This window comes from Thamnophis sirtalis, unplaced genomic scaffold, assembly GCF_051295495.1.
Source record: "Thamnophis sirtalis isolate CommonGarterSnake01/CBP01778 unplaced genomic scaffold, rThaSir2_p1.2 scaffold_15, whole genome shotgun sequence".
NCBI classification, from domain to species: Eukaryota; Metazoa; Chordata; class Lepidosauria; order Squamata; family Natricidae; genus Thamnophis; species Thamnophis sirtalis.
In genome coordinates this window covers 29,362,538-29,650,895 of record NW_028261395.1, presented here as the reverse complement: position 1 = coordinate 29,650,895, position 288,358 = coordinate 29,362,538, and the positions used below count along the sequence as shown (strand labels likewise).

General features: G+C 42.4%; 1 protein-coding gene across 9 annotated transcripts; it reads right to left on the bottom strand.

The window, feature by feature from the left end:
* Positions 1 to 61,434: 61,434 nt before the first annotated feature.
* PAX2 (paired box 2) lies at positions 61,435 to 216,097 on the bottom strand. 9 transcript variants are annotated; one of them, XM_087702537.1, is made up of 11 exons: positions 215,629 to 216,065; positions 212,644 to 212,812; positions 212,350 to 212,502; positions 211,749 to 211,946; positions 150,763 to 150,848; positions 142,141 to 142,260; positions 97,072 to 97,247; positions 92,656 to 92,782; positions 75,974 to 76,075; positions 71,331 to 71,417; positions 61,435 to 66,816 (listed from the first exon to the last, which is right to left on the bottom strand). In XM_087702537.1, the coding sequence occupies exons 1-11, from the start codon at positions 215,669 to 215,671 to the stop codon at positions 66,740 to 66,742; spliced, it is 1,338 nt and encodes a 445-aa protein (XP_087558663.1). In that variant the 5' UTR covers positions 215,672 to 216,065; the 3' UTR covers positions 61,435 to 66,739. The 9 variants fall into 9 exon arrangements, with proteins under 9 accessions (XP_087558663.1, XP_087558661.1, XP_087558662.1 ...); XM_087702535.1 differs by having other exon boundaries at positions 61,435 to 66,797; XM_087702536.1 differs by having other exon boundaries at positions 61,435 to 66,797; positions 212,644 to 212,809.
* Positions 216,098 to 288,358: the final 72,261 nt, after the last annotated feature.

The window sequence follows — 288,358 nt, the reverse complement described above, 5'->3', positions numbered from 1 at the left end:
ATCTGTGACTGATAATAGTTATCCTCTTTGTGTACCTTAATACTCCAAGGAGCTGGATGTCCCTTCATGGCATCGCATTTCACAGCATTCTAGGAGTGAATGTTCTTTCTGAATGATCTAATATGCTGAATACATGTTTCATTTCTACATGCAAAAACCTCATTATTGCTGTTGGATGTGTTGGAAGAATCGTCCATCTGGGTTCAGTTCCAAGCAGGGAGAAAGACACTGGAAACATGGAGGCTGTTTGAAAAGGTGGTTTAATGGTGGACAGAACCTCATGTGGTTTTTTTGAGGTCCTGGGAAAAATGAGCAGATGGGTGAGAGACAGAGAGAGAGATTTATACCCTCTCTTGGGCTTTGAATTTGAACTTCCTATTCCTGTGGCAAGCTATTGGCTGCTGTAGGGGTCATAAGTATCATTATAGATTTTCTGAGTCAAGCTTGGTTGAATCTTGCTGGGTGATGATGTAAGGAAGAGGGTTGTGTTCTGAAAAGAAGTTGGGCAATTCCTATTATGGCTTAATGGCTTTGTCCTGGTTTGGATCTTGAGTGAGAGCTAATCCGAGATATGTGTGTGTGTGTGTCAATTATTTTTACTACCGGTTCAGTGGGCGTGGCTAGATGGGGGGCATGTGACCGAATGACACGACCAACTTGACGTCACTCACTCAGTTACATGGTCTCCTCACCAAGCCACAACCACCGAAATGGTGGCAAAAAGTTTTGATGGGGGGGGAGGGAGTCCAGCCTCACTGGAGCTAAGAGAGCGCCTGCAAACTACCCAGTAAGAAAAAAGGTTTTTGTCTTCCCCAGCCCCCAGGAACACTCTGCAGGCTTCAGCAGGGCTGGGGAAAGGGAAAAATGCCCCCATTTTTATGAAAAACGGCCCATCTCTGGGACCGTTCTGGGACTGGCATGCGCACACCATTAAAAAAGAGGGGGAGGGAGTACATTCTTTCAATGAAGATTGTTCTGCGCATGTGCAGAACAGAAAATAGAGATGGCGGCACCCAGGCTAGAACCAGTACAGTCACGTGTCTGCCCGAGTTACTATCTGTTCAGCTGAACCGGTCCGAACTGGTAGGAACCCACCTCTGAGCTAATCCTATCACCCTGGAGCTGAAGGCCTTTTGTCTTGCAGATAGGATGGCCCAGTCTTTCTGGAGCTATTAACAAAGGTGGGGGCTGCTTTCCCACAGAATGTTTCTCCTTTTCTCATCCAGGGAGGGAGAATATTCTGCCTTTTTAATATTTCCTAAAATATTTCATTTTTCTAGAAGAGTGCTGGGTGCTAACTCCCTACCGATGTATAGAAGTGATGTCAAACACCAGAATTGTAATGCTAATTTTTGCATTGCCACAGACTTAAAAATGGTGGCAATAGCCACTAATAGAAGTCCAGTCTTGCTCACAGACATAGATTGATTTTCTACATTTTTCATCTGGAAATGTTCATTCTATTGCTTAAGTCTCAATATTGATTATAGCACTTCCCCTTTCAATTAAACCCTCCTTTTTGTGTATTAAGGGTGTTCTAAAAAGGAACTTGATTTCCTTTGGTAAGCCCTAGGGTATTAAAATGGAATGGTTGTTATCATAAAGGTAAAGGTTTCCCTCGCACATATGTGCTAGTCATTCCAGACTCTAGGGGGAGGTGCTCATCTCCATTTCAAGATGAAGAGTCAGCGCTGTCTGAAGACATATCTGTGGTCATGTGGCCAGCATGACTAAACACCGCAGGCACATGAAACGCTGTTATCTTCCCACCAAAGGTGGTCCCTATTTTTCTACTTGTACTTTTACATGGTTTCGAACTGTTAGGTTGGCAGAAGCTGGGACAAGTAACAGGAGCTCACTCCATTACATGGTGCTAGGGATTCAAACTGCCGACCTTTCGATCAACAAGCTCAGTGTCTTAGCCACTGAGCTACCCTGTCCCTTCCAAGAAAGACTGTATCATATGTTTTTCTGAGCTAAGATCACCTTAGCTTTGAGAGGAAAGGGATATACTTCTGCACCATTGTCCTTCTAGAGTGGAATCTTTGCCTTTTCACTGGGCCTGAGATTGGACATACCCATTTTTGCTCATGGGGAATTTGCTGCTTTCTTCTCCTTAAGTACTTAGGAAAAAAATAACAAGTGTCAAAGCAATCAAATCAATCCAGGTAGCTGATTTCCTCTTCTTTGTTATATTTGTCTGTTTTAATCTCTCAAGCTGGACTTGAAAGCATTTTCCTTTTCTTCCCTATGGCAATAATAGCACTTAGACTTACATACCACTTCATAGTGCTTTCCAGCCCTCTCTAAGCGGTTTACAGAGTCAGCCTCTTGCCCCCCAACAATCTGAGTCCTCATTTTGCCCACCTTGGAAGGATGGAAGGCTTCGCTTTGGGCGAAGGCTGGAGGGAAGTGCCACTCGTGGATAAGAGCCGGAGGGCCCTGTTTCAGTGGGACTGCATCATGGCCCCGAACTGACTGACCATCTCAGCCCGTTGAGCCTTCAGGCATGGGTACCTGGCCCTGCACTCCCGCAGGTCTTCCCTCTGCTTGAAAAGCCTATGTTTGTAGTCCTCGGTGAGGTGCTTCTGCTGAGCCTCCTTCTTGGTCAGATCCAATTTGAATTGAGCCAATTGTTTTTCATGGTGGATGCTTAGCTCCGTCAACTGCTTCCTGTTGGGGCCCTAAGGAGCCCAGGCAGCAAGGTGTGGGGAAGAGGAGGAGGAAAATGAGGAGTGGAAAGGGGAGAGAGGAGAAGGAGGGAGGAAGGGGGAGGAGGGAAGGATGACAGAGAAAGGAGGTAGGGAGGGGAGGAGAGAGGGAGAAGAAAGTGATGGATAAGGACAAATATGGTGTATGGAGAGCAGAAGAGCTAATAATTGTGTTTTGGGAGTTGATGGTAAGATGAATTCATGTAAACATTTAATAATACAAAACAATGCTGGCTATGTAATAGTATACATGTGATTATATGAAAATGAAAAAAAAAGAAAAAAAATACTAAAAAAAAGGAGCCCAGGCAGGCAGGTGAGGAGCAGCTGGGAAGGGAGGGGTGAGTAGAGATCGGCGAGGCACCCTTCAACAAGAGTGACCTCAAGTTGGCCATGCCAATCCAGTCACATGATCACCTAGCTACGCCCACCCAGCCGATCATTAGGCAGATCATATTAGTGGTCCGTAAGAGAATTTATTCTCTTACATACCACTTTAAGTATACATTCACATAATTGTTATTCATCTTTACATTTATTATTCTTATACATTTATTATTTTATTTAATAAATTATAATGTACAGTTTGGGTTGCTTTATTTACCATCCCTTCCTCCTTTTGTAACACCTCCTTCTTTTCCCTTTCGTTTCTTCCTCCCTTCTCTACTTTCTTTCTTCCTCCTCTCCTTCACCTTCCTTCTTCCCTTACCTTTCTCCTACTCCTGCTCTTCCTCTTCCCCTTCCTATCCGCTCTCCTTCTCTTCCTCTCCCTTCCATCCTCCTCGCCTTACCTCTTTCTTCTTTCCCCTGTCATCCTTTCATTCTCTCCTCCTCTCTCCCTTTCTTTTTCTATTATTGTTGGTGTATATTTCAAAACTCAGTTTATGTTTCCTTGGGATGATATTTCTGTCAACCCAAACAATGTCAACAATTATGTGAATATATACTTATAATGGTATGTAAGAGAATAAAAACAATTTTAAAAATTCTTTGAAAAAAATATGAATTTAGTGGTCCCTGAGGTCCAAAAGGTGGGTGACCCCTACTCTAGATTAATGCGGGTAGAATAGCACTGCTAAAGGCTAATTTAGAGCTGTCCACAACTGCCCATCACCGTTGCCACATATCTACACTGTGAAAGAGTTGATGGCTCAGCATAAATTGCAGATGGCTGCAGATGGGATGATCTGCAGATATTCCAAATCCCAACTGCATTGTGTGAGGAGGTGTGTGTCTACTTGCTGATGGGATGATCTGATTTCCTGTTCTATGCTTCGCTACTGGAGTCCCCTTAGCCAGAATGTTACCTATGCAGAAATATAAAGAACACCTATGCAACCATCCCTGAATGACAGATGTATATGTTCCCTGAAATCCAGTGCTGGAGAAGTCTGCTCAACCTTCCAGTCAACATGGAATAAGTGTGCTGGGAAGATGGGCAGGTGCTTCTCAGCATTTGTTCTGAAGCACTACAGCCAGCTGTTCTCTTCCCCGTTTTTTGGAGCTGCTGCGACAGAAGGTTGAGGCAGGCACTTGGGTTGTGTCCAGGATCTCACACTGTTCTGCCTCTTCTTTTCCCAGATTCTCACTGTGCATATAGTCGCCCCCCCTACTGTTCTGTTTTCGGCTTTCCCAGCCACCCTGCCTGTCAGAACAAATGGCACAATTTAGGAAATAATCTCATTTGTAGGAAAACACAAAGCCTCCTGTTTGAGCACTGTGATACTGCCTTTAACAAGACTTAACTTCTCTGACTCTGAACAAAAGGGTAACCACTATGTTACTCCAAATCAATTTTTTCACTTTCCCCCCTTTCTTTACATATCTGTATTGTCTGTTAGATCTACCGTATTTTTCGGAGTATAAGATGCTCCGAAGTATAAGACACACCTAGATTTGGGGGAGGAAAACAAGGGAAAAATATCTGCCTCTGCCTCTCAGCAATTTGCCTCCTTGCAACAAACAGTACAGACAATATACACTGTTTGTAGTGTTATATTTCAGACTATACTTGTACAGAGGCTGTTAAAATAGATGTGCTTTGTGGAAGTATAGTTATTCTCTGCTTATTTAAAAGAATAGCACTTTTTAAAACAATAGCACGGGGCCTCTTCAGATGAAGCATTTATTTTTAAAAGCTTCTTCATTTTGTCAAGTAGTCTAGAATAATAATAAAGAAGTCATTAAAAAATAAGACTAATAATTTGAACATTCTATAGGCATTTATAGTTGTTGACTTACCTCCTTGCAGCAAACAGCCTGATTAGCACAAGGGGAAAAAAATCTGCCTCCCAACAATTTGCCTCATGGAGCAAACAGCAAGTTTCACTTTCAATTTTTCCTGATCATCAGCTGTTACAGGCTGCAGGGATTGCTTTAGCTTATTGAAGCCTCCGCAAGCCCTCATTTGCTGCAACGAGGTAAATTGCTGGGAGGCAGAGGCCAAAGGATTGGGGCTGGTGGGTGGGTGGGACCGCGAACTGACAAATGCGCGCATGACAAAAGCGCACCGACAAAACTGCGGTGCTAAAACCATGACGTCATCAACGCGACGCCATCAACGCGGCGACAACAATGCACCGACAGAAACACAATTTAAGTTAAGGTAAGGGTTAGGGTTAGGGTTAGGTTTAGGGTTAGGTTTAGGGATAGGTTTAGGGTTAGGTTTAAGTTTAGGGTTAGGTTTACAGCGCGCTTCTGTTGCCGCACTGTTGTCGCCGTGCTTCAGCGCTCATTCGTCGGCACGCTTTAGAACTCGCGATTTTGTCACCGCGGTTTAGTTGGGCGCGCTTTTGTCGGTGAACCGGTGGGACTACATTCAGTGTATAAGACGCACCCAAATTTTCACCCTCTTTGGGGGGTGGGAAAGGTGCATCTTATACTCTGCAAAATACGGTACTTTTAACAGAGAAACATTGTATGGCTAACTAGAGCTGCTAAAACGTACACTAGACCAATCTTAGAGTATTGTTCAACTGTTTGGAATCCCTACCATATATCTGACATTAGTACAATCGAGCAGGTTCAGAAGTATTTTACTAGAAAAGTTTTGCACTCTTCTGTACATAATAGAACTCCCTATGTTACTAGGCTGGAAAGTCTTGGTTTGGAATAACTTGGAACTGCGTCCCTTGCGGTCAAACTTAGGGATTACATACAAAGTTGTACATAGTAATGTTTTGCCTGTAAATGACTTTTTTCTGTTTTAATCGCAATAATATGCAAGCTAACAATCACTTTAAACTCAATGTGAATGTTCTAAATTTGACTGAAAAAAAAAAGAGATTTCTGTAATAGAGTTGTCACAATCTGGAATGCTCTACCTGATTCAGTTGTCTCAGCTACAAATTTTCACAGTTTTAGTCACAAATTGACTACTGTGAACCTCACGTCATACTTAGGAGGTACATAGAGGGGGTGTGCATAAGCGTACTAACGTGCCTATAGTCCCTGTCATTGTATTTTTATATTATTCCTGTTTTTGTTTCTATTTGACAAATTACAATAAATAAATAAATAAATAAATAAATAAATAAATAAATAAATAAATAAATAAGCAAACAAGCAAATAAACAAACAAAAAACAAAAACAAACAAACAAAACAAACAAATACTTAACCAAGCTGAGAGAGGACCAAGGACCCCTTATTTCAACCCTGAGCTACCAATGGGAATAACAAAAACACTTAGACTTATATACCACTCCATAGTATTATACAGCTCTCTCTGAACAGTTTACAAAGTCAGCCTCTTGCCCCCAACAATCTGGGTCCTCATTTTACCCACCTCGGAAGGATGGAAAGCCGAGTCAGCCTTGAGCCAGTCAGGATTGAACTGCTGGCTGTGGACAGAGTACATTCTAACCACTGTGTCACCATAAATATTCTTCTTTATTGGTAATAAAGGTCCTTTTTTTTCAAAATATTGCTTCGATAAGTTGTGGATGTAATTCCGATATAGGGCAGGGCACATTACATGGACAGGCATATTTTTAGCACAGCTTCAAGTTCTTTCACTTCCTGTTATTGATCTTTCTACCGTATTTGATTTTCCCTCTCTTCCGTAATTGCAAACCCCAATGTTAGCCTTTTAAAATTATCTTTTTTAAAAAAACATTTCACTAAAAATATTATTAAATGTTCATATTTAAATCTTGAATGATTTGATTAGAAGGAGGAGGAATAACTTCAGGAAATCATTGTTGGCAGAGGTGGTATTCAGCAGGTTCTGACAAGTTCTGGAGAACCAGTAGCGGAAATTTTGAGTAGTACCACCTCTGACTGGCCCTGCCCCCATCTATCCTCTGCCTTCTGAGTCCCAGCTGATCAGGAGGAAATGGGGATTTTGCAGTAACCTTCCCCCAGGAGTGGGGAGGGAATGTAGATTTTACAATATCCTTTTCCTGGAGTGAGGAGGGAATGGAGATTTTACAGTATCCTTCCCTTGCCACACCTAACAAGCCATACCCACAGAACCGGTAGTAAAAAAAATTTGAATCCCACCATTGATTGTTGCATTTCAAAATTCTAAAGTGACTATGGTAGTTACCTCTGGTCCTTGATGTTATGGCTGTTGCAGTGCCTCCGTTTATCAAAATTCAGGGGCTTAACAATTGGTGTGATGCAGGTCTGCGGGGGCACTTCAACTCCACCATCTTTCTGTGTCTTCCCATTCCCCATCCATCACAGCTTTTTGGCCTCTATGCACTCTCTGCTACCACTTACCTAACTCTGCTGCCTCCAGCTGACTACTGTTTTTCTCTCCCACTGCTGCTCTGGGATCCAGGCCCTGGGTGAGGGCATGGCCCAAGAACGCAGATGGCAAATGTGTCAGGGTAGCAGATATTGTTGGGCTCAATTGGCAAGAAAGCAGTGGAGGCGGCTGAGCAGTATACAGGGAAGCTAGTTGCATTCGGATAAAATAGATTCAATATTTACAACTTCCATTCATTTTCTGCAAGTTTATTACCCAATCATACATTAAAATTCAGCATCATCTGACAAAGATTGTGTACAGGATTTAAGTTGTTTAAGTTTACCTGATTGTCATTGCACCTCATACAATGAAATTAAATGCCATCTTCAATGTACATTATACATGAAAAATAAAACACAAAGAAACACACTTCACATTCTATACAATTGAATTGAAAACCCCTGACACTGCATTAATATTACACTATAGAGTGGAGTTCAATATAGTTCTTGCTCTGGGAGAGAAGCTGTTTTTCAGCCTATTTGTCCTTGTTTTTAATTGTCCTGTACCGTCTGCCAGATGGTAATAGTTAAAAAAAAGGATGCCCAGGATGAGATGGATCTTTAAGAATGTTTTGAACTTTCTTAAGGCAGTGGGAGCTATAAAGCTCTTCCAAAGAGGGGAGAGGGCAACCCGTGATCCTCTGGGCAATGGCGTTAACCCTCCGGAGCACTGTCCTATCTGCCACTGTGCAATTGGCAAACCATATACTGTACAGGTGCTGTAAGTTAAACTACTCCCTATGGTGCAGCAGTAGAAGGTCGCTAACAGTTTTTCATTCAGTTGTTGTTTCCTGAGAAGTCTCAGGTAGTATAATCTCTGCTGGGCTCTTTTGATCAGTGCTGCAATGTGAGCACCCCAGGTCAGGTCCTCTTCTATGACAGCACTGTGAAACTTAAAACTGGCCACTTGCTCCACTCAGTATCCATTGATGAGCAAGGCCTGAATGTCTGATCTATTCCTTCTGTAATGATGTCAAGTGGGTTGGGTTTGGCTTGGCTTGTGAGGATAGGTAGAATGAAGATCGCTGCACCACAAAGACTACAAGAAACTCACAACAATAACTTTCTACTATAGGTGAATCCCAAGCCCTTTGCCCCATGTGGGAACTTCTAATGCGTGCCCTTTGAAAAGGACTGTTCAAATCCTTCTTTCACAATCTAATTTAAAATTAAAACCCCAAAATCAAATATACTTCAGTGATTTGAGGCTTCTACCACTGAAGTAGAATAGAATAGGTACCCTCTCCTACCATTTTATCTTAGTTTAATAGCAACTTTACTCCATGAGATATAACAATGCTTTCTCCATTGCCACCATTTTGGATCAGTTTAGTCTTTACTTTTAGATCTGTTCAAAAATTGTGATATAATATTTCTGGAAAATTGCATTTTGGCCCCTTTTTCATGCCAAATTGACACTAATCCAGACGTTAAAATTGATGTAAAAATCTGTTATAAATTTAGCACTTAGTACTTATATACTTCTTCACAGTGCTTTACAGCCCTCTCTAAGCCGTTTACAGAGTCAGCATATTGCCCCCAACAATCTGGCTCCTCATTTTACCCACCTCGGAAGGACAGAAGGCTGAGTCAACCTTGAGTTGGTGAGATTTGAACTGCTGAACTGCAGCTAGCAGTCAGCTGAAGTAGCCTGCAGTGCTGCACTCTAACCACTGTGCTACCTCGGCTTTTGTGGACTTAGCTAGTTAAGGTAATAAGGGAAGAGAGTAAGGAAGTAGATCCAGGAAATTGTTAAAGAGACCCATAATTCAATTAAAGATGGTGTGCCAATTTTAGTCATGCCTAGAGTGAAGGTACTTCACTCAGGCCCCTTGTATCTTCTATATGAATTAATGAAATTCACTTTACATGAGGCTGTTCTTGAAGCTGACACTGAAACCTCACTACCAATAGTGGTAGTTTAGTTAAGGCATCAGGTTAGAAACTAGGAGACTTGAGTTCTAATCCCACCTTAATGATGAAAGCCAACTGGGTGCCTGGGCCAATCACTCTCTCTCAGCCCAACTCAACTGATAATGTGCTGTTTTGGGGAAAATAGGAAGAGAGAATATTAGGTATGTTCACTGTTGTGGCCCAGCAGGTGCCGTTGGAGCTGCCACCAGACTCCGACAGCGAGGGGCCCTTTGAGTTGGCTCTGGAGGATGTGGAGGATCCTGGACAGGGTTCCGACTCCGAGCAGGGCACAGAGAGGCTGGTTGGCCACCAGGAGTCACCTGAGCCTTGGACCAGTGGGGAGGAGACAAGGGAGAGTGAGCCGGAGGCCAGTAGTGAGTTGTTCCTGGATGCACGCCATCGAAGAGCTACTAGGCATCAGGAACAATTACACAATTACAGGAGTGATCGTACTCAGCTGGTGGTCATTAGGCTCCTCTCCAGACTATAAAAAGCTACTGGTGCACACGCCCCTCTTTGCAGAAGTCAACGCAGGATTGAATGTTGGAGGATATTACTGTGAGTTTGGCAGGCTGGATTGCTGCCAAGCCTTATCTGTGTTTATTGCTGCCTGGGTTTGTCTGAGTTGCTGCCAAGGTCCTTATCTGTTTGTTCTGCTTGGCTTTAAGCCACCGAGGTCTTGGTATCTTGCTATTAAAGTACATTCCAGTTAAGCTTGTCTCGGCATTCATTACTGGACAGAGGAGGGGGTCAGAACAGTTCACAATCTGAGTATTCATTCTTTGATTGAAGTCTTCCTGAAAATTCTAATTAAAAATCTATTATTACCAGAAATCTGACACTCTCATCTTAATCTTGCCTGCGTTGGCTCTTCTATAGTTGGAACAGTCTATACTCTCTGTATTAAAATAGCTACTTTTAATGTCCAGTATCCAACAGCTGTTTCTTAGCATCCACATTTTTTGAGGAAGAAGGTGCATGGTTAGAACATACAATAATGGCTAGGTTCTGTGATGCTTATCTGATTAAAATTAAAAATCAGAGATTTGGCTGAAAAGCTCCATTGTAAGGTAAAGGTGCAAGGACGTGGTGGCTCTATGGCTAAGATGCTGAGCTTGTTGATCAGAAAGGTCAGCAGTTCGGTGGTTCGAATCCCTAGTGCTGTGTAATGGAGTGAGGTCCCGTTACTTGTGCCACCTTCTGGCAGCCTAGCAGTTCGAAAGCATGTAAAGATGTCTCCATGGTAAAGGTAAAGGTTCCCCTCACACATATGTGCTAGTTGTTCCCAACTCTAGGGGGCGGTGCTCATCTCTGTTACAAAGCCAAAGAGCCAGCACTGTCTGAAGATGTATCTGTGGTCATGTGGGCGGCATGACTAAACACCAAAGGTGCACATAACGTTACCTTCCCACTGAAGGTGCTTCCTATTTTTCTACTTGCGTTTTTACATGCTTTTGAACTGCTAGGTTGGCAGAAGCTGGGACAATGGGAGCTCACTCCGTTACGTGGTGCTAGGGACTCGAATTGCCGAACTGCCGAGCTTTCTGATCAATAAGCTCAGCATGTTAGCCACTGAGCCACTGAGTCCCATTTTAGATTTAATGTAATACTATTGTAAATTCTGGAAGTGAAAGAGGCATGGTAAAATTAGTAATATGACCCTCTGGGAAATATAGTAAATTATCTTTTGTAAAAAATAATCATTTTTGTTTTCAGATTCATAACCTTTACAACAAACAAGAAATTAATGCAAAAACTGCATCTGGTAAAACAGTAGTTGAGAATAGAAAAAGTAGGGAAACAAATAATGTATAATGTACCCACACCTGCTTAAGGTACTGTAAATAAATTACAAGAATACCAGGAATGGAAGATAATACAGCTGGAATCAAAATATGAAACCAAAACTACTAATAATTTAAGGTATGCAGATGATATCTTTTTGGCATCCAAATGTGAATAAGACTTAGGAACTCTTAATTAAATTAAAAATGAAATTTGAGTCAATGTTAAATATTTGGCATCCCTTTGCCCATTGACATCAATTACGCAATCAATAATGAAAATTCTCCCATTTTTATTAATTTTCCTACTGTTCATTTCTAGTAGAATTTTAATCGTGTAAGTGCATTTTTATTTTTCATTGTGGTGACAGTACCGTATTTTTCGGAGTATAAGTTGCTCCAAAGTATAAAATGCACCTAGCTTTTGGGAAGGAAAACAAGGGAATAATATTTGCCTCTGCCTCCCAACAATTTCCCTCCTTGCAACAAACAACAAACAGTACAGAGAGTATACACTAGTTCAGTGATGGCGAACCTATGGCATGCGTGTCACAGGTGGCACGCGGAGCCATTTGTCAGGGCACGCGAGGCGCTGCCCTGTCAGCTGGCCAGCACACATGTGCGCTGGCCAGCTGAGTTCACCCTTTTTAAAAGCCATTTTTGCCCTCCCCAGGCTCCAGAGGCTTTATAGGAGTCTGGGGAGGGCAAAAAGAGCCTACCCCCCCCCTGAGGCCCTCCGGAGGCTTCATGAGCTTCCCTGAAGCCTCAGGAGCGCAAAAAAACGGCCCAATGGGCAAATCAGAAGTTCGGGAACAAACTTCCTGTTTGCTTGGAGGGTCATTTTGACTGGTCCGGAGGCTTCAGGGAAGCCTCCTGAAGGTCCTTGAAGCCTTCGGAGCGCTTAAAACGACCCTCTGAGCAAACCAGAAGTCACTTCCGGTTTGCTCGGAGGGTCGTTTTGACTGCTTGAAGGTCCCTGAAGCCTCCAGAGGGTTTCCGGAGAGTGGGGGAGGCTGTTTTCGCCCTCCCCAGGCTCCTATAAAGCCTCTGGAGTCTGGGGGGTTGAAAAAAGCATGCAAAAATGGGGGGGTTGCACCTGTAGTGCGCGCATGCTCACTGCGTAGTCACGCATTGCATTATGGGTGCGGCACGCTCCCACATGACCCCCCTGTGCTCCCCCACTTATGGCACGTGAGCCAAAAAAGGTTCGCCATAGCTGCACTAGTTATTCTCTGCTATTTAAAATAATAGCACTTTTTAAAACAATAGCACTGGGCCTCTACAGATCAAGCATTTATTTTAAAAACCTCCTTCATTTTGTTAAGTAGTCTAGAATAATAATAAAGCAGTCTTTTAAAAAATAAGCCTAATAATTTGAACATTCTATAGGCATTTATAGTTGTTGACTTACCTCCTTGCAGCAAACAGCCTGATTAGACAAGAAAAAAAAATCTGCCTCTGCCTCCCAGCAATTTGCCTCCATGCAGCAAACAGCAAGTTTCACTTTTAATTTCTCCTGATCATCAGCTGTTTCAGGCTGTAGGGATTGCTATAGTCTCGTGATGGGAACCTATGGCACGTGTGACACAGGTGGCATGCAAAGCCATTTCTTAGGGCATGTGAGGCGCTGCCTCATCAGCTCCAGGCGCATGTGCACGCTGGCCAGCTGATTTCGGCCTTCATTTTTGGCCATTTTTCGCCCTCACAGAAGCCTCTGGAAGGAGAAAAACAACCCAAAGTGCAAACCGGAAGTTCGGGAAGCGTGCGCTTGTGTTTTTGGCACCCAAGGCGAAAAAGGTTCACCATCACTGCTATAGTCTATTGAAGCCTGCGCAAGCCCCGTTTGCTGCAAAGAGGTAAATTGCTGGGATGCAGAGGCCAAAGGGTTGGTGCTGATGTGGGGTGGGGCTACATTCAGTGTATACTGAATACTTATGATGCACTCACATTTTCACCCTCTTTTAGGGGCGAAAAAGGTGTGTCTTATACTCCAAAAATACGGTATTTATGAACAAAACTGTGAGAGGAAAATGATCTATTACATTTTTATTTATTGGTTTATTTATAGGTTAAAAATACAGGTAGTCCTCAACTTAAGACCACAGTTGAGTCCAAAATTTCTGTTGTTAAGTGAGACAGTCGCTAAGTGAATTTTTCCCATTTTATGATCTTTCTTGCCAGAGTTGTGAATCACTGCAGTTGTTCAGTTAGGAACACAGCTGTTAAATAAATAAATGACAATTGAGACACTGCAATTATCATAAATATGAGTCAGTTGCCAAGCGTCTGAATTTTTATCATGTGATCATGGGGATGCGGCAACATCATAAGTGTGAAACATGGTCATAATTCACTTTTTTCAGTGCTGTTGTAACTTCGAATAGTCATTAAATGAATTGTTGTAAGTTGAAGTGAAATTGTTTGCTAGTCTTATTGTAATACCCTGGAATTTTGAAATTATGCTTCTGTAAAGCTTGGGGAGCCATGTTAATTGTTTATTTATGTTTTTATTTCCACACAACCCATCTCTCTCAGAGATAAGCTCTGGGCAGTGCATACAAAATTGTACATAGTAACGCTTTACCTGTAAATGACTTTTTAAGCTTTAATTGTAATGTACTGTGTGCAAACAACCACTTTAAACTTAATGTAAACTGCTCTTAGCTCAATTTCAAAAATTCATGTTTTGTAACAGAATTGTCATAGTAGGGTATATTTTACCTGAATCAGCTGTCTCAGTCATTAACTTTCACAGTTTTAATTCCAACTTAACTTCTGTGGGCCTATTTTATATTTAAGAGGTGTGCCAATCATCCCTGTCACACTTTGATTTTCTTATTGTATGAATTTGTAATTTTTCTTTGACAAATAAAATAAATAAACTATCAGCATAAGTATCCCTTTTAAAAAAGTTTTATGTGTAAAAAACAAGTTTTTTGTGTATCAGATATGGTTCTATATGAATCTCAAGATTTATATATTGCAAAACTGGATAGTACTTCAATTCTAAATTATCTAAAACTAAATACTGAAGTGGCAAAGAATGGAGGCCTTTGAACTCTGGTGCTGGAGAAAACTCCTGCAAGTCCCTTGGATTGCAAGGCAATCAAACCGGTCAGTCCTAGAGGAGATCAACCCTGACTGCTCTTTAGAAAGCCAGATCCTGAAGATGAAACTCAAGTACTTTGGCCACCTAATGAGAAGGAAGGACTCACTGGAGAAGAGCCTAATGCCGGGAAAGATTGAAGGCAAGATTGAAGGGGATGACAGAGAATGAGGTAGCTGAATGGAGTCACTGAAGCAGTCGGCATGAGCTTAAATGGACTCCAGAGGATGGTAGAGGACAAGAAGGCCTGGAGGAATGTTGTCCATGGAGTCACGATGGGTCAGAGACGACTTCACAACTAACAACAACAACAACAAATACTGAAAGTCACCACTTTCTGCCAATGTACATTGGCTGTCTTTCTCATAAATACTCTCTCAACTTTTAATGATGCTTTAGGGATAATCCATATTTAAAGCATGTCTCATAACAAAATTTAATTTTTGGTAGTTTATATAACACTGCAATGAATTAGGTGTTTTCCTCTTCCTAGATGTTCTATCAGCCTTTTCTTTAAGCTAAAAGATGCCCTATGTTCTCAAAAGCAATATAGAACCTGTGAGCACCATGGAACTGAGATATGGTGTCCCCATTTGAAATCTTGTAGGAATTCATAATCTCAAGAGGCTTGGTAAATTCTTTAAAAAGTGCAGAAGCACTAGTAACCAATTTCAGTTATCTTGTGAACCACAGTAGTCACCAGACCACACATTGCATACAAATCCCTATCATTTCCGGAATGGGGAATGAATTATAAAAGTAAACTCTTAGGGTAAGTGATTCGAAGCAAAATGTCCAAGATTAGTGGTGGGATTCAGCCAGTTCGTACCTATCGGGGAGAACCAGTTGTTAACTTTCTTTTTTTAATTTTTTTTTATTGTAAACGCTTATGTACATTGACAAAAACATACACAACACTTACAAATAACATCAGAACTTCCCATTCCACTCCCTCAGCCATGTTTGTGATGCTGCCTGGAAATATAATCCCCAATCTGGGAGTGCTAAGCCTCCTCTTTCCTTGCTATCCTGCAATGGTTTTAATTTAACCCTTGGCTTTTTTCCTTGCCATATAATTTTAGAAGTTAATTTGTTTAGTTCTTGAAAAAATAATTTGCCTGAATTTATTGATGCTACTTGGAATAAAAATAAAATTCTTGGGGGTATATTCATCTTTATTGTGACTATGCATCTCATGAGTGACAGTTGTATGTTTTTCCAGCTCTCTGTACTTTTTTATTTGTGTTATTAATTTATTATAATTGTCCTCCTTAATTGAAGAGTATTTTGCCAACACCCAGATTCCCAAATATTTAACTTTTTTAGTTATTTGCATTTTAGTCATAATCACCAATTAACACTCTTGTTTTTTTCATCATGTTTTTGGTAATTATTTTTGTTTTGTTTTTATTAATCTTTAAACCTGCTACCTCTCCAAATTCCTCTAATTTTAAAATTAATTTGGGGTCGGATTCCAAAGGGTCTTCCAAAATGAACACTAGGTCGTCGGCAAAAGCTTGAATTTTATATTCTTCCTTTCTAATTTTTAGTCCTGGTATCTCCTGATCCTTTCTAACTTTGTTCAGTAGTGTTTCTAATGTTAATATAAATAGGAGTGGAGAAAGGGGACATCCTTGTTTTACTCCCTTCTTTATCTCTATTTTTCCTGTTAGATCCCCATTCAAGAGAACTTTGGCTCTTGTTAAAGTTGTTCACTTTCTAAGCAGTTCAGAGAAGTGGTTGTTAGAAAAAATCTAATTATGTTTTTTTCCACTTTACAGGGCTAATCCTGTAAGGAAAACAGGAAGGAAACATTCTGGTGTTTTCTTGCATAAACTTTATCGCCCTGCTTACAAAAACTGCCTCTCCGGTTAACCCTTATTACATTGTAACAGCTAAGGCGAAGCTTCCATCGACATGAGTGACATTGAGTTGGCCCCACCCACCCAGTCACATGACCACCGAGCCCCGCCTGCTCATCTGGTCATTAGGGCAGAGAACCGGTTGTTAAATTATTTGAATCCCATCACTGCCCAAGATAATACGTATGTCCAAGTATGTGTTCATGTGCTTGTATACCTGTAAGTGCTCTTTACTAAATCCTGAAAGGAGTTGATAATGCCACAAGTAGCCATAACAACTGGTGTATTTGGGGTTCTTGTGACATTACTTAACCCAATGTCCCCTTCTTTCCTCAGGCAGTGGAAAGCCCCCATCAAAAACAAAGGAAAAAAGAGAAAGCCTAAAAGGGCGAAGAAGGATTTTCATTATGAAGTTAATTAGCTTGTGAGCCAAGCTGCACCTTTTCAAGAGAAGGAATTAGAGGGATTTAATTGCTTTATCAGCCTTCTCTTTGATTTTCAGCAATCAGGCCGATTCCATTTAATTTAACTGCCATAGATGAGAAGAAAATTGATGCACTCACCTGCCTTGAAGCAGAAAAGGGAAAGAGAAGAGGGAGGGGGGAGGGAGAAAGGAAAGTCAAGAAACTGGCAGATTAATGAAAACCAACAGTATTTGCTCCCAATTGGAAATGATGTGCCTCAAGGAACAAGGATCCGCGTGTGTATTGCTGTAGTGAGATGCACAATGATGCGAGACCCATCTTAATGGTAGCAGTAGGAAGAATCAGGAGGCTTCCCTGCCCCCAGGATGTAGAGAAATGTATTCTGAGGAAGGTCAGAGACCAGTTAATGAATATGTACAAGGGTGGTGGTGTGAACAGTCGCTTGCTTGCATGGGAACTATAAGATGTCATTTAAATGTTGGTACCATATACCAATTCTTACGATACTGCTAAAACCAGCTGCTGCAGGTTCGCATGGGTTTGGGTGATCCTCTAGCTAAGGATCTGCCCAGTTCGGCCAACCTGCAAATCCCACCCTGGCTGGCCCCGCCCATACCACCCACCCCATCCTTCCCTTCCCAGGAGTCTCCACGCAGCCAGTTTGTGGAAGGCCTCTGGAGCCCAGGGGAGGCCGTTTTCACCCTCCTGGAGACTCGAGGAAAGCCTCAGGAAGGAGGGTGAAAACACCCCCCTTCCACTGTGGTGCAGGATTCTGACTAGGCCACACCCAACATGGCCACGCCCATCCAGAAACTGGGCAGAGAACCCGTTGCTAAAAAATTTTGAAGCTCACTCCTAAAACTCCGTTCCATGATATTAAACTTCATATATCGATTGTAGGAAAATTATCATACTAATTCATAGAAACTTCACAACTAATAGTAACCTTCATTCACACCTTTCCCCTTGCATGGCCTCATAACTTTCTGATTACAATGGCACCGAACTGGAAAGTTTGAAGGCCTTCTGGTCTTTAGCGTTGCAGCTATCCGTATGTACTTATCCCTTCTTATTCCTTTTGGAATAAATAATTAGAGATAGAGCAGTGATCTGTATCTGACTGATATGATATGTAAGAAAATTGGAAAGAAAAGTGTGTGCAATAACTATAGAATTATCAAAATTAGTTATTTATAAAAAAATATAAATACAAAATAAATATTCCATAATTTTACTGATTTTTGTGAAGTGCTGAATTTCATAGAATTGCAGAATCTTAACTGGAAGCATCCTTTTAGGACTGTGATGGCGAACCTATGGCACACGTACCACACAGAGCCATCTTTTCAGGCACGCGAGTCGTCGTCTGAGCTCAGCTCCATTGAGCATGCGCACTCACCTCCCGCCACTTGATTTTCGGGTCTCTGCTGTGCAGGTGGAAGACACATGTCCATGCATGATGGGTGGGGAGGTTGCATGCGCATGCACGGTGGGCGGGGGAGCACCTGGGAGAGGTGCGGCGCGCATCCATGCCCCGTTTTTGGTCCCAGGAGGCTTCAGGGAGGCCTGCTAGGCCCAAAACAGGGCATGGAGGGGTCGCTCAGGGGTCGCACATGCATTGTATTATGGGCACTCACACATGCTCTTTTTGCACGTGAGCACAAAAAGGTTAGCCATCACTGTTTTAAGACAATTGGTGGAAGCCCTTATCAGTGCAGGACACCAAAGTATTTGAAGTATCCAGTGTCTGCCTGAACACTTACAACAAAAGGGAGACAACTAACTCTCAGGGTGACTGATTCCACTGTCAAATCTGTCTTGCCTGTGTGATAATAATTATAGTATCCAACAACTGTCTTTCTGTAACTCAAACCCAATCTTTTGGCATTCTGGAATGGGAGAAAAAACATCTGGACCTTCTGGGTGTTTTCTTTAGGTCATCCTTTTAGATAATTGAGGAGAGTTAGGATATTCTCATCTTCTCTCAAAACGAACTGACTTAATGCATTCAATTCCTCTAACAACCTTTCAGTTCCTCAGTGTCTTTGTTGCTCTTTTCTGAATCTGTTTCAATTTCCCCCAATCCCTTTAAAGCAGTGCCAGAACTGGGCACAATACATGCAGTAGTGTCTGATCAGAGCAAAGAACATGGGACTTCATTCTGTTGCTCTAAGTAACAGAATAACAGCAGTAGTGAAATCTATGGTTTTTTTGGCCACTGGTTCTGTGGGCGTGGTGGTGGGTGGTGGTGGTCATGTGATTGGATGGGTATGGTCAACTTTTTTTCCACTTTTTAAAGCATTTTGTTTCCTGCCAGTTTGGGGAAACTGCCAGACAGGAAAAAAAATGTTTTAAAAAGAGTGTGTGTGTGTGTGTGTGTGGGTGTTCCGATGGATCAGCTAAGCTGCATGATCCTCGGAAGCTTTTTTCCCTGCTTTTTAAAGTATTTTTTACTGTCTATTCACCCGAACTGGCAGGGAAGCAGAGGAAAAAAGCTTCCAACGATCGTGCAGCTCACAGCTGAGCTGTGCGATCCTCAAAAGCTTTTTCTTTACTACCAGTTCACAGAACCAATGATAATCGTTCCTACCAGTGTGGCTGAACCGGGTTGAACCGGGCCGAACCGGGAGGATATCATCTCTGAATAACAGAGTTATAAGGGACCTTGGAGGAATTCTAGTCCAAACACATGCTCAAGCAGGAGCCCTTATACCATTTCAGACAAATGGCTGTCCAGTCTCTTCTTCAAAGCTTTGAGTGATGAATTTCTGAAGGAAAGCCGTTTCACTGGCTAATTGTTCTCACTGTCAGAAAATTTCTCCTTAGTTCTAGGTTGGATCTCTACTTGATCACTTTCTATCCATTGCTTCTTGCCTTGTCTTTGGGTGCTTTGGGTAATAGGTTGACCCCACTTCTTTGTGGCAATCCCTCAAATATTGGGACATTGCTATCATGTCATCCCTAATCCTTCTTTTCACTAGACTAGACTAACCCAACTCCTGCAACCATTTTTCATATGTTTTAGCCTCTAGCCCAATAATTGTCTTTGTTGCTCTTCTCTGCACTCTTTCTAGAGTCTCCACATCTTATTTATATTGTGGTGGCCAAAGCTGGATGCCATGTTCCAACTGTGGTCTTACCAAGGTATTATAAAGTGGTTGTAACACTCCACATGATTCTGATTCTAGTTAATGCAGCATAGGATTGCATTGACTTTTTGGAGTCTGCTGAACACTGTTGGCTCATATTTAAGTGATTATCCACTAGACTCCAAGATCCCTCTCACAGTTGTTGCTATTGAGCCATGTTTCACCTAATCTGTACCTGTACATTTGGCTTTTTTAACCTGAGTGTAAAACCTTACTTTTCTCTACATTGAATTTCATTTTAGCAATAGCAGTTAGACTTATATACTGCTTCATAGGGCTTTCAGCCCTCTCTAAGCGGTTTACACTGTTGGCATATTGCCCCCACAATCTGGGTCCTCATTTTACCCACCTCGGAAGGATGGAAGGCTGAGTCAATCCTGAGCCGGTGAGATTTGAACCGCCGAGCTGCAGAACTAGCAGTCAGCTGAAGTGGCTGCAGTACTGCACCCTAACCACTGCGCCACCTCGGCTCTTTTGTTAGATAGAGCCCAGCGTTCAAATCTGTTGAGATTCATTTGAATACTGCATCCAGTTTTGGTTACCATAGTAGAAAAAAGATGTTGAGACTTTGGAAAAAGTTCAGAGAAGAGCAACTAAGATGATCAAAAGCCTGGAGATTAAATCATATGAAGAATGGCTGCAGGATTTGGGTCTGGCTAGTCTAAAAAAAAGAAGAATTAGGGGTGACACGAAAGCAATATTTCAGTATTTGAGGGGTTGCCACAAAGAAGAGAGGGTCAAATTATTCTCCAAAGCACCAGAAGTCAGGACAAGAAATAATGGTTGGAAACTGATCAGAGAGAAGCAACCTGGAATTAAAGAGAAACTTCCTAACATTAAGGACAATTAAGAATGGTAAAATCTAAATGAAATATAATAGAAGGGGAAATAATATAAGGTGAGCGGTATCGATTGATGATTGCTATTATAAAAAACAGGAAGTTCCTGTTCGTACTGTATTGTATAAATGTGGTGTTTGTCTAACTTTTTTGTGTGTGTATTTTACATGTTTGTCAATAAAAATCTTTATTAAAAAAAAGGACAATTAACCAGTGGAACAGCTTGCCTTCAGAAATTGTGGGTGTTTCATCATTGGAGGTTTTTAAAAAGAGACTGGACAGCTCCTTGTCTGAAATGGTATAGGGCAGTGGTCCCCAACCTTTTTATCGCCGCGGGCCAGTCAGCCTTTGATAATTTTACCGTGGCCCGCTGAGCGCGTGCAGGGATGGGGGGGCGTTGTTCGCGATGACACATTGATTGTTTATATATCAGATTGTTTTGATTAAACAACTTTTATTTTATTGTATTTAAACATGCCTTACAAAATAAAATACAATTACATAAATATAAAGTGCAAGGCTACGCTACTAGCGCTGTCTACGCTAGCCCTACGTAGCTGCGCAGGCGCTCTTAGGTTTTTTTCAGGAATCGGCCAGCGCTGAAGCGCTGAAAAGGAATGAGAAGGGCGGCGCTGGACACAGGGGGGCGGTGGGCCGCTGGTGACGTCAGAGTGCCACCAGCGGTCCAGTAACACCCCTTGTGCCAGTTAGCCCTAATTTGCATACAGAAAGAAACTATGGCCCCCGGCCGCTGCAGCGATCATGGCCCCCGGCCGCTGCAGCGATCATGGTCCCCGGCCGCTGCAGCGATCATGGCCCCCGGCCACTGCGCGGCCCGGTGCCAGGTACTCCACTGCCCGGCACCGGTCCGCGGACCGGGGGTTGGGGATCACTGGTATAGGGTCTCCTGCCAGAATAGGGGGGTGGACTAGAAAGCCTTTGTGGTCCCTGTTGTGACCCACCAGCTGCCAGCAGAGCTGGCGGCAGACTTGGATGGTTAAGATGTTGGGGAGGAACTTGGGCTAGTCCTGGAGTCTGGGGATGGCTCTTATGGATGCTCTATGGTGGAGACAGAGATAGAGCCAGAGCCACCCGACATTTCCCAGCTGCCTTCAGAGTTGGAGATAAGTGGTGAGGAAGAACAGATGGGGCCTGCTCCAGATGTGCGTATGCACAGAGCTGTTAGGAGAGTAGAACAACTAAGGATGAGCCGACTCGGGAAGAAAGGCACACATGGAAGTTGAATGGCCCCTCCCTGGCTGTGGAATAAATGGGAGTGGTGGTTGTAGAAGACAACCGTTCGGATTTATTTCTGAAGATTTGCTCATTGTGGTTCGTGCCTCAGATTTAATTTAATTTACAGCTGTGCGGCTGGAAGGTCCTGGCCTGGCAATTATCCCAAGGAACTGATAAGGTCTGTACTGCAGTTAACCCTTTGAAAGATTATTGCCTGGACTTTTCGGTGTGTGAATGCCAGTAATTCACAGTAACTAAATGAAGAGGGGGTTTTCGGGACAAGGAGTCTGTTTCTTGTTTCTGCTAAGGCTGGGTCAGAACAGTCCCTTCCAGATTCTATTCTGTTCTGTTCTGTTCTGTTCTGTTCTGTTCCGTTCCACTCCACTCCACTCCATTTCCATTCTATTCCATTCCATTTCATACCATTCCATTCTAGCACTTAATTATGAGAAACATTGTATTACTAGACAACTTAAGATACAATGGATCATCCTTCTTGCCACATATAATATATTCTAGCCAGTGGTGGGATTCAGATAATTTAACAACCAGTTCTCTGGCCTAATGATTTCTTCCAACAACCAGTTCACCAAACTTCTCAGAAACTTAACAACCAGTTCTCCCAAAGTGGTGCGAACTGGCTGAATCCCACCACTGATTCTAGCACCATTCCCCTTCCCTTCCTGACTTCCAGCAGAGCCCCAGTGATGCTTTCTTCCCTTTCTCATTCTTGGTTGACCTGTGGAAATTTCAGCTACTTCACTGGGGAGAAAGGGGGAGGGGGGAAAGGACCGTGAGGAAAATTGCTCATCAATTCCCCAATCCCACTCCACACAGAGCCCACCCCATCCAGGGAGAAAAAGGGCTCACTGGTTAATTGCCAACATCTCCCAGCTACCCTACCTTGCCAGCAGGCATCCTTCCCCAATCACTTACCACTTTGGCACTTGCTGGCACTCGCTCAACAGTTACCTAACAACTTTGACATCAACACACAGTGGAAAGCCAAATGGGCTGCTGGATGCCCAGATACAGAAAATTATGTAGATGACCCTACACAAAAGGTGCCAGGTTTTGACCTTCCTGCCCAGCTTTGGTCAACTCTGAAAAGGATCCGTACCCAACATGGTATCTGCTAGGACTCATTGTTTAAGTTGAGTCTTGTCTATACCCCTCAGTATGACTGTGGTGTTTCTTGACAAAATATCCACCACATTGTGTCCAAATGTCCATCAAGAGCTTACACTGGCAAAAAAAACATAGGATAGATTAGCGAAGGTAAGGGAATAAGGAATGATGCTAAATTATATCTGGGTTTGCGGAAATACCTTCCCAAGAAAATATAAACTGAGATTTGAAAGAGACCTCTATAACAACAGAAAAAGAAAGGGAGAGAGGAGGAGAGAATGAGAGGAAGAGGAGGGAAGGAAGACAGAGGTAAGGAGAGGAGGGTGGAAGGGAGAGAAAGAGAAGGAGAGAGAGTAGGAAGGGGAAGAGGAAGAATAGGAGTAGGGGAGAGGTAAGGGAAGAAGAAAGGGGAAGGAGAGGCAGAAGGAAGGAAGTAAAGAAGGGAGGATGGGAGAAAAGAAAGAGAAAATAAGGTGGTGTTACAAAAGGCGGAAGGGGTGGTAAATAAAGCAATCCAACTTGTATATTATAGCCTACTAAATGGAATAACAAATGTATAAGAATGACAAATGTAAAGAAGAACAACAATTATGCAAATGTATACTTACAATGGTATGTAAGAGAATAAAAATGAAAAAACTTCAAAAAAAGAGCTTACATCGGCCCAATGTCTGATTTTTTTTTCAACAGAGAACACCCGGTCCTTGAATGGCTGGGTGGACTGGACATTAGCATTTGAACCACTACAAGTCCATGTATTTGCCATGTGCTAAATAAAATAAACTTACCACTATTGAGAGATTTCAGGTATGGGCCTTGGTTTCAAAAGAGGCAATTGTCACTCGGCCTTGCTACCAGCCAACTGGGTGCAGGGGCCAGAGAGAGGAAGGAAAGAGAGGAGGACCCACTCATCTGCCATTTTCCCTTCTACTAGGGAAGTTTCAATTACTTGGGAGTGTAATTGGATTTTGGCTACATTCTTTAAGTGAGCCTAGTTGAGATATCTTGATTTAAAAAAATGTTGCTCCATATGATATATTGTTGCATTTCATTTACTTAAATGTTACAGGCAGAAGGGTTTTATAACCTATAAATAGATCCCCATGGGAAGTAATATTCTGAACCAATAAATTTTTGACATGGAATTTATTTTTCTATTGGTCATCCTGCTGCAATACTCTTTTTACGATATAGTACAGCAGGGGTGTCAGACTCAAGACCCAGAGGCCGGATCTGGCCCATGAGGTGCTTAGATCTGGCCCGCATGGCCAACCTTGAAACAGCAAAGGACTGGCCTGCAGTGCTTCTGCCAGCAAAAACAGAGCTCGGGAGGGTGTCAGACTGCCCTCCCAAGCTCTGTTTTCACTGGCAGAGGGTTGCAGAAGGCCATTGCAGCCAAAAACGGAGCTTGGGAATCCGTTTTCACTGGCAGGGCACTCGGGTCACCACTGTGATGTCAAATTGGCCACACCCACACCCTCCCCTCGAGGTCAAATACAACGCTGGTGCGAGCCTCAATGAAATCGAGTTTGACACCCCTGTAGTACAGTGTTACTTTTCTTTAAAATGAGACATAGTTATAATTGAGGGAGAAACTTGAAAGACCAGGGATTGCGAACCGCTTTCTTACGGTGCGCCCACTCAATCTCCCTGCCCACCTGTACATGCGCAGTTCACTTCCGAACTTCCGATTGGCCCGTTGGGGCCATTTTTCACCCTCCCAAGCCTCTGGAGGCTTTCCTGAAGCCTGGGGAGGGTGAAAATGGCTTCTTCTGGCCCTCCGAAGGGTGAAAAATAAGCTAGCCGATGCACGCATGCACCCCGGAGCTGACAACTGATGTGCCATCAAATATGGCTTTGTGTGCCACCTGTGCCACACATGCCATAGGTTCGCCATCACAGCCATAGATGGTTTATAATTTGACTTTCTAGTCTCTTCATATTCTTCATATTCCACATAAGGTGGCGCAGTGGTTAAATGCAGCACTGCAGGCTACTTCAGCTGACTGCAGTTCTGCAATTCGGCTGTTCAAATCTCACCGGCTCAGGGTTGACTCAGCCTTCCATCCTTCCGAGGTGGGTAAAATGAGGACCTGGATTGTTGTTGGGGGCAATATGCTGACTCTGTAAACCGCTTAGAGAGGGCTGAAAGCCCTATGAAGCGGTATATAAGTCTAACTGCTATTGCTACTGCTATTGCTAATGTTTGGTAAATGTAAGTATATCCAGTCAGCTGATTTAAAAGAAAAAAAATAGTCAAAATAGTGAAAGTTATTTTATCAGGCTTGAAGATACCCAATTAAAATTTGTTCTGCAATTTGTACTGAGATTAGAATGGCTTCCATAGTGTAGTTTAAAAACATATAGAAACAACAACATAATAGTGTGAAATAAGTTATGTCAGAATGAGTTGGGGAACAGTTCTAGGCTGCATATACAGAGGGATAGACTCAAGATCACATGAAGTATTAAAACTACTTTATAATGCCTTGGTAAGGCCACACTTGGAATACTGCATCCAGTTTTGGTCGCCACGATGTAAAAAAGATGTTGAGACTCTAGAAAAAGTACAAAGAAGAGCAACAAAGATGATTAGAGGACTGGAGGCTAAAACATATGAAGAACGGTTGCAGGAACTGGGAATGTCTAGTTTAATAGAAAGAAGGACTAGGGGAGACATGACAGCAGTGTTCCAATATCTCAGGGGCTGCCACAAAGAAGAGGGTGTCAAAACTATTCTCCAAAGCACCTGAGGGCAGGACAAGAAGCAATGGGTGGAAACTAATCAAGGAGAGAAGCAATTTAGAGCTAAGGAGAAAGTTCCTGACAGTTAGAACAATTCATCAGTGGGACAATTTGCCTCCAGAAGTTGTGAATGCTCCAATATTGGAAGTTTTTAAGAAGATGTTGGATAACCATTTGTCTGAAGTGGTGTAAGGTTTCCTGCCTAAGCAGGGGGTTGGACTAGAAGACCTCTAAGGTCCTTCCAACTCTGTTATTCTATTCTATTCTATTCTATTTAACATCATGTGACACATGAGGGAAATATTACCTAAAGGACACCCCTGGCCAGTAAACATTGGCACAAATTGATATATTTTAGAGCCAAGGTGGCGCAGTGGTTAAATGCAGCACTGCAGGCTACTGCTAGATCAGCAGTTCAGCGGTTCAAATCCCACCGGCTCAGGGTTGACTCAGCCTTCCATCCTTCTGAGGTGGGTAAAATGAGGACCCAGATTGTTGGGGGCAATATGCTGACTCTCTGTAAACCGCTTAGAGAGGGCTGAAAGCCCTATGAAGCGGTATATAAGTCTACTGCTATTGCTATTGCTATTTTAAGAAATACTGTAGTATTAGTGTTTTCCTCATTTTAAAATAACATTGAGAACAATAGTTAACAACGTAAATGATCCACTTACCTTTTGAAATCAGGTGCTATGATGCTACTTTTTTCTCTTTCAGCCCTCTCTAAGCGGTTTACAGAGTCAGCATATTGCCCCCAACAATCCAGGTCCTCATTTCACCCACCTCAGAAGGATGGAAGGCTGAGTCAACCTTGAGCTGGTGAGATTAGAACCACTGAACTGCCGATAACAGTCAGCTGAAGTGGCCTGCAGTACTGCACCCTAACCACTGCGCCACCTCGGCTCCTATTCAGACTGCCTAAAACCAAATCCCATTAATGGTATCTTGAGCTCCATGGGGGAAGAGTGGCAGGATAGAAATAAACCAGGGGTGGGTTTCTTGCCCCTTTCCAACCAGTTCGGTTGGAACGGGGCCAGCGGCGTCCTCGTGCACGCGCGCAGTGCACGCATGCGTACTAGCGTCTGTGCGATGCTCCAGCTGCTCCTGGAGGATCGCGCAGGCGCTGTATGCGTCCTGCGCATGTGTGGAAGCGCAGAACTCGTCAAAACCGGGTAAGGAGCGCGGGCGGGCGGGTGGGCCCTTCGCCGTTCCCGGAAGTTACTTACTTCCGGGTTCGCCGACCAACCGGTTTGCGGGGACCGCCACGAACCGGTTCAAACCCACCCCTGAAATAAACTATTTAACTGAGTTTTGTTTATGTTTCAGCTAAAGCCTGTTAGTGCCAAACATACTACTTTCGGCTTTATCCAAAAGACATTTTCTGCTTGAAGCAAAACACTAGAAAATATTTCCCATAAATCAGGTTGTATTGGATACTCCAACCTGATAAAATTAACACTCCAAATTTCTAACCATGTTTCTGCACCAAGACAGAGATTTCTGTAGTCATTTTATCCTTCCTAGAATTAAAAACATAGCAATACAAAATTATATAAACAAAATGTTCTCCCGTTTATTGTGTTTACATTTGCTTCTTCCTCATACTATTTAATAAGAAGGTCTTTACATTTTGATGTGCAGTTGCCTTATCTTTTCCTGGGATATTTATCCATGCATTTCGCTTTTACTTTGGATGTTTTAAAGAACTCTGTAATCCATCTAGAAAACTCAGATAATTAGAAAGAATTATGAAACAAACATTTTTAAATATTTAATTTCAAGACTTATTTGACTTTTTGGCGTTATTAGTAATCCTACACATTTGGAATATTGAAGTTATGGTGGAATAAGGAGTAATTCTTAAAATATTAATTAATAATATTAGTATTATAATATTATAGTATTATAATAATATTAGTATAATTAATAATATTAGTATAATAGTATTTAGTAGGGAATAACAAATACATGGTGCAAAGAAATATTACCCTGTTTCCCTAAAAATAAGACATCCCCGGATAATGACCAATTGGGCTTTTGAGTGCATGCGCTAAAATAAGCCCTCCCCTGAAAATATTGCAACCCAGCAGCAGCCATGAGGTGACCACGCTCGCCGCCTCCTGCAATTCAAAAATAATAGGACCTCCCTGAAAATAAAGCCAAGTGCTTATTTCGGGGGGTCAAAAGAAAATAAGATCCTGTCTTTTTTTCAGGGAAACACAGTATTTATGTTTAAATGAATTAATGGGAACATGATAAAGGATTATGAAAAGGGAATAGTATTGTTGAAGTTGGAAGATTAGGACGATACATACTGATTTGTATTATTATTGTTGGAATTGTTTAAAAAAGATTAAGAAATTTATTTAAAAAATTGGGGGGAAAGAGACTTATTTGATTAAGCAGAAGTCATGTTTCTTTGTCCTCAATACTATTCACATCATCTAGAAATATTTCATCTACTTTTAAGGCCAGATTTTAAAATTGATCTTACAGCTGACTCTGAAGATTCACATGACTGATTGCAGCCCTTGACTGAGATCTCTGCAACACAATGACATATGGAGGGGACTAGGTGAACAGCGTAAGTTCCAACTTGATGGAATAATTCAGCAATATCAATCAATATATTTAGGCAACGAGCTAGAATTTAGAGACATTATGGATGGAGAAAGTAACTCTTCTTCACTTCTCCCCTGTTGAAGGGGTTAATTGGGAATTATTTTCCCACTGGAGGTCCAATTATAAGTCTGCTCATTGCCAGCTTGCCACCCTCTACTGAGCCCAGGGAATCAAAGGCTGGTTATCATGAATATTGAGCTGCTATAACCTCTGTCCCCTTTTATTAAAGTAGCATTGCCATGAATTTTTCAGTTAATCACACATTGGCTTGCAGAGGTCAAGAAACTGCAGCAGAAAAGAATAAAGCAAAATGGCATTATGCAAATAGATTTTGATGGAGTCAGAGTTTTACCCAATAAAAGATAGAGGGAGTGCATTAAAATCACTCTAGACTAAAGTGCATTTATTTTCTTTAGGTTAGAAAGAGGTAAATTTAGAGTCCCAATATGAAGCCAGAAAGAGCTGCCAGCAACTTAGGTTTCTAGTATCCCTGTTGTTGTGGCCCGCCAGCAGCCTGCAGAGTTGGCAACCAAGTCAGATAGTGAGGAGGTTGGGGAGGAACATGGGCCAGTCCTGGGGGCTGAGGAAAGCTCAGACAAGCGCTCTGTGTCAGAGACAGAGAGGGAGTAGACAGCAGCGAGGCTGAGGAACAGCTGGAGCCTGTTCCCAGTGTGCCATGTGCAGAGCTGCCAGAAGGCAAGAACAACTAAGAAAGCAGGGTTGACAAGAGTAAAGCCACACCTTGGAGGTGATTGGCCCCTCCCCTAGGAAACAAAAGAGGAGTGAATGGGAAGTGGGCTTTTCCTGGAAACAATTCATTCCTTCAGTCATTTCAAGAGAGGAAAGTTCTGTTCGTGATTATAAGAGACTCTCTGCCAAGTGTTGCTTTGCCCTGCATTTGGAAACTAGTTATCTGGCAGCTTGCCAAGCGAGACAAGGTTCGTGTTGATAAATATTCCTCTGAAAGTCTGTTTGCCTAGTCTTGCTGACTATGAATGAAAGGAATTCACAGTCATGCAAATAAAAGAGGTTTTGCCAGGACCCAGACTCTGCTTCATGCTTGTTAAGGAAGCCTGGATCAGAACACCTGCTTTTCTCACTTGGGAGAAGAGAATGATGGGCTCAAGGGTCTAAACTGGCCAATTGGCTGGAGGATGAAAGTTAGAAAGTGTCATCGGCTGCAGGGTTCTGCTTGAAGGGTGGCAAAGAAAGACTTTTTGGCATCAGCTTGTTGTAGTGACCTTTCTATTGCGATGCAGAGGTTTGCTTGCTCATCAACTTTAGAGTTATATGTGAATGGAGAGAGTGTATGCCTGAAAGTCGAGTGTGTCAGCCTTTTAAAATATCAGTAAGCTCAGAATGAAGTCTTTTTCTACTTCTACACTGAAATGACCGAATTTGGTAAAATGATTGTTGAAACAGCGATGGATGATTTACTGTATTTTTCGGATGATAAGACCACTGGTGTATAAGATGCACCAAGATTTCAAAGAGGTAAATAAGAAAACAAGTTTTGTCCTCCCCGGGCCCCAGGAGCACTCTGCAGGCTTCAGCAGAGCTGGGGGGGGAGGGAGGCAAAATGCCTTCATTTTTGCAAAAAACGGCCTATGTTTTGCCCGTTTTGCGCAAAAATGGAATGCGGGGTTGGGGCTTCGGGAGGCCAAAATTGGCTGTATTCGGTGTATAAGATACACCCACATTTCCATGCTCTTTTAGAGAGGGAAAAGGTGCGTCTTATACTCCGAAAAATATGGTAGTAAAATGATTTATCTTCTAAGAATTTTGGGTTTCGTGTAGGGATTTCATTTGGATGTGTGACAAAGTTTTGAAATATAGGGTTCTTCCTGTACTTATTGGACAGAACAGAAGATTGTCAAGAAAATTGAAGAGGGAATGGTCTGGAGGAGGGGTGTCAAAGTCAAGGCCCGGGGGGGGGGGCAGATTCGGTCCATTGGGTTCTTAGATCTAGCCTGCAGGGCTACCCTGGAAACAGTGAAGGAATGGACTCTGTTTTTGCTGGCAGAGGGTTGCAGGAGGCCATCACAGTCTAAAACAGAGCCTGTGAGGGCCTTATGTTGCCCACCCGAGCTCCGTTTTCACTGACAGAGGGCTGCAGGATGCTGTTGCAGCTGGAAAGGGAGCTTGGGAGCCTGTTTTTGCTGGCAGACCTCTCAGGCTGCCACAGGCACTCTCAACACAAGTGATGTCAAACTGGTTATGTCCACCCCTGCCATGCCCATCTTGGCTCCCTGAAGTCAAACACAACCCTGATGCGGCCCTTAATAAAATCAAGTTTGACACCCCTGGTCTAAAGCAGGGGTCTCCAATCTTGGCAACTTTATGATTTGTGGACTTCAACTCCCAGAATTCCTCAGACAGCATGTTATAAAGTTGCCAAGGTTAGAGACCCCTGCTCTAGAAGCAGGTCTTGGTCAACTTCTGCTTGCTAAATTTTGAGAACTCAGCAAAAATGGGGTGGGGTGGAGATGCTTATCATGAGTTTAAAAATGCTTGTTATTTGAAAGGGTGGTAGAATTCTTTCTTTGGAAGAATAACGTAACTTCTCTGTAGAAATGACTGCCTATGCTACCTTTCTTGTTAAGACTTGGAGCAAGTCCTGTACATGTGTCGGAAATCTTTGCAGTTTTTGAGAAATTTTAGATGGTTAGCTGCTCATAGATTGGTGGTTAAAAGGTCTAGCTTCATCTGAGTTTAAATATTTTCCTTATTAAACAATGGAACAAAAACAAGTCTCTCAGCAGACACTTAAAAAAAAACACTATGTGGGAAATTATCTCAGGAAGATTTTAGCTCCATTTTTTTCTGAATCACATGTCAGAATTCAGAATCTGTTGCGCTATGCCATGCAAACAAACCAGAATAGCAATAACAATAGCACACTTAGACATATATCATTTTACAGTGCTCTACAGCCCTCTCTAAGGGGTTTATAGAGTCAGCCTATTGTCCCTAACAATCTTCATTTTACCGACCTCAGAAGGATGGAAGGCCGAGTCAACGTTGAGCCTGGTGAGATTTAAACTGCCAAATTGCAGGCAGCCGGAAGTCAGCAGAAACAGCCTGCAATACTGTACTCTAACCTCTGCACCACCACACCACAGCAGAATATATTACCTTCAATCTTGTTTCTTTTGTCTACAATAAGCATAATGTTAATTTTTTAAATAGTTTTTTCATGCTGCTTTTATTTTATTTGTTGCATACCAGATGCATACATCTGTGGGAAGATGTATGCATCTGGTATGTATATTAATGCTATTTGAGCTATATTAATGCTCAAACCCCAACGGTTAGTCCCCCCCCCCCCCCCCGGCTCCATTCAATTTGCTCCATGAGACCCAGAGCAGGAATAAAGGTCAAAAGAAGTAAGAAATTGGTAAAGTAACACTTCTCCAACCTAGGTAAAGGTAACGTTCCCCTCGCACATACATGTGCTAGTCGTTCCCAACTCTAGGGGGCAGTGCTAATCTCTGAAGACGTCTCCGTGGTCATGTGGCCAGCATGGCTAAACACCAAAGGCACATGGAACATTTTTACTTTCCAATCAAAGGTGGTCACTATTTTTCTCGAAACCATTTTTACATGCTTTCGAACTGCTAGGTTGGGAGAAGCTGGGACAAGTAACAGGAGCTCACCCCGTTATGTGGCACTAGGGATTTGAACCACCGAACTGCCGACCTTTCTATTGACAAGCTCAGCATCTTAGCCACTGAGACACTGCATCCCCACCCTAAATGAGTTCAAATTCTTCCACCCAGTTCAAATTTCTCCAGTGAATTCAAATCACCAGGACCAGAATTACAGAATTACAAAATACACCTCAGTGTTCTGAAGGAGCTGGCAAACGAGATTTTGGAAGTACTGAACAGGCTCTTTCAGAACTCTTGGAGCACAGAGGAACTGTCAGGGGACTGGAAAAGAGCTGATGTAGTTCTGGTCTACAAAAAGAAATGGATCCAGAAAACTACAGATCAACCAGAAAAGAAAACCAAGCTACAGATTTGTGACCACCTGGAAAGCCAGCATAATTTTGTTAAAAACAAGTCATGTCAAAAAAGTCTGATTGCATTCTTTGATAAAGTAACTAAACTAGTGGACCATGGAAATGCTGTGGATATAGTACACTTAGACTCAGTAGGGCATTTGACAAAGTAGACAACAGCCTATTTCTTGGTAAAATCCCTGAACTGCACTCAGTGTGCAGTCCTGAATGGGACTACATCTACATGGAAGAAAGCATGCAGTTGGATATATCAAGATTCTGTCTTGGCCAGTATTCTACAACATCATCATAAATTATTTAGATGAGGGGAGCTCATTAAATTTGAAGATGACTCCAAGCTGGTGTCAGCTTGTGGGGGACTTGTTAACACTTTGGAGGATAGGTTCAAGATTCAGGAAGATTTTGAGAAGACCTCCAATTCTCTTCTAGCTCTACGATTCTATGAGTAAATTTATCTATTCAGGAGCTTTTGCTGATTGATTTTGTCTAATGTTTGGGAAGGAAATATATAACGTACACAAGTAAATAATGTACACATAAACATAGTAGAGAAAATTGTCTGCTACAACATCCTACCTGTCAACGACTACTTCAGCTTCAACCTCAATAATACACGGGCAAACAATAGATATAAACTCAAGATTAACCACGCCAAACTCGATTGCAGAAAATACAACTTCAGCAACAGAGTGGTCAACTCCTAGAATGCGCTACCTGACTCCGTTGTTACATCCTCTAAGCCCCACAGCTTCAACCTTAAACTGTCTACCGTGGACATCACCCCATTCCTAAGAGGTCCCTAAAGGCGATGTGCATAAGCACACATAATTTTAACAGTTCTTGCCTCTTTTAAAATGTATGTATGTATATATGTGTGTGTGTGTGTGTGTGTGTGTGTGTGTGTGTGTGTTTTATTTGTGCTGATAAATAAATAAAGGGAGACTAATATAGATCTATTTCAAGCTATTTAGCTCTCATCAGCTAGCCATACCCTTACTGGGATTTGAACCTGGGCTATATGGCATACTAGGCACACTAGGCAGAGATCTTAGCCATTAGGCCACAGGCTCTTCAGCGAAGCCAGGGTGAAAGGTATCTATTAGATTTTTTCCCCATAATTGGGGCTTACCAGGGGTTGTAAAAATCATATATATATATATATATATATATATATATATATATATATATATATATATATATATATATATATATATATCTATATCTATATCTATATCTATATCTATATCTATATCTATATCTATATCTATATCTATATCTATATCTATATCTATATCTATATCTATATCTATATCTATATCTATATCTATATCTATATCTATATCTATATCTATATCTATCTATATCTATATCTATATCTATATCTATATCTATATCTATATCTATATCTATATCTATATCTATATCTATATCTATATCTATATCTATATCTATATCTATATCTATATCATCTATATCTATATCTATCTATATCTATATCTATATCTATATCTATCTATATCTATATCTATCTATATCTATATCTATATCTATATCTATATCTATATCTATATCTATATCTATATCTATATCTATATCTATATCATCTATATCTATATCTATATCTATATCTATATCTATATCTATCTATCTATCTATCTATCTATCTATCTATCTATCTATCTATCTATCTATCTATCTATCTATCTATCTATATCTCCTGTTAATGTTTTATTGTACTCTGTCCAGACTCCCTTTGTGAGGGAGATGGGCAGTTCTTAAATATGATGTATAAATAGGCTACCAACAACCAATTATAGCTTAAATGTGTGTGTGAAATTTGTTATAGTAATCCCCACTTAACCATACTAATTGGAACCAGGTCTGTTGCTAAGCAACAGAGTCATAAAGTGCAATGTCATGATTTCATGTTGATTTATGATGGCAATTCCAGCAGTCCCAGTTGTTGCTGTTAGGCAAATCCTGCACAGTTACAGCATTCCACAGTCACATGATTGCTCTTTGTGACCTCCTGTTGACTTCTTCCTTGACTGTGGACAATATGGGACATTTAGGTCTCCATTATCACAACCTCTTAGGTTTTGTTTTAAATATATGCTTCCAATGGATTTTCAATATATTCCTTTGAATGGTTTTTTCCCCTACTGCTGTTCAGTCATTTAGTTTCTTCCAATTCTTTGTGATGCCAAATATGTCATTTTGTCAGGACTATCTGTCATTAATTAGTCTTTGTAAGCAAACACTGTATCCTCAATGATACATCTAACTATCATGACTTTTCTTGATCTTTTTTTTCTGTTGCTTTTGATTCTTGAAACATCGGGGTCTTTTCAAATGTCTGTCCTCTTTGCATTATTTTTCAAAAAATATTTAACTTTTAACTTCATTATTGCTGCTTCCAGTGAGCAATTTAATTTTATTTCAGCTACTTCTAGGACAAGAAAGAATTGCCAGCTGCAGACAGGGACTGTTTTCCAAAACAATTTGTTAGCACCTAATTGGATACTTCTGGATAACTGGGGTGGCGGTGGCTGCGGGGGTTGAAGTGGGACATGGAAAATTTAACCATATATTTTGGATGGGAAAATCTCAGATCCAGCTTCGCTTCTTCTGTAACCATTTGGCTTTAGTTAAAGTATATGTAGTACAGTACACCTGGTAATGTTTTTCTTTTCTAACTGACCAAGTTGGGATACCTACTGTGATACTACCACAAAAGATATCTTCTTTCTATAGCTCACTTCTTATCTATAAACAAATATTTAAACTCATTTAATCCTGGTCAGCAAAAATCCATTAAGAATTTCCAGATACTAACTAGCTAGCTAGCTAACTAACTAACTAACCCTCACACTCTTCTCCATCCCTCCCTCCCTCCCCCCCTCTCTCTCGTGAATTATCCTACAAATGCAAGTTCCATTGAGATCTCTGGAAGTTTTAAAATGGATGGATGGGCCTATCACATGCGCAATGGCCAAATTGATTAATAGTGTATAAAGGCAGATATCTCTTTAATGGTTTTTACACTCTGATAATGTTAGCAGAGACTAACGAAAGCTAAGTGAGCAATATATTATAAAAGTTCTGGAGATTCTATATATATATAAAATCTTCTGTCATTCTTTTTAAATTCATTTTTATATTATCTTAATTTTTAGTGCATAGTTCCAAATTATCCTTGAATTCATGCAAAGTTAAAGTATTTTGCTCAGTTCTCTATTAGTAGGTCTCTTCTACTTTGATGATAATTTTTAATTCTTTCTACTTCTCTCTAATGCCCAACCTTTAAGTCCTATTTTATATTGGTTTTTTTTTAAAATTATCAGCATTTCCCAATGGGAAGATTTCTTATGCTTAATTTCAAAGTCTTCATATATTTTTTTTAATAAAATTCTAAGCAACCTACAGGAAGTATCTGGTAATTACCGGTAATTTCAAAATCTTATTTCAAATCCTTCAAATCTCTCTTAGTGCATTTGAAACATTATCGTATCAATGCTCTAATCACCCTTTTGCTGTTTGTTTCCAAATAAGATTTTTTTAAAAGTCCATAAAATGATTTTCACCAAGAATTGAAGGAAAATCATCCAGTGTAATGAAGCTTGCCCATTTGGAAGGTTGGAAGTATGCAATCTCTGTCATGACACCTTGTAACAGCTTTCTCCTGGAGATACAGATGGACATTGTTCAGCTTTGGGAGCGCTGTGAATACACAGCTTTTTTTCAAGGCTTGGGATCAGGATATTCATGGAGTTGGTATAGGGCAGAGGTGGGTTTCAAATCCCAGTGCTACCGATTCACTTATGCTCATGCATGTGCTTGACACTTCTGCGCATGTGCAGAAACGTCCGGGTGGGTGGGCGGAGCCTCCTGTCACCACCACTACCAGTTCAGCTGATCCAGGCTGAACCAGGAGCAACCCACCTCTGTTATGGGGTATATATGTGAATTTTTTCAGAACCTCAAACCTTTGACTTTTTAAAGTGCTGCTGTTGTTAGTCGCAAAGTTGTGTCCGACCCATCGCGACCCCATGGACAATTTTCCTCCAGGCCTTCCTGTCCTCTGCCATCCCCCAGAGTCCATTTAAGCTGAGGCCTACTGCTTCAGTGACTCCATCCAGCCACCTCATTCTAGTAAATGGATGGGTATGTTTCAGAGATGGTATTCAGCCAATTCTGTGGAAATAGAAATAGCCAGTAGTGGAAATTTTGAGAGTGGGGAGAGAATGGGGATTTTGCAGTATCCTTCCCCTGCTATACCTACAAAGCCACACCCACAGAACTGGTAGTAAAAAAAACCTGAATCCCACCACTGGTATGTTAAATAAACAAACAAACAAACAAATAAATAAATAAATAAATAAAGGCTTTTAATGTCTATTTCATTCAAACTGAGATGCTCGCCATGTTGCTTCAAAACTGGCCCAGAGAATTCAAGAATTTTTTGGATTTAAATATTTTTTTAAGGTGCAAACTACTTCAGTGAATTGCTGAATACTGCAAATATCAGGTGCTTGAAAAAAATGACAGTGAATTTGGCACGGGGTGAGGAATGTATAACTTGAAACATTCCTGCGGTTGATAGAGATTCTCACAAGAATATTAATTCTATGCAATTTCCTCCTCTTCTTTCTTCTCAGCCTTCTTTTTTTTTGTCGGAGTTTGCTGCTTCTTGATTAAAATGTTGACTTTAACTTGGAATTAACCTGATGAATGTAATTGAAAGTAAAATGTCTCTGATCAGCACTTTGTGTGATGAGTACAGATGGATTGAGAAAGAAAGCTTTCAGATTGAATATACTTCGCTTGCTCAGCTGCTAATGGCTCCGTTTACTGGTACCTGCCTCTCCGACTGTCACTGTTTAGGGTGGTTAATGATGATACACAGTCTCTACTTTCAAGAGATAATAACAATAAATAAATAAATAAATGCAGCATATACGATGCTGCTGCAAAGATTTTTTTTCTCCCTTTAGACATAAACCTTGAGGAGCAGAAAATGGGTTGGGGAGGAGATATCCTGCAGTCTCTAAAAAAGCATCTCTAATTTTAAAATGTTAAGGTAAAAACATTGGAAAAATCCTGCCTTTCATTCAGACCCTAGAGACCCATTGGCAATTGAGCTAAAACTCTCAGACTATTGAAGTGGATGGACCAATATCTGTTTCAGATTCATTTCTGGTTCCAAAAGTATCCTACTAATCATCAGTATGAATTTCAGTGGCTCCAATCCAGTGGTGGGATTCAAATTTTTTTTACTACCGATTCTGTGGGCGTGGCTTGGTGGGCATGGCTTGGTGGGCATGGCAGGGGAAGGATTCTGCAAAATCTCCATTCCCTCCCGATCAGCTGGGACTTGGGAGGCAGAGAATAGATGTGGGTGGGGCCAGTCAGAGGTGTTATTTACCTGTTCTCCGAACTACTCAAAATTTCTGCTACTGGTTCTCCAGAACTGGTCAGAACCTGCTGAATATCCCCTCTGCTCCAAACTTTCCAGGCGTTCAGTCACAGGAGGACTGGAGCATGATGATAAGACAATGTAAAATATATACTGTATATGCTTGCTATCTATAGAGGCTAAGCAGAAGAGGGTATTCTCTCTCCAATAGATTCCAGTTATATGTTAGATTTTTAAAATCTCTCAGAAGGTTAGGTGCTGAAAATTTGTCTTACTAAGTCAATTGTGTTCTCCTCAGACCCACTTCACCAGTCTGGTTTCTGCTATAAACTGATTTCATTCTATTCCCTAAGGAATCCACAGAGGAAGCCTAGAAGATTCCAATACTTGGATAAATTCAAGTTTCCCATATCAAAAATAGGATTGAGATTGATTAGAACAGCTGAAAAGCTGAACAACTGGCAATAATGAGAGTAGGAGTATCTTTTCTTGTTGTTGTTAGTTGTGAAGTCATGTCCAACCCATCACAACCCCATGGACAATATTCCTCCAGCCCTTCTTGTCCTCTACCATCCTCTGGAGTTTAAGCTCACGCCTACTGCTTCAGTGGCTCCATCCAGCCACCTCATTCTCTGTCATCCTATTCTTCTTTTGCCCTCAACCTTTCCCAGCATTAGGCTCTTCTCCAGTGAGTCCTTCCTTCTCATTAGGTGGCCAAAGTACTTGAGTATCATCTTCAGGATCTGGTCTTCTAAAGAGCAGTCAGGATTGATCTCCTCTAGGACTGACCAGTTGGACTGCCTTGCAGTCCAAGGGACTTGCAGGAGTCTTCTCCAGCACCAGAGTTCAAAGGCCCCAATTCTTTGGCGCTCAGCCTTTCTTATGGGCCAACCTTCACAGCCATCCATTGCAATTGGGAAAACCATAGCCTTGACTATACACACTTTTGTTGGCAGGGTGATGTCTCTGCTTTTTAGTATGCTGTCTAGATTTGCCATAGTTTTCCTCCCCAGGATCAAGTGTCTTTTAACTTCTTGGCTGCAGTCCCCATCTGCGGTGATCTTGGAGCCCACCTTTTCTTAACTCAATCTGATTCAAAATAACTGTGTCCTTTCCTAGAGAAATCAGATTTGGCCAACACGCATTCATTTTCAGTGATCTTCAGATTAGAGTAATGTAATGGGTGCACAGCTTTAATATCGTCATTATTTTTTCTGCTTGACAAAGTGAAATAACTGAATCTCATAATTTACATATAACAATTACCTTAGCTAGTGATTACTTTAGGTACTCCATTTCCATTTTCTCTTTTTCCAATCTACTGTATAAAATGTATTATAAAAGTGAATCTGGGGCAGAATCAAGTAAAAAGTGCGTGAGTATAGTTTTAATAAATATTCACATAGGCAGAATACAACTTTTATTGGTGTCCTATTTGATGTCAGCACTATTTTCAATAACTGCAAAATTAGATAATTGAAAGAGTCCCAGGTCTTTCAGATTGGAAATGGCTGCTCTTCTCATTACAGATAAGCCCCCTCTTCAAAAAAAATCTGACAGAAACTTATAAACAATTTAGGATTCACACTGGGGAAGTTGACTCTGTAGGATGAATAAGCAATCCTACTGATTGAGAGTCTCAGCCTTTGTCGTATATTACATCAAGCTGAGAGTTTGGCCCATTCACTTTTAATGGATCCACAGTAGAGAATTATAAACTGAATTGGGTTCTGCCAATATTCTTAACAAATGCATGAGTAAAGTTCCATTGGTAAAGTTTTCATTACTGATATAATAGACAAAATGTAAGGAAGAGACAGCTGGAGTTTCTCATTTCAGGTGCACTGTTTTGCAACATTACAAGCTTTTTGCAAGAAGTAGTGGAAAAAATGGTCTTAGGGTTAGAAGTAACAGAGTAAAGTTTTTGAAAGAAATATTGAATGTATAGAATGGAAATTAATCCACAGCGGTGGCAATACTAGGAGGGGTTTTGCAGGCATGAAAAAAGCCAACCTGCTTAGTAAAAAATCCTGATTGAATCCTAGAAGAAAGCAATGGAAAACTATTTGTGGTCTGTGGACATAGTATATTTAGACTTCAGCATGGCATTTGACAAAGTAGACCACAACCTACTTGGTAATCTAGAAAAATGTGGGATAGACAGCATCACCACAAGATGGATTTGTAACTGGCTGACAAACCATACTCAACAAGTAGTCCTTAATGGTACTACATCTACATGGAAGGAACTAAGCAATGGGGTACCACAAGGTTCTGTCCTGGGCCCAGTACTTTTCAATGCCTTCATAAATGACTTAGATGAGGGAATAGAAGGGGAACGCATCAAATTTGCAGATGATACCAAGCTGATAGGACTAGTCAACGCTCAAGAAGACAAGCTCAGGATCCAAAATGATCTTGACATACTTGAACAATGGGCCCTACCAACAAAATGAAATTTAATGTGGAGAAAAGCAAGGTTTTACATCTGGGCAGAAAATAACCAAAGGTACAAGTATAGATTAGGCAAAACCTGGCTTGAAAAAAAATAACTCCGAGGGACCTTGGAGTCCTAATGGATGATCACTTAAACATGAACCAACAGTGTGTGGCAGCAGCCAAAAAAGCTAATACAACCCTTGGTTTGCATTAGTCAAAGGCATAGAATCAAAATCACGTGAAGTATTAGTACCACTTTATAAATCTTTAGTAAGACCACACCTGGTATAGGTGTAATGTGGAGACCAAAACCATCCAGTTTTGGTCTCCACATTACAAAAAATACATGAGACTTTGGAAAAAGTGCAACAGTCACTTGTCTGAAATGGTATCAGATTTTCTACTTGAGCAGGGGGCTGGACTGGAAGGCCGCCAAGGTCCCTTCCAGCTCTATTCTGATTTTGATATTTCTCTATTATGCAAGAAGCTTGGATGAGAAGCAAAACATCTTCAAAGAAAAAAGCAAGAAAGTTGCCCCCTGAAAAAATAACCATGACCTGGATAACGTTTAGCTATACAATTTGGGACGAACATCCTTTGAATGGTGTGGGAGTATGAATGGATTTCCAGACAAAAATTGAACCAGGACACTACTCAGGTGACCCTGAGGACACAGATAAAGCTCCAAGTGCTTCAACAACCCTCTAAAACAGAGGTGTCAAAATCAATTTCATTGAGGGCTCTTCATTGTCAAACTGAAGGCCCGTGGGCCACATCTGGCCTGCGGGGGGCTTAGATCTGGCCCTCTGGCCCAGCCTAGAAATATTAAAGGGCTGGGCCATGGTGCCTCTGCCCACCAAAATGGGGCTCGGGGAGCACTTCAGCCTCCACACCATCTTGCAGCATTCTGCTGGCCAAAAATGGACTACAGGAGGGCCTCCCATTTTGGCTGGCAGTTGCACCCCGGGCCGGTCCTTTGATATTTCCAGGCCGGTCCCATGGGCCAGAACTAAGCACCTCTTGGAGGCCTTGAGTTTGACACCCCTGCTCTAAAAAGATACAAATGACCAGCTGTCTGCAAGGAATATAAATCCTTCCATTCCCTATTGTTCCCAAGTGTTGGGAAATCATGAGCTTTGCATGAACTAATGGATAAGAAATTATGTTTCCTACACAATGACAGGTTGTGCATAAACTGTAAAAACAAAAAAGTTTTAATTAGTGTGCGACCTACCTTTTCTCTCTCTGCCTTGCTGTTTGAGGCAGGAGATTAAAGATGCCCAGTTTTCGCTTTTGCTCAAAAAAATAAAGCTGAATTTCCGTTGCCTCGTGTTCAGAGTCTCATTGGGATTTTGTTTAGATTCTGAGCTGCGTAGCCTAACAAATTAAAGCTATTCTTTGAGGAATTCACCTGCCTTGGAGTTTTCCCTTGCAATGGATCTACTTCTTGGAACTCTGACATGATCACTATATGCTCTGTGATTCCCAATCATTTAGCCACTTGTTTACTTACTCAAAATACAACTCCTTTTCATCTGATATTGTTTCCAGAAACCCCCCCTCCATAAAATCTTCTTATTTGAATTAAGTACTGCCTATCCAGTGTAACTCACTGATGCCAAGGATGTCTGTATTAGCTCTAATATTTCTCTTTTTACAAGTTCGGGTTTCCCACGGGATATGTCTCTAACATTCCATGTTCCAATTTGACATAACTTTGTAGATAGCATACGTGATTTCTTTCATTATGGAAATCATCAGTTGTTGGGCTTCTGAAGGCTTTCCTCCAACAAAATCTTTGCCAGACCTATACTTGAATACACCTGCCTGGAATCCACACTGCATTTCGGACATTAAAACCTTAGAGAGGGTCCAGAAGTATTTTACAAGAAGAGTACTCAATTTCTCTGCTTGCAATAAAATTCCTTATACTACCAGGCTTGAAATTTTAGGTCTGGATAACCTTGAACTATACCGTCTACATTCTGCCAGCCTCTATACCTTTTGCTTGCTATTGGCTACCATAGTAACAGGGAGGGAGGGGGTTCATGGTATTTGGGAGGGGAATCGTGCTGGTGGAGAGATCTCAAAATAGGGAGTTTTGTTCTCACCATCTTCTGTGCATGGTGAAGGCTCGTGTTTGGGTTTGGTCAAGGCCAACCATCTCTGCATACCAGCTGGATGAGGCCACCTGAAGATGCATCCCACATGACAACCTTGGGGTTAGAGATTGGACATTGGGCCAGGGTAATTGGGGGGGGGGAGGAATTTGGGTAAACTTTTGATATGTACAAGTTTGTGCCTTTTTGCCTCAGATCTTCCTTCACTTTTGTTGTTTTCATTTCATATCCAGTAAAAGTACATTTTCTCTAAATCTATGAAGTTGGGGGTTTTCTTTCTTGGATTTTGAAGGAGCCATGCTTGACAGCTGAGCTTAGTGCACAATCTGCCATGACGTCCTACCTGTTAATGACTACTTTACTTCAACTGCAATAACACAAGGGCTATCAATAGATACAAACTAAATGTAATCCATTCTAATCTTGATTGCAGGAAAAACGATTTCAGCCATAGAGGAGTAAATGCGTGGAACACCCTACCTGATCCTGTTGTTAGTTCCTCTAAGCCCCATACCTTTTACCTTAAGCTGTCTACCATGGACCTTATGCATTTCTTAAGAGGTCCCTAAGCGGGGGGGTGCATAAGCACACCGGCATGTCTACCTTCCCTGCCCTAAGTTTCCCCATTTATATGTACGCTTTTAATGTGTTTATGGCTATGATTTGCTTATTTGTATCCATTTATTTGTGCATTTCTTCATGTGTTTTCATACTTGTTTCCTTGTACTTGTTGCCAAATTAATTAATTAGCTGATTAATTAATTAATTAATTTCCTAAAAACTCAGACTACTAAAAGCTTGTCTTTGCTCTTCCCCAGTAACTTTTTTAAAGCAAGTTTTATTTAATGGACATGTTTGAATTATGATCGGTGGTAACCTCTCTCTCTCCAAATTAACTGAATAAAAGTGGCTCCAAGTTTAGTATTTGCTCTGATGTTCTTGCTGCCGATATCCTCCAGGGCACAGGTAGCCCCCTTCATTCTTACAATAGCCATCCTTTTGGTCCTGAAAGTTGCCACCTTTGACCAGCCTTGCTTCTTGTCAAAGACCCTCTCATTGTTTCCCACAAGGCTTCCCAGCTTCTCAGCCAGCTGCAATGTCAGGTTTTGTTGGGTGGTGATGGGCTCTGTTCAATGCATCACAACTTTCTGGGTTGGCTGATCTAAGGAGGCCATCAACTCTTCATTGATGATCATCTTGCCAATGATGCTGTGCACAGTGCTCAGGTCCAGCTCAAACATATCAGACAGGATCTCCATCCTGATGGAATCATAAATACTGCTGTAGGTAAAGAGATAGGATTGGAGAGACTCCTCTTAGATCTTCTGGACAAGCATGCTGCGCACTTTGTCAGCCTTGGGAAACAGATCCCAGACTTTCCCATTCATTTTCTCATTGACAATGAAATGGTGACATGTCTTCCAGTCACCCTTCTTCATAGCCTTGGATGCTGCTATAACATATTCTCTCATCAATTCAGGGGGGCCAAGAAGAGGCTGGCGCTCACCCACCTTCAACTGATGGTGGAACGGCTTGCTGATCATTTGCTGACAGGCATCGAACTCATGAGCAGCCATGTCTTCCCCAGTAACTAGGAGGCTACCATCCAGCCTGGAAGGTCCGCTGTTGGTATCCATATCCATATCTTCATGTGCCATAAAGTATTCTGGGGAGATGTTTACAAAGTAGTTCACCATTGCTTTCCCTAACCCTCTCTTTATGCGGCCTTGGGATCAGCATATGATTGATGAAGTTACATTACCATTACAAAAAATAAAATAAAGATCTTACAAAGCTGAAAAGATAGGTTTTTAAAAAAATTGGTTGAAGCAAAACTCACACAGCAACTTGTAGGTTTGAAGATTTTTGAATCTTAACGAGGCAGTACAAAATAAAAAAACCTCAAAAGTGATTAAAAAGATGAGGTTTTAAGCCATGAAAGGCTTAAAATCCATTACTTCCAGCTGATCACAAGTGGGTTCAAAATCAATTGTTGAGAAGACATATGTACAATCTCCAGATCTCCCTTTGTTCCAGAGAGAATTTTGGCAGTCTGCACCTCACATCCAGCTGCTTTTGGGGGGGCTGTAATGTCCCTGCAATCTGTGTGAAGAAAAATGCAAATGTTTGTTTCCTTTGCCTCACCAAAAGTTCATGATTTTATTAGCACTTTGTTAGAAATTCTGTATATAGCCCTTCAGAACAAAAATCCACATGGGTCTTTCTGCTTCACTGGAACAGGAAACAGGAAACTACTCAAAACAAAAAGACATAGAGCGTACCCACAGATGCAGTTATAAACACTGCCATCTAGTGATTGGCTGTAGTTGTTACACAAAAAATACATGAAAACACCTCAGCTCAACTCAACTCCTTCTGTTAGTCCATTTCGGATCTTAGTTCTAGAAATCTATTTCTTTCTTTTTTTTAAGATTTTATTTTTATTTTTGAATAAACACAGACAAACAAAACACAAAAAAACCACCACAAAACCATCTTCCATTACAAATTGTAGAAAGTGTGTCAATTAGTTACAAAAAACTTTCATGCATTCCTTCCACAGTCATCACCTATAATTCATATCAAGTTAAATATTTTAAATCAAATATATTTATATATATTACTATTATCATATATCAACCTTCATTTGACTATAATTGTTTTTATGTCCTTTTATATAAAATATTCCAAAATTTAAAGAAAAACCACATAATGGCATTCCGTTAACTGTTTCCATTATCATCCGGTAACATTACATCTTTATGACATGTTCTAAATAAAAAATTGATTATATTTAATAACAAAGTTTCTTGACCTCCTTTCTTAATCACTGTTTACAATTTATATCCAATTTCCTTTTATCAAACCAGTACATATATATGCATTATTTTTAACTAAATTTGACTTAATTTTTTATTATAAGCTTTCATACATAACAGAATTTCTAAACTTCCTTTTATAGTCACCATTTGCAATTTATATCAAATTTCCTCTTATCAAACCAATATATATGTATACATTGTTATCATTATCAATTATTTATCTAACTATATCCATTATCACTTCATTTTTTTACATAATGCTCTAAATTTAACTGAATTTGACTAATTTTTTATTATAAGCTTTCATATATCAACCTGTGACTTTCCAGTAATAGTGCAGTCTTATGTCTTTTGCCATTTGTGGGATTAGTCTTCCGGTTGTTTCCTTAATAAGATTTGTATGGACTTCTCTTCGCAACTTGTTGCTTGTTGCATACCTTATATAATCTCGAAACCCTACATCTGCTTCTTTAATCAGCTTATCTTTGGTTATCAATAGTGCTTTTGACAAAATTTCTCTCCTTAGATCCATCAATTCTTCTCTTTTTTCTTCTTCTATAACTTGAAATCTGGGGTAAACTCCTGTCCATCTATCTCCCTTTTCCATATTCCACTCTTTCCATTTCCAACCACGCTCAGTTTACTGTTGGAATCAACAATTATCTTGTCTCTTTGTTCATTTTTCCCTTCAGTTTTTAGGACTCTAACCTCCACTTTTTCCATTTGATGAACATCTTCAATTTTTCCATCAAATTTTACTGTTTTACAATCTATGTTTTCCAATCTCTTCTCTATTTTCTCTGTTACTTCTAATAATTTTTGAATTTCAAACATAATCTTTTGCAATGTTAAGGTTTCTTTTTGATGTTGTGCCATTCTTCCAACTGGTAGACACTGCCACTCTAGCATTCAAAGTTTTTATTAGATTTGACGCAAGTTCATTTATAATCTTTCAAAACAAGGCTTTGTTTTCACTTTTCTTCAGCTGCCAATGAAGCTTCCAAAGAACACCTGTATAAACAACTCTGCTCTTCTCCTTATCACTCTCTATAAACAAGCTGAAGAACCTTGAAGTGCAAAGTCAAAATGATCAAAGTGAAAAATAGGGCAATGTTTCCAGGACTCAAGCCTCCAGCGTCCAAGTGGCAGTGTTACTTCCTTTCCCTCTGATATTACAACCCTCTTTGTATTCCTTTTATATCTTCTTTATAGCAATAGCAATAGCAGTTAGACTTATATACTGCTTCATAGGGCTTTCAGCCCTCTCTAAGCGGTTTACAGAGTCAGCATATTGCCCCCAACAACAATCCAGGTCCTCCTTTATATTCCAGGCTTAAAAGAAACAAAATTCTTAAATGAAGCAAAATAGAAAAAAACAACCATCCAAACCAGTATTATAAAAATAAAGAAAAATATTTTAATCCATGGGTAAAAAAAGAAGTACTAGAAGAAAAACGAATCTGTTCACTTTAAAAAATAGGAAATATTTGCAAAAGTTCCATTCATAAAATAAAATTTTAAAAAAGATAACACATTGTCTAATGTAGCTTAATTTCGCCGCTTATTTTCTTTTGTTTTCAAATTTAATTTAGCTTTAATTTTTTTTGGGGGGGGAATCTCTTTTATAACAATAAGATTTCCTCACCAGATGGACACACTTTCTCTTTCCGCTTTCCTCCCATTCCGGAGCTGTCCCAACTCCAGCAGCTTTTGGCTGCGCTTCTGTCGCCGGCAAGAAAAGATTCTCTTTGATCAATCAGGGACTTTGTGGTGTCCCTGAGCAAGACGTACTCTTCCCTGTCACCATCTCTTCGGGAGGGTTTAGGTCCAAATGGACCATTCAGCGGCAAAAGTATCAACTGTGATCTCGGAGCTCCGAGATTGCACGTCATGTCGTTGCGACGTCATCTCCTGTCTCAGCTAAAAATCTGTTTCTTATGCTACTTCTTGCTGTCCTGACTGTCCACAGTGACTGCCCAAGACGCTGGCACTGAGGCTGGACTGGGCTGGAGAACCAGGGCAGCAGCTGCAACCTCTTTTGGCTTCTCCTTCCCATCTCTAGGTTTTTTTCCTGGGGTGCTGTCCTGTTTTAGCAGTTCACTAAAAGATGTCATCTCTTCATCAGCAGCTCTGATTCACTTTTGTTTCTCATGGGTTGGAGGTCTTTGCATCTCATCCCATAAATCTGGCCCTGGTTTGATAATACACAAGCAACATTTGGCTGGGATGCCTTTGTTGCTTCTAGTGGAGCAAATTCCCCTCCGTTTCAGTGGTGGGATTCACTTAGGTTTACCACCAATTCACAACTGTGAGTGTGTGTGCACACTCGCATCACACGGTCGCCTTCCATACATGCATGTGGCCTTCCATGCATGCCCTTTGCTCATGTGGCAGCATGCACGCATGTGCGTGGCATTGAAAACGAGACTACATAGGACATTTTGGAGCCGGGGAGGGTGGGCTGGCCCACCTACAGTTCAGTTCTACTGGTTCAGGTGAACCAGTCCGAACCGGCTGAATATCACCTCTACTCAGTTTGAAGTGTTTGTGTTAGTTCATAATTTTTTGAAGTTTCATTGACAATTACATTTCTATTGAAGGTTACCTTGTTTGCATCTTGGTGTAAAATTCTGTATCCCTTATGAAATTCATTGTACCCCACAAGTACACCTTCCTTTGCACAGGCGTCCCATTTTGTACATTTTTCTTTTGAGATGTGCACATAGGCTTTGCTTGCGAAATTTTTAGATGACACAAATTCTGGGCTTTTTCATGCCACAGTTCACATGGAGTTTTGTCAGTTGATTTTCCTGGTAGTCAATTTTGGATAAAGGATGCTGTCATAATTGCCTCCCCTTCCTAATATGTGATTGGCATAACTGTATCAAACAGCACAGTTCTTCCTTTTCCACATAGAGTATGGTCCATTCTTTCTGCAACCCTGTTTTGTTCTGGGCTGTAAGGTACAGTAGTTTGAAATATGCCATGTTTTCTGAGAATCAACTGTGTGTTTTCACCTATATATTCAATTCCATTGTCTGTGTGCAGTGTCTTTGCCAAATTTGTTGCTTACTTGAGCCAAATACTGTTCACGTTTCTCTGGAACTTCATTTTTGTTGTGTAACAGATATAGTGTAGTATACCTGGAATAATCTCTCTATATAAAACCTGTGTGTGTGTGTGTGTGTGTGTGTGTGTGTGTGTGTGTGTGTGTGTGTGTTCTAGCATAACTCTGGAACGCCTTGAGCAATTTCAATCAAACTTGGTACACAGATGACTTACCGTCTGGAGAAAAATACTGTGGGGGTAAGACACCCCAAACACGCTTCAGGGTTTCAGTTGTGTTAAAATACAGCCTGTTGTGCCGTACTGCCAAACTGGCTTCTACTTTACAGTGCAGTGGAGTTGCCATGGTAATGGCTTCACGGTACTCCACAAGGAGATCCCTCTGATAAGGAGGAAAATCCATCATTAGAAATAACATTTGATCCGGACATTTCCCCCCTATAAATAAATACTCGGGCAACGCCAGTTATCAGCTAGTCATCTATAAAAGTGAGGAAATACCTGTCAATGTTTTCATTGGACAGCAAAGTTCTGAATGAATTAAGTCCAGATGGTTTTTTAAACTCTGCTTTTACTCTGCTTTGGAAAGGCTTTTCTTATCCCTTTTCCTTTTATGCAGCTGGTGCTTATTGTTTGATCAGAAGGACTAATTTTTATTCCACTTGCATAGTCATTCTGAGTTAATTTCTTTTATTACGTGAGGACTTCTGTGCCCAAGTCATCTGTGTGAATGCAGTTTGAATATTTTTCCTCCTTGGCAGTATTAACCAGCTCATTGCAGCTCAGCTGATCTAGTTCATCTGTGATTTTAACCTTTGCAAGTAAGACATAAGCCTAAGACTTGAAATCAGGCCTGTCAGATGTTACATCTTTTCTACCCTGCTCTACAGAGTAGAGAGTTGGTCTCTGACAGAAAACCACTTGAAGAAACTAGAAGTATTTGAAACGTGGATTTACAGATGGCTGTTACGTATAAGCTGAGTTGACAAAATCACAAATGAGGAGGTGATAGGCCACCTGGGAAACTAAAGGGAAATCATCAAAACCATTAAAAAGCAAAAGTTGGAATATTTTGGACATGTGATATGACACCCAGAAAAATATGATGTATTTCACTTACTGCATTTTTCGGAGTATAAGATGCACCTTTTTCCCCCCAAAAGAGGGTGAAAATTTGGGTGTACCTTATACACTGTATGTAGCATTTTTGTCCTCCCAAAACTCCTCCCCTTCACAAAAATGGACGTGCAGAGGGTTTGAGAGGCTTGCAAAGTGCTCCTGGGAGCTGGGGAGGACAAAAATGAGTAAAAAACAGACTGCTTTTTGCTCGTTTTTGCCCCCCAGCCCCCAGGAGCACTCTACAAGCCTCCCAAAGCCTATGCATGCCCTGTTTTTTTGCAAAAAAAATGGGCCCGTTTTCATGAAAAACAGGCCATTTTTGCTTGCTTTTGCCCCCCCCCCCCCCCCGACCCCAGGAGCACTTTTCAGGCCTCTCAACTTCTTTGCATGCCCTGTTTTCACAAAAATAAGGCATGCAGAGGGTTTGGGAGGCCTGCAGAGTGCAAAAACGTTTTTATTTAACTCTTCAAAATCTTGGTGCATCTTATACTCCAGTGCGTCTTATAGTCCAAAAATACAGTAATCCTCCTAAAATTTGAAGGCAAGCAAGGTCAAGGCAGAAGAACATCATAGCTTCAAAACCTAAGGGGCTGGTTTGGACAAAATTCAGTAGCACCTTTTCATGGAGCTGTTGACAAAAATAGGATTGGCAACATGATCACCAACATCCAATGATGGATATGGCACAAGAAGTAAGATATTCTCTTTTGTGATGGCACAACTGTTCCCTTGGAAGGTCACTACATTGCATTGTTTTGTGAGCTTCTTCATTGGCAAAATATTAGTTTCAAGATCAGGGACATACAGGACATTTTTCACAATTATCTTTCTGCCGACATTGTGGGAAATGGGCCAATAAAGAAAACCATCTCCTATTCTTTCTGATTCCATTATTTGCTCATTGGTTGTGTGGTTTCTTCTGTTTTACTCTGGTCAAGGCAAATAAAGACATTTCTGTCATTTGTCAAGTGACTCATAGCTCCTGAGTCAACACCACATGTTTGCAAAGATGAGGCTGCAATTTTTGGATTGAAAAACGTATTCATTATCTGAAGCAAAACCAGTTTCTTCCTTCACACTTTTGGCCTTTTTGTAGATTAATTTGTTTTTGCATTCTAGCTTTTTAGATTCTGCAATCTGCTTTGTGACGGCCTTGTTTCTTGCTGCATGTTACTATTTTTCTTCCTATTTTTCATTTTTAAAACAGACTCTGTTACAGAAGCACCGTCCCAATTTATGCTTTCTGTTTTATGCTTATATTCATCCATAAGTTTGCCCTTAACATATTCCAATGTCAGTTCATCAACTAGACGGGAACTAAGTGCTGTGGTAAGTATTTCATAACGTTTGGTAAATCACTAAGAAATGGTGCTGGTTTGTAATCAAATACAATTTATTGCTGAGATTAGCTCTTCCAGGCACCTTTTATAATCCTTCCCACCAGTTGTGAAATTCGAGGTTTTTTTACTACCAGTTCTGTGGGCGTGGCTTGGTGGGTGTGGCAGGGGAAGGATACTGGAACTGCAAAATCTCCATTCCCTCCCCACTCTGGGGCCTGCCAGAGGTGTATTTGTCAGTTCTCTGAACTACTCAAAATTTGTGCTACCCGTTCTCCAGAACCTGCCAGAACCTGCTGAATTTCATCCCTGATTCCCACATTTCTTTAGCAGTTTCACATTTAAATCAGAGGTGGTATTCAGCCAGTTTGGACCGGTTCAGGTGAACTGGTAGCGGAAATTTTGAGTAGTTCAGACAACCAGCAAATACCACCTCTGGCTGGCCCTGCCCTCTTGACCCCATCCTTCTCTACCCTATATTTCCTTTCTTTTTTTAGCTCAGCTAATTTGCATGGCAGAGCGGATTGCTGCACCTCAGGCTGAGCTAAAAAACAGCTCAGCTCGCCAGTGCTGACACTGAGGGTGGTTTTTGAGTGTTGCACACGCACACGGGCAAAGCACTCTTTCATAGAACTGGTCGGAAAAGATTTGGAATCCCACCACTGATTTAAATATAGTGAGGCAGGAGGGGGCTGCTCAAGTAAACCCACCCAGCCCCAGGAAGGCCAGGTACCTATAACATGCTTACTATAACTCCATATTAGCTTTGCATTTAACCTTGATACACTTTGATTCTTTACTTCCTCATAAGTATTATTACTGGAAGTGTGTGGCAAGATACTGTACAAGGATGGGCACAGGAAATCACCATGGTGTAAGATGTTAGAACACAGAAGTTACAGAAAACTGTTGGTACGAAATCAGCACTTTGCTTTCCTGTTTTTGATACTTTTGTGTGAATTTCTGCTTTTGTACTTTTCCAAAATGTACTTCCCTGTTCTGAAAGGGGGCTTTTACGTTTTGTACGAATCCGCCTCTTTACACGCCTTCTGATTGACGAAGTTTGATTAAAGGTATAAAATCACTGCCCTGGGCATAGCCCGGACAGTTCAGATTTTGGTGTGTGAAAACGCTGAACTCGATGCATCAATAAACCTGTCTCTCTTGCACCTTTGTGGTCTCAAGTCCTGCTCCTTTTGTAAGTAGATTGGACAAAAGCCTCCATCTGCTGCAACATTTCCTGGCGACCGCGGCAGGACTGTGAGGGGTCTTGGGACCCTCTGGAGCTCCCACCCCGGTGTCGGGGCTCATCCCATCAGGGGGAATCCCCCTGGCACCAACGGACCCTTGATCTGAGGGACTTCCCAGCGATGGAGGGCACCGGCAGCAGCGGTTGGCGATTCCAAGAACCACCGGAGAAGGACCAGAGACCAGGACCCTGAGGCTGGCCAGCATCGCAGGAGGGAAGCCCCCAGACAAGTATTGTGGGGACCCCATTAGCCCCGGACTCCTTGTTGAGCCGGAGGCAAAGCCCGATCTCCCTCGCTAGGTGGAAGTTTTTGGGAGGATTGTTTAGTGTGTGAGTATATGTGCTTGAGGGGGGCTACTGCATTTCCCTACGGTGGCCGTGTCTACCTGGCACCCTGGGTCAGAGCCTGAGTGGGGCAACTGCTAACTCTCTTTGTTGTCTGGTGCCCTGGGAGGACCATGGGTGGTGGCAGCAGCGTTCCCCTCACCCCCCTACAATGTATGTTGAATAACTTTAAGGCAGGGTACAGGACCCAGGACTATGGCATTGAGTGGAGCAGACATGATCTCAGAAAGTTTTGCGAATCAGAATGGCCAACCTTTGGGTTTGGATGGCCCGATAAAGGCACCTTAGATCCCAACATAGCCCTGAGAGTCCATCAATTAGTGTTCGATCCCTACTTAGGACACCCGGATCAGGCCCCTTATATTGACGTGTGGTATAATCTCTTGAGAAGACCCCCAGCCTGGCTGCAAAAATAAACAGTGCATGCTTATGTACGCGCGGGCTACACTCACAAAGTGTCCCAAGCGAAACCCACCCGTCCTAGCCAGTGCCCCAGAAGAACTGCCCCAGCCACAGCCCTACATGCCTGCAACAATAGTATATACAGTATATGATTTGATCATCTTCTATTCTAAGACAGATCGTGCTCAGAGCTTTCTGATCGTTCTCTATGCACTCATCTAAAGGGTGTTCTGGCCTAAGTTCATTTATACATTTCCACATACCTTCTTTTATTAGCAGCATCTTCATCTTGAATTTCTAAAACTGGTTTGTCAGGTTTGCAAATGAAAGCTTTGTTGCAGCTGTTTGACTGGCCACTTTCTTTCATTCTTTTGCAATCTTCTTTCTGTTGCTGTATCTTGCACTTATGTACTATAGCTGGCCCATAACCTGTTAGAAATTCTGCATTAATAGCCCTACAGAACAAAGTGCACCATCCACATAAGCCTTTCTGCTTAACTGTAACAGGAAACAGGAAACTTTACTCAGAACAAAAAGATATGGAGTATATACCATAGATGCAAACTTATAAACACTGCCATCTACTGGCTGGCTGTAGTTGTTGCACAAAAGCCATGAAAACATTGGAGAAAGTTAGCACCCACCCCTCTCCTAGAAGAATGAAATATACTAGGAAATATTAAAAAGGTAGCATATTATATTTCCCTGGATGAGAAAAGGAGAAACATGTTTTTAAAGACAAAGCAGCTCCCTGCCCGCAGCAGATATTTGGTTCACATTAAGACTGGGCCAGCCTATTTACAAGACAAAAGTCCTCCAGCTCCAGGGTGATGGGATTAAGACATGACCCCTCAGGATATAATAGAATTAGCCCTCTACTCATTTAACAGCAAGGCTCACTGCATTGCAAAATCACCTGGGGACATTACATCAGCCCAAGGTTCCACCAAACGTGATTCAGACAAACATGAATCCACATAGGAGTCTGACTACAGTCAATAGAATACATGCTGTTGCCACAGGAACAGGAAGCTCAAGGGCAAGGTGTCCAAAGGGATAATGAAACCAGCCAAACACAGAAACTGTTTGAAATGCAGTTTGTATTCTTCCTTCAGCATGAACTGACCAACAAAGCACTAAGGCAATAAATAAGTTGTCAGAACTGCCACCCTCTGCTTCCCACCACCTTTTATAGCTACATTGGTAATTAAGATAAGTTACACCCCGCGCGTGCGCATACCCATCACCTTGTGACCCAGAGCGAAACCACCCATCAATTGATCATGGATTGTTAGCATGAATTTCTTCAGTTTGTGTAGGTGGGAAGGTGAGTCTTGGCAGCTGGCCCAGTCTTCTCCCCTGAATGGCAGCTCTGCCCTGACACAAGGACTAAGAGAGGGTACAAATAATCCTCATTCTCCATTCCATGTGTTTACCTGCACCAGGACTTCAAACTCATGTGGTCCTGTTCATCAGTAAACCATCTTTCCAATCAGCCTCCATGTTTCTAGTCTCTTTCTCCCCACTTGGAACTGAACCCAGATGGATATTTTTTCCAACAACATGTATTCCAACATACTTTAATCCTTATTTCATTCCCTTGTAATTGTTTTTGCCATTAGACTACAAAAACTGAAAGGAAGTTTCCTTTTTGCTATTTCAATAAAATATTTTTTTTAAGTATAGTACAGGTAATCTTTGACTTAGGATCACAATTGAGACCAGAACTTTTGTCACTAAGTGAGGTGATTGTTAAATAAGGCATGCCCAAGTTTACAACCTTTGTTAAATGAATCACATGATCATTAAGCAAATCCAGCTTCCCCATTGACATTTCTTGTTAGAAGCTGTTTGGGAAGTTTGCAAATGGTGATCACACAACTTCATGTCATTGCAACTGTTGTAAATACATATTGGTTGCCAAGCAGCTGAATTTTGATCATGTGACTTAGAGAGGGGTGGGATTCTACCGGATCAGACCATTTCAGGCCAACCGGTAGCTCCAATAATCAGCTGGGAGCCGAGGTGGCGCAGTGGTTAGAGTGCAGCACTGCAGGCTACTTCAGCTGACTGCAGTTCTGCAGTTCGGCTGTTCAAATCTCACCGGCTCAAGGTTGACTCAGCCTTCCATCCTTCTGAGGTGGGTAAAATGAGGACCCGGATTGTTGGGGGCAATATGCTGACTCTGTAAACCACTTAGAGAGGGCTGAAAGCCCTATGAAGCAGTATATAAGTCTAACTGCTGTTGCTATTGCTATTGCTAACTGGTTCGCCCTGACAATCAGCTGGGCCCATCTGCCCACCCCTGCACTATACTGACCTGTATTCCCTTTTCTAAAGCCCAGCTGATAGGTGTGGCAGAGAGGATTGCTGTGCCTCAGCTGTTTTGCACTGAGGCTGCAATAGAAGTTAAGTTTTCAAACTCACTGTGTGCGCTCAGTGAACTGGTTGTTACACCAATTGAATCCCACCACTGGACTTCGGTGATGCCGCAACAGTTGTAAGTGCAAGGATCTAGTTGGAAATCAATTTTTTTCAGTACTGCTGTAACTTTGAACATTTGCTAAATGATTGACCATATGTATAATGTATATTTTCTTCTTTTATTTCCCCTGAGGGGGGGGAAAGGGAGGGAGTAGGTATTTTTCTCTGCCTGTAAATCTGAAGCTACACAGAAGCACAGGCCAAGAAGTAATATAATACAGAGGCATCATCATCATCATCATCATCATCATCATCATCTACTATTGTAATTAATTTGATATCTTCATTACTGATCTCACTTCACTAACTGTGAGCTGCCCCACATGCTGATGTTCAGGGGAAGGAGCCAATCAGGGTGCCTCTCTCCAAAATTAGGGGGTGGCAGCAGTAAACTACCCAGAAACCACACTGAGGCAAGGAGGTGAATGACAGAGAAGGCTAGCAAATTCCTTAACATCTTTCATGTTCCTCCTGGCTACAATATGCATTATGTCAGCCTTCTTGGTAATGGATGAAGGGGTGGAAAGCTCAGAACCAAGGCATTTAACAATGCCACCTACTCGCCAAAGGGAGGGTGTTATGTTTTCCATACTCTATCTGGATGAAGAAAAATCATGGCATTTAAATCATAACTTTCGGAAATTGAATACAAGAGAATCTGTCCAGTACTTGAAGTTGGCCTGACTGAGGCCATTTTGGAAACTTCAGTGTTGCCACAATGGTGCTGAGAGATAGGGAGGGGAAAATAGAGATAGCTTGGGCTTTGTAGCCAAAACAAAATAGTTCCCCTGAGAACCAAGGATATTCCCACAGGTGGCTGAAGAGAGGAGAAGTGAAGCTTCCTAGCAACTGGACAGCACCTTGATTGGACCATGTGGCTGATAGTTTGAGAAGGGGGGGACTTTTACTTTTAATTAGGTGAAAACCACCTAATTAATTCATTGGGGGGCTGAATTGGTGGTAAAAGTTGGCGAAACCCAAGAAGCTCTGGGGGGCTTCCCACACTAGTATTGCTTTCAGGGTCCTTTCCAGGGTCCATCTCCACTCCCTCACTGGACATGCAGTACCCCAAGTAATCCAGACTGGTTTTGTGGAAGTTGCATTTGAATAGTTTGGCATAGAGCTTGGCTTCCAATAGCTTCCTTAGCACTTCCTGCACTAACTTTACATGAACTTCCATCATTTCAGAAAAAAATGAGGATGTCATCTAGGTACACCAACACCCCCTTATACTGGTGCTCATGCAGCACTTCATTTATCAGCTGCATGAACACTGAAGGTGCTCTCTGCAGCCCAAAAGGCATCAGCCAGAATTGGTAACAACCTAAGGGGCAATTGAAAACTGTTTTCCATTCATCCTCCTCCTTAACATTCACTCAGAGGTATGCTTCTCTCAAGCCTTGTTTGGTAAATACCCTCCCCTTGGCCAGATAGCCTGGCATGTCTTTCATAAGTGGGAGGAGGTACATATTTTCCTTGCAGACTCATTAATCCCTTGATAATCCATGCATAATCTCAAACAATTCTTTTCTTTGAAGAGCACCCGGGCTGCCATCCTGGATTTCGCCAGTTGGAGGAAGCCCTAGCTAGATTTTTGTCCACAAAGTTCCTGAGCTCATCTATTTCGCTTGGGGTCATTGATTCTATCCCTCTGATAATGCAACCTAGGATTGTATAGGCATTTTTGACTACTGTTGTACACCACTGACTCATATTTAAATGATTGTCCACTGGGACTCCAAGATCACTCTCTGTTACTGGTATTGAACCAGGTTTCACCTAATCTGTAGGTATACATTTGGGTTTTGTTTTTGGTTTTTTTGCCTAAGTATAAAACCTTACTTTTCTCTATTTTGAATTTCATTTTGTTAGATAGGGCCCAGTGTTCATGTCTGTCAAAATCCATCTGGCTTGTCAGTCTATCTTCTATGGTGTTGATTAGCCTTACCAGTTTAGTGTTGTTGGCAAATTTGATGAGTTTCCCTTCTATTCCCTCATCTAAATCTTTTATGAAAATATTGAAGAGTACCGTGCCTAAATCAGAACTTTGGGGTACCCCATTGCATACTTCCTTCCATGTAGGTCAAGTTCCATTAAGGATTGCTCATAGAATGCAATTTGTTAGCCAGTTACAAATTCATCTGGTGGTGATGCTGCCTACCCCATTTTTAAAAAAACTTACCAAGCGGTAGATTGTAGTCTACTTTATCAAATGTCTTACTGAAATCCAAGTATGCCCACTGCATTTTGCTGGTCCACTAATTTAGTTACTTTGTAAGGGAGTCTGACTATTTTAACTCAAGTGTTGTCCCATAGAAAACATAAAATGTTATGTTGTATTCTTCAGAAGGCAGGACCAAAACTAATAAGTTAGATTACCAAGAAGGAGATTCAGTTCAGATTTTAGGCAGAATTTTCCAACTGCATGACATGCAAAGCAATGGAACATGCTGCCACATGTAATGGTGAGTTCTCTTTTGTTCTTTTGAAAAATAGAAGATAGATGGTCCTCTGTTAGATAGGGCTTAGTGCATAATACTGCTACTACTAATTGCTTACATCTCGGAATATGTATTGATTTATATATGTATGTCCCTAAAGAGCAGAAAAGTTATAAACTTCTTTAAGTGGCAGCAATCATAGTTTAATGACTCTTTTTGAATGGATATTTGAGTCTATTTTAGTATATTTCATTCAAAATGTTTTTTTTTAATTCAAAAGCTACTGTTAAGCTTTTGAATGAAAGTTAGTATCCTGCTTGTTACCTTGAAGCCCTGAAGCATCACTGCCATATTATTCTCTGCTAATCAGAACCATGTGCTGAAAAGTGCAAACTATGTCTGAGCTGGCAGACAGTGGGATTATATTTTTTATAATGGATTCCAAAGTTTGGATGCCTTCCTTATACCCCCTGCAATATCCAGGCTTGAAAATGTTTTAACTTAACCAAGTTGTAAGGACTGAGTATATTTTAAAACAGATTTTAATAATGATTCATTCTGTTTTTAGAAAAATTGTTGTTGTTAGTTGTGAAGTCATGTCCGACCCATCTTGACCCCATGGACAATGTTCCTCCACTCCTTCCTGTCTTCTACCATCCTCCGGAGTGCATTTAAGCTCACACCAGCTGCTTCAGTGACTCCATTCAGCCACCTCATTCTCTGTCGTCCCCTTCCTCTTTATTCAGTCTTTCCCAGCATTAGGCTCTTCTCCAGTGAGTTCTTCCTTCTCATTCGGCGGCCAAAGATTAGAGTTTTAGAAAAGTTTTAGAAAATTATCTAGTCCTAAATGTTAAAAATTCACATATATTTACCAATGAACAAGAAATATAAAGTTAAATAAATTTTAATTGTAACTAACAGTAAGCATGGAAAACTGCTGGACTAGGATTGAGCAAATCAGTCAGCTCAAATATAAAACTTACTAGAAAATTGTAGGCGGAATCTCAACCTTTAGGCTTGTAATGCAGAAAATATCTTGAAGATGCTCATGCTGGCATAAATACATTGGATGAAAACTATACATTCCTTTAAACCCTTTAAAACCAAATCAGATTTACAATAATTCCAGAATTTACACATTGTCTTATCCTAAACTTTGTCAGGGCTCACGGTCAGTAACCACCTTGCAATTTCTCATCTTTAACTCTGTGTTTTCTCTTCCTTGCATTTCCTAACTTTGGACAGATAATACCTTACTGTATTGTTCCCTCTTGCTGAAATGTTCTTCTACAATGCACACAAAGTATCTTTTCAGATATCTTCAGACCATTAAAACATCTAATACATCACAGGTTGTGAGTTTGGGCATGAAGCCAGATGGGTGGCTTTGGATCAGTCTCCCCTGCTCAACCCCAAGAAGAAGAAGGCAAGGGCAACCCATTTCTGAAATTCTTGCTAAGGAGAGAAGTCAACACTGACTTGAAGAGATACACAAACCTACCCATACCTTATTATGTATGCCTTTTGAATTATACTTACAATTTTTTTGGCAAAGGTTTGATGGGCTAGTCAATAGATAAAGGTTGCCCTTGCACATATGTGCTAATCTTTCCCAACTCTAGTGGGGGGGGGTGCTCATCTCCATTTCAAAGCTGAAAAGCCAGCACTGTCTGAAGATGTCTCCATGGTCATGTGTCCGACATGACTAAATGCTGAAGGTTCACAGAACACTGTTACCTTCCTACCAAAGTGGTCCCTATTTTTCTACTTGCATTTTTTTACATGCTTTCAAACTGCTAGGTTGGCAGAAGCTGGGACAAGTTATGGGAGCTCACTCCGGATTCAAACCGTCGAACTGCTGACCTTTGTGATCAACAAGTTCAGTGTCTTAACCACTGAGCCACCTTTGTTTGTAGTTTGTTTGTTTTATATACAATTGTGCCGAGGGACAGAATTTTGCATTTCATTGAATCCTTGATATTAATTGATTGATAATGTCCAAGATTTGGAATATAATGGATTATAGGTGTCATTCTATCTAACAATTTCTTATCCCAAACATTTTTAGGTGAATGTGTTAAAAATCCAACAAAAGAAAAATAAAGCATGAAACAAAGGGAAAAACAAGCTACATTCCTTTTTATGATAGAAGTGGACAAGATCAAGTATTTTCATAAGCTTCAGCATTGTCCTCTGAAGTTTATGGAAACTTTATGGAAATCTCAATGTAGGTTGCTTTTAATCTGTGATATAATTCACATTTGATTTTCCTCCTCCAGTTATCAGAATATGGAGAAAGGGATGTTAGGGTGGTATTGCTATATTAGACTGTTCAACAGAGGAAAAAAAAGGTTTTCAAAAGGAAGACTGCAGAAAAGATTTTTTCTCATTTTTTGGCTGTTTAATATCTTCATGTAAATTTGTGATTAGTTCAGAATCTTTTCTAGCTGCATTTTGATTTTTACTACTGTAAGCCTGGGTGAGAAATCATGCAACGGTACTGGCTCAACCTAAGGCTCAAGATTATTAAGTATGCTACTTTGAAAGAATTTTACAGTTCACAATGGATCTTGTCATAAAAATGTTTTTGCTATATGTTTTCTTTTCTTTTTGTTACGAAGCCTTAAAGATATACTAGCTAAAAGAGACATGATTAAGGAAACAATTCCTGTTGTTTCTGAACCATACCATTGGTATGAATTTGTGAGGCTATAGTTACTTTTCCTGAAAAAGTAAATGTAGCCTTTTGCTTGTTTAGATCAGGAGTGTCAAATTCATGTCATCACGGCGGCGGCAGTAGTGGGATTCAAACATTTTTACTACCGGTCCTGTTGGCGTGGCTTGGTGGGCGAGACATGGCTTGGTGGGCATGGCTTGGTGGGCATGGCAGGGGAAGGATACTGTAAAATCTCCATTCCCTCCCCACTCTAGGGGAAGGATACTGCAAAATTCCCATTTCCTCCTGATCAGCTGGGACTTGGGAGGCAGAGAATAGATGGGGGCAGGGACAGTCAGAGGTGGTATTTACCGGTTTTCTGAACTATTCAAAATTTCCGCTACCGGTTCTCCAAAACTGATCAGAACCTGCTAAATACCACCTCTGGGTGTCATCATGTGATGTATCAGGACTTTCCCCCCTTCAGTAAACCGGGTAGGGGCGGAGGCAGCACGTGACGCATCTGGGCCGTGGGCCGCGAGTTTGACACCCCTGGTTTAGATGAATTACAGAACTTTAGCAACAAATTATTTTTTTTAGAAGGAAACATAACAGAAGATGCTAGGAGAAGAATGGAACAAATAAAGTGACAAGTTATCAAGTGAAGGAAAACAGAGTATTTGTAGTATTAGTAATAGCAACAAAACTTTATCAGGATTTCTCAGGAAAGATATTGAAATAGGTAGCCAATACGAACAAGAAAGAATCAGGATATTCTGCAAATTTCTGTGTATTTCTTGGATTTCTGTATGTTTTAATTCCCAGTCCTACTGTGCAGCTGGAGGGGGAGGAAAAGGGTGTTTGTTTGTTTGTGTGTGTGTGTGTGTGTGTGTGTGTGTGTGTGTGTGTGTCCTACCTTGCCCATAGAAAGTCAAAGTAAAAAAATCCATCCATGAACCACACCCTGCCGATTTGGGGAGCCAAAGCAATTAAAAAAACAATGAACAAAGGAAGACAAAACTATAGGAGCAAAAGCAGAAGAATCAGCATGTATGGACAGAGGCAAAAGATACCCAAATCTTCATCTTTTCCTTTTGCATAGAATTGTTTTTTCTGTTCAATTTTCCCAGTTTTTCTATTCCCTGCATGGTTCATATTAGTATTATCTTAACAAGATGAAGTGGCAAACATCTTTTGGGAGATGTTGGGGGTTTGGGGGCAAAAGCAGTGGTGAAATTCTTTTTTTTTTTACTACCAATTCTGTGGGCATGGCTTCGTGGGCATGGAAGGGAAGGATACTGCAAAATCCCTATTCCCTTCCCACTCCTGGGGGAAAGATATTGCAAAATCTCCATTTCCACACCACTTTGAGGCCAACCAGAGGTGGCATTTGCCAGTTCTCCGAACTACTCAAAATTTCCACTACTGGTTCTCCAGAACATGTCAGAACCTGCTGAATTTCACCCCTGGGCAAAAGGCCTTAACAGGTTGGGTTGTCCCCACAGATTCTGAATTTCTGCTGTGCTTTATTGAACACTGGGTTTTTGTCGTCAGTGAGCACAATGAGATTCAAGCAGTACAGACAATGCATTCCTTATTTACACGATGAGAATGAGCCAGTTTCAACCACTAGCACGATAAAGATGTAGGATGGGCTTATATACAAGAGGCATTGCCTTCACATTACACACATCATCTTTCTACAAAGCAGTAATTCCGTTCCCCCCCGACAAATAAAATATTAAATAATTGATAGATTTTTTTTTCTGTGCTTCCTGAATAGTCCACTCCAATGGAATCTGTATGAATAATGAAGGGCGTTTTTTTTGTTTTTTTTTTGTATAATATCATCACATAAATCCCCATTTCAGTTCCTAATTGTAACTTTAAGTCTGCTTTACAATGCAATGTTGAAATGGAATTCAAAACAACCAAGGGTCCAACATAGAAATTCTTTGGCAAATGTTATGCACACGTTCGCAAGCGGCTCTGGAAAAGAGTTGGAAGATAGACCAAGTCACAGCCTGGGTTTTGAATAGGAAGTTCCAAATTCAACTTAAACTTCTAGTGATTATGCCTGACAAAATCAATTTTTTTTGTAATGTTATCTGTGTTAATGGCCTGAAGTTAAGCCAAAGGTTAGGAACAATGAGACACTCACCTTTTTTCTACCGATGTTATTTTTAAAAAATACGAATATCAGATCAGATTATTCCTGTTACTCTTTCCCTAATGATTTCCTGGGTCTGAGGTTTTTTTAAAAGATGAGATTATTCTTCCATTTTGGCATAATCAAGTTGAGGGAATACACGCATGATCTTCAGGGATATGTTGGAAAGTTTTCAGAATGGCCCAAATAGCTATTCCCAATATTTTGGGGGATCCATATTTAATGCTATTGCGTGGGCAATTTTAAATATTACAATAACCAGATTATTAACTCTCTGTGTTAATGATAATTGGTTTTTGTTGCCCTTAATCTTAAAATTATTTTGGGATAAGATAGTTAAAGGTGTCATTGAAATGATTTTGGATTGCAAATCATTAGCAGGCTGTAGGAGGTATAAAAGAATAAGTGCATTTCCAGATCTTTTCATCTGGGGCTATCAATAAAAAATCTTTTATTAATTAAAAAAAAACAGCCTAAAATGTAGATGATTTTTGTGATCCAATATCAACACATTTCAATGGTATTATGGACAACAACAGAAAGAGTTTTTGGCTCATGGCAATGGTCATGAGTAATAGTCTCATGGAAAGGCTCTATAAATCAAAATACAACCATTTCTTATAACCCAATAGTGACAAATTAGTTGATTTGCAAAGCCTCCTGTTTTAAGTTTGCCTGAAAGTGTATCAAGTGCCTCCAGGTGAAGTCAAGATGTACCAAATGGGAGGCAGCAAGTATATTTAGTTCTCTATGAACACTTTCTCCCCTCTCTTGCCTCAAAAGCTCCTCATGAGAAGCCCTTGCTTCCCTTCAGAGGGTTAAACATTAGATATACACAAGATACCATATTTTTCAGAGTATAAGACGCACTTTAGTTTTTGGGGAGGAAAATAAGAAAAAAAAAAATTCTGCCTCTGCCTACCAGCATCCATGGTATTCAGCTGACACATGGTAACATGGTCAGCCAATGAATAGGCATAGCAACTAAGTCAGCCAATGAGGGCTATTTGGACTCTGAAATTTACTGTGTGAGCAAGGAGGAGACAGGAAGGAGCCTGGCTTAGCCGAGAACTGAAAGCGAAACTGCTTGCTTGTGTTTTGCTTGTATTTACTGCTACCTTGGAAAACCTGCTTTTGGTAATGTATTGTATATTATTATTATTTTGAATCCTGCTGAATCAGTTACTGTGCTTTCTGAATGTGATTGCTGCTGAAAACTCTGACCAGCCATGTCAGCTTCAGCACTTATTCCAGCCTGATTCAGCACAGCTGATTGGTGGGTAGATCAGACTGCTGGAATACCCCCAATCAGCTGTTCCAGGCTGCAGGGATTGCCACACACCATCACTGCCTACATGCCTCACATTTTTGGCCTCTGGTGGGGGTTGGTGGGGCTACATTTGGTGTGTAAGATGCATCCAAATTTTCATCCTCTTTTTTGGGGGGGGAAGGTGCATCTTATACTCCGAATAATATGGTACACATGAGCATCTTGTGCTCCCTACAGTCATTTAGGTAAATTATATCTCCTTTCTTCTCCAGATCTGACAGAAAATCTCTACTTGCAGAAAAGGGAAGTAATAATTCTTCTCTCTCTTTGATTAGGAGGGAAAAATATTTTTCAATGTCGTGGGAGATAGTGCTCAAGAGTGCAGGAAAGAAGGACCTTGTCAAAGATGACCTCTTCTTCCCACTTCCCTGTATAGATTAGGACATCCTAGACTGGATTATATTGAGAGACTTCACTAACTCGCTGAAGGAAATGCTAGATTTTAATAAGTCCAAAATCCACCATGATCATGCATAATGTTCCACGTTTTTAGATGATTTACAGCATTCTTACATTATGACAGGAAATTTGCATGAAGGGTATTTTAATAATGGGATATTGTTATGGCAAGAAGAGGTAAGATAGTTACGATGAAAAGGTCCACTTTGTTTGCATGCCATTCGCTTAAGCGAGAATTACATGGGAATTAGAACACATAAGAGCAGCTCTGGATATGAAACCTTTTGCTAGAGGAGGCATCCTATGCTATCACTTTTGTGGATGGGAATGAATTTCTCCACGATTCTCACTCTGGTAAAAGGGGAGTAGGTTGTTCTTCTCCCTTCTCTGAGGACAAGACCCTACTCGACGTATTCAAGTTTTCACAAATCCGAGTTTTAAAATTTCTTTTATTATGTATCTTAGAACTTTTTATTTCAATAAAAGGGAAGGAAGGCAAGAAAGCAGAGCCGAAGGAAAGGCCATGATATTAGCATTTGAGATGCAATGGGCCCAAGCGAAGCCCCCAACAGATTTGGGCAACCACAAGGAAACAGAAAACATATGGTCAATGTGGGGGGGGGGGTTTCCTTCAAATTATTTCACACAGAATAGCTGGCTTGAGCAATTGGCGAGAGAGAGAATTATGGCATAGCAAAAAAAAACAACAACCCCAAAACAAGATAGGTAATAAGATTGATCGAGATAGGTAAGGGGTGTCAAACCCAAGGCCCGAGGGCCAGATCTGGCCCATGGGGTGCTTAGATCTGGCCCTTGGGGCTGCCATGGAAACAGCAAAGGACCGGCCCATGGTACCGCTGCCAGTGAAAATGGAGGTTGGGAGGGCTGCATGAGGCCCTCCCGAGCTCTGTTTTTACTGGCAGAGGGTTGCAGGAGGCCGTCACAGCCAAAAACGGAGCTCGGGAGCCCATGGCAGAGTGCTTGGGCCACCACAAGTGCCCCTGACACAAATGAAATCAAGCTGGCCATGCCCATCCTGGCCATACCCACTCTACCCCCCCCAAAGTCAAATACAACCCTGATGTGGCCCTCAATGAAACTGAGTTTGACACCCCTGAGATGGGTGATAGGCTTTGCGTGTGATTTTTTTTAAACAATATATTGTCTGTGGCATTAGATGGCAATTTGAAAATGAGTTTGAAATTCTAGATTTAGCATGAATTGGCAATGGCACAATTGCTTATCTGCCCATTCTCAAATCAAGTGGCAACCAATTTGTCAACAATTTGTCCTTTCTTTTGTTACTCTCAATAAGAAGAGAAGGCATAACATTCTAGAAGTGAAATCTAATTTTTTTTCTCTATTTCAATATTTCTTTTGCAATATATCATTTGTCATTCTTTAATTCCATCCTGATGTTTTCTCTAGGAATGGCAGAAACTGAAAGGTAGAGAACCAAAATAATCATCTCTGCTCTAAATGAAATTATTTGGATTCGTTGTCAGTTGCCCAAACTATTAAATTGCCCAGCAAAAAGCAATATATTTTGGCTGGCAACTAATCAAATGCACGTTTCGCATCAAGAATGGATTTTCATTTTTTTTCTGAATTTTTGCCAAATTTGTATATTGTACAGAATGGCTGCACACAAAATGTACTCGCTCGCCTCTCTGCCATACATGGATATTCCTACGTGCATAAAAGGAAAAGAATGAAACCCAGGAAAATGTGACTATCATTGAAATTGGGGTGGTATTTCAGCTTACTCTATCATGACTTTACTTTCTCAGAAAACTGGGGTATTATTTATTTTCCTCCTCCATTGAATAGACTTTTCAGGACAAAGCATTAAAAGCAGTTATAGTTATATATCCACTTGTATAGTTCTTCATTTCGATGGTTGGTTGACATCTCGCCATCCTTCTTTCGGACTTGACTCTACATGATTTATGGGGGTGATTGCTTGTTCACCTTCCGCTTTGTAAAGGTTTTGACAAATAGGATGGAAATGGTCAATCTTCAAATGAGAAGAAAGCAAGACCTAATTACTTCAACCAACCTAGATAGGAATGAGAGGGAAGGTACCACACAAGGAAATGTTTGTGAAATACAGCAGATGACGCACCGTCTTTTCCCCCTTCGTTAGGCTGAGCCGTGTGTTTCCCTCATGCTTCTGGAAATTTGACTGTTGATCATTCCGAGTTCTTTTTTCATAGACGATCATTTTTAAGGGGAGGGGGGACAATGAATTCTAAGTAACCTTCTCCTCTGCTACTGACTGCCCATAGTCACTCTCCATTCTTCTTACAGTTAGAGAAGACTCATGTAGAAGAAATTGAAGAATTCACCAAGATGGAGTCTGAAATATTGCAGTGGCGTTAGCAACAGAAGACAGCAGAACCACTGGCCACAAACTTGGTTTTGCCATTACCCAGTGGAGTAGCTTGGCTAGTTTGCAAGGGATATATGACATTTTCTGTCTTGGGATGTCAGTAAATTCTGCCATCTGAAAAAATACTGAGGGATAGAAGGTGGAGGGGAGGGATGCCATTTTCTTCCAGGTGGCGCAGAATGTCCATCAGACAGGGACGATATGGAGGCCTAGGCTGTCACCCTGCAGTTTCATGTGGTTTCCATGGTAGTTAGTGGCGGTCATAGGCAGCGGCAGCAGTGGGAGGTGCGGAGCCCCGGGATGTGGCACTATAATAATAAGGGGAACCTGAAAGTTAACACAGGAGAAGAATGGACTGATTGAAAGGACATACAGTAAAATAAAATAAGAAAAAAAAAGAAAGGAAGAAAAGAAAGAAAGCATATTAAAAGGAACTGGAAATAGAAATCTGGAAATAAGGATTTCTTTATGGCCTAGATCCATGATGGCGAACCTATGACACGCATGCCACAAGTGGCACGCAGAGCCATTTCTGAGGGCATGTGAGGCGTTACCCTGCCAGCTCCAGCATGTATGCATGCGCTGGCCAGCTGATTTTTGGTCTTGATTTTCAGCTGATTTTCACCCTCCGGAGGCTTCCCTAAAGCCTCCAGAGGGCAAAAAACCATCCAACATGCAAATTGGAAGTTCGGGAACAAACTTCCAGTTTGCATGATGGCCCATTTTATGCCCTCACCAGGCTCCTAGAAAGCCTCTGGAGCTTGGGGAGGGCAAAAAACAGACAAACCGGGCCCATCAGAAGTCGGAAAATGGGCCATTTCAGGCCTCTGGAGAGTCTCCGGGGGGTGGGGGAGGCTGTTTTCGCCCTCCACAGGCTCCAGGAGAACCACGCGCACTTGTGCGGGGCAGCTGGGGGAGTCACACATGCATGTGCAGTGGCCATGGTGCAGGGAGCATTAAATTATGGGGAGAGCGCATGCTTTTGGCACCCAAGGCAAAAAGGTTTTGCCATCACTGGCCTGATGTAAATAGGGAAACAATATACACAGTATATGTGTACCATATCATTCATGGAAAGCTAAGTTACTTGGAGTATCTAGTACTTGTTATCAGAGACCTATTAGCAATAGCCATAGCACTTAGGACTTCTATACCGCTTCACAAAGTTTTTACAGCCCTCTCTAAGCAGTTTACAGAGTCAGCCTATTTCCCCCAACAATTTGGCTCCTCATTTTACCGACCTCAGAAGGATGGAAGGCTGAGTCAACTTGGAGCCTGGTGAGATTCAAATTGCCAAATTACAGGCAGCTGGCAGTCAGCAGAAGTAGCCTGCAGTACTGTACTCTAACCACTGCACCACCGCAGCTATATTCAAGGCATTCCACACAGAAGAAGAGGAAAACAAGAACTTGGTAGCTCTACTTAGATTCAGCTGTGGTCCTATTGACTACCTGCAACAATTGAATACATCTAATTTATTCTTGACAGCGTGGCTGGTTTTTTTTTAATACTGGAAATTTCTTTTTACTTTGTCAGCCTTCTGCAAAAGTCATTAATGTGGGTGGTCTTAAAAAGTGAGTAAATATAAAAAATATAAAAAATAGAACATTTTTGTTGATTCTTCTCATTTCCATGGTAATCTCCAAAACCATTCTGGATGATACTCAGTCCTCATGGAGAAATGTAGAAGCTTGCAAAAGAAGGAGGGAATCTAACAATACTTTCTAATCTTTCTAATTCCAATAGCAGAAATGCCCACCTTAGCAAAACTATGCAAGAAATATAAGCATCTTCATTATTTGGAATACTTCTGAGGAAGTACATGGAGTAGTAAAGTACTTTTTAAATATAAAACAAAACTACCAGATCTGTGGAGAACTGACTCTCTCTCTGTGTTAAATATTTAACAAAGTCAGGCTTAGAACAGATCTGAAAACCAAGTTTAAAAAGAGGCAATAAAATTGTTGATTGGACTGAAGGTATCTATGAATAAAGTGTAAGATGTGTAAGAATAAATGTGTAAGAGTCAAAAATTATTCAAAGAACTTTGGTAGCTGATCCTAAGAACTGGATTTTATGAAGCTTTAAGTTTTTAAATAAACTAAGGCACACAATTCACAAGATTACACATATGTAATAGCAAGATTATTACTAAATGCAATAGCAGACCATATGACACATATTTTATTAGTAGGTGTACACATTCCCAATAATTTTCAAGAGATCTACTCTGTTTCCCTGAAAATAAGACCTCCTTGCATAATAAGCCCAATTGGGCTTTTGAGTGCATGTGCTAAAATAAGCCCTGCCCCCAAAATAATCCCTCTCCTAAAATATTTAAATGCATGCAAGCTGGTCACTGCCATTTCTGGGGGGGGAGGGCCCCACATGCACTTGCCATCCATGAGGAATGGCCTTGTGGAGGCTGCTCCCACAAGTACTAGTTACTGTGCCCTTTCTCTTAGTGATGGCCACAAAAAGTGCGGTAAGCCCAGTGATGCTAGGGATGGCAAGAGTATGCCAGAAACAGAGACAGAACTTCTGGCCCTCTCTGGATCAGCTGATCCATGGGATGCGGGTTGTGGTTAAGGGGCTTCCCTCCCCAAAAATAAGGCCAAGCACTTATTTCAGGGGTCAAAAGAAAATAAGACCCTGTCTTATTTTTGGGGAAACACAGTATGCTTTGTGGTTTATACTCTTGGGTGTGCACATAATGGTCATACATTAGCAATTACTACAGAAATATGATTGATAAAAATTCCATATTATCAATTTTAAGAAATATTTATCTATTCAAAACATATACAAAGCTTAAATTTGGGCAGCTCCCACTCAGAAATATGTAATCCTTAATTCATTACGTTAATGCATTAAGTTGGAAGTGGTCATTTAAACTATCAAGCTCAACCTCCTCTTCACTGTGAAGGAGCTCATTAACATTAATGTTTTAAAGATGGGCGAATTGGGAAATAAAGTATTTGCTAATATATCCCAGAAGGGTAGCTTTGTAGATTCTTGCAGCAAAAACAAGAATGGGTTTTGTGACATCTTAAAAAATGAATGAAGGGTGTATTGGGGGGGGATGGTAAAAAAGTCGATGGGATGGTTAGGATGGACTATAAACAAAACAGTAGTTAGTTGTGACATTTTTGCATTGATGAACTAGTTATTACATGCAGTGTGATTTGAGATATCCTGATCTCTGTTTAATCAGAGTCGAGGTGGTGCAGTGGTTAGAGTGCAGTACTGCAGGCTACTTCTGCTGACTGTCGGCTGCCTGCAATTTGGCAGTTCGAATCTCACGGTTGACTCAGCCTTCTATCCTTCCAAGGTGAGTAAAATGAGGACCCAGATTGTTGGGGGAAAATAGGCTGACTCTGTAAACCACTTAGAGAGGGCTGTAAAGCACTGTGAAGCCATATATAAGTCTAAGTGCTATTGCTGTCAAGGAGAAATAAAGTTGAATCTCATTGCTTTGGGATGAAATATTTCTTTAGGATGGCCACTTTGAGGTTAGAAATAGTGAACTGTATCTATATGGTATGTATCTATAAAACTGTATCTGTTTTTTGTTTTGGTACGTATTTAAACAAATCGGCCAAATGTTTCCATTTTTCCATTTACAGGACACTATTGTTCTAGCTTCCTTGACATTTTGTTTATGGTTTGCTCTACGTGGGTTTCCCCCCTCCAGCTTTTTAGTAATTTTTAGAAAGAAAAATATTCCAAATGCTCAATGGTTTTATATAAAGGTATTACAATGTTAGCAGTTTTATTTCACATCAGCTAAGATTTAATCAATGCCAGTGAAAATAGGATTATTTTCCCTCCATATCCATTACTTTATAGGGATATTATCCAACTTGGTGTGAAACTCAAATTCAGAAGAATTCAGAATAGACTCTTGTCTGAAGTGGAGAGGACAGCTCCAGCATGACCTGTTCTAATTCAAAATTAGAGGAAACAGTGTTGTGGCCCGCCAACGACCAGTGGAGCTGGCAGCAGAGTTGGACAGTGGGGAGGTTGGGGAGGAACATGGGCCAGTCCTGGAAGCTAGGGAAGGCTCGGACAAGCCTCTGCATCAGAGCTAGAGGTGGGTCCAAGGCCATCTGGGAGTTCTCAGCTGCCTTCAGAGCTAGACAGCAGTCTTGCCAGAAGAAAAGAACAACTCAGAATTTAGGGTCGACTTGGGATTAAAGCCACAGGTGGACAGTGAATGGCCCCTCCCATAGGAAATAAAAGAGGAGCGAAAAGGAGTGGGCTTTTGCAAGAAACAATTTCTTTGTTTGTTTGTTAGTTCATTTCAGGAGTGTGAAGATCTGTCCATGAATCTCAGAGACTCTGTGCCAAGTCTTTCCTTGCACAGCACTCCATTTGGAAAATATTTACATGGCAGCTTTCCAAGATAGATAAGGCCTGTGGTCATAACTTCATCTTTGAAAGACTGCTTACCAGGCCTTTGCTGAATGTGAATGAGAGTAATTCACATTCATTTAATAAAAGGGGTTTTGTTGGGATCAGGAATCTCCCTCGTGCTTTTTGGGGAAGCCTAGATCAGAACAAACAGCAACTATCTTCTCACCACCACCACCCCAAAAAATATGGGCAAAATGTAAATGTAAACACTTTGTTTAGATAAAACATCTTGATGAAAAGGGGCATACTGGATTCAGTGACAGGAGTTAAGCCTAAAGTTAGTTCATTTTCAGTTTTTTGGGATGGTGGTAAAAGTTTTAGAATCCCCAGTAAGATAGAAATAAGCAGGAATAAGAAAGCAAAGAAACAAGTAGGTCAACAGAAAGGGATGGCAAAGGGTAGAGAGAACCTTAGGGAATACTCACTTAGTAATGCAGGATTGCTGAACCTCCAAGCCTCATTGTAGGTTGTGTACTGAGGGTGGCTGTAAGGATTGCCTGAGAATTCACTCCCTGGAAAAATAAAACACAGAAGGGTGTCATTCATACTATAATTCAGACAGAGAGAAAAGAGAACAAAATTGCATTAGCACTTGACAAGAGTAGAAGAAAGTCATTTTACTGGCTACAATCTGCTGGGTATCTTGTAATGCAATTCTACAAGTCCCAAGAAAACATTGCAGCAAACAGGAAAGTCTTAAGAGTCGATTGGCAAAGAAGACAAAACGGGAAACTGGGAAAAATGAAGTCTAGTCTAATACATTGTAGAAAGTTAGCACCCAGCCCTCTCCTAGAAGAATGACATATTCTAAGAAATATTTTAAAAAGGCAGAATATTACACCTCCCCGGATGAGAAAAAGAGAAATATGTCCTTGGAAAATAGCCCCCACCTTTGTTAATAGCCCCAGAAAGGCTGGCCCAGCTTATACACAACACAAAAGACCTTCACTCTCAGGACATAATAGGATTAGCCCTCTATCCATCTCACTACATGACACCTGAGATGGTTACATCACCCAGCAAGTTTCAACCAAGCCTGGGACTCAAGACAACCTACAAAGTTACCCCTACCCGGCCCCAGTGGTGGGATTCAGCCAGTTCGCACCTATTCGGGAGAACTGGTTGTTAACTTTCTAAGCAGTTCAAAGAACTGGTTGTTGGAAGAAATCTCCTTTTGTTTTTTCTACTTTACAGGCCTAATCCTATAAGGAAGGCAGGAAGGAAACATTCTGGTGTTGTTTTTAGCCTAACCTTTATTGCCCTGCTTACAGAAACTGCCTCTCTGGTTAACCCTTATTACATTGTAACAGCTAAGGTGAAGCGCCCATTGACGCGATTAACGTTGAGTTGGCCACACCCATCCAGTCACATGGCCATCAAGCCCTGCCTACCCAGCTGGTAGTTAGGGCAGAGAACCGGTTGTTAAATTATTTGAATCCCACCACTGCATGGCCCCATGTGAGTCTGACAACAAATCAGGATACATTTCTTGCCACAGGAAGCAAGTTCAAAGCCCAACAGAGGGTATAAATCTCTCTCCCTCTCTCACTCATGTGCTCTTTTTTGCCCAGGATCTCAAACCATGTGGTCCTGTCCCAGTGGTGCGTTCCTACCGGTTCGCGCCAGTTTGGCCGAACTGGTAGTGGTTTGGCGGCCTACAGCGATGCTCGGAGAACCTCCAAACCAGTTCTCCGGGCATTGCTGTAGACACCATCTTGTTTTTTGCTTCTGCATATGCTCAGAACAATTTGTATTGCACTGCTCATGCGTGCATGGCACGCCCATGAGCAAACCAGCAGTAGTGACTGCCAGAACCCACCCCTGCCCTGTCCACCATTAAACCATCTTTCCAAGCAGTCTCCGTGTTTCCAATTTCTTTCTTACCACTTGGAACTGAATCTAGATGGACATTTCTTCCAACACATTAATGTAACAAAGAGTTTTCAGGTGCAATTCCCTTTGGGATTTGTGTTAAGAATCCTCTAAGAAAGATTGCTAATAAAGACCACAGCACATCTAGGGGCAAATTGCAGCCAGCAAAGTGGGCAGTTGCAAAAGCTTTCTCATTTCAAGGTAGTTGAATGTAAGTAGAACTTCCAATAAGAAAGCAACAGGCTTTTTCCCAATAAAGGTCAGGTGGAAGATTCTTTACAAGGCCGGTTTATATAAAAGGGGGCTTAAATGTTTCCTTTATTTTTCTATATTGTCACTCAATTTGTTTCTACATTTATTCTGAAGTGCCGGTTAAGTAAAGAACTTCTCACTCACTCTTCCTCTCTCTCTCTCTCAGACCAGTCAAGAGAAGGCAGAAGCACCATATGTGCACAATGTTTATTGACAAGGAGTTAAAGGAAACGAGCTGCAGGATAATGAGCTTTTGAGCTCAATTGCGGACCGAGAGGAACCAGTTATCTCGTTTTGTGATCACTAATGAAACATGTAATTTTCTCATCAATGCTAGATTCTGTTTAACTGCTCTCTTTGGAGAAGGCTAGAGCTGTGACCGGTTCACAGCAGTCCTAAGAGCTTTTCAGTTGAAGCTCAAAATGCTCCAGAAAAAATAATGCCCCAGAGGAAGAAATGAGGAAAGGCCAGTTTCCCTAGGATAACTGAACATTGCAGGCCTGCTCACTGAGTCACTAATCTCATTAGCAATAATGCAAAAACAGGCTTTATACAAGAATTCCAGAACCATATTTTTCAGAGTTTAAGACGTACCTTTCCCCCGCCCAAAAAGAGGGTGAAAATCTGAGTGCATCTTATACACTGAATACAGCATTTTTGGCCTCCCAAAACTCCGTCCCCTTCACAAAAATGGACTGCAGAGGGTTTGGGAGGCCTGCAAAACGCTCCTGGGGGGTGGGGAAGGGCAAAAATGAGCGAAAAATGGGCAGTTTTTCGCTTGTTTTTCCCCCTCCAGCCCCAGGAGCACTCTACAAACCTCCTGAAGGCTATGCATGCCCTTTTGCGGCAAAAAATGGGCCCATTTTTGTGGAAAATGGCCCATTTTTTGCTCGTTTTTGCTCCCCCCTGAACACTTTGCAGGCCTCTGAAACTCTCTGCATGCCCTGTTTTTCACAAAAAAAATGAGGCATTCAGAGGGTTTGAGAGGCCTGCAGAGTGCAAAAACTTTTTTTAAATTTATCTCTTCAAAATCTTGTTGCATTTTATATTTCAGTGCATCTTATACTCTGAAAAATATGGTATCTATAAGCCAAGAGACTTAGAATCATAGTAGAGGTGGTATTCAGCCATTCTTGACAGATTCTGGAGAATTAGGATCTGAAATTTTGAGTAGTTTGGAGAACTGGCAAATAGGCTGGCCCTGCTGTCTCCCAGCTGACCTACTTTTTTTGAAAAAGTTTTTTATTTTATTTTATATAACCATCAGTACACCATTACATCTGAACATTTTTTTTGTATTGTCAATGATTATATCATTCCCTCAATTCAGAACCGCTGTCATTTGCTCTTCTGCTTTCATTACACTATATTATGCCCTATTTCACCATCATGCTGTCCTCTCTCTCTCTCCTCCTCCCTACCTCCTTTTTTCCCTCTGCCATCCCTCTCTTCTCTACTTCCCCTTCCTTTCTATTTCTCCTCTTTCCACTCCTTTTTCCACTCCTACTTCTCCTCTCCCTTCTTTTTCTCTCTCTCCTGTCTCCTCTCTTTCTCCTTACCTCTACCTTTCCTTTCCACTCTCTCCAATTAATTTGCATGGTGTAGTTCAGCATCTGAGCACACTTCATTTAATATTTGCTAGTATTGATAATTACATTCCAATAAACATCTTTCATATTTATAATTTTACAGACATCCTCTTTTTAGTGGTAAACATATTTCAAAATTCCAGCTGATCTTCTTTTTTTGTCCTGAACAGGAGAACGGAGCTGAAAAGCAGGTTAGTAGGGTGGGGAGGGAATGGGGATTTTGCATTATCCTTCCCCTGCCACACCTACCAAGACATGCCCACAGAATCAGTAGTAAAAAAAAATTTAATCCCACCACTGAATCATACATCTGGAAGGAATTTTGGAAGTCTTCTAGTTTAACCATCCTGCTCAAGGAGATCTTATATCCGTGCCCCCACTTTTGGGGCACTAGGGACTGGTTCTGTGTACTGCACTTTTTCTCCAGACTGGGGGGGGGGGGGCGGGGGCTGGTTCCACGCACTTTCTGAATCCTGTATGTGTGTTGATGGGGCTTCGTTTGCTTGCTGACACAGTTCCAGGTGGGTCATGGACTGGTGCTGGTCTGTGGCCCAGGGGTCCAGGACTCCTTTCTTATACCAACCCAATAAAATGTCTGTCAAGTCTGTTTTAAAAACCTCCAGCAATGGAGCACCCTGTTGTGGCCTGCAGAGCTGGCAGCAAAGTCGAACAGTGAGGAAGTTGGGGAGGAACATGGGCCAGTCCTGGTAGCTGAGGAAAGCTCAGACAAGGGCTCTGTGTCAGAGGCAGAGAAGGAGCTAGGCAGCAGTGAGGCAGAGGAACAGCTGGAGCCTGTTCCCAGTGTGTGCATGCACAGAGCTGCCAGAAGACAAGAACAATTAAGAAAGCAGGGTCGACTCAAGAGTAAAGCCAGACCTTGGACGTGATTGGCCCCTCCCATAGGAAACAAAAGAGGAGCGAACTGGGATTGAACTTTTTCAGGAAACAATATATTCATTTGGTCATGTCAGGAGGGAAAAGTTCTGTTTGTAACTATAAGAGACTCTGTGCCAAGTTTTGCTTTGCCCTGTATTTGGAAACTAGTTATTTGGCAGCTCGCCAAACAAGATAAGGTTCGTATTTGATAAACAGCCCTCTGAAAGACTGTTTGCTAAGCCTTGTGGACTGTCAATGAAAGGCATTCATAGTTGTGTAAATAAAAGGGGTTTTGCCAGGACCAAGACTTTGCTTCTTGTGGAGCTATCAAGCAGGCATTACTCCACTAACCTTTGGTGACCCCCTACGTTATTCAACTATAGTTGTGCTGCTATGGCCTCCATGATATCTGGGTGATGTCAGAAGTTAGTAGTGTCCATGTAATGAACTGAACTGAAATGGGATGCAAGGAACCTTACCAGGCACCATTCCTGCAAGAGTTGAGGTTGGGTAACTGCCTTGTCCGGTTGGTGGAACATGTGGTGGGTAGCCAGGCAAAGTTGTGCTCGCCATGTCACGACCTAGGAGGAAAAAAGGAGGGAGAACTTATTTCAATGTGGTTGCTCGAGATGATGAGTCTGAAGCAGGGCTTCCAAGCGATGACATCCATTCAAGAAAGAAACATGCAAAGTCCATCATCCAAAACAAATTTCACTTTATTTAGCACTCTATCATATTCCTTTATTCTTTCTCGCTCTCTTTACTATGTAAGGGGTTTTTTTTTTGGGGGGGGGGGGGTAGGGCTCGCCACATTCTTAACTTTTCATGTTTCTTTTTTGAATGTCAGGTTTCCAAGTGATGAAACCCATTCAAAAAAGAAACATGCATTGGGCTAAAAAAATTGGCCATAATATTCAGCTGGAAGATTGGGAAAGAATTTGGAATAAAAATTACACAATAATAAAATCTGTTGGGTACAAAGAAAACCAATACAAAATGTTTTATCGGTGGCATTTAGAGATTGGCAAAAATGTATCCGAACTTAAATCCAAACTGTTGGAAGTGTAAACAGGCGCAGGGTACCTTCTTTCATGCATGGTGGCTATGCCCGAAAGCTAAAAAATATTGGGCTATAATACAAAAATGGTTACAGGAAATTGCAAACACCCAAATAGAGCTCAAAGCAGAATTGTTCCTTCTGGGGATTATTAAAGGAAAGTATATGAAAGAGATACAATATTTAATTTTGCACATAATTACAGCAACCAGAATAGTGCTCGCGCAATGTTGGAAAAGTGATACCATGCCGACAGACTGTTTGATAATCCAAAAGATTCTTGATTGCACAGAGATGGATAAGCTCACATTGAAGTTAAGGGACAAGGAAGACTCAGAATATTATACGGTTTGGGAAAACTGGTATCAATGGATAAATAAGAGGAATATGAAACGTACAGCTTAGAAACATGTATGTATAGATATAGGAATAATTAGGAATGTATAAAAATGTATTTGAATAACAAATGGTTATGTTAGTACTGTCAAAAAGGACTGTAACTTATACAAAATTATTTTTAAAGGTATTTGTATCTTAATGTTTTAAATTTTCAAGAAAGGTTTACAACTAAAGAAAAAACATGCAAAGTCCATCTTCCAAAACAAATTTCTTTTTATTTAGGTAGACATCAAACTGGCAAAGTCTGTTGTAATTCCGGATCTGACACAAACTGGAATTACACCATATTACTTACAATAATATTGTAAGTTAGAAACATCCTCAAAAGTCACATTCTCCAATAAACACTCAATACACATCAAACTCCACCTTCCGTTCTTAGCAGGAGCAGCCTCTGTTCCCGCCTAGCCAAAATAATCCTCATTATCTATTTGTTCCCCACCACCTTAAAAATGTGATGAGCCCTGAAATGCCCCGCCTTACATAGCAAAGAGAAAGAAAAGCAATACATGAGTATGATAAGAGAGCTAACTAAAAGGGCTACACATATGTCAATTCCGGGTTCGAAACCTACTAAGTTACCTCTACCCAAAAACTACTCATTCTCCTTCTTAGTTCTCAATCTATGACGTATTTTAGTTCCTTCAGATACTAAAAGAATTGTCTGTTTTTGCAAATTTAATAAAAGGTGATAAATTTAAATATATTTGGAGCAATCAAAAGTGTAATAGACTACAAATGCTATATAGAAATATAATTGGGTACATAATATCTTATTTGGTGACAGTTTCCAATTATTCAGTGTTTTGGTCAAAGTTTTTTTTTTTAAAGTTGGAATAAAGTCTTGACAACCTTTTGTAATGAATGGTGAACTTTGTTTACTATCTACTTTTTTCTTATACCACCTTATTCAGCATAAGAAATTGTTCTTGTTTTATTGATAATTTATACAATACTCCAAAGCATTTGAAACAAAACATATCTTTTATTCGTTCTTAAAGAGACATATTTTATTTGCCTTTAATTGCCTTTAGTCAATTATCTGACTAAAAATGAGACTGTTGAGCTCATCTCAAAAGAATACAGGGCTGGACAGGCACCCTCCTAATTCAGTGAAACCCATGGAAGCAGGGATGGCATTCACTTACTTCCTTTACCAGTTCGCAAATGTGAGTGTGCATACCATCCACACATACACTCAGCCTTCTGTGCATATGCTTTGATCACATGCACGGCTTGCACAGATGCGCACGGCTTGAAAACATGCCTAAATAGGACACCATAGAGCCAGGGCGGACGAGCGAATGGGTGGGCCCACTTGTGATTTCCACAACCAGTTCGGGTGAACCGATCCAAACCGACTGAATACAACCTCTGCGTGGAAGGCTCCCCTATTCCCGCTGCAGGCTGCAGTGTCCTCAACCCCCAGGTTTGGGTGTTTTCCACGCAAACTGCTTCTGTGACAGATCCACTCCCTCTAAGAAGACTGTTGTTTATGCACAGCCATCAGTAACCAGAGGTTTCAGTTGGTAGGATAAACTTTATTCAACTGACCTTGGCCAATTTCAGAAGTTCATAGCTGGAGCATCAAGAAATGGCAACATCCCTGAAGATTCTTTCTAAGTTAGTTATTTTGTTTGCTTGTTTATTTATTTGTTTGTTTGTCAACAAATGCAAGGAAACAAGTATGAAAACACATAGAAAATGGCACAAAAATGGATAGAAATGAGCAAAACATAGCCATAAACCCATAAAAAGAGTACATGTACAGAATACAGAGCCGAGGTGGCACAGTGGTTAGGGTGCAGTACTGCAGGCCACTTCAGCTGACTGTGATCTGCAGTTCAGTGGTTCAAATCTCACCGGCTCAAGGTCGACTCAGCCTTCCATCCTTCCGAGATGGGTGAAATGAGGACCCAGACTGTGGGGGCAAGTTGCTGACTCAATTTGCTAAAAAATTTGTAAACCGCTTAGAGAGGGCTGAAAGCCCTATGAAGTGGTATATAAGTCTAATAAATAAATAAATAAAATAAATAAATGTATATGGGACAGTAGGACAGGAACAGTAGTCACACCATTTGTGACCTTTCTTGCCACAGTTTTTAAGTGAATCACTGCAGTTGTTAAGTTAGTAACATAGTTGTTATGTGAATCTGCTTTCAGAAGCTCATACATAATCCCAAGACACTGCAAATATGATAAATATGAGTCGCCAAGCATCTGAATTTTTATCAGATGGCCATGGGGATGCTGCAACGGTTGTAAGTGTGAAAAATGTCACAAGTCACTTTTTTCTAAGCTGTTGTAACTTCAAACAGTCACTAAACAAATTATTATAAGTCGGAGACTACCTGTATATGTTACATGAAGTACATACATAACCTAGCCATTATGATTTGTTAACCATGCTTTATAGATTTACTAGCTGGTAACCTGGTATTGCCAGGGTATTTATAGATATTGAAGCATTTGTCTGATAGGGAGCCATTGAGAGGGGCCTTTCTTCCCTCCACTCCCATGCCCATCATCCCTGCTCTCTCCCTTCCCCCTCCCATGCACTCTTCTTTCCTGCCCTGTCTACAATCCTGGCACTTTGCTCCAAATCCATCAGGCGCTTCCCCATTGGTCCACTGGAGGGCGAACCTCATGGCTGGCTTTCCAGAGGAAGCTGTGAAGGAACTGACATCACAAATAATTGCCGCTCTAGGATGCTGCACTCGATCTCCTTAATGACCCAGCCTCTACCTTTCCTCTCCCATGACATCACAAACAATTGCTGCTCTAGGACGCAGCACTCACTCTCCTTAATGGCCCAGGCATTCCAGAGTTATGCTGGAACACACAGACACAGACACAAACACATCCAGTATTCTCTCTCCTGGTATTTGTTTCCAGTGGGTAAATCACCTTTGTACCAAGTTTGGTTGAAATTGCTCGAGGCCACCCACTTTTTCAGGAAGCAGGGTAGGAAGTGTGTCTTATAGTCTGAAAAATACAGAAGTCCTTTTTCTCCTCTATTGTATTTTTGCAGTAATGGGACTTTTAAATTAGGTCTGGATTTTGAAAGATATCAGATTATATCTTCAACAGCCTATCGTGATAAATTTGCATGATACTTTGAAGACAATACCATGTCCATTTGGCTTTGATCACATAATTATCACAGTTACACCCAGATCATTGTTTTATCCAATTGTTTTGGGGAGTTCCAGTTGTTGAGACAGTGGATGCAAAGAAGGTCCTTAAATAAGACTGACAAACCTATGGAGTTCCATCCTATCTAGCAAGGAGAAGATGGCTAGTTGGGTCCAGGAGATGGTTAATTCTTCCTTAATTAGAAAGTTGTTGGCCAGAAATATCAACCTCTTTGAAAGTCTGTCATCAAGACTTCTCTTAACAAAGACTTTCTTGGTCCTAAAACTAGTGAATAATCATGGGCCTTTTGCAAATATTCTATTCCTCAACAGGGTATTGAAGCAAATGGTTGCTGTCAAAATTCAGGCAGCTTCGGTAAAGGTAAAGGTTCCCCTCGCACATACATGCTAGTCATTCCTGATTCTAGGGGGCAGTGCTCATCTCCATTCCAAAGCCAAAGAGCCAGCGATATCCGAAGATGTCTCCATGGTCATGTGGCCAGCATGACGCAATGCCGAAGGCGCACGGAACACTGTTACCTTCGCACCAATGGTGGTTCCTATTTTTCTACTTGCATTTTTTTACCTGCTTTCAAGCTGCTAGGTTGGCAGAAGCTGGGACAAGTAACAGGAGCTCACTCCATTATGCTAGGGATTCCAACAGCCGAGCTGCCGACCTTTCTGATCGACAAGCTCAGCGTCTTAGCCACTGAGCCACAGTGTCCCTATTCAAACACCTTGGCTGAAGCTAAATTAATTCAATCTTCATTTGGGTTCGTTTTGATAGAGAAACCGCCTTTGTCATTTGGAGAGATGACCTTGCCAATGAGAAATATTAAAGAAATGGACCTTGAACCCCCCCACCATGAGTAATCAGGTTTATCAGGACCAACCTGAAAAGAAAAAAGATCCAGAAAACTTTTCATAAATAGAACTAAAAAGGACTAGGCCATTCTGCTTAAAATTCTTCTTTTCTCCCTCTTTAAAATGCTTTGACTAAGTAGTCCAGAGCTGGGTTGCTGCCGATTCGGCCGGGATCGGGCAAACCAGTAGTAACGGTGGTAGTAGGCTCCGCCCACCCACCTGAACTCTTCTGTGCATGCGCAGAAATGTTGTGCACGCGAGTGAGCATGCCCAAACCGGTAGTAAACCCACCACTGATGTAGTCCATTGATGTAGTCGCATCAACAATCATTTCCTCGAATGAAGTATAGGCATTTCCTTCATTAATCCTGTACTATCTTCAATAAACTATGCAAATTGGAAGTTCATAAAATCAATACTGGCCTGTAACAAATGTATTTTTTTACATATAAACAACAAATTTAGGCTATTTTTTTTAAAATGAACATTACCTGCCACTTTGTTTTAAGCCATGGTGTGGAATATTTGTATTTGTAGTATTTCTCAAATACCAATATTGGATTCCCATTGAAATCCACCAATTATCCTCTTATCTTTTCCCTTCCCACTTCTCCTCACACCTCTCTGTAAGCATTCTTGACATCACTCTGCCTGCATTTCCTCTCTTTCCTGCTGGCATGCAACTTTGAATCTTAATGATTGCTTTTTTGTTGTTGCTGTTGTTGTTGCTCTGTGCCTGATTGAATGAGTCACACTCTGATTGAGATGTTAGCGTTAAACTGCCACTTGGGACCCTCAAACTGAGCCTGAAATGAACTTAAAGGGAGGGGGAACCTTATGAGACCAAAGGGATCAGCTAGGGCAGTAAAGTGGGATGTATAAGAGAAGAATTTCAATGTCAGTTTTCGAGGGGAAACCAGTACTCATTCACATGAGGTTTTGACCTGTATTTCAACCACTGCTATTCATCATTCCACAGCTTTTCCAGGATAGGCATGGCCCTATAACTCCTGAGACTAATATGAAGTTAGGACATTGGTGGGATCTTGCCATTTTAACAACCAGTTCAATGACTGGGGGCTCTGCATGCACCATGTGCGTTCCATGCACACTCATGTGTATCAGCAGTTTTAACAAAACCTACCTTCCACGTTACTTCTGGGAAGTAACACAGCTGAGCCACAGCAATCCTCTTTGCCATGCGAATCAGCTGAGAGGATATAAGTAAGTGAAGTGCAGGGGTGGGTGGCCGGGCCAATCCGATCATAGGAGCGAACCGGTTTGCTCCCCAGCTGATCGTCGGAGCTGACGGTTCGCCCAAACCAGTCTGAACTGGCTGAATCCCACCCCTGAGTTAGGAGAATTAGAATGTGTAACTGCATGTATGTATCATGCCTACACAGCATTCAAGCATAGGTGTGCGGTGGCTCATGCGGTAAGGACGCTGAGTGCCGACTGGGATGCTCGCTTTTGAGATCAATTGCTGCCACAGGGTGCGGTGAGCTCCCATCACATGCTCCCGCTCCTTTCAACCCAGCCAGTTTGAAAGTGAGCAACTGCAAGTAGATCAATGGATACCACTTTAGTGGGCAACTTCAGGGGGACAGGAAAGGAGCCTTCAAGTGGGCATTACCCAGGCAATGATGAAATATCACCAGTAAATCCTTTCACCATGCATGCATCGAACCATTCAGACATTAATCTGACTTCTGAAAACATTTTCTTATTTATTAATCCAAAGCAAGGGTCTCCAACCTTGGCAACTTGTGGACTTCAACTCCCAGAATTCCTCAGCCAGAAATCCACAAGTCTTAAAGTTGCCAAGGTTGGAGACCTCTGATCAGTGGTGAAATTCTTTTTTTTTTTACTACCGGTTCTGTGGGTGTGGCTTGGTGGGCATGGCAGGGAAAGGATACTGCAAAATCTCCATTCCCTCCCCACTCCTGGGGGAGGGATATTGCAAAATCTCCATTCCCTTCCCACTCCTGGGGGAAGGATATTGCAAAATCTCCATTCCCACCCCAGTTTGGGGCCAGCCAGAGGTGGTATTTGCTGGTTCTCCAAACTACTCAAAATTTCCGCTACTGGTTCTCCAGAACCTGTCAGAACCTGCTGAATTTCACCCCTGCCCCAATCCAAAGCATGTGAAGATAAATTTAAATCTTGGCTAGGTGAGAAAGAAGGGGATACATTTTATGTGATGCTCTCCTACTCTCTGCTGCCTTGTGAAGCTTTTCCTGAAAGATAAGCCAGTGAGATGACTCTTTTTTTTTTGAGCCCAGAGGCAAAATCAATTTTGGCAAGACCTAATGTATCTTAGTGCTGCTCCGCAAAAATATGTTGTAGCACTTTGAACTGGCCCTGGAAATGTATGGGTAACTAGTGCCATTAGAAATCTCAGTGTTGCTGTTATCTTGCAATAGTAAAGATTCCCCTGATAGCAGTTATTGCATTCCGAAGCAATTGCAGCTTCGGAATCATCTTGCAAGATTGTGTGTTGCAATAACTCAGCGATATGGTGACCAAGACATTATAAAACAGAAACAGAATTGGAAGGGACTTTGGAGGCCTTCCAGTCCAACCCCTTGCCCAGGCAGGAAACCCTACACCACCCCATAATGAATGATGGCCATTCATTATCTTCTTAAAAACTTTCAGTGTTGCAGCATTCACAACGTCTGGAGGCAAACTGTTCCACTGATTAATTGTTCCAACCATCTGGAAATTTCTCCTTAGTTCTAAGTTACTTCTCTCCTTGATTGGTTTCCACCCATCACTTCTTGAGAGAGAGAGAGAGATTGAGATGCTTTATTTGTATGCCGCCCTTTTCCCTGGGGGGACTCAGGGCGGCTCACAACTCAAGGGGAGGGAGGACAAACAAGTCACAAACATGAAAGACGATACATCATTAAAAACACAACAGTCATGCAATTCGAGTGGGGTTGAAATCTTTAGCCCCAGGCCTGTCGGGACAGCTAGGACTTAAGGGCTACGCGGAAGGTCTGGAGGGTGGTGAGGGTACAAATCTCCACAGGGAGTTCGTTCCAGAGGGTCGGAGCAGCCACCGAGAAGGCTCTCCTCCGGGTAGTTGCCAGCTGACATTGGCCGGCTGATGGAATTCGGAGGAGGCCTAATCTATGGGATCGTATCGGCCTAGTGGAGGTTATTGGCAGTAGGCGGTCTCTCAAGTACCCAGATCCAATACCATGTAGGGCTTTGTAGGTGACAAGTAGCACCTTGAAGCGCACTTGGAGATCAACAGGCAGCCAGTGCAGCTCGCGGAGGATAGGTGTTACGTGGGTGAAACGAGGTGCACCCACGATCGCTCGTGCGGCCGCATTCTGGACCAGCTGAAGTCACCGAATACTCTTTAAGGGCAGCCCCATGTAGAGCACATTGCAGTATTCCAGCCTAGAGGTCACAAGGGCACGAGTGACTGTTGTGAGAGCCTCCTGGTTCAGGTAGGGCCGCAACTGGTGCACCAGGCGTACCTGGGCAAATGCCCCCCTGGTCACAGCCGACAAATGGTGTTCGAAAGTCAGCTGTGGGTCCTTCTTGTTCTGCCCTCAGGTGCTTTGGAGAATAGTTTGACTCCTTCTTCTTTGTGGCAACCCCTGAGATATTGGAACACTGCTATCATGTCTCCCCTAGTCCTTCTTTTCCTTAAATTAGACAAACCATTCTTCATATGTTTTAGCCTCTAGTCCCAAAATCATCTTTGCTGCTCTTCTCTGCACTCTTTCTACATTCTCCACATCTTTTCTATATCATGGCACGAAATTGAATGCAGTATTCCAAGTGTGGCCTTACCAAAGCATTATAAAGTGATATTAACACTTCAGGTGATCTTGATTCTATCCCTCTGTTGATGCAGCCTAGAACTGTGATGGCTTTTTTGGCAGCTGCTGCACACTGCTGGTTACCTTTGCCATGGCATCTGCTCCAGGTAAAGTCACAACTGGCTTACTTTCTTACTTTCTAAGACTTTCTAAGAATCTGCCACCTGATTTTTAAGCAGGAACTGTGAAGTTTAGAAGATTGCCAAGTCTTGAGACAATTCCTTTGCCTGTAGAACAACTCTGTTTTGAGTAACTACCACAATCAACATTGATCTTGGTAGATTTTAATGTGAACTTGTTGTGCCCCTAGAGCAGGGGTGAAACACTCTGAAGTCTGCTAACAGTTTGCTTCAGTACTCATTCACTTGCAACTGGTTCGCTTTGCTACCGGTTCACGGCGCTACTGCGCAGTGCTGATAAAGGAGGATTAAGATGCCTTTTTTGAGTCTGCAAAGGTAAGTAGAACAGCGGGGGGAGGGGGCAGCTATGCCACGCAATTTAGATTCACTAGGAAGCAGAATTTTCCTGCTTTCTAGCAAATATAAATCACAAGGCAATAGCAATAGCAATAGCAGTAGACTTATATACCGCTTCATAGGCCTTTCAGGCCTCTCTAAGCGGTTTACAGAGAGTCAGCATATTGCCCCCAACAATCTGGGTCCTCATTTTACCCACCTCGGAAGGATGGAAGGCTGAGTCAACCCTGAGCCGGTGAGATTTGAACCGCTGACCTGCTGATCTAGCAGTAGCCTGCAGTGCTGCTTTTAACCACTGCGCCACCTGGTGCAGCTGGTTGTCACACAGCTGATTGTTGGAGCTACCGGTTTGCCTGAACTGGTAGCATTTTTTTTTACTACTGGTTCGGGAGAACCAATCCGAACCAGTAGCATTTCACCCCTGCCCAAGAATCTCTGGTTCAATCTTTCCATAGCATTTGCAGTTTTGCCTGGGAAAGTGATAAAACTGGATGTTGTCAGCAGAGTTCAATGCAAATAATGTTTGACCTCCATCAAGTGGCTTCTTATGGATGTTAAATACATAGGGAAAAGCACTGGATCAATTATGGAGTCAAGCACTGGAACAAGTCCAACAGAACTCATATAAAGTGACCCTGACTTCTAATTCCTACAGATGGTCCAGCAATATACCATAATAACAAAGACAATACTAGCAAGGGAGGTACATTGAGTCCTGGGCAAAGATAGTCCAGCCATTATCTAATTAATGCTGCTTTTGTCCCATGACCTTAACTAAATTCTGACTGGAAGGAATCCAGATAATCTAGTTCACCTTGGATGACCTGTAGCTGAATTACCAAGAAAGAGAGATTGGAGATGGGTGCAAGTTGTAGAAAAATTGGCTGTACCAAGGGAGGGTTTCTTTTTAGGAGATGTTACACTACTGTCCAGGGGTGGGTTCTGGATGCCGCTACTGCCGGTTTACTCAGAGACACGCTGCGTGCACACGTACTTGGTGTGTGCTTTGTGCGTATGCGCAGTACAACAAAAATGGCTCTGTGCATGCGCAGAAGGCAAAACCAAGATGGCGCCACCTATGGCCCCACCGAGAGAACCGGTTCAGGGGTGTGGCAGGTCTGGGTCGCTGCCGGTTCCAGCGACCCAGGCCACCAAGTTACTACCAGTTCAGCCGAACCAATCTGAACTGGTATAAACCCACCTCTACTACTGTCTCAAGGCATGCAACCCTTATCTCAACCTCAGCACCTCAACACCCTCCCCATCTGGCTGCCCAAAGGATGCAAGAGGTATATGAATCCAGCCCACTGGTGGCTGGATTCCTATGATACAGCATCCTATCCACTTCCTTGGGCTCTATAAGATCAAATGAATCCCAGGTAAAAGCACATGACTTTATCTTGCTCATTACTGCAGACTCTGCCCAACTGATGTGGAAATAAGAATAGATATGTCTGGCATGCTTGCAGACACTTTGTCACACCCATTTTTTTCTGAATGGGTGTGACTTCTACTTCCTGAGGCTTACAGCTAGATATAATATTCTCTATGTATAAAAGCCAAATACCACTCACTCATCACGAAATCTCCAGACCATAAAGCCTACAAACTTGAAATTTAGCACATATGTTCCTCTTGGCTTCTAGCTGCTCGCTAAGAAAGGATTTTTTGAAATGACCAACATATTACTAGTATTTCTTATACAGTAATTAACACGCTCTGATGGTAAAAAGTTCTACTCCCCCTCCCCACCTAAAAAGAACTCTGTTCCAACTGCCAGTTGCCTTATATTAACATGCTCTGATGCTAAGGAGTTAGACATTCTACTCCCCCTCCCCACCTGAAAAGAACTCTGTTCCAACTGCCAGTTGCCTCACATTCTGTGCCTGAAAGCCACAGCTGCACTCATGACAAATAATGAAAAAAATACATATTCTAGATTAAATAAAGAATTAAAAAATTCAGAATGCATCACTATCGGTATGCTGATGATAAGAGGTTTTATACTGATATTCTATGATACTCTATGACATCAGTCCCCAACCTTTGCAGCTTGGTGGCCCCAGTTGGGGGTGGGGAGAGGAGAATTGGGCCATGCAAGTGGTGGCCCTGCGTGCAAGCGCATGTGTGCGGATTGACTCAAAAGAGTGGTGGGCCAGTGTGCACAGACATAGCTCGACTGCAAGTTTGCGACAGTGTACCACCTGAAGGAGTTGAGCTGCGCACTTGCAAGTGATGGCCTGTGGCCCTGTCTTTATTCATTTTGGGTGACTATATGAGTGCTTCTTGCAGCTTAAGCAGACTGCCAGAAAAAAAAATAAGGCAGCCAGATTCTAGGGACCAAGCTTACGGTTGTTGTGGCCCAACAGCGGCCAGCAGAGCTGGCATAAGAGTTGGACAGAGGAGGTTGGGGAGGAACATGGGCCAGTCCTGGAGGCTGGGGAAGGCTCAGATGAGAGCTCTGCATCGGAGGCAGAGATGGAGCTGAGGCCATCTGACAAAGATCAGGTGCCTATGGAGCTAGACAGCAGTGAGGCAGAGGAACAGCTGGAGCCTGTTCCCAATGTGCGCATGCACAGAGCTGCCAGAAGAAAAGAGAAACTCAGAAATCAGGGTAGACTTGGGAGTAAAGTCACAGATGGGCAGTAAATGGCCCCTCCCATAGGGAATAAAAGAGGAGCAAAAGGGGAGTGGGCTTTTGCAGGAAACAATTCGTTCGTTAGATTCATTTCAAGAGTGTGAAGATCTGTCTGTGAATCTCAGACTCTGTGCCAGTATTTTCTTGCACAGTACCTCATTTGGAAAATATTTACATGGCAGCTTTTCAAGATAGATAAGGTCTGTAGTCATAAATATTCCTTTGAAAGACTGTTTGCCAGGCCTTTGCTGAACGCAAATGAGAGGAATTCACATTTTTTTTAATAAAAGGGGTTTTGTCGGGACCAGGATTCTGCCTTGTGCTTTTTGGGGAAGCCTAGGTCAGAACAATGGTATTGAAAAAATGATCCAGGAATATTGTCCGGAATTTGCTAGGATAGTTTGGTGAGATAATCCCTAACAAATTTTCATATAAATTAAGAATTTGTTCTTGACTAGCCTGTGAGCCTAAGAAGGGAAAATGGTGAAATATAAGCCTTTTTGCTACTAGTGCCTTAAGAAACAAAAGTGAAAATAATGGAGAAGAGTTTGCAAGTGTGGCCTGAATTATCATGTCTATGTTTACGTTCTTGGCTGAAATATACATAGCATATATGTAAGCTATGTTACAGGGAGTAACACTCATAAAAAAAATCAAGGTAATTTTATATTTTTTCACGATGGTGATTTTTACAGTAGACATGCTGATCTTCTATAAACAATACAGGAATTATTTTTAGGCTGATAAATATTGAAAAATGTGATAGATGAGCTATTTTCATTTGAGGGATGCTCCTATGTGGTGAATCCAGAGGATTATAATACTTCAGGAGATTTATACTCATCAGAGCAATCAGACATAGAACCGAGTTGAAACTAAAAACTATACCTAAACTACAACTTAGTACATGGATTTGTACCATATCCCAAATCTGAGTTTCTCTATGCATAGATTCCATATTTTATTTTTTCAGGTACCGAAAGAAGTATGACAGATTCTTAGTAACACGGATTGAATTCACTCTAGCATATAATCTTACTTGATGATTTATTCTGTGTTTACTATGCTTCTTAATATTTCTGATTGCCTTAGAGCAGGGATGTCAAACTCACGGCCCACAGTCCAGATGCGTCGTGTGCTGGCCCCGCCCCCACACGGTTTAGCGAATGGGGGGAAAGTCCCAATATGTCACATGATGATGCCATGACGACGCCATGACAACCCGAGTTTGACACCCCTGCCTTAGAGCTTAATAGCAATTTTTAATCTTTTAAAACCACAGAACAAGTTCAGTTATTGATCATTAATGATATACTGGAAAACCGAGACCTCTATAACATTTTAAAATTCCATATGAATGAAGGCAAAAATTCCTTGTTTATTTGTTGTATTTTTATTTCTGTCAGTTTTATACAGTATATCATCCTTAAATATATATATATATAAAAGGGGGAAAGAAAGTCAATCCTCATGAGGAAGACAAACAATGGAAGGAAAAGAGAATTGGGGGTCATTCTCCATTTCTTTAATTATGCCTTGCTAGCCATTGTTAAATGACATGTCTTCATGATGTTATTTTGTCCTATTTCCAGCTTCCAACAGATGTAGTTGAAAATAATCTTTCGCTTTCTCAATTTAAAAGTAGTCTTTTTCCTCTTATCTTGATGCAATACGTTTGCCGTAGACATGATCTAGGAAAGTGGTGTCAAACTCAAGTGCATTGAGGGCCATATCAGGGGTTTTGTTTGACCTCGGAGGTCGAGGGCACTGGTGGGGCGTGGCTGGAGTGGGTGTAGCCATGGTGACTGGGAACAGACATTAAAAGAATGGTTCAGGGGTGGGTTCCGGCAGTCACTACTGCAAATTTGCTTGTGGGTGTTCCACATGTGCACCCTGTGCATGCATGCATAGTACAATTAAAATTGTTCTGCACATGTGCAGAAGCAAAAAGCATGATGGCAGTGCCTATGGCGCCATCTATGGCGCCGCCCAGAAAACTGGTTTGGGGGCATGGCAGGCCTGGGTTGCTGCCAGTTCCAGCCAAACTGGTCCAACTGGTAGGAACCCACGACTGGAATGGTTGTAAGTCAGGGATTCCCATTACTTTTGAGTTGTAGCACACATTCATTTCCCTTGGATGCACAGAACTGTTTGGGCATATTTTTAGGTGAAGGTGAAGGGAATGCTTACCTGGATTTTCTATCTACCGTACTTTTCGGACTATAAGATGCACCTGACTGTAAGACGTGCCTAAATTTAGAAGTGGAAAACAATAAAATGCCTCCATGTGCCCCATTTTTGGACCTTTTTTGCGGTCTATTTCTGCCATTTTCCAGCTTTTTTTCTGCCCGTTTTTGAGGCGTTTTTTGGCCCATTTTTGAGACTTTTTAAGCCCAATTCTTTTTCAGGAAAAAAACAGACTGAAAAAAAGCCAAAAAAATGGGCTGAAAAAGGCCTGAAAAAGCCCCCCCCACCCAAAGGCCTGAAAAAGGGCCCTGCAGAGCCCAAAAAACAGCCAGTGGGTGGGTGGGGCTTCAGCAATATTTGGTCTATAAGATGCACAGACATTTTTACCCCCTTTTGGGAGACAAAAAAAGTGCATCTTATAGTCCAAAAAATATGATAATCTTTTAAAAATTCCAAAGAGGATTTTGTGTTTGGGATAGTTAACTGCTACATTTCACTCTCAAATATTGTTCAACTCTAAAAGACCCTCAGATTCCTTTCCTTAAGAGAAGTAATAAAATGTCATGGGGGCAGTGGTAAGGCCTTACTGTAGTAAAATCAGTTTTTACTTTTTTTTAAACCTCCTTATGGCACCAGTTAGTCCTTCTAACTCAGCCTTTCTTGACGGTTTTGAGTGCACGGGCTGCCTTCTCACAACTCACTGGAGCAATGAAGAATAATGAATTTCTTTAGGGAATGCAGTAAATGGCAAGGGTTGGTGATACCATTCAAAAGGTAGATCATTCATCTTACCATATAACCACTCATTACATTGTGCGAGCCACCGCCCCCCCCGCCCCGCCCAGTGCTGCAGGAGGCTGTGGAGGCTGAAAACGGGCCATACACAGTCCCCCGTCCCCCCCACCAGCATGTTTTTGGCTTGCAGAGACACCACAGGCTGGTCCTTTGATATTTCCTAAGCGGCCCATGGGCCAGATCTAAGCAGCCCTCAGGCCACATCCGGCCCCCGGGCCTTGTGTTTGACACCCTTGATCTAGGATATTTGTCAATGAGATGGATGATGATGTAGTCAAGACCTGGGATTACACAATGAATACACTAATATCTTCAGAGATAACATAACGCAGAATAATTTCCCAATGGAAAACCCCACACATGTCAAAACATAAGTGGTTTAAAAACAACAAAAATCAGCAAGAAGCAGTTTATATCTTTTAAGTATCTTAATAAAGGTCATTTAACCTAAGAATTATAAAAGACAGTATATCTTTAAAAAAAAGTAATTTCCAGCTACACCTCCCAGATGTTTGAAAAGATACTGTACTGCACTTACCAATACAGATGACCATGCATTCGTTTAGAAACTATGAGAATATGTTACTCCTAGCTAAAATCCAATACTTTTGCTATCTACTTGAAAAAAAGAGGGAGGGGGAATCATACTATGTTTGCATAAATATTGTTCCTTACATGCCTTTTAGTGCAGTGGTCACCAACCGGTGGTTTACGGACCACTGGTGGTCCGGAGAAAATTTTGGTGGTCGACAGTAAAATTATTTGCATTATTTAGGTTGCACTAAATACTATTTATCTTTTTTAAAAAAAATCATATTAGTGGTAAATATTTTAGGGGAGGGCTTTTTGGGGGGAGGGCTTATTTTAGAGCATGCACTCAAAAGTCTGATTGGGCTTATTATCCAGGGAGGTCTTCTTTTGGGGGAAATGGGGTAATTTTATACAGATCAAATTAGGCAGGGATCCGAATACTCTACCATATGAAACAAAACTAGTCACTCTACAGAGTGTCACTTTTTCAGTTGTAATTCCTGGCTCTTTTCTCCACGGAAGTGGTTTTTTTTTTTTTTTTTAGCTCCATGGATTATCATATTTTGATGCCTATTAAGACTTTGTTCGGAATAAATTATGTCTTGAATAAGTTTCTGTGCTGACATCTTATTTAAGGTTGGTTTCATTTAGGGTTCATTATGGCATCAACAATATTTGAAATATTCAAGTACTTTAAAACAACATTTCTTAGGAGGTTCTTTCTATGGGTTCAGAACAGACCAAGGGCTATGCTGCCAGTTTAAAACTGGAAAGTATTGATTCCAATCTTGCCTACCCACTCCCTACTCTTCTTTCCTTCCTTCCTTCCTCCCTCCCTCCTCCTTTCCTCCCTTCCCCTTTCTTCCTTTTCTTTTATCCTCCCTCTTTCCCTCCATTTCCTTCCTTCGTTCCTTTCTCCCTCCTTTCCTCCCCTCCCTTCCCTTTCTTCCTTTTCTTTTCTTTTATCCTCCCTCCCTCCTTTCCTTCCTTCTCCTTCCTCTCTCCCTCCTTTCCTCCCCTCCCTTCCCTTTCTTCCTTTTCTTTTATCCTCCCTCCCTCCTTTCCTTTCCTTCCTTCTCCTTCCTCCCTCTCTCCCTCCTTTCCTCCCTTCCCTTTATTCCTTTTCTTTTATCCTCCCTCCCTCCCTCCCTCCCTTTGTATTTGGGTAACACACCTATCAAGCAACTGGGAATAATGACAAAGCAAAAGTATAGTCTCTCATCAGTGGGCCCATCACTTACCAGTCACTACAGGGTATGTCTGGGGTCCTGACACGTTGTTCCCCAGGTCTGGGTTAGCAGAGGTGGATAGACTTGACTTGACTTCATCAAGACCAGGGGTCAGAGCTGGGAGGGAATACTCATTACCCTAGGGAGAAACGAAAAGAAAGCTCTCTAACTGATGGATTAGAAGAAAGGGAAGAGCAGGCAGATGGAGGGGAGTAAAGGTTGGGAAGAGGCACAATTGCAGTCCCTGCACAGATGGAAGCAAAGAGGAGATAAATAAAAGGAAATGAAGAGCAAGGTTTGGCCAGAGCTGCCAACTTCCTGATGAATACAAGTTCTCTCAACAGATTCATCCCCATTTATCTAGGGTGACTGCCTTTATTCCCAGCAGGCAGCCACCTTAGATAAAACATGGGAGATCGGATTCGAAGACTGGCTTATAAGTTGAAGAAAATGTGAAAATCATAATCATTCTCCCCACAGAAGGAAAGGCGACATCTTACAGCGGGTTTAAGTTCTTGCCGGAACAGGGAAGATTTTCTGTGATGTTTGCATTGTGGAAAGCATTTTCCAATCCACTCTTGGGATCCTTTAAAAAAAAACAACCCACCCCTCTCTTCTTTTCTCCCCAACCCTTGTGCATTGGGGTATGAAATTGGGGTGGGGGCAGGCCACATGGCTAACAGAAGGATGGGAGGGGGAAAATTCATTGCATCTGAAAGGATCCCCCTGTCCAAGAGGCATTTGGTAATTGCCTTTTTATTGTGGTCGCCTCCAAACCAGACACAGGGACCAGAGAGACATTAAAAAAAAAAAAGCAGGAAAAGTTCTTCTGATTAATATTACCTTAAATTAAAACTGATTTTCTTTTCTCTCTCTCTCTTTGCTTTGTGGTGGGTTCCCCCCCCCCCCTATTTCTCATGCTAGTTCCTTACGAGCTACTTTTCTTCTGCCCCCCCCCCTCCCTGGCCGGTCACGATTGCCCAGTCGTTTCCAATTCCTTCTTGTATTGATTTTTCTGTAGAAATCAGTTTTGTAATTAGCTGCAAATTAGGCTTTCTGTTGGGGGTGAGGCTAGCCCTGATTTATCACTGGAGTAATTCGCTGTGATTGGAGAGAAATTAAAATGAACTCAATTAGGCTTTGGGTTTGTTTTATGGGCCCCATTCAGAGTTTCTGGAGGAAGAATGACTGGGCTGGTATTTAATAGTCTAATGAAAGTAAATAAAGGTTATTCATCGTAATAAACGCAGAGACTCCGGATAGCAGAAACCCAAACCTGGCTCCAACTTTTAGTAGTTTGGTTTTACTGCTTGAGGTGGGATTTAAAGCCTTTGATTTTTGTGTGAAGACAAATCACCTTGGAGATAAATTGCAAATCCAGGAGACAGGAAATGCAGGAGGCCTTTTCAGAGCTTGGGTTTTAATTTCAAGCAAAGGGAAAAGACCTGCTTCCTTCTGAATGAGGCTTCCATGGCTTGGGCTGACCAGAAGGGGGGAAAAAGGAAGGGTAAAAGGTATAATCAGTGATGGGATTCAAATAATTTAACAACTGGTTCTCTGCCCTAATGACCAACTAGGTAGGTGGGGTTCGAGGGTCATGTGACTGGGTGGGCGTGGCTAACTCAATGTCACTCAGGTCGATGGGCGCTTCACCTTAGCTGTTACAATGTAATAAAGATTAACCGGAGAGGCAGTTTCTGTAAGCAGGACAATAAAGATTAGGCTAGAAACAACACCAGAATGTTTTCCTTCCTGCCTTTCTTATAGGATTAGCCCTGTAAAGTGAGAAAAAACAAAATGAGATTTCTTCCACCAGCTCGTTCTCTGAACTGCTTAGAAAGTTAACAACCGGTTCTCCTGAATAGGTGTGAACTTGCTGAATCCCACCACTGTGTATAATGCATAATATAGTGTATTATGACTAGTTTCTCCCTGGATTCCTTTCTGTTATAAAGAAGGGTACAACATGTAACCACTTGGGACAGCACAAAATACACTTCAGTAGAAAAATCAGAAGATTTTTTTTGGGGGGGGGTAAACTACAGGGTTTGTTAAACTAATATATGCAGTTCAGCTTCAGCATCCTTCCTGTTCAAAGTTTAAACTTCGTTTCTTCTTTTATGGTAAGTTTTATTTCAAATAAATTAGACATATTGTTTACTCTTCTATACTGGAACAATAGTAGTAGTAAAACTCGTGGTAACTGTATATTATGCAGTTCTAAAGTAATTTTTAAATTTTAGAAAGGATAAATTATAGACTAAAGGAAGTATTAAATATTAATGTATTAAATATTCCTTTACTATCACATTTTATACAAACACTCTTGGAGTAGCACTGCGTAAATGTATTGAGTTTTTTTTCAAGGACCAATTTTCAAACTTTTCCTTCCCTTCCATATGTACACTGCCTGGTCTCATGATTTTAAGAGGCTTACAATATGCAAAGCTAACACTAACCATAAAAATATGAATCTTACAAGAAGGCACTTCCGACTTTGGGGCAAGTTGCTCCAGAGAGAGAGGGCTGCCACTGAGAAAGTTCTTGTTTTTTTAAGTTCTATGCAACTGTGGAATTTATTGCCTCTATTGTGCAATCTATATGGGGAGACCATATAATAACAAGTACATTGTCTTGTAGGTAAAAGGTAAAGGTTCCCCTTGCACATATGTGCTAGTCATTCCCAACTATAGGGGGTGGTGCTCATTTCTGTTTCAAAGCTGAAGAGCCGGCGCTGTCCGAAGACATCTCCATGGTCATATGGCCAGCATGACCAAACACCAAAGGCGCAGAGAATGCCTATTTTTCTACTTGCATTTTAAAATGCTTTCGAACTGCTAGGTTGGCAGAAGCTGGGACAAGTAACGAAAGCTCACTCCATTACATGGTGCTAGGGATTTGAACTGCCAAACTGCTGACCTTACTGATCAACAAGCTCAGTGTCTTAGCCACTGAGCCACTGCATCCTCTCGTAGGTGCAGCAATGTAATTTGATCCACTTAATCAGATACCTATGGTAGTGTCTCTTGTAAATAATTATTTACAGTAAAATAAAGAATACAGGGGCATATTTCTAAGGATATATCAGGTATATTTTTAAATTCTTAAATAATGACATGGATGCTATGTCAATGTTAGTAGCATATGAGAGTTGGTGTATTTGCCTACAATGGTTTAAATCTGTACATGTGTATCTGTATCTGTATATACTGTTATTTGTGTAGATGTGTGTTGTGGCCCAGCAGGAGCCGTTGGAGCTGCCACCAGACTCCGACAGCGAGAGGCCCTATGAGTTGGCCCTGGAGGATGTGGAGGACCCTGGACAGGGTTCCGACTCCGAGCAGGGCGCAAAGAGACTGATTGGCCACCAGGTGGGGCCTGAGCCTTGGACCAGTGGGGAGGAGACAAGGGAGAGTGATCCAGAAATCAGCAGTGAGTTGTTCCTGGATGCACGCCATCGAAGAGCTACTCGGCGTCAGGAGCAATTACGCAATTACAGGAGGTAATTGCGCTCAGCTGGTGGTCATTAGGCTCCTCTCCAGACTATAAAAAAGACTGCTTGTGACACGCCCCTCTGCAGAAGTCAACGCATTGACTAAAGAGAAACTAACTTGGCAGGCTGGATTGCTACCAAGGTTTGTCTGAATTCTGCCAAGGTTTGTCGGACTTGCTGCCAAGGTCCTTATCTGTTTGTTTACTTGGCTTTCAGCCACCGAGATTCTGGTCTTGCTATTAAAGGACGTTCTAATTAAGCTTGTCTCAGCTTTCGTTACTGGACGGAGGAGGGGGTCAGAATAGATGTGGATTGTAGTCAACTGTTGATGTATTCTGCAAAAGTTTGTAAAGTTTAAATCTCGGCTGAGCCAAACATTTCCTCCATCTTTTATCAAGGATTTTTATTCAACTGGACAAAAAACAGGCTCCATTCAAAAGGCTTTTGGTTGGACGCTACTAGTACTTATCTAGGTGATAAAGTGCTAAGGAGCCTTGTGATTGTCCTGCCTTTCATTGTGCAATACTCCCTCCAAGGAGCCTCCCGGTCAAAATGAAAATACTGTGAAAGCCAGCCAGGAAGACTACAGAATGATGAGAAACTGACAAAAAAAATTCCTTATAGCAGCACCTGCCATAATTGCAAATAAAAATATGTTGTATGGCATAGAAAAGTGGACAACCTTTTGCACAAGACTTGTACAACAGACAGTGCATTTTACATTACAAATTGGCTCTATGGGAATTTAATCACCATAGCTGCCACCCCAGTTCTTGGAATGGTAACTCATTTTAAGATTTATTTTAAGAATTTCCCCCCTTCAACTGCTATTTCCCTGAAAGACGATTATGAAAATTTGTAAGAGAAGGGAATCAACAGTGACCCGTTGCAGTTGTAGGGTTCCCATCAAGTTTGTTTCTCCAAATGGGTCCCACCTGCTCAGATTTGATGTGCTCAGATGCCTGAAAGACATCGGGGTAAGAAGGCCGCTCAAAGACGCGATCTAATGCTTCCAGTTGCTGTTGTGTGAAAGTATCGGCACGAAGATGCTTCCGCAAACTATCCACACTGCTCTGGGAATCGCCATTGGGGACCGAGCTTTCTGTTACTTCTGTGAGACAGAGGAAGAGATAAGGTGTGGCATTAGCGTGGCTTTTATTTGCTCAAAACATCATAGAATCTTAGGGCTGGAAGAGACCTTGGACATCTTCTAGTCAGTGGTGAAATTCATTTTTTTTTACTATTGGTTCTGTGGGCATGGCTTGGTGGGTGTGGCAGGGGAAGGATACTGCAAAATCCCCATACCCTCCTCACTTCCTGGGGGAAGAATACTGCAAAATATATATTCCCTCCCCACTCCAGGGGAAGGATACTGCAAAATCTCCATTCCCACCACACTCCTGGGGAAGGATACTGCAAAATCTCCATTCCCACCACACTCCTGGGGAAGGATACTGCAAAATCTCCATTCCCACCACACTCCTGGGGAAGGATACTGCAAAATCTCCATTCCCACCACACTCCTGGGGAAGGATACTGCAAAATCTCCATTCCCTCCCCACTCCAGGGGAAGGATACTGCAAAATCTCCATTCCCACCCCACTCCTGGGGGAAGAATACTGCAAAATATATATTCCCTCCCCACTCCAGGGGAAGGATACTGCAAAATCTCCATTCCCACCACACTCCTGGGGAAGGATAGTGCAAAATCTCCATTCCCACCCCACTCCTTGAGGAAGGATACTGCAAAATCTCCATTCCCACCCCACTCCTGGGGGAAAGATACTGCAAAATTCCAATTCCCTCTGCACTCTGGGGCCAGCCAGAGGTGGTATTTGCCAGTTCTCCGAACTATTCAAAATTTCCGCTAGCAGTTCTCCAGAACCTGTCAGAACCTGCTGAATTTCACCCCTGCTTCTAGTCCAACACCCTGTCCATAACAGGAGACTCGTTCCATCATGGGCAAATGGTAGTCCAATCTTTACTTGAAAACCTCCAGCGATAGAGCACTCAGAATTCCTGGAGGCAAACTGTTCTATTGGTTAATCGTTCTCACTGTCAGGAAATGTCTCCTTAGTTTCAAATCAGGTATCTCTTTCATGATCTTCCACCCATTGCTTCTTGTCCTGCCCTCAGGGGATTTGGAGAATAGGCTTGTGCCCTCATCTCTATGACTGCTCCTCAAGTATTGTTCAGCCAGGTACCACTTATTTTACAGCTATGCATTTGGTTTTTCTTTTTGAAAAAAGTATTTCATTTTTATTTCTCATACATACAAATATACAATTTCATAATATGTGTTATCTTGTAACATTTATAACAATTTTTGCCTCCCTCTAAAGTTAAAAATCTAATCGAGATTGCTTTTCTACCATCCCATACACCCATTTTATTTTACAACAACCCTACTTCTTCTTCCTCCCTTCCCTCCCTTCATCTCTCCTTCTTTCCTTTCTTCTTTCCTCCTCTCCTTTCCCTTCTTTACTTCCCCTTCCTCTCCCCCATTCCTCCCCTCTTCTTCCCCTTCCTACCCTTTCTCCTACTCTTAATTCTCCTCCCTTTCTTCCTCTCCTTTTCCCTTTCTTCTTTCTCTCTCCTTTCTCCTCTCCTCTTCCTGCCTTTCCCTCTACTCCTCTCTCCATTCTCTCTTTCCGTTGTTGTGTTTACATATTTTCCTCTTCAATCTGGCGTATTTTCAGGATGGCGTTCCAGCAAACCTGGTTCTGTATTTACATAACAATCTTAAATTCCGTCTTCCACAATTTATTTTCCATTTTCATAGTTACACATGCATCATTCTTTAAACCCATATTTGGATATTAGTACCTTACTATTTCCCCCCTCCTTCATCTGGTAGTGTGTTGTCTAGGTTTCTATTTCCCTTTTTCTTTTGCATTTGGTGTTTCTTGCCTGTGCAATACCTTACTTTTCTCACCACTGAACTGCATAGGGCTCAATGCTCAAGTCTGTCAAGATCCTTCTGAATGCAGATTTTATTTTCCAAAGCATTGGCAATTCCCACCAGCTTGATGTCATTTGCAAATTTGATGGGTACCCCTCCAATCCCCTCATCTAGGTTATTTATAAAGATGTTGAAGAACACTGGCCCCAAGACAAAACCTTCAGATACCACACTGCATGCTTCTCTCCATGGAGATGTACTGTGTTTCCCCAAAAATAAGACACGGTCTTATTTTCTTTTGACCTCTGAGATAAGGGCTTGGTCTTAATTTAGGACATGTCTTATTTTGAGGGAAACACAGTAATTCCATTGAGAATCACACACTGAATGCAGTTGGTTAGTCAAGTGCAAATCCATCTTGTGGCGCAGATGAAATTCATTTTTTTTACTACTGGTTCTGTGGGCATGGCTTGTTGGGTGAGACTTGTTAGGCGTGGCTTGTTGGCCATGGAAAGGGAAGGATATTGCAAAATCTCTATTCCCTCCCCACTCCAGGGGAAGGATACTGCAAAATCTCCATTCCCACCCCACTCTGGGGAAAGCTAGAAGTGGCAATTGCTGGTTCTCTGAACTACTCAAAATTTCCACTACTGGTTCTCCAGAACCTGTCAGAACCTGCTGGATTTCACCACTGTTGTGGTGGTATTTACTATCCCACATTGTTCTATCTTACCACATCCAAGTGCCTCCTTCAATCCCTGTAAATCTAGAAATTAGTCTGCCCTTTCTGTCATCTCAATCATTTACTTATTTATTTATTTATTTAAAGATCGCATCCTTTTATTTCTTAGGGAAAATATACTAGTTTCAAAACCACATTTAATCTTCGGCTGAGATATTTAACTTAGAGTTTGTCCTCTACATCGATTGGTATACTTTGGCTGCAAGGAATTATAACCTAGTGGTGAATGTTTGACAAGTTGCCAGGGTTAAAAAATAAATCTACTATAGGCAGCACAAGCAAGAAAATAAATAAAACTGGGGCGTAAAGAAACTTTTATGTGAATTGCAAACAATTTGTACATTTGAAAAGAAAGCATCTTGACATTTCTCACACCATTCCCGTGCCATTGCTTTCATTGCTCTTTGAAAGAAAAATGCCTCCATTTTTCAACAGGAGCAGCTCTTATGCAACAGCTGAAAAACCATATCACCTAAGATAAGACATATTCAGAGTGATTCAGAAAAAATTGAGTTAACTCAAGATGCGATCTTTCTTATATGCTGTCATGGCGAACTTATGGCATGCGTGCCAGAATCGTGCGAGCGATTGTGGGTGCACCTCGGTACACCCACGTTACACCTATCCTCCGCGAGCTGCACTGGTTACCGATTAGTCTACGGATACGCTTCAAAGTGCTAGTCATAACTTATAAAGCCCTTCATGGTATTGGATCTGGGTACTTGAGAGACCGCCTGCTGCGAATTACCTCCCAAAGACCCATTAGATCATACAGGGCTGGCCTCCTCCGGGTTCCGTCTACCAGCCAATGCCACCTGGCTACTACCCGGGGGAGGGCCTTCTCTGTGGCAGCTCCGGCCCTCTGGAACGAACTCCCCGCAGGGATTCGGACCCTCACCTCTCTCCAGGCCTTCCGAAAAGCCGTCAAAACCTGGCTTTGCCGGCAGGCCTGGGGTTGATGAGTTCCCCTCCCCTCTCGACTTGTATGGCCGTATGACTCTTGTGTATTTTAATTATATGTATTGTGTTTGTATCCCCTTTCCCCTTTTGAGTTGTTTGCCGCCCTGAGTCCCTCCCGGAGAAGGGCGGCATACAAATAATAAAATTCAATTCAATTCAATTTCCAGGCATGCCAGCCATCACCTGTTGTTCTTCCGGGTTCCAGCAACCACATGTGTGCTAGCCAGCTGGTCTTCGTGCATGCAGGAGTGCTGGAAACCGGACGAGCAGCTCCCTGGTGCGCATGTGCATGCCAACCAGTGGTCTTTGTGCACGCATGTGTGCCAGAAACCAAATGATCAGGTTACTGATGTGCATGCTGGAAACTGGGAGCTCAGCTTCCCGGTGCACACATGCATGCCAGGAAACTGCTCTTCCAATTTCTGGCACTCTCCCATGTGTGCGCTAGAGAGCTGATCTTCGGTTTTCGGTGTTCTCCTTTGTATGTATGCTCCTGTTTTGGCATTCATTGCCGAAAAGGTTCATCAACATTGTTAATGCCATATGAGTACATGTGCAGCCTCACTAGGTAGACTGATCTGTGTATGTAACACCATAGTACCTTTTGTTACAGATTCCAAGTGTAAGACCTCTTGATAACATTTTAGCTACACAAAGCAAAACTTTCTGAGGGAGAAATTATTTAGCATACATCCTACCTAATTTGCACTATTCTTGCCTTGAACTAAAAGTATTGCTGTTTTCTCATTTTGACCAGAAAAATACGGCACATATGTAAAAGAGAAGAGTCTTCCATATTCTCTTAATAGTGAATATAAAAATCAATTTAAAATGTTAAGTGTCTACAGCAGGGGTATGAAACTCAAGGCCGGGGGGTACTTAGATGTAGTCTGCGGGGCTGCCCTGGAAACAGTGAAGGACTGGACCGTGGTGCTTCTGCCAGTGAAAACAGGCTACCAAGCTCTGTTTTCAGCTGCCGCGGCCTCCTGCAATACTCTGCCAGTGCAGAGGGTTGCAGGAGGGGGTGGCAGCTGAAAACCAATCCCAGGAGCCCGTTTTTACTGGTAGAGTGCTCAGGCCACCACAGGCGCCCCCTAAGGAGTGATGTTGAACTGGCCATGCCCCCTGACCACGCCCCCATGAGGTCAAACACAAACCTCATGCAGCCCTCAATGAAATCGAGTTTTGACACCCCGGGTCTACAGCATATTCTTGCTACGCCCAGAGAGTTAAAAGTAAGTCTGGACTTCAACCTGAAACATAGAAGAAGCTAATTGCATTATGAAGGCAATATCCATCTTCTCCTATAAGCAGCAGATTGTTTTTTTTTTCTATTGCAACCAAAGGAAATTCTCGGGATGCAGATCATATATCCCTCAACTTTACTACTCTGTTTTGATCTTCCTGGCTATGTATGGTTTTGCAATATGATATAATCAATACTGCATTATATACTGTAAACTAATACAATAAGACCATGGACAATGTTATATATTGATTAGTACAAGCTGACAACAAGCCTGCAGCCTCCTCCTCCTTCTCCTTCTCCAACACTTGCATGGAAGGGGAAAGAGGGAGGGGAGGAAGCTGTTTGCTGTGATCACTGATTCAAAATGTTCAAAATCCAAGAGTTCTACTAAAGCTAAATCTCAAGGATACAAATTTTAGTTCCCTGGATGAATGAAAACCACTTGAAGAAACTAGAAGCATTTGAAATGTGGATTTACAGACCGCTGTTATGTATAAGGTGGGTTGAAAAAAATCACAAATGAGGAGGTGATAAGCTGCGTGGAAAAGCCAAGGGAAATCATCAACGCCATTAAAAAGTGAAAGTTAGAAAGCCTCCTAAAGGCTATGCATGCCCTTTTTTGGCAAAAAATGAGGCCATTTTCATGAAAAGCAGGCTGTTTTTTGCTTGGTTTTGCCCCCCCAGCCCCCAGGAGCACTTTGCAAGCCTCTCAAACTCTCTGCATGCACTGGTTTTCACAAAAACGAGGCGTGCAGAGGGTTTGGGAGGTCTGCAGTGTGCAAAAATCTTTTTTTTTTTAAATTTAGCTCTTCAAAATCTTGGTGCGTTTTATACTCTGGTGCATCTTATACTCCGAAAAATACAGTAAATGTACTCCAGGGGATGGTAGAGGACAGGAAGACCTGGAGGAACATTATCCATGGGGTCGGGATGCGTCAGACACAACTTTGCAACTAACAATAACTACAACAGTATATATAATATGACCCATAATCTATTTTTCTGCTTTACTTCCATACCATTGCCTTCATCTACTCTTCAGCCCATCGTTGGAACAACCATAAATTGTGCTTAACTATTTAAAGTTGCATTTCTCCCTTAGTACCCTGTTTCCCTGAAAATAAGACCGTCCTGGATAATAAGCCCAAAAGGGCTTTTGAGTGCATGCTCTAAAATAAGCCTTCCCCGAAAATATTGCAACACAGCAGCAGCCATGAGGTGAGCATGCTCACCGCCTCCTGCATCTCAAAAATAACAAGGCCTCCCCGAAAATAAGGCCAAGTACTTATTTTGGGGGGCAAAAGAATATAAGACCCTGTCTTAGTTTTGGGGAAATATGGTACATAGTAGTTTTAGGATGTGGAGTGGTTTGACTGATATTCTACTGGGAGCCTGATCAGGTGTCCCTTAACTGATGGAAACAGTTCAGCACCAATTAGGCACCTCATCCAATTTACCTTGGTCCGATTATTGTCTCAATCTTTTGGATAGTGGATGAACCTCCTTCCTTGCAATTTTAACTTCTGTTTTCTAGGACAATCAAGAATGAGTCCACTCTATTTTCCATGTAGCAACCCATCAGATGTTTAAAAAACTTCTGTAATATCTCAGTTGCCTCTTTGTTAGGCTAAATATACCCTAATAATTTACTTATCCTTTATAAAGATAGGTTTCCAGATCCCTCATCATCCTGCCGGCGTTCTTTAAACTTGCACAAATTTGTCACTGTCCTTTTTGAAGTGTGGTGCAAGAATATGCAGGGGTGGGATCCTTCTGGTTTAACAACCGGTTTGCTGAGGACGCACTTTGCGCATGTGCAGAGTTTACTGAAAACTCGCCTTCAGCATTACTGCTGGCGAGGAAAACAGCTGAGGTACGGCAATCCACTCTGCCTCACCGATCAGCTGGGTTTCAGAAAAGGAATTATAAGTGAGTATAGCGCAGGAACAGGTGGGCGGGCCCATTTCAAAGTCAGAGCGAACCGGTTCATTCCCAGCTGATAGTCAGAGTTACCAGTTTGCCTGAACTGGTCTGAATTGGTAGAATCCCACCCCTGAGAATATGGTATTTTAAGTAGAATTAATATGTCTGGAGAGGAGTGGTATTTATTTCTGTCACCTGGCTTGTTATGCACTTGTTAATGCACTCTAGAATATAATTTGCCTTTTTTTTGCACTTCACACTCCTGGCTTATCCAGTATTTAACTTGTTTTTTCCCCAAGACAACTGGCTCCTTTATACATTTCAGCCAAATCATGGCCAGCCTATACTTGTGTTTTCCATTTTTCCTACCCAGGTATAGAACTGTAGAATTCTTCTGGTTAATTTCCATCGTATTAATTTCAAGCCTGCTTAGGTCTTGTTGAATCTTTCCTCTGTCCTCTGAAATTAGTAGCCACTGCCCCCAGCTGTGTCACTTGCTGACCTGGGAGTCATTCTTTAATTTCCTCATTTAAGTCAGACATGGGATTATATTATAATTAGTAATATTTATGGTACTGTAACTATTATTGCAAATATTATCATTTTTAATTTAACCATAATTCATCTTTAGACTGAAATGGCTTGTAGCTTTGGATGGCAAAATGTCGGAAGAAAAATGAAAATTATTACACTCAGGAGTGCAAATTAAGACGTTTTGGAGCCAGTCAGCTTGCTGTCCAGGATAATTCCTGTCCAATCCATTCCTAAGCTAAAGTAAAACAATAGGAGAAAGATGATGTGACAATAAAGGGAAAGATTCCCCTCACACATATATGCTAGTCGTTCCCGACTCTAGGGGGCAGTGCTCATCTCAGTTTCAAAGGCGAAGAGCCAGCGCTGTCCGAAGACATCTCTGTGGTCATGTGGCCGGCATGACTCAACCCTGAAGGCGCACAGAGCACTGTTACCTTCCCACCAAAGGTGGTCCCTATTTTTCTACTTGCATTGTTTACGTGTTTTCAAACTGCTAGATTAGCAGAAGCTGGGATAAGTAAATGCTCACCCAGTCCCTTTTTCTCAGTAGCATTCATTTTTCTGTGTGCAATCTTGCTTTTTGCTTAACTTTTAAGGTCAGATAATGTTCTACCTGGGGTGGGATCAGTGGTGAAATTCATTTTTTTTACTACTGGTTCTGTCGGCGTGGCTTGGAGGGCATAGCAGGGGAAGGATACTGCAAAATCCCCATTCCCTCCCCATTCCTGGGGCCAGCCAGAGGTGGCATTTGCCGGTTCTCCAACTACTAAAAATTTTCGCTACCGGTTCTCCAGAACCTGTCAGAACCTGCTGAATTTCACCCCTGCGTGGGATTCTTTTTTTCTTTTTTTTTACTACCGGTATGGATTTTCAGTTGGCTGACCAACTGCACTCAACCTGTGGTCTTCAATGGAACCTCAAAGTTCTGGCTTGAGGCCCAGTGCTCTTCAACAGCTTCCTACATTTTCTAGATGATGGGATAGAAGGAAAGCTCATCAGATTTGCAGATGACATCACCTTGGGGGAAATGGCCAACACTTTGGAGGATAGACTCAAGGTTCAGAAGGATCTTGACAAATCTGAGCATCGGGCCCTATCCAATAAGATGCCATAAGGGAAAAGTAAGATCCTGCAACCTAAGCAAGAAAAATCAAGTGCAGAAGTATAGAATAAATTGTACCTGGATCAACTGTGAGAGGAATCTAGGTGTCCTAGCGGACTGCCACTTCAATATGAGCCAGCAGTATGCTGTAGCAGTCAAAAAAGTTGATATAGACCTAGGCTGTATCAACAGAGGGATACCATCAAAATCCCAACAACGATACTACTGTTTTATACTACACTAGTGGGGCCACACTTGGAATACTGCATCCGTTGCATGAAAATACATACTTGGTTGGATAAAATGATAAAGCAACACATAGACTTGAAACCAGAGATATTTTTGTTGGGCCTTATACCGGAAAAATATGATAAAAGGACTATATATCTGGTTTTATATATATTAACTGCAACCAGAACTGTATTTGCACAGAACTGATAAGATTCCATCAGATGAGAATGTACTAAAGAAAATATTAGACTGCGCATAAATGGATAGATTAACATTCACTATTAAGGTTAAAGAAGAAATTGAATACTTTTTGATATGGGATGTATTTTATCAATGGCTAGACAACAGAAACAGAAGTTAGAAAGGAGGAGACATAAAAAGAAATATTAATGTGAAGAGTTGTTAAAGAAGATGTTAGTATTATTGTTATTAGATTATTAGATTATCAATATTATTGTGATGAATACTACAACAAATATGTGGATTATGACTGTTTAAAAATAACTGTATCCGATCACACACTGTTTGTTATATAAATAATGTTATATAAATAAAATAAATAAAACATGGGGGGCAGGGGTAAGTTCCGGCAGGCACTATTGCTGGTTTACTTGTGTGTGCTTCATGCACGCATGCGCAGTGCAATAAAATTGTTCTGCCCATGCACAGAAGGAAAAATCAAGATGGTGGCACCTATTAAATAATGAACATTTAGCTTCTTACATTTTTTCTACTAAAACAGGGGTCAGCAACGTTAAACACTCAAAGAGCCATTTGAACCCGTTTCCCACAAAAAAGAAAACGCCGGGGCCCACAAAACTCTTTTGACATCTAAAATGAAGATAACACTGCATATATTGTTTTTTTTAAATCTTTAGGCTAAAAAAACCCGATAGTGTGTTGCATTTATGAAATCAATGATCTGCTACAGAGAAAACACATTTTTATTTCTGCTTGCAACAAAAAGATTTCGAACTCTGAAAAAAAAACGATGGGTCAAAAAATTTAATAAATCACATGCTGGTGGGTGTTGCACATTGCTGGTTGTGATGCATATTTTAAGCGATAGGGAGCTGCAGCAGAAAGAACCACATGTGGCTCCAGAGCCGAGGGTTGCCGACCCCTGTACTAAAACCTAAATGATCTTCACTTTACATACTGCAAACTGAACTATGAATTAATTAATACACTCTGCCCAGTAGCTATCTTAGTATTTATAACAATGGTATCATGGCATAAATATCCATGTATACACAGATATTCAATCTGAATATCTGCTGATTGATTCAATCTGCAAAAGAAACCTGAGCTTTCTCAAAGCCAGTGCAAGCTCCCTTTTCCTTCATTTATTCAGGTCCCTTAAGATCTTGACAAGACTGTCACTCTAAATTTGCAAGAGATTATGGTGCTCTCCCTAGGATGGAGAGAAGTGATATATGATATCTGCTCCCCTATTGATTGCTTGATCTTGTGGCAGAAGACGTGCAGGATGAACTTGAAATGAACATCCAGTCTCAACACTGTGTGTGTATAATGCCTTACTTAATCCCGCATTTTTCAGCTGCTAGGGAATTCAATTGATCAATCATACCCCACTGATAGTTCTGCTCAAGGATTATGGGTGCTATCTACACGAACTCAGGATCTCAGAGATGACAGGCCTTGCACAGAGAAAGATGGCAAACCAATGAAAGAAGCAGCAGAAAAGGGTAAGTGTGCATTCTGACATACTTGCTGAGATTTAACTCTATAATACAGGAGTGCAGTATAAATAAATCAAAAGAAGGGTCAAACATGAGACCAGGAGACCAGGTTTAAGTAGCAAATGTAATCAGATTCTGCATCAAGTAACATTCTGTGTTCAGATGCTACTGTTTTAATTCTGCAATAAAATTAATGGCAATGACTAGTCCATAGATTTTCTGCTTAGCAACTGATGCACCACTTCCCATTTCAAGGCTAGAGACACCATTCAGAAAGTGGCTTCCGTGTCAGGTCCCTTAGATCCCTATCGGGATGCTGCCATTATGATGGGAAGGGGGGGGGCTGGATGTGCCTTTACAACCTCTTTCTGGTTTCTGGCCTTCTTGTCACTTCAATGTACCTGCTTGGGAAAGGGAGGGGGAGGCCAAGCCGAGTCAACCTTTAAAGTGAACTATGGAATGCCAGGTGAAACCAAAGAAACTCTTTTTTGCCAAACCGGTGTTAAAACATCCAGACCCGGAAAAGCCCTTCGTAATCTAAGTAGACATTAGCGATGTGGCAGTCAGGGCTGTCCTGCTGTAGGAAAACTAGCAGGAGCAATTGCAGTTCTGTGCATACACCTCAAAGAAGTGAACAGATGCAGAGCAACGGTGGGCAGATTGGGAGAAGGAGGCTTATGCTGTCCCCATTGGGCCCTCCTTACTTGGCGCCATTTCCTGGAAGGGGAAAAATCACAAGAATCTGGAAGCCCTTTAAAATCCCACATTATTATCCTCCAAACAAGTACGTTGGGCTCAATACTTCCAATACTTCAACCTCACCCTTCAACACCTCCCCCGGGGGGGGATTTTTCTGACTGATGCTCTGTCCAGACTGCCATATTACAATAGCAATAAGGCAGTCAAACTGTTTACCCCTTTTAGAGTAGCCACTGGCCAAAAGTTTAACCCCATTCTAGAACTATCCACTTCCCTTAAGGAGTGGATACAAAAACTGCAAATCACATGGCCAGTTGTGAGAAAGGCCTTAGAAAAGGCACATCTGACTTACAAAGCACAAGCAGATAAAAAAATGCAGGTACCACCCACACAAGTGACATAGATTTGGCCACACCCACTCAGTCACATGACCCCACACAGCCATGCCCACCCAACCAGTAATTAGGGCAGAGAACTGGTTGTTAAAAAATTTGGAGGCCACCACTTGTTCGGTTATTTAATAAAGCTCATGCAAGAATTTTTGAACAATAGGGGTTTGATTTGCAGATCTGTCTGTCTGCCAATGTAGCTGGTATTCAAGTAAAAAGCAAGCAAATTCTATGACTCAGTGGAAAGAGCAAAGATTTGTTCATGCAAACCTGGACTACTAAATTACCTCATTTTCTAATTCATGGAACCAATCTACCAAATAATCATGCTAGTTTGGAAAGCATGTTGACCCATAAAGTAGTTGAGTCTATCTTTGCCTAGCATGTTACTAAAGCCAGCTAAAGTCTTCACTAAGGCAAGGAATCTTCTAAGTTGGCACCCACTTTTTGGAGGGAATATAATATAAAAGGGTGCCCTTTATTTCAGTGAGCGGGATGCGGTGGCTCAGTGGCTAAGACGCTGAGCTTGTCGTTCAGAAGGTCGGCAGTTCAGCGGTTCGAATCCCTAGCGCCGTGTAACAGAGTGAGCTCCTGTTACTTGTCCCAGCTTCTGCCAACCTAGCAGTTCGAAAGCATGTAAAAATGCAAGTAGAAAAATAGGGACCACTTTGGCAGGAAGGTAACAGCGTTCCGTGCGCCTTTGGCATTGGGTCATGCCAGCCACATGACCACGGAGACGTCTTTGGACAGCGCTGGCTCTTCAGTTTTAAAACAGAGATGAGCACCACCCCCTAGAGTTGGGAACGACTAGCATATATGTGCGAGGAGAACCTTTACCTTTTTTATTTCAGGGATCACATTTTCAAAGTATCTTCTATTTTTGAAATTGCCTCACAAATACTTTTTATCCTGGTCTTCCAGTCTGCCTCAGCTCCTGCCTTCTTCCTTTCGCCCTCTCCTCCTTGGCTTCATTCCTGCCTGTGTCCCCAAGCAACGGGAGCCAGTCACCTTCTTTTCACAATATCTCCCTCAGGGAGCTTTCACATCACTGTCAGTTGTCGCTGTTTCAAACTCAATTGTTCTTGTTGGTACAGAGGCAAATGGAGTCATTAATTACCTTCTATCGGCTGGGCTGAGTTTAGAAAACAATCAATACATTGTGCTTGTCATTCACAGTAGCTCCTCCAGCTTGCCTAGGCTATACTCTAGGCTATTGTACCCCCTGCAGATTCAGCACACCTTAGGCCAAGCAAGAGGCTAAACAATTCTAGCCGTGCAAACTCCAGGCTGCTTGTAAATTGACCTCAGGAAAAAGAGATATTTGTCCCCAATATCTCAGAAGCTTTCCCAAAAAGAATCTGTAAGAAGCACCAAAGCTGTTCTTTCTAGGAATAATCAAAGGAAATACAAGCAAAGAAATTCAATATTTTATGCTTCATATTATATTCATATTGCAGCCAGAATTACATTCGCCCAAAATTGGAAACAAAAAAAAATGTCCCCTCAAACAAAGAGATTATAAAAAAAGGTGCTAGAATGCCGGGAAATGGATAAATTAATGATGGAACTAAAGGATAGAAAGGAAACAGGATATTACAAGACATGGAATAGGTGGTATAATTGGCTTGCAAAGAGATGTAAAATTAATGTATAATGAATACATAGAAAATACAATAAAAGGAAATGGTATATATTTAGAGAGTAACAGAGATGTAAATGTTGTATATATTATATAAATGAGTAACTGTGAAATAAGGAGGTATATGTATAAAACAATAGGCCTTAGAATGGAAAATTCAAAATTAGGAAAAGAGAATACCGATAACGGAAAGCTGTAAAAGTGTAATTGTGATTTTAAGGTTTAAAAAATGTTGAATAAAAATTATTTTCTTTTTAAAAAAAGAAACACCAAAGCATAACACTTGCTTTTCTGAACAAAGCCCCCCTCAGGCTACGCAAGTCAAATGGCAGATAAGTGTCTTATCTTGGGCCATAAAAATGAACTTCATCATGTTGGGGTCAGACCAGACAGAGGTGGGATTAATTTACCTTCCCTACCGGTTTGCAAGTGTAAGCGCGCTCTGTGCATGCACACCGCCTTCTGTGCATGAGCAGTGCTCATACATTAGGTTAGGGTGGGTAGACAGAGCCTCCTGCAGCCGCCACCACCGGTTTGCCCAAACTGGAGAGAACTGTCTGAATACCACCTCTGGGTCAAACGAGATTCTACCTCGTACCATAAAAAGAGTACATGTACAGAGTACAGAGCCGAGGTGGCGCAGTGGTTAGGGTGCAGTACTGCAGGCCACTTCAGCTGACTGTGATCTGCAGTTCAGCGGTTCAAATCTCACCGGCTCAAGGTCGACTCAGCCTTCCATCCTTCCGAGGTGGGTGAAATGAGGACCCAGACTGTAGGGGCAAGTTGCTGACTCAATTTGCTAAAAAATTTGTAAACCACTTAGAGAGGGGCTGAAAGCCCTATGAAGCGGTATATAAGTCTAATAAATAAATAAATAAATAAATAAATAAATAAATAAATAAATAAATAAATAAATAAATAAATAAATAAATAAATAAATAAATAAATAAATAAATAAATAAATAAATAAATAAATAAATACCTAAATATATATTTGGCTCAGTACACAGTCCAAACTCAGCTTGACGGTGGTACGTTAACTTGAAGCCAGGGAGACTATATAAAAATTAATACAGACTCAAGATGGAAAAGAAAAATGGATATGCTAAGTTAAATTAAACCACAGAAAGTGCTGCTGAATATTGTGTGAGTTTGCTCAGATGTTTTCAGTATATTTTAACTAACTCCCCACCCCAAAAACCTCCACCATTAAAATTAAGGTCTGATATTAATCAAAAATAGCAGACTGCTGATCTTTTCACTAAGAAAGGTGCAAAAGTTACAATTACAAAAGAAGATGAGCTAATTCAATGCAACCCCGATCCTGTTTTCCTCACCTTTAAGCGGGGAGGAAATAAAGTGCGAAAAGGTGATCTCTATTATTCTTTTAAATTGAATTTATTTATCATTTGCTGTTTGGATTACTCCTAGGCAAGGGCATATTGTTAGTAATTTTTAATCGGAAAAAAATATATGTCCTATGATGAATTTATAACAATCCATTCAGAGTGAAGGTTAGTCCAGAAGGACTAATGTGAGATATAAGGGTTTATGACTGTAGTCACTGTGTCAATCAGCCAATAGGGATGATAGAATTCCTGTTCATTTTGAGGTACCCTCCCATATTTGTTTTTGAAATGCATTCTTTGCAATTACAAGAATAAATATTACAGTGAGAAAAATAAGTAAATATGTAACAAATATGTCAGTAAGCGCATTAGCATCTAGGTATCAGATAATGGATTGATCAGGCAGGCCACAAAGTAATGTAAAGATTAGTGAGCAAATGTCTATAATTAGGCTGATATTAATGATAAGGTTACTTACATAAATTTAGTGTAACTTAGTCATGATAGCCTTTGACCCATAATTGATAAATATTATTAGTAGGATTAGGCTAATTATGGAGGGTTTTTTGTATGGCTCCTTTTATGCTTCTTAGGTTTCGTTTGGTATTATGTTACCTTGATATCAGGAGAGTTATATTGGAGAATAAAAATGCAATTATTATTATACATTTGTGTTTGCATCAAAACTGATACATATTTTGAAAACTGTGTTGTTTTCATAGAAATTTTTACCTAAACTGATCATCTAACCCACGGGTGTCAAACTCAAGGCCCGCGGGCCGCATCCAGCCAACGGGATGCTTAGATCTGGCCCGCGGGACTGACCTGGAAACAGCAAAGGACTGGCCCATGGTGCCTCAGCCAATGAAAATGGAGCTTGGAAGGGTGGCCCTCCTGAGCTCTGTTTTCACTGGCAGAGGGTTGCTGGAGGCCGCTGCAGCCAAAAACGGAGCTCGGAAGCCCATTTTTGCTGGCAGAGCTCTCAGGCCATCACAGGCACCCCTGACACGAGTAACATTGAGGTGGCCATGCCCACCCTGGGCATTCCTAACCTGGGCCCCTGAGGTGAAACACAACCCTGATGCGGCCCTCAATGAAATCAAGTTTGACACCCCTGATCTAATGTAATGGTTGCTCTCCAGAATCTCATGTTATGATTGTAGTGGTTTTATTTTTTCCAATTTCCACCAATGACATTAAGCTTACAAGTACATGTTTCCATGTGTCAGAATGAACTACTTCTACGTAATCATTGTGAGTCCAACTTAAAATATTGTTTGCTATGCTTAAACTCTTAGCAAGTTCTTTGTTTCATTACCGTAAAAATGGTTGCTTTTCTATCATTGAAGAAAGTTACCATATTTTTGGACTATAAGATGCACCTTTTTGTCTCCCAAAAGGCAGTGAAAATGTCTGTGTGTCTTATAGACCGAATATTACTGAAGCCCCGCCCACCCACCAGCCATTTTTCGGCTCTGCATGCCCCATTTTCAGGCCTTTTTCATTCGGAATACTGTATTCTGTTGTGGTCACTGTCATGCCCGCAGCATATAATTTGTGTATATACTGATGTTGTTCTCTGGCTCCATCTAGTGGCCAGAGCCAAATACCAAACTGTATTGTTTGGAACGCGGGGCGCAGGATACTAAGGGACGCGGTGGCTCAGTGGCTAAGACGCCGAGCTTGTCAATCAGAAAGGTCGGCAGTTTGGCGGTTTGAATCCCTAGCACCGTGTAACAGAGTGAGTTCCTATTACTTGTCCCAGCTTCTAGCAATTTGAAAACATGTAAAAATGCAAGTAGAAAAATAGGGACCACCTTTAGTGGAAAAGTAACAGCATTCCGTGCACCTTCGGCATTTAGTCATGCCGGCCCCATGACCATAGAGATGTCTTCGGACAGCGCTGGCTCTTCAGCTTTGAAACAGAGATGAGCACTGCTCCCTAGAGTCGATAATAACTAGCACATTTCAGCGAGGTGAATATTCTTTACCTATCAACCCTCATTCCAAAAATAAGTGAATCCTGTGGGAAGCCAGACTCCATTTCCTTTAGCATTCAGAGGAAACATAACTTCTGAAGGCAAGTTTTAAGAAGAGACTGGGCAACCACTTGTCTGAGATAGTATATGATCTCCTGCTTGAGCAGGGTGTTGGACTAGAAGACCTCCAGGTCCCTTCCCACTCTGTTATTCTGTTAATCAGTTACTGACAGGAAATACTGTGAAATGATGCCCCTTGAATTCCACAGAGTCAGGAGTGACTAAACAAAGGAACAGGAGCAGCCATGGCAGGCACCAAAAGGATTATAAATGAAATTGTTATTTTTTTTCACTATAGAAGATATCAGATTTCAAACTGTCATCTTCCTCTTGTTATCTGAAGTGGTCCAATTCATGTTACTCAACAACTCAGATTGACAATTTGTAGGGTATTTGCAATCTTCGTTGCCCGATCTGAAGAAAATAACTCTGTTTTTAATCCCACAATGAAAAGACTTGCCTAAGAAAATAGCTGTTCTGTAAAGGAGTTTCAATGACGGTATGTTATAACTGATTTTGACAAATCCAGAATCTACAGCTAAAAGTAAGCAATCCTATGCTGACTCTGGGGGGAGGAAGAAATAGCAAACTGAAGACAAATCTGCTAAAAGTGCAGGCAATGACTGGTGGAATGAACAGCTGAGGAGTCGATTCTCTCTTTCCTTTTGAGATCACTTGAGATCACTCACATATGCTCTATACAGTTACCTCACTCAAGGTGAACACAATGGGAAATTACTTCCATTTTGAATTTTTTTAATGATATGATGGAACTTTGAAGAAGACACTGGAGGAATTAGTAGGAACTAAATATTAGAATTAAAGGAATTTAGTTAAATTTAACTTACTAATATCCTGTTTCCCAGAAACTAAGACCTCCCCGGATAATAAGCCCAATCGGGCTTTTGTGCGCATGCGCTAAAATAAGCCCTCCCCCAAAATATTGCAACACAGCAACAGCCATCAGGTGACCACGCTTGCTGCCTCCTCAAAAATAATAAGACCCTCCCCCAAAATAAGGCCAAGCGCTTATTTCGGGGGTCAAAAGAAAATAAGACCCTGTCTTATTTTCGGGAAACATGAGTAGGGAATGAACCAAAATATTTTAACATTGGATATACTGAAGGATAGTTTTGAATAATAACGCTAGAAATTATTGTAAGTATATCTGCCTCTATAAATAGACCATGTTTAAAAGATGTTATGGAATAGAAATCAGCTTTACAGATAAGACTAATTATGTGAAAGTGAAACTAAAAGTGACAAATTGCAAGAATGATAAAGAAAAAGATGCTATACTAGACACAAAAAAACAATGTCTTAATAATTAAAAGAGATTTAGAAGTAACAAACCAAAACAGTGACTTAGATAATTGTCCTATTCTGGATTTACAAAAGAGGCTTATTAAAGTTTAGAAGAATTTTGTGCAAAAGGACCAAGAAATGAAAAGAAATAAAGTTTATTTAATCAAAGTTAAAATAGATATATTGTTATATCTGACACAACAGACACAAGGGACGTGATGGCTCAGTGACTAAAACACTGAGCTTGTCGATCAGAAATGTTGGCAGTTCGGCGGTTCGAATCCCTAGCACCACGTAATGGAGTGAGCTCCTATTACTTGTCCCAGCTTCTTCGAACCTAGCAGTTCGAAAGCATATAAAAATGCAAGTAGAAAAATAGTGACCACCTTCGTGGGAAGGTAGCAGCATTCCGTGCACCTTTGGCATTTAGTCATGCCAGCCACATGACCACTGAGACATCTTCGGACAGCGCTGGCTCTTCGGCTTTGAAACGAAGATGAGCACGGCCCCTAGAATCGGCAACGACTAGCATATATGTGTGTGGGGAACCTTTACCTTTACTTTTTATATCTGATAATCTTTGGTAGATTTAGCCAGTGGTGCGATCCTACCAGTTTAACAACCGGCTCGCTTCGTGCATGCTTTGCAATACCCCTCTGCTACTACATTTCTTCCATCTTCTTCAAATCAAATTAAATGAGCTTAGCTATCAGAAAAAAATAAAGCAAGTTTTTTTTTTAAAAAAAGAATAGATTTCCATGGTTAAGAAAATGCAGGACCCCCCCCCCCCCCCGAGGTATACAACTGCAGAATTAGTCAACCTGGAAGGATGTAGCTGAGCAATTACAAAACAGGAGATGGAGCAAACAAGTGTAATGCTCTCAGCCAGAACATTTCTTCAGACTATGATAAATTTCTCTGTAGAGAGAACAAGGAACAAATATGTGGCTCAAGGAGTCCATCATGCCACCCTAACAAGCATAGACACGTTAAGGAAAAGGAATCTTTTTGTAGCACCCCAAAAGTGAAGCTAACAGAATAACTGATTAAAAAACAGTCCCTTCAATCAAATAATGCCACCTATTGGAGTCCAGGAAGCATGCGTGATCTTTGAATGCTATCCAGATATTCTTTGCGAGCCTACAATTTGACTTTTCTCCCTGGCCTTACAGTGCCATACTGTACCTATGGAGCCCTGTTGGTGATATGTGGATATTTGGATGCAACAGCTTTTCTTTTCTTTCTCTATTTTAAACCATAAGCCAGAGCCATTTTTTGGAGTTGGAGACTAGAAAATTTAAATAATAGTAATGATCTGTGATGTCACAAAACTTTGTACAAAACCCCTGTCTGATGCAGCCCCACTGGTGTGACCCGTCAAAACCGTGCTCGACTAAACCGCGCCCGATTAAATCGCGTCGCTGACGTCATCAACAGGGCGACAACAGCCAGCGCGGAGAAAGAAGGGCGCTTTAAATAGCACTTTGAAAGCAAGCCGATTCAACTTAAGGTAAGGGTTAGGTTTAGGGTTAGGTTTAGGGTTAGGTTTAGGGTTAGGTTAAGGGTTAGGGTTAGGGTTAGGGTTAGGTTAAGGGTTAGGGTTAGGGTTAGGTTTAGGGTTAGGTTAAGGGTTAGGATTAGGTTTAGGGTTAGGTTTAGAGTTAGGGTTAGGTTTAGGGTTAGGTTTAGGGTTAGGTTAAGGGTTAGGTTTAGGGTTAGGATTAGGATTAGGTTTAGGGGGGTTAGGTTTAGGTTTAGGGGTTAATTTTAGGTTTAGGGTTTACAGCGTGCTTCTGTCTCCGCGCTGTTGTCACCCTGTTGATGACGTCAGCGACGCGGTTTAGTTGGGCGCGGTTTAGTCGAGCGCGGTTTTGTGGTGGAACCCCCCACTGGTGCTAAGCAATCGATTTCATGGACTCTTCTTGGAAGAAAACATGTAGACACATAGAAAAGAAGTGCCATCAAATGTCCCTAAAAATGTAGCCCTGTCAAATGCTTCTGTGATAGGTAGAAAAATACTCCAAACCTTCCTAGGAAAAAAAAAGTGAGTGTTGGTGATAGGAGGTTCAATTCTCAAGGGAATAGAATTAGCCATCTGTAGACCAGACAGTCAATCTAGAGAGATATGTTGTCTCCCTGGAGCAAAAATCAAAGATGTGGCTGAGAACCTAACCAAAATAATAAAACCCACAGATTACTACCCTTTTCTACTATTGCATGTAGGGATGGATGAATGACACAAAAAAAGTACTTGAAAACAATATCGAGTGATTACGAGCTGCTAGACAAGAAATCAAGGAGTTAGGTGCACAAGTAGCTTTTTCATGTGTACTGCCAACAAAAGGAAAAACATCCAATAAGAGAATAAAGGATTCTAGAAGTGAACCACTGGCTAAAGGGTTGGTGTCACCCAAAAAACTTTGGATTCCTGGACCATGGTCTGCACTACCTCCATGATAGGCTTTTGTCAAGGGATGGACTGCACCTCACAAAGACTGGGAAGAATGTTTTTGGAAAATGACTGGCTCAACTTATCAGGAGGGCTTTAAAATAAAATTGAGGTGTGGGAGGGTGCCCATTCTTTAGGATCTCCAGGACCTGATTCCAAGCAAAGAACCCGAGAAAGTAAGTCAAATAATGAGGTAAGAAGGGATGGGATGGAAGATAAACTCAAACACCAAATAGGAGACATGGGAAGCATATCCAGAGTCAGACATACAGATCTCAAGTGCCTATATACAAATGCAGAAAGTGTGAGGAACAAACAGGGTGAACATGAACTATTAATACATGAAGATACATATGATATAGTTGGAATTACAGAAACTTGGTAGGATGAAATCCACGACTGGAACATACTGATAGAAGGATATAAACTGTTAAAAAAAACCAGATCCTGTAAAAAAGGAGGTGGAGTTGCACTATATGTAAAAGACCACTATGTTGCTACAGAAATGCATGAAACCAAAGACAAAAACCTCCTAGAAGGCATATGGGTTAACACAAAAGGGGAAAAAAGAATGACATTGCCATAGGTGTATACTACAGGCCACCCAATCAAGCAGAAAAAATAGATGTCCTTTTTGCTAACCATATGTAGGAAATACACTACAATAGTTATGAGGGACTTCAATTACCCTGACATCAATTGGAAGACTAATTCTGCACCAAAGGAGAAATCAAATAGGTTCCTAACCAATCAACTGACAACTTTGTTGTCCAAAAGGTAGAGGAGGGAACTAGAGGGACAGCCATACTGGATTTAGTTCTTACAAACAGAGAAGAATTGATAGAGGGAGTTGAAACCGCAGGAACCTTGGGTGAGAGTGACCATGTCATACTAGAATTCAACATAATGCAAACACAAGCAATAGAACATAATGATACCAGAGTCTTAGATTTTAAAAGAGCAGATTTTAACAAACTCAGAAAGAACTTGGGAAAGATTCCTTGTATGAAAATCCTAAAGGGCAAAACAACTCAAGAAGCTTGGGAAACTCTGAAAAATATAATCATAAAAGCCCAGTCCAACACAATACCACTGAAAAAGAAAAACAAGAAATCCAAAAAGAAATGAGCATGGTTGCACAAAGATCTCTCTGACAAACTGAAAGACAAAAAGGACAAGTAGAAAAAATGGAAAGAGGGACACATAACTAAGGCAAAATATCAGCAGATAGCTTCAATCTGCAAACATGAAGTAATGAAAGCAAAGAGCTCAGAATAAACAAGGACTTGCAACAAAAGTCAAAGATAATAAAAAAAAAGTTTCTTCCAACATATAAATAACATGAGAAAAATCAAGGAAACAGTTGGTCGACTAAAGAGAGAAGACAGCAAGGAAGTAACAGGCAGCAGAGAGAAAGCAGAGCTGTTTAACTCATTCTTTGCACTGCTGTTCCCACAAAAAGAAACTATAGCCCAACCTATCAAATACATAACTGTAAAAAAACAGACCAGAAATAAAAGTTAAAATAAGCAAAAAAAAATGGTAAGAGAACACCTGTATTATCTTGATGAATACAAATCACCGGGACCTGAGTACCACTTGAATATCATTGGCATTTACAAATTCCCCATCAGTCAATTGCAAAATGCAGGTCTCCATGGATGATTATATGCAAGAGTTTTGAAGGCATTTACAGATGTCAACATAAGAGTCTTTTTTGTGTGGTGTTTGAGCAATCATGGAAGATCAGCATAGTACTAAGGGACTGAAGAAGAGCAAATATTAGTCCTATATCTAACTGTCCCCCTGTAAGGAAAAGAAGATGGCATAGGTTGGTGAAGCTTGAGGTTATCAGCAGGCCAAACTCTGTAATATATTATTACAAAATTTGTGAACATTCAGTAAAGAATGCATCATTTTCTTTAGTAATATCAATAAGAAGTCCTGAAAAACAAAATTGTTCTTTTCTTTTTTTAAATAAGTGACCATACAAATATGGTACCATAATGTAGTCCTAACTATCAATTGAAGTCTGTATCTGTCCTGCCTGGTGCTGTGAGGTTCAAATGACAGACTCAATCATTCCTCTGTAGAATTGGATCAGCAGAGCAATCTGAGCTTTCTGTTGATGCAGGAAACACATTCTTTGTTGTGCCTTTTCTAATGTTAGGTGCCCATTTCAAGTCTTTGGAGATAAGAGAGCCTAGAAACGGTAGAATAGGAGAGGTTCTTCTAAAATCTATTATCATCTCTACAGTTTTAAGAGTGTTCGGCTCCTGTTTGTTCCAGCTGCACCACAGGGCCAGTTGATCTACCTCTTGTCTATAGGCAGACTCATCATCCTCTCGAATGAGACCAATGACTGTTGTATCACCTGCAAACTTCAGTACTTTATTTATTTAGAAATTTATATTGGGCCTATTCGGACATGAATGGAGACTAGTATAGCCCTATTTCAAGCTATTTAGCTCTCATCAGCTAGGCATACTCTTGCTGGGATTTGAACCTAGGTTGCTTACATATTAGGCAGTTGTATTAACCTCTGAGCCACAAGTTCTCCTCCCTTTATCAGCTGAGCCAGGGGAGAAATTAAGTGTTTTTTCTTCTGTCAAAGCACCTGGTCTGCCCAAATATGGGAGGAAGCATACCGCTTCCCTTTTGCCTTTCAGCCCCACTCCAGGAGCCTTTCAGGCAATTGCTTACAGAACAAACCATTTTGTGTTATATTTTTGCTGATAAAGAAATGAAAGGAGACTAGTATAGATCTATTTCAAGTTATCAGTAGCTGATGAGAGCTAAATAGCTTGAAATAGATGTATACTAGTCTCCCTTCATTTCTTTATCAGCAAAAATGTGATAGATAGATAGATGATAGATAGATAGATAGATAGATAGATAGATAGATAGAATCAATAATAAATTAATAAAATTACTTAATGAAATAACCCCCTTCCCCCTTCCCTGGCAACAATATATCACATGAGCCATTTAATGGGCTCTGGGTTCCCCAGGCCTACTGGCAGACCAGATCTTCAGCATCTTCCGGAAGAGTATTTTCCCAACACATAAAAAACAAGTAGACGACAAAGCAGTAATGGATAGTAGAGAGAAAGCAGAACTGCTTAACTCATTTGTTGCATCTATCTTCACACAAAAACAAAACACTACTCAATTTACCAAAAACAAAACCATACATTATGGGTTAGGAATGCAAATTACAATATGCAAAAATAATGTAAGAAACACCTGTAAGGTCTGCACAAATTCAAATCACCAGGTTCTGATGGACTACATCCCTGAGTTCTGATGGAACTGGCAGATGTGATTTCAGAACCATTGAAACATATATTTCAAAGTTCTTGGATCACTGGGGAAGTACTTGAGGACTAGAAAAGAGCTGATGTGATCCCCATCTTCAAAAAAACTGAAGCAACAAATGTGAACACCTAGAAGCAAACAAGGTTATAACCAGTAGCCATCATGGGTTCATCAAAAACAGATCATACCAAACAAATCTTATTTCATTGTTTGACAAAGTGACCAAATTAGTAGATCGGCAAAAATAGCATACTTAGATTTCAGAAAACATTTGATAAAGTAGACCACAATCTACTTCTTGGCAGCTAGTAAAATATGGAATAGATAGCACCACCATGTGGGTTTGCAACTGGCTGACAAATTGTACTCAACATGTAGCCCTCAACAGAACTACATCCACAAGGTGGGAAGTAAGCAATGGGGTACCCCAAGGTTCCAGTTTAGGCCCAGTACTCTTCAATATCTTCATAAATGATCCAGATGAGGGAATTGAAGGGGAATTCACCAAATTTGTGGATGACACTAAGCTGGTGTCAAATAGCTAACAAATAGCTAACTCCCCAGAGGATAAACTCAATATCCAAAATGATCTTGGCAGACTTGAACACTGACCCCTATCTAACAAAATGAAATTCAATGGTACAAAACGTAAGGTTCTACATTTAGGTAACAAAAACAAAATGCACAGGTACAGTATATGTGGTACCTTGCTCAATAGTAGTAACTGTGAGAGAGATTTTGGAGTCCTGGTGGACAACCATTTAAATATGAGCCAGCATTCACAGCAGCTGCCAAAAAAAGCCAACACAGTTCTAGGTTGCATAAAGAGAGGGATAAAATCAAGATCATGTGAAGTGTTAATACCACGTAAGTAAGTAAGTACCAAGTAAGGCCACACTTGGAATACTGCATCCAGCTCTAGTCACCACAATGCATGTACACTGTACCCTTTCCAGATGTTGAGACTCTGGAAAGAGTACAGAGAAGAGCAACAAAAATGAGCAGGGGGCTGAAGAACGGTTACAGGAATTGGGTATGAAAAGAAGGACTGGGATGACATGAGAGCAATGTTCCAATATTTGAGGTGCTTCTACAAAGACGAGGAGGGGTCAAACTGTTTTCCAAAGCACCCAAAGGCAGGACAAGAAGCAACAGATGGAAACCCATCAAGGAGAGAAGCAACCTAGAAGTAAGGAGAAATTTCCTAACGGTGAGAGCAATGAACCAATGGAATAGATTGACTTCAGAAGTTGTGGGTGCTCCATCACTGGAGGCTTTCAAAGAAAGTGAACAACCATTTGTCTGAAATGGTATAGGGTCTTCTGCTCGAGCAGTCAATTGGACTAGAACACTTCTGAGATCCCTTCCAACTCTATTATTCTATGTTCTAAGACTCTAGGTCAGTGACGGCTAACCTTTTTGTTGTTGGGTGCCAAAAATGTGAGGGTGCACACATATGCGCAACCCCTCCCCACGTGCCTTCAAGCTGAGCTTGGTATTTCCTCCAGGGGGCGTGGGAAGCCGTTTTCACCCTCCCCAAGCTCCGGAGGCTTTCCTGAAGCCTGGGGAGGGCAAAAACAGCCTCCCGTGGCCTCCCGGAAGCCGGAAACGGATCATTTCTGAACTTCTGGTTAGCCTGTTGGGTCTGTTTTTCGGCCTCCCTAGGCTTCCTGAAGCCTGGGGAGGGTGAAAATGGGCTCCCCCAGCACTCTGGAAGGCCAAAAATCAGCTGGCCGGCATGCGCATGCACACTGGAGCTGACGGCTTGCGTGCCGGCAGATATGGCTTCGGGTGCCCCTTGTGGCATGCGTGCCGTAGGTTCACCATCACAGCACTAGGTAATATTTATCCTATAAGAGCAGCCTCCTTAATGTTGACTATAATGTTTTTATAGACATTAATATTGTCTCCAAATATCCTCAAAATATTTTGTTCGCTCAGAGGACATACAGTGGACTGGAGGTGGGGAGGAAGTGACTTTGCTTTCAGTTCCTAACCAACCTTGTGTAAAGGAAGTGCTTCCATTGATGAAGTCTTCAGTGCGGAAAGCTGGGTTGCAAATGACTGCATCAAAATGACAGTAGAAGCCATTAATTTTCTGTTATGTTTTCTGGTGTTAAGAGCTTTATTAAAGTTGAGCAACTGGAAGAATAGATATCACTGCGTTCAGCTTTTCCCCATTTCATGGCAAGACTTGCCTCATATACAGACCAAAGCTATCAACCATTGAACGATAGCAAACTTGGCAAAATGGAATGGCCATTCCATGAATTCCATCTTTTATTCAGATATCAGCAATGTGGGCAAATCAGAGGTGGTATTCTGCCGGTTTGCACTGTTTTGGGTGAACTGGTACTGGTGGTGGCGCGAGGCTCTGCCCACCCACCCAGATATCATCACGGACCTTCTGCACATGCACATAAGGTTCTGTGCATGCCCAGACAGGCACCCAGATTGGGGGGGGGGGCGCTCCCACTACCAAAACGGTAGTGAAGATAATAGGATACCATTACTGGGACAAATGCCCTGTTTTTCATGTTATCACTTCTCCTTTATCTGCTGCTCACCTTCCCATAACCGGAATGAGATACTGTCACTTGTTGCAGCTCCTGCCATCTTAGCAGTTTGAAATCATGCAAATGCAAATAGATGAATAGGTACCACAGATAAACAGAGACGAAGAGTCACAGTGATCCATGTTTTGCCATACACTCTGTGCTGCGGCATGATATCACGCCAACCACATGACTGTGGAAACTATTACGGAAAATGTTGGCTCTTTGGCTTAAGAAATGGAGATGACCCCAGCCCCTTAAATTTGGTCACAACTAGGAGAATAAGACCTAGGCTTATTGTTTAATTTAGATTAAATACAATGGAAGCTTACTTAAGATGAAAAAAGTTTATGTACTGAAAATAGAAAACATGAACAGCTACTGAAAAAACAATAATTTTATAGGTCTCTGCAGATCTTTGAAAGGAGCTGTGAGTGAAGTACCTCTTCGAAACACCTTTTTAAAGCTTCTACTGGGAGGCAGTGGCTTAGTGGCTATGATGGTGAGCTTGTCGATCAGAAAGGTCAGAAGTTCGATGGTTTGAATCCCTAGCACCACATAATGGAGTGAGCTCCCATTACTTGTCCCAGCTTCTGCCAATCTAGTAGTTTGAAAGCACATAAAAATGCAAGTAGAAAAATAGGGACCACCTTTGGTGGGAAGATAACAGTGTTCAGTGTGCCTTCGGCATTTAGTCATGCGGCCACATGATCATGGAAACGTCTTCGGACAGTGCTGGCTCTTCGGCTTTGAAACAGAGATGAGCACCGCCCCCTAGAGTCAGGAATGACTAATACATACGTGCAAGCGGAGCTTTTACCTTTACCTTTATCCTGCTTCTAATCCGTAGAACTGCTACGAATTAGATACTTTTCTTTACTATACTTGTAGTTTGGACCAGTCAAGTACTTATTAAGGGATGTTGACTACAATTTCCCTAGTTCAACACTCTTCTCTCTTCTATAGGAAAACCTCAGGAAAACAGTCTACTTGGAGAACGATTGTGCACTAAACCTAAATAGTGTTTGGCCTATGACGATGACCTTATGTTTTAATAAGCTTAAAATTTCAAAGCAGAATTTTCATTAAATCTGAATTGTCATTTAATCTGGCATTAAATCTGAATTGGAGCAAAAGGGCAAATGGGGTTTTAATTGTGCATAAAAAGATTAGAAGATAATGGGATTTTATGCCTGTGCAAGTGATCTAGTGCTTTATATAACGTTTGAATTAATTTTCTGGAAAATTTTGAAGGAAGTGATAAAAATCATTTCTTGCATAGAGAAACTTTGAGAAAAATGAAGATTATGGAAAAATCAAAATGCAGTCACTACTTATATTTTTTTAATATTTAAAATTATAAAGTTTGAAAATATAGTTTTGTTTAATCATAATTATATATTTCTTCATTGAGTTTCATTTTAAAAAGATAAAGGAATATCCCCTCGCATATATGTGCTAGTTGTTCCTGACTTTAGGGCGCGGTGCTCACCTCCGTTGCAAAGCCAAAGAGCCAGTGCTGTCCGAAGACGTCTCCGTGGTCATGTGGCCAGCATGACTAAAGCCAAAGGTGCACAGAGCACTGTTACCTTCCCACCAAAGGTGGTTCCTATTTTTCTACTTGCATTTTACATGCTTTTGAACTGCTAGATTGGCAGAAGCTGGGACAAGTAACAGGAGATCACTCTGTTATGTGGCGCTAGGGATTCGAACCACTGAACTGCCAACCTTTCTGATCGACAAGCTCAGTGTCTTAGCGAACGCATCTCTTTTGACTTTACTTACATGTGTTTTAATTTATGTTGCAGTGGTGCTAAATCCTAATGAACTCTAAGTTCTGTGCTGCTGCAATGTCCATAAGAAAAAAAATTGGCTACAGAAGTATAGTTGTCATCTTGTACCAATTATCTGGACATATCTCTAACAATCTTTGGACCATTGTATTTACTCCTATACTTAACAGTGTTGCATCCAGGTAAACCCGGGAGTGACCTGAACAATCTGAGAACATGTATGCTATTTCCCATTTTTAACATCAATACCTTTTAATTATATCTTAATGTCAGTATTTTTTAACATAGTGTAAAACTAATGTGTATTGCTGGTCTTTGACCATAATAAAGATTTACTTACTTACTAACTCTAAGGAATGGGGCATCTCATAATTTTTTCCCTTTTTAAGCAGGCAAAAAAAAAATCAGGAAAAAAATTATCCTGTAATCTACAACTCATACACTGCAAAAAGATTTGGACCTCTCAACTTGACCAGGGTAAAGCACTAGATGCAATCTACATTGACTTCTGCAAAGCCTTTGATTCAGTGGCACATGACAAACTTCAGTTAAAACTAAGTTCTTACGGCATTTCTGGATCTTTGCACAAGTGGATAGCTGCATTCCTATCAAACAGGCAACAAGTAGTCAAAATTGGAAAATTTATATCTAATCCTGCACCAGTTAACAGTGGTGTTCCCCAAGGCAGTGTTTATGGCTATGTTTTGCTTATTTATATCCATTTATTTGTGCCATTTTTTCATGTGTTTTCATACTTGTCTCCTTGTACTTGTCGACAAATAAATAAATAAAATAAATAAAAATTAACCACTTTAATACAATACTTGTTGTGTCTCCTGCTCCCTACTCCCACACCTTTCCATTACTTTCTGTCCCTTCATGTCTCTATTGCCTTAAATGTGCGAGTTGCGATGCCATCAAACGTCAGCAACAGTGATTTGGGCTGGTGCCAAAATAGGTTTGGTGGGATGAGCTTCAAACTGCCCATTTTCCATGTAGAAAGAAAATAGAACTGCCAAACTTTAAGGGGGCATATATAAGCACACCGACGTGCCTACCGTCTCTGTCCCACTGTCCCCATTTATTTGTACTCATTTCATGTGCTCCTGTCCATGTTTATACTTATACCGGTTATCTTGTACATGTTTGGCAAACTAAATGAAATAAATAAATCCATCCTCCTTTTAGCCCATTCAGCCTTCCTGAAAAACACACTGGATGAGGGGGGCCTGGCCAGTTCCTTACCTGCATACATTAATGAGATACATAAAGCTTAATCCAGCCATGGCCCAAGCAGTTCTAGAAAGGAAGGCAATAGCAACTCTGCCATGAGCAGTCGCTCAGGTAATTGGTTTATCTACCTGGAAGCAATCTCTACCCAGACAGACAAGTAGTAAAGACTCTTCCTTGAGGCTATTTCCTTTGTCTTTTCAATTGCTTTGCACATCCACGTAAGAGGGAGAAGAAGAGAAAGGGGGGGATGTTAATTTGTGAATTAATAGCTTTTCTCAGCAGAATTGTAAATTCAAATGTCATCTCACATGGCGATACAGCGCCTGGGCTTCTGAAGAAGGAAATGATAAATCCTCCTTCTCGCCCCCCCCCCCAACCCTCTCCCCAACATACACGCTGACATACATTTGGCTTCTCTGCTCAAGAGACAATCGTGTAGGGCAAAAACATGCTCCTTTTAATTTGTAGTAACAGTACAATGGAGACTGGAGCAGTGATGGCTGCAATCCACTCGTCCTCCCTCACACAACCTGGATGACTCGCAGGTTGAGCTTTCATTTTGTTCATGACAGACATGCCTGAGAATGCAAAAGCTTCTCTTTGAGTTCAATTCTATGTCCACCACCTACAAGAACGGGTGTATTTGGGGGGATGGGGAGAGAAGGTCCCTTTCAAAACGACACCACTGCAGTCTCCTCTGGTAATCAGGTGAATTAATGATCCTGAATTTAAAGTGAATGCTGATGTCCTGGACTTCCAGCCTGTCTTGTAAAGAGGAGAAAGCTTTTATTGGGGTTTTTTTTTTGAGAAGGAGGCGGGCAACATTAAGAAAGATTCATGGATGGAGACTGAATATGCAATTTTCTTTCACCTTGCCAAGAGGTGCCCCTGGGCTGTGCCTGGCTGGCCTAAATTTTCTCTCCCATTTCCCCTATCTCCACCTTATCTAGCCATCCTACCACCCCCTTCCATTCTTTCCGGGAAATTACCTTCAAAATTGAATTCCACTTTTACAAACAAATATAATGAGAACATGAAAAGAAAAAAAAGTAAGCCAGCACAATGATGAATTAAGCTTGTCAGAAGGTTCTTCTAGTTATCTTTGTTTTGTTGTACGTGCCAATCGGCCTTTGCTGCCGTTGTGGCGCTTATGGTCCCCGTATTTGAATCCCTGTACTGAGAACAGATTGCTGTTGGTTTATGTCTCTAAAATACCACCATCTTTTCTTCACGATATCAAAATGGAATTTACGATGCAAGTTTTCCTTCTGAGTTTTTGTTCAGGTAATGATGGTATAATAGCTGACCAGCTGCTGTAATGCTGCAATGCTGTAATGATGATGCAACGGTAGTAATGAGTCAGCAGGGTTGACTCTGTAGGAAGCTAACACCCACCCCTCTCCTAGAAAATGAAATATTTTAGAGAAATATTTTAGGAAATATTAAAAGGGCATAATATTTTCCCCTAAAAGGGGGGCTGAAACTAATCCCCCACCAACTTTGTCAATGGGACATTAAGGCCTAAGCCAGCCTATTCTTCATAACAAAGCTCTACCTATTTCATTGCCCTTCATTGCCCCACCCACCAAGTTTCAACCAAACTTAGCACACAGGCAACCTACAGAGCTGACTGTGACCTCTGACAGCAACCAATCAGGATACTCTTCCTGTGCCCCAGGAAGTTCAAAGCCCAGAGAGGGTATAAAACTCAGGCTCTCTCAGCATCTCATCCCTTTTCTGCTCAGGAACTCAAGCCATGTGATCCTGTTCAGGAGTTCAGGCCATGTGATCCTGTCCACCATTGAACCATCTTTCCAAACAGCCTCCATGTTTACAGTGTCTTTCTCCCCACTTGGAACTGAACCCAGAAGGACATTTCTTCCAACAATTCTTTACCACTTTAAGAGACTGTATTATAGAACCCAGACAATGCACTATTAAATGGAAAGGGGGGGGGGGGGGTGAAGAAGGGAAAAATAGAAAAGAAAATATTAAATATACAAGTATATATTCAAGAGCGAGATATAAAGAGGGGGCATAGTTAGCATAGATTAGCGAAGGTAAGGGGATAAGAAATGATACCAAATTATATTTGGGTTTGTGGAAATGCCATCCCAAGGAAACATAAACTGAGATTTGAAAGAGACACCTACAACAATAGAAAAAGAAAGGGAGAGAGGAGGAGAGAATGAAAGGAAGATGGGGGAAAGAAGAAAGAGGTAAGGAGAGGAGGATGAAAGGGAGAAAAGAGAAGGAGAAAGGGTAGCAAGGGGAAGAGGAAGAGTAGGAGTAGGAAAAAGGTAAAGGAAGACGGAAGGGGAAGGAGAGGAGGAAGGAAAAAAGTAGAAAAGGGAGGGAGAGAGAAAAGAAAGGGAAAATAAGGTGGTATTACAACAGGAGGAAGGGATGGTAAATAAAACAACCCAAACTGTATATTATAAGCTATTAAATGAAATAATAAATGTATAAGAATGACAAATGTAAAGAAGAATAACAAATATTTGAATGTGTACTTACAATGGTATGTGAGAGAATAAAAAATAAAATAAAAATAAAAAAGAGACTGTATTATAAGAGAGGCCTTGTTGGGGCATTTCTCTCTCTTGGTGTGTGCTTCTGTGCTATAGTTGATGATTGATTGCCTGACTTTGCCTAGTACATGTATGTATATATTCCTTGTAAAGACAAACCTCTGTTTACTGTATTTTGCTCCTGGGTTGTCTCAAAATAGTAACACTGGTTGTGCACAGTTTTAGTAACCTGGAATATCCCTTTCTACCTTTTTTATATAACCTGGATGGGAATTTTGCTTCCTTGATTAGATTTTCCTCTACATAGATTCTTATAACTGAAATAATCTTCCCTATCCTGAGGTCTTCCAGATGAGTTGCGGCTGCAGTTCCAATGCTAACTGGCAATTCTGGGAGTTGGATCAGATTGAGAGGGAAAATCAGAACCTTCTTCCCCCCTTCAGATACAACAGGATTAAATCAATAAAAATTGTTGATAGCAGTTATTAAAAGGTTGCCTGAGAACATCTTTAGTTAAATCTGCCAGTCATTTGGATTTATTCATCAAATTTGATTACTAGTAATCAATTCCAGAGCTTAGGAATTATCACCCAAAATACAAATATGGAGTGTGATTCAGCTGTTACAGGATGGATATGCTTTAATCTCAAAAAGCAGAAAGAAAAAGAAGATGTGTTCTCAAGAAGACGAAGATAATAAAACATTTAAAGACACAGAGTTGGTAAAATACAGAGATTGTTGACATATGCACTACAGTGTTTAGATCTATTTTTTCCCAGAGGACAGTGTAACTGACAAATCGGCCAAAACTGATAACATGGTTCTGGTCTCAGTTCTAATAGGACCATTCAAGAGGAGTTTTGTATCTATTCATACAGGGATGGATTCCAGCAGTCACTACTGCTGGTTCGCTTGTGGGTGCGCCATGTGTGCATGCTGCACTTGATGCACACTGTGCTTGATGCGAGGTGTGCTTGATGTGCAGGGCAATAAGAATTGTTCTGCGCATGCGCAGAAGCAAAAAACAAGATGGCGGCGCCTACAGCACCACCTGGAGAACTAGTTTAGGGGTGTTCCAGTGACCCAGGCCACCAAACCACTACCAGTTTGGCTGAACCGATCCAAACCGGTAGGAACCCACCACTTTATTAACATCTGAAAATTATAAATACAGCAACCTCTAAGAGTCTTTTCCTTCACTCATTTACCTAGATTTAGGATTATCTACAATAGACCGAACTTAGTTACATTCTTCCAGATACATTACCAAGAATTGGGTGTCATCTAAATCGTAACACCAAGCATAGTGAAAAGTCAAGGCATGCTCACCTAGATTTGACCATATCAATCAGAATAGAGCTGGAAGCTGAAATAGAGTTGGGTGTTTTCTAGTCTATTTACCATTTCAGACAAGTGACTGTTCAGTCTCTTCTTAAAAACCTCCAGTGATAAAATGACCACAATTTATGATGGCAAGCTGTTCCACTGGTTAATTGTCCTCAATGTTAGGAAACTTCTCCTTAATTTCAGTTTGCTTCTCTCCTTGATTAGTTCTCATCCATTCTTTCTTGTCCTGCCCTCTGGTGATTTGGAAAATAAGTTGACTCCCCTCCTCTTTGTGGAAGCCTCTCAAATACTGGAATACTGTTATTATATCCTCCTAGTCCTTCTTTTGTCTAGACTAGCCAAACCCAAATTCTACAACTGTCCTTTACATGTTTTAGTCTTCAAGTCTTTAATCATCTTAGTTGCTTTTCTTTGCATTTTTTCCAAAGTCTCAACTTTTTTGCAATGTGGTGTCCAAAATTGGATGCTGTATTCCAGGTGTGATCTTTCTAAGGGTTTATAAAATATTACTAATATTTCATGTGATTTTTGAGTCCGTGCCTCTGTTTATACAACCAAGGATTGTATTAGCTTTTTTGGCTGCTATTATACACTACTGGTTCATATTTAAGTGATCGTCCACTAGAATTCCAAGTTCCCTATCACAGTTACTGTTTTGGAGCATGGTTTCACCTAATCTGTATCTTTGGGTTTTTTGCCTAGATGTAAAACCTTGCTTTTCTCCACATTAAATTTCATGTTGTTGGATAGGGCCCATTGTTCAAGTCTGTCAAGATCTTTTTGCATTCCGAGCTTGCCTTCTGGGGTGTTGGCTATTCCTGCCAGCTTGGTGTCATCTGCAAATTTGATGAGTTCCCCTTCTATTTCGTCAGCTAAGTCATTTATGAAGATATTGAAGAACACCGGGCCTAACAGAGAACCTTGTGGTACCCCACTGCTTGCTTCCCTCCAGGTAAATGTGGTAACATTAAAGACTACTCATTGAATATAGTTTGTAAGCCAGTTACAAATGCATCTGGTGGTGATGCTGTTCTGTAGAGATATAGTGATCTTTTTATCTATAATGCAACTCCACCTCCTCTTTTATTATTGCTTTTGAATAGTTTGCATCAGTGGTAGGATTCACATTTTTTTACTACTGGTTCTGTTGGCATGGCTTGGTGGTCATGGCATGACTTAGCTTGGTGGGCGTGGCTTAGTGGGTGTGGGAGGGGAAGGATGCTGTAAAATCTCCATTCTCACCCCACTCCAGGGGAAGAATACTGTAAACTCTCCATTCCCTCACCATTCCAGGGGAAGGATACTGTAAAATCTCCATTCCCTTGCCACTCCAGGGAAAGGATATTGTAAAATCTCCATTCCCTCCCCATGCCAGGGGAAGGATACTGTAAAATCTCCATTCCCTCACCACTCCAGGGGAAGAATACTGTAAAATCTCCATTCCCACCCCACTTCAGGGAAGGATACTGTAAAATTTCCATTCCCACCCCACTCCAGGGGAAGGATACTGTAAAATCTCCATTCCCTCCCCACGCCAGGGGAAGGATACTGTAAAATCTCCATTCCCTCACCACTCCAGGGGAAGAATACTGTAAAATCTCCATTCCCTCCCCACGGCAAGGGAAGGTTACTGCAAATTCCCATTTCCTCCCACTCAGCTGGGACTTGGGAGGCAGACAATAGATGGGGGCAGGGCCAGTCAGAGGTGGTACTTACCAGTTCTCCAAACTATTCAAAATTTCTGCTACTGGTTCTCCAGAACTGGTCAGAACCTGCTGAATACCACCTCTGGTTTGTATCCTTCCATCAGTGCATTTCGGTCATGAGTTTAATCCCACCATTTTTCAGTAATAGTTGCCATTCATGAACTAGTACTTCAAGTTCCCCCTTTCCGTTCTCTAAACTTTGAGCATTCGCGTATAGGCATTTGAGTCCTTTATAGGTCGTGGGTATGTTTCTTATATCTCCTACTTTGTAATTGAGTTTTCCATCTTTCCATCTCTCTCTAATTGATTGTGTTTTTCCTTTTTCTTCTTTTCCTTCTCCTTCTTCTTTCTCTTTACTTTCTACTGAATTCTACTGAATCCTAATCCTAATGAACAAGGAAGATGAGGCTGAAGAATAAAACTTTTGGAAACTTTGGGAGGAAGTAGACACATCAATTTGAGGGTTTAAGGTAATATAAGGAAGAAATTTTAGCACAGTGGAAAAATTGGAGCATAATGGAATAATGGGCAGAAATCCTCAGGCCACGGAAGTCGAAGAATTTCTCAGCAATAAAACACTGGAAGTGCCAGCAATCACCATTATGGTGACAAAAAAGATGGAAAGCAGTTTAAAACACATTTACAGCTTCACAGGCAGCTTTTGACTGAGCTAAGAGCAAACAGGACTGTATCAGAAATGAAAGGCAGGTGAATTCATCAAAGAGGTACACCAGCAAGCCATTAATATTGGGTGGGGAAGCTAGGAAGATCCAAAAGGAAATTACATTTGTAAATAATATAAAACCAAAAAGGCAACTGCTACTGGTAAAAGGGAAAGAGTAGGAGCACTGAGAATATTGTAGGAGATTAACACAATGGGGAGAAGACTGATGTTTTTAAGTTTGCACCTTTACCCACCTAGCCAGAGAAGGGACGCTAAGATCAAATGAATAACTTGACAAAACGCTTGACAGTTCTACTGTCTATGGATTCAGAGCCGGTTGGACAGTTATATTAACAAGTACATGTCAGTGGCTCCTGATCAAGAGGTATACACAATACTTCATTATCTGGCTATGTGCTATTTAGAAATGACTTGGCTGAGATTGTACAAAGTATATTTATCATATTTGGAGTCAGCACACCTTACAAAACAGTATCAAGAAAATTCTGATGGGCTAGAGCAGTGGTCAGCGAGATTAATTTTACTAAGGGCAAATGTAAAGTCCTACATTAAAAAAAAATTAAATATGACCTTGGTGGATCACAGACTGAATATGAGCTAAGTATCTGAAGCTACTGCAAAAAAATAGATATAACCACTAGGGTAGAAGACATATGTATTTTCTTACCAATTTTAATAACAATGATGCTATGATACTTTTAATTTTTTATTGCAAGTTTTAATCATTTATTTTCCAGTTAATGCATATAATAACTATATGATTCAGGGGTAGGTTCCGGCAGTCACTACTGCCGGTTCGCTTGTGGGAGCACCGCCTGCGCATGCTTGGTGCATGTGCAAGCACTTGATGCCCGCTGTGCGCACATACGCAGTACAAGAAAATTGCTCTGTGCGTGTGCAGAAGCAAAAAACAAGATGGTGGCATCTATGGCGCCACCCAGAGAATTGGTTCGGGGGCGTGGCAGGCCTGGCTCGCTGTTGGTTCCAGCGGCCCAGACTCTGAACCACTACCGGTTCAACCAAATCAGTCTGAATTGGTAGAACCACCACTGATATGACTACATTAATGGTTTAATTAAACAATTTAATTGGAAATGTATTGTATAATGCGTTGGGATTTTTAAAGATAAGATGTACAAAATATGTTTTAAAAAAGCACACAAATGAATGTTCTAGGTATACAGTAAGTAAATAGATGGGAATAGAATTCTTGAAATAAAATTTGTGCATGTGTACTATTCAAGCCATGAATTATTAAGAATTGGAATGGTACTGATACTTCCCCCCCCCCAAAAAAATAATAATTGGGCACTATCTAACAAAATGAAATTCAATGGTGAAAAAAGTAAGGTTCTACATTTAGGTAAGAAAAATAAAATGCACAGGTACAGTATATGTGGTACCTTGATCAAGGTACTGTGAGAGGGATCTTGGAGTCCTAGTGGGCAACCATTTAAATAGGAGCCAGCAGTGTGCAGCAGCTGCCAAAAAAGCCAACATAGTTCTAGGCTACATAAACAGAGGGATAGAATCAAGATCACATGAAGTGTTAGTATCACTTTATAATGCCTTGGTAAGGCCACACTTGGAATACTGCATCCAGTTTTGGTCTCCATGATGTAAAAAAGATGTTGAGACACTAGAAAGAGTGCAGAGAAGAGTAACAAAGATGATTAAGGAACTGAAGGCTAAAACATATGAAGAACGGTTGCAAGAACTGGGTATGTCTAATCTGATGAAAAGAAGGACTAGGGGTGACATAAAAGCAGTGTTGCAATATCTCAGGGGTTGCCACAAAGAAGAAGGAGTCAAACTATTCTCCAAGACACCTGAGGGTAGAACAAGAAGCAATGGGTGGAAATTAATCAAGGAGAGAAGCAACTTAGAACTGAGGAGAAATAAATAATATAATATAAAATGACAGTTTTTCCTGACAGTTACAACAATTAATCAGTGGAACAACTTGCCTCCAGAAGTTGTGAATGCTCAAACTCTGGAAGTTTTTAAGAAGCTGTTGGATAACCATTTGTCTGAAGTGGTGTAGGGTTTTCTGCCTAAGCAGAGGGTTGGGCTAGAAGACCTCCGTGCTCCCATCCAACTCTGTTATTCTATATTCTATATATGCCCATTTGTGGTACACAGAGCTACCATTATAATTGTGCCACACGCTCACAGCTGACCAGTCAAAATGGCTGAAGTAGAATTTCAAGGATATGATGCTCCTTGAGATGCAGATCCCTTGTATACCACTGATGTGACCCTGAAAAGCACTTATCACAGTAACAGCAAATAATATATGCAGTGATTGGAAACGTGAACTATTTTTATACATTTTGATTTGTAGCAAAGAAGCCTAGCCGGTAATGTTTTCTAAGGAGACTAAAATTGTAGTACAAATATATAAATTGGAAAGCTGCCCCAAAGATAGAAGAGGAAATTATTTAAAAAGAATTGCAAGGGGCAGGCAAGAATGTAGAACATCTGGCCTTAGGAAGACTTAACAGCAGATAAAAATAATGCTATTTGTCTCTCTGAGACACATACAAGCAATAGCCCCTCCCTTCTCTCAGAACATCATGTCTAAATCTTGTTTTATTTGCTAAACTTGTAAGACCAAGTTTAATGTGTGTCTCTTTAATCAACTGACTTAGCCAATTGAATCCTGACAAAAGATACCAATACTTCAAAAATAATACAATAATAATACATACACGAGCAATAATACACGAGCAAAAAATAGATACAAACTCAAGGTAAACTCAATAGCAGAAAATACAACTTCAGCAACAGAGTGGTCAGTGCCTGGAATGCACTACCTGACTCCGTTGTTACATCCTCAAACCCCCAAAACTTTAACCCAAGACTGTCTACTGTTGACCTCACCCCATTTCTAAGAGGACTGTAAGGGGCATGCATAAGCGCATCAGTGTGCCTACCCTGTCCTACTGTCGCCATTTATTTGTACTCATTTGCTGTGTTAATGTTTATGTTTATACTTATACCTGTTATTTTTTACATGTTTGACAAACTAAATAAAAAATATGTCTAAACCAGGGGTGGGTTCCTGCCAGTTCTAATCTCTTCTATAGAAGAGGTTCCACAAATCTACAGTGCTGTTTAGAACCGGTTCCAGCTCCCTCCTCCCGCCCATCTGCACATCATCCTCTGGAAGAACAAAAGGAGGAATTCTGGGAGTTGAGGTCCACAAGTCTTAAAGCTGTCAAGTTTGAAACACCCCTGGGTTTTTTTCTAAAGGGTTAGGGGTGCAAGGGTCCTGTAACTTGGCAGCTTTAAGACTTGCACACTTCAATGTCAGAGTTCCTGAGTCAACATTTTGGTTACTAAGCAAGAGCATTGTTAAGTGAGTTTCACCACATTTTAAAAGTTGGCTACTCCCACCCAATCACATGGCTGGCAAGCCACTCCCACACAGTCACATGGCCAGCAAGCCACTCCCACCCGGTCACATGGCTGGCAAGCCACTCCCAAAAAGCAGGCCACACCTACAGAAGAGGTTCTAAAAAATTTTGAAATCCACCACTGGTCTAAACCATTGATCCAACAGTAAACAAAGGCTGATGAATGTCAAACAAGGGCAAAACAAATGCAAACTATCTGCATTTTCTGGTATTTCTGGTTCTTGATAGTACATTTGCTGTCAGGTTTACATTCGGCTGAACCCACTGAGCAAAAAAACCCACTACTGTAGAACAGTATTATTGTGTATAGTTGTGGCAATGGACAAAACAATGCCCCAGTCTATCTCACAAAATCAGAATGGAAAGGGTCTTGTAGATCATCTTGTAGATCAATCCAATGCGCCACCCAGAGAAGGAATTTATTAAAACATCAATGCATTTATATCAGTGGGAGTGAACACAAACACTTCATTTTCATGTACACAACTAGCACTGTGAAAGTTTCTGACTGAAATATTGATGCATGTGTGTGTGTGTGTGTGTGTGTATGTTCCAGCCTAACCCTAACCCTAACCCTGGTACACAGATGACTTGCTCTCTGGAAACAAATACTGTGGGGGTAAGACACCCCTAACACCCCTTGGAGTATATGTTCTGTTAAGATCCTGTTGTGCCTTAAAATGGCTTCTACTGTACTGCCTTAAATGGCTTCTACTGTACAGCACTGTGAAGTTGCCATGGTAATGGCTTCACAATACTCCACAAAGGGACCAACAGAGAAGAAGTGATAGAGGGAATTGAAATTGCAGGAACTTTAGAGGAGAGTGACCATACCATATTAGAATTCAATATAAAGTAGACACAAACAATAGAACATAACCAAGAACATTAGTCTTTAAAAGAGCTGATTTTAACAAACTCAGAGAGAGCTTGAGAAGGATCTCATGGATCTTAAAGGTGAAATCAACTCAAGAAGCTTGGGAAACTCTGAAAAATATGGTTATAAAAGCCCAGTCCATTCAAAAAACACAAAAGAAGAAAAAAAGTAAAACCAAGAAGGACATACACAGAGAACTCTCAAACTACTGAGATTTAAAAAAAAAAAGACAAGTGCAAAAATGGAAAGAGGGATACATAACTAAGGCAGAATACCAACAAAAACCTAAAACCTCCAAAGGTGAAGTTAGGCTTTGAATGAAATAAAATTTGCAATAAATGTCAAAAATCATAAAAAAAGTTTATTTCAACACATAAAAAACAAGAAGAAAGTCAAAGAAACAATTGGTCCCCTAATGGGAGAAGACAGCACAGCAGTAATGGAGAGTAGAGAGAAAACAGAACTGGTTAATTCATTTGTTGCATCTACCTTCACACAAAAAGAAAACACTACTCAACTTATTAAAAACAGAACCATAAATGCAAATTAAAATATGTAAAAAAAATAAAGTAACAGAACCCTTGTCAGCTCTAGATGGAGTCAAATCACTAGGTCCTGACGGACGATATCCAAGAGTTCTGAAAGAAATGGCAGACATGATTTCAAAACCATTGAAACACATCTTTCAAAGTTCTTGGATCCAGTTCTGAGGACTGGAAAAGAGCTGATGTGTTTCCCAAATTCAAAGGGGGAAAAAAAGCGGGGTGGGGGGGAGAACCAGATCCAAGAAATTACAGAACAATCAGCCTGACCAATCATTAATTCCTGGGAAGATCTTTGAAAAATTAATCGATCAACAAATCTATGAACAACCAAAAGCAAACAAGGTTATAACGGTAGCCAGCATTGTCAAAAATTGTCAAAAAGAGAACCTGTCAAACAAATAATATTTCATTTTTCAATAAAGTGACTAATTTAACAGATCAGTGAAATCCTGTGGATATAGTATACTTAGATTTCAGTAAAGAATTTGATAAATTAGACCACAATCTACGTTTTGGCAAGCTAGTAAAATGTGGGATAGGCACCACCACCAGGTAGGGTTGCAACTGACTAACAAATCATACTCAGCATGTAGTCCTGAATGGAACTACATTCACATGGAGGGAAGTAAGCTGGCAGGAATAGCCAACATCCCAAAAAACAAGCTCAAGTTCCAAAAAGATCTTGGCAAACTTGAACACTGAGCCCTATCTAACAAAAGGAGATTGAACATAGATAAAAGTAAGATTCTACACATAGGCAAAAAAACCAACTGTGAGGATATGGACTGGGTGAAATATGGCTTCATGCCTGTAACTGTGAGAGGGATCTTGGGGTCCTAGTGAACTATCACTTAAATATGAGCCAACCGTGTGCAACAGCAGCCAAAAATCCAATGTGATCCTAGGCTGCATTATTAGAGGGATAGAATCAATATCACATGACGTTCTAGTATCATTTCACAATGTCTTAGTAAGACTACACTTGGAATACTGTATCCAATTCTGGTCACTACAGTACAAAACATTGAGACTCTTGAAAGAGTATAGAGAAGAACAACCAAATTGATTAGGGGACTAGAGACTTAAAACATAGGAAGAATGGTTGCAGGGATGGAGTATGTCTAGTCTAATGAAAAGAAGGAGTAGGGTGACATGATAGCAGAATTCCAATATTTGAGGGAGTCAAGCTATTTTCCAAAGCACCAAAAGGCAAGGCAAGACAAGAAACAATGGTTGAAAACTAAGCAAGGAGAGAAGCAACTTAGAACTAAGCAGAAATTTCCTAACAGTGAGAGCAATCAACCTATGGAATAGCTTGCCTTCAGAAGTTGTGGGCAACTTCTATCACTAGAGGCTTTCAAAAGAGACTGGACAACCATTTGTCTGAAATGATATAGAGTCTCCTGCTTGAGCAGGAGGTTGGAGTAGAAGACCTCCAAGGTGCCTTCCAACTTTATTATTCTAGACACAGGGACAGTTTTCTCCTCGAATGCCATCACTCTGCTAAACAACTAATCCCCACAACACTGTCAGATTATCTACTAAGACTCTATTACTATTATTCTTCTCTTCCTTCCTAATACTATCCCCTCCCACTTATGACTATAACCATGTTGCCTGTATCTTTAAAATTTATATTTTTTTCCTACTATAATTTGATTGCTTATTGGTAACCTATGACTATCATTAAGTGTTGTATCTTATGATTCTTGATGAATGTATTCTATTTTATTTTTCTTTATGTACACTGAAAGCATATGCACCAAAGACAAATTCCTTGTGTGTCCAATCACATTTGGCAAATAAAGAATTCTATTCTATTCTATTCTATTCTATTCTATTCTATTCTATTCTATTCTATTCTATTCTGTTCTGTTCTGTTCTGTTCTGTTCTCTTTCTGAAGGTAAATTGCTCCTATCAGCCACAGTCTATTCAGTTTCATTTATAAGACTGCCAGGAGAGGAAAAACATCTCAAAAATGCATCCTTGCAGAACTTGTCATCCTCATAATCTCACTAACAGCTCTCTCTATGTTTTTCATATGCTTCCTAAAATGGGCTTTCAAATATTGTTAAGCCGGTGAATCTGTTTGTTTAAAAGAAATAAAAAATAAAACCTGATCAAGATCCAACCTTTTAAGGGTAGTAGACAGATGCATCTGTCTACTTTTTGTGCCCAGAATTCCATTGAGTTCCCATTGATGTGAAGGGTTCCACAGAGTGTTGTTTGAAAACCCCATTCTCGGCAACCCAAAGTCCACACAATCTGCTTGGCTAGAGAAGTTTGTTTCTGATACAGCAGCTGAGATGAATGAAGTCTTTGGATTAGCAGGTTATCTCAAGCCATTGGGTTTAGCTGAAGAGACTTACTTGTTTGGACACAACATGTTATGTGGACACAAGAGCAGAGGTGAAATGCTACCAGTTCAGGCCTGTTCGCCTGAACTGGTAGCAAAAAATGCTAAAAAAAAAGTTTTAAAAAAGTTCTGACGATCATGCGGCACAGATGATTGTTGCACAGCTGATTGTCAGAACTTTTTTTTAACTTTTTAAAGCATTTTTAAACCGGTAGTTAAAAAATGCTTTAAAAAGTTTTTAAACGTTCTGACAATTGCGCAGCACAGCTGATTGTCACACAGCTGATCGTCGGAACTTTTAAAAAACTTTTTAAAGCATTTTTTAACTACTGGCTCAGGAGAACCGGTAGTTAAAAATGCTAAAAAAGTTGGCCATGCCCACCTAGTCACATGATTCCCCCACCAAGTAATGCTCACCAAGCCACACCATTTCACCACTGCCCAAGAGTCGTTTTATTAACTTGGATTTTTATGTATTTTTAGTATTTTATGTAATGTGAATTGAACCAGGGAATATCAAAGACATGCATAAATAAGAATAAAGCTGCATTGGGAGTAGAATAGAATAGAATAACAGAGTTGGAAGGAGGTCTTCTAGTCCAACCCACTGCTCAGGCAGGAAACCCTACACCACTTCAGAAAAAATGGTTATCCAACATCTTCTTAAAAACTTCCAGTGTTGGAGCATTTACAACTTCTAGAGGCAAGTTGTTCCGCTGATTAATTGTTCTATCAGGAAAATTCTCCTTAGTTCTAAGTTGCTTTTCTCCTTGATTAGTTTCCACCCATTGCTTCTTGTCCTGCCCTCAGGTGTTTTGGAGAATAGTTTGACTCCCTCTTCTTTGTGGCAGCCTCTGAGATATTGGAACACTGCTCTCATGTCTCCCCTAGTCCTTCTTTTCATCAGACTAGACATACCCAGTTCCAGCAACCGTTCTTCATATGTTTTTTCCTTGAGTCCCCTAATCATCTTTGTTGCTCTTCTCTGCAGCCTTTCTAGAGTCTCAACATCTTTTTTACATCTTGGCGACCAAAATGAATAGAATGGAGGCTACTGAAATAATGGGGCCAACTAGTATCCTACTAAATTTCTCTTTTAAAGATTGGACTCTTACTCTTACATCCTTTCCTGCTACTGAGGGTCTGGTCTTCTACAATTATAGGTAGCCCTCAACTTACAGCCATTTGTTAAGTGACCCCTGAAAAAAGTGTCTTATGACCACTTTTCATAAGTACAATAGTAGCATCATCTCCATGGTCACATGAGCAAAATCCAGATATTTGGTGACTGGCATGTATTTATGATGGCTACAGTGTCCTGGGCTCATGTGACAACCTTTTGAGATCCTCTGACAAACAAACTCTATAAGGAAGTGAGATTCACTTAACCATTGTGTTACTAACTTAACAACTGCAGTGATTCACTTAACAGCTGTGGCAAGAAAGGTCATAAAATGGGCCAAAATCCACTTCACCAACGTCTTGCTTAGCAAAGGAAATTTGGGCTCAATTGTGGTCCTAAATCCAGGACTACCTGCAGTTCCAGCAGAAATAAAATTGCTTTGATAGGAGCCTTTATCCACATGTACAATCACCTAGCCATGCTTACAGCTGCATTCTGACTGCTCCACTCAGTGAGACTTGCTTTCAAAAAATATTCTGGATTATGATACTCAAATGCTTTCCAACTTTATTTTAAATAGTTTCTCAGCTTATTGTGCTGACCTAGGCTTCCTGATACAGTAAAAAGCGCATGCTTAGTCCCCAAAACCGTTTTTTATTTCAAAGGTTGTGAATTAGGTTCATTCACAGCCTGTTATGAGTCGGATAGTGCTCTGCCAAAGTCTTTCGGAATAAGGCTGACAAGCACCCACCTTTATCTTCCCTGAAATGCTGCCAAAGACCTAATTGGCAATTAGCTTGGCAAGGCCACATGGAGCAAAGAGTCAAAATGGAGCTTCAGAATTAAACCACCACGAACAAAGTTGCTTCCTGCAAAGGCTCATGTGCCTTTGCTCCTCCTTTACGTTCTATGGGAGGGGACAATCACCTCCAAGCCTTACTCCCAAGTCATCCCTTTTGTTTTAACTGTTCTTGCCTTCTGGCAGCTCTGCGCATGCAGCACTGGGAACAGGCTCCCCCTGTTCCTCTGCCTTGCTGATGTCTGACTCCGGAGGCACCGGATGCAGCACATAACTCCCAGATGGCCCTGGCCCCCTCTCTGTCTCTGACACAGAGGCCTCATCCGAGCCTTCCCCAGACTCCAGGACTGGCCCAGGTTCCTCCCCAACCTCCTCACTGTTTGACTCTGCCGCCAGCTCCACAGGCCACCAGTGGATCACAGCGCTTATTAGGGTTCCAACTACTTTCCCAAAGGAGTGAAGTGAAGCGAACCAATAAAGGAGAAAAACACTTTCCCCTACCTTCGTCACGTTTCCTCTTCTCACCATTTGATCGAGGAATCCCCAGAATCCCATTAATGGAGTAGGAGCCCACTGGATCATTGGAGGCACTGGAGACAGGAGGGGAAGCTGTACTGGGAACTGGACAAAATGAGAAAGGAAAAGGGCTCAGAAGAGTAGGAGCCAACAGCTAGGAAGTGACATATATCCCCAACCTCATTTAAGACCTTTGCCAAGAGACCAGTTCCAGTTAAGCCAAGATCCAGAAATATGTGCTTCAGCCAGTTCGCACCGGTTCGGGCGCACCGGTAGCGGCAGCAGAGGGAGAATCTTTCCACCTGCCTGCACGTCATCACGTCCCATTTTTGATGGGACCTGTGCATGTGCAAAGGTGGCAAGCATGAGCGGAATGAGCGCACGAGCAAGCGTGCTCACATTTGCGAACTGGTAGCGAAGGTAAGTGAATACCACCCCAGGCTTAAGAGTGTCACCAATTGTGAATCACTTTCAAAAAATGCCTCTGTGCCTTACATTGCCTATCTTAATATTTCCAAGTCTAACTAGAATTTAGTAATGGGAAACTCCATTACTAAACTTGGCTTATCTGATGTGGGTATTTGCAGCTGGAACTGAAACTTGGCTGCTGGTGGGATGATGCCTCCTTCCAGCCCTATTTTCCAGCTGTAAGATTTGTCATATGGGATGGGGGAGAGAGATACAAAAAGGCAGAGGGCCATTTGAGGGCCAAAATTGTGGGAGAGCATGGGTGAACATGTACTTCCACTGTATTCCTAATTAGCTTTGTACTGTAGCTTCATCGTAATATTACTGTGTTTCCCTGAAAATAAGATAGGGTCTTATTTTCTTTTGACCCCTGAAATAAGAGCTTGGCCTTATTTTCAGGGAGGTCTTATTATTTTTGAGGTCACTTCATGGCTGATGCTGTGTTGCAATATTTTCAAGGAGGGCTTATTTTAGCACATGTGCTCAAAAGCCCGATTGGGCTTATTATCTGAGGAGGTCTTATTTTCAGGGAAACAGGCTATAGTCCAGGGGTCACCAAACTTTCAGACCTCAGGGACCACTAAATTCATAATTTTAACTCCCATTGACCACTAATATTAATTTTTTTAAAAGATAAATAATATAGTGCAATATAAAAAATGCAAATATTTTTTCTGTGGACCACCAAAATTTTCTCGCAGACCCCCAGTGATCCACGGACCACTGGTTGGTGACCACTGTTTCAGTCCATTTATTGTAATAGAGTTCTTTTTCAAACAAATCATAGAACCACAGAATCACAGAATCATATGGCTTGAAGGGTCCTTAAAGGTCTTCCAGTCTAACACCCTGCCCAAGACCTTATTCCATCCTGGACAAATGTTTCCTATGTTTTCTTGAAAACCTCCAGCAACAAAAGATTATGCAGCTATTTGTCTGGGATGGAATTAAGTCTTCTGCCTTGGGCAAGAGGTTGTATTGTAAGAGCTCCAAGTCTTCATGAAATGCTGTTTAAGTAATCCTAAATTAACCTATCGAATCATCAGAGACTTTTGCCCCTATTTTTCTACTTGCATTTTTACCTGCTTTGGAACTGCTAGGTTGGCAGAAGCTGGGACAAGTAATGGGATATTTTTAAATATTTTTTAATATTTAAAAAATGCTTAAAAAGTAAAAAAAAAAAGTTCTGAAAATCAGCTGTGCGATGTGCGATCATCAGAACTGGTAGTAAAATAAATAGAAACCCACCACTGGAGAGAATGCAACCCAAACACTGCCAAGAGACATTTTTTTAGGCCAAATGATACAAAGGAAGTCTTTCAAGTCCTTCAATTTTCATCAAAGGACTGCCAGGAAAAAAAATTATCCACATCCGTTACAATTTCTTCGATGACCATCCCTAAATTGAGCGACTGACCTACTGGCTTCTACAGGGGTAGCTAAACTTACAATAAATGTGAGATAACTTTTTTTCTGTCAGTTTCCTGGTGAAGACCTAATTGCTTAAAATCTATTGGGATTTATATCGCTTCCTTGAGCTAATAATTTTGTTTCTAGAACCTGTTACATTTCTGTTTGCATTGTGCTGTTTCCTTTTAATGCAGTCAACACAGACATGTCTTACAAAAAATAATAGTTGATAGATGTCCTGCAATAATAGATTGTGCTATTCATGTGAAAAATATTATTCTTCAAAGCCAGAATTTTAACAATTTTAACTTCTATAGAATGATAGAAGGAAAGGATTCAGGAACTAAAGTAGCCCTTTGCTATGAAGAGAAGCTTCATCTACATTACAGTATATTTATCTGGCCCAGCTTCAGAAAGTATTTCTGGTCAATCTATAGACTTGGAGCAAGCCAATAAGATCTCCAAATTCAATCATTCTCTGGGCAGGAATCTACATTAAAGCATTTCAGAACAAGGGCTGTTTAGCCTTTAAAGGTAAAGTAAAGGTAAAGGTTCCCCCTCGCACATATGTGCTAGTTGTTCCCAACTCTAGGGGGCGGTGCTCATTTCCATTTCAAAGCCAAAGAGCCAGCGCTGTCCAAAGACGTCTCTGTGGTCATGTGGCCAGTATGATTAAATGCCAAAGGTGCACGGAATGCTGGGACAAATAATAATGGCTCACTCCATTACACGGCGCTAGGGATTCGAACCATCGAACTGCCAACCTTTCTGATCAACAAGTTCAGCATCTTAGCCACTGAGCCACTTTTATCCTTTACTTCACTGGTGGGTTCCTACTGGTTCAGACCAGTTCAGATGAACCAATAGTGTTTTGGCAGCCTGGGTTGCTGGAACCGGCAGCCTTCCACACCTCCAAACAGGTTCCCTGGTTGGCATCGTCAATGCTGTCTTGTTCTTCAGTTCTGCACATGCGCAGAACAAGTGAAGTGCACACACGAGAAAACCGGCAGTAGTGCCAGAACCTATCCCTGCTTTACTTCTATATAATCTATATTATCTATATAATTCTATATAATCTAGCTTCCTCCTCTTGAACTGCAGGTACAGAAATATAGAACCATGTTAGTCTATGGTGGCAAAAGAAATCTGGTAGCACTTTTTTCAAGCAACATTGAAAAATAGTTGGAGAAGGTACTACCAGCATTTCTTTTTCAGTAACACCAATCTATCTTAGCCTTTTGATATCCTTTACAGTATTTAAAGAATGTCATCAGATCATTCATCAATCTTCTCAGAGCTAACTATTTCTGGTTTCCTCTTCTAGATCTCTCTTCTAGACTAGTTCCTATTCATCTGTCTTGTCTATCTGAATTCCATGTTTCTTTATTGCTTCACCGCGTGGTGTCTAAGATTTAATACAAAAATCAGATGCAGTGTGAGCCAATACAGAATGAAATGGAAAAATAACTTCCTGTGTTTTAGGAAATATATATTTTGTTGATATAAAACTGTATTTGCTTTTTTTTTGCATTCATATTAAGCTGTTGAGTCATATTCAATTTGTCAGTTACATTTCCAACAGCTTTTCTGCAACAGCTATGACCTAGTCAGAAATCAACATCTTATAGCTCTTCGCTCGATTTCTGCCTCCAGTGAAGAATTTTGCCTTTGTCTCTATTAAATTTCATAGTTATTTAGGTTTTTGTGGAAATGTTCTATCTATTGCTGTACCCTTTCAAAAACATAAGCATTCTTATGTATTTATCCAAGTCTGCTAAAAAAAAAAAAAGAAGCATTCCCAGCATTGAATTTTATGATATCCCTCTTGATACTATTCTTAGTTTTGATGATGAGCATTGGTGAATACTTTTTGAGGGCGACCATTGGTGATTAGGGGGATAGAAGTTGAAACATACAATGCATGTTTGCAGGAAGTAGGTAAGTTTAGTTTAATGAAGAGAAGGACTAGGGATAACCTGATAGCAGTCTTCCTAAATTTGAGAGGCTGTCCCAGAGAAGAAGGGATCAAAGCACCTGAATACAGGACAAGAAGTAATGGATGACAACTTACGAAGGAGAAATCCAACCCAGAACTAAGGAAAAATTTCCTGACAGTGAGAACAATTAATCAGCAGAATGGCTTGCCTCCGGAAGTTGTGGATGCTTCATAACTGGAAGCTTTTAAGCAGAGATTGAACAGCTATTTGTCCACAATGGTATAGGGTCTCCTGCTTGAGCAGGGGTTTGGACTAGAAGACCTCTGAGATCCCTTCCAACTCTGTTATTCTGTTGTTGTTGTTTTTTTGAGCCAGGTGTATATCTATTTCAACTGCCTTAGGAAGTAGTGAGGATTGTCACACAATCTGTTTGAAATAATTCTGTGTTTTTATTAATGCACCAAGAGTCAAAAAATACTAAAAAGTGCCAGTTTTAGAGCATGACCCACTTCTTGTTTGGAAGTATAGAATGTCAAAGGAGAAAAAGAATATTTAAGTCACCATAAGGAAGTCATTCCTAATAGTGACCACAATCAACCAATGGAATAGCTTGCCTTCAGAATTTGTGAGTATGCCATCACTGGAGGCTTTCAAAAAAATGACTGAAATGGTATAGGTCTCCTGGTCAAGCAGAGGGTTGGACTAGAGGACCTCCAAGGTCCCTTCCAATTGTGTTATTCTATGGTCTATGTTCTTTACTTTTAATAAGCACATCACTAAGCAATTCAAAGATTATCCTTTATTCAAGATTAGATCTCCTTAAATATGATACGTTTAATGCAGAAGTGGGTTCCTACCAGTTTGGCTGAGTAGGTAGTAACTTGGCCTGCCACACCCCCGAATCGGTTCTATCGGCGCCGGCACCATCTTGATTTTTGGTTCTGCGCATGCACAGAACAATCTTCATTGCAAAAGATTTTTTCCCCTTTTCTAACGTTATGCGCATGCTCAAACCTTTTTAGGTGCAAATGTGTGTGCGCGCAAAAAATATGCACGCTGAACCAGAATTAATGCCGGTAGCAACCCACCCCTGATTTAATGCCAAAAATATCATATATTAATTTCCAGCCCCATTTTCCGATGTGATTTATCTTTTAAAAAGATTTAAAAATCCAAATGTGTTGAATATTGACTTGAAACAAATAACAATTTATTTCAGTTATTTCCTTGATGTAATCTTGTGGACTAGGAAACTCGGACTTGGAATTCCTGCACTAAATTGTGAATTTGGTTGCAGGGCTTCTTCATGGTTGTACAGTATTTCATTTTCAAAGAGCTGTATTACTGTTTATGTTGGCTCTTCTGCAGGGGTGGTATTCACTTACTTTCCCTAGCGGTTCGCAAATGCGAGCATGCATGTCGATGCATACGATCAGCCTTCCACACATGCGCTTTAATCCTGCATGTGGCTTGCATACATGCATGCAGCTTGAAAATGTGACTAAATAGGATGTCATGGGCGCGATTTCCACCTGCGATTTCCACTACCGGTTTGGACAAACCAGTACAAACCGGCTGAATACCACCTCTGCTCTTCTGCAAATATTGGCTGTAAAACCTTTCCTTCTTTCTGGCATTACCTAAGTTTTATTTATATAAGAATCCCACTGTTATGGCATTTTAATGCCATAAAATATGACTTTTAGGAAACACATGTACAAATAGTCTTCAACTTACAAACATTCATTTATTGATCATTCAAGATTACAACGGCACTGAAAAAAAATGACTTATGATCATTCTTTATGCTTATCACCATTGTGCCCGCCCCATGATCAAGTGATCAAAATTCTGGCGTTTGACATATATTAATGACAGTGGCACCATCTCGGATCATGGGATCGTTATTTGTAATCTTCTCAGCCATCTTCCAAGTAGCAATGTTAATGGGAAAATCCAGATTTACTTAATGACCACATGATTCACTTAACACTGCAGTGATTTGTTCAATAATGGTGGCCAAAAATGGTAAAATGAGGCCAAACTCAACTTAACAACTGTCTTGCTTAGCAATGGAAATTTTGGGGTCAGTTAAGATTAGAAGTCATTGTGGTCATCTACCTGTATATTCAACACAATGGCAAAACCCAATGGGAAGCACATGCACTATTCACATGAATCAAAATTAAATATATTTTCCTGTTCCAATTTTTTTTTAACAAATTAGGTTGTAAATTAATGGAAATCTGATACAAATCCAATTATTATACTGAATGTAGTCCTCTGCTAGTGCCTGTCAAGTATACATATTTACATGAATAGCAATAGCATTTAGACTTATATATCGCTTCATAGTGCTTTTACAGCCCTCTCTAAGCAGGATACAGAGTCAGCCTCTTGCCCCCAACAATCTGGGTCCTCATTTTACCCACCTCGGAAAGATAGAAGGCTGAGTCAACCTTGAGCTGGTGAGATATGAACTGCCAAACTGCAGCTAGCAGTCAGCTGAAGTAGCCTTCAGTACTGCACTCTAACCACTGTGCGACCTCGGCCCAGTCTTCTTAATTTAGTCTTCTTAAAGTTTAAACTTAAACTTAAAATTGTGGGATATTCGTTAAAGATTCTCTCTCCTTTTAAGAAGTGCTATGCTACCTTTTCATTTAATTTGTTTTCTCTTCTTTAGGTAGGCACGTTTATAATCATTTAAATAAAAGCATGGCAAGAAATGAGTACCAAGATAATAGAGAAGCAAATCTTCTCAGCAACAAATTTTGGAGAGGAGTTTTGTTTGGAAAGGTCCAGTGCCCTAGCAAGTACAGAAAAACTGAAGCCAGCTTCTACTTGTGATATATAAATCAAGAACTATTGTAGATTTTCATGCAAACCATGCTGTTTTATGTATATTTTATGTACATTAATAGCCACAGTGGGGGAGTGGTTAGAGTGCAGTACTGCAGGCTACTTCTGCTGATCATGGGCTGCCAATCACTGGCATGCAAACCATGTGATTTGCTGATCACCAGCATGCAAACCATGTGATCTACTGATCACCGGCATGTAAACGATGTGATCTGCTGATCACTGGCATGCAAACATGTGATCTGCTGATCACTGGCATGTAAACCATGTGATTTGCTTATCACCAGCATGCATATCATGTGATCTACTGATCACTGGCATGCAAACCATGCTGTTTTATGTATATTTTATGTATATTAAGAGCCACAGTGGTGCAGTGGTTAGAGTGCAGTACTGCAGGCTACTTCTGCTGATCACTGGCTGCCAGAAGTTTGGCAGATCGAATCTCACCAGGCTCAAGGTTGATTCAGCCTTCCATCCTTCCGAGGTGGGTAAAATGAGGACCCAGATTGTTGGGGAAAATAGGCTACCTCTGTAAACTGCTTAGAGAGGGCGGTAAAGCACTGTGAAGTGATAAATAAGTCTAAGTGCTATGACTATTGTTATGACGCATATCATGTATCATGCTGTTATTGGGTTTGACATTCAAATCTCTGTCTGGATGTGGGGAATAGGTGAATAATTTCTGGTGGCTGAAGGCTACATCAGATAAGGATTATTGACTCACATGGGTTGCAATCTCTCATGTAGGGAAAATTAAAGCTGATTGTTTTAAAGTTTCTAATACATTTTTATGTACTTTCACAAACTATGCAACAAATTCCTAGCAATCACAGCTGCAAATGACTCCAGGGCCTCAAAAACAAGCCATCTGTTATCCACCATTATTTCAGATGCATATTTTCTCATACACCAGCCTCAAAAATAAGGGATGCAGATGAAGAAGGAAAAATTGGGGTAGAAATGCAGCTGGCAGAAACTCTGATTCTTTGATGAAAATAAATATTTTCTTAACAGGAACAACGGTGGGGGTTCGTTACATATAAATTAGGATTTTATTTTGATCCTTGGAATAGTAACTCTGTCAGAGCCTGCATTGATCCCTGTCACTCACTTTTATTCAGAAAGTAGGGATAATTATTTCTCGGCTGTAAAACCTAGAAATAATTGTGGGCAACAATCATATGGGTAAAATGAGGGGTGGGATTCAGCCGGTTCGAGTGAACTGGATGCTAATTTTACATCTGGTTCACCAAACCGGTAGTTGCAAGGACTGGCTGCCCCCCTACCCCTCCCCTCTCCTCCCAGGAGTCTTCACACCACCAGCTTTGGATGCCAGGTAATGGCAGGGCCTGCGCAGAGGCTCTGGGAGGGCAAAAAATGGGCCTCCCAGAAGTTCTGGAAGTCTGAAAATGGGCCTGTTTCCAGCCTCCAGAGGGCCTCCAGGGGAGGCTATTTTGCCCTCTCGGAGGCTCGAGAAAAGCCTCTGAAGCCTGGGGAGGGTGAAAACACCCCCCCCCAAATCATGGTGCAGGAGGCTGAGTAGGCCATGCCCACCTAGCAACCATGCAGATAACCGTTGCTAAAACTTTTGAATCCCACTCCTGGATAAAGTACATATAAGATAGTATGTGGAGCATCAACAAACACCATTAATACAGAAGCGCTCTTTGATTTACATAAATAAGCTCCAATAAGATTATGGAACAGTGCATCAGTTGTAGCTTAGCTTAGCATTTCATCAAAAAGATTTATTTGGCTAAATGTTACATTCATTCATAAAATTTTCAGTGGTTTCAGATCTGAATCTAATTCAGCTGGCATCAATCCAACTAGATGCCATATGCTAATTAAGTCCAACTAGAGCCTTCTTTGGTATTAATGATGCTTTCCTGATTTTTTTTTAATGTTACCTAAACAACTTTCCTCTTACCTATAGTATGTCCAGGTGCAGTTACCCCTGTTCCGCTCCCATCCGGTGTTGGGTGGAAAGGCTGTTGTACTTTGGTTCTGATGATCCTGTCACCATAACACAACAACACAGCACATTAGTCTGAGATAGGCACTGCAAATAAAATATTTGATTTTATGTTGATCCATGCACAATGGCCTATGTATATTGATTAAAATAATAGCGATAACAATAAGGGGTGGTATTCACTTACTTTCCCTACCGGTTCACAAATGTGAGTGCACATGCCCATCTGTGCATGTGCTCGGCCTTCTATGCACGTGCTTTGATTGTCCATGCGGCTTGCATGCATATGCGCAGCTTGAAAACGTGCCTAAATAGGATGGCATAGAGCTAGGGTAGGTGGACGATTTCCACTACCGATTCAAGTGAACCGGTCTAAACTGGCTGAATACCACCTCTGATAACAATAGTAACACAACTATTATAAGACCAAGAAATTGCAGAGTATCTAAAGAACCTCTGATCATCTGAAACATTTTAGAAATATTTTGTAATTATAAGTAAATCATTTTTATAAATAAATTTAATGTTTTAATCCTTAATAACTGATTAACAGCAGGCATCCATATTCCTTGCTGGTTCACCTAGGAGAGAACCATGGAGCCCAGTGGCGAAATTCAAATTATTTTACTACCGGTTCTGTGGGTGTGGCTTGGTGGGCATGGTGTGGTTTGGTGGGTGTGGCAGGGAAAGGAAACTGCAAAATCACCATTCCCACCCCATTCTGGTGCCAGGCAGAGGTGGCATTTGCTGGTTCTCCGAATGACTCAAAATTTCCGCTACCGGTTCTCCGAACTACTCAAAATTTCTGCTACCGGTTCTCCAGAATCTGTCAGAATCTGCTGGATTTCACCCCTGATGGAGCCCCTCTGCACAAATTATTTTCAAAACAAATTATGAAGCAAATTGCAAAAAAGGTGTCAACCTGACATCAGCTAAAGAAAGATTCATAGATACCCAGATACCCATTACATAGGTTGTTTTGGAGTACGCAATATTATATAAAATGAAAACAATAGGAACTAATTAGCAAAAAAAACATTGAATGTGAGAGATAAGAGAAAATGATATGCGTCTAAATTTAATTTACGCTGACATTATTCACCATAACCCTCCATAACTTAGCATTCTTATCCAGCCTTGTTTCCACTATGCCTATACATTGGTTCATACATTTCTTTTTAATATTTTAGCTTTTCACATCACTTATTTTTTTATTTATTATATTTATATACCATCAAATATTGTGACTTAGCATTCTACAAAGATATAGCATATGACATATTCACAATGGGGGGAAAAGCAAGCAATTAAATCAAAGGACCTGATTATGACATTCATACTTCCAAAGCCTCCTGGAATAATTCAGTTTTTACTAGTTTCTGATTTACTAATTCTTCCCATTTCAGTGAGCCCAGGCCATCCTAGAGAAATAAGATCTTGCTCCTTGAATGCAGCCTTGGTGTAATATGATCATCAGCATTGAGCATCTGCCAACATGCAAGAGGAGGCTGCATTCTGAACTAACTGTAAGGTAAAGGTAAAGGTTTCCCTCGCACATATGTGCAAGTCGTTCCCGATTCTAGGGGGCGGTGCTCATCTCCATTTCAAAGCTGAAGAGACAGCGCTGTCTAAAGACATCTCTGTGGTCATGTGGACGGCATGACTAAACGCCAAAAGCGCATGGAATGCTGTTCCCACCAAAGGTGGTTCCTATTTTTCTACTTGCATTTTTTACATGCTTTTGAACTGCTAGGTTGGCAGGAGCTGTGATGAGTAATGGGAGCTCACTCCATTATGCGGCGCTAGGGATTCAAACCACCAAACTGCTGACCTTTCTGATCGACAAGCTCAGCATCTTAGCCACTGAGCCACCCCATCCCTGTAAAACTAGTAGTAGTTTCCAAAAAAGCCTCAAGGGCATTCTTGGCTTACAACCGTTTGTTTAGTGACAATTTGAAGTTACAACGACACTGAAAAAAGTGACCTATGACCATTTTTCACACTTACAACTGTTGCAGCATCCACATAGCCACACAATCAAAGTTTGGACCTTTGGCAACTGGCGTGTATGTATGGCAATTTAACCTATGTTCCTTTATTTCCGTCTTCACTCTATCTCTTGTTACTTGACAACACAATCTTATTAAGCCACATAGATCTACATTCAATTTTATAGAAGGAACCTGAGGATGTTATCTCAAAGCTCCTTTCTGTAAGAAACCATGGAGGATGGACCAGGGGTGAAATGCTACCAGTTCGGACCGGTTCGCCCAAACAAAAAAATGCTTCCAGTTCAGGCGAACTGGTATTTCCGATGATCAGCTGTGACGTGCGATTTATATTAGCTAGAAAGCAGGATTTCCTGGTTTCTGGATATGAGATTTGGAGAAAGGCAAATGTTGCTTATATTTCAAAAACAGGAAAGAGACCCAAGAGATGGCAGATTCGACAGCCTGAAAGTGATTCTGGACAAAAGGGTGGGACAGTTTTTAAGCAGTTGGTTTGTATGGCCTTAGTAAAGCATGCATAACATGGCATGAGTTTATCAAGAAGAGTTCATTCCATTATCTGAAGGAATGTCAAATGAAAGAGGAGGGGGTATTGTTCTCTCTTGCTTCAGTAGGCAGGACCAAAAATTCCAGGAAAGTAAATTTAGGTTACATTGTTCGGATGAATTTTCTGAAAATAAAAGTGCCAGCTTATTTATTTATAAATGCATTTGATTTCTATAGCCATCCATCCATCCATCCATCTCTATAAGTGACTCTGATAAAGTGAAAGAGGTACCTCACAAAGTAGCATATTCACCTTAACTGCAGATCTTCCACCATAGCCATCTGACTAACATATTTTGCAGATCTTACATGGAACAGATGGGTAGAGCTGTCAGACATCTTCCAATTCTTTGACTCTACAATATGTAGAACCTCTGTTTACTCCTGAGCTCAATCAGATCAGAAATCTGTTCCTAAAAAGAAATAGCTATTTGGAAGCTACTGATCTACTAACCTACCACATCATTTCGGAATTTGTGCATGAATGTATGCACTGATGAAAAAAAGATGGAGGTGCCAGCTGCAGTGCCGCCATGCTTATTGCCCCATGCTTGAAAAATATCATTTCAATGATAATTGAATGTGTGGATATAGTCTCTTTCCCTGTCCATTCATGCTTAGTAACAGTTTCTCCATTAAATCCTCTCACACTGTTTGATTTTCTCCAAATGGATACTCACGCTCTGGTAGATTTTAATTGTAATTGTCTTTTTTTTTTCTTTTTAATGGATAGAAATTATTGTTTTTAAATCTCTTATTGTTTAGGGTTTTGTAAGCCACTGAGTCTTGGTTGATTAAAATGACATAGAAGCCTTAGTAAATAAATACAATAAATATATTTTAAAACTCATATTTGGCACCAGTGGTGGGATTCAATTTTTTTTACTATCGGTTCTGTGGGTGTGGCTTGGTGGGCATGGCACGGCTTGGTGGGCGTGGCAGGGAAGGATACTGTAAAATCTCCATTCCCACCTCACTCCAGGGGAAGGTTACTGCAAAATCCCCATTTCCTCCCGATCAGCTGGGACTTGGGAGGCAGACAATAGATGGGGCGGGCCCAGTCAGAGGTGATATTTACTGGCTCTCCAAACTACTCAAAATTTCCACTACTGGTTCTCCAGAACTGGTTAGAACTTGCTGAATACCACCTCTGTTTGACACTCTCATCTGAGCATGTCAACTATTTTTTCTTCTCTGTCTGCAAAGATGTTCGTCACCAAAAAAATAAAATCACAATCATTGACATCATTACTATTACAATTTCTATCCCTATGCCCTTCCACCATCTCAACCTTTTTCTCATGACCTACAACTAGCTGTCAGGTTTCCATATAACATCCCCAATGACTGAAGATTCCGAGACTTGAAATTCCTCAAAGTTCCATTTTATTAGCGATGTCATATTGGCACATCTGGGAAAGTCCGAATCTGAAAGCTTCCAGGTTTTCTCCACCCAAAATAAAGTCCAAGCACCTACCCAGCACCCACATGTCATCACATGGCCCAATGAGGCACCATCCCAACTGGAGATACCTCCTAGTCATGCCCTTCCAGGTGCAGGACAAATTGCCCTTGACTCTCTGAGAAAGGAACATTATTATGACTATATATCTCTCCCCAGCTCCAAACAATCCCTCCTTCCCAGTTTCCCACAGACTAAATGTGGCAAGCCTGAAGATCTAATGCCCAAGATGGCTTACAGGCCTGACACTAGCATTACAGCTCGCAGCCATGTTACCCCTGTAGTTTAGGCAGAGGCATTGGGCTTATCTTTCTCTGTTTCCATTCTCTGCAGAAAGAGAATTACATACTGTATGGAAAATCAAAAGCTCGAAAAATTCATAAGTGCCTGAAAAATTGGTGAAAGTGAAGATGGTCTTGGAGGTAACTTTCTCAATTTGTGTCCTACAGATGGGTGGACTTCAACTTCTAGCTTACTCAGCAGATTTGTTGCATTCTGCATTTCTCTCCAAAATGATACTCAGATCAGTTAGGAATTCTTTCATCTGACTTTTTTTTATCCATTTCATCTGGATTTAAAATAAATTGTTATCCGTTCACCAAGATATATTTGTTTAAAACAACCTTGAATTCTTGAGCATTTTAATCATTAGCAGGAATATGTTGTAGGAGGTCTCAAGGTGACTCATTGAAAGGATGAAAGGCTGAGTAGACCTTGAGCCTGGTGAGATTTGAACTGCCAAATTGCAGGCAGCCGACAGCCAGCAGAAGTAGCCTGCAGTACTGCACTCAAACCACTGCACCACCGTGACTCATATACTACTCAGATACATTACAACATCCTAGATTTTTTGGAAGAACTTGATTCATATGAAGGCCAATCAGAGCTAGGAACTAGCAGCCATGATTTCGTGTTGTTATGTGCATCTTCATCATCATGATATATTCAACTTGTACGCTGCCTGTCAGTGACTCTGAAGAAACTAGCAATACAAAAAGGGAAACGGGTGCGTTTTAGCTTCAACACTGCAGTTTTTCCTCTCCCTGGAAAAATCCTCATAGAGATCTACAAATCTATAGAATAGATAAGCTCGATTTCAAACTCAATTTCATTAAGAGCCTCATCAGGGTTGTATTTGACCTTGGGGGAGGGCAGTGGGCGTGGCTGGCATGGGCGTGGTCAGTTTGACATCCTGCAGCTCTCTGCCAGTGGAAACAGAGCCCAGTAAGTCCATGTGCAGCCCATTTTGGCTGTGACGGCCTGCTGCAGCCCTTTGCCAATGAAAATGCAGCCCTCTCGGGCTTTGATTTCAGCTGTGAAGGCCTCTGCAGCCCTCTGCCAGCCAAAAATGGAGCCTGGGAGAGCCACACACGGTCCTCCTGATCTGTGTTTTGACTGAAGCACCATGGGCCAGTCATTCATTGTTTCCAGGATGGCCCTGTAGACCAGATCTAAGCATCCCGTGGGCCACATCTGGCCTGCAGACCTTGAGTTTAACACCCTTGCACTACACTGACAAGATAAATTTTTAGCACTAATAAAACAAATCCTTTAACTACATTGATCATCAATAATGAAATTTTAAATAACGATATGGTTTAATATTTATTCCCCAAGATTTCACAGGACGTTTGGGGGCCAATACCACTCATAAACTAACCTGGTATTCTCACACTAATTTAAACATACAGAAAGACCTGGAAAGAGAGCAAAAGAGGATCACAAACTGGCTAATGGCCCGGCGTTAAGGAGAGACAACTGTTCCAAGGCACAACTAATGTATCACAACTAAGGTCAATGCCTGGAATACTCTACCTGATTACATTGTTACAGTCTCAAACCCTCACAGCTTCAATCTCAAGCTGTCTATCGTGGACCTCACCCCAGCGCACCAGCGTGGCTACTTTCCCTGTGCTACTATCCCAATTTACTTGTAGTCATTTCCTTTGTTTATGCCCATGTTCATACTTATACCTGCTATCCTGTATATGTTGGACAAATAGATAGATAGATAGATAGATAGATAGATAGATAGATAGATAGATAGATAGATAGATAGATAGATAGATAATCAAAGAATCGATAAGAAATGGTTTAAACCCCAGGGTTTAAGTTCCATTCTGGGAATCACCAAGCCACTTAGAATAATCGGGTGCTGCCCAGGTATATATTTATCCCAACCCTCCTTTCATGAACGTCGCCGCATTTTCTAATGTTAGATTTTCCCCCTTACCAGAGGGAGCCCTCTTGTGGAGTACTGTGAAGTTGTTACCACGGCAACTCCACAGCGCTGTACAGTAGAAGCCATTTTACAGCAGTATGGTAGAAGCCGTTTTAAGGTACAACAGGGTGTATCTTAACAGAACACAAACCCCATGGGGTGTTAGGGGTGTCTTTCCCCCATAGTATTTGTTTCCAGAGAATAAGCCATCTGTGTACTAACTGGTTGAAATTGCTCGAGGTGTTCCAGAGATACTGGAACACACACACACACACGCACACACACAAACATGAAAGAAGAAAGAAGAGTTGGAGGAGGAGGAAGAAGAAGAAGGGAAGGAAGGAAGGAAGGAAGGAAGGAAGGAAGGAAGGAAGGAAGGAAGGAAGGAAGGAAAGAAAGAGATCGTAACTTTAGGAGTAAGCATACAATAATTAATAATTAATCTTTTAAAAAGTAAAGGAATCTGAAGCGTGTTAAATTCTTTGAAAATCTAACCCACAAAAGAAATCTTTCTTTTCAGAATAGTTACCATATTTTTCAGATTATAAGATGCAACTTTTTTCCTCAAAAAAGAGGCTGAAAATCTGGGTGTGTCTTATACGTAGAATACAGAATTTGTTGCCTCCTGAAACCCCGCCCCTTCACCAAAATGGCCGTGCATATCCTTATGGAGGCTTTCAAAGAGCTTCTGGGGGCTGGGGAGGGCAGAAATGAGCAAAGAACGGGCCCTTCCCCCCCCCACAGGCCCCAGCAGCACTCTATAAGCCTCCATTAGGCTATGCATGCAAAACAAAATTGACAAAAAGGGGCTGTTTTTGTGAAAAATGGGCCAATTTTTGCATATTTTTGCCTCTCGCAGGAGCACTCTGCAAGCCCCTCCCCCCCAAGGCTATTCATGCCTTTAAAAAACGGGCCCATTTTCATGAAAAACCAGCCGTTTTGGGGAGGTTTGCAGAGTGCAAACCCTTTTTTCCTTTTGATTGATGAGAATTACATTGATCAAGTACTGTGCCAGCAGAAATAAAGTCTTAGGTACTGCAGATTGTCAGAGATTTCCTTCTCCAGCACATGGATAAATACACCTGGAAACATTCTATCTACCTACCTACTCTCTCTCCCTGCCTACTTACTGTATTTCTCTCTCTCTCTCTCTCTCTCTCTCTCTCTCTCTCTCTCTCTCTCTCTCTCTCCCTCTCTCTCTCTCTCTCTCTCTCTCTCTCTCTCCCTCCCTCCCTCTCTCTCTCTCTCCCTCCCTCCCTCCCTCCCTCTCTGTATACTGTATTTCTCTCTCTATTTCTCTCTATCCCTCTACCTACCAACCTACCTACTCTCTCTCTCTTTCCCTACCTATCTACTGTATTTTTCTCTCTTTCTCTCATTTTATCTATCTACCTACTTAACTACTCTCCCTCCCTCCCTACCTACTGTATTTCTCTCCCTCTCTATCCCTCTATCTACCGACCTACCTTTTTTAAAATTTGCCTCTTGAGAACCTTGGTGCATCTTATACTCCGGTGTGTCTTTGAAAAATACAGTACTATTGCATTTATTAGAGGTACAAATGGCCAATATTTGAGTGTTTGCAAAGAAAATTCGTAACTTGTCTCCAGTAATACAATTTAAAACATCTGTTCAGCATAATGAAATGAACGTCAACACTCAGAGGCACCTTGTTTCAAAACAGCAGACCACAGTGAGAAGCCATGGTTATTAAGTCCATATGACTTCTTCAGGAGTATCTGGTTTTCACATCCTGCTGGAGACACTCAACCTAAGGAAGGACCTTATGGTAGATCACAGGGGAAATGTCCCCTCCACTGTAGCTTTGAGGCAGGGGTGGCTTGCTGCCAGCATTACTACCAGTTCGCTTTGCGTGCATGCAGAGTTGCCTGTAAAATGTCCTGCGCATGGGCAGAACATTAAAAATGGACAAAAAAACCATGCCGACAATGCCAGCAGCAGCCAAGGAACCGGTTGGGGGCATGGCTAGCCTGTGACCCAGGCCAAAAAACCACCACCAGCTCATGTGAACCGATAGCAACTCACCTCTGCTTTGAGGTAACACGAAGCATGTAGAGGAGGTACGTTCTAGAGCTATTCTTTACTGAAAGTAGGAAAGGACAAATTTCACCATTGTTCCGCTGCCAGGCTGCACTATAAGGTTCTGCATGTATGAGCATATTGATCCCGCATCTCTGCTCATGCCCCCCTCCTGCAGCAGCCCCAGGAAGCAGTGATGGGGTGCAGGAAAAGGAATGGAAATAGAAAGCTATAAATTATTTGTGACAGGAAAGCAATAGTGCCGGAGAGATACGCACAAGTCCTGTGTCACTATTAGATTCCTTTTAGCCTGATGACACTGTAAAAGAGGTTAAGTGTCTGATGGAATCCTATATGTGGGGGGCTGGAGCAGCCTGGGAGCGGAGCAATCCACAGAGAGGGCTTATATCAATTCTGCAGGCCAATAATATTCCTTTCATTGATCACAGCCCAAAGTTCGAAAATCTCATTACAGCTTGTCAGACCTGGAACTTTTCAAAAATCAATACAACAATATAATGTATGTATACTTAGTATAAATGTATCTATTCATCAGTCTGTGCATCCAAAACCTGCCTGAGGGCTTCTGAATTAAGCCTATCCTTTATAGAACATTCTGTTATTATATAATAATAATATGCTCGTGGTAATGAATAAGTTCTGAAACCTCTTGACTACCTTAGTTAATGCACAATTAAAAGTGTTTCCTTTGGGACCAATGTAAATTCCAACAATGCTGGGGGTCACTCAACTAAGCTCTGGTCAACAGACGTAACCCTTGCAACTTAATTGAAACTCAGTTCATCTCAAGAATGGCAAGAGACGTGGTGGCTCAGGGGCTAAGATGCTGAGCTTGTCAATCAGAAAGGCCGGCAGTTCGGCAGTTTGAATCCCTAGCACCCCGTAATGGAGTGAGCTCCTGTTACTTGTCCCAGTTTCTGCCAACCTAGCAGTTCGAAAGCATGTAAAAAATGCAAGTAGAAAAATAGGAACCACCTTTGGTGGGAAGGTAACACAGTTCCGTGTGCCTTTGGTATTTAGTCATGCCGTCCACATGACCATGATATTTCTTTGGACAGCACTGGCTTTTTGGCTTTGAAATGGAGATGAGCACTGCCCCCTAGAGTCGGGAATGACTGGAGAACCTTTACCTTTACCTTTAATCTTGAAAATAGTGCTTGTTTTCTGAAAAGACAGCTAAAGCTATTTCCAGCGCAGCTGCCCAAGCCCTCCAAAGGGTCCAGCTGCTTTCACGGTTCAAGATGGCCCGTGGTATGCACTTCTGGGTATTGTGAAACATGTCTTCTGAAAGCTTTGCATAGACTTGCTACTCAACTTTTACAAGCCTCCAGAAAATATAGCATGTTATGAGCCAGTTTCCCAACTCCTGACCCCATAGTCTTCATTTTGATCTCTCAATGGGCAATAATCTGCATCTACTTCTACTTTTAAATGATGTTCGTCCATCGTGTTCAAAGAGGACCTTGACATCTAACAGGTTGTGGGCTGTGCACAATGTGTCCACAGGTGGCTGGTAAGTCCTATATGGGCATGAAATGTTCTGCCACATGTTGAGCAGACATGCGTGGGCACCATTGTTGTAGCTTTTGCAGATCTGCCTTTGCTGAGTGCTTGCTTCTCTTGTGCTATGGTTGCCCTTCTGTCCTCAGTTGTTTGGCAGCCTTGGTAGATCAGTGTGTGCCATGTTGGTCGATCTTGTGCCAGGGTTTCCCAGGAGGTGGTGTCGATACCCAGGGACTAGAAGGAGGCTTTCAATGTGTCTTTGTATCACTTCCTTTGCCCCCCGTGCGATCACTTTCCTTGAGACAGCTCACCATAGAGGAGCTGTTTGGGGACACAATGGTCTGGCATCCTTGCAACATGGCCTACCCAGTGTGTCTGGGCTTTCATCAGCAGGGTGTGAACTGAACAGTTAGGGTTTTAAATAATTTTAAATACACACACACACACACAAACCCACACACACACACACACACAGACACAAATCTTTTTTTTGCCACCCTCTTTCTTTCTGTGGCTCTATCATCTAAAATTCAATCAAGTCAACCCATAAAACATAAAACCATTCAAAACTAAAAGCATCAAAGACTTGCGTGGAGATGGAGGTAACCCAAGTTCAGCTTGATTAAAACTACATTCTCACGACAGAAAAAATTAATATGACACTAAAAGGCACTGATTTATCACATTGGTGTAAAGGAGCAGTAAATGTTCTCCTGGTTCCAGTTTCATCTAAGCAGTTGACACTTGGAGTTGCATTCTGACCAAGACCTACACTAAGTAAATCTTCTCAGAAAGTAGGAAGTAAATGACATGTACATAGATGTTGAGACTCTAGAAAGAGTGCAGAGAAGAGCAACAAAGATGATTAGGGGACTGGAGGATAAAACATATGAAGAATGGTTGTAGGAACTGGGTAGGTCTAGTTTAATGAAAAGAAGGACTAGGGGTGAACATGATAGCAGTGTTCCAATATCTCAGGGGTTGCCACAAAGAAGAGGGCACCTGAGGGTCAAACAAGATGCAATGAGTGGAAACTAATCAAGGAGAGAAGCAACTTAGAACTGAGGAGAAATTTCCTGACAGTGAGAACAATTAATCAGTGGGACAACTTGCCTCCAGAAGTTGTGAATGCTCCAACACTGGACGTTTTAAAGAAGAGATTGGATAACCATTTGTCTGAAGTGGTGTAGGGTTTCCTGCCTAGGCAGGGGGTTGGATTAAAAGACCTCCAAGGTCCCATCCAACTCTGTTATTCTATTCTATTCTCAAGTATGAATTAAATTTCAGCTTCCTCTGACAATCCAATATTTTACAGCCCAAAGACACATACAACAGTCTCTGAGACAGACAACTCTGAATCTTTGCAGGAAAAAAAAGTATAGCCAACTTAGTGTATAGATGATAATTTGCTCACAACCCACATAGGATCTTTCTCAGCACTTCAAACACATGTTAAGTATCAGTAGATATAAGTTTGGGTTCAGAGAACCCTGACGTGAAACGTCACTATTTAGATTATCTAAATGTCCAACAGAGTATGAAATGAAAGCATTCCAACAGAGGGCTGCCTAGCCCCTAATTGCACCTATCAAATGAATGGTAACTCAACTATCTCCTGTGTAATAAATTCCATTGTCAAACCATTAGGAAGGGTTATTTTTCTCACATAGTGCACTATTAGAATCTGCTTTCCTGTAACACAGGTCATGTATTGTGTCTTATACTCTGAACAAGAAGGAACCTGCCTTTCTGTGTTTGAAATACAGCAACATAGCCTCCCCAGTCATCTATATCCCAGCTCCTTCAACCTTTTTTATTACATCCTGTTTCCCCCAAAATAAGCCCTCCTGAAAATATTTAAACGCATGCCCAGCCGGTCCCCCCATTTACTCTGGTTGCTTGTCGCGTGGTGAGGAGGCGAGGCCTAGGGGGAGGGAATGGAGGGGAACATGTCCCATGCACCCCATACTCCCATACCTAATGGCTGCTGCCACAACCCTAGCCACCACGTCAGTTTTGTCACACTAATGGCCACCGCAACAAGCGTGGCAGGTCAAGCGACGTGCCATGTGCCCCACTCCTTCCCTACCACCATTTACTCCTGCAGCTGAGTGGTGCTTTGATTGAAAAGCATCCAGCTGACGAGCGGCTGTGTTGCAGCAGTGCCACATAGCAGCAGTCATGAGGTGACCACGCTCGCCGCCTCCTGCAGCTCAAAAGTAATAAGACCTCCCCGAAAATAAGGCCAAGCGCTTATTTCAGGTGTCAAAAGAAAATAAGGCTCTGTCTTATTTTTAGGGAAACATGGTATTGGTCATCTTCTCTGAATCTTTTTCAGAATCTCTGAATTAGTTTTGAAGTGTTATCCTATTTCTATTCTAATTAGCTCATACTAAATTTGCAATTAATTGCTATTTCAAAATATTTTTTCACAAGTACTTTTACCAAGCCAAGTCTCTTTAGATGAGTTTACTTTCCTCTACCCACTCCCACTAGTAAATTTTGTAAATCATGTTGTCATGTTCAGTTACTGCATGGCATCAGGTTTTAACCATGATGCCATTTAATCTAGAAATTTGAGGAAACTAGGGGTATCTAACTTTGCTTTTTGTGATGAGTCACATATAACCCAGCTGGAATAGAAGGCACAGTTTATCTCTACATTTTGGTTAAGCTATTATTTCTGCAACAAACATTGACCCACCCCTATAAATTTGGTCTACAACTATCAGTCCTTGGAACTGAAGGTAAAGGGAAGCACTGTGACCTGATTCACAAGAAGGCCAAGGCACTGCCCAAATACAACCTTCTAATGATGGAATCCCAGACGGAACAAATGTTATGGTACTTGCAGACCAGGGGTGGGTTTCTAATCCCGTTCCAACCGGTTCGGTTGGAACGGTGCCGGCGGCCTCCTCGTGCATGCGCGCAGTTCACGCATGCATCTTAGCGCCTGCGCGATGCTCCAGCTGCTCACGGAGACTCGCGCAGGTGCTGTATGTGCCATCCAGCTGCTCGCGGAGAATTGCGCAGACGCTGTATGTGCCATATGCCTGCATGGAAGCGCAGAAACCTTCAAAGACCGGTAAGGAGCGCATGTGGGCGGGTGGGCCACGGGGACCGCCACGAACCAGTTGAAACACACCCCTGTTGCAGACCAGTTGGGCAGCTCTTCCGCCGTTTGTGGAGGTGGCATACAACAACGCAATGCATAGTAGCACTGGATTCACCCCATTCCGAGTGGTCAATGGGTTAGACTTCATCTCTATTCCCAAGTACCCACAGGCACTGCTCTCCCCTTGCCGGCCCAGTGAGTGGAGGGGTACCAGACTAGGTGTAAGAAGCACTATAAAAACAGCACTAATGAAAGCTGCCGAGGTGTACAAAGCCGAAGCAGACAAAAAGTAGGCCCCTCACAAACCATTCCAGGTGGGAGGGAAAGTGTATCTCTCAAACTCTAGCACGACATGTGACATTAGGAAAGCAACTGAATGGGCTCAGAAGAGCAGTGAGCAATGGATCAGTCAAATCAATGGGTCATGTTTTATTATTCTGTTCTGAAATTCACACAACAATCAAATCTCTCTATTTTTTCTACCCAAGACTCCCACCCTGGCAAGAAGCAGAATTCACCTTCAACTTCAGTTTGCGTAAGGGAAGTTGAGATTAAAATTTTGTTTTTGTTTTGTTTTTCTTTCTACTTGGCGTTTGGCTGAAGTTCGGCATTTTGCTGTAGCAAAATACAAAAAGTTCAGAAGGGAAGACTGGTAGCGTCCTTTCCCTGCTACTCATTTTTGTGCTAATAGGACAAAATGTCTTCTTCATACATTTTAATCTCAAGATTCCTAATCATCTTTGCTGCTCTTCTCTGCAGTCTTTCCAGAGTGTCGACATCTTTTTTATAATTCAGTTACCAAACTAGATGCAATATTCCAAATGTGGTCATATTAGGTAATTATAAAGCAGTCCTAATACTTCATGTGATCTTGATTCTATCCCTCTATTAATGCAGTCTAGGATTGCATTGACTTTTTTGACTTCTGCAGCATCCTACTTGCCCTTATTTAAGTCATAATCCACAAGGACTCCAAGATCTCTCTCACGCTATTGAGCCAGATTTCACCTAATATATTATCTGTACATTTGGTTTTTCTTTCTTTCCATTCAATTTCATTTTGTTAGATAGGGCCCAGTATTCAAGTCTGTCAAGATCCATCTAGATCATGGACCTATCTTCCTGGATGTTGGCAGTACTTGCCAGCTTAGTGTTGTCTGGAAATTTGATTACTTCCCCTTCTATTCCTTCATCTAAATTCTTTATGAAGATATTGAAGAGCATTGAACCTAAAACAGAATGTTGGGGTGCCCCACTGTTACTTCCCTCCATGTAGATGTACTGTATTTTTCAGAGTATAAGACGCACCTTTTTTCCTCAAAAAAGAGGCTGAAAATCTGGCTGCGTCTTATACATCGAATACAGCATTTTTTTGCCTATCAAAGCCCCGCCCTCTTCACCAAAATGGCCATGGATAGCCTTATGAAGGCTTTCAGAGAGCTCCTGGGGGCTGGGAAGGGCAGAAATGAACTAAAAATGGGCTGTTCGCCCCCCCCCCAGCCTCCAGCAGCACTCTATAAGCCTCCATAAGGCTATGCATGCAATTTTTTTTTGACAAACAACAGGCCCGTTTTCATGAAAAACAGGCTTTTTTTGCTCATTTTTGCCCCTCCAGGAGCACTCTGCAAGCCACCCCAAGGCTATTCATGACTTTTATTTGAAAAAAAATGGGCCCGTTTTCACGAAATGGGTTTTGAGGAGATTTGCAAAGTGCAAAAACTTTTTTTTTCCTTTCAGAAAGCTCTTTAGTTAGAGTGATTGATGAGAATTACATTGATCAAGTGCTGTGCCAGCAGAAAGAAGTCAGGTTGTCAGTGATTACCTTCTCAAGCACATGGATAAATATACCTGGAAACATCTACCTACCTACCTACTCTCTCTCTCCCCCTACCTACCTACTACATTTCTTTCTATCTATCTATCTATCTATCTATCTATCTATCTATCTATCTATCTATCTATCTATCATCTATCTATCTATCTATCTACTCTCCCCCTCCCTCCCTCCCTACTGTATTTCTCTCTCTCTCTCTATCCCTCTATCTACCTACCTACCTACTCTCTCTCTCTCCCTACCTACCTACTCTCTCTCTCTCTCTCTCTCCCTCTCTCCCTCTACCTACCTACCTACTTTCTCACCCTACCTACCTACTGTATTTCTCTCCCTCTCCATCTCTATCCCTCTATCTACCTACCTACTTTTTTTTAATTTGCCTCTTCAAAACTTTGGTGCGTCTTATACTCCGGTGCATCTTATACTCTGACAAATATGGTAGTTCCATTAAGGATTACCCATTGAGTGTGATGTCAGCCAGTTAAAAATCTATTTGGTGGTGATACTGTTTATTCCACATCTTTCTAGCTTGCCAAGAAGTAGGTTGAGGTCTACTTTGTCAAATGCCGTACTGAAATCAAGAATACTATGTCCATAGCATTTCAGTGGTCCGTTAATTTAATCACTTTGTCAAAGAATGAAATAAGATTTGTTAGGCATGAACTCTTTTTGACAAACCCATGTTGGCTTCTTGTTTTAACTTTGCTTCATTCTAAGTATTCACAGATCTGTTGCTTGATTACATTTTCCAGGATATTACCAGGTGTGGATGTCAGGCTGATTGGTCTATAGAAGGGGTAGTCAACCTATTTATACCTACTGCCCACTTTTGTATCTCTGTTAGTAGTAAAATTTTCTAACCGCCCACCGGTTCCACAGTAATGGTGATTTATAAAGTAGGGAAGTAACTTTACTTTATAAAATTTATAAAGCAGAGTTACAGCAAACCCCTACCATCCACCATGAAAGCTGGAACACCCACTAGTGGGCAGTAGGGACCAGGCTGACTACCACTGGTCTATAGTTTCCTGGATCTGTTTGTTTGTTTGTTTGTTTGCCCTTTTTTGAAGATGGGAACAATATCACCTCTCTTCTAGTCCTCTGGTAGTTCCTTGGTTCAGTACTCCAGGATCTTTGAAAGATATGGTTCAATGTTTCTGAGATCACATCTGCCAGCTCCTTCAGAAATCTGGGGGTGTAATCCATCAGGTGATTTGAACTTCTCTAAGCAGATAGGTGTTCTCTTACAAATTTCTTGCTTATTTTAATTTGTATTCGTAGTCTGTCTTTTATGGTTATGTTTTTAGGCTATTTTTTTTTCTTTTTGTGTGATGACAGATAGAAAGAATGAATTAAGCAGTTCTGTTTTCTCTCTACAGCCCATTACTTGCTTGCCATCTTCTCCCATTAGTGGACCAATTGTTTCCTTGACTTTTTTCTTTGTTTTCTCTATGTTGAAAGAAAATTTAGTTATTGGTTTTGACATTTCTTGCAAGTCTTAGTTCATTCTAAGCCTCAGCTTTTCCAACCATCTTTGCAAGTTGGTATTCTGCCTTAGATATATGTCCCTCTTTCCACTTTTTGTATTCACCCTTTTTGTCTTTCAGTTTATCTGTTTAGGTGCAATCATGTTGATTTCTTCTTGGATTTCTTATTTTTCTTTTCAGTGGCATTTAGCTGGCTGGGCTTTTATAATAATATTTTTCATAGTTTACCAAGCTTCTTGAGTTGTTTTCACCTTTAAGTTTTTTTTCATGGAATCATTCCCAAGATCTTTCTACATTTGTTAAAGTTAGCTTTAAAATCCTGGCTTGTAGTATTGTTAAAAATGTATCTAAAACAAATTGGTAGCCACACGATATGTGCTTTTGTAAAAAGTCTGCTACAGATTAAAAGTGAGTTAAAATATTATATATTTTCTGTTTCCCTGAAAATAAGACCTCCTTGGATAATAAGCTCAATTGGGCTTTGGAGCACATGTGCTACAATAAGCCCTCCCCAAAAAATAAGCCCTCCTTGAAAATATTGCAACACAGCAGCAGCCATGAGATGACCACGCTCGCTGCCTCCTGCACCTCAAAAATAATAAGACCTCCCCAAAAATAAGGCCAAGCACTTATTTTGAGGGTCAAAAGAAAATAAGACCCTCTTATTTTCAGGGAAACCTAGTACACACACACACACACAAACACACACATTATAGATATAGATATATAGATATGAAAAAGAAAGACCTGTTAACTTTTGGAAGAGCTCTTTACAGCCATTGCTGCCTGCCCTCCATCTTAGCTCCTCCCCCCTCCAACATAACATTTGCTTATAGTTCTATTGCTTGTGTTTGCACTATATTGAATTCCAACATGACATGGTCATTCTCCCCCAAAGTTCTGGCAAGGTGAACCCCCTCTATTGCCTCTGTTAGCAAGAATAGAGTTCCAGTTTCCTTATCCTATATTGGGGTCTCTAAAATATTGTGGTATTTGAAGCCTTTATGAATGATAAAATGCAGGAACACACGGCTTCAGTAACTATGGTGAATGTCCAGAAGAGAGTCTGTCTAACTACAAGGGATAATCATCAAGTCTATGCTGCACCAATCAGCATAGGAGAGGCAAATTAGATTTTCTCCCTGATCATATCCAGAGGTGGTATTCAGCCGGTTCTCTCTGGTTGGGGTGAACCGGTAGCGGTGGCTGCCCTGCCATAATGTGCGAGCACTGTGCATGCATAAAAGGCAGTGCGCATGTGGAAACACAGTGCATGCGAGCGAAGCCAGAGTGCATGCTCACATTTGCAAATCGGTAGGGAAGTTAAGTTAATCCCACCGCTAATCATATCCATATTCAAGATTACTTTTTCAAGTGACCAACCCTATTTTTTATTCGTGCTGTGTTATGTAAAAAAACAATAACCATGCAGTGTTTCTTCCTCCCAAAATCTTCCCCTTCTTTTTCCAGTAATGAAGCTCACAAAACAGCAACCCTCCCAAGATCTAGGAGAGTGCTTAAAATAGATGGATCTATTTAAGTCTTTGCATTTGCTTTTAATGTTCTGTTGTTCTATCTTTTAATAACTGTTTGTATAGCTATTTTAATAGATTTTTGCAAGCTATCCAAAACTATGTATTTTAAATTGATAAATCAATCAACAACATATAGTACACATTTACATTGAAGCTTTTTACATGCACATTTCCTTCCTGATTTTTTTTCTACACTATAAAATCAAATCAAATAATTCTTTTTCTTTTTTTTAATTCACATGTTCAAAATTAATGCAGTATGTAGCTAAGAACAATTAGTCACTACTAATATTGTTATTCTTTATGTAAATGACAAAGTTAAATATTAGCTTACATAGAAAGAATAGATGCCAAGATGGAAAATTGTGTAATTCATACCAATAAAACTTGAAACAGAATAGTATATTTTAGTACAAAATCATTGTAGACGTATTTTTAGTTCTCATGTTATGTTTTCAATATTTTTTAAAAAACTTAATAAGAGTTTATTAAATGATGGCATGTGTGTTTTGTATTCCTAAGAAGTGTGTTATCAATGCATTTTACTAGTGATAAGTTGCAATTCAATCCTGTCCCCTTATTTGTCCTATTCTCTATGTCTCCTCATAGTCTCTATGTCTCAGTGGCTAGGTGTCAGCTTCTGCCTTGCTGTTGCTTCAGCTGCCATGAAACGGGAAGGGGGGGGCTTGTAGTTGGGAGGGGTTAATTGATGTGCTGGAGGAATGTTCTAGGAAGTACCAGTCGTTGGGATTGCGCATGCGTATGTGTTTCCCGCCTGCATCAACGGCCTCGACATTCCATCGTCCGGCCTGTCTTTTTGAAGTTATCTCACACCTGACATTTGAAGGACTTATGATTGGACTGGAGCTTTGATCTTAAGGGGGGGGGGGGGAACGGGCTATTCTATATATCAATTGCTTTCGCGCCATATTAATCAGACTTTGCTTTGCTACTGCTCACTTACCATTTATAATTAGTAAAAGTACTTTGGATTTCCAACCCATGGGGTCTCTTAGTCTTCTTTCCTAATTATGTAATGGAGTGGGGCGTGACACTAGGACACTCAGTGGCTAGGACACTGAGCTTGTCGATCAGAAAGGTCGGCAGTTTGGCGGTTCGAATCCCTAGCGCCGCGTAACAGAGTGAGCTCCTGTTACTTGTCCCAGCTTCTGTTACTTGTCCCAACCTAGCAGTTACAAAGCATGTAAAAATGCAAGTAAAAAAATAGAGATCACTTTTGGTGGGAAGGTAACAGTGTTCCATGCCCCTTCGGCATTTAGTCATGCTGGCCACATGACCACGCAGACGTCTTTGGACAACCCTGGCTCTTCGGTTTTGAAACTGAGATGAACACAACCCCCTAGAGTCGGGAACGACTAGCACATATGTGTGAGGTACCTTTACCTATGTCTCCTCAGTGAACATATATTTACATGTGCACCCCATTTTCTATATCATTTGTTTTCCAAATACATCTAGAATATTTGGGGCCAACTTGTATTGGAGTAAAAGTGACCATAACCAGTGGAGAAACATCTTCCAGCCACAGATATTAAATAAAAAGCCACTCTAATATAGAGAATCTTGTCTCTTTCCTAGCAGATGCTATTCAAAATATTATCCAATATCTATGTGCTGAGAAATGTTTGCATACATATATTTATTCTGAGTTAATTCCAGAGTTTATACAACAGCGCTGCATAATGCAGTGGATGTATAGCATAAAAACAGCATCTCAACCAAATATCACTGAACCATGATTAATTGGATTAACTCAGTTGCTCAGGCTCACACAACACTTTGATCCCTAGACATGGTGGCTTTGTACAATATATTGAGTCATAAAGTAGTTAACTCCAGTTTAGCTTTGCAAACTATGTGAAACAAGCAGATCAAGAGTCTGTGTTTTCTTAGCCAAATAATCTCAAAAGGTAAATCTCTATTTATGTGTCTGTATAGAAGGTTGAATGTGATAACCCATTGATTTTTCAAACCCTAACTTGTCTTGTATCTCTTTTCTTTTGTTATCCTGGAGGCATGGTGGCATGCCCCTATTTTAAATACCTTTGCCTCCTTCCATCTCCTCCTCCCACTCTTCCAAAAAGTGTCAATATTTTATTTGGATTTTTAACTTCACTCCATAACAGTTGCTTGACCTCCTGACTCGTACAAGTCATATAAATTCTGAGACTTTATTCAGGAGCCATGTTCATGCTATTGAATAAGCAATTTGGGAGGATGAATTAATGACTTCTGCTGTTGCTGGAAAGTCCCTGAAGAAATATTAAAATTGCTTGCAGACTAAATCAATACTCACTGAACACCAAAGCATGAGATCTTGGAGAAACAAGTACTTGGAAAAGGAAGGGGAATTCCTGCATAAACCATCCACTTCACCCCGACTACATTTTTTTTTCAAAAAAAGAATCAGCTGATTCCTCTTACTCGGGTTTTTAAAGAGGGCTGCCTTCTGACTTAGGAACAAGAGAAAGGTAATTCCTCTTCTTTTGTGTTTCTACAGAAACAGCAGCTGAGCATACCGAGCATCTGAGATCATCCTAACCTGACAACCCCTTACAGGATGGAGAGAGGTCAAGTCCAGATACTGCCTGCCAGCCATTCATTTCAACTAAAATGAAGGAACATGGTAGATTTATTTGAAATGCTTTATATTGTTTTAAATGTGTACGCATTTTGAAATTGCTTACTACAAGATTATAAAAATGCCATGATGGGGGGAAAAATCCATCTACTAGAAAGACAATCGTGGATTAGACAATGCCAAAAGTATGCCAACATTTAAAGCTGTTGAAAGGAGTTTGGCACAACAGCAGCAACTGAGAAAAAACAAAATAACCCCTCAATGTTTAACAGCTTAGCCTTAGAAGAAAAACAAATATCCACAGTGGACCACTGAGACTATTTTCGAGAGAAGAACACAACTAACCAGTTTTTCTGAAATATGCACAAGAACAAGTGAGAATGTATAAACGTGGAAATATTTTCACAGGCATATTTCTATCGTAAGAGAATAAGTACCTACTCCTAGGCCAGTGATGGTTAACCTTTTTTGGCTTGGGTGCTGAGCATGTGCGTGCCATAGCACATGTGTATGTGCCCACACCCATAATTTAATGCCCCCTTCACGGCCCCCGTGCATGCACGCATGACCCCACTCCCATCCCGTTTTGGGGCTAGCAGCCTCTAGAGGCTTTCCTGAAGCCTGGGGAGGACGAAAACAGCCTCCTACAGCCCCCTGGAAGCCAGAAACCAATCATTTCTGAACTTTGGGTAGGCTGGTTGGGGCCATTTTTCACTCTCCCCAGGATCTAGAGGCTTTCCTGAAGCCTGGGGAGGGTGAAAATGACCTCCACGGCCCTCCAGAAGGCCAAACATCTGCTGGCTGGTGCACATATATGCGCTGGAGCTGACCCTAGGACAACGGCTTGCATGCCTGCAGATATGGCTCCGTGTGCAACCTGTGGCACATGTGCCATAGGTTCACCATCATGATACTAGGCTAAGTCAAAGAAAAAACAGCTTTTGAGAGCTCACTAAGATCTGTAGTACTTTCTGATATTCTGACAGACAAAAAGGACAAAGTTGGGTAGAAGCACTTTGACTAAGGTTAAAGCGACCTGGTCAGAGTGGCACAGGGTCGCAATCTGCTTTGACTAGCAGATTTCTCAGAAACATCAATCCCTGGTGGGGAGACCATTATAAGTTAGGGTGCAACTGCACGGAATATTAAGGAGCAATTCACCCCAACTATAGTTGTCAGGAAAATGTGCTAGAGTTTCATTTGTAGTCTTAGGCCAAACCTACTACTGCCTCGGTGATGAGGCTTGTGAATCTCCTGTCCTTTAAAGTGGGACAAGTTAAGAAAAGCTGTTAGTGAATTTCCCTGGTTTCATTTCCTCCTCGTGGAGTACTACCTCTCAATAGGGGGGGAAATATTAGTCATTCTTCCTAACATATAGTGAGTCACAGTAGTTCAGTGGTTAGAGTGCAGTACTGCAGGCTACTTCTGCTGGCTACCTGCAGTTCAGCAATTCAAACCTCAGCAGGCTCAAGGTTGACTCACCCTTCCATCCTTCTGAGATGGATAAAATGAGGACCCAGATTGTTGGGGTCTGACTCTGTAAACCGCTTAGAGAGGGCTGTGAAAGCACTGTGAAATAGTATATGTCTAAGTGCAAAGCTTTCCAAGTGTGAATTTCACCAAGATAAAATTGATTACCTAGGTTAACGTATCTCAAATGAAGACGTGGGAATGGACCCAGAAAAGGTAAAGGCAGTGTTATAGTGGACCCCTCCCTGCACTAGGAGGCAATTGCAAAGCTTCCTGGATTTTGTCAATTTCTACCCCCAGTTCATCCTCTCATTTGCAAAGATTGCATTGCCAATCACCAACCTTTTAAAAGACTAAGGATGAGGGGGAGCTGAAGCCGGGTCAGCCACTTAAGTGGACCACAGAGTGCCAAGCAGTCTTTGAAAAACTCAAATGACTGTTTGCAGCAGCACCCTGATGCAAACACTTCATTTGTAATTCAGGCCAAAGCTAGTGATGTAGCTGTGGGGATGGTGTTATTGTAAAAGAACTGCTACAGCCATGCACACACACCTCTTAGAAACTCACCAATACTGAGAAGAGGTAGGCGAAATGGGGAAGGAGGTGTATGCAGTGCAGTGGGCCCTACTTATTTGGCAGCATTTCCTGGAAGGGGCATGGGCCCTGTTTGAGGTATGGACTGACCATAAAAATCTGGAAGCCCTGAAAACTCCATGCTGGCTATCTCCTAAACAAATCCATTGGGCTCAATACTTCAATCACTTCAACTTCGCCCTACATTATGTCCCGGGGGAAGAATTTTATGACAGATGCTTTGTCTAGGTTGCCCCAATACAACAGCTCTAAAGCTGAAGTGGCCCAACCTCAGTAACTACTACAGTTCAGGAGAAGAAGGAGCCTGAGATTCCAAATGAGCTATGTGGGAAGTTTAAAGAATTGCTAAAGGTTGATGAATGGCTTACTACTCATAAGAATGACTGCACCATGCATGATGGATTGGCTTGGGTCAGAGTCAAATTATTTGTGCCCTCAAGCTTCAGGGGCACCATATTAAAGGGCACTCATGACTCTAAGTCAGCAGGACATTTTGGATTTGTAAAAACCTTGTACTTGGTTAAGACACAGTTTTGGTGGCCCTCCCTGAAGAAAGATATTAAAAGCTATGTGGCTAGTTATCCAGTTTGTGCTATGGCAAAGAGACCTTTGGGGAATCCCACGGGGCATTTACAGACTGTGGCAAGCCCCCAGACACTGTGGAAAGAAATATCTATGGACTTTATTGTGGAATTGCCTGAAAGTGGGGGGGAACACAATTATTTGAGTTGTCACTGATCTTTTTTCAAAACAGGTGCACTTTGTTCCCTCCACAAAGATGTTAGCCAAACTTTTCACACAACAAGTGCATAGGTTGCACAATAATGTGCCCAAATGCATTATTTCAGAGTTTTGGTCAGAATTTTTTGAAGTTGTGGGAACAGCATACAGCTTAAGCTCCTCACATCACCCCCAAACTAATGGATCATTTGAGAGAACCAACTCAGTTCTGGAACAGCCCCTCAGGTGCTACATTAATTACAAACAGGACAACTGGATTGATCTTTTGCTTTTTTGCAGAAGCAGCATATAACAATTCTGTGTATAGTTGCACAGGGTTCACCCATTTAAGGTGGCCTCTGGTCAGGACTTTGTAACTATGCCAGAGCTGCCTCAGGAGGAACCACACATACCCTTCTTAGCGGAGTGGATAGCCCAACTGCAGAACACTTGCCCAGTTGCCCATAAGAAACTGGAGTAGGCATGTCAGGCACATAAGAAACAAGCTGACAAAAACATGTGAAGCCAAAAGATTTTAAAGTAGGTGATAGAGTTTACCTCTCCATGAAGTACTCCACCCAAACATCTAAGAAACTGGGTCCTAAATACATGGGACCATTCCCAATTGTTAAAGTAATTAACCCAATTGCTGTACAATTGGACTTGTCCAAGAACCTTAAATGTATTCGCCCTGTGTTTCACTGCAGTTTGTTGAAACCTGAAACTGTGCCACCCCTTTGCCCTGCACCTGACACTCCTCTTGTACCCCACTCTAATTGAAGGAGAGCAGCATTTTGAAGTTAAAGAAATTCTAGATTCCAGGAAACATAGAGGGAAGGTCCAATTCCTCATTGCCTGAAAACATTCCCCCCATCCCCACACAGTGTGAATGCGTGGATGCTAAACAGGACACCTAAACTCCTCCAGATTTTTCATAGAAAATACCCCGACAAACCTCTAAGAAATCAGTGTTCTTGGTGTGATGTATTGTGTTTTACCTGCATAAATTTTCTCTGTATGACTAAAGTCTCTGTTACGAGGGGCCAAATGTCAGCTAGTGTGCTGCTAGAAAAGTGGGGGGAGGGATCAGTCGGGAATTTTTCATTGCAACTTTGCAACTACAGCCTGAACTTTGCTTATCTCTCTAAGGACAGTTCTAGCATTGGTATGCAGAAGCCCCCTGGTTGTCTAGCTACAAGGGGATTGGGCTATGCGGTTTATTTCAAGTTGCTGTTTTCATGCACTTTGCCTCAGAGCTTGCCTGGAATTTTTTGCTTTTGGTTCGTTCCTAATAAAAGGACTTTTCTCTAAATCTACGGAGGATTTTTCTTTCCTAGGAAATGGACAGAAGCAGCCCTGACAGCTAGTCTTATTCTTTTTTTTTTTTTTAATCAATTTTGGTACTCTTCCTAAATAATGCTAAGCTCCTGTTTTGGTCTAGTAGCTTTTTCAAGAATTTTACCTCATTACTGTATATAAAGATCCTGTCAAGAATTGACCAGACAATTTACAGGCAGTTGTTCCTGCAAAACATAGTCTTCAGTGTCTGGATGGCAGAAGGCATGTTTGTAGCAGTCTCAACTGGCCAACCGGGGCTGGGCAGGTCCCAGCCTCCAACTATATCATTAGTCTCTTCATTAATGGAACACCATAGATTGGACTCATCACAAAATGTGTGGGGAGAAAAGGGAATACAATTGTTTTAAAACTAGAACAGACAAAAGATAAACCAAGGCCATTGTCATGAAGACATAATACAATAAAACAAGGGCATTTTCTGGTCACAACTAGAGGACCATAAAGACAAACCTTAAACCACAGGGGTCAAACTCATGGCCGGGGGGGGGGGCAGATCCCGCCTGCAGGATACTTAGGTCTGGCCCATGGGGTCACCCTGGAAACAACGAAGGACTAGTCTGCCAGCAAAAACAGAGCTCAGGAGGGCTGGGGTCCCCCCCCCCCGGGCTCCATTTTCACTGGCAGAGGGTTGCAGGAGGCCATTGCAGCCAAAAGTGGAGTTCAGGAGCCTGTTTTCGCTGGCAGAGCGCTCGGGCTGCCAAAGGTGCTCCCAACACAAGTGATGTCAAGCTGGCCACATCCACTCTGGCTCCCAAGGTCAACACAACCCTGATGAAACTGAGTTTGACACCCCTGCCTTAGACAGTTGATGATATTTAATGTACAAGTGAACTGTTTGTATTTCATTCAACAATATTTTTAACCCCCGAACGACTGTCTTATGACAAGAAAAATGCTGAGGTACTAGGGAAATTAAATGGTTTGGCAGCTTTGAGGAACTAGGCATAGGTTGTCACCATCCCTAAAGGAATGGGGGGCCTGGAAAAGATTTGTTCTATGAGCCAGCTGCAAAGATTGTGTTTCAAGGCCTTAATTATATTCAACAAGGACAAGCAAAGATGTTTAAGGAATCAATCCCTTGGCATTTAATATTTTATATCCAGTTCTAACACAGCATTTTTCTTTCGTAAAGGTGTCTCACAAAGACATTGCATAAGCATATTCTTTTAACCTATCAAAAGTAGATTTCCAAAATATACAGTGCTCTGATGCCACCCATTTATAAAGTTCTTTTTTAGAATGTTTTAATGAAGAAATAAATCCACATATTCTACCTTGTTTTCCCGAAAATAAGACAGGGTCTTATTTTCTTTTGACCCCTGAAATAAGCACTTGGCTTTATTTTGGGGGGAGGTCTTATTATTTTTGAGGTGCAGGAGGCGGCAAGCATGGTCACCTCATGGCTGCTGGTGTGTTGCAATATTTTCGGACCGGGGTTATTTTTGGGGGAGGGCTTATTTTAGCACATGCACTCAAAAGCCTGACTGGGCTTATTATCCGGAGAGGTCTTATTTTCGGGAAAACAGGGTAATAAGTCTGGTAAATGTTAAATATGTATTACTCCCATATACTAAAAATGTGGTTGCTTTTTAGATTCTTCTATTGTAAATAAGCATGATTGCATTACCACATTTAAATGTTGCATTTTTACTGAGCCTATTAATATTATTTTGTAATTCTTCAATATTAACTAAGCAGGGAATCTCAGGTTTCTCAGCTGTTAAATAATAACATCAAATGTCATAATTCTGTCAATATTAAATATGATTTTGCTTTTTTATATCGACAGTTGCAATAATTTCTTTTATCATATTCAAGTAACTACAATTCAACTATATTATTTTTAAAATACATACTACATTTAAGTGAACTGTATTGAAAAAGCATGTAATTAAAAGAGTTGTTGACCTCTTTTTCTACAACTGTTCCACTTGGGAAATATTATTTTGAAAGCCAGCTTATAAAGCCTATCAATCAGTCATAGGTATCATTAATAATTTCACTCAAACGTGTTAGCAAAAATGCAGGACCACTGATTGCAAGCATGTATATTTTACTTATCTATTGCATGTTTGTATGTTTGTGTGGCCTGCTGTTTGAAAAATGCCATTTTTCAAAAGTGTGTTGGGTATTTTCCCCATCTTGATCTATTTATAAGAAAATAGAATGCAAATACCGCTAAATAAACTATCTCACTTAAGTACAACTTCGTTAATGCCTATTGTTTTATCTGCCTTGTTTTCCCTTCTTTTTCATCCCCTAACCTGATCACCAATAGCCGAATCTGTACAACACTTCTTTCAAATTATATTTCAGCTTGCCTGATGAAATTGACTGAGATCCATGGAAGCTTAAGACATGTGTAACATGATTAACATGATAAAATATTCCTGCTGTTTCAGTCCATACAGGGAATGCCTCATTTGTGGCTTTTATTAAAAACTTATAAGGATGATGTACCAAATGAAGATGAACATTTTCATTGCAAATGAGTAAACGAGACAGAGTATACATTATAAAAATCACAGCATTAGCAAGAGCCAATACATGGATTTTTTGTATGCATGAAGGCGATAGCTTTTTTTCTCTCCTGTGCCATGAGCATCTATTTAATCTCTTATTATTTACCTACATGAAGGGCTACTGGCAAGGGCTGGACTGCACCTCACAAGAATCGGAAAGAATATATTTTGAAAAGACTGGCTCACCTTATCAAAAGGGCTTTCAACTAAAATTGAGGGGGGAAGGCAATCATCACAAACATTAGAATCTAATTCTAAGCAAAAACCACTAGATAATCAATCACATAAGGAGGTAGGGAAAAAAGAGAAAGAAGAAAGAAAAAAAGAGAAACATAATGAAGTAGAGGGTGATGGAAAGGGTAGAAATCCCAGTTACAAATTAGGAAATATAAGAAACATAACCAAGACCCATAAAGGATTCAGATGCCTATACACTAATGATCAATATTTGGGGAACAAACAGGGTGAACTTGAAGTATTAGTATATGAAGGCAGATATGACATAGATGCCATTACTGAAACTTGCTGGAATGAAACTCATGACTAGAATGTACTGATGGAAGGTTATAAACTATTCAAAAGAAACAGACCTAATAAAAGAGGAGGTAGAGTTGTATTATATATAAAAGATCACCACAGCTCTATACAAATACACAAAACCAAGGATGAAAACCTCCTAGAATCCATATGGGTCAATATAAAATGTGGTAAATGACATTGCTATACTACAGGCCGCACAACTAACCAGAAGAAATAGATGAACTCTGTGCTAATCAATTAACAAATGTATGTAGGAAGCATACCACAATAGTAATGGGAGACTTTAACTACCCTGATATCAATTGGGAGTCAAACTCTGCAGCAAGTGGGAGATTGAACAGATTCCTAACCAATTTAGCTGACAACTTTGTCAAGTTAAAGGTGGGATCCACAAGAAAAGCTATAGTGGACTTAATTCCTACTAATAGAAAAGAAGTGATAGAGGGAGTTGAAGTTACTGGAAGCTTGGGCGACACTGACCACATCATATTGGAATTCAATATAATGCAAACCCAATCAATAGAATATAATCCTGCATGTGTCTTAAACTTCAAAGGAGCTAATTTTAACAAGCTCAGAACCTAAGGAAAAAATTCATGGAAAAAAAATCCTAAAGGGGAAAATAACTCAGGGAGTGTGGGAAACTCTGAAAAATATGATCAGAAAAGCCCAGTCCAACACAACACCACTGAAAAAGAAAAACAAGAAATCCAAGAAGAAACCAGCATGGCTGCACAAAGATCTCTCTGATAAACTGAAAGACAAAAATGATAAATACAAAAAAAATGGAAAGAGGGGCACATAACTAAGGCAAAATATCAGCAGATAGCCTCAGTCTGCAAACATGAAGTCATGAAAGCAAAGGGCTCAGAATGAACAAAGACTTGCAACAAAAGTCAAATATAATTTTTTAAAAAAGTTTCTTTCAACATATAAATAACAAGGAAAAAAAGTCAAGGAAACAGTCAGTCCACTAAAGAGTGAAGATGGCGAGGAAGTAACAGGCATTAGAGAGGAGTTGCTTAATTCATTATTTGTATCAGTTTTCACACAAAAAGAAACTATAGACCAACCTACCAAAAACATAACTGTAAAAGACAGACTAGAAATTAAAATAAAAATAAGCAAGAAAATGGTAAGAGAACACATGTCTGACCTTGATGAATATAAATCACTGGAACCTGACTGATTTCATCCCAGAGTTCTGAAGGAGCTGGCAGATGTTATCTCATTGATTGTACCAGAGGTGGGTTCCTACCAGTTTGCACCTATTCGCTAGAACCGGTTCGTCAAATCTACCGAACCAGTTAGAAGAGGTTCCACCAGTGGACCCGGAAAGCAGGCCACATCTACAGAAGAGGTTCCAAAATTTTTTGAAACCCATCACTGGTCCTTGGATATGAATATTCTACGCTATCATGCTCATATTTATAAAACTCAGTGCCTCTGTGAAAGGTAAGGATGACTACTGCGTTTGTGGTGCAATCAGAACATTGCGTGTGTTGAAGTTGTTTTAACGCAAACCAAAGATGCCTTTTAAAAAACAAGTTTACATCATATTCTTATGCATGCCAGGGCTGTGTGTGAGGTAATTTAAGGTGGTTCTGACAAGTGTCGTCGGCATCTTCATATCCGGTCACATGGGCAGCAAGCCACTCCCATCCGGTCACATGGGTGGCAAGCCACTCCCACAAAGGAGGCCACGCCCACAGAGTAGGTTCGAACAATTTTTGAAACCCACCACTGGATTGTACCATATCTTTTTAAAAAATCCTGGAGCCCCGGGAACTACCAGAGGATTGGGAAAGGGCTGGTGTGGTTCCCATCTCCAAAAAAGGGAAAAATAACAGACCCCAGAAACTACAGACCAATCAGACTAACATTAATACTGGGAACATACTAGAAAAAAATAATCAAAAAAACAGATCTGTGAACATCTAGAAACAAAGAAAATTATAACTAATAGCCAGAATGTGTTTGCTAAAAACAGATCATGCCGAACCAATCTTATTTCATTCTTTGACAAAGTGACTAAATTAGTAGACCAGCAAAATGCTGTGGACATAGTATATTTAGACTTCAGCAAGGCATTCGACAAAATAGACCACAACCTACATACTGGTAAGTTAGAAAAATGTGGGATAGACAGCATCACCACCAGATGGATTTGTAACTGGCTGACAAACCATACTCAATGAGTAGTCCTTAAAGGTACTACATCTATATGGAGGAAAGTAAGCAGTGAGGTACCACAAGGTTCTGTCTTAGGCCCAGAACTCTTCAATATCTTCACAGATGAGGGAATAGAAGGGGAACTCACCAATTTTGCAGATGACACTAAGCTGGCAGGAATAGCCAACACCCCAGAAGACAAACTCAGAATCCAAAAAAGATCTTGACAGACTTGAACAATGGGCCTAACAACATGAAATTTAATGTGGAGAAAAGCAAGGCAGGAAAAACCAAAGGCTTTGATACAGATTAGGCAAAACCTGGCTCAAAAACAGTTAACTGTGAGAGGGAACTTGGAGTCCTAGTGGATGACCTCTTAAACATGAGCCAGCAGCATGTGGCAATAGCCAAAATAGCTAATACAATCCTTGGTTATATACACAGAATCAAAATCACGTGTATTAGTAGCACTTTATAAAGCCATTGCAAGGCCAGACCTGGAGTACTGCATCCAGTTTTGGTCACCACATTACAAAAAAAAGATGCTGAGACTTTGGAAAAAATGCAAAGAAGAGCAACTAAGATGATTAAAGGCCTGGAGACTAAAACATATGGAGAACAGTTGCAGGAATTGGGTATGAGAAAAGAAGGACTAAGGAGAGAAGGAACCTGGAATTAAGGAGAAACTTCCTAACAGTGAGGACAATTAACCAGTGGAACAGCTTGCATTCAGAAGTTGTAGGGGCTTCATCACTGGAGGTTTTTATGAAAAGATGGGACAGCCACCTACCTGAAATGGTATAGGGTCTTCTGCTTGATCGTGAATCTCTACTTGCACAAGTGGTGGGCAAGCGCACCCATGCATGAAGCTCAACTCATGAGAGTAGTGGGCACTTGTGCTTGCACACAAAGTTCCACTTTGTGTCTGTGCGCAAAGCTCCATTCACGCAAATGGAGCTTTGCGCTTGAGAATTCTCTGCTCACACGAGTGGAGCATGAAACAGCACAAGTGCCCTCCACTCAAGTGCCCTCCACTTACAAGAATGGAGCTTCACATGCAAGCATAAGTGCCCACCGTTTGAATGAGTGGAGCTTCCTATGCTAGTGTGAGCACTCTCTGCTTACACACGAAGCTCCACTTGGCAAATGGAAGGCACACTCACCCTTCATTTGCACCAATGGAGCTGTGCATGCACGTGTGCATCTGCCACTCACATGCACACCCTGCACGGGGCCAAGCTGCCAAGGCAGAAAGGTTGAGGACCATTGTTGTAAATGGTATTTTGACAGCAAAACTGAATACTAGCATTCAGCTACCTTTATTTGCTCACTTAGCCTCTTCTCTTCCTTCTTTAATATGATGCATTTTTTTTCTAGTTTTAATCTTGAGTATGCACAATTTTACCATGAAAACCCCACCTTCTCCATCAATCAGTAGTCTTGATTAAGATTGCCAACATCTAACAGAAAACCTGGCAGGCAATGCAGATGGACATAATTCTACCAACAGAAGGAAATTCTGCTGAATCTTACTTTTATTTTGCACATTAAAAATCTCATTGTGTGGCAGTGACATTGAAAAAGAATGAAAAATGTGTAAGGGTCTCTTTAATATGATTAGTGCCGTTATCATTTATCACGTACACAGACTTGCTTGGCCTTTTTAAATAGCTGTAATCCTTAGAATGGATTGCATTTGCACTTTTCCCCCCAAAATTTGTGAGCGAGGGTGCTCACATTTTGAGCTGGCACTTCAAAGCCATCCCTCAGGCCAGCTTAGCACACTACGAAAGCCCTGCAGAACTAAGACTTCCCATAACTACAATACAAACTCACATTTATAGAATACAGAATAACAGAGTTTGAAGGGACTCTTGTTATTCACACAAACACACACCCCTCATTCGAGCAGAAGAGCCTCAAAACTTAGAGACCTCAGATAATCAACTATCAGCAAGATCTTTAATATCTGGAATTTTAAGACATGGTCATCCAACAATTATATCTAAATGTACTAAAACTAGTCATTTTGCATGGCATAAGTCCATGATGTTGAACCTATGGCACATGTCCCACAGGTGGTACACAGAGCCATATTTGCTGGCATGGCAACCCTTAGCTCCAGCACATGCATGCTGATTTTTGACCTTCTGGAGGACCAGGGGAAGCCGTTTTCGCTCTCCCAAGGCTTCAGGAAGGCCTTCGGAGCCTGGGGAGGGTGAAAAATATGCTCAATGGGCCAACTGGACATTTAAAAATGATCAATTTATGCCTTCTGGAGGGCCTCTGGTGAACTGGGGGAGTCTGTTTTCGCTCTCCCCATGCTTCAGGAAAGCCTCCGGAGCCTGGGGAGGGTGAAAAACGGGCTCAACGGGCCAACTGGAAGTTTAAAAATGATCCGTTTCTGCCTTCCGTAGGGCCTCTGGTGAACTGGGGAGTCTGTTTTCGCCCTCCCCATGCTTCAGGAAAGTCTCTGAAGCCTGGGGAGGGTGTAAACTCTCCCCCCCTGCATGGGGAGTGGTGGTCACGTACGTATGCACAGGGGGAATTACATGTGCATGCACAGGTGGGTGAGGCCATTCCATTATGGGATGGCCACACATGCACGTGCACACAATTTTGGCACGCCTTTAGAAAAAGGTTAGCCATCACTGGCATAAGTTATAAATCCAAAGAACAAAACCTGATTCTCCAGATTGGTGTGAACCCCCTGAAAATATTAGGGAGTTGATACTAGCACTCCTCAAATATTTGCCACAGTAGTAATTATTAGATGTCCAAATATTAATAAATACCGTGTTTTCCCAAACATAAGACTGGATCTTATATTAAGTTTTGTTCCAAAAGATGCATTGGGGTTTATTTTCTCGTTAGGTCTTTTTTTTAGGGGAATACGGTACTAAATGCATCCATTTGGCTGACAATCTTAACTTGGTCTTATTTGGGGGGAGGGTAGGGCTTAAGCATCCTGAAAAATCATGCTAGAACTTATTTTCCTGTTAGGTCTTATTTTCGGGAAAACAGGGTATATGGGAAGTAGGTTTAATAATTGTATTTAAATTTTAGGCATGTGTATAAAGTAATATATTATGTGTTATGTGAAATAAATAAAATTTGAATTGTTGTTCCAGTATCCTTTACTGTTGAATTTCAGCCCCAATAGGGCAATTTTCATAGAACTAGAGTTTAAATCCCATGTATCTGTAACAATTATGCCATGGCTCACAAAAGAACTTTGTTTGGTTGCTAGAAAACATTTGCTTTTTTCCTGCAAAGGAGAAAGAAGTATTTCCCAATATAAATTTTCTTTCTGAAACTAAAATAACCCAGAAAGACCCACAATTTAAAGAATACAAATGTAATTTTTGAAGTAAAACTTTCACATTCAAAGTGCAACTTACACCACTGACTTTCCCCGGAAGAACTCAAGCATATTCAGATTCAGTTCCATATTCAAGGAATTTTCACTGGAATTGGCCAAACCATTTTGCTTGTGTTTGAGAAACACCTTATTGTTTTCCATGTCCCCACATAGAAGGGGACTGTCCTGTTCTAATCTTTTTCTTCCCTTCAACTCTATTTGATCTGTATTTGCAGCAGAATTATTCAAATTCTCCATCTGCGTGTATTTCAGGGGTGGGCTGCTGCCCATTTGGACCGGTTCAAGCAAACCGATAGTTGTGTCCTGCAGGTGGAGTGGGCCCACCCCCACTCACCCACCCAGGAGCAATCCCATCCTATATCACTGCGTTTTGACACTACATGCATGTGTGAAAGGCATATGTGAGCGAATTGCCGTGTGTTTTGACGCCGCATGCATATGCGTAAGGCACATGAGCAAAGTGGAAGGCACATGTGCTCACATTTCCGGTGCTGGGTGAACCAGTTGTTACAGTGTGTGACACAGAGGTGGTATTCAGCAGGTTCTGACCAGTTCTGGAGAACTGGTAGCAGAAATTTTGAGTAGCTCGGAGAACTGCTAAATACCACCTCTGACTGGCTCCTCCTGCATCTCTTCTCTGCCTCCCGAGTCCCAGCTGATCGGGAGGAAATGGGGATTTTGCAGTATCCAGGGGAAGGAATGGAGATTTTATAGTATCCTTCCCCTGCCATGCCCACCAATCCACACCCACCAAGCCATGCACAGAAGAACCAGTAGTAAAAACTTTTGAATCCCCCCCTGATGTTACGCCCTCCTCTGATGTATTTCCACTTGGAGTGGTGGTTTGGGCATGGGTGATGACACTTGCACCCCAGGAGTAAGACTTTACTTAAGCCTAGCATTCCCTCTTTGCCACTTGGGGCTACTTCTTTCCTTCTGACACCCCTTGAAGCTCACTTTCATTACTTTCATAATAGACCCACCACTTTACACTACTCCCCCTTCATTCCTCGGGTCCTGCTGCACCCTACCACCTCCCATAATACATATTCTTCTCATAATTACAAGCAAACTTAATTGTGCAAGGAGACCAAACAGCGCTATCTGTAGCTACACTATAGCTAAAATGTATGAATTACAGATGAGAAGCCATCTTGTTGTATTACAATGATTTAAAAAAATGGTAGTTACATAATAAGAGTATATTGGCGAACAGTATTGTGCATCTTTTTACCTCCTTGCTTTCCTTGTCTCTTATTAATTTGTGTATGACCTTTAGTATTATATGTAATTTGGGTTTGTTATTATCGGCCTCCTCTACACCTAAACATAGGTTTCCTAGAAACCTATTAAGAATGTAAATTTGAAAAGTGGGGGTGATTAGAGAGTACAAAAGCTGCGTATGAAACAGAGATACACAACCAATTTTTTTGTATCTAGCCTCCTTACAGCGGAGAATTAATCTCTTGGTAACCGTTAGCTTTTTAGCTTCCTTGGAAAGGAAACATCTCATTCTAGATTTTAGGTCAATAGTTTTTATAAGATTGCGTAGGTTAAAAAGCCAGAAATGAATTGTCTTCTCTGATTGTCTTAATTATGTTGTATTGTTGAAAAGAAAAAAAATGTATCTGAAAACTGCATCAGGTGCATTTCCTCTCCCTTCTAATTTATACTGTCAGGTTTTCTTCCTCATGTCTTTTTCTATCACACTCACATCACTCAGGGTGGCTTTATTCTTTTCAAAATGTTGATAAAAGCCAATTCCACAGGGCAATTCATGGCATCTTACAGCCTCACCCAGTGATTGTTGTGGCAATAGGAAATCCACCTTCATTGCAAAAGAGAGCTCAAAAGTGATGGCGGTGCAATACTAGAAGATTTGGAATGGGATAAGGACATGGGGTAACCAAACTTTTTTTGTTCATTTACTTTGAATTCTTACTTAAAAATTGGGGGAAATGTTTTTTTTATCAACTGGAGAAATATTTTTACCAACTTTTGTCAGGTCAAGTTATTCAGAAACAGAAAAGTGGAAGGTTGGTAGAGAAAGAAGCATGTTAAATATTCAATGTAAAAGGATAATAATACCTTTCCACCAAAGGTGGTTCCTATTTTCCTGCATGCATTTTTACATGCTTTCGAACTGATAGGTTGACAGAAGCTGGGACAAGTAACGGGAGCTCACTCTGTTATGCAGCACTAGGGATTCGAACCGCCGAACTGCCGACCTTTCTGATCAACAAGCTCAGCCACTGAGCCACCACGTCCCTCTATTTACTTTGAATTCTTACTTAAAAATTGGGAGAAATGTTTTTTTTTTTAAAACCAACTGAAGAAATAGTTTTACCAACTTACTGTTTGTCAGGTAAAGTTATTCAGAAACAGAATTACATGCTTTCATTAAAATGGCAGGTTGGTAGAGAAAAAAGCATGTTAAGCATTCAATGTGAAAGGATTACCTATTAATTATTTTTAGGGGAAATTTGCAGCCACAGAATCCATTTACAAGAAATCAAGTTTCGGAAAAGCAAATCACCGACGCATTTTGATCCTGCCCACTTCACAGAATGGCAACCTTTCCAGCCTGTCCCTGTGTGAGTTTAATTATTTTTAACGCAGATTTCCTGGAAATCAAAGGGCAGCTAATACGCGTTTATGAGAAGTAGCTGGCTTAAATTGGAGAAAGTCTTGGCGAAAACTAAGCTCTGGCGAAGTAGAGGCTGGCAAAGCTTACCCATAAAACAGCTCAGGTATGATTAGAGGTAGACAACTTTGAAGGAAGGTGGAGACAGAAGCATCTGCAGGATCAAAAGCAACACTGCACCACTGTTCTCTCTCTTACCTCACCTGAGCATGACTTGTGGGCAGGGCATAGTTACTTTATTAGGCCTTTGTGATGTCATTCTGTAATATTGCCCTGCGATGTGGGGGGTGGGAGTGAAGGGAAAAAAGTTGAAAGTGTTCAGAAAGTCCTTTAGGCCTCCTGTTTCTGTTTTACTGAATATAACAGGAAAAACTACCACCCCACAATTGTCAGACATAACCAGGATGTAGGGACATGGTGGCTCAGTTGCTAAGATGTTGAGCTTGTCAATCAGAAAGGTCGCCAACTCAAATCCCTAGCACTGCATAGCAGAGTGAGTTCCCGTTACATGTCCCAGCTTCTGCCAATCTAACAGTTCGAAAGCACGTAAAAAATGCAAGTAGAAAAATAGGGACCACCTTTGGTGGGAAGGCAACAGCGTTCCATGCACTTTCAGTGTTTGGTCATGCTGGCCACATGACCACGGAGATGTCTTCGGACAGCGCTGGCTCTTCGGCTTTGAAACGGGGATGAGCACCGCCCCCTAGAGCGGGACATGACTAGCAGCATGTGCGGGGGAACCTTTAAAGGTAAAGGTAAAGGTTCCCCTTGCACTTATGTGCTAGTCGTCCCGAATCTAGTGGGCAGTGCTCATCTCCATTTCAAAGCCGAAGAGCCAGCGCTGTCCGGAGATGTCTCCGTGATCATGTGGTTGGCATGACTAAATGCTGAAAGCACCCGGAGCGCTGTTACCTTCCCACCAAAGGTGGTTCCTATTTTTTCTATTTGCATTTTTACATGCTTTCAAACTACCTTTAACCAGGATATGCTTAGTGAAAGCAGGAGCGGGGAAACATATTGTTTATAATAAGAAAAGAATTAAATGTGATTTTTTTTGAGACTGCAAAAGAAAAAAGAATATTGATAGAAAGAATATTTGTAGCTCAAGACTGAATTTTGGAGTCCTTAGTGCTCTCATACTTGGTTGTCCTTTTGCAGATGTTTCATTAGCAAACTAGGTAATGTCATCTGTGCTTGAACCACTGAGCCCAGGTGGCGCAGTGGTTAAATGCAGCATTGCAGGCTACTTCAGCTGACTGCAGTTCTGCAGTTCAGCGGTTCAAATCTCACCGGCTCAGGGTTGACTCAGCCTTCCATCCTTCCGAGGTGGGTGAAATGAGGACCCAGATTGTTGGGGGCGATATGCTGACTCTGTAAAGAGTCCTGTAAAGAGTTCTGTGAAAGCCCTATGAAGCGGTATATAAGTCTAACTGCTATTGCTATTGCTAACCAAGTTCAGACAACACCAAGGACTCTGGAGAAAAATATGTTTTTATGAACGGTTGCTGACAAAAAAAAGAGATGCAATTAATGTGAGTATATGTGATTTAATTGCAATTTGCTTGTGGGAATGTTAATAGTGTTTACTCTAATAAAAGGGAAAACTGTGATTTTAATTTGTGCAAGAGGTATGTCCCTGTTATGTGATACAATAAACCAAAACCAACAAACTGTATTATAGCTTAGCATGACAGAAAACACAAGCCAGCGTAGGCTATTCAACAAACAATGATTAAAAACAGTGCAGGAAACAGACTGTATTTTCCTCAGTAAGTTTAGAGAGAGAGAAATTGCATATCCTGTTCTTTTTACTTACATTTATGAAAGTTAGGTTTCATGGAAAGTTAAATTAATCACATCCAAAACTTATGCAAACTTGTTTCTGCTGCCCCCAGATGCCCCCAGACCAACCACAAATGAAAAGTATAAAAGAGAACACATTGAAGGCCATTATGCTTCTTTATCATCTATCTATCTATCTATCTATCTATCTATCTATCTATCTATCTATCTATCTATCTATCTATCATCTATCTATCTATCTATCTATCTATCTATCTATCTATCTATCTATCTATCTATCTATCTCTGCATATGGCAGACTATTGACCAACATGTGGGACTGCCATGGAATAAGCCTTGCTACAAAGCTCAAAGTCTACCAAGCAGTAGTGCTAACTCCCCTGATGTATGCCAGTGAGACTTGGACTGTAAACAGGAGGCACGCTAGGCAATTGAACCACTTCCACAGGACCTGCCTCTGCAGACTTCTGAGGATCCAGTGGCAGGACAAGGTGCCAGACACAGAAGTCCTCTCCAGAGCAGGCCTGCCATCAGCTCACATCCTGCTGATGAAAGCCCAGACATGCTGGGCAGCCATGTTACAAGAATGCCTGACCATCGTGTTCCCCAAACAGCTCCTCTATGGTGAGCTGTCTCAAGGAAAGCGATTGCATGGGGGACAAAGGAAGCAATACAAAGACACATTGAAAGCCTCCTTCTAGTCCGTGGGTATCGACACTGGGAAACCCTGGTACAAGACTGATCAACATGGTGCACGTTGATCCACCAAGGCTGCCAGACATTTGAGGACAGAAGAACAACCATAGTACAAGAGATGCGAGCAATCTGCAAAGCCAGAGCTGCAAATGCTGCAACAGTGATGCCCACACATGCCTGTCCAACATGTGGCAGAACATTTCGTGCCCGTATAGGCCTTACCAGCCACCTGCAGACACATCATAGACAGCCCACCACCTATTAGATGTCAAGGTCCTCTTCGAACACAATGGGCGAACATCATCTATCTATCTATCATCTATCTATCTATCTATCTATCTATCTATCTATCTATCTATCTATCTATCTATCTATCTATCTACCTACCTACCTACTTACCTACCTACCTACCTACCTACCTACCTACCTACCTACCTACCTACCTATTTGCCAGCCATCTCATAGTTCAAGGAAAATCTGAATTGTCTTTTTATAAGAAATCCTCACCTGTTACTTTCTTTTCCTCTGGAATGTCTCCCAATTCAGCACAATTTACTCTGCCAGGTTGGGAAACTGCACAAGGATTCAGAGCATATGGGGTAAAGTGATACTTTCATTCCTGATGGGATATAAATGTCCTTTTGCTAACAGGATTTGAAAGTGAGAAAGGACCATAATTGGCAGGGATCCTATGCTATTTTCATGTAGGATACTCATGTCACATGAAACCTGTGATGAACATTAAGAGTATAGTCAGGGCTGCCGCTTTAATAAGATGTTTCTTTTACTTTCTAGAAAAAGACATTACTTTAAATTAAAGCAATTTCCAATTTGATTCAAAATCCAATTATCTGATTCAGGTATCCAGATAATTTGTGAAATCCAAAGAAGGGGCCTGCTTCCATCCTGATACTTCCTTGAAGACCTACTTTTTTTAGTCTATTCTTCAAAAATCCAGCATTTCTTACTGTATATTTTTTGTCTTATAATGCAAATCTTGCCTCAAAAGTTCATGCATCCCAACTTTGATACATCTGACGTGTTAGTAATTAAATTATGGGATATAATAATATCAATATATCAATAACAATATTTTTATGTACATTGAATTATACATATTCATTCATTCCACATATTCAATGTTGATTTATGTTGCTGAGTACAGGCAAAATTCTACCCTGTTTCCCTGAAAATAAGAGCTCCCCAGATAATAAACCCAATCAGGCTCTTGTGCACATGCACTAAAATAAGCCCTTCCTGAAAATATTGCAACACAGCAGCAGCCATAAGGTGATCACGCTCACCACTTCCTGCATCTCAAAAATAATAAGACCTCCCCCAAAATAAGGCCAAGTGCTTATTTCGGGGTCAAAAGAAAATAAGACCCTGTCTTATTTTCAGGAAAACACGGTAATAGATTTGAAAAGAAACTGCTAAAAATAGACTACCTTTGAACTATATTTCTCTTACTTTATCTCTGGTCCTTAATGCCTTTTGTGTAGTCTGCTATGATCAGAGATATACAGCAGTGGTGAAATTAAAAAAAAATTCACTACCGGGTGAATAGCTTGGTGAGCATGGCAGGGGAAGGATATTGCAAAATCTTCATTCCCACCCCACTCTGGGGCCAGTCAAAGGTGGTATTTGCCGGTTCTCTGAACTACTCAAAATTTCCGCTACCGGTTCTCCAGAACCTGTGAGAAGCTGCTGGATTTCACCCCTGATATACAGATATGTTCATTAATAAAATCAATTAAGTGGAATTAATCAACTCTTCTTGTCATTCATGGCTCCTCATTTTCCTGTTTCAGAAAAGTTACTTATACAGTTGCATTCAATGCATTATTGACCTTAAAAGTGTTTAAATTGGTGTCTTCGAAAGCTCCTTTCTTCCACAGCTCCTAACAGCAGATATCTGTACATAACACTAGAGTTTACTTGCCATTCAAATTCTAGTAACTCTGATTTATAGTTCTAGCATTATAGATTTTCTAGTTTTATACCCTTCCACTGCTAGCTTGTAATAGGGTTTTATTCTCTTCATTGTTTTACTATTTTCTTGATTTTTAAAAATGTTTTAGTAACTTGTAATTTACCCCGTAAAGGGTGGATCCAAAATGCAATAAATAAATATATCTCAGAGAGAGAGGGAGAGGCAGGGAGGGAGGAAGGGAGAGAGATCACAACCTGAATCACTTTTCATGACTTGTGATATGATTTCATCCGAGAAATGAAATCCAGTTAATGATTCCTTCTCTTGTCATATTTTCAGAGTAAGGGGAGGCGGTCTGATGCAGTAATAGATTGATGCTGTGTGGTCAACACTCTGTATCAGAGGTGGGATTCACTTGCTGTTACTACCGGTTCTCCCAGCACCGGAAATGTGTATGTGCGTGCATCTGGGCATGCATGCAGCATCACAAACCAGGCAATTTGCTTGCACATGCCATCCGCACATGCGTGTGCCATCAAAACCACAGCAATATGTCATGGGATTACACCCGGGGGGTTGGGCGTAAGTGGGGCTACCCGCAGGTCGCAACTACCAGTTCACCGGAACCGGTCCGAAGTGGCTGAATACCACCTCTGCTCTGTAGGGGTGGGTAGGTGAGCAGGTGAATGAATGGACATTTCCTTACATGGATACAAAAGAAGAAATAGGTATTCATTCAAAGAAATGAAAATTGTGGCAACTAACTTGAAGTATGTCTTGAGAGTAAAATCTGCTAAATTCTGGAAAGTCTTCCTGGAACAGTTAGTGGCATCCTCTTCACCAGGGACTTTCAGATTGGGGTGGATAGCCACTTATCCAGGACGATTTAGCACAGTGATGGCTAACTTTTTGTTGTTGTTGGGTGCCAAAAATGTGAGCATGTGCAATAGCACACGCGTGTGCCGGCACCCCCACTTGAGCATGTGTGCATACACACACACCACTCTCCCCCCACACACACACATGCCACACTGCTCGCCTCCAAGCTGAGCTTGGTATTTCCTCCAGGGGATTGGGGAGACCGTTTTCGCCCTCCCCAGGTTCCAGGAAAGCCTGCGAAAATTGGGCCCAATAAGCCTACGGGAAGTTCCAAACAGAAGTTCTTCCTTTGCTGTTGAAAAACAAGGCATATGACATATCTGCATAGTTTAAGGTAATGTTACAGTCTTAGCCTTTTTAATATACTGTATAGGAATAATTTTATGCATACTTTATTCTTTTAACTTGTTACAACTGTGCATTTGTCAATAGGAAAATAAACAAGTTAGCAAATGCAGTTGTACATCAGAGAACATAAGCGACTCTGGTATATTATCCTCCTCTGGCATCTTTTGCCTGAACTTGAAACTGCAACGGCTGCCCTGAGGAGACCTCTGAGGGCTTTCTTCCCTTTGAGAATTTCCAGGAACTGAATGTGCTTTTATCTTTAATTTTCAGGAGGAAAAAAAAAGCATTATTTCATTTGTGTAGGCTAACTTGCTATGGTAGTGCTTCAGTGATGGATTTCCATTTTTTTTTACTATCGGTTTGCTCGTGCGCATGATGCTTCTGTGCATGAGCAGAAGCATACAGACGGGTGGGCGGAGCCTCCTGCTGCTACTACCGGTTCACCCAATCTGGGCCGAACTGGCAGAAACCCACCTCTGTAGCGGTTCCTAATTGTGTCATAAAAAGCTCCCCCTTCTTCCACCCCATTTTGGAAAATGAATACAACAGGCTAAACAGGAGAAAGTGTTGTCTCTCCTTTTTATATATATAGAAATATAAGGACAAAAATAAAATAAAATCAATAAAAAGTTTTGAAAGATATAGATGAAATAATGCAAAATGTGGGAGGAGAAACGGTCTGGATTATATGCTAGAGTGACGGCATACCTTACAGTTAGTAGGCTCCTGAGATAGTAGTGCAATCGCACTAGTGGTGGCATTCAGACGGTTCAGACAGGTTCGGGCGAACCAGTAGTGGCGACCGGGGCGGGTGGGCGGGAGCAGTCCCACCCACCCGCGCGCAATCCCAATCCTATATTGCTGTGGTTTTGACATCGCACACATATGTGGATGGCGTGCACAAGTGAATTGCCTGGTTTGTGACGCCGCATGCATGCACGGATACACACACACTCACATTTCCGGTGCTGGATGAACCGGTAGTAACAGTAAGTGAATCCCACCTCTGATACAACCCACCTGCCCACCTGCCCCCCTGCCTCGGCTCTATGCTGTTGTATTTAGCCATGCTTTCTAAGCTGTGTGCATGCATGTAAGTCACATGCACAAGCAAAATGCATGCGCAGAAGGTGCACATGCTCACGAAGCAAGTGTACACACACACACACATGCTCACAATTTTGGTGTGCGGCAAACTGGTGGTAAAATTAAAACTCACCCACCTCTGAATCCCACCCTTGAGATAGTAGTGCAACCACGCTCAGCAAGTGGGGCTAATTCCCCTACTTGCTGAGAGAGACTGTATTTTCCACTGATAAAATGATCCACAAAAAGAACAACTGCAACAGCTGAAGAGCATCTGTACAATTATTGAAGAAGTACGTAGTCTGGGGGTGGGGGGGAAATGCCCCGAGGCTCAGCTTAAAAAAAAAAATCACTAAACTGTCTCTCAAACAAATTGTATTCAATTCAAGGAGGAGAGGGGCTCTGGGTACAATTCTCCAAGGCAAATTTAACTCTGTGCTCGCATGAATCTAAGGACACCAGGCAATAGCTGTTGTTTGGGCCTACATTCCAATTTAGAAGACACAGAGCCAACCACGCAAAGAGGGAGCCGGACTGAAGCCTATCTCTTCATCTGGCAGGTGTCTTTGAAACGATGGCATTTCACGTATTTTCTTAACATCCGCTCAAACAGGACAGCAAACAACTTGAGAAGGGATGGCTTCCCTGATGAAATGCAGCCTTTTTAAAGGGGCAAGCGAGCGCTGTACCCCTCTTCGCCTTTCCCCACTAAGTCCTCGGTGCCTATGTGCAAATGCAGGCACCGTTCTTCGGCGCACAGAGCCTGCGGTCCGTCCTCCATTATAGCTTATAGCAGTGACTCCCTTCCATGGCCCACCAGCATCCAACACTCTTGTTGTCCTTTTCACAGCAACAAGGGCTCTTGTTACAAAGTTATTGATTGGTTTTCCTGCAGACAGATGGGCTTGTCAACGTCCGCTCTCTCTCTCCCCCCCCCTCCTGTGGAATCTGCCAGTGTATGGGCTGATTGTGCCTCTCCGGGGGATAGGGTTGCACTGGGAGACCACCCTCTACGCAGCATCCTTCACACAGGCCACCGACTGTAATAAATAGAGCCGGACTGAGTGATAATAAAAGCAATTGAGAGGGTTACCTGTGCAGGCCCAAGATTTATATCTTCTCGTATTTGAAGTGATTGTTTTATTGAGTTCTCCATTTGGTTGGGATGCTGTATATTTATTTATTTAGTTATGGATTTTTTTTTTTTTTGGTGGCGCTGCCCTAGCCTTTTTTTTCATTCCTCTGATGGGATTGTGAAAAAGAAGCGCTATCCTTTGGAAATGAGCCCTTTAAGGAGGGCTGTTTATATATACTGAACATCCTTTCCCCCCCCCCACCTCCCTTAGCTACAGTGACTCTAGCTGTGATCCTGGCAGAAATAGTGTGATCATTAAAGAAACATAAACTGTGTGCTCGGGAGCGGGAGATGCCTACAGCAGGAAGGAGAAATATCCTGTTTACTTGGAGTGCGGGGGGGGGGGCAGGTTGAACAAAGCAAAGCAAAGCAAAGAGTGCGTGTTTGAGTGCTTGGAGAGAAATACTCATCCTTGACCAGAAATACTGCAATTAATGAAAAAATATTATTCAGTAAAGGGCTAAATGGCCAGGAAACCTTTCTCGTCATTTTTTTCCTCTGACACCCATGTATAAAGAGAGGTACTATGAAACACCGATATTCTATGTGCTACAAAGACATGGCTAGAAAACAACCAGGGATCTTCCATACTTGCTTAGCAACCTTTACGTCAGTGATTACGGCAACACTGTTTAGGTAACGCAACCTCTGTGTCAGCCCACAGACCACACTTGTGGATACAACTTGTGGACATCTAGAATCAAAACTGGTGGTATATCAAGGCTTCAATGCGAAGAACAGGGCATTAACTATGAATATTGCAAATTTTTCCTTACATGGACAATATCCATGAAACATGACTTTTCCAAGAATATTATTTTTCTAATCTGTAGCCGTTCAGGAATCATTTCCTAAATTTGTGCTTCTTGTTTAAACTGCAATGCTTTTATGACTAAGGCTGAAACAACCCGAATTCGGACAGAAAAATGGACATCGCACATGGATTCGGAGCGATGGATTTAGGAGGGCACTTATTTTGCAAATCTGGTCTGTCTGCATTTCCTGGTAAAGTACAAGGGAAAATCCTATGGGCAGAAAAAATCCACTTAGAGTTAGGGTTAGGATTAGGGTTAGGGTTAGGGTTAGGGTTAGGGTTAGGGTTAGGGTTAGGGTTAGGTCTCCATGAATTTGGACAGAAAAATGGACATCACCAATGATTTCAGAAAGCATGGGTATGTTTAGGACGGCTCTTACTTTTCAAATCTGGCCCATTTCATATTCCTAGGGAAATACATGGAAAAATCCTATTGACAGAAAAATCCACTTGTCAGGGTTAGGGTTAGACCTCCATGAGTGTATAAGCAATTAACTTTACTATTGTACCATAAATATACAGATGTGGGTGAGATTCCATTTCATCACTGTTAATGGCAGAGAACATAGACCCGTGGTGGTAAATGTATGGCACGACTGGCACACGGAGCCCTCTCTGTGGGCACACAATCTGTCGCCCAGCTCAACTCCACTGCGCATGCCTGCGTGCCTCCCGCTGGCCAGCTGATTTTCAGGTCTCTGCCACGCATGTGGGAGATGTGCACACATGTGTGGGATTGGGGGTCACACGTGGGGGTTGGGGGTCACACGTGCATATGCAGGTGGTCCCCACAGAGCTTGTTTTTTGTTTTGCTAGGCCCAAAACGGGACACAGGAGGTCATGTGCATGCGTGGGGGGTGCATTGCGGCTGTGGGTCTGTGCATGCGCACTGTCACATGCATGCACCTGATTTTAACACGTGAGGACATAAAGGTTAGCCTTCACTGACATAGACACTGTTCAATCTTATCACAGACTACTTATATAGCCGTGAGCTGTTAAAGTGTTAACCTCCTATCTTTGGAACAGCACAAAACAAGGCTGGCGTAGCATTCACAACCCCACTGCCAATTCCTATCCTGTTTCTATTGTGTCCATTCTGAATCAGATGATGTGGCCTGATTTGCAACCCTGCACTTGTGAGAGACAAGGTTTGTTGGTTTTCTTCTCTGACATCGCTTACCCTCCCTTTCCACTTTGCAGGGACAACATTCACCAATCAGGGGCATTGCAGCAGGAATGGGGAAGGTTACACTTGGGGATTCTGCATGGACTGATTGGTCTCCCCTTCCTCACACAACCCACTTGGCCACTTCCCAAGTTAAAATGAAATCGTGGGTACTAAAGAAACCAGTGGAAAAACACCAGGGCTGAAATAATTACACGAAGGAAAGAGACAGAATCTGGCATGGCTGTGCAACTAGCTATGGGAGGAGAACTGGCTTCATTAACAATTGCAGAGAAAGTGACAATAAATACCATATCGCCTTAAGATACAGAAGAACCTTGACATACTTGAACATTGGGCGCTATCTAACAAAATGAAATTGAATGGTGAAAAAAGTAAGGTTCTGCATTTAGGCAAGAAAAACAAAATGCACAGGTACAGTATAGGTGGCACCTCGCTCAATGGTAGTAACTGTGAGAGGGATTTTGGAGTCATGCTGGACAATCACTTAAATATGAGCCAGCAGTGTGCAGCAGCTGCCAAAAAAGCCAACACAGTTCTAGGCTGCATCAACAGAGGCATAGAATCAAGATCATGTGAAGTGTTAATACCACTTTATAATGCCTTGGTAAGGCCACACTTGGAATACTGCATCCAGTTTTGGTCGCCACGATGTAAAAAAGATGTTGAGACTCTAGAAAGAGTGCAGAGAAGAACAACAAAGATGATTAGGGCAGTGATGGGATTCAAATAATTTAACAATTGGTTCTCTGCCCTAATGATTTCTTCCAACAAACTGCTCAGAAAGTTAACAACCGGTTCTCCCGAAGTGGCATAAACTAGCTGAATCCCACCACGGATTAGGGGAACTGGGTATGTCTAGTTTAATGAAAAGAAGGACTAGGGGAGACATAATAGCAATGTTCCAATATCTCAGGGGTTGCCACAAAGAAGAGGGAGTCAAGCTATTCTCCAAAGCACCAGAAGCCAGAAGCCAGAATAAGAAGTAATGGGTGGAAACTAATCAAAGAGAGGAGCAACATAGAACTAAGGAGAAATAAATAATATAATGTAATATGACAGCTTTTTCTGACAATTAGAACAATTAATCAGTGGAACAATGTGCCTCCAGAAGTTGTAAATGCTCCAACACTGGAAGAATTTAAGAAGAGATTGGATAACCGTTTGTATAAAGTGGTGTAGGGTTTCCTGCCTAAGCAGGGGGTTGGACTAGAAGACCTCCAAGATCCCTTCCAACTCTGTTATTCTGTATTCTATATACCAATACACCATATATTCTTCCTCGGATGAAACGTGAAGCCCTGTTCTGCTCTGCTCTCAGTTGTTGACATTGGAAAGGAGATGGATTCAAACTAGAAAGTTCTGGAAGCGGCAGGTTGGAAAGCAACTCCAGAAACAAAGATGTAATGGAGAAGATAAAGGCTGGAAGAGTCTGGCATACAGCACACTCTGTATAGAGCACACCAGAATGTATACATCCTGAGGTTGCCATTGAATGTTGTCAGGAGAGAGAAAATGTTTGTGCTGACATAACTAATGAAAACTTACGGCTGATTTACTCATGGACTAGGGATGAGAGAAGAGAAAGTTTAGCACTTGGTTGCCCCATGGTTACTTCCCTTCTTTAAAAAAGTTGTTTTTATTTTTCTCTTTCCAATTCATTCACAAATATACACTCTTATAATTACTATTAACATTTATCTATTCATCATTAACCTTTATTGTTATTTTCTTACAAATATATAGAATACAGTTTGGGTTACTTTCTTGCCACCCCATGCCTCCATCTTATTTCGCAACAACCTTGCTCCTTCTATCTTCTCAATCTCCCTTCCCTGCCTTCTTCTTTACTCCTCTCCTTCCTCCTTTCTTCTTCCCCTCTCTTTCCCGCCTCCTGCTCTCTTCTTCCCTGGCACGACAAAACCGCGCTCGACTAAGCCGCGCCCGATTAAACCGCGTTGTTGACGTCATCAACAGGGCGACAACAGCGAGCGCGGAGAAAGAAGGGCGCTTTAAATAGCGCTTTGAAAGCAAGCCGATTCAACTTAAGGTAAGAGTTAGGTTTAGGGTTAGCTTTAGGGTTAGCTTTAGGGTTAGCTTTAGGGTTAGGTTAAGGGTTAGGGTTAGGTTTAGTGTTAGGTTAAGGGTTAGGATTAGGTTTAGGGTTAGGTTAAGGGTTAGGTTTAGGGTTAGGTTTAGGGTTAGGTTAAGGGTTAGGTTTAGGTTTAGGTTTAGGATTAGGTTTAGGGGGGGTTAGGTTTAGGGGTTAATTTTAGGTTTAGCGTTTACAGCGTGCTTCTGTCTCCGCGCTGTTGTCGCGCTGTTGATGACATCAGCTACGCGGTTTCGTCAAGCGCGGTTTAGTCGAATGCGGTTTTGTGGTGGAACCCTCTTCTTCTCCTTCTTACTCTCTCTCTTACTCTTAATTCCCCTCCCTTACTTCCTCTGCTTTACCCTTTCTTCCTTTCCCTCCTCATCCTTCCTCCTTTCCGTTGTTGCCCTCGCCTATTTTCTTTCTCTGATGGATTCCCGGGTGAGACAAGGGAAAGATTAGAGTTTGGTTGCTCCATGGATATTTCCAAGTAGGTACCTGGCCCCAAAATATGACCCTCTGCACTAAAACATCTTTTTGCCTTTGAATCCTAAGTGCTCCCTGCACAACCCTACTAATTATGGTTTACATGAAAAAACCACTTGTTCTTGTTACTCTCTACCTCCTGCCAAGTGAATGACCTTGGGTCACTGTATTAGGAGATAGAGCAATTATATTCTCCCTGTTCTCTTTCTTCAATACTGCCTATGAGGTTTAAACCTTCTTGATGTCCCTTCCACTTTCTTGAAACTAAAAACACTAAAGCGTCTTCTCCTTCTTCTCATTATTGGGAAGGAGTCCTAAGCCCCTGATCATTTAGTTCTTGTGAACATCTTTTCTACTATTATTGGTATTTTTTACAAATGTATTATAGTGACACTAAAGATAGCATAATTCTGTTTTTATTTCCGTTTCTTCCTAACTTGAAATGGATTTAGAGAAAAAAAAAGGGGGGTCAAGAGCTAAGCAATTGATTTTAAATTAATGAAGACTAGAGGAAAAAAATCCTCAGGAGAGTATCGCAGCCAATTGTTCAATGTATGCAACACTTTATTAGGGCAAACCGGCTTTGCTTTCGGCTGATGGACGTGGGAATATATCAGGAAGTTGCTATGAATACTTTGCAAAAAGAAGGGAATTTATGGACAAATGAAAAAGTGCTGAAATGAAGAGTGCTTCCGAAGAACAGAGCATCATGCTTAGTAACCAGGAAATTCTGGGAAAAGGGAGAAAGGAGGAAGAGATGAAAGCACATGAATCTTCCGCAAGTCCCGTCAACTGCATATTTGCAATACTAGAAGAAGCATAAGAAATCTCAAGATGCAGGTAGATACCAAACTACTGCTAGTTCGTTGTGTTTGCTCTTGTCCTCTGCTATTGACCACTTCAGGGGTGGGTTGCTGCAGGCACTACTGCTGATTTACTCATGGGCTCACTGCACACGCACATGCGCTTGATGCACACTGCATGCCCATGCACAGTGCAATTAAAATTGTTCTGTGCATGCACAGAATTGAAAAACAAGATGGTGGCGCCTATGGCACCACCCGGAGAACCAATTTGGGGGCATGGCAGGTCTGGGTCACTACCAGTTCCAGCGACCCAGGCCGTCAAACCACTACTGGTTCAGCTGAACCAGTCCGAACCAGTAGGAACCCACCACTTCATAGTGGTACATTTCCACCGAGATGTGTAACTGGTCTTTTCTACAATTAATTCAAAGCTATGGTGGTTAAAATAGCTACATAACAGCAGATTTTTAACTCTGGATTGTTGCGGTATAAGAAATATGAAAAATAAATGAATGAACTTAAAAAGAACTAACATTATTCCTCCGCAAACCCTTTTTTAAACATAAACACAGATCCAACAGGTCACCAGAATGAAAAATCATGAAACTATGTCTCACTTGCTTTGGCCAGTCATGCAGGGAAATTTGCTGGAGAAAGTAATTAGGTTTGGAAGAAGAATTTGTGGTTTTTACCAGGCCAGTGGTAACCAAGCCATCAAAGAACACCATTGTTGAACACCATCAAAGCTGACACCAGTCAGAGCATAGAAAAACTCAAAAAAGTAGTGCAAGATTTAAAAAAAAGCCAAAAAAGGCAACACAATCCTAAATTTCATTAACAGAGTGATATAATCAAGATCTAGTGTGGTACTAATACCACTCTATAAAGTCTAAGTAAGACCACACCTAGAATAAGACATCCAGTTTTGGTCACCAGACTATAAAAAAGATGTTGAGACTCTAGAAAAATTGCAGAGAAGAGCAACTGAGATGATTAGGGGACTGGAGACTAGAACGTATGAAGAACGGTTACAGGAACCTGGCGTGGCTAGTCAAGTGAAGAGAAGGACCAGGGGAGACATGATAGCAGTCTTCCAATATTTGAGGGGCTGCCACAGAGCGGAGGGAGGATCAAGCTATTTTCCAAGCCACCCAAAGGCCAGACAAGGAATAATGGATGGAAACTGAACGAGGAGAGATTCAACCTAGAAATAAGGAGGAACTTTCTGACAGTGAGAACAATCAATCCATGGAACAGCTTGCCTGGAGGGGCTTCATTACTAGAAGCTTTCAAGAAGAGATTGGACTGCCATTTGTCAGAAATGGTATAGGGTCTCCTGCTTGAGCAGGGGGGTTGGACTAGATGACCTATAAGGTCCCAATTCTGTTAATCTGTTATCAGAAGACGTGGAGAGACCTGGTCCATAGAATGACCAAGAATCAAACTTGACTGAATAGATATCATCAGAAGGGATTTGAAAGTGATTGTAGTTTTTTGGATCCTGTATGCATTTCTGTTGTAAGGTATTGTTGTCACCCAAAACAATAACCTGAGTGGAATTCTTTAGGAAATATCTGCATACCTTTAGCTTAGAAAGTGCTCTTGTGGATTTGGAACTCTTCACTTCTTGGAATGAAGGAGGAATGCCAAAATATTTTCAGAACAAGCCCCCTGCTGGGTGAAACCAAGTAAAGCACTTTATGTGGAATAGCTAATTAAGTGACACCTTCTTAATTGAGGTCCTGCTTAAAACAGTTGTGCCTGTAGGTAGAAAGTTTTTCCAAAACTTCACAGACTTTGCAACTAAAGATGTTTAAAACTTAGACCTGTGCTGGTTAGGCAAATGATGACATAGAGATTTTTAAAAAGTTATTCCGTTGTTAACACCCCCCACCCCCCCACCCCCCAACATATCTGGCACTGTTTTCCCTTGTTCTGTTCTTGGGAGTTTATTTTAATTGTTGAGATGGTTATTTTTTATTGTTCTTGTGTTTAATTTTCAGATTTTCACTAGATCCTTTATTCCCAAAGTCGTGTCCATTGTTTGGATTGCAGTCTTAGCCTGACTTTCAAGTTAAGGTAAAGGTTCCCCTTGCACAAATATGTTAGTTGTTCCTGACTCTAGGGGGCAGTGCTCATCTCCGTTTCAAAGCTAAAGAGCTAGTGCTGTCCGAAGACATCTCCATGGTCTTGTGGCCAGCATGACGAGATGCCGAAGGAGCACAGAACACTGTTACTTTCCCACCAAAGGTGGTTCCTATTTTTCTACTAGCATTTTATATGCCTTTGAACTGCTAGATTGGCAGAAGCTGGGACAAGTAATTGGAGTTCACTCTGTTACGTGGCGCTAGGGATTCGAACAGCTGAACTGCTGACCTTTCTGACTGACAAGCAGCCACTGAGCCACCTTCTTTCAGGTTACAGGCATGGAATACAGTATTGGATGTGCCTGGAGTTATGTGGCAGAAGCGGCTAATGTTCTATTTGTTTTCTTTCATATTCTAGTAGCATTTCCATCCTGGCCTCAATCGCTTCGGGAAGGAATATTTGGAGAGAAAATCGCACCGAAGAATTCTTTCAAAAGCTTCCAGATATTCATAGTTATAGGTGATATTTTTCTTCTGAGACCGTTTGTACTTATTTTTCTCAGTGTTTTCAACTTTCAGTCCTGATTCTAAGAGTATTGTAGAGGCTTTGCCAATAATGTGTAATTGGCAAGAACAGACCAAAAGAAATGCCTCGTGAATTAGGAGCTCTGCTTGCAAATTACTTTGACCTGTACTGAGTGGTCAGGACAAGCATCACCAAACTTCAAGCCTGAGGTTTTTTTTTTAAACTGTCAGTAGTTTTATGTAAATAAAAAGAAAGATGTTAATTTATTGACTAAAAATTTCATTCCACCTGATGATTGTATTCGTTTTTAAGACAAAATATATTTTCTACAGATAAAACCAGAGAAAAGAACTTCCAAAAAGTAAAACAGAAAAACACAAAATCAATGGATACCACACAAAAAAAAACTCCTGTAAAAAACAACCTAGTGGTAGACTTCCTTCTCTATTGAGATATAGCCCCCAATGAAAAAGAGGGCTGTAAAAATATCTACAGTCCTCTCACATCCTAGACATAAAGTGTTTCAACTTCTACCCTCAAAACAATGCTATAGGACACCGCACACCAGAACAGCTAGACACACAAGGACAGTTTTTCCCTGAATGCCATCACTTTGCTAAACAACTAACTCCCACAACACTATCAAACTATTTAGTAAGACTGTATTTTTATTATTATTCTCATCCTTCCTATTACCTATCTCCTTCCACTTATGACTATGCTTGTATCTCTGTGATTTACATTGTTTTGTTTGTTTCCTAGTATGATTTGATTGCTTATTTAGTAACCTATGCCTATCACTAAGTGTTGTAGCTTATGATTCTTGATGAATGTATTTTATTTTTCTTTATGTACTCTAAGAGTATATGCACCAAAGACAAATTTGTTTGTGTCCAATTACACTTAGCCAATAAAGAATTCTATTCTATTCTATTCTATTCTATTCTATTCTATTCTATTCTATTCTATTCTATTCTGTAAACTCAGCATCAGGCTTCTGCTTAGCATTTAGCAGTGCTGTCTTTGTGCTGCCTTCCCCTCGTACAGCTGAAAAGGTAGTGTTTAAAATATCAGCTTTTAAAGTTTCCATGGAATTTTACAAGTATGCTTTTGAATTATGTCTCATTCATTAAATGTTTTCAGTCGGAATGCATATGTATCTGCATGGAGGCATTATTTAAAAGAAAAAGAAAGTGTACAATGTATATTTTAATACATTCGTAAATAAAACCAAGGACAATAAGGTAAAAGTTCCCCTTGCACAAATATGCTAGTTGTTCCCGACTCTAGGGGGCAGTGCTCATCTCCGTTTCAAAGCTAAAGATCTAGGGCTGCCCGAAGACATCTCCATGGTCTTGTGGCCAGCATGACAAAATACTGAAAGAGCTTGGAACGCTATTACCTTCTCACCAAAGGTGGTCCCTATTTTTCTACTTGCATTTTTTACATGCTTTTGAACTGCTAGGTTAGCAGAAGCTGGGACAAGTAACGGGAACTCACTCCATTACACGGCGCTAGGGATTCGAACTGCCGACCTTTCTGATCGACAAACTCAGCATCTTAGTCACTGAGCCACTGCGTTCCTTATATAAATAGAATATACCAAGTGCCAAAGGAAGCCTCTATGAGAAAATTCCCAGAAAATTTAGGCTTTTTTTGCACATTAGATTCAGCCTATGTAAACTGGAAGCTTTCATAGGTGAACTAGGGAATATAAAAAAAAAAAAATTCTCTTGGGTTTTCAAATATTTGTGACTAGCTCTCATTCTACGTACCACTCTCTGTTGCCCTCAAAAGCTGCCAATTAAGAGGTAGCACTCCTCAAGCTATTTCAACCAACTGCACGTGACAAAAAAAGCTCTAACAGTTGGCTGTCTAGATTCTCCTTAAGTATCTTAGATGAATGTGAAACTACATCTCATGAGGCATTATGGTTGTTTACCTAATGTTAAGCTGAAACCACTTCTTTGCCATAAAGAACACTAGGCAGCCATTTCCTGTATGACAACTTTTAGGGTTTATTTATTTTGTTGTTTTTCAATAATGCATCATAAACATTTTTCCCCATGCCATAGCATCAATGGTGGTATTCAGCTGGTTCAAACGAACCGGTAGTGGCGACCTGTGGGTGTGCAAGCCGCACGCACAAGCAAAGTGCATGCGCAGAATGCGCGCTCACATTTTTGGTGCACGGCAAACCAATGGTAAAAATATATGAAGCTCACCTCTGCATAGCATGCTGGCTGGTCAGTTTTGAAAGTGCTCAAGTTAGTTAATATCCCGCCTAAGCTATATTGCTGAATTGGACATATATGACAGGCCTAATGCCAGATTCACATGACAGTAGTTGCCAAAATTGTGAAAACCTTTTGGGAAAAGTCTATTTTTGATGTTTGATGGCTAATAACACCACTTACTTTTTGGAGTAGTATAGTGCCTCAAAAATACTGTACACCTTTCCCAAAAGGTTTCCACAAATTTGGCCACTACTGTATAGTGCTGTTCATGAAATCTAGGGTTTCATTAGCATGTTACTGCGATTGTTATTTTCCACATTTGAACCAGCTTGGAATTTCTCCTTTGATTTTTCTGCTTTGGATGCCTTGATCCTTTCATAAGCATCTATTCCAAGGGTTTAATGGTAAAGGATGCAGTGAAAGCATCCTTTTGTTTAATAGCTAATTTGAAGAAGAGGTTTGTAAATTATGAAAGCTACTTCACTAATTATAATTTAGCTGATTCTACAAAATGAATTATTCTATTGCTCTTTGGATTCTTCATTAATAAAGGCTACATAATCAAGACATTTATGAGTAAAACTGCAATTTATGATTATTTAACGAGAAGTCCTATTGAATTCAGAGGCATTTACTTCTGAGGCAAGAGAGATAGGAACTCCTGCAGAAGCCTCTTAGTCAGTTGCTAGTAAAATGAAAATCATTCTCTAAAGTCACTAATAATTTGTAGTAATAGACTTCTATAAGTAAATTTGCAGCTATGTTATTTTATAATCTATCACACCAAATCAATGGCTTTATCTACCCATGTATTTAGCCTTACATACATCTGTGTCAGAATCTAAAGAGTTTTCGGCCAGCCCTGGGGTGCTACATAGACAGACAATAAACAGTGATTTTGACATAATAGGGTTTAACACAAAAGTGTGGTACACGAACAGGATGATAGAAAATGCTAATATTGACAATAATGTGCTTCAGTGTATCTTTACTTATTGGTTAACAATTAAATAGTAAATAATGCCATAATCAGTCTGTTACTTTTAGAAATAGTCATATTATTTTTTTCATGCAGTCAGATGATTGTAGAATGGGCAACATTTTGGTGTCTGGAAGTGGTTACACTGAATGTTTTCTTTAGATGGGAGAGGACTAAAATGGCAAAACAATTTTGTGAAGTGGAAGCAAGTTCACTGGCAGGAATGGATGTTTTCTTTGGGAAGAGCTCGGCCCAGGCTAAGAGGGTTTTGTTGCTCTTTTTATCTTTGCTAAGTCTATCCCATTTATTAGCCACTACATTTCTTGTTTTCTTTCTCAAATTTCCAAGAAATGGTTTCATAATGATTCTCAGTAACTACACAGCTGAAATACTTCACCTTCAGCAAATATGATTGAAAAGAGCTCATGGAGCTAAGAAAAGAGAGGAAGGAGGGGGAGGGAAAGGGAAAGGAAGTAAATGGATAAGAAAAGGAAGAGAAGGAAAGGAAAGAAAGCAAATCAATAAGGAAGGGAAGGGAAGGAAAGGGAAAGGAAGGGAAGGGAAAGGAAAGGAAAGGAAGTAAATGGATAAGGAAGGGAAGGGAAAAGAAGGGAAGGGAAAGGAAAGGAAGTAAATGGATAAGGAAGGGAAGGGAAGGGAAAGGAGGGGAAAGGAAGTAAATGGATAAGGAAGGGAAGGGAAGGGAACAGAAGAGAAGGGAAGGGAAAGGGAAATCTTGCATTGATTGCCCTCCTCTAATTTAAGACAATAGAAATATCATTTCAGGGCGGGGGGGAGACATTTCTTTCTCGCATCAGACCAAAAATATTCCATATTACTTTCCTATGGATTACATACAATTGCCACATGGGTTTCATACTAGGTCAGAAATGTTCTAAAGAAGATGATAAGAAAAGGAGTATTTTGGCTTGTTTTTAAGCAAATTTGTATCTCCCCTCTCTAGGGAAGTTTGTCACCAGATTTTGGTGAGCATGAAATAGCTGTATTGGATTCTATGAAGGAACAAATGTTGAATGATGCAGACACACATAGAAATAAACAGATTACAAAGTAGATACATGAATATTATTATGCCTACTCCTGTGCTGTTAACAGCAATATAATCTGCAAAAAAGAGATAAGGCTCCCATTTTCTACTACAAATTAAACAACCATTAAAAGCCAAATTACAGGATATAGTTCAGAAGTGAGTAACTGTACTTGAATCAGTGGTAGTCATGTAAAATTTTCTACAGGAAAAATAGCAACCAAATGCCTCCACCTCTGCGGTCCAGAGAGATCCTATTCAGCCCAAATACTTTCATTCTTAAAGTGGAAAACTGCATAAAGACTTTTTCTCCTTTCTCACAGTTCACAAGAATGCACACAGACGGAATTAAAGCACAATTTTTAAAAAAACTTTCATGCTCCAGAAAATCAGCCACCTGCGATGCTACCTGCACTATTCTTGCTTAAGGTAACTTTATACTTTCGAAAATTGCCAAACAAACCAGTGTTTTAGAAGCTCCAAAGAAGACAGATGGAGATAGTTCTTAAAAATCATATAAATAGCTGCAGTGAAACAAGATGAAAGATATCCAAGCACGAGAAATGCATTCGCTCCCCCAAAAAATTATAAAGATATTGAAAATCTACACGTAATTTCCATAAATTAGTGTCCCCCGCTGTTTGAAGCACAGAAATGACATTCTTGCTATTTCTAATCTCTAGGGATGGAATTCTTTTGAGGATATGTTTGTGTCGTATTACCTGTGTAACAATAAAACCTGCCTACTTTTGCTATACTGTAATTTACCACCTAGTTTGACAAACAATTAAGGTATGAGGAATTTTATCCTATTAATCACTGGTAGCTGCCCTTTTCAAAAAACTAGTTCTTCCTCCAAGTATCCTGACGCATCATTTGATAATACACACACACTCAACTACATTTTTGTATCATCAGAAAATTCCCCCGTTTCTCTTAAGATAAAATACTACAGCACAAAAAGGTCTGGAATACTCTTAATTTCTTTCTAGAAGGACACTTCCATGTTTTCCAAGGGTTTGCTATGTGATATTCCTATGACAGTTTCTCCAGTTAGACTAATTTGATCAGAGCAGAGACATTTTCTGTACATATCTCATTAGTGGCTTTATTTAACTCTTTTATTGATTACCCACTGCTTCAAAAAAAAAAAATAAGGAACAAAGTTGACAAAGAAAACTGTCAGGTATGCAGCGGAGGGAATAAAGTGGCCAGGGATACTTGGGGCGCTGATGGTCAAAGAATTTATATTGTATCTAGACAAATAGTAATTGGGACAAAAGGAAGCATCTTAGCCAATTTTGCATTTTTCTCCCCTTTGAAAAAAGGAAGGAGGGAAGGGGAAATAAAAGTACTAAATGAGCAAAACCAAATAATAGCTGTTTTAATGGTGTGGGGCCATGTTGGAAACTTCTCCTTTAACCTACCCTATTGCAATGTGGCCATATTGGTGACAACTTGAAGTAGTAGTTGTAGTAGTAGTATTGAAAATTCAGTATTTAATGTTTAATTTAAATTTCTCTGCCATTTCAACCTATTTGAACCTAGCCATCTCTTAGTGAAGGAGTCCACATTAAAACATACCAGATTCTGGGCTTTAAAACATCTAGCAAATAGCAAACTACCACTTCTCTGGAACCTCAGTTCTATTCACACAACTTTTAAATCCAGAAAGTATACGAAAACAAGATTATGGGAAAATTTGAGGCAAGCATTAAGAGTCGTAATTCAAAATGTCATATTGTTTATGAGATTCAAGGCGCCGAATGTAAAACTTAGTACTGACATATCACTTACAATTATTCTTTATATAAATCTATTTTATGATTTGAGAATTAGGAAGAGAAAATTAAGAAATATCCAGACATAAATTTTCGGGCAAGATGGAAAAAATAATTTTTAATGTTTTTCTATAATAATTCCTTTGTTTATACATCTATATGGTATATGCAGGGTACAAAATAATTATTGGCCCTAATCCTAATATTTATCAAGAGAGAAATCTAATTACTTCTTTTTAATTTTGAACAATATAATTTCAGGAGTTCTGTTTTCTGTTGTGACAAATTGAGCAATTTCTTTTATTGATTTCAGAGATCAAGGAAATACACACACCACAACATATGTATGTGTACATGTATTCGCCAAATCAGCTTTGTAAGTATCAAGACTATATAAAAGACTACCTTCTTCCTAGTTTCATTTCAGAAGCTCCCCATATTGATTCTAGTATCCCTAAGAAATACTGGCTTAGACTGAATGACAAAACGCTGCCCAATGTGGCACATTTACCTCATTTCAGGGATAGATTAGGTAATGGGTAGAAAAGTCAAGGCTTCACAGAGACCAATTGAATCCTGAATTCTTGATGGCTGCCTTGGGCTTATAAGGAACAATTTGTGGTATTTACTTTTTTATGTTTCCGCATGCCTGGTGTTTGGCTGCTGCAGTTTATCTGGAAAATTCTTGCTATTCCAGCGAACTGCCATCTAGTCAACATTTAAAAGGCCAAGCTAGCATCTTTCTAGAGATAAACATGCGAATGACCAAGCCATGAAACACTACAGTGCAGATCCACGCGAGACTCCCTGAGGCAGATAAATATTTATCCTTCGATAAAAATGATCTCCGTTATTAGCAGAGGATTCTTCCCATTGCACCGAATGTGTGGTCTTTACTACACTAGTGTATGATGCTCGGGAGGGTCTCTTAGAGAAGAACTCCTGGAGAGGGGATAAATTATTTGCTCACCACCACCACCCCTTGCTCCACCTGTCTGCAACCCAGGACACTTTTAACCACCTGAGCAGATGCCTGAGGTAGCTCGTCACCTTTTCTGCAAACATCGGAGAAGTGGACATCTTTTTTTTCACCAGAAAGCCTAGTTCTGAGCCCCCCCCCAAAAAAAACATACCCTACAGCTCTCTCTTTCTGGTCCAGCTCTCTCTACAGCTGCTTCTCAAGAGGCTCCGATTGTTACTCCTATTATCTCCATCCCTGAGACAGGTGGAGCTTCCCTTTCTTGAAGGAAGGTGCATAATCAGTCAGCCAGTCTGACTGAACTTAACTCTGTTCATAACCTAATGGCCATTTTAATATTGATAGCACACACTGGGATAATTTGGTGGGATAACATAGCCATATATTACGAAGAGCCATCACATCGAGGAGGCATCTGTTTGCCCAAGGGAGGCTCCCTGGTTAATTTCACCTGTTATTTTGAGATGATTTGGGATTATTCTTCTAATGGCTACTTTTACTTCAACTGCAATAACACAAGGGCTATCAATAGATACAAACTAAGTGTAATCCGTTCTAATCTTGATTGCAGGAAAAACAATTTCAGCCATAGAGGAGTAAATGGGTGGAACAACCTACCCGATCCTGTTGTTAGTTCCTCTAAGCCCCATACCTTTTACCTTCAGCTGTCTACCGTGGACCTTATGTGTTTCTTAAGAGGTCCCTAACTAAGGGGGCATGCATAAGCACACCAGCGTTCCTACCGTCCCTGTCCTCCTGTCCCCATTTATATGTACTGTTTTATGTGTTTATGGCTATGTTTTCCTTATTTTTATCCATTTATTTGTGCCATTTTTTCATGTGTTTTCATACTTGTTTCCTTGTACTTGTTGACAAATAAATAAATACATAAATAAATAAAGATCCCACATCATTTTTTCCCTAAACTATAAAAAGCCACCCAGGTTGCCAAGTTTACAAAACATCTATTATTTGTAAGAACAAAGAACCATCTTTTTTTACATAAAGACACCACTGTTTCTATGCTTTTGATGCACATTGCTTCCTTCTTTAAAAAGTGCTGAATTTACTATTATATAACTATTGAACTAAACAGCTGTTGAAATGGAACTGTGGGCTGTTGTGTTCTGCCTAACTCAAAATATCTTTATAGGGCTACTTTTTTTTTTGACATGGAGATTTATAATATGGCATACTTGCAGCAGCTGCTCGTTGCTGAAGATACCCAAATCTCAGCTTATGCATTCGGAAAAAGAGATCCATGTAGATTGTTAGAGGTTTGTTCCTAGAGGATCATGAAACTTCAAAAAAGCTTCAGAAAACATTTGATGCCCGCGGAAAAAGTACTCCGTGTAAAGCTCAAACAAATATGCAGGCTGCATTTGTTCATTTGTAATTAGTGACAGCTCAGCATTTGTGAGAATGGGTTATGGATAGGTGACATCTCCCACTTTTCAAGCATCGTTAATTATGTGTCTGTCCAAAGAACCATTCGGTGCATCTCTCCCCCCCTCCCCAATCTACCCACCCCCGTCTGTTTCTCTTCCAGACCAGTGCACAGAATAGACCGGAGCACTACTCTGCTTTTTTCCATGGGGCGTTTTTGTACATCTGCCTGGCACAGGTGGCACAATTCCTTTCTCAGCATCACCTTGTAAAGCACATGGAAATCTAAATTACGGCCATTGCCTGGATTCAGTCCCAGGAATGTGTTTCAGCCCCAGCTGAAGGTGGGGAAGCTTGGGACTTTGCAGGCCTGGCCAAATCCTGTAGAGGAGCAGACTCCACCCCCCCCCACCCCAAGGCTTTGGTCAATAGGGATTTCCCACCGGAGATCCTAGACAGGCAAAAGCTTCCGAAGGCGAGAGTGAATGGGCTCAGAGGTTCATTCAAAGCAAGCAATCAACCAGCGACTGTTCTGTCCTCTTGCAGACCTCCACCAAGAGTCACAGCAAGGCGTGCCTTGCAGGCAGCCACCCCCAATTCTTTGTCCTCCTTGCCCCCCCCCCCCCCGCAAGCCCCACAGACGCTCTGCCCAGAGGAGGAAATAGCCCAGGAGAAATCGCCAGGAGGAATTCATTCACTCTACCGCCTTGGCCCGTCCGGGCATCCCTGCGGGGCGGGCTTTCGTCCCAGGGCTCCCGCTGCCCGTGTTTCGCTTTCTCGGGTGGGCAGAACTTCACTCCAAAGGCCCCGCTCCCGAGAAAGGAGCGCAGGGGAGCCGTCCTGCGGGGAGGGCCACAAAACGCGGCGACTTACCGGTTGATGGAGGAGACGCTGGGGACGGTGTCGTTGTCGCAGATGCCCTCGGCCAGGAGCCGGTCTCGGATCTCCCAGGCGAACATGGTGGGGTTCTGCCTTTTGTACTCGGCGATTTTATCCACGACTTTCGGGGTCGCCACCTTCGGCTTGGAGCCGCCGATCACGCCCGGTTTGATGCTGCCTGTCTCGTAATACCTGCGGTGGTTGGAAGGGAGGGCAAAGCCCGGCTCAGCGGCGCTGCTCCCGTCGCAGCCTCTCGGTCCCCGCCGCAGCCCCGCCAGCACCTCGCCACCCGCCTGCCCGGGCCACGATTCGAAGGCCGGGCTTCCCCCACCCGCCTTCGCTCCGGGCCACTCTCGCCTTGCCCGGGCCGGCCAGTCCCTTCGTAGGGGCCCAAGAGGCTGAGAAGGCCGGCAAGGGACCGAGGTCAGAGAAGGCCGCCTGGACTCTTTCTTCTCTCCGGCCTCGGGCTGAACTCTGCCCCCCGGCCGTCGGTCTCTTTGGCGGCCCCGGCTGGCCGGCTCCCCACTCCCATCCTAGCTGAGCTCTCTGAAGGCGGCGGCGGCGGCGGCGGCGCGCGGGCCGGGTTCCTGCTGACCTGCGGCTGGAGAGAAAGCAGGGCCCGGCCTGGCTTAGCTGGGAGGCGGGGAGGGGATGCTTGCCGGCTGGTCTCACCGCAAGCGGGGCGGCGCTCGGTTTGTCCCCGGGCTCGTCGGGCTTTTCCCCCTCTCTGCGAACCCACCGCAGGTCCCTGTGTCGAGACAGGCCAGACAAAAGAAAGCGGCAGGAAGGAGCGGGGTGGGGGCTCGCCGGGCCCGGGCAGGGCGAGGGACCCCGAGGGGCAGCCGAGCAGCAGACCTCCCCTCCCGCCGCCGCCGCCGCCCGCTCATACCTGCCCAGGATCTTGCTGACACAGCCGTGGCTGACCCGTAGCTGCCGGGAGATGTCGCAAGGCCGCACGCCCTGGTGAGCCAGCTCCACGATCCTCTGCCGCACCACGTCCGGTAGGGGCCTGCCGTTTACAAACACCCCCCCGAGCTGGTTGACACCCCCGTGCCCTGCTGGGGAGAGAGAACGGAAAGACAGAAAAGCAGGCGAGCGGGGCGGGGAAGGGGAAGAAAAAAAAGAACGAGAGAAAGGCATTAGTCGGGGCAGTTCGGGCGAGCTGGAAGCCGGATTTGGGGGGGGGGGTCACTCTGCCAGCACTTTTGGGCCCAAGAGGGGGGCAAAGTCTCGGCCTTCCTATCCCCCCCCCCAGTGCTTAGCAAGCCGGGCGAGAGACTGAAGCTCCCAAGCTGGTCGCGCCACTCGTGGGAATCGACCCCCTTAAAAACGAAATCCAGAGACTCATCATTTCCCCGTTAATGACAATGTTCCTTTTATTTCCTAAATGCTTTTCCGCCAGCTGCTGCTGCTACTACAACGACGGTTGCTCTTGCTCTTCCTACCGCTCCTTATTCCTTTCTCGTTTTCCGGGGGGCGGGGGGAGAATAATAATTTCTCCAGATTTAAAACCCAACAGCCGTCGAAATGTTTTCATTTCGTTGGATTTTTAAGTCGTTTTTTCAAACGTTCTAAAACAAGACAACCCTCGACCTTTTTTTGGTTTTTTAGCCTAAAAATCTACAAGGATGGAGGTGGAAAGAAGCCAGAATTTCAGGAAGGCGATTTTTTTTAAAGAAAAAAACCCCGACTTTACTTCTTTGCCCAGCCCTGAGAAGCGAAGTCGCTTCTGTGCCCCGTTTCTTCGCTTTTGATTATTCAACCCAGTTAACCTCGCGACCTCCATTTCGGCTTTCCGGAGGAAATCTACAGCGCTTGCTGTTGCTGCTGCTGCGGCTCTGGAAGGGAAAGGGGTCCCCAAGGCGGTTTCGATCTCCAGAGATCTGAATGGCTACGAGGGAGGGCCAAGCAGGTGGATCCGAGAGAAACACACCACCACCACCACCCAACCTTCCCCGTAGACAACACACCTGAGCTTCCTTCCCACCCGACGGGAGCAGCTGAACCGAAATCGGAGGCTGGGTTGAAAAATGACCTGTTTGCATTTTTGCCCGGTCTCTCCCTCTCTCCTCCCCTCCCCCCCCCCTTGTGATACTGACTTATGGTCTCTGAACTCAGTGAAAACTCTTCTTGCCCTCTATCGATCCCAATCCTTTGGCAAATTAAGTTTTTCTCCCCATCTCCTTTCTATAGCGGTGGCCTTTCAAGAATGCTGAACCGTCATCCTTGCGTCCGGTTAGTAGCTATTTATCAGCATGTACTGGAACACGAATGTGCTTCGCCCCTCATCAACTGCCACGGTTGTGTGCTCCGTGTCAGGGAAAGGGGAAGCCGGTGGGAGTTTCGGATTGCCTTCCTTGCCTCCTTCTCTCCCCCCCCCCCCCAACCATCCCGCACTCGCCTCTCCAAGTATCTGCTCATTCCCTTCATTTATCTGATTCACCTTTTGCAGATGTTGCCTCTAAAGTTACAAGCAGGCCAAGCAATTTCTCCCGGACCTCAATTCTGAATAATTCAAAACACCTTTGATAACTCACATTACAGAGTATTAAAAAGGCAACAGATGCAAAAAAGATCACGGGGATTAATAATTCAGCGTATTGCACCTGCTACTTCCTAACCCGGAGCGTTGCACCTTGCAGGTCATTTGGGGGGGGGGGGTTTCAACCGTATTTATTTTTTTCCTGGCTTTTCTTTGTATTGAATGCAAGATACACTTCATAAGAAAGCAAATTTCCTCCATTAGGGGGGAAAACACGAAATATTGTAGAAGGCGCTAAAGATAAATGATTCACTTTGTTTTAGTGGCTCCAACCTGAAAATCGGTCTGCAAACCTGATCTCGTTTCCAACTGAATTAAAGCCAGAACTAGTCAGTTTTGTTCCTTAAGCGGTGAACAAGACATGAAGGAAGATGAGTCATTGTATATAATCTTTAAAAAAAAAAGCCGTGGAAAATTTCAGAAAAATAAAGCTTCCCAACATTTTTAAAAAATGCGTTTTGTCTGTCCTCCCAGTTTTTACAACCTCAAAATATTTTAAAATATTAACAGATCCATTTTCGTTTCTTTATAAGCCTGTTGTTAGCTAAGGCAAAACTAAAAGCCAAGGAGGTAGAAAGTTAATTTTACTACTTAAGCTTTGTTTCAATCGCCTGTTCTATTTTTACTTCAAAGTTCTAAACTCGAAATTGATTTTATTTGGTTTTGGGTATTTTTTAAAAAATACAGTAACGCGTGGGGGGAGGGGAACCAGCCTGACGGAGATATTGGATTTTCCACCCGTTTTTTGCCTCGCGTCTTTATTTCTTACGAATCAACATAATTCCTTCCTTCTATCAGTTTTAAATTGCAGGACAAGGTTGGGGGGGGGGGAGAGGGAATTGGAATCAAACACAAAAATCGGTCACGCACCCACATTTCCATAAAACGCGGCATAATTAATATTTTCGACCTTGAAATGTGTGCTTTTTTTTTTTACCCTCCCCAAAGAAATAAACGCATATAAATAAACCGCCGTTTGTTCCTCCGCCGGGGCCGCCTTCGGAGTAGTGAAGGGAAAGGTCGAAAAGGCAGCAAGATTGCCCCTTCGACTCCCCGCACGCCGGAGCCTGACCGTGGGCATTCCGGTGAGGCCTCTTCGGGACCCAGACTTCCTAGGGGAATATGTGGAAGGAGCCGCGCCGGTTTGAGGACCGGGACTTCCCGAGCCCTCAACTGCCTTTCTGGCAGATCCAAAAGCGGCGAGCGGCCAGCGGCTTCCACGGGCCCCAGCGGAAAGACGGTGGGAAACCAAAAGCCCGAACTTTCTAGCGGACTGCGGGATTCAGGAAGCAGCCGCCGGGCGGGGGAAGGGAGGCTGCGGCCGGTACTCACGGTGCATCGCGGAGAAGGGGTCTGCTTTGCAGTGCATATCCATGGGGAGGCACAGGAAAGGGAAGAAGTCGGCTGAAGCCGCCGTTTCGCCTCGGAGGTTCGACTTCAGGACTTGGGGGAGAATCAGAAGGACAAGCCGTGGAAGCCCGGCCGGCGGGCCGCGGGGAGCCTCCTTGCCCTAAGCCCGCTGCTGGCCGAGCGAGCTGGCGAGCCGAGGGGGAAGTTATGCCCTCTGCAGCGTTCACACGATCCCTGCCTGGCTGGCTAAGGGGGGCCCGAAGCAAGGCATGGCGGGGTCCCCGTAAGGTGTCGGCGACTCTCCTTCCCGGGCCGGGCTCAGCTGAGCTGAAGTTGGCGCGCTGCGGCCAGTCCGGGCACGCTGGCGCTCCCTCCCCAGGCAGCCTTCTTCGCCTCTGTAGCTCCAGGTTCCTTGGCGACGGTGGTGGAGGGCTCCTTCTGCTCCGGCCAGACTTTTGCCTCCTCCTCCTCCTCCTCCTCTTCCTCCTCCCCCTCTTTGCCTTCCTGGCGGATTTGCGCCAAGGTGGGGATGTGCTTGCCACGAGCTGCGCCTCGAGAATGGAGCTGCCGCCGCCAGTGCCCGTCTCTCTAAAAGCGGCAAAGCCCCCTCCAGATCGCACCCGGCACCCCCCCTCGTCCACATACACACACACATACATACACACACACACCTCCACCCCTCCCTCTCTCCCTCCCACCCCCGCGCGCCGGCCCGGGAGATGGATGACTTGTCAGACAAAGGCAGTAGATTCCAACACTCGCGGATTCGCCAAAGCGCAGCGCCCCATCCCCGGCCAGTGGTTCCCTGGCTCGGCCCCGGCGATCCTCCAACCGCCCCCGCCAGGCACGCCCGGGCCTCGGGCTGGCGGGGACCCTGACATCCGCCCATCCCCGCTCCTGGACAGCCCGAGAACACCTGGTTTGATCGCTGCTCTCGCCTCGCTACTTGGTTGGCCGGGGTTTTTTGTTTTTGTTTTTTGAGGAGGGGGGGGGGGCGGCGGGAATGCGCTCTTCCACCTCCCAGACGCCGCGGCGGCAGCTTCCCGGCCACCTCGGGGTGTGTGTGTGGCGGTAAACTCCGATCTTCCGCCGCCATCAACATCTTCATCATCACCGCGCCTTCCCAATACCCAGGCCTTCTGCCGTCAGAAGGTCGCGTCCGAACGAAGCTGGGGGAAGCCAGATCCTCTGCGCCAAGAGCGCTGGCCGGAGCGCGGCGGGCGTAAGACACAGGCCAGCCGGCCGCCACGGCTCCGGAGATGCGCCTTTCCCCCGCTCCGCGCGAAGAGCCGCCGCCACGACATCCACCAAGGGCGCCGTTTGAAACTGGGCCTTCTTGGAAGTCCTACCCCCGTCCCCCCAGACAGACTCACCTTGGAGGAAGGAGAAGGCTGCGGATCGGCCTAGGGGGCTGCGGGTTGTGGCGCCGAGCTGGTCCGAAGGGGACAAGGAAGGAAGGAAGGGAAGGGAAGGAAACCTACTCGCGGGGACTTTCTTTTGTAGTACCAAGCCCAAGTAAGTCCCATTTAGCTGGACGCGCCATAGAAAAGGGGAGGGGGAAGCATTCTATCCGTCAATGCGTATTTCGACCACCCCAGATTTTTTTTCCTAAGAAAAGGCATTACGACGCGCGCTTGCCCTGCGTTTCTATTTTCATTCTGCCAAAGACAGGACTTTTTTAAAAAAAGAAACCCGCTTGTTTTGCTATTTCAACCGTCTCCGGGAATAACTTTGTATTTGTGTATGTGTGTGTGTGTGTTTGTGCGTGTGTGTGTTTTACGTTTACTATGCATAAAAGAGATCAATCGATTGCAAAATGAAGGAAAAGTGTTTTTTTCACTTCTGAGAAACGGTCGGGAAACGAAGGGGGGGGGCGAGGAGCCTGCGGCAAATCAATAAACTCCCTGCCATTTGCTCCTCAACGCGGGTTCTTTTTCGTCCTTTTCCAGGTAGGCGAATTGAAACTCCCCCGCTTTGCTTAGATCTTTCCTGCCTCTCCGCTTCGCCAGCAGGAAAGGCTCAGGTTCGCAACCAGCTGCGCCTCTTCGCGTGGAATATTTCTCGGGATGACATCAATCAGGGTGACACTTCCCTCTGTCTCTCTCGCCTGCCCACTTCGGGAGCCCTTATAGGCTCCGACAGCTTAGGCAGACTGCCTTTCAAGCAGAACGTTGCGTGGCGAAATGCCACTGCTGCCGCCAATGATCCTTTTGCCCCCTGCGCCTCGGCTGGTTGTTATGTTATTTCTGTCCTACCGGGGTGTGTGTCTGTGTGTCTGCGTGTGACTGGGCCGGTCTTAATGCCCAACGCAATGGCCCTTGTGCTCGGATCAAGCGGGCCATTTACAGGGCAGAGAGAGAGGCAGAGACGGTTGGCCGAAAACGGTTCTCCAGTTTTTGACATTGTGCCGGGAAAAGCCTTTCACGGAAATCGTACCTCGGGGACTCACACAAGTCCACAAATTCACACGCGCAGGGAGACGAGTTTCTCTGACCTCCCCTCCACCAATCACCCTTCAACCGGTATGGCTTGGCCCCGGCGCAGTTGCGGCAGCGGCAGCCGAAGCGGTAGGTCGGTGAAAGAAATTCTCCCTCCTCCCGGGTCGGGACGGAGCTGGAGGCCGGAGGGAGCCGAGGGGTGTGTGGGGCGGGCGGGGGGGGGGCGGGCCCTATCCCGGACGCAGGTGGGGGGAAGGTTTTCTCCACGCCACTATAGTTTTGGGGCAACCGAGATTGTTCCAAGCGACTCCTACAGAGGGCGTTGAGAGGTTGGCTACTTCTTAGATTTCGGGAAAAGTTTCAAACTAAACCAGGTTTGTAAATCAGGGTTCCCCAAACTTGGCAACTTTAGGACTTGTGGACTTCAACTCCCAGAATACTCCAGCCAGCAGAATTCTGGGAGTTGAAGTTCACAAGTCTTAAAGTTGCCAAGTTTGAAGACCTCTGTTCTAAATGAACTTTTAGTCCAAGAGCTTTGATCACCCCGAAGCTGAGTTATCTCCCCACCCCCGCGCTGCTTTATATGAACTTGGTATTTGAGCGAGGCGCACCCAACACAATCACATCCTCTTTTAAGATCTGCCCCAACCCGAGACCTCCTCCCAATCTATTTCAAGGCCCCTGTTCTGGTCTGAGCCACGCCAGAAAATAAAAATTAATCGGTCATTGCAGTTCATCCCGGCTTTTTTCCACCTTGGCAGAGCGTTCTCAGTCTACCGGGAAATACCTGGGCCGTCAGGACTTACCGGTATCTGGCCAAAATCCTCAACTAACGCCTGCCACTGAAGAGACTGAATAGTCACTGGTCTGAGATGGCACAGGTTCTCCTGCTTGAGCAGGGGGCTGGATTAGAAGACCTCCAAGGTCCCTTCCAGCTCTATTGTATTTTAATTCCAATTCTAATTCTAACTGAACTCCGGCCACTGCTTCTGGCCTCAGCCGATCAACCTCACTCCAAGCCCCAGCGCGGCCTCTGCCTCCTGTCTCGGCTGCCCCACATCGGGCCTCTCGCCCTGGGACCCCTGGCCAAGTGCTTTCCATTCCCCAGTCAACCCGCTTAGCCCTATGGCACGCCCCAAGAGATGTTGATGGCAGCCGCTCTGAAAGAACCTCTCGGGCGGGTCTTCCTAAGTCAAGAAAGGAACGGGACGAACTGAGCGCGGTGGGTATTCACAGGCAAGTTTCGTTAAGGAAGGTTGGGGTTTGGAAGAGCGAATCCAAGCAAAGCGGGTTGGGCAGCTTTTGCTAAAAGTGCTGAAATCTTCTGGCAGTACTTTATAAAAATTAAACTCGGCTACACCTTTATCAAAAGCAACCCATCTTGAGATAAAATCAAAACAAAAGAAAATAGTAAAGAAAGTAAAAGACAGCTTTGGGAAGCGTCTTTGTAGGGCTAACATCTCTGTTGGTGGAAAAGCACAGGAGGAGCCTCCCCTTTAAGGAGCCTCTAATCTCGGCTCACCTCCCCAAATTGTCACCTCTTCCTGAGCGGGACTTCCTGGAGGAATTGCTTTGTCAACAGTCAAACCTACCTAACAATTTCTCTCAGCCCGAGGGCGGGGTGGTGTTGTGTGTCTCTTCGTGCGTGTGTGTGTGTGTGTGTGTGTGAGCGACGAGGATGCTAATTCCTCCAGCAAGGATCCCTGAACTCACTTCTCTCCTGCCTCTCTCCTTCCTCCTAGCCCCAAAGAGATGGAAGGAAGGGATTTCAATCACTATAAAGAATTCCCTTCTCCCCCCCCCCGCTCCCCCTCCCCTCCCCTCCCTTCCTCTGTTATCTTTCGGAAAACTCCCCGAGCCCAACTCGCGGCTGGTCAAGCTTGGCTGCTCCCGCTAGTTTTACTTTAAATGAATCTTCTTTTCTCCTTTTTTTCAAAGAGGGTCTTCTTGCGTCTCCCCCTCCCCGCTTATTCATTCTCTCCCCCCCCCACACACACCCCCACACCTTCCAACTCGGAGCATTTACACTTCAAACGCGGCACCCGCGTCTCTGCGGAAATTTGGAGAGGGGGCGAAAAATAAACTTTTGGGAAGGTTGGGAAGATAGCAATCTCTGAATTTGTTTCATTACCTCCAGTGCCCAACTGATCAAGCAAAGCGAACTCACTGATCTCATCCTCCCTCCCCACCCTCACTCACCCCCACCCCCCAACTAATATGAACTTTCAGCCCTCTCCCTGGACTCTACGGACAATGTGGTTTCTCATCCTTCCGGAGAATCTTGCATTTTATTTGGTTTTATTTGATTTGGGGTCTTCGACCTGGGATAGAGAACAAGCAGCTCGTTTGCTTCTTTCTGGGTGCCTCTGCCGTTACTGCGTTTTTTGAGTCCTCCAGTCATGTTTGGGACCGAGATGGGTCTGCTAATTCAGCAAACTCTCCACCGCTGCCGACTAATTGCTCTGTCCTGATAAGGGAGCTTTGATTGCCGCATTTTTACACAGCCAACGATGCTTTCAGACCAAAGGAAAAGCAAGGCGGTGCCTTTTCCCCTGCCAGGTTGCTAAATCGGCTTGTCTCGCTTCCCTCAGTCCTCCACCACTACCACTCAAATCTACTTTGGGAAGACACCCTAGGGGGCAGAAGACCCTCGCCCTAGCTGGGGCAACACGACGACGCTGCCAATGCTCTAATTTGGAAGTAAAGAGATAGAGTCCGGCTTGGGACCTAAGCATACACCGTCCTGGGTAGGCCCAGGTACAGTGGTGAAATTTATTTTTTTAAAAACTACCGGTTCTGTTGGTGTGGCTTGGTGAACATGGCAGGGGAAGGATACTGCAAAATTCTCATTCCCTCCCCACTCCTGGGGGAAGGGTATTGCAAAATCTCCATTCCCACCCCACTCTGGGGCCAGCCAGAGGTGGCATTTGCCAGTTCTCCCAACTTCTCAAAATTTCCGATACCGGTTCTCCAGAACCTGCTGAATTTCACCCCTGCCACTAGGAGTAAAAGAGCAAGAGGGCAGTGCAAAGATTGAAAGGGCGAAGGGAGCGGACTAGACCAAGACGGGCCACCATCCCGGCCAGCTCATGATGCCGCTTAAAAAGCGTGCCAGGGTAACCTGGAAGGGAGCTGAGGGATCCACGTGAGCCTCTCGGTGCCGAGGGTTCCAAGCGACGCCCACGCGCGGCCCTCCGACACTTCCGCTTCCAAGCGTGAAGAAATAGTTCCGGCTCAAGTGCTTCCAACTTAATGGCCAAGGCGTCCCTCGCGCGTCTTTTTACCGCGTCGCGCAGGACAGGTTTAGAGACCAAGGGCGTTGTAGTCGGCCTGGAGCCCAGATCCGTCCCCTTCCTTCCTTCTGCTTCCCCCCCCCCCGCCCACCCGTCACCTTGATGGAGACGCGGCTTCTGCTACAATATGGAGCCCCCGCTGCCATTTCATACTACTTCTTTTCCTTCTTCCTCCTCCTCGCTAGGGAGGCGACGCTTTCCTTGGGCACTTAACAAGCCGAGGGAAAAGCAGGCGGGCCGGCCGGCCGGGCTGATGGCCTCCTGCAGTTGTTGGCTTTTTCCCTGCGCTGCATTTGTTTGCCTGCCACCGCTTAAGAAGCCCACGTGCGCTGCTCTTTTATTCGGGCGCCGGGCACTTTTAACCTCTTCTCTTGACAAGAGCGCGTTTGCTAGAACACCCCCCCCCCCTTCAGACAAGCCGGAGACCTTTTTACAGCCTCGTTTGAGTTGAGGGGAAGTCAACAATAGGTCGGAGACTAAGGAGGGGGAGCTGCAGAGCCAGCGAGCGAGACCAGCTTGCTCGCTCAAGGGCCAAACGCGCTCCTGCCAGGGGAAAAAAAATAAAATAATTGGGAGGTCTGCCCCACGCGGTGGTGCCTGCTTGTCTCCTCCCGCCGTGCCTCGGTCTTTGCCCCAGAAAAGCCAGCGGGCTTGCGTGGGGAGGGGTGGCGGAGGGAGGGGGGGGGCACAACAACTTCCACCAAAGTTCAGGAACGGTTTAGACGTCTGTAGGAGAATAGTGCCGGAAGCTGTAGGTGCGCACTTTGTGGACTGAGAAACAGCATCTGAAATAGAGAGGGTTGGGTCTTGCTCGTGGGAAGGGTCATCACGGTCTGACTAGATTCTATTGGGGGGGGGGGTGTCTTTTTATGTTTAGGAAGCCGTCGGGATGAGAAGAAACGGAGGTATATTAGGCCCCCAAATCTATGGATCCAACAAATAACCGGTCTCCTAGCACCCCACAGTATGTTTCCTCGGGTTTTTTTGGCAGTGCCAACTGGCATCTGCTGGAAAGAGGCCTTCTTGCGCAATTTCCTCCCTACTGGGTGGGTATAGTTTGGACTTCTCTCGTTTCTTCCTTCAAATATTCAGTTAATGAATTTAAAAGCTTAGTTTAAAAAAAGCCTAGTTTTAATCAGCGGTAATGAAATATTCCCCTCCCCCTAAATCATTTCTCCCTCCATCCCACCACACCCCACCCCCATCCTTTCATCCAAGGTTGGCGTTCCGTGGCCTGGGGCTTCTTCTTTTCTTTCTTTCTTTCTTTCTTTCTTTCTTTCTTTCTTTCTTTCTTTCTTTCTTTCCTTCCTTCCTTCCTTCCTTCTTTCTTTCTTTTTGCAAACATTTGGATTTACAGACGTCGCAAGCAAATCGTGGCCGATGGCCACTCACTGCAAGGGCCCCATAAAACTCAGACCGATCTGTGCGGGAAAGTGCTGTGGATTAGCAAAACGCCTCGAGAGTTTGCCCGTTGTGGGAAATTCTCTGGGGCAAAATTCGGGAATAAAGTGGGCTAAAGGAAAGGGTGAGGATTTTGAAACAAGGCAGCCTTTAAAAGGAAGGTTTCAAAAGACAGGAAGCTTCTCCTGACCTTAATTCTAAGCAGCGCCCGGAAGTCAAGTGGACAAAAAGTTTCTCTGCAAACTTCCTAGCTGACTTCGACTTAATTGCATAGCCTCCTGAGAAAGTAGCATAATTCCTCTAATTCTTTTTCGGTTTTTTTTCTTTCCCTCTCTCTTTTATAAATCTTCCATATTTGATCTGGACAATTTCCGGGAATGAGAATATTTGCCCGCATAGGAAGTGGGGGGGAGGAGGAATCCTGCTATTCTTATCTTTTGATTTCTTTTCAGGATTGTTGGATCTTTGTTTTCAATGTAACCAGCACATTCTCAAAATGTCTGGCGAATATTTCATTATTTTAAATTACGTTGGCGATGTATTTCAACAGAATGAAGTAACTTCTTTACTAAGTAAATAAACGAAGGTGATACAAGTTATCGATTGACAACGAAGCTCATCCCTACGAAGGATGACCAGTATTGTCTTTAGCCATTGTTTTGCCTAAGTAGTAAACTGTCAAAGCCCTTACTGGTCGTAGCACAAGACCTTCCTTCCGGATCCAAAACGGAAAGTTCACTCTCCGTCTTGCAAGTTAACCCTCCCAATCTGTAATGAGCTTCCATTGGCCAGGAGAAGCGAAGAGCCGGCGAAAGTTTATTTTCCTTCTTAAATGACAATTACCATTGTGTTACAAATTGTTCTTGCTTTGTATAAAATCTGGAAACCACTACATCTCAGAATTAAATCTGTTATGGTCCAAGTCACTTGACTTTGGCAAGAATTGTTATGGGTGGGAGGAGGGGGAGGGGAAGAGAAAGAGAGAATTAATAAGGGGCAACCAGAAAATATCTGGAGCCAAAGGGAGAAAGGGAAGCACTAAAATCCAGCTCAAAAAGAAAAAAGCCGGGTATCTGATGCTGCCAAGAAAGAACCAAGCAAAACTTTCTTCAGTTAAGTGAACTTAAAATGTTCAAAAATTGGATTTTATAACATACAGGGTACCCAAAACAATGATCTAATAAAACGCTTATGGATTAGCAGATTCGGGATCTTGAGTTATTATTTATGCCCGCGTCGTGCAACTCCCCAAGCAAACCACGCATAATAAAAAGGGGTAAAGGAGAATCCCCTAGTTAAAAGCTAGAGTAGAGCCAAGCTAATTGCAAGTGGAAATTATTCCAGGTGGAGTGGGGGGGGGATAGAACTTGTGAACCAATGCAAGGCCTGGCACCTCCACCCCCGGTTAGGGATTACAAGAGAGCCAGGGGCGATCCCAGCGAAGCTCGGAGAGTTTCTTGGGGATCAAGCGAGCGCGGAAGGACGGGGATGCGGGCGGTGGCGGCACCAAGACCCTTCCAGGCGCACAGGCTGCTTCTCTCTCGAAGCGAGAGAAAACGAAAGACCACGCAGCTGGGAGAGGGCTGCCTGAGACCAGCCCGGCACTACCCTCCCTCGCCCGCCCGCCGGGTTCTTCGGGTCCTGCGTGGCTTCGTTTCAGCCTTCGCTCCGTGCCGCAGCCGCCGGGGGGCTTCGCACGTCTCCAACAGGGACGCCGGCAAGCGAAAAGCGGGAGCCGACTTCCTTGCCTTGCGACCGGCTCTCCTCTCCCGGCTCACGACTGCCGGCCTTGGGCAAACTTTGCTCCACAATTCGTTGCAAGCGGGTTGAGGGTAAGCTGCTGGGAGAAACCTTTCCCTGGGGGGTGGAGGGTTGGGGAATACCTCTTTCATCTCAAGAGAAAGAAACTTGAGTTCTTTTATTTATTTATTTTTTAAAAATGGCAGGATTTGCTCAGAAGGGGTTGGTTCAGACGGCCGTTTTCCTTGGTCCGTATCTTGTAGAGAAAGGAAAGGTTTGCTTCGGGACTTGCGACCATCTGAAAACTTTCCGTGCATGAGCAATTTGCGGCGCTTTTCATAGTTCGGCCCTCGTGAAACAGGGAAGGAGTAGGGCACTGAACGGCGTTATTTTTCTCCAGCCAATTTAATGAGCGAGGTTCAACATGAAAAGAAAAGCTCTCGCGATTTGTTGGGAATCGGTTTTGAGTGGTCAAGTTAATCAGAGGATTAGTACGTCTTTAGAAGACTTGAAAAAAACAAATGTAAGGTGGGAGGGAAAGTATGGTGGACTATCTAAAGAACTTTTCTCTTGTGCCGACCGTCGTAATGCTGCCAGGAACAGCCGCAGGGGGGGGGGGGGGAAAGCTGTACAGTCGCCGTCAAGGCCAAGGAAAATTTTCTCCTGGGAACTGGAAACGCAGCTTTTTCTTCGGGCAGAATGTGTGCAGAAAGGCGGACGGGAAGGGAAGGGAAAGGAAAAAGGATGTTAGAAACAGCGTTCTAAGACGGACAGTTTACAGTAGGCAAGTCGATCTAGAGTCGCTTTAGTTATCCACGCAACCGAAATCCCTCTCTCGCTCTCATAACGTTCCCCACCTCGTTAACCTCCATCCCCCCCCCTTTTCAGACCGGTATTAGAGAGCTAGTGCTGGGGCACCCTAAAGAGTGTCCAGGTTTGCCTTTCCACTTTTGGCCAATATCACCCCACCCCCACTACTACCTGGCTTGGTTGCCCGCCCGCCCCTAGGTAGGAGATTCTATCCAAGGGAATAATAGACGGCGTTTCTGCTCTACTAATTTCATAATGCTCTGGCAGGCTCCCTCCCCCGTTTCATTTTTTAACCCCTAAAAGAGGGAAGGAGAGGACACTCCCCCCCCCCCAATAGGTCGACAAGCAAAGCCAAAGCCGCAGGGGTAAGGGAGGACGGCGGCAAGATAAAGAGGTCTGCTGGAGTAGCGGGGCTGTTAAGGTGGCTGCGGGGCGGGAGGGGTGGTGTTATGAACAGTGCCATTACTTTTGCTTTAGCCTGTGGTGCTGTTTTTTTTTTTAAGAAACACCCCCTCCCCTTTTTCTCGCTTGGAAGGTCACCAGGCACCTGCTGGGTGGCTCAGCTGGCAGAAGCGCCCTTTCCTGAAGGAAAGGGTGAGTAGTAGTACCCTGGGTGGGCCGAGGTGTACGTGAAGCAAAAGGCTGCCCCAGCCCACCCCTCCCCAAAGCCTGCGCCCTCCTCTGCAGTCAGCAGCACCAAATTCAGCGGCCAATATCTGTAGGCGGGGGGGGGTCACTCCTGCCATTCCCAGGGCTCCCTCGTTGCCTTCAGCCCCTCACTCTCACTCTCACCCTCGCCCCGGGCAGGGTACTTGAAGCTAATATTTGCATACTGGAAGAACGGTGCTGTTGGATTTAATTCAATCGAACATTCAATCAAACCTCGTCCATTTATTTACTCAGAGGATTCCGTGTTTTCCTTTCATATCAGTGGTCTTTTCCCCCCCTTTCCTTCCCGATTAAGAGCGGTACAAATTTATGAACGCCTTTAAACCGGTGTCGTCTTTAAAAAAAAAAAAAAACAAGACGAGTCCATTGTGTGGCAGAGCTAAGGATTGAAGTCTCGGGACCACCGCCAAGCTGATCTGGGCGTTTCAATCCGCATCTCCCGATCTCTGGGAAAAATATCCTTCAAGAAAGTGGACTTAGGGTCAGGGAGGGAAAACATCCGGTTTTTTAAAAAAAATGCTTCTATTTATCATTCGTCATGGGGCCTGATTTAAAACGGAGGGGGGAAAAGGGGAGAAGCGGCCACAATTTTTCTTTGCGCTACGAAGTGGGTGGTTTATCCAACCTTCATAAACAGGGAAGAAAACCGGGCCCTGTAAATGTTTATCTAGTTGTAAACTGCCAGGGATTTTCAGGCAGGCGCAGCGGGCGAGTGTTTCTACGAAGAGAAAGAAAGTGGGAGGGAGGGAGGAGAAAGAAGGGGGAAGACAGAGGTGTTGGTACCTGGAGGGGTAAAATGCAAGTTTGGGAAGGAGCGACGGTAAAAGGATCCGATTTTGCAAGTTTGAACTCAAGAATGAATGGAGTTGGGGGGCGGTGGGGGTGGAGGGTGAAACCGGAAGAGATTCCCGGCAGCCTGATCCCATTAGCTCCGTCCTTGGGTTGCAAATTTATACGGTCTAGGAGGTGAACAGATGGACTATCAATTTAATTCCATCTTCAACACCATCAGAGATTGATTTTCTACTCGCTTTTAATTTTGCTATAATTAATTAGATCATTACAACTGTTTTCTATTGATCTTCCTATTTAAACCTCAGATGCAAAGCGACTTGGGCAGATCTTTCAGAGACACAGAAGGGAAATAGAACAGAGGGGACTGCAAACGGGACAGGGCATATGTTATTTATTTTTTTAAAAAAAATATAAATCTAAAATGCTGAATAAAAGACTGGGAAGGACTTCTTTCATGTTGTAAACGGGAAATCTACATGAAAACATTTATTTGAAACGAACATTTTCTTCTCTGCACAGGGCTTCTTTCTGTCTATCAGCTGACAATGGTCTAAAATCCCCAAATATGCCATATGTGCATATTTAATACGCTCAGAAAATCCGTGGTATTTGGTGGGGTTTGGTTTTCCAGGTTTGTGTGTGTGTGTGTGGGTATGGGTGTGAGTGTGTGTTTGTGTTTGTGTGTGGCGTTTTCAAAAGTCAGTTTTAATCATTAGCATGGTGCTAATGTCTATTTCACCACTTACAAGAATGTTAGCTATATACATATACATACACACACGTATATGTATATACATATATATGTATGTATATATATAACTAAGAGCCTTGTTATACATATATATGTATGTATATGTATATAACTAAAAGCCTTGTAAGCATAGATATGTATGTATGCATATGTATATAACTAAAAGCCTTGTAAGTATATGTATGTATGTATGTATGTATGTATGTATGTATGTATGTATGTATATGTGGATGTATGTATATGTATATAACTAAGCCTTTTAAATGATGAAATAGACATTAGCACCACACTAATTAAAACTGACTGTTGAAAATGCCTGTATAGTAGCGAATCCACAGTCATCAGGCTAAGCAAAACCAATTTTCCAAGTTCTTTTTCTTCGTGCTGAAAAAATCCCCACTTCTAAGTCTGAAAAAGAAAACCACCTCTGGGGACATCCTGAAATGGCTTGCCTCCCCCCCCCCCCCACAGCCGTTTTGGAAACGGGAGCTTTTGCTTCTTCCTTCGCTCCCTCTTCCTTTCCCCCACCAAGATCTCCCTTCCAGGAAGTTGTGTACCCTTGGTTTACACGAAGCTAAAGATGTAGCTTGGGGATACGGGGAAAAAGGTGCCTTCTTCCACACCCCCGCCGCCCAAAGCCTCGACGCACCCTGAGTGGAGACGGCGGAGGTTCCTGAACCCAAATATTTGCCTTCTGCTCAGGCTGAACTTCTGGCGCCGCTCCATCCACTAGGAGATTGAGTCAGAGAAGCAGAGTTTGGGGCAGATTGCACTCACTTGGGGACTGACTGCAAGAAGTCGCTGTTCTGGGGATGGATGCGCCTCTTTCGAAGTCCATAAATAACCGTTGGAGCTGCTCACCCACTCCCTTTTTCTGCTTTCCTGCTACAGCTGTGAACCAGGCCCCAGTGCGTCTCCCCACTGGTCCCCAGCCCGCCAGATCAGCTGCAGCCGTTCATATTCCTCCCCTTGGCCATCTCGCTGGCTCCCCGCTCTGCTGACTTGGCTGCGACCACCCCAACTACAAGCGTTGAGCTAAGACAAGAAAAAAGGGAAGGGAGAAAGGGAAGAAGAGGCGTCGTCCCAGCTACAGGAGAGCCACCGCTGTGCCATCCCACTGACCCACCCGAGAAAAAGACAAGTAGAGTGGAGCGCCAAAAGGGACATTCCCCAGCTTGTGTACAGCTGATATGCCCAGAAAACATCATCGCCCGGGTTAGACTTCCTGTCTGTCAGAACTTAATCGGAGAAGACCTTTTGGCTAGCAAATTCCACCCTCTTGCTCCAAGGCATCCAATAATATTCCTAAGCTAGAAGAAGCTTGGAGGACTTCTACTTTTTTCTGTATAAAGTTTTGTTTTTTCCTTTCATATACATTCACAAATATACCTTCTTGTAAATATTATTAACATATATCTATTGACTATTGTCGTTTATCACAATCTTCTTACAAACATAGAAATCACAGTTGGGGCCACTTTCTTGCCACCGAGTATCTCCATCTTGTTTTGCAACAACCCTACTCCTTCTCAACTTCCCTTCTCTGCCTTCTCCTTTCCTCCTCTCTTGCCTCTTTTCTTCTTCCTTCCCCTGCCCCTTCCCCCACTCCTCCTCCCTTCTTCTCATTCTTACCCTCTCTGCTGCTCTTCCTTCCCCTCCCTTACTTCCTCTGCTTTACCCTTTCTTCTCTTCCCTCCTCTTCCTCTCTCCTTTCCGTTGTTGCTCTTATTTTCTTTCTCTAGTAGATTCTCGGGGTGGCATTCCAGCTTGGAAGACTTCCTGAGGGATGCAAAGCAGGACCTGAGTAGGAGAGCATCAAAAATGGACCAAAAGGGGAACTTTTTTTTTGACTGGGAGCATTGCCATTTTGCCAGCGAATTTCCAGGAGAAATCTCACCCCAGGTGATGTAAATTCCGCCCCCCCTAGCATTTAGAGGAAACCCCATGAGAAGAGCACCTGTGCTGAGTCCCCCCTGCTTTTTTCTCTCCCGGAGGAGACCAAAGAAAAGATCCTTGTAAGCCACCTCTTATTTAAGGGGGAACCCCTGACTGCAGCCAAGAAATCAAAAGACGATTGATCCTGGGGAGGAAAGCTATGGCAAATCTAGACAGCATCCTAAAAAGCAGAGACATCACCCTGCCAACAAAAGAGCGTCTAGTCAAGGCTGTGGTTTTCCCAGTTGGAATGGATGGCTGTTAAGGTTGGACCATGAGAAAGGCTTAGCTAGCGCCAGAGAATGGAGGCCTTTGAACTATGGTGCTGGAGAAGATTCCTGCGAGTCTCTTGGACTGCAAGGCGATCAAACCGATCAGTCCTAGAGGAGATCAACCCTGGCTGCTCTTTAGAAGGCCAGATCCGGAAGAGGAAACTCAAGTACTTTGGCCACCTAATGAGAAGGAAGGACTCACTGGAGAAGAATCTAATGCTGGGAAAGATTGAGGGCAAACGAAGAAGGGGATGACAGAGAATGAGGTGCCTGGATGGAGTCACCAAAGTAGTCTGTGTGAGCTTGAATGATGTCCAGAGGATGGAAGAGGACACGACGGCCTGGAGGAACATTGTCCATGGGTGGGACATGACTTGGCACCTAACAACAACAACCTCTGAAATATCTGTATAAGATCTCTTAAGGGATACCCTTCAATATAAATGCCTATTCCCCTTTTGCAATATCTGGCAAGATTTCAAGCCAGATTTCAAGCCAGTCAAATCGATCCTAAGATGTTTCCTGCTGTGTCTCTCTGAGATGTAGTTGTCCAACGCTTGCCTTAACTAAGAATGGCAAAAAACGAATGCATTTGGGATACTCAAGGGAGCATCCTTTCCCTAACCCCATTTCCTTGATGGAAAGTGTCTCAACTTCCAACTAGGTACCCCAGGAAAAAAATGAACCATCATCCCATTGATTCTTCCATTAAAGTTGCCTTTTGCTAAAATCGCTTTTAACATTGTCCCCTCCCCCCTGCTATTCTGGTCTTGTCAAACTTGTTGCTGAACAAAATTGTAAAAAGTGGTCTTGGGGGGAGGGGGTGTCGCATTCTTTCTTAGACTCGTGATACTTTATGGAAAAAAGAGGGGGGGGGACAGGCGAGGTTCCAATGTCAATCTGGAGGAGAAGCAGGTTAAAGGCAGTGGTGAAATTCAAATTTTTTTTACTATCTGTTCTGTGGGCGTGGGTTGGTAGGTGTGGTGTGGCTTGGTGGGCGTGGCTTGGTGGGTGTGGCAAGGGAAGGATACTGCAAAATCTCCATTCCTTCCCAATCAGCTGGGACTCGGGAGGCAGAGAATAGATGGGACGTGTCCAACCAGAGGTGGCATTTGCTTGCCAGTTCTCTGAACTACTCAAAATTTCCTCTACCGGTTCTCCAGAACCTGTCAGAACCTGCTGGATTTCACCCCTGGTTTAAGATCCCCCAAAGAGTCTGCGATCTGACTGGGCTACGAATCTCAGCCATAAAAAAAGGGACCTTGACTTGCTGGCGAAACCCATCTGAGTGCGGACCCGAAGAGTGCTGTAAGCTTGTAGCTTCGTCCCATATAGTTTTTGAAAAAGTCGGGACTTTGGAAAGTTAATCATTTGTAAGAAGGGACATTCGTCTAACTCTCATCAAAGTAACTTTGAAACGAGCACCGGCCGTGAACTGGATTCGGAAGGGAAGGAAGAGATTCTCTCCCCCCCCCCACCCCTCCACCCCTCTCTCCCCTCCCAGCTTTGTAAGAATAATTTTCCGCCCTCCGGCCAAGCTTTGCTGCTCATTATTGCCATGGGAACCGTGACAATTTAAACACCCTCAGCCTCCCGCCTCTAAACCCAGCTAAGCCCTTTTTGCTCCCAAATACACCGCCCCGCTCCACTCCTCCCTGCCGCCCCACAGCGTTGGGCTCCACGTTCTCCTTTCTCTCCGCGGCTGCTTGGATGGCGCAGGGGGGCGCGGGGATGGGTCGCCCTGAAGCCACCGCCGAAGAGCCGGGCGAAGCCGCCGATTCTGAAGAAGAGCCGAGAGAAGCAGCCGCCTCGTCTTCCGAAGATGTTTATCCCCCTAATCAGTTCATTAGTTATAAACAACATGACATTAGAAGTTAGGAAGCCGTTGATATTAATTTTTATTTAACTAGTTGATGTTTAATCCGTCACGCCAAGCTGGCTAAGGAGAGAGCGAGTGAGGGATTCTTGACACCAGCCAGTTAGACTGGGAACTTCAGAGACCACCATCCGGTTCTGGGCTGCAGAAGGGAAGGGAAAAAGGAAGGAAAGAAAGAAGGAAGGAAGGAAAGAAGAAAGGAAGGGAAGAAGGAAGGGAAGAAGGAAGGAAAAGATAGGAAGGAAAGAAGGAAAGGAAGGAAGGAAAGGAGGGAAGGGAGGAAGAGGGAGGAAGGGAAGAAGGAAGAAAGGAAGGGAAGACAGAAGGAAGAGAAGAAGGAAGGAAAGAAGGAAGGAAGGAAGGGAAGAAGGAAGGAAGGAGCTTGGGGAGGAAGCAGAGGAGGGAAGGAAAAGGAGCAAAGGGAAAGAGATATGGAGGGGGAAAGTGGGGCGTTGAGAGGCACCAGCACTCTTGGCCAGAGAAGGAACGCAGGAGAGAACTCCACCCTGCCAGGAAAGCTCTCCATTCCCATCCAACTCGAATTCTCGTTCCAAGAAAAGGAGGGTTTTGCTTGCGGCTGGGCAGCTCCTCATCTAGGCCTTTCCTTAGCCCAATTACAAAGGGGCTTCCTTCAAGTCTTCTTGATTTCCTGGATGTTGTGTCTCTTTGGGTCGCAGGCAGGGACCATCTGGGAGAACTAAGGGCTGGACAATCCCAGAGAAGTGCAAACCCAAAGCAAATTATGTGTCCTTTGTCCCTTTTACAGGGAGCAGGCCAGGACTCCCAGCTGGCCAGAATATTGAAGCAGCTGAGCCAGGCAAAGTCCCTTCTCCAGAGCCAAGAGACTTCTCAGAATTAGCATGGCCCGAAACTTTTTTTGGGTGGGGGGGGGGAAGGGGGGGGACGAGACTGCCCTTCTTAGTTCCAAAGGTCCAGAGGTATTTCACGAGTAGAGTCCTCCACTCCTCTGCTCAGAACAGAATACCTTATGCCACCAGGCTTCAAATTTTGGACCTGGACAACCTAGAACTAGCTTACCGTCTGACCTAAGCATAATACACAAAATTGTCTGCTACAATGCCCTACCTGTCAATGACTACTTCAACCACAACAATGCACAGGCAAACAATAGATCCAAACTCAAGGTAAACTGCTTCAAACTCTATTGCAGAAAATACGACTTCAGCAACAGAGTGGTCAACGCCTGGAATGCTCTACCCAACTCTGTTGTTACATCCTCAACCCCCCCCAAAAGTTTAACCTTAAGCTCTCTACTGTGGACTTCACCCCATTCCTAAGATGTCTGTAAGGGGGCGTGCATAAGCACACCAGCGTGTATACTGTCCCTGTCCTACTGCTCCCATCTATTTTTACTCATTTCTTATGTATATACGTATACCTGCTGATACTTGTACGTATGTTCATACGTTAAATTCATACATATACTTGTTTTCTCATACATGCTTGACAAACCAAGATAGATAGATAGATAGATAGATAGATAGATAGATAGATAGATAGATAGATAGATAGATAGATAGATAGATATAGATAGATTAAGAGAGAAAGAGAGAGAGAGAGAGAGAGAGAGAGAGAGAGATGATGGATAGAGATAGAAGATAGATAGATTAAGAGAGAGAGAGAGAGAGAGAGAGAGATGGATAGAGATAGATAGATAGATAGATAGATAGATAGATAGATAGATAGATAGATAGATAGAATGAACAAAGGGAAGGGGGGATGACATGATGGAGCTTCACGCAGGCTCCTCCTCTTAAGAAGTGAGTCTGGGTCTGCCTCTCCCAGCAAAAAACATGGTAACCTGGGACCCCCAGTTTTTAATCGCCCACCTGCTCTTTCTTTCTTTACCAGAAAGGAAATAGTTCACATTCCCAAGAAAATGCCTCCTTCTGCACCGGTTACTCATTAACCTGACATCAGGAAAGTTCCCAGGGCAAAGGCAGCCCTGAGAGAGGCCCAAAGGAAAAGGGAAAGGGGCAGCTATGGCCAGTTCACCCCTCCATGCAAAAGACTTGCCCTCCCCCCCTCCCCCTTCAAGAATCATGAATCATGAATCAGAATGCAGCTGGAAGGGACCTTGGAGGTCTTCTAGTCCAGCCCCTTGCTCAAGCAGGAGATCCTATTGCATTTCAGACAAGTGACTGCCGGTTTCTTCTCAAAGGACATCTAGTGATGGAGCGCCGACAATTTCTGGAGGCAAACTGTTCCACTGGTTAATTGTCCTCACTGTTTGGAAGTTTCTCCTCAATTCCAGCTTGCTTTTCTCCTTGACTAGTTTCCATCCATTGTTTCTTATCCAGACTTCTGGTGTTTTGAAAAATAAATTCACCTCCTCCTCTTTGGGGCGGCCTCTCAAATACTGGAAGACTGCTGTCATGTCCCCACTAGTCCTTCATTTCTCTAGACTAGCCAAACCCAAATCTTCCAACCAACCGTTCTTCATATGTTTTAGCCTTCTGGTCTTTCATCATCTTACTTGCTCTTCTTGCACTTCCTTGCAGGAAGGGCCTGTCACATGGCCCACAAGCCCTGAGAGAGCCAGATTCCTGCCTAGGCAATGATCCATGGCTCTGAGGAGATGGGAATGGTGGAAGTCCTATGGGCAGGAGGACCCCACAAACTTTCCTCTCAAGAAGGAGAAGGAGAGAGGAAGGGGAAGTAGAGAAGAGAAGGGCAACAGAGGGAAGAAAGGAAGTAGGGAGGGGGAGGACAGAGGAAGAAGAAAGTGATGGATAAGGTACAAATATGGTGTATGGAGAGCAGAAGAGCCAATCATTGCTTTTGGGAGCTGGTGGTAAGGTGAATTGATATAAACATATAACAATACAATATGATGTTGGCTATGCCATAGTATACATGTGATTATATGTTATGAAAATGGAAAAAATAAAAAAAAAACTCAATTAAAAAAAACCTTTCTCTCAAGAGAAAGTTTGAGAAAGCCAGCCAGGACTTTCCATTGGCATTTCTCCCCTGGGAAAATCCCCGGAAGAGTTGCAAGCAGGCTGGAAAAGGAGTGGATTACAGATTAACAGAGTTGGAAGGGACCTTGTAGGTCATCTAGTCCAACCTCCCCCCCTGCCCAAGCAGGAGACCCTGCAACACTTCTGACAAAGGCAGTCCAGTCTCTTCTTGAAAGCCTCCAGTGATGAAGCTCCCACAACTTCCGAAGGCAACTTCTGTCCCATTGTTCTTACTGTTAGGACATTTTTTATTAGTTCTACAGTAGTGGCTAAAATTGTGGAAACCTTTTGGGAAAAGTGCATTTTCTAAAATGAGCTAATAACACCACTTTTTTTTTGGAGTAGTGCCATAAAAGTATATATCAATGGAAAGATACTTTAATCAAAAATGTAATGCAATAACTTTTTTTTTGAAGGTTTTGCTATTAGAATAGCAGTTATTAAGAAAAAAAAGTGAAATGAGATGTATAAAAATTATCACCATAGAAAAAATGAGATATACAAAAATTATCACCATGTCAGATAATACTTAGTTGGGTAACCTTTAGCATGAATTATAGCCTTACAACATCTTCCCATGGAGTGAACCAAGTCTTTTAGTTCTGCAGCTGTTACAATGTGAAACCAAGATTGAATGATTGCTTCTATTAACTGGGTTTTATTGCTGGGTTGCTTCTGACTAACAATTTTCTTTAGCTGGCTCCATAGATTTTCAGTTGGGTTAAGGTCTGGGCTATTACCAGGCCATTCCAGCAGTGGAATATGATTATCCTGAAACTCAAAAAAAAAAGTGGTGTTATTAGCCATCAAACCTCAAAAATACACTTTTCCAAAAAAAGTTTCCACAATTTTGGCCACTACTGTATGTTGCTTCTCTTTGGTTCTGCAACCCATAGACCTATCATTCTGTTAGAATAATTGAGTTATAAGGGACCTTGGAGATCTTCTAGTCCAACCCCGCCCAAGCAGGAAACCCTACATCATTACAGACAGATGACAGTCCAATCTCTTCTTGAAAGCTTCCAGTGATGAAGCTCCCACAACCTCCAAAGGCAAGCTGTTCCATAGGTTGATTGCTCTCACTGTCAGAAAGTTTCTCCTTATTTCCAGCTGCTCGGCTCTTGACTTTGGTGCTGCTTCTTGTGCCGAAGGGACAAGGCCTTCTCTGCTGAGGCACCAGGCCTACACAAAGCCTTCTAATGGCAGAGTTTGGTACAGTAGAAACATTCACAAATGTATGCAAAGCACTCCAAAGACTGCATCTGCCAATGCCAGCTGTACACTGTATAGTATTGATTGTATTCATGTATACATACACTATTAGGGCTAGTATTTCCCCACCGCCATACTGTATGTACTTGCAACCCATCTCCCCCCAGCTCGCTTCTCCCTTCCAATGCAAAATCTTCAAAACCCATAACTGGGCAATATGATTACCATATTTTTCAGAGTATAAGACTCACCAAGATTTTGAAGAGGCAAATTTTTAAAAAAAAGTTTTTGCACTCAGTAGACCTCCAAAAAATGGCCTGTTTTTCATGAAATGCATAGATTTTAGGATACTTGTAGAGTGCTCCTGGGGGCCGAGGGGGGGCAAAAATGAGCAAAAAGGGCACTTTTTCTGCTCATTTTTGCCCTCCCAGGCCCCAGGAGCACTCTGGAAGCCTTCTAAAGGATATGCATGGCCATTTTGGTGATGGGGGCAGGGTTTCGGGAGGCAAAAAAATGCTGTATTCAGTGTATAAGATGCACCCAGATTTTCACCCTCTTTTGGGGAGGAAAAGGTGCATCTTATACTCTGAAAAATATGGTAATAATACCAATAAAATGTCACAAGAGCATTTCAGTTGTAGAAGCTGTATGCTAAGCCTGGAGAACATTGGTGGAACTTTTTATTTTTTGGTATGATATACTTTTTTATTATTGGTTAATTGGCAGCAACTGCTGCAATTTGTTTTGAAATCAAGGAACTCAAGCAACTTCATTTTGAAGACTGGTGCATGCCTCCCAGAGTGATCAAGGCATGCCCAGCACCAACAAGGACTGGAAGAAGTGATTGGTCATGTATCCATTTTCTTTCCTTTTTTTGGAGATTGGAACCAAGTCAACTCTTTTCTAGTCCTCTAGTAGTTCCCCTTTTCTGCTTGGTGAGGTGAAAAGATGCCCCAGAAGAGCCCTAAGTCTATAATGCTGTCCTGATCACTGAGTGCGTCATTGCTTAAACTCAAAGCAATTGATATTCTCACATTGCTTTGCTCACTTCCCTGTCCATCAGGATCCTTCAGGCTGGTGTGGATAGTCCGTCTGGTTCCTTGGGTCTTTTCTGCCATCTCCTGCATAGGATGTCAACACTATTGCTGCCTTGTAGAAGAGCCCTTCCTACCAAACTGGTAATGAAGATAATAGGATAGCATTACTGGTCTGGTTTCTTGAAGGTAGTTAGTCAGCTCCTTCTCCCACAGCCCATTGGGGCAACTCCTCAGTTAAAAAAAAAATGGGAAGAAACATAATGGAAGACACCAAACAGCTGTAGGGAGGAGGGGAGAGAGGCCCTGCCATGATGGTACAATTACCATATTTTTCAGAGTATAAGACGCACCAGAGTATAAGATGCACCAAGATTTTGAAGAAGAAAATTTAAAAAAAAGGTTTTGCACTCTGCAGACCTCCCAAAAACGGCCCAATCTTTTTGCAAAAATGGGCCTGTTTTTTGTCAAAAGAAGGGCATGCATAGACTTTAGGAGGCTTGCAGAGTGCTCCTGGGAGCTGTGTGGGCCCAAAAATGAGCAAAAAATGGCCCATTTTTTGCTCATTGTTGCCCTCCCCAGCTCCCAGGAGCACTCTGGAAGCCTCCTAAAGGCTATGCATGGCTATTTTTGCAAAGGGGGCACCATGTTTGGGGAGGCCAAAAATACTGGGAAAAAGGTGCATATTACACTCTGAAAAATATGGTAGATGCTTTTACACCTCCCTTTTCCTTCAGGGAGAAGGAAAAGGGAATACTTTAATCAACAAACATAGGGAAATTGGCAAGCCCAAATTTGACATCCCTCACGATTTCGAGGCACTGCCATGAAGAAAAACGGAGTGGCTGCAAGTAAATTTAAACATATACTTCAGAATATTGTTGCAGTGTGTGAAAAGATTCCTTTCGCACTTAGAAAGGTGGAGCTCTATTCACTTCAGGACAGAGTTCCTATGGTTGCCTTCTTCTCCCAAATAAAACAGTCACCCCGGTGGGTTGCTGGGGGTTCACAGGGGCTCAGGAGAACCTCTAGCTAAGATTCTGTACAGTTCGAAGAACCCCCAAATCCCACTCCTGGCTGGCCACACCCACCCTGCCCCTCTCAGGAGTCCCCACGCAGCCTGTTTTGGATGCAGGTAAGTGCAGGGTGTGCATGGAAGCTTAGGGAGGGTGAAAAACGGGCCTACCGGAAGTTTGGGAAGGCGGGAAACAGGCCGGTTTCCAGCCTCCAAAGGGCCCATGGAGCCTGGGGAGGCCGTTTTCGTCTTCCCGGAGACTTGAGGAAACCTTCTGGAGTCCGGGAAAGGCAAAAACTCCCCCACCCTGCTGTGGTGCAGGAGGCTGACAATGCCATGCCCACCATGGCCACACCCACCCAGCAACCAGGCAGAGAACCCCTTGCTAAAACCTTTGAAGCCCACCCTTGAGTGTAGGTATGATTTCTTATATTGCTGGGACCCTGAAGAGAACTTCATGCTGGAAACAAATAGGGCTGTGTGTCAATGGTGGGTTTCAAATTTTTTTAGAACTTCTTCTGTAGGTGTAGCCTGCTTTGTGGGAGTGGCTCGCCAGTCATGTGACTGGGTGGGAGTAGCTTGCCAGCCATGTGACTGGGTGGGCGTGGCCAACTTGTAAAATGTGGTGGAACTCACTTTAACAAAGCTCTTGTTTAGCAACCAAAATGTTGGCTCAGAAACTGGCATTTGAAGCACACAAGTCTTAAAGCTACCAAATTACAATACCCTTGAACCCCTAACTCTTTAGAAAAAAAACCCAGTGGTGTTCAAACTTGAAAGCTTTAAGACTTGTGGACTTCAACTCCCAGAATTCCTCCTCTTGGTCTTCATCTTGATGATGTGCAAACGGGCGGGGGGAGGGAGCTGGAACAGGTTCTAAACGGCACTGTAGATTTGTGGAACCTCTTCTATAGAAGAGGTGAGAACTGGCAGGAACTGTGGAATTGGCAGCTATCAAAGGAAACAGTATACCAGGGAAGACAAAGGCAAAGAGTGAAATGGCCATCACAGAGGTTGGCTGAAGAACAGAGGAAATGGACTGTGGCCATGCCTCCCAACCCATCTCTGGACCTATCTATTGTTGATCACTTGGCTTAACTTCCAAGGCAGCAAAGTGATGCAGAGTTTACACACAGACACACACACACTTGTGATGGTAATGCTACTTTTATGCTTGTTACAGCTATTGACGATTGACTTTCACACAACGCCTGTGGATGAACTAGAAGCAATGTCATGGAACAGTGTAGAAAACTAGCAATGTTAACACATTCTCATCATGCAGCGTTAACATGCAATGGGGAAAAGGGCCTTAGAACCATAATGACCAGGATGCAATTGGGGCATTTCCCCCAACAACAGTAGCAACTACAGCTATAGGTTTTTCAACACAAAACTATACTGTTGTTGATGCAACCACATAAAAGTTGTGACGAATCACACTTCCAAGTTCCTTTTTCTATCCATGATTTTTAAGCTATATGTTGCACACTATAGGCCTGTAAACCTGATTTTTTAAATGGATGGTGTTTACATTTCATTCTATTAAATACGTGTGTTATTTGCAGAGCAGTGCTCTAAGCGATCAAGATCATTCTGAATTTTGATGGTCTTCTAGTGTATAATATTAATGGTGCCATCTAATTTTTCATCATCTGTAAATTTGATAACTGTTTCCTTATTTCTTACTTCTTTATCAAAGCCAATAATGAAAACGTTGAGTTGAATCTTGTAGCACTCCAGTTAGATGAGGAATCTTTGAGGAACACACTTTTTAGTACCGTTTTCACATCGGATTTTATGTACCTACCATCTTGCCCATTATAAACTAGTTTGCTAATCATATTAAGGAAAACTGTATCTAATTATATATTTGTGGGCAAGATTGTATGTCCATTGCATTGCTACAGTCTTTTAAGAATTGTATCAAAATGAATAAAAGTGAATTAAATAAAGTGAAATAGATTTATTCCGACAACTTTAGTCTTTACTGATTCTCACCATAGACTAGACCAGGGGTGTCAAATTCACGTCGTCACGGTTGTGTCATGTGATGTATCGGGACTTTCCCCCCCTTTGCTAAACTGGGTATGGGCGTGGCCAGTGCATGACACATCTGGCCCATGGGCTGCAAATTTTACAGCCCTGGCCTGGATATTGATCTCTTTATGATTGTTCTGACCTAGGCTTCCTGAGAAAGCATAAATCACAATCTTAGTCCCCAAAATCCTCTTCTATTTATATGGCTGTAAATTATAGTCATTAACAGTCCGCAAGGCTTCACAAACAGTCTGTGAAGGTTCCGACAGATGTCTGCTTGAGTTGCCACAATCTTTCAGGGGAATGTTGATAAATACCCACCTTATCTCCCTTGGAATGCTGCCAGAGACCTACCTTATTTTTTGGAGTATAAGATGCACCTCCCCCCTAAAAGAGCCTGCAGAGTGCTTCTGGGGGATGAGGGAAGGCAAAAACTTTTTTCTTATTTACCTCTTCAAAATCTTGGTGCGTCTTATATACTGGTGCATCTTATGGTCTGAAAAATACAGTAATTGCCAATGCAGAGCAAGGCCAAACTTAGCACAGAGTCAAACAGAACTTCTCAAAGCTTGAACTGACCAGATGAGCTAATTGCTTACTGCAAAAGCTCACATCCTGTTCGCTCCTCTTTTATGTCTTAAAAGAGGGGAGGGGACAATCATCTCCAAGCCTTACTCCCAAGTCGACCCTGTTTTCTTAATTGTTCTTGCCTTCTGGCAGCTCTGCACATGCACTGGGAACAGGCTCCTGCTGTTCTTCGGCCTCGCTGATGTCAGACTCAGCAAATAACTACCAGATGACCTTGATCGCCTCTCTGTCTCTGACACAAAGCTCTCATCCACGCCTTCCACAGATTCCAGGACTGGCCCATGTTCCTCCCCAACCTCCTCCCTTTCCAAATCTGCTGCCAGCTCTGCTGGCCACTGGCAGGACAACAAAAATGATCTGCTTTAGAACTTTCCCTAGTTTTGATGCCTAGTTTTGATTTATCTTAAATTCTCCAAATCCTCCCTTTCCAACATTTTCCTTGTGCAAATAATCTGGCATTTTATATGTTGTATAAGATTATTCAGATTTAGGTTTAGCCATTCCCCACTAAACTTCAGTAAATTAGAATACAGTCATTATGAACCAGGTCAATGTCAACAGACATTCCCTGATTGTTTTATTTATTTGTTTGTTTGTTTGTCTGCTTGCTTGTCGTTTGTTCATTCATTATTCATTCATTCATTCAGTCAGTTTGCCAAACGAGATAACAGGTATAAGTATAAACATGGACACAGGAAATAGGTACAAATAAATGGGGACAGTAGGACAGGGATAGTAGGCATGTTGGTGCACTTATGCATGCCCCCTTACAGACCTCTTAGGAATGGGGTGAGGTCAACAGTAGACAGTCTTAGATTAAAGTTATGGGGGTTTGAGGATGTAACAGTAGAGTCAGGTAGTTCATTCCAAGCATTGACCACTCTGTTGCTAAAGTTATATTTTCTGCAATCAAGTTTGGAGCTGTTTATGTTGTGTTTGTATCTATTATTTGCCCATGTATTATTGTGGTTGAAGCAGAAGTAGTCATTGACAGGTAGGACATTGTAGCTTTTTGAAACTGAAGCTGAAATTGTTCTTCTGCCAGCTCTTCCTAAGCACCCAATAGCTTCTTCATAAAGAAGGTGTAGTCAAAATGATAGCTGAGTAATTTTCTTTATCTAGCCTTCATTTATGACACTCACTTGGCAGCTGGTTTCTTTCTCTTTTTTCCCATTTCAAAATATCTGCAGAAAGTACCTGCAGAAATAGGCTTTGCCTGGTGTGAGTGCATGGCAGAAAGGTGCAAGTTTACAACTAATGCATTTGAGAAGGCTTTGTGTTGCTGAATGGTGAAAATGTCTGCAACCAATTTTTATTTTGTTTGGTTGGCTTGTTGGAGAACAGTGTTATGAGAAATGTCTTTGTTGGTCACAGTTGTTGTTGTTGTTAGTCATGAATTCATGTCCAACCCAATGGACAATGTTCCTCCAGGCCTTTCTGTCCTCTACAATCCTCTGGAGTCCATTTAAACTCACGCCTACTGCTTCAGTGATTCCGTCGAGCCATCTCATTCTCTGTCATCCCCTTCTTCTTTTGTCCTCCATCTTTCCCAGCATTAGGCTCTTCTCCAGTGAGTCCTTCCTTGTCATTAGGTGGCCAAAGGATTTGAGTTTCATCTTCAGGATCTGGCCTTCTAAAGAACAGTCAGGGTTGATCTCCTCTAGGACTGACCAATTGGATCGGCTTGCAGTCCAAGGGACTCTCAGGAGTCTTCTCCAGCACCATAGTTCAAAGGCCTCCATTCTTTGGCACTCAGCCTTTCTTATGGTCCAAATTTCACAGCTGTACATTGCAACTGGGGAAACCATAGCCTTGACTATACACACTTATGTTGGCAGGGTGATGTCTGGATGGATGGATGGATAACTGGATGGATAACTGGATGGATGGATGGATGGATGGACGGATGGAGGGACTGAGTAGATAGCTAGATAGATAGCTAGATAGATAGCTAGATAGATAGCTAGCTAGCTAGCTGGATGGATGGATGGATGGATGGATGGATGGATGGATGGATGGATGGATGGATGGATGGATGGATGGATTGGTGGGTGGGTGGATGGGTGGGTGGGTGGTTGGTTGGATGGATAACTGGATGGATGGAGGGATGGGTGGATGGAGGGACTGGGTAGATAAATAGATAGATAGATAGATAGATAGGTAGGTAGGTAGGTAGGTAGGTAGGTAGGTAGGTAGATAGATAGATAGATAGATAGATAGATAGATAGATAGATAGATAGATAGATAGATAGATAGATAGATAGATAGATGGTGGGTGGGTGGGTGGATGGATGGCTGAATGGGTGGACAGATGGATGGATGGACAGATAGATAGATAATAGATAAATATAGATAGATAAATAGATGATAGATGATAGATGATCCATGATACATGATACATGATACATGAATAGATAAATATCTTATATAGAGGGAAAACTGAAAGTGATTAACTGATGGGAAAGTTTTACTGTAAACCACCCAGAGAGATTCAGTGACTAGACAATTTAAAAATATATAATAAGTCCTTAATAAATTTAGTTATATAAATAACTAAAATAAATCCACTCTTCTTAAGGGGAGCCAGTTTGATGTACTTGTGAAGGCACCAGGCTAGAACATGTACTGAGTTCTCCTTAGGCATGAAGCCTGCTGGGTGGCTTGTGCCAGTCCCTCTTTCTCAGCCCTAGAAAGCAGGAAGTAAGACGAAACCACTTCCAAAAAAACCTTGCCAAGAAGTCTGCAAGGATCAGAAATCAACCCTAACTTGAAGACAAACAAGCAAACAATATTTATCTTAAAACTCTCATTTTTTTGGAAATGGAGAAAGAGTGATTAAAATTTTCAGGGTGGTGGAATGGGAAATAAACCACAAAAATCTATTTTAAATCCTTTATTACTTTCTTGATTCCGCCAGAGGGAAAGGCAGAGTTACTTCATTGAATGTACACCTTAGTAGTCTTGCAAAAAGAAGAAGAAGATGCTATTCAATTATAACCTCTTCTTCTTCAGATAAAAGAATGGTTATTTGCTGTTCTTTCGTTTTTGGAAATCTAGAGAGAAGGGGATGTAAATTATGGGAGGAGACAAGTGACTGGTATGAAAGCATAAAGGGTGGCTGGCCAGTGGCTAGTGAGAAGGAGCACACTTCCATCTCCAAACATTACCCAAAGTGCTAAATCCCCATCTCCCCATTGCCAACATGCTACCTGATTATCATCACCTGAAGGTAATGGGTGACAGAGCATGATGGAAGAGAATCTGTAGGTCATCTAGTCCACCCCCCCCAAAGCAGGAGACCCTACAACCCTTCTGACAAATGGCAGTCCAGTCTCTTCTTGAAAGCCTCCAGTGATGAAGCTCTCACAACTTCAGAAGGCAACTTCTGTTCCATGGATTGATTGTTCTCACTGTTATGAAATTTCTTTTTTGTTCTAGGTTGCTGTTCTTTGGTTCTTCAGCCCATAGACTTGACAGAATAACAGAGTTATAAGGGACCTTGGAGGTCTTCTAGTCCAACCCCCTGCTCAAGCAGGAGCCCTTATGCCATTCCAGACAAGTGGCTTTCCAATCTCTTCTTAAAAGCCTCCAGTGATGGAGCACCCACAACTTCTGAAGTTCTGGCAAGCCATTTCACTGGTTAATTGTTATCACTGTTAGGAATTTTCTCCTTAATTCCAGGTTGCTTCTCTTCTTGATTAGTTTTCAACCACTATTTCTTGTCTTGTCTTCTGGTGCTTTGGAGAATAGCTCGACCCCCTCTTCTTTGTGGCAGCCCCTCAAATATTGGAACACTGTAATCATGTCACCCCTAGTCCTTCTTTTCACTAGACTAGACATACTTGAAGATTCTTTCAGTCATTCTTTGGAGAGGACAATTGTGGCTGTAAAGGACACAATTGTGCTGTGTGTAAAGTGAAAGAGTGGAAAAGGCATTATAGGACTATATCAGAGGTGGGTTCCTACCAGTTTGCACCAGTTCGGTAGAACCGGTTCGTCAAATCTACCAAGCCGGTTAGAAGAGGTTCCACCAGAAAGCAGGCCACACCTACAGAAGAAGTTCCAAAAGTTTTTGAAACCCACCACTCACTCACACACACACACACACACACACACACACACACACACACACACACACACACAAACACACTCACACAGAGAGAGAAAGAAAGAGAAAGGAAGAAAGAAAGAAAGAAAAAAAGAAAAAAAGAAAAAGTGAGAGAGAGATGAAAGAAAAAAAAGGAAAAAGGGACAGAGAGACAAAAGGAAGGAAGGAGAGAGAGAGAGAGAGAGAGAGAGAGAGAGAGAGAGAGAGAGAGAGAGAGAGAGAGAGAGAGAGAGAGAGAAAACACATGGCCAGCAAGGCACTGCCACCAGGTCACATGGCCAGCAAGCCACTCCCACAAAGGAGGCCACACCCACAGAGTAGGTTCAAAAATTTTTTGAAACCCACCACTGGACTATATAAATCACTAGGACTGATTTTTCCAATAATTTTAGGTAGAATTTTAAAACGCAACCTGGTTTATAAATAAATATACCTATGCACTGGCCCGAATAGTTGAAAAACCCGAATAGTTATGTTTGAATGAAATGAAGTCTAGCTACATTCTATCCTTTAAAACTTTTTCAACTTCTATCTATGACAGAATGCCTGAAACTGGCAGGTAGATTGATTAGGTGCAAAATATCCACGATATAAGTCTCAAGTGGCGCGAATAGGACTTGTGTTTTCCTGAAACACATTCATATGGAAATATAATTCACAAGGAGAGGCACAACCTAGATCTTTGAATTGGTTGCTGCTTCCAATTAACAGCTTTTTTCAAAAGCAATGTTAAGGCACAACCTTGTGTTATTGCTGTTGTTAGTTGCGAAGTTGTGTCCGACCACGACCTCATGGACAACGTTCCTCCAGCCCTTCCTGTCCTCTACCATCCTCTAGAGACCCTTTAAACTCATGCCGACTGCTTCGGGAACTCCATCCAGCCACTTTGTTCTCTCTCTCGTCCCCTTCTTCTCTTGCCCTCAATCTTTCCCAGCATGAGGCTCTTCTCCAGTGAGTCCTTCCTTCTCATTAGGTGGTCAAAGTATTTGAGTTTCCTCTTCAGGATCTGGCCTTCTAAAGAGCAGTCAGGGTTGCTCTCCTCTAGGACTGAAATTGGCTATATATTGTATTAAAAATACAGTGGTTACAATCAACCTGTTGCCTTCACTCTTCTCACTTACAATCCTCTGAACTAAAATCCCTTTGCCTGCCCTGGGTCTGATACCAGGTTTAACTGTAGTCAAGGAGCAACAGAAGTTGTCTGCTGTAGAATTCAAACCCTAGCTTCAGATTAACTGCGGTCTCAGTGAGCTGGATTCCCAAGGGCAGGTGACAGACAGGGATTGCGCTAAACTGAAGTCTATTAGCAGCCCCTGAGTTCTCGGGACCCTTCCAGGTAGAGCCGGGCTATCTTAACATCCGTGGACCCCAAGAGCATAGGGACCCCATACCAACACTGATTTTGTTGGAAGTGCCAATAAAATCAATCTATGTTGAATTTTATCCACCATTTACAATTTTATTCCTGTGAGTAGTCGTCGTGGGTGGGGGGCAGCACACTCCTTTGCCCAGGGCCCATAATGCTGTTAAGAGGGTCCTGAGTTAAAGGGAGGCTGGCAGAACTTGGCCTAGAGCTATAGAGAGCTGGGACACATTTGAGAGGTGCTGGAGCCTGGCTTGCCTTCCTGCCAAGAAGCGAGGAATGAAGGCGGTCAGGAGCTTTATCCGCCGGCCGAACTGTTAGCAGCATCTTTTTCTGCCCTTTTGAAGCTCTTTGGTGGCTAATACAGCGAGGCGGGTGGCCGCCAGTTCGCCTCAATTAGAAGCGCTTCCGATGGGGCCGCAGTTGCTTTCTTCCCCTCCGACAGCAGCCAGCCGTCCACTCCAAAGATGCGATGGCGCCCTCGGACCCACCCTAGCCGGCCGCTTTTCTTGCCTCCCTCTCCTCTTCTCCGGGTGTTGCTTTAACTTTTTCCGGGCTCAGCACAGGGTCGGCTTTAGAGACCAAGGAAGGGCCCTGGACGCCTTGGTCCAGCAATCGTTTTCCATCCTCCCGATTCTCTTCGGAATTCTTCCTTTGAGAGGTCGTTTAAAAGTCGCTGCAGGAGCTGCAGCCAGCTAACCGTGGGCTTTTTTTTACTGGCACCCGTAGTCTCTTTCTTTCTTTCTTTCTTTCTTTCTTTCTTTCTTTCTTTCTTTCTTTCTTTCTTTCTTTCTTTCTTTCTTTCTTTCTTTCTTTCTTTCTTCCTTCCTTCCTTCCTTTCTTTCTTTCTTTCGTTGTCTTTCTTTGTCTTTCTTTCCTTTCCTTCTCTTTCTTTCCTTTCTTCTTTTCCTTCTTTCTTTTCTTTTTCTTTCTCTTTCTTTCTTTCCTTCCTTCCTTCTTTCTTTTCTTTCTTTCTTTTATTTTCTTCCTTGCTTTCTTTGCCTTTCTTTCCTTTCCTTCTTTCCTTCTTTCTTTTTCTTCCTTCCTTTTCTTCTTTCTTTCTTTTTTCTTTCTTTTTATCTATCTCTTTTCTTCCTTTCTTTCGCCTGGCACATTTCTTTCTCCTTTTGGCTCAAATGGCCAAGGTTGTCTGGGCCGCGGGGAGAAGAGGTGGGAGCGCCTCAAATGTAGCTGACGGCGAAAGTGGATTTGGCAGGTGCCCGGAGGGGGCTAGGCATGGGGGTCGTTTCTCTGCCAATTCTGCCCCCCCCCCCCGAATATCTTTCTCCCAAGCTCGGCTTTGAGGCCTCTTCAGCCAAATTTCAAAACTTTTTCAGTTAAAAGTGCCTTTTCTCACCCCCACCCCCCGGGAAGTCAAAAACACCTCAGATTCACGTCACTCCGGTAACCGTAAGGGCGAAATCAGAAGACCTCCAGCCAGTGCCTACTCTTCCTCCCTCCCGGCTTTTTGCCCCTGTTGACCTGAGCGACTGGGGGAAAAGCCTTGGTCGCTTTTGGAAGTCGCGGGGCGGCGGCGGCGGGTGTGTGTGTATGTGTGGGTTCCTTTGGTCTGGTGTCCAAGCCAGGGCAGACTGTTAAGGAAAGCCCCTGACCCTCCTCCCACAGAAAAGTCAGTGATTCCTTCTATCTCCTTTTGGTTAGCCAGAACGGGAGCAGAGTTTACAGGCATAATTTTTAATTCGCTCCAGTCATGCCTGCGCCACTTCTGTTCAGACCTGTGGAACAGAACCAGAAGTCGCCCTTGTGCTTCGCTCTCTCTCTCACTCACTCTCTCTCTCTCTCTCTGCTGGCCATCTGGGAAGGTTCCACCTTCTCGACAGTATTCTCCCCCGCCCGCCTGCCCGCATAACTCCAAATATTTCCCTGCATTTGAAACCCTGCTCCTTAGTAGACCTGTTAGTTGTGGCAAACACACACACACAGACAGAGACAGAGAGAGAGAGACAGAGAGAGAGAGAGAGAAACAGAGACAGACAAGACAGACAGACAGAGGCAGAGAGACACACACACACAGGGAGAGAAACAGAGAGAGACAGAGACAAACACACACACACACACACAGAGAAACACACACACATACAGAGACAGAGAGAGAGACAGAGAGAGAGACAGAGAGAGAGAGAAACAGAGACAGACAAGACAGACAGACAGAGGCAGAGAGACACACACACACAGGGAGAGAAACAGAGAGAAACAGAGACAAACACACACACACATACACACACACAGAGAAACATATACATACACAGAGACAGACAGACAGAGGCACACACTGAGAGAAACAGAGAGACAGAGACAAATACACACACAGAGAGAAACAGAGAGAGACAGAGACAAATACACACAGAGAGAAACAGAGAGAGAAACAGACACACAGAAAGACACACAGAGAAACAGAGACAGAGAAGACACACAGACAGGCAGAGAGAGACACACACAGAGAGAGAAGAGAGAGAGAGAGAGAGAGAGAGAGAGAGAGAGAGAGAGAGAGAGAGAGAGAGAGAGAGAGAGAGACAAATACATGCACACCGACAGAAATAGAGACAGAAAGAGACAAAGACAGACAGAGACAGACAGAGACAGAGAGAACAGAGACAAACAGACACACACACAGAAAGAAACAGAGAGACACACACAGAGAGAGAGAGAGAGAGAGAGACAGACAGACACACACACACAGAAAAAAAAACACACAGAGAGACAGAGGCAGAGACAGACAGACAGACAGACAGACACACACACACACACACACACACACACACACACATACACATACACAGAGAGACAGCGAGAACCGAGACAGACAGATACACACACAGAAACAGGCAGGCAGACACAGAGAGAGAGTATGGAAGTTGCGCAGCGAGAAAGCTGGGTAGGTTCAGAATCAAGCGCTTAGAGACGTTTCCAGCCAGTTGCCGGTCGAAACACCTCTTTTAAGTGCTTGGTTCTGAACCTACCTAGCCTTGTGGCCGCGCAGCTCCCGGGTTTTTTCTCCCACGCAGCCCACAGGCTTAAGGAAACAGGGTTTCCACCGGCCGCAAACACTGCACACGCAGGCAAGTCTCGGAGGCGTCTTTTGCTAGCGGGGGTTGAGCTTCGCCTCCTGTTTGTTCCATCAGCCTCTGCGCGTTGCCTGAGAGTCCAGGGGGGACAGCAACCTGCTGCGCTTTCGGTTGCCGAGAGCTTAAGGCCAGAGACGGCTGTAGCGAGTTAAAATTGCGCCTGTAAAAAAAATCTGCCCCACGATGGTTTACCGCTGCCCGATAACTCTTCTCTCGCTTCCCGCGGGGCCCTTTCCTTACTGAGCCGACTCTGTTCTTAAGTCACGATAAATCGGTTAGTTAGACGGTCCTGAAATGCACCTGTAACTTTCGTGAATTTACTTGAGGGTGTGGGGAGAGGGGAAGAATCTGTTGGAGAAGAGCAAGAACTCAGCCAGATATTTCACGGGACTCCTCGGGGGGGGGGGGGCACCCGGCTGTTCAGCGCTCCCCCCCCCTTTTCCTTTTACTCTTTGGCGTGGAAATGTTGGGGTTGTTTAGGCAATGTGCGCCGTCGAAAGAGAGAGCTGGGCTTTAATAACCACAGCGCCTTTTGGGGTCTACAAGGACTTTTGGGGGGAGGGGGCAACCTAGGAGCAAGACCTCCTCAGCGCCACAGAGGCCGATCCAGTGGCGGACTAAGGCTCACTTGTGCCCTAAGCACTGAAAAATCTCTGTCCCCCCTCCTTCCTTTGTACATTCTGTAACAAATCTTCATTGTTTTTTTAAAAAAAATTCTTTCTCAACTTTGTGGTGCCCCCTTTGCAGGGATGGAATTCAGCAGGTTCTGACAGGTTCTGGGGAAAAAATTGAGTAGTTCAGAGAACCGGCAAATGCCACCGCTAGCTGGTCCCAGAGTGGGGAGGGAATGGGGATTTTGCAGTTTCCTTCCCCTGCCACGCCCACAGAACCGGTAATAAAACAATTTGAATTTCACCTCTGCCCCTTTGGGCTTGGTGCCTTAAGCACGTGCTTCGTCTGCTTAATGGTTAATACACCACTGGATCGACCCCTCAGGATCTACGCCTTAGGATGCCGCTCCTTTGGTTAGCCAACCTATGATAGAGACCCCTTGGGCGGTTGGCGACCTGGGCGATCCAAAACCCGGGCTCTCTTCGAGGCAGCTCGGAGAGGCAAAGCGTGGTTTGGCAAGCTCCCACCCCCCTCAACAGCCTACCAAGCATCAAGGGAGGGAGGGGGAAAGAAAACTTAGAAAATGAAAGTTTTTTTTCCTAAGATGCGACCTCCTCGGAAAGAGGCTTTTAAAAAAGGAAGCAAGGAAGAAACGAACTCCGGACAGTGCGCGGCGCCTGGCGACCGGCAGAAGTTTTGCTGACCGCGCACCGAAGATAAAGATCGGCATCTCTCAAGCACGTTCCGAAGGGGGTGGGGTGGCGAGTAAGCCGCAAGGCGAATCCCTGTGGATCGCGGCCAGTTTGCGGCACAATTGCCGGGCAAGTTGAGGCCGGCGGGGGCTTGTGCAAAGAGAGAGGGAGGGAGACAGGCAGAAAGACACACACACACACACACACACACACACACACACACACACAAACAGAGAGAGAGAGAGAGAGAGAGAGAGAGAGAGAGAGAGAGAGAGAGAGAGAGAAGGAGACAGGAGAGACAGTGAGAAAGAAGGCGAGAGAGACAGAGAAGAAGAAGAAGAAGAAGAAGAAGAAGAAGAAGAAGAAGAAGAAGAAGAAGAAGAAGAAGTGACAGAGAGAGAGAGAGAGAGAGAGAGAGAGAGAGAGAGAGAGAGAGAGAAAGAGAGACAGACAGAAGGAGAGAGAGAGAGAGAGAGTCTGTCTGTCTGTCTCTCCCTCTCTCTCGGGGGTTTTACTAAGCCCCGACGGGGGGGGGGAAGAGGCCTTTCTCTTTGTTTGGGCCCCTTGGCCGGACTCTCGAAGCACTTTCCAGGGCGTGGGGCAAGACCGCTCTTCCTCCGGGCCCAGCTGGGAATCGGTGGAACTGGGCACAAGTGGGTGGAGGAGATTCTCGATCCAACCCTAGAATTAACCGGCCGTTTGAATGTCAGGGATAAAGATGCGTTAAGCGCTCTCGATTAATAATCATAAAAATGCCGCTAACCCTCTTTTGAAAATTAATAACTCTGTAATTATAATAATTCTAAATAAGCTTTTTTTAAAAAATAAAATAAAAATAAAATAAAAGGAGGTTAATGTTGTCGCCGTGCGGGCGTAAGAAGCGGAGAAGCTAATCGCGATGCTGTTGCTTACCCTGGCATCTTGTTATTTTATGCAGAGGCATTATTATTATTAGACATCTGCAGGTAAAGAATTAAAATTAAAATCGCTTTCAACAATTCAATACACTGGGTTGTTTTTTTATCAACCATCTATCTGGAAATCAGGAACATTCATCATCGGAGGCACGCTCCCCTGAAAACAAGAACCCATTCAAATTTTATACAAATTATCATATTTATCATAGTCTGAAACTCCGGAGTTACGTCTCCACAAACTGTCTGGCAAGGCTCCCTAGGGAAGTGAATCACACTTCAGAGCAGCTATCATAGATTGTCTCGCGTCTTCCATCTCCACACAACCCCCCCCCCCACCGCCCCAACCTCTCTCTCTCCCAGGCTCTGTGGCCGCATAGAGCATGCTTGGAAGGAGGAACCTCAAACCAAACGCCCGAGACGAGGAATTGCCGCCTCCTCCTCTTCCTCCTCTCCCCCTCCTCCTCCTCTCTCTCCTGCCCCACTTCCTCCTCTTCCCCCTCCCCTCCTCTCCTCCTCCTCTTCTCCCTCTCCTCTTCTCCCCCTCTTCCTCCTTTCTGCCTCCTCTCCTCCTCCTCCTCTTCTCCTGTCCCACTTCCCCCTCCCCCTCCCCTCCTCTTCTCCTCCTCCTCATCTCCTCTCCCTCCTCTCCTCCTCTTCTCCCTCTCCTCTTCTCTCCCTCTTCCTCCTTTCTGCCTCCTCTCCTCCTCCTCCTCTTCTTCTCCTCCTCTCCTCCTCTTCCTCCTCCTCTTCTCCTTCTCCTCCTCCTCTTCTCCTCCTCTCCTCCTCCTCCTTTTCTCCTCCTCTTCCTCCTCCTCCTCCTTTACTCCTCTCCTCCTCTCCTGCTCCTCTCCTGCTCCTCTTCTCCTCCACCTCCTCATCCCCATCTTCTCTTCCTCCGCCTCCTTTTCTCCTCCCCCAACATCTTCTCCTCCTCTTCCTCCTCTTCTTCTCCTTCTCCTCCTCTCCTCCTCCTCCTCTTCTCCTCCTTTTCCTCTTCCTCCTCCTCCTTCTTTCCTCCTCTCCTCCTCCTCTCCTCCTCTCCTCCTGCTCCTCTTCTCCTCCACCACCTCCTCCCCATCCCCTCCTCCTTTTCTCCTCCTCCTCCCCTCCTCCTCTCCTCCTCCTCCTCTCCTTCCTCCTTTCCTCCTTCTCTCCTCCTCCTTCTCTTCCTCCTTTTCTTCCTCCTCTCCTCCTTTTCTCCTCCCCCATCTTCTCCGCCTCTTCTCCTCCTCGTCTCCTCTTCCTCCTCCTCCTCTTCTCCTCCTCTTCCTCCTTCTCCTCCTCTTTATCTTCCTCCTTCTCTTCTTAGGCGCAGGATAAAGAGGGGGGCGAAGATGGACCCGTTAAATTGGGGTTCTTTCCGGGGCTTCAGGTTGACTTCGTGGTGATCCCTGCAGATTCCGTTCCCTGACTCCCGAATCTCTCGCTTCACTGACAAGTGGTCGGTCCAGCAGATCGAGGGGGGATCCTTCAGGGGTTTGTAAAGTGAGGCAGGGCAGCTCCCGAGGTTGAGCCATATACCTCTCACACCCCCCCCCCCCGGCCTTGTACTTAGCGCTCCCCAGGCGAATGAACGGGATCCGACCAACTCGCCTCCGAAATCTCATGGCTAAGGCGCGCAAGGGAGAGAAGCGAGTCCTGGAATGCCCCCCCCCCCTTTCACGGAAAGGAGAGCGGCCGGCCACATTCCAGATTTCCTAGCTCTTAAGTTCAAACTGCCTCCAGGTCCGTGTCCCTTTTTTCCCAATGCGAGAAAAGCGGGGAGCGGAGTCCTCCCGTCAGGCGAGCGAAGCAATCCGAAGACGGACTTTGCTTCTTCTCTGCTTCTTGGCTGGCGCTGGGCAAAAAGGTAAAGGAAGGAAGTGAGGGAGGAAAGGAAGGGAAGGGAGGGAGGGAGACAAGGAAGGAAGGAAGGAAGGAAGGAAGGAAGGAAGGAAGGGAAGGAAGGGAAGGAAGTAAAGGAAGGACGGAAGGAAAGGAAGGAAGGGAAGGAAGTAAAGGAAGGAAGTAAAGGAAGGAAGGAAAGAAAGGAAGGAAGGAAGGAAGGAAGGAAGGAAAGGAAAGGAAGGAAGGAAAAGAAAGGAAGGAACAAAGGAAGGGAAGGGAGGGAGGGAGGAAGGGAAGGAAGGAAGTAAAGGAAGGAAGGGAGGAAAGGGAGGAAGGAAGGAAGGAAGAAGGAAGAAGGAAGGAAGGGAAGGAAGGGAAGGAAGGAAGGAAGGAAGGGAAAAGAAAGGAAAGGAAGGGAAGGGAAGGGAAGAGAAGGAAAGGAAGGAATGAAGGAAGGAGGGAAGGAAGGGAGGGAGGATGAAAGGAAGGAAGGAAGGAAAAACCCTGTTCTCTCCACAGTCTCTAGAATTCAACTTTGATCAAGCTTGTTTCTTTTTAAATTAATCAGTTTGGAGAATTCCTGCCTTCAACCTACTGCATGACCTCATTTCTTTAACAAAATTATGATTGCAGGTCTTACTCCTCTAGAAGTCTGGTTTATAACCGGATGTCTCTATCTTCTATTTTTAAAGGACCATTTCTGCAAATCCCAACAGCGAAGACTTTCTGCAGTGGACTTCTCTTCTTAGACTCTATTGGAAAGCAGCTGAGTCTTCACAAGTTGATGGAGAGGGGGCAGTGTCAGCTCCTTCAAGTTCCCTCACCCACTCCAGGCCAAGTGTGTCCCCCTCCCTCACCCTGTTGCAACCTCTGGGTTCACACTTCAAGGGGCAACAGATTCCTGCCCCCCGACCCCCCCAACCTGGAAAAGAAGTTCCAATACAATGTTTGTTAACTAGGTTATCTAGGCTGTGGAAGATTTTAATGTTGAGTTTTATAGTTTCATCACGCTCTACCGTCCTTGTGAATATTGTAATATTGCATTTTTTACAAGTTACTCTTCTGTTAATGTTCCAGCGAGTAACTTTTATAATCCTCCTCAATGAATTTTTTTTTGTATTCTTCCGCACCGTTAACCTCAATGGCGGCACCGCAGCCCCTGGCAGGATGGAGAAAGATGAAATGCTCTTCTTTAATCAGAAATAATAATAATAATAACATAAACGGGATTCTCTCAACTCCCCCCCCCCGTGTCCCTTTTGGACTGGGAAATGATTGTGGAAGGGGCTGTGGAATAGTCAATCAGCCATCCAAGCCCTCCTACCTTTGCCCAGGAGGTATTGGGAGAGGGATCTCTCTGTCTGTCTGTCTGTCTCTGTCTATCTCTGTCTGTCTCTCTCTCTGTCTTTCTCTCTCTCCCTGTCTCTGTCTCTCTCTGTCTTTCTCTGTGTGTGTCTCTCTCTCTGTCTCTGCGTCTTTCTCTCTCTCTCTTTCTCTGTGTGTCTGTGTCTGTCTGTCTCTGTATCTCTGTCTCTGTCACTGCCTCCATGTCTTTCTGTATCTCTCTCTGTGTGTGTGTCTCTCTGTGTCTCTCTCTCGCTCTCTGTTTCTCTTTCTGTGTGTGTGTGTGTGTGTGCGCGCGCGCACGCACCTCTCTCTCTCTCTCTCTCTCTCTTCCCCCTCTCTCCATGTTTGTGTGTGCTGTGTGTGTGTGTGTGCTTCATTTTCTCCCTGCATCTATTTTTGTGTGTGCCATATTTCTCATGCAATCTATTGCCGCAACACCCAGGATAAGCAGGGCACTCACCCCAGCAGGAAGTAGTGAGGCAATACCCAGAAAATTGTGTGAGCTACTGAGGGCCACTACAACTCAACTGAATAAAGAACAAATTAAGCACCTGAAATGAAGACAACAATGCTGCATTACCCACCCTGGAAAAGGAGCGGAGGGTGAAATTGACAGAACTTGGTGAGATGGACAATCGGATTAGAGAAAGGACATTCTTGGCATTTCTTACATAATAACTGGAAACCCCATATGGACTTTTTTTGTGTAAGACAGAAAATGATTTTGTGACTTGTGGTCTGAATTATTAGAAAAATAGTTTGTGGCAAGAAGAAACTTATGATGAAATCTCAGAGAGGGAGGTTTGATTAGAATTGTATGCCCAGAGTAAGATCAAAAAGCTATATCTATATCCGTGTCATGTTTTTTGTCCTTTTAGTTTCGTTTTCTATTTATTTTTCTTTGTTTTCAGTTCTTTTTTACATTTTCACATTTTCTTTACTCTATATTTCTTTCTTTGGATATATTTCTTATTACCTGTATGCAATCTTTTACTGAAAACTATTTTAAAAAATAAATAAGATGAAGGCAACAGTCATAAGCAGGGCCTGAGGTAACTCTGAGGGAAAAAGCAGCCGACTGGCCTTTCAGGACTTCTGGCTGGGCCTTCATGTTTGCCAGTTGAACCCCAAAGGTAGCCTCAGTTTAGCTCACTTTCCTCCTCCAAATCTGAAATCCCTGGAGAAAACATAGCTTGTATCTTCAAAAGAGAGTCTAGCTCAGTGATAGCTAAACTTTTTGTCCTCCCGTGCCAAAATTGTGCATGTATGTGTGCCAGCACGCACACACCCACATATCTACACCCACAATGCAATGTGCCCCACCACCTGTGCATGTGTGCACTACCCTCCCATGCTCCCCCACCCCCTGTGTATGCACGCTCCCCAGTGGTGGGTTTCAAAAATTTTTGGAACCTCTTCTGTAGGTGTGGCCTGCTTTCCGGGTCCACTGGTGGAACCTCTTCTAACCGGTTCGGTAGATTTGATGAACCGGTTCTACCAAATAGGTGTGAACTGGTAGGAACCCACCTCTGACGCTCCCCATGTGCTCCTCCCATGCTTGAGTGCGACCCCCCCGTTCATCCTTTTGGGCCTAGCAGGCCCCTCTGAAGCCTCCTGGGAACGAAACTGGGCTTCAGGGGTGAGGCGCTGCATCCCCTCCTCCTGTGGCCCATTTTGGGCCTAGCAGGCCACCCTGAAGCCTCCTGGGACCAAAAATGGGCCGCAGGGCCCCCCACTCCCATTTGGGGTGTGGTTTGGGCCTAGCAGGCCTCACTGAACCCTCATGAAACCACAAATGGGGCACGAGGAGGGTGTTTGTGCCATCCCCCCTGCTCCCATGCATGCATGCACGACCCACCCCCACCCCTATGCATGTCCACAATCTCCCACATGCATGGCAGAGGCCTGAAAATCAGCTGGCCAGCGGGAGGCATGCGCACATTCACAGTGGAGCTATGCTGGGTGATGGCTCGCGTGCCTGCAGAGAGAACTAAGCATGCCACCTGTGGCATGTGTGCCATAGATTCACCATCAGGGTTCTAACTGGCTAATAACTAAATAGCCCTTCCCTTGCTCATTGTTGGTGCCCCCCCCCCCCCGCTGCTTTTAGGATATATGTGGGTAAGTGAGAAGAACAAAACATATGCAAACCTCACCATTTGGCAAATACTTCCTGTTCAGCTCAGTGGCTGATCTATGCTTGACCAGTCCCAAATCAATACAGGATAGGCTAAAAAAATGACCAATTGGCAAGAAGTTGAACAAGACTGGTTGGTTTAATCCTTAGAGCAGCAGTTCTCGACCTGCGGGTCGGGACCTCTTTGGGGGTCGAATGACCCTTTCACAGGGGTCGCCTAAGACCATTGGAAAATTGCAAAATTACAGTTATGAAGTAGCAACAAAAATAATTTTATGTTGGGGGTCACCACAACATAAGGAACTGTATTAAAGAGTCGCAGCATTTGGAAGGTTGAGAACCACTGCCGTAGAGCAACTGTTCTAGATAAAGTTGGCATGAATGGCTCTACAGTGAGTTGGACAGCAGCAATCAGTATGTTCTGTAGGATCTGTCTTGTTCAATTTTTTTTGTTAATGACCTGGATAATGAGATCGATATGCAATCAAATATGCAAATTATATACAATCGGATGATCTGAACAATACACCCTCCCCCCCAAATGTACAGGGTGAGATTACCATCTGATCTGGCATAGTTTGGAAGAGGAATAAGATGTCCTTCAACAGGGAAAATAGAAAATGTTAAACTTACAAAAATGTAAGACCGCACATACAAAATTCATGAGTGGGAAGCACTGTATTGAATAAATCTTCAGATATGGTCTCTAAACAACAAGCTAAACATTAACCAGCAGTTGCTAAAATGCAGTTCTGGTCTGCATTAAGGAAAAAAAACATTATGTTAAAAATACATTAAGTCCTTATGCTCCTCTGCAGACCAACCTGGAATTCCAGAAGAATCTTTGCAGGCTAAAACAGATACCAAGAATGATGACAAAATTGGTTTAGGAAGTCGAGTTTCTCTTGCAGGAAAGGTTGGAGGAAGTTTGGGTAGTCAGACTGAGGGAGAACAATGGGAAGTTCCATGAAAGGTGCCACAAGGAAGATGGTCAGGGACAGTGGTGAGATTGAAAATGTTTAGCAACCAGTTCTCTGCCCGGTTATTGGGTGGGTGTGGCCATGGTCGGCATGACCTACTTGGCCTCTTGTACCATGGCAGGAGGGGTGTTTTCACTCTCCCCCGGCTCCGAAGGCTTTTCTTGAGCCTCCCCCAGGTTCTGGAAGCCCTCCGGAGGCTGGAAACAGACCCATTTCAGGCACTTCCATGAGGCCCATTTTTTGCTCTCCCAGAGCCTCCATGCAGGACCTGCACTTACCTGGCATCCAAAATGGGCCATGTGGAGACACCTGTGAGGGGCAAGGTGGGGTGGGCATGGCCAGCCAGTCCTTGGAACTACCAGTTCGGTGAACCAGATGTAAAATTAACATTGGTTCACCCGAATCGGTCCAAACCAACTGAATCCTCTGGTCAGGAACTGTTTCCCACTGAAACAGAAATCAGGACCAGAAATAATGTGCAGCAGCTATAGCTAGCCTTAATGTTGTGTAAAATATAAGGAAAGACTTATAACTTTCTTATCCTTACTCTCCTGTGAAGATTGCTCTTTTTTTTACTATTTTCCTGACAGGGATTTTCTGTCTGTTTCTGTGCAAAACAGCCTTTGTTCAACTACTAAATCTTCATCATCTCTCATCAGCTGAAGTGTGACTCCTATGGCTCCAATTCGTTAAATGTTTTTCAAGAGCTGCTACTTGCTACAGCACAAACCCCTGTGAAAGTTGGACCATAAGAAAGACTGAACATCAAGGAATTGAGGCTTTTGAACTATGGTGCTGGAGAAAACTCCTGCAAGTCCCTTGGACTGCAAGGCGATAAAACTGGTCAGTCCTAGAGGAGATCAACCCTGACTGCTCTTTAGAAGGCCAGATCCTGAAGATGAAACTCAAATACTTTGGCCACCTAGTGAGAAGGAAGGACTCACTGGAGAAGAGCCTAATGCTGGGAATGATTGAGGGCAAGAGAAGAAGGGGACGACAGAGAATGAGGTGGCTGGATGGAGTCACCGAAGCAGTCAGCATGAGCATAAATGGACTCCAGGGGATGGTAGAGGACAGGAAGGCCTGAAGGAACATTGTCCATGGGGTCGCTATGGGTCGGACACGACTTCGCAACTAACAACAACAAAATAAATATGCCACAAGTCTTGTAGATTTCACTCTGTCCATTACCTTTTTTTATTTTTAAAATATCTAGAAGTCAAACGCATTTCCTTCTCAGACCTTCCATTTAGCAGAATATAAGGCCAGCAGGAAGCAGGCACCAGGCATCCAGTCATCCATAACAGGCAAACTGGAGCTTTCTGAATACATTTCTTGCAATCAGCAGCTATTCAGAAGATGACCTTTTCACTTCAGAATACAGAGTTTCTCTGAGTACCATTCTCTCTTTCTTGTCCTTTCGCCTTTTGAACTATGTAGGCAAACTCCTCTTAACTGTTTGCTTACATAGTAATTTGCTCCTTGGAACATGGCTGTCTTATATTCCTCTTACAGTCTCTGTTTACTCAGGGCCCCCCAAAGTTTCCTTTCCACCTCTCTTTATGCGGTGCCTAATTTTGATTTAATGAGGAAAATGTTAAAAACAACAACACCACCTGATGTACAAGTACAGCTCAAAACAAAACTTAAAGCTTCATTTGTTATTTTATAATCCATAAAGGTAAAGGTTCCCCTTGCATATATGTGCTAGTCATTCCCAACTCTAGGGGGCAGTGCTCATCTCTATTTCAAAGCTGAAGAGCAAGCATTATACAAAGACGTCTCTGTGGTCATGTAGCCGCAGGTGAACAGAATGCTGTTACCTTCCCAGCAAAGGTGATTCCTATTTTTTTTTTTGAACTGCTAGGTTGGCAGAAGCTGGGACAAGTAACAGGAGCTCACTCCATTATGCGGCGCTAGGGATTCGAACTGCCGAACGGCTGACCTTTCTGATCAACAAGCTCAGCATCTTAGTCACTGAGTCACCGTGTCCCATATTCCATACCACATAATTAATGCAGTTGAACACTTTGCTGGAATTCAAATATAAAAAGTCTTTTGTATAGTTGCCATTTTCCGTCTGCATGAGATTCATCTGGTCATGACATTATGGATGGCATCAACTCTCCCACACATTTTGCTTCTCTTTATTCAGAGCTAAAAAAATGCAAAATCCAAAGACTTTCTTTCATCTCCCATGACCTACAGCATTAGATATACTCAGCATCTCTAATATGATGACTGTGTATTATTTAATAGCAACTTCACTATAAACCAATTAATTGCCGTATATTAGGAAAAAGGGATGCGGTGGCTCAGAAGCTGAGCTTGTCGATCAAAATGGTCAGCAGTTCGGTGGTTCGAATCCCTAGCGCCGCATAATGCAGTGGACTCCCATTATTTGTCCCAGCTTCTGCCAACCAAGCAGTTTGAAAGCATGTAAAAATGCAAATAGAAAAATAGGGACCACCTTTGGTGGGAAGGAAATAACGTTCTGTGCGCCTTCAATATTTAGTCATGTCAGCCACATGACCATGGAGACATCTTCAGACAGCGCTGGCTCTTTGGTTTTGAAATGGAGATGAACACCGCCCCCTAGAGTCGGGAATGACTAGCAAATATGTGCGAGGGGAACCTTTATCTTACTAGGAAAATAATTTAAAAATTCCTAAGAGTATTTCAGAGCACATGCAAAGAAATTTAAAGCTGGATAGGCTTTGAGATTGTTGCTAACTGATAAAAGTAAAGTCGATCAAAAAATAGACATGGAGATATGGAACTTTAGAGGGATCCCAGGAATGCCACTTTATTCTTGTAGGGTATAAAGAAAAGGTTCTTGAAAGAAGGTTCTGTCCCTTCTTATACTAAAAATCAAGGTGGGGTCACTTTAAGTTTCCTTCTCACACCTCCATCTTCCTCTAGACTGTGTAATCTCCAATTTCTTGTCCAAATTCTTCCTTAGCTGCTTTCTCCTTGAAGAATTCTTCTCTCCCAGGGTCATCTCTAAATTATTTTAGCCCACATGAGCAAAAGCATTTTTATACTCAATTCAAGGACTACTAGAAGTTCCAACTCAATTATCTCTTGTTGATGAAGACATTTGAACAAGGAGAGTGACCAGTGATCAGCATAACCCTCCACTCCATTTCCACTGGGAGTGCCATTCCAAAGTGCATGTATTCTGCTAGCTGAGGTACTCATCTGAGGTACTTCTATTTTTTGTGGACCAAAGAATTCTATCATTTATCAAATGGTCTTTCTGGTTAAAATCACAGGAGAAAGGCTTTCTATTCCTCTTAGATTTTGTCCATTTTCATTGCTTTCCAGGGCATGACGTCTCAGCCATGTTAGATGCTAAACTTGTCAGCTAGAAAGCTGACAGTGTGGGTTGGAAGCATTTGCCTCAGTTGCTGCCCACCTACTGGGTACTTGAGAGACCGCCTGCTGCCAATTACCTCCCACAGACCCATTAGATCTCACAGGGTTCGCCTCCTCCGGGTGCCATCTACCAGCCAATGCCACCTGGCTATTACCCGGGGGAGGGCCTTCTCTGTGGCAGCTCCGGCCCTCTGGAATGAACTCCCCGCAGGGATTCGGACCCTCACCTCTCTCCAGGCCTTCCGAAAAGCCATCAAAACCTGGCTTTGCCGGCAGGCCTGGGGGTGATGAGTTCCCTCCCCTCTCGACATGTATGGTTGTGTGACTCTTGTTTACTTTTATTATTTGTATTTTGTCTTTTTATGTTCCCCTTTTCCCCCCTTGAATTGTTCGCCGCCCTGAGTCCTCCCGGAGAAGGGCGGCATACAAATAATAAAATACAAATACAAATACAATACAAATACTCTGTTTCCCTGAAAATAAGAATCCCCAGATAATAAGCCCAATCAGGCTTTTGAGCACATGCACCAAAATAGCCCCTCTCCTGACAATATTGCAACACAGCAGCAGCCATGAGGTGACCATACTCACTGCCTCCTGCACCTCAAAAATATAAGACCTCTCTGAAAATAAAGCCAAACACTTATTTCAGGGGTCAGAAGAAAATAAGACCCTGTCTTATTTTTTGGGAAATACAGTATCTATATTTTTTTTAAAAAAATAATATTTATTACATTTTCCAACATTTAAAAAACAAAACACAAATTTACAGCTTTTCCATATTGGTAAACATGTTTTCTGTAACAATCTTATTTACAAAAAATTCTATCTCTATATCACTATCCTAATAAGGCCACACACTTATTTTGGGAGGGGTGTGTGTCAAAAAAAAAATAAAACCCTGTCTTATTTTCAGAGAAACACGGTATCTATATTTTTTTTAATTGGGTTAGGTTATCTGTAGTACATACAAACAGAAATTTCATTTTTGTTTCTTTTTCCCTTAATAGTGACCTAGACACTTTTGGCAAAGTTTTTATCCTTGGTGCCAGGAGTTTTATATGGTCCTTCTTTACATATAATGCCACTTAACTAATTCAAATCATTTTCTCCCTCCTGGATAACATTGAGAATGTGGCACAATTTTCCTGAAAGCTCATTTCTGGTTTTGCAATATCATTGAAGCACAATATACATTGACACCAACCTAGTTGCCTACTTTCATATGCATAAATGCCAACCTAGAGAACACTAATTCAAACCTTATGGCATTTTAACCTTTTCATTAATAATTAAGCCTACATATTCTCTTCCCCATCTGTATTTATCAATTCCACATCACAATACCTTCATTCAGATCCATCATAAGCTTTTCTTTTCTCTTGGTTTCACACATGGAACCATAAGGAGCCTTTCCTTTTGTTGTTAGTTCCTCAAACCCCCATATTTTTAACCATAAATGGTCCACTGTGGACCTCACACATTTCCTAAGAGGTCCCTAAGGGGATGTGCATAAGCGCACCAACGTGCTTACCATCCCTGTCCTACTATCCCCATTGATGTGTACTCATTTTATGTGCTCTTGGCCATGTTGTACTTATTTATGTCCATCTATTTGTACCAATCTCATGTGATAATGTCCATGTCTGTAGTAATACCTGCTACCTTATACATGTTGACAAAATAAAATAAAAATAAATAAATAAATGAAAAGTTGTTTACCATTTACACTGTAAGTCCGCATACCATAATCACCATCAATTCAACCTACAGCTATTAGCCTCTGCCACTCTGTCTCATCATATCTTTGGTCAGTCAAAGTTTTCATGCCATGCTTTTCTAGCAAGTTAAAAGCCTAGGAGATCAGTCAAGCTGTATCATGTCACATGCAGCATTTCCTGCTTTTGATAGGGACAATATGCCCTATTTAGGCATATTTTTGCCCCAGTGGTCATACCAGGGGTGAAATCCAGCAGGTTTTGACAGGTTCTGGAGAACTGGTAGTGGAAATTTTGAATAGTTTAGAGAATCAGCAAATGCCACCTCTGGCTGGCTCCAGAGTGGGGTGGGAATGGAGATTTTGTAGTATCCTTCCCCTACCTTACCCACCAAGCCATGCCCATCAAGCTGCACCACACCCACCAAGCCACGTCCACAGAACCGTTAGTAAAAAAAAATTGAATTTCACCACTGGGTCACACTCCAAGCACACAATTGCCCACATCCCCCCAAATAGAAACCACAAGTAGGTTAAAAAGCAAATGTTCAACTTTAATCAGGTATAAATTATTTAACTGGATTGACAAGTAATACAGCAAAATATAACTGTAGCTATTTTTTCTAGTTTAAGAGTCTACAGTATGCAACAATAAATGGTTTTGCTTGAAAATCAAAAGCCTCCATATAGTATTGTTGTAGTATTAAATATCAGCTTAGTTTAAATTAAATGCTCCATATTTAAAGCTTGGGACATGGTGGCTCAGTGGCTAAGATGCTGAGTTTGTTGATCAGAAAGGTCAGCAGTTCGGCAGTTCGAATCCCTAGTGCTGCGTAATGGAGTGAGCTCCTGTTACTTGTCCCAGCTTCTGCCAACCTAGCAGTTCAAAAGCATGGAAAAATGCAAGTAAAAAAATAGGAACTATCTTTGGTGGAAAGGTCACAGCATCCCATGCACCTTTGGCGTTTAGTCATGCTGGCCACATGACCACGAAAATGTCTTCGGACAGTGCTGGCTCTTCGGGTTTGAAAGAGAGATGAGCACCACCCCCTAGAGTTGGGAACGACTAGCACATATGTGAGAGGGGAATCTTTACCTTTATTGAAAGCAGGAAATGGCAACAATTACAGCATCAGAATCATTTCATACCAGATAAAGTGAAACACTGAGGTGAATTTGAGATTTTAAATGTCTTCTAATAATATTTTTTTTCTGTTCTTCTATTTTTTTCAGTACGATTACAAAGAAAACAAAATATTACGTTGTCTGTAGGATTTGTGATAATTGGATCAGGATAATCAAATCTTTTTAAATTATCAGAAATGTCTGGCCCAAGCTGCTTTATGCTGAGAAGCTGTTTGCTGTCAGTTGAGGTAAACAGAGGCTATGTCAACCCTGCATTGAAATCTTAGCCGGAAATAAGAGCATCTTTCAGGTGGGCGCAGTTATACTTCACTTTAGTTCTACTTTGATAAAATATGTATTTATTGCTATACACTGATGAACAAGGAATAAAAGCCCCTTCCCCCATTGCTCAGGGCCAATCTGAAATAGACTCGTCGTTGGAAAGATCCCCAGATCACATATCTGTGGGCTTCGTTTTTCATTATGTTCATTGCATTCCTGATCCATTGACGAGTATTTACTTAATGAAGTGTGAAGCCTGTTCTCATTTTCTCTTCACATTCACGTACTTTTTCCTCAACATTTTAACAAGGAAGCCATGTACAGCCACCGAAGCTAAAGTTCCTGAATTTTCAAGAGGTAAATGCTATTTAGGATACATTACCCAATTTTAAAAATGCCATTAATGATACACAAATGGTAGAGTGGTGGATTTTTTTGTGTGTGTGTATCAGTGAGAAGAGAATTCAAATGCTGCTCAAGGTTTTTATCCATCTGTCCTGGTCCCTACAGTAGTTAATGTATCAGCATTGCAGATAAACTCTTCCTAGGTCCTAAATGGGTCGAAGGAGCAGAACACCTTCCACCCTTTAGAAAGGAAAAGAGGGGCTGGTCATCCCTTCCAAGAAAATTACTTTTAAAAATTATTGGATCAGGCATATTGTTTTATGCAAAGTATCCTTCCTTCTACCGTGTTTTCCCAAAAGTTACACAGGGTCTCTGAACTGCTTAGAAAGTTAACTACTGGTTCTCCTGAATAGCTGCGAACTGGCTGAATCCCACCACTGGTATGGCCAACTTGGCATCACTCATGTCAGGGGTGCCTGTGGTGGCCCAAGCACTCTGCCAATTAAAATGGGGGCCTGAGCTCTGTTTTTGATTGCAAAAGCTTCATGCAACCCTCTGCCAGTGAAAACGAAGCCCAGGAGGCTCTGTTTTTGCTGGCAGAGGCATCCTGGGCTGGTCCTTTGCTGTTTCCAGGGTGACCCTACAGGCCGGATCTAAGCACCCATGGGGCTGGATTCAGCCCCTGGGCCTTGAGTTGGACACCCCTGCTCTAGACTGTATCCAGTGATGCCCTGAATTTATTACATAAAAGCAATACCGTGTTTTCCCGAAAATAAGACAGGGTCTTATTTTCTTTTGACCCCCGGAATAACCACTTGGCCTTACCTAGCTGTGTTAGATACCAGAATTAGTTACAATGGTTTACACCAAGGTCCTCTGTTCCAGCGGGAACAGAGATTCAACCTGATTGGTCGAAGGGTCTGACAGCACCCTATAAAAGGGCTGCTGTCAGACTGAACCTTCGTTGGATTGTACATAGTTGTTTCCAAGTTAATAAAGAGGTGTTGCTGCCTAAGCCTGAATGTGCCTTTCCTTTACACGATCTAACAAGCTGGAAAGCAGGAAAACAGGATAGAGCAGGGGCAGGTGGGTGGGGACAGCTGATTGTCAGAGCTACCGGTTCACCCGAACCAGCTGAAAACCATGTTTGGGCACAAGTAGAAGCAATATCAAAGAGAAAATAAAATGGGAGATAGCTGATGGGAGCAGAGTAGAATAAGGAGCTTTCTGATAAAATCAGAAACAAAAAGGACAAGTTTGAAAAAAGGAAAGGGAGCATACAGCAAAAGCCAAATATTAGGGCATTACCAGAATCTTCAAGAATGGGGCCAGTAAGGTTGAAGCACAGCATTAGCTGAGGCTTTTTATGCATGCCAAAAATAAAAGGTTAGAGAAAGTTGTGCTTGGCAACTGGGGAAAAAAAGCTGAACTGCTTAGTTTCTACCTGCCTTTTTACAAAAGAAAGAAAAATGGCCTTGTTCTGACCTAGGTTTTCCTAGCTGCATGAAGCTGAGTCCTCGTCCTGATAAAGCCCTTTTACAGTGATTTCCTCTCCAGCAAAGTCTTTCCTTTCCCACAGTCCTTCAAGATAGTTCACAGTTACTGACCTTTATCAGGTTTGGAGAGTGGCCAGGCCAATATCTTTCAGACACTGCAATACTTGGTAAGAAGCAGGAACAAATGAATTGTCTCTTGCAAACTCCACTCCCCTTTCACTTCTCTTTTATTCCCTATGGGAGAGCCATTCGCCATCCACCTATGGCCTTACTCCCAAGTCAACCCTTGTTCTTTAGCTGTTTCCTTCTCCTGGCAACTCTGCACATGCACACACTGGGAACAGGCTCCAGCTGTTCATCTGCCTCACTGATGTCTGACTCTGAAGGCAGCTGGTAACTGACATATGACCCTGGCCTCATCTCTGCCTCCAATGCAGAGCCCTTGTCAGAGTCTTCCCCAGACTCCAGGACTGGCCCATGTTCCTCCCCAACCTCCTCACTGTTGTGGGCCACAACAGGTCTATCATAAGGTTCTCCATGGAATACAAAGGGGCAATGCAGATCTACTGTAAATAGCTACAAAAATTAGTGAGAGAACACCCAGCTGCTTTGAATAGATTTAAGACTCCTGGAGTGGATGTGGATGGATGATATCCCATGATATTAAATATAAAGTGGCAAATGTCTTCTCAGAGCCAGTGACAGAAATCTTGAATAAATCCTGGAGCAAAACAGAAATGCCAGCAGGGAAAAGTGGATTAATCAGCTTGACATCAATATCTGGGAAATTCTTTTTAGAAAAAACCATTGAAACAAGTAAACTGTTTACAGAAAGTCAGCATGTGTTTTCCTGTATTTCAATGACGGAATTAGTGGACTAAGGGAATGATGGGGATATAATCTATTTAAACTAAAACATTTGATCAAATAGATCATACCTGTTTTCTTGAGAAACTGAAACAATGTCAAATTGATGGTCCCACTACCAGATGGATTCACAGTTGGATGAATAATGCATGGTCCTAAATGGATCTATGTCTATATGGAGGACAGTATACAGTGGAGTGGAATAGCAATAGCACTTAGACTTATATACTGCTTTACAGTGCTTTTACAGCTCTGTCTAAGCAGTTTACCAAGTCAGCCTATTGCTCCCAACAATCTGGGTCCTCATTTTACCAACCTCGGAAGGGTGGAAGGCTGAGTCAACTTTGAGCCTGGTGAGATTTGAACTGCCAAATTGCAGTCAGCCGGCAGTCAGCAGAAGTAGTCTGCAGTACAGCATTCTAACCACTGTGCCACCGTGGCTCAATACTTTCAAGAAAGCTTTCATCCCTAGTATTGTGGAGTTGCAGTAATTCCTTAAATTCAATGTGCTTTTTGTTGGGTCTATTTCTACAAAAAAACCCACAATTTATGTTGTACTTTCCCTCATGTACTAGGATTTCAAGCTCTCCCTGTTAGTGTCTCATAGTATGGGCATTGATATACAGGCATTTGAGCCAGTGGTGAAATGCATTTTTTTTTACTACAGGTTCTGTGGATGTGGCTTGTGGGCATGGCAGGGGAAGGATGCTGCAAAATCTCAATTTCCTCCCCATTCCTGGGGGAAGGATGCTGCAAAATCTCCATTCCCACCTCACTCTGGGGCCAGCCAGAGGTAGCATTTACCAGTTCTCCAAACTACTCAAAATTCCCGCTACTGGTTCTCCAAAACCTGCTGAATTTCACAAAGGGCTGATTTGAGCCCTTTATGTGGACTCTGCATTTGCTTCCTGTATCTCTTGATTTGTACTTGTGTAAAACCATTTTGAGACTTCGTAAGAGTTTCCCCATACACAAACTGAACTGAATAACAAGAAAACAGGCCTTACCACTCAGATTTTTCCTTCTTAAAAAACAAGATCATGTATTGATGTAATTAAATATTTAAATATCTGATCTGTGTGGCTTGACCTTTGTATTGTTCTATAAATGTGTTCCAAACAATATGAAGAATGGGAAGAAAGTTATGAATTGAGGATGGAAATCACTTGGAAACTCCACAAAACGTTATGAAAAAGGCAGGTTCAAGAGAATAAAGGTTCTGGGGATGTGGGCTTCTAAAAGGAGACATCAATGAGCAGGTTCACACACCATTATTACTTACTGAAAAAACAAGTAATGACTCCCCCACATGAAAATCTATTGAAAGTCATTACATGCTAAGCATTTCAGTGGTAGTGAAGCTTAACTAGCAAGTGTTCAGCCAACACAAAACACACTGCAGCAGCAAGTTCTGCTTATTTGTTATTGCGGTTACTTGTTCTAGTTTGTTTGCAGAGGGGATTATCTTGTTAGGTTATATCTTTGGGTCATGTTATCACATCATCTGGATTTGGATAAATTTCTAACAACCAGAAGAGGTCATCTTGTACTTCCCGACTGGAAACCTGTTTTTTTTCCCCTTTCTATTCCATGCTTGATTGCTTTGTTCGGTTCAGTTTAAGTAGCTTAACTAATGAAGCTTCCAATTGTAATAGTCTGTACTCCAATAGTTACTGATTGTTGATTCATACCATTTTATTCTAACTTTCCGTGGAATCACACAGGAGTTAAAAGTATCGAGTAGGGTTCTTAGGAGTACTCTCTAGCTATAACCAAGACCAGATCCACCTCCTATAGAGCTGAGGTTTTTTAAAATCACTTTTAGACTATTTTCTGCATCCAAATGCTCAAGATTTACTGGCTTATTAATTTATTTTTATTTATATCTCACCTTTATTTTTGTTATGTATTGAATGCATACAGTTGTGTTAACTGCGCTAAAGTGAAACTAATCTTTAGATGACCCTAACTGTTAATTGTGCTAAAGTGAAACTAACCTTTAGATGACCCCAACTATTTTGGAGGGAAATGTAGAACCTTTATATTTTGGCGGGCTTTTTCTAGTCCTATGATTGGTTAAGTCCCTGTGGGCCTAGAGTATAAATCACAGGCATTTGCCTGCAGTTCCTCAGTTCCATGTTTGAGTCAATAAAAGCTGTTGCAGCAATGCTGGTTTGGTTCTTGCCTACTGAAGCCCACTACACAATAATAAACAAGTTCATAAACACACACAATACTTCTTTCTCTTATTTCCCCTTCAACAACAATCCTGCATGAGAGAGTGACTAGCCCAAAGTCACCAAGCCAGTTTTCATGTCTAAGGCAGGACTAAAACTCACAGTCTTCTGGCTTCTAGCCTAGGGCCTTCACCATTACACCAAAGTGAAATTCTCTAGACCAGAGGTGTCAAACTCAATTTCATTCAGGGCTGCATCAGGGTTGTGTTTGACTTTGGGGCACCAGGATGGGTGTGGCCAACTTGACATCACTCGTGTGAGGGGCATCTGTGGTGGCCCAAGCGCTTTGCCAATGGAAAATGGGTCGCTGAGCTCTGTTTTCAGCTGCAACAGCTTCCTGCAGCCCTCTGCTAGAGAAAACAGAGCTCAGGAGCCCATTTTCATTGGCAGAGCACTTGGGCCACCATAGATGCCCCCAACATGAGTGATGTCAAGCTGGTCACACTCACCATGACCGTGCCACCATGGCACCCCAAAGTCAAACACAACTCTGATGTGCTCTTGAATGAAATTGAGTTCAGGAGGCTCTTGTTTTTTTTGCTGGCAGGGGCATCATGGGCCAGTCCTTTGTTGTTTCCAGGGTGACCCCATGGGCCAGATCTAAGCATGCCATGAGCCGGATCCGGCCCCCAGGCCTTGTGTTTGACACCCCTGCTCTAGACTGTGACATATCCATGATGCTATACAATGTGCGGGCACCCTGAATTTATTATATAAAAGTGATAGCATGTCACTTACTTTTTTATGCTATTTGTTTTTCAAGAAACAGTGCAATAAATAAAGTTACCCAGAAACAATCTTGGTTTCATTCTTTGATTATATAATGAATCAAATGGAGTTGCATTGATTGCCAGTTTGCTTCCAGGTTTAAATGTGGATGTTGGTTATAACAGCTACCTTGATGTACATTTTCTCTCCAGTGCATAGATTTTGTATGTGGACATTGAGGTTTTCTGAGTTTTTCTTAAGGACATGACACATCTTGAAATCAAACCTCAATCTTTAACCAGATGAAACACACAATGACTTCTTTTTTGTATTATTTCATTTCATTTATTAAATTTCTATGCCGCCCAATCCCGGAGGACTCTGGGCGGCTTACAGAAATGAAAAAAATAAAAAAAAATTATTAAAAACAATTGGACACAACAAGGTTAAAAAGGGAAACACAACAAACACCCAATCAAGAGGGGGCTGGACCTCAATCAAGCGGTCAACAGCAGCAAGCCTGCCGGAAAAGCCAGGTTTTAATGGCTTTGCAAAAGGCCATGAGAGTGGGTAGGGCCCGGATCTCAGGGGGCAGCTCATTCCACAGGGCCAGAGTGGCAACAGAGGAGGCCCTACTCCTAGGTGTCGCCAGTCGGCATTGTCCCGCTGATGGCACCCGGAGAAGGCCCATCCTGTGCGATCTTATTGGTCTGAGGGAGGTATGTGGCAGAAGACGGTCTCGCAGATACCCGGGTCCTAGGCCATGTAGGGCTTTAAAGGTGACAACCAGCAGCTTGAATCATGCTCGGAGACCAATGGGCAGCCAGTGCAGCTCACGGAGGATAGGTGTGATATGGGTGTACCTTGGCACACCCAGAATCGCTCGCGCGGCTCCATTCTGGACTAATTGCAGTCTCCGAACACTTTTCAGGGGCAGCCCCAAGTAGAGCGCATTACAGTAATCCAGTCTTGAGATGATGAGGGCATGAGTGACTGTCTGAAGTGCCTCCCAATCCAAATAGGGCCGCAATTGGTGCACCAGGCGAACCTGGGCAAAGGCCCCCCTGGTCACAGCCGACAGGTGGTGTTCCAAGGTCAGCTGCGAATCCAAGAGGACCCCCAAATTGCAAACTCTCTCTGAGGGGGGCAATTTTTCTCCCCCCAGGGTTAAGGACGGACTGGATGGACTGTCCTTAGGGGGCAACATCCACAGCCATTCGGTCTTGTCAGGATTGAGTGCAAGTTTGTTCACTCCCATCCAGACCCTAACAGCTTCCAGGCGCTGGCACATCACTTCCACCGTTTCACTGAGTTGGCACGGGGCGGACAGATACAACTGAGTATCGTCCACATACTGGTGGTATTTAATCCCGTGCCGGCAGATGATCTCGCCCAGTGGCTTCATGTAGATGTTAAATAGGAGGGGGGACAGGACCGACCCCTGCAGCACCCCATAATTGAGGGGCCTAGGAGTCTACCTCTGTCCTCCGACCAACACCGACTGCAACCTGTCGGAGAGATAAGAGGAGAACCACCGTAAGACGGTGCCTCCCACTCCCATCTCTTCCAGCCGTCGCAGAAGGATACCATGGTCGATGGTATCGAAGGCCGCTGAGAGGTCAAGGAGCACAAGGACAGAGGAATGCCATCTGTCCCTGGCCCACCAGAGATCATCGGTCAGTGCGACCAAAGCGGTTTCAGTGGAGTAGCTAGGCCTGAAACCAGACTGAAAAGGGTCTAGATAATCTGCTTCATCCAAGGTCCGTCGGAGTTGGAGGGCCACCACCTTCTCAACAACCTTCCATAAGAAAGGGAGGTTGGAGACTGGGTGATAGGTTTTTAAAAATAGCTGGGTCCAGAGAGGGCTTCTTGAGGAGGGGTCTCACCACTGCCTCCTTAAGAGATTGTGAATGTTGTGAAACTCCTCCATCAAGGAGGCGTTCGTAATTCTCTGGAGCCAGCCTCGTGTTACCTCCCTGCTGGTCGAGACCAGCCAGGAGGGGCACGGATCCAGTAAACAGGTGGAGGCACTCATCGCTCCCATGGCCTTGTCCACTTCATCAGGGGTGACAAGCTGGAACTCATTCCAGAAAGTCTGAACAAGACCCTCCCTCGGCATCTCGGCTGGTTCTGTCCAAATGGAGTCCAGGTCTGCCCGAATCTGATTTTGATTTCACAATGGACTTGACCAGGGTTTGGCAACATTCAATACTTAAAGAACCACAAAGGTCCTACCCAGAAGCCCCCCGTTCAATTCTAGAGCCGACCGGAAGTCTGGTTTCCCCACTATAGAGTCTCCTCCTAGTGTGGTGTCCTTTTTCCTTTACCTGTCCTAACTGAAAGCCCTATCAATTGTGGAGCTGACCGGAAAACCTGCCCCGTCCCATAGAGACTCCTCCTGGGGCACCCTGCTGCCCCCTAACCAGAAGCTCCTTTCAAAATTGTGGTGCTGACTGGTGACGGAGCCGCAGCAGACAGATGAAAGAGCCACATGCTGATTCTGAGCTGCGGGTTGCTGACCCCTGGACTTGACCATTAAAGATGTTCAATTTCTTCTTGTGCTGTATTGTATTAATTTTTGGAACCTAACCATAACCTGAAAGGGTTGTCCGCCAAAGTTCTAAATAGTATTATTTGGTCATTTGATATTATTTTATTGCAGCGTTCTGTTTTTGCAATATTCTTTCTGACCAAAAGCAAAGTGGTTCTTTCTTGGCTTTTCATGTTGTGAGTAGTAACCCTTCTGACTGAAAGTATCCTTTCCAGTCCATTTCATTTGTCCCGTGTCTAAGATGTCAATGTATTGCTTGTTTTCAATTTTCAGCGTATTGAGCTTTCCCATGTTTATTCTTCTTACATTCCTTGTTCCTATGAAAATCTGTCTTACGGCTTTAGATTTTCTTTTCCTGAAAGGCAACATTAGCAAATAGAACAGGGGTGTCAAACTGGATTTTTTCGAGGGCCAGATCAGCATTGTAGTTCTCCTCTGCAGGCCGGGGGGGGGGGGGGGCAGGGCGGATGCCTCCTGCAGCACCCTGTTGGCCATTTGGCCAATTTTTCAGCATGGCCTCTCCATGGCCTCCTGCGGCACTCTGCCAGCCATTTTCGGGCCTATTTTCGGCCAGTTTTTTGGCAGTTTTCCTGGCCATTTTTTGGCCCGTTTTTCAGCCGTTTTTGGCCCGTTTTCAGCTGGCAAAGTGCTGTAGAAGGCCATGAAGGGTGAAAATGAGGTGTAGCCCCCCCCCCTAGCAGCCAGTTTTAGCCACCAGAGACACCGTGGATCTGTCCTTTTATATTTTCAGGCCAGCCCCGTGGGGCAGATTTAAGCACCCGGTAAGCTGAATCCGGCCTGCAGGCCATGAGTTTGACACCCCTAAACTAGACCTCCTGATGGCTTCAATCTACCCATAATATAAATGCCATTAGTACTCTGAAAGATCTTCAGCTTTCCCTCACAAGCATGTTGAGTACCATATGACTCCCTAAGGAGCACATCATAGTCTAAGTTCAATCATCTTATATTATCTATTGATGTAGTTTTAGTAATTTTTTCCAAACAGAACAGATGCTTTCAGATTCTGATTTTTGCTACCAGAAGCTAACACAGCAATAACTGGAAAAAGTAAATTCTATAGAAACATCAGAACAAACTTGCAAAAATACAGCATGCAAGCAACAATAATAAATAAACAAATAAATGTTCTATGCAAGTCAGTAGAATAGTCATCAGTACCAGGAGCATTCATGTTTTCATAGATTTAATACATGATATGAAATGATTAAGATACAGCTAGATAAACAATTCGGTTCAGAGGAACGATATAATTTAAAAATGATTAATTTCTTACTCAATAGTTTTGAATCAAGCATAAAAATATAAACAAACTGTTTATTTATTCGATCACTCTGTGTACTTTGCACTGTGTATTTTTAGTACTAAAAATGATTCCTCTTTATTATTATTGCTGTTTCAATCAAGAGCTTGGTAATTTACCAGGTGTTTCCCCTTGTTCCAATATATTTACTTTATGTAGTTGTAATATCCTGAACCCACTAAATGAAGAAAAAAATAAGCTCCAATTTACTAGGCACAAAGTTTTTATTTAATTTCAGAGCAGATCATCTTTCATTCATATTCAAAAAATTCTTTTTTTATTTTTATTTTTTTCTATTTAGGGTGGAGGGTAAGTTTGCTAAATGTTTAGCCAAGGACTAAAGAAGGGAGGAAAGGACCAACAAGCAAGAGAGCTAAGTGTTGTGGTAATGAAAGGACTACTTTATCAGATTCAGGTTAATGTCAGGGTTCCAAGTACACCTCCAAATGAAAGAAGTTCCAATATTTGAGGAGCTGCCACAGAGAGGAAGGGGTCAAGCTATTTTCCAAAGCACCTGAAGGCCAGACAAGGAATAATGGATGGAAACTGAACAATGAGAGAGTCAACCTAGAAGTAAGGAGAACAATCAACCAATGGAACAGAAGTTGCCTTCAGAAGTTGTGGGAGCTTCATCACTGGAGACTTCCAAGAAGAGACTGGACTGCCATTTGTTAGAAATGGTGTAGGGCCATGATGGCAAACCTATGGCACAGCCGTATCTGCTGGCACGCAAACCATCAGCTCCATTGTGCATGTGTCACCAGCCAACTGATTTCCAACCTTCCGGAGGGTCTGGGGAGATCAAAAAATGGGGCCAATGGGCCTAACTTCTGCCCCCCCCCAGAGGAAATACCAAGCTCAGCTCTGAGGTGAGCAGGGCAGAGCATGTAGGGGAAGCGTGTGGGGCGGTGGTGGATTGTGGGCTTCAAATTTTTTTAGAACCTCTTCTATGGGTATGGCCTGCTTTGTGGGAGTGGCTTGCCAGCATGTGACTGGGTGGGCGTGGCCGACTTGTAAAATGTTGTGAAACTCAATTAAGAACGCTCTTGCTTAGCAACCAAAATGTTGGCTCAGAAACTCTGGCATTTGAAGCATGCAAGTCTTAAAGCTGTCAAGTTACAAGACCCTTGCACCCCTAACCCTTTAGAAAAAAAACTCCCAGGGGTGTTCAAACTTGACAGCTTTAAGATTTTAAGGTTTAGATAGGACTCTTAGAGGTGGGCGGGCCGATTGGTGAGCCAGCCAATCAGTGAGCGGCGGGCAGGGCAAGCATGGTGGGGACAGGCGGGGGGAGGGAGCTGGAACCTGTTGTAAATGGCACGGTAGATTTGTGGAAACTCTTCTATAGAGGAGGTTAGAACTGGCAGGAACCCACCCCTGGTGTGGGGGGTTGTGTATGCATGCACATGTGGGGGTGCGCTTTGTGTGTGCTTTACATTATGGGTGCCCGCACGCACACTTTTCTTTGCGCCCCCTCACATTTTTGGCACCCAACAACAAAAAGTTTAGCCATCACTGGTGTAGGGTCTCTTGCTTGGGTGGGTGGGATTGGACTAGATGACCTACAAGGTCCCTTCCATCTCTGTCAATCTGTTAAATCTTTTTTCTCCCCACTATCCGCTGTCTGATCACCACCAGGCCAGGGATCTTTTTTTAGTTTAAAGTGCATCAGACAAAATGCAGTTTTAACCTGAGTGGATTCATTTGCCAAGGGGTGAATATTTTTTTAAAAAAATATTGTCTTCTTAATGGAAAATAGGTAACAAAAGTGCTAACTTTTGCTGGACTGAAATCAGCTCCTTTGCCAGAGATGTTTCGTAAATTACAGAGTATGTGATTGGCATGAGATTTTAAATCTTTAAGAAAAGCTCAAGTCCTTGGGATGCTGAATGCAAGGACTAGATCAGAGGTGGGTTCCTATAGGTTCAGACTGGTTTGGCTGAGTAGGTAGTAATTCGGCCTGCCACGCCCCTCAACTCGGCAGCGCCATCTTGATTTTCGGTTCTGCACATGCGCAGAACAATCTTCATTGCAAAAATGTATTTTTTTCCTTTTCTAATGTTGTGCACATGCGCAGACCTTTTTATGTGCAAATGCGCGCACACACAAACTTTTTTGCATGCCAAAACGGCAGTAATGCAAACAGCAACCCACCCCTGGACTAGATGTAGTGATTCATACTTCTGCCACCCATAAAAAGTTTGTTTCTTCTTAAATAACACAACTTTTGTTCCTAATTTCTTTTCTTATTTTCAAAGGAGAATGTAAAATCATTACAATAAATTAACATTCAATATATTAATTTATAGGAGCCCATTTGATTATGACTTGGGATGTGGCAATTTCCCATTGCATTGTTTCCCTGATTAAAACATCCATCCCATAGTTACTTGCCTCTCCAGAAAATATTCAAATAGCCACATTAAATTTGTGAGTTTTCCTATTTTTAAAATAAGTTTTGTTTATTTTTTTATTTTCATACAAATAATCACATGTATGCCATTACATCATCACCAACACTATTTTGTATTATTCAATATTATTTCAATTCCTCTTACCATCAACCCCCAAAGAGTATCATTTGCTCTTCTGTTTTCCATACACCATATTTCTACTCTATCCATCGCTTTCTTGCCTCTTCTCCCTCTCTCCTCCCCCTTACCTCCTTTCTTCCCTTTATCATCCTTCCCTTCTCTACTTCCCCTTCCTCTCTCCTTCTCCTCTTTCCACTCCTCCTTTCTTTCCTGCTCTTTCCCCACTCTCTATCCCCTCTCCTAACCCCTCTCTTCCTTCTCTTGCCTCCCTTCTCTCTTCCACTCTCTTCATATCGCTTGCATGGTGTATTTCAGCATCTGAGCTGGCTCCATGTAATTTTGATGGTGTTAGTAGTTTCATTTCAATAAACATCCTTCATATTAATAATTTTCTCTCTCTCTCTCTCTCTCTCACACACACACACATGTTGCATTTGTGCTAATTAATAAATAAAAGCCATACCAGGGATTGTGACACAATACATACCTATTTCCCTGGCTTAGCTAATAAAGGAGGAGAGCCTGTGGCTTAGTGGCTAATACAACTGCCTAATATGTAATACAGCCCAGGTTCAATTCCCAGTAAAGGTATGGCTAGTTGATGAGAGCTAAATAGCTTGAAATAGATCTATACTAGTCTCTCTTTATTTATTTATCAACCCAAATGCAACACAAATGTAATAAGGCAACATAAAAAAATGGCTTTCTGCCTGGATGGCTCCTAGGGTGAGTCGAAAGACAGAAAAGGGAAGCAGTACACACACACACACACACACACACACACACACACACACAAATATATATACATATACAGCAATTACATTTTTATCCCTCACCAAAACTTATTTTTTGGGCAAAGTGTGGGCCTGGTTACAGTTTCCAGTTGTTCTCATAATAAAATTTGTGAGTTTTCCTATGTGGGACAAAGGATGTATATGACTACATTAGGCAAATTATATAGGAAGAAACTCCCCCCCCCCCATACTTTGGTATCAGCTAGATATCTACAGTAATTATTGTTCTGAACACTAACAGCTATGCTCTGTCTGTCTGTGATGCCTAGTTGGTTTTAATTTGCTGGACTCAAGAACACGCTGACCTCCGTCCAAGGAAAAGGACCATATCTACTGGAACAAGATATGATTACAAGTTGTGCATTCTACTAATTGTACTTTGATTGCTAATAGGCACGCCCAAGGACTCATTTACTGAGATGAATTTGAATAAATAATCCAATTTCAAAATCAAAACTGAATTTTATCTTCTGCAAATTTACCTCTACATATCATTTCAATTTTACAAAAGGGATTGTGTCAGGGAAACAAGGGCATTGATATATTTAGGAAATAACTTTGGTAGGAAGTGTGACATTTAGGATTTGGACTTGTTTAATACCTATCCTGTTTTAGTTTACTTTTCATACAATTATTGACATGAATTGGGAAACAGAAATCATGGTTAGGTACGCTAGAGTGCTGTTCAGTTATTTCCTGAACACTTAGAATCTACATGATACAATTTATTGATACAATTCATGGAAAAACTTTGGATTGTCAACCATAAAAATGCAGCCACAAAATTGCTTTGGATTTTTTTGTGGATAAATATTCTACTCTAGATGTAACATCCTTTGTAACAACCTGTGCTTTGAACTGGATCCTTTTTGTCACAATGTAAAAACTGCCCAGTGTGAATTTCTGGGATCAAAGAGAGTTAATTTGTTTTTAAAAACTGTGTTGCATATATATATATATGCATGTGTATATATATATATATATATATATATATATATATATATATATATATATATATATATATATATATATATATATATATATATATATATATATATATATATATATATATATATGCATGTGTGTATATATATATATATATATATATATATATATATATATATATATATATATATATATATATATATATATATATATATATATACTTACATACATATACACATATGCACACACACAGACACATATTTACACATACATAATGTATGTGTGTATTAATGCACATGCATGGCTTTGCATGTTTTAATTCCTTTCTGTATGTTTTTGTGGTTTTTGTTTGTTTCTTTCATTTTCTTTTATGTTTTTTATTTTGTTGTCCTCCTTTTATGTCTTTCAATGTTATAATGATGAAAACAACATAAAAACCTTCACCAGAAACACAAGGCAAACTATTTACTAAATATGACCAACCACATTCAATGTGTAGTTCTCAATGCATCTTCATGGAGGGAAATATGCAGTGGGGTACCCCAAGGCTCTGTTTTAGGCCCAGTACTCTTCAACGTCTTCATCAATGATTTGGATGAGGGGATAGATTGGGAACTCATGAAATATGCAGATGACACCAAGTTAGCAGGAATTGCCAACACTCCAGAAGACAGGCTTAAGATACAGAAGGATCTTGACAAACTTGAACATTGGGCACTATCTAATAAAATGAAATTCAATGGTGAAAAGAGTAAGGTTCTACATTTAGGCAAGAAAAACAAAATGCACAGGTTCAGTATAGGTGGCACCTTGCTCAATAGTAATAACTGAGATGGATCTTGGAGTCCTAGTGGACAACAATTTAAATATGAGCCAGCAGTGTTCAGCAGCTGCCAAAAAAGCAAACACTGTTCTAGGCTGCATCAACAGAAGGATAGAATCAAGATCACATGAACTGTTAATACCACTTTATAATGCTTTGGGAAGGGCACACTTGCAATTACTTTGCTCACCACAATGTAAAAAAGATGCTGAGACTCTAGAAAGAGTGCAGAGAAGAGCAACAAAGATGATTATGGAACTGGAGGCTAAAACATATAAATAATGGTTGCTGGAACTACGTATGTGTAATTTTATGAAAAGAAGGACATGGGGTGACATGATAGCAGTGTTCCAATGTCTCAGGGGCTGCCACAAAGAAGAGGGAGTCAAGCTATTCTCCAAAGCACCTGAGGGTAGGACAAGAAGCAATGGGTAAAACTAATCAAGGAGAGAAGCAATTTAGAACTGAGGAGAAATTTCCTGACAGTTAGAACAATTAATCACCATTTAAGAAGAGATTGGATAACTGTTTGTCTAAAGTGGTGTAGGGTTTCCTGCCTAGGCAGGGGGTTGGACTAGAAGACCTCCAAGGTCCCTTCCAACTCTGTTATTCTGTTATTCTGATATAATACAATCTTTAGTCAACAACTTATATTTAAGGATAGTTTGTTTATTAGTTTTTGCCAATCACAAGAGAGAATTATTTCAAGAAATCATGGAGGTGTTGTTTTTTTTAAGCATACTGTTGGCATGCATACAATATAGTTCCCTTGCCTACCCTTTGAAGGAGTTGGACCTACAGATCAGGAGGACAGAAGAAGAAAATCATGGGAAGGGGAAAGCTAGAAGTGACATCTGCCTCTGCTTTCCTCTCCTTCATCCCATTCCAGATTTTCACAGACAAGCATGGCGTCTCAGGAAAGGGTTAAAAATGCTTTCTCATAGCTGCCTCCCCAGCCAGCTTTGTGTATTTAAAGTGAATAAAGGTTTAATTACAAAATGATGACAGTGTCATATGGTTTTGGTGATGGTGCGTAGCATCGGCTGCATGTAGAAGAGGGAAAGGCTGCGAGTAGCAGTGGAAAAGCTTAAAATGCCAAAGACAGTAAAACATCTGTAATTTGCAATTCACTAGTGTTCACTGATTGCTCATGGATTAAAGATTAAAAACTATTCTCTGGCAGATGGGTGCAAGAGAGGAGATTCTTACGAGCACATTTTGCATCTGCATTTCATTCTGCTCTCTTTGTAAGAATTGTGGATGATGGGGAAATAAATTCCAGAGTACGGATTGGCAGACAGGCAGGGAAAAAGACAGCATGGACAAGGCTTGGCAAACTCTTGTGCCAGGCAGAGGAATAAGAAAATTTAGGAAAATCAATATATATGGAGAACTCTGGGTGACCCATTCCCTGCTGCAGCTGCCCTATATTTGCTTGGACCAGAGATGATATTCAGCCGGTTCGGACCAGTTCTGGTGTACTGGTAGCAGAAATTTTGAGTAGTTTGGAGAATAGCAAATACCACCTCTGGCTGGCCCCACCCTCCCACCCCACCATTCCCTATCCTATATTCCCTTGTTTTTTAGATCAGCTGATTCTGGTACACCGGTAGTGGAAATTTTGAGTAGTTTGGAGAATGGCAAATACCACCTCTGCCTGGCCACGCCCTCCCACCCCGCCGTTCCCTGTCCTATATTCCCTTGTTTTTTAGATCAGTTGATTCTGGTGTACTGGTAGCGGAAATTTTGAGTAGTTTGGAGAATGGCAAATACCACCTTTGGCTGGCCCCGCCCTCCCACCCCGCCATTCCCTGTCCTATATTCCTTTGTTTTTTAGATCAGCTAATTTGCACAGCAGAGCAGATTGCCGTGCTTCAGCTGAGCTAAAAAACAGCTCAGCTCACCAGCGCTGATACTAAGGGTGGTCTTTGAGTGCTGTGTACGTTCACGCAAAGTGCTCTCTCGTAGAACCGGTAGGAAAAAAATTGGAATCCCGCGACTGGCTTGGACCCTCCCTTTCATCAGAAGTGGAAGAGAATGACACACTTCTACTTTTAAGTTGTGCAGAAGCAAGAACTTCCACTGACACTGTTTTCCTCACTTCTGCATATCAAACTTCATTTGCCAAAATGCCTACTTACCGGCTAGGAAATATACAAGAAAAGACAATTGATGAAAAGACAATTCATTGCAGATAAACATGCCTAAGATATATGATTTTTGCAAATTGTAAGAACTGACTTTGTGCATCTCTGCCCAACTAATGAGCAGATGGGAATATCTGTAATTTTATTGTGATGCAGTTACAAATGAAGAAATTGATCAAATACACTTCCACATTCACAGTTTAAGGGGAATGCTGTTAAGAATGCATACTTTAAAATAATATATCTATGATATATTTGAATGTAAATTGTGCAGGGTATTCAGATCAAGGTAGAAAAATGAGGGAGTAGATTTATAGTAGACTACATGCAAAAATAACATGGACTAGAAATATGTCTTGTTTGGCATCTTAATTATTATCATATTTATTATAGCATTATGAATCCAGTTTTCACCAGACAAATGAAATTCCCCAGGATAGATAGTGAAATGCACGGCATTTTACTGCTTTTTCATAATGAACTATTTATATCTTATCTGTTGTTTGATAACTGTTAATATTTCTTGATTTATCTAATATTAAAAAAATAAGGTAAGATTTGTTAGCTAATTCACAAAAAGAAAAAGCACCAAAGTCTTAGGAAGCCAAGCATTCAAACTGGGGGCTCTATTGAAAAGGGGGATCACAATTCCAAAAAGAAAATTTGGAACACATTAATTTCTATAAATTTATATATTTATTGAAGCTAATCAGTAATCAAACTAATGTTTGATTGCCGTGCTTCGGCTGAGCTAAAAAACAGCTCAGCTCACCAGCGCTGATACTAAGGGTGGTCTTTGAGTGCTGTGTACGTTCACACAAAGATTTTTCCAAGATAGAAGAGTGAATCTGCTTTCAGTAATTCTTTTTTTTAAAAAAATGTTTTTATTATGTATTTTCCATTATTTTACATCACATTTCCAGTTTTGCAGCAACAGTGCACTGGCTGTATCAAGCCCTTTAAATATACGTAGTATTATAAACAGTAGTGAGATTTTAAAATGTTAGCCACCGATTCTCTAGCTGGTTGCTGGGTGGGCAGGGCCATGGTGCCTACTCAGCCTCCTGCATCATGGTGGGGGGAGGTTTCCCACCTTGCCAGGCTCCGGAAGCTTTCCCTGAGCCTCCAGGAGGGTGAAAATGGCCTCCCCAGGCTCCAGAAGCCCTCCAGAAGTCAGAAACAGGCCCGTTTCTAGACTTCCAATAGGCCCATTTTTCGCCCTCCAGAGGCTTCCCTGAGCCTCCAGGAGGGTGAAAACAGCCTCCCTTGAGGTCCAGAGCCTCCCCCCCCGAATCCAGAAATAGGGCCATTTTAGGACTTCCAGAAGACCAAATTTTTGCACTCCCAGACCCTCCTGCACTTATCTGGCATCCAAAATGGGCTGTGTGGAGATGCCGGGGAGGGTAGGGGCAGGCAGGACCAGCGTGTCCTTCCAACTACTGGTTTGCCTGAACTGATGCGAACCGACTGAATCCCACCACAGATTATATACCCTGGTCATAATTGTTATTCTCGTAGCCATACAGCACAGTCTCTTTTAAATACATGATATTGTACGTCATAGTTATATCTCTTATTTTCAGAGTTGTACAATAACGCTCTTTACATTTCACACTTTATACATTTCAATCCATACTCATGTACAGTTCGATAGTAATATTGCTTACAGTCTATATTCTTATACATATATCTATATACCGTATTTATTTCTAGTTTGTTAATCTTCCATTATTAAGTTTCTAATCTCTGCACCTCTTATCTAGCCATTTATACCGTAAGTCCCATGTTGAGTAATACTCTGTTTCCCCCTTTATCTTTAAGTTCCAGTTCGGCACATTCTAATATTTTCTTTATTACCATTTCATCTGTAGGTATACTTCCGTTTTTCCAGTTTCAGTAATTCTTGTTCCCTATTGTGCAGTACATTACGTGCAATTTTTTTTTAATAATAGATCCCTTTAACTATTAAGCAGGAAATGGGGAACTGAACAAACATGATCATTCTGTAAGTTAGAGGAACAGATAGCATTCATGGCCTTATGCAACCTTCAGATGGTGTGCCAGTTGTGTTTCTTCATGGACCAGGAGGCTTTGCTCATAGTAACTCATGCCCTTGTAAACTCTTAATTAGATTACCGGTAGTCCTTGACATACCTTGTTTTACCCAAAATAAGACTCAACTAAAAAATAACCCCTAGCATGATTTCTCAGGATGCTTGTAATATAAGCTCTACCCTCAAAATAAGCCCCAGTTAAGATTATCAACTGGACAGAAGCATTTAGTATCGGATTTCCCCCAAAACAAGACTAACCAAAACCAAAAAATAAGCCCTAATGCATTTTTGGAGCAAATATTAATATAAGACCCAGTCTTATTTTCAGGGAAACACAGAAATCACACTTGGGCTCAAAATTTCTGTTGCTAAGCAACACAGCAGTAAAGTGAATTTTGTTCCATTTTACACCTTTCTTACCACAGTTGTTAAGTGAATCATCGTAGTTGTTATTAAGTTAGTAACTGAATCCGGCTTCCCCGTTGCTTGTCAGAAGGTCGCCCAAAGGATCACATGACCATGGGACACTGCAACTCTCATCAATACATGCCACTTGTCAAAAGTCTGAAGTTTGATCATCTAACCAAGGAGATGCTTGAGGAGATCCTAAGTGTGAAAAGCGGTCATGCCACTTTTTTCACTGCTGCTGTAACTTTGAATAATCACTAAATGAATGGTTGTAGGTTGAGGAGCACTTATACTGCAACATGAATGGATCCGCCCCTGAAGAGCATTCAGAATTGCTCTTCAATTGTTGCAGAACCAGGGCTGGTATTCACTTACTCTCCTACCGGTTCACAAATGTGAGCGTGCGTGCCCCATCTACGCATGCTCTCAGTCTTCCCCACATGCATTTTTATCACACTCACGGCTTGCATGCATGCGCACAGCTTGAAAATGTCCCTAAATAGGATGGCAAAGAGCCAGGACAGGAGGGTGATTGGGCCACCTACAATTTCCACTACTGGTTCAGGTGAACTGGTCCAAACTGGCTGAATACCACCTGTATGCAGAATGTAACTGTGCAAGTAGTAAATGGTGCCAAATAAGATATATGGTACACGTAACACCACTTCTGTATGGGCTGTATTGATTACCGGTATATTTTGGGGTGCAAGTCAAAATGCTGGTTGTCACCTTTAAAGCCCTTACATGACTTGGGGAACTGGGTTATCTAAAGCAGTGGTCCCCAACCCCCGGTCCGCGGACCGGTGCCGGGCCGTGGAGTACCTGGCACCGGGCCGCGCAGCGGCCGGGGGCCATGATCGCTGCAGCGGCCGGGGGACATGATCGCTGCAGCGCAAAGGCTCCTGGGCCGTGCGCAAAAGCTCCTGGGCCGTGCGCAAAGGCTCCAGGGAAGAGAGCCCCGCGCAGGTACGCAATCAATGTGTCATCGCGAACAACGCCCCCCCACCCCTGCGCGCGCTCAGCGGGCCACGGTAAAATTATCAAAGGCTGACTGGTCCGCGGCGATAAAAAGGTTGGGGACCACTGATCTAAAGGACCATGGTTTTCCAAGAGTCTTTACCCACCCAGCTAGATCTAACAGATTGGGCCTGCTGTAGGTCTCATCAACCAAAGAGTTTTGGTAGGCGGGGACTAGAAAATAAGCCTTTTCTGCAGTGGCCTCTTGCTTTATGGAACATCCTCTTCTTGAAGATTAGAATGGCTCCAACCTTGTTAGCCCTAGAAACCTGTGTTCCCTAGCTTAGAGTGCTGAATGTATCAAAGATGGCTTTACTGATAACTAGTCAAATTTCTTGGCTGCTAAGTACCATATATATTTGGGGGGATGTTTTTGTTGTTTTAAAATGTTTTAATGATTTAAAATTTTTTTTTATTTTTAAATAAACAAGCACAGACAAACATAAAACATAAAACCATCTTCCAGTTTCGTACAGTGTGTCGACTGGTTACAAAACTTTTGTGCATCTTCACCATAGTCTTCACTTACAATTTATATAGAATCTCGCATTATCAATCTGATATATGTATACAATTATTATTATTGTTAAACATTTGATTATATATCTCATTTTATGTGAGATATTCTAAATTTTGAATAAATTTATATTATGGCATTTCATTACATCAGGCTGCGGGGATCATCACAGCACATTGCTACTGATTGCCACCTCTGCACATCACATTTGTGGCCTTCATGTGCCACGTTTGTGGCCTCTGCACACCTTGTTTTTGGTGTCCACATATTGCATTTTTGGCCGGTTCCAGGTGGTGGGGATTGCCACCAACACTTATCCCAGTCACCTGGAACCGGCTGAAAATGCGATGCGTGGAGTCCAAAAATGGGGCACGTGGTGGCCAAAAATGCGACGCATGGAGGTGGAGACTGGCGGTGATGTGCTGTGATGATCCCCGCAGCCTGGAACCGGCCAAAAATGGGGCATGCCTGGTATCAAATATGATGCACAATCCTAGTCAAGAATACGCATTGTTTCTCCCTAATATTAATCCTAAATCTACCTTTTGTAATTTCAGTTGTTGCTGTTTTTGATTTAAAGAAGATACCTGTGGTAAATTCCTGGCATATATATATTTTAACTGTAAATATTTGTAATTCTTTGAACGCTCCTCCCATTTTTCACTTTGCTAAATATATCTGGGTAGCTCTATGAAGTGATGTAAACCTCAGAGGCAAACAAGGCAAGTAGAAATAATGTTTGCAGGCATCAATCATTTTTATAACTTCAGCTAATCAGACTCCATCGTTTTATGCCTGCTACGAGTTCTCCCTCTCCCTCTTCTCTCATTCTGTTGCTCTCAATGAGAGCTTCTCATGTGTGTAAACCATTAAAACAAAAATGGATAATAAAACTACAGATGGACAGCCTAATCCTGAACAGGCCTGACTGATTTCAGATTTGGCTGACTGTGCTTAGGTATGTCTAATTTGTTTAGGATCGGATTGATAGCTAACAAGAAATAATGTCAGTTTCAAGGATCCACTGGTCACAGAGCTGGTTTATTGTGTTCCCTTTTATTTAAAATTCCACTTTGTGATGTGGGCTTAGTGGTGAATCTAAAGTGCTTTCATTGAGCATCAAGTAAAGATTGGGACTATTATTTCACTAATTGATTAAAAAAAATATATGTCAGCCCATCACGTCCATCATATAACCCTGGGTAGGTAACAACAGCAACATAGAAAAATAAAACAAGAATCCAAGAGAATGAAAATGGTGAAAAAAGTAAGGTACTACATTTAGGAAAGAAAAGCAAAATGCACAGTTTATGTGGTACCTTGTTCAATAGTAGTACCTGTGAGAGGGATCTTGGAGTCCTAGCGGACAACCATTTAAATATAAGCCAGCAGTGTGCAGCAGTTGCCAAAAAAGCCAACACAGTTCTAGGCTGCATAAACAGAGGGATAGAATCAAGATCATGTGAAGTGTTAATACCACTTCATAATGCCTTGGTACGGCCACACTTGGAATACTGCATCTAGTTTTGGTTGCCACAATGTAAAAAAGTTGTTGAGATTCTAGAAAGAGTGCAGAGAAGAGCAACCAAGGTGATTAGGGGACTGGAGACTCAAACATATGAAGAACAGTTGCTGGAATTGGGTATGTTTGATTAATGAAAAGAAGGACTAGGGGCTGCCACAAAGAAGAGGGAGTCAAGCTATTCTCCAAAGCACCCGAGGGTAGGACAAGGAGCAATGGGTAAAACTAATCAAGGAGAGAAGCAACCTAGAATTAAGGAGAAATTTCCTGATAGAACAATTAATCAGTGGAACAACTTGCCTGCAGAAGTTGTGAATGCTCCAACACTGGAAGTTTTAAAGAAGATGTTGGATAACCATTTGTCTGAAGTGATGTAGGGTTTTCTGCCTAAGCAGGGGGTTGGACTAGAAGACCTCCAAGATCCCTTCCAACTCTGTTATTTTAAGTGCTGAGTTTATATTCTGCTAAAAAGATGGATATTAAGCATAGGTATCCTTGGAGAGGAGCAAGAGATGATGTCATAATGTAAACCTCACGATTTAAATACTTGTGTATAATGTTGGCATGACAAGACAAAAGGATAGCTTTTGCCTTGTGGTATTATGGTACAAATGCCCAGATAAGTGACCAGGAGAGTTGAGGGACTGAGAAACCCTGATGTTAGACTAGTGACTGAGAGCAGGAGACACCAAATTGCCTGGGAAATAGAGACAGAAGGATCCAGACTCTTGCTGGCTTTTTGTGGGTAGTGTTATAAGTGGAGTGGAGGTGTTGCGGCCTGCCAGAGGCCAGCAGAACTGGCAGAAGATTTGGACAGTGAGGAGGTTGTGGAGGAATATGGGCCAATCCTGGAGTCTGGGGAAGGTTCTGAAGAGTGCTCTGCATTGGAGGCAGAGATGGGGCCAGGGCATCTGACGGTTATCAGCTGCTTTCAGAGTCAGACATCAATGAGGCAGGTGAACAGCTGGAGCCTGTTCCCAGTGTGTGCATGCACAGAGCTGCCAGGAAAAGGGAACAGTGAAGGAACAAGGGTCAACTCAGGAGTAAAGACACAGGTAGATGGTTAATGGCCTTTTCCAGAGGGAATAAAGAGGAGCAAAAGGGGTGGGGGGAGTTTGTAGGAGACAATTTGAACAGTGAGGAGGTTGTGCAGGAACATGGGCCAATCCTGGAGTCAATTCATTAGGGTGAAGATCTGTTCTTGACTTCTTGCCCAGTATTGTCTGCTACAGAGTGGCACTTGGAAGATATCGGCCTGGCAGCTCTCCAAGCCTGATCAAGGTCTGTAGTTGTGAAATCTCTTGAAAGACTTGTCTCCAGAAGTTGTGAATGCTCCAACACTGGAAGCTTTTAAAAAGATATTGGATAACCATTTGTCTCAAGTGGTGTAGGGTTTCCTGCCAAGGTAGGAGGTTGGACTAGAAGACCCCCAAGGTCCCTTCCAACTCTGTTATTAAAAAAAACATCATGCACAACCAAGGTGCCATACCATTTCCATAGCAAGAGCACATATGGTGGGCTCAACACTCTTCTGGCCCAGTGCCTGGGGGGAAGAGCAATTCATGGCCTATTGGAGGCCAAGACAGTTAAGGCCCTCTTGATCTTAGGGGGAGGATATTCCATGCATTTACTACTACCAGAAAGTCTACCTCCTAGGTCACCCAGATGACGTTTAATGGCAGCCATCTGGAGCATGACCATAGGTTCACCATCACAGCCATACACCATTTCTGACAAATGATAGCCTAATCTCTTATTGAAAGCCTCCAGTGATGAATCTCCCACAATGTCCGAAGGCAAGCTGTTCCACTGGTTAATTATTCTCACTGTTAAGAAGTTTCTCCTTAATTCCAGGTTGAATCTCTCCTTGGTCAGATTCCATGCATTATACCTTGTCTGGCCTACAGGTGCCTTGGAAAATAGCTTGAACCCCTCCTCTCTCTGGCAGCCCCTCAAATATTGGAACACTGCTATCATGCCTACCCTGGTCCTTCTCTTC

Excerpts from the sequence above, each read along its gene's own strand:
- PAX2 (XM_087702535.1), bottom strand. The coding sequence starts at position 215,671 with ATGGATATGCACTGCAAAGCAGACCCCTTCTCCGCGATGCACC. Across the intron at positions 212,503-212,643 it reads GTCAGCAAGATCCTGGGCAG|GGACCTGCGGTGGGTTCGCA; the intron begins GTATGAGCGGGC and ends GTCTCGACACAG. Across the intron at positions 97,248-142,140 it reads GAAGAGGAAACGTGACGAAG|AAGTAACAGAAAGCTCGGTC; the intron begins GTAGGGGAAAGT and ends TCTGTCTCACAG.